At 40.2% G+C, this 261479-nt stretch overlaps 4 protein-coding genes across 4 annotated transcripts; 3 read left to right on the top strand and 1 right to left on the bottom strand.

The window, feature by feature from the left end:
- Positions 1 to 10721: 10721 nt before the first annotated feature.
- caprin1a (cell cycle associated protein 1a) lies at positions 10722 to 19470 on the top strand. The gene is given in 19 exon segments (XM_038700644.1): positions 10722 to 10879; positions 12138 to 12272; positions 12720 to 12782; positions 12889 to 12975; positions 13782 to 14023; positions 14240 to 14322; positions 14448 to 14543; positions 14546 to 14602; positions 15619 to 15671; positions 15786 to 15869; positions 16241 to 16268; positions 16271 to 16401; positions 16650 to 16767; positions 16917 to 16966; positions 17272 to 17403; positions 17733 to 17892; positions 18340 to 18528; positions 18639 to 18745; positions 18872 to 19470. Coding segments are annotated over 18 exon segments (1902 nt in total). The 5' UTR covers positions 10722 to 10879; the 3' UTR covers positions 18959 to 19470.
- A 1513-nt stretch (positions 19471 to 20983) lies between these two features.
- On the bottom strand, positions 20984 to 29276 carry nucb2a (nucleobindin 2a). The gene is made up of 13 exons (XM_038700643.1): positions 29136 to 29276; positions 28608 to 28751; positions 26991 to 27098; positions 26521 to 26653; positions 26291 to 26394; positions 24815 to 25000; positions 24465 to 24555; positions 24252 to 24310; positions 24085 to 24177; positions 23901 to 23990; positions 23621 to 23791; positions 23311 to 23371; positions 20984 to 23220 (listed from the first exon to the last, which is right to left on the bottom strand). Exons 1-13 carry the CDS (start codon positions 29157 to 29159, stop codon positions 23003 to 23005), a joined length of 1482 nt encoding a protein of 493 aa, XP_038556571.1. The 5' UTR covers positions 29160 to 29276; the 3' UTR covers positions 20984 to 23002.
- A 4618-nt stretch (positions 29277 to 33894) lies between these two features.
- On the top strand, positions 33895 to 107895 carry plekha7b (pleckstrin homology domain containing, family A member 7b). The gene is given in 29 exon segments (XM_038701184.1): positions 33895 to 34053; positions 34159 to 34235; positions 34347 to 34404; positions 71886 to 71969; positions 76928 to 77033; positions 78498 to 78602; positions 79193 to 79265; positions 79729 to 79829; positions 83670 to 83848; positions 85063 to 85331; positions 85334 to 85484; positions 85695 to 86235; positions 88634 to 88717; positions 89175 to 89309; positions 90185 to 90238; positions 92935 to 93006; positions 94165 to 94245; positions 94395 to 94544; positions 95230 to 95331; positions 95622 to 95733; positions 95951 to 96150; positions 98798 to 98989; positions 99077 to 99191; positions 99332 to 99423; positions 100112 to 100336; positions 102065 to 102292; positions 103388 to 103521; positions 103799 to 103947; positions 107222 to 107895. Coding segments are annotated over 29 exon segments (3975 nt in total). The 5' UTR covers positions 33895 to 33970; the 3' UTR covers positions 107245 to 107895.
- A 7593-nt stretch (positions 107896 to 115488) lies between these two features.
- sox6 (SRY-box transcription factor 6) lies at positions 115489 to 242792 on the top strand. The gene is given in 18 exon segments (XM_038701185.1): positions 115489 to 115864; positions 135547 to 135616; positions 143329 to 143379; positions 160270 to 160510; positions 163860 to 164070; positions 180769 to 180858; positions 190783 to 190955; positions 192705 to 192773; positions 207533 to 207653; positions 211347 to 211426; positions 219284 to 219433; positions 221693 to 221837; positions 221840 to 221872; positions 222142 to 222329; positions 233614 to 233719; positions 240623 to 240796; positions 241535 to 241751; positions 242486 to 242792. Coding segments are annotated over 16 exon segments (2340 nt in total). The 5' UTR covers positions 115489 to 115864; positions 135547 to 135616; positions 143329 to 143344.
- Positions 242793 to 261479: the final 18687 nt, after the last annotated feature.

Below are 261479 nucleotides of genomic sequence, written 5' to 3' on the forward strand. Positions count from 1 at the left end.
TCATCTTTATCTTCTTTTGATATGCTAGTACCCACCGCACCCAGCCTCAGAGCCGGGGCCATCTGTACAGTTAAACACATCTTAAACAAGTCCTGTGGGAGACTCTAAACAGACCCTAAAGTGTTTCACACGTAACGCAGAGAGTGATTCTGTACGTCTGCTGCGAACACTCTGTCAGTTCTGATCTGAAACAGGCTACGTGTGGGAAGGACAATTAGGCAGAGACAGAGCTGAGCCATGCACAGGCATGCCAAGCCATGGCATTATGCATCACTCACCTGTCTGGCCAAATAAACAGAGACAGGGAAACATCTGCTCATGTTTTCAAAATGGGCAAAAATGTCTGTCCCATTTGGATAGTTTTGAAACTGTGCATGCAAAGACATAGTCTATTTTAGCTTTTTGTTTCAACAGCGCATCACTTACATCTGCAGGCATTAGTCACAAAAAAGGGAATAACTTGCTGCTTGCTTATTTTTCATTTTATATTATGTCTATAAAATTAATTGAGTTATTTGATTTTTAACAAATTTTTTATAGATTGCACTTGATGATTTGTTTGTTCACAGCATCATGTTTGTGAGCGGTGGACCTGTACCTGTCGCAGAGAAACATCAACAAGGCTGATGGGGAAAAGTTAATTTTACAATGAGTGAAAAGATTGTTTCCACCTTCGATCAGCACTGAGAACCACAAGAAAGAGGACCCTGCGGACCAAGGCCACACAGAGCAAATAAGCTGTTATTCCACTGCTGTTTGGAAGGATTGTGAAGAGATTGGTCTCGTAATGAAAAGAAAATAGAAGTGATGTTCCCATGACGGATATGGTAAACTAAATTGAGAGAGGCTGCTCTGTGGGCTCGGAGTTCACACCTCTGCCACCCCCCCTCCCCTCACTTTCACCCTTCGTCCTTTAACCTCATTGACTCATCCTTTCCAAAGAACCTGATCTGGCCCAGAGGCCTATGCGCTCATGTCCTGTCGTGGATTTGTTGATTTCTCTAATCACTGTTCCAGCTCTGCTTGTCTTTGTTTGTTTTGCAGAACAAGCAGCAAACACAAGCACTTAAGACGGTCCTGTGGAACAAAGAAGAGAGAACTGCTTAAGGGCACTAAACTCTTGATTGCATCTGTAAGGTCACTGTAATTACTTTGTCCTGCTTGCTTTTGTCCTGAAGTACACTGTAGCAGAATTATGTCAAGCGTAATTATGGATGAGATTTCTGCCTTTTTTTGTGTGTCAAAAACGCATGTACAAACTAATATCTCACACGTAAGGTAATTCTTGCTTGTTTAGTTCTGTCAGCATGTGACTGTGGTTCTTGTCATTTTAAAGAGCTTGTCCATATGTGGAATACTGTCCTGTCTAATTGGGAGTGTGGGTATATTTCTGTGTGTTTTTGTCTGTGTAAGATCTGGGAGGAGATGCACAGAGTGAAAGGAGCATACTGCTGAGAATAAAAACCATGAGGAGGAGGAAGTGCTGTATTTACACTGTTCATGGTCTTCTCTCTCTTCACTGACAGGGGGAAACAAGCCCTGCTGGCGATCTGCACCGCCTGGCCTTATTTCACTGACAGCAGACTCTGCCTTCTCTGAAGCCCTCTCTGTTCCTCCTGCGGCAGTTACAGTGTGTTTAAAACCAGAACCACAGCATCGTTCCTATCCTGAGGAACCCAGACGTGTACCCCCTGACCCCCAAAAATGTTTATTGATATGAACTGGATGGGCACGATGGAGGTTTGGTTATATTTTGCAAGAAAATTGTTATTTTTGTCAGAGTCAAGGCAAGAAAACAGTTTTTAAATAAGGAGACTAAAATCAAGCAAGTGTTACTGAATCAGCAATAAAGAATGATTGCAAAGACACAGGGACATGGGACATCAAAGGCCTCAACTTGAGCACAAAAGTCTCCTCTTTACCATGCAGATACAGCGCAACAGGAGGCATTAGCCACAGCTTGACACAAGTCAAAGCAAGACGAGCCAAACAGATGTCATGTTTGACCAAGATACATACTAGAAGCTACTGCAGCACTACGTGCTTAGTAGTCTGCTTATTAGTGACAGCCAACAGATTAGAAAGCCAAAAAAGTAGCAGCTTTCCAAACAGCACATCACATGGGACTTGCAGACTATACAAATCAATATGTTACTTTGTGAAATGTTCATTATTTGCTGCAGTAAAGAAAAAGTCACCTGCCACATTAATACCTCAATCATTTATTTATTCATTCTTACTTGCATGGGCTAGGTACATCACTCTGTGCCTATTTTTGTTTGGTCTTGCCCAAATGGTTAATGTCTGTATTGGGTTTAGTGAGTTTAATTAGTTCCACCATTCCACCTGAGCACATGGCTCACTACACTGAGAATACTTTTAGAGTTTTGGTCATTTTCTGTGAAAGCAAGTTTGGAAATTCTTGCTTGCTTCAAATTTCAGAAGTCAATTTTTAACTCAACAGCTTAACTCAATCCAAATTTGAGACAGTTACCGCTTACACATGTCGGTGCATAACTGCAAGACTATTTGCGTCAGAGGCAGTGTTTGGGATGGGGCTGCCTTTTGTGAGTTCTGCTCTGTTATCACTTTTAAAACAATATGCTCGTGGTGTTTTTGCTCGGATTTAATAAACCAACTTAATTAAATAGTTGACGATGGGAAAGTTGCCAAGCTCAATTTTCTATGGCCTGTTTTTGTCTACCTGATTGTGAGGCTGCCTCACAATGAATGCATAGTCACACCACTACCAATACCACTTGATCTGCAGCTTTAAGTACATAATGAACTGTTGTGCCTCAGATGTCAGTCACACAGTCTCCCTCTCCCTCTCGCTCTCTGTTTGTTTCTCTGCCTGTATCACTCCCCACAATCTCTCTTGAACTACCATCATCATCACTTTTTGAAGGTAAAAAATTATGTTTTGAAATGATTTATACATCTACCAATTACAAAGAAGAATTAATATTAATTGTTTTGGAGGAAAAAATAGGAAACTATTTTACTTTTCCTGTTTATGTTTCATATATATGAATTAACAAGAACGTTTTGCAATCATCACATATTTCTTCACTAAGAGGAGGAACAATACTTGAGGTAAAACAAAAGACATGACATCACAAGCCCGTTTTATATCCTAAACACATTTTAGAATAAGTGAACAATTTTAATAGTCTTTAGAAAGTTGGTGTAATGAGTGAATAAGAATGCCACAGTAATTTAAAATACACAGTTTAACTGTATTAACACTGAAACATTTTTACATAAAATATCATATGGTACTTAAAATAATTCATGTAAAAATTACTGTTGAATCACATCACACAATAAATACCGATTTATTTGCACATTAACGTTGTTTTCCAGCCTAATCCTGATGCTTGGGTCTCAAAACCATGCTGTGAGCACTTAAATAATGGGAGTTGTGTGGGTTGAAATGTTTTCGCAAGATCACTGAAAGTGTGCTGTTTTCTTACCAGACAGTCAAGTGATACAGTAAATATACTTATAGTTATACCAGCATGGCAAAAAAACACGACCTCCTATTGACACGCACATATAACTTAAATGGAGACCTGTTGTGGAACTCTGGATGACTAAACTCAGTCCTGGTCACTGTGGTGTATGTGTGCGCGCGCGTGTGTGTGTGCGCGTCTGTGATGGAGTATAAGGGTGCTGGTTGCTCTGTATAAATCCACATATTGTGACAGACGTCTGGTGCATAATGTCAAAAGCTGGCATTTCCTTAAAAGCTCTTCAGGCTCAATCAAGAGTCTCACCCCAGATCATCCGCAGAGCACCTGCCACGTCAGCCTTTCATCACCACCACAACGCCCACTTACTCACCAGCTCCAGACATGACAGACATGGAGCTAGACAGAATGGTACACAGCACTCCAATGCCACTACCACAGCGAGAGATGGGTGGGAATGACACACACAGCTTCATGTTATTCCTGTCGTTTGAAATAGCAATCAAAGCTCATGTAATTAAGCCAAGTTTGTATAAATGCTGACAGGTTCCAGATACTTTCTCTTTCTGCGTAAACGTCTCACCAGAAGCACAGGGAATTCTGGGATACAGGGCAGTCATGACAGAGACCTTTGTCGAGGACGTAAACCAGAAGTCAGCCGCATGTGTGTCCTGATGTTGCATGAATGCTTGGAGGAAACAATCATGCACATATTTGAGCTCTGTGCACACTCATTTAAAACAGTCATTCATTTGTCATTGTCCAGGTCTGTACTTGTTTGTTTAAGCTCTGACTTGGCATAAGATGAATGTGTATAACATTTCTCATTTAGGAACTTTGCTTCCAGGCCAGGCGAACGTGCTTTTTCTGTACAGGTCCTGCTGGTGTGCCTGCCCTTTTATTTATATAGACATTATCTATTAATTGAAGCTTTCACTTTTCCTGACTTTAAAGTTAAAGTTACATTCCTGAAAGTAATAACTTAAGATTTCATACAATGAATTTCTACTGTTGCAATACAAACAGTTTAATTTTAGCTAATATTCGAGGAGGTTAGACATTTTTGTGGTCATTCAGCGTTGGTGGTTGATACCATCTTCACGGTCAGGCTACATCCATACATGTTTCTAGTTTGACTTGCTTGGATGTAGCATGCTGTATTAGTATCTCCACATCTCTTTTGTTTTGGTTTTTCAGCGGGGATAGATTTCACCCAAAGTAACAGTGGAAGTCCAAACGTCTTCCATACACAGAAATACACAGACCAACAGTGGAGGTTATTTGGCACCGGATTTAGGTTTAGATTTTCATCCAAATTGATTTGAATCTAAATGCAAAGTAAACATGACACATTCCATCTGCTTTACAGTAAAACGGATAGAGTTTTACCAAAAAAACCACAGAACGTATTTCAACTTAACTCATCTCCTGTCATCCCTTGTGAGGATCTACTAAAATCCAGCATCTGCGTATTTTTACTTTGACTATTTTGACTGTGTAGAATCTATTAGTCTCACTATACACATGGAGAAGTATTAATACACCCATTTAGCCTGATCTGCTATAAATAGAGCTAATGGTTCAAAATGACAAATATTTGTCAATTTAAATCATTTTGCCTTCATTATGTGTACGTTGTACAAAGACCTTGGTTAAGAAGCTGCTTTGTTTCATTTATTGTTATTCCTTCTTAAACTTTAATGAACATGCTTGCTCTTTATAGACAAAACCTTTAGTATGACATGCACAGTTTAATTTTTAGTATGTCTACCTAATTTGAAGCCATATTTTAGTCCCAGAAAATGATAAAATAAATTGGAAAATTAGTTAATAAATTATATTAGTTGTTAATCTCTCCTGCATAAATTGATGTAATTATTAATGTTTTCTATTTATCACATACTGGAGAGCTGCCCTAACCATGTCCCTGACTGACAGATTTTATTCTAAATGGAGTTTCAGAAGTTTCTTCCCTGAGCTGGCTTCCCAAGAGTTCCATGATGCCCTTTGGGCCAGGCTCTGTAGGACATGAAGTGCCAGGTCTGCTCTGGTTTCATGCTTTCAGATAAAAACAGTTTGTGTGTTGGATTCCTGTCACTGGTTAGCGCTGACCCAGTACTATGGTTTGGGCTTCAGGAGTCAACACTAGTCACGCAATGCAGAGCAGGAAGTCAAAGGTCACAGTTTAAATGTAAATGCTCCGTACTTGTATAGCGCCTGTCTAGTCTTTTCGACCACTCAAAGCGCTTTTACACTACGTCTGCATTCACCAGTCATACACTGAGCCTAAGTGCTCAAACGGAAACTAACATTCACACTCATTCATAAAATATGAATGAGTGTGAATGTGAATGCGATTTGCCCCTGGCGGCTGTTCCGCCAGTGGCAAATCGGGGTTCAGTATCTTGCCCAAGGACACTTCGACACGCAACCAGGAGGAGCCAGGGATTGAACCGCTGACCCATGATAGCCGACCATCTAACAACAAACAAAACAAATATGCCTGAACTTCTCTTTGTGCATGGTGTGTTTCAATATAAAAATAATAATAATATACAAGAAACTTCTCAGCACAGCTCACATTTTAAGGAAGACATTATCCTTTAAATAAATCCATCACACCCTCATTGCAGCCACAAGTCCACGGAACTAAGCAAGACCATCCATCCATCATCAACCGCTTATCCTGGGTCGCAGGGTACACCCTGGACAACTCATCAGTCCATTGCAGGGCCACACATAGACAAACAACCACTCACACACACATCCACACCTAAGGACAATTTTGGAGACACCAATCAACACGGGGAGAACATGCAGGCCAGGGTTTGAAACCACGACCTTCTTGCTGTGAGGCGACAGTGCTAACCACTATACCACCACATCACCCACTGAACAAGACATAAAGAAAAAATATATAATGATAATAATGTTCTTTATAGAGCATTTTTGAAAACCATGTTACATGTGCAAAGACAATAAAACACATATAAACAAGAAACACTTAAAAGTAGTTTGTGAGAAACCATATCACTTTTATTCTTATGCTATAAAGCATACTTTTGAGGCCTCAAATATCTTTTGAGCAGAAATTTTGATTGAATGAGCTGAATTACCGCTGAATTACCTCATATGTGATGTTTTTTCTAAGATGATATGTTGATGTGGGAACACAAATGCAATACAAAAAAAATTTAATTAATTATTATGACAGTTTAGTCTTTAATTGACCTTGTGTTCACCACATGTGAACAATATTTTCAATTTGTAAATACAGTCTCCATACAGACACTTGACAAAGACTGATTTGCATTGGAAATATGTTGAAAAGCTGTTTGCTCTTTGTGAGTGTTGAATGTGGTTGATGAGATATTTGAGCGTGCATCTTCACTTACTCATAACTTTGTTGGAGAACTTGTACATGTGTGGCTTTTTGGTATAATTTTGTGGGGAATAATTTGTCTCACCTGCTGCAATTACTGTTAAGTTTAATTGATTGAGTTGTTGCAACTCTGTTACATGCTTCACTAAGGTCTGGCCTCTATCCATGTTCTGACTTTTTAAAATCGACACACTTTGGTTTGGTTGAAATAAGATGTAAAATATGCAAACTGTTCTCAAACTATGTAATATGCAAAGCAGATGTTCTGAATTGGAGCTCGACATCATCACTTTTTGAACAGATGTCGCATATATCAAATCATGATGTCTTTAATGGCTTGACTGAATTCAGTGACTTCTGTGTGGCTTTTTGATGCAGACTGAGAACTTGTGATGAAATAAAACCTAAACATGCACACAAGTGGAAACTGGGAACACTTGGAAGGGGAAACTTAAACTTATAAGTTATGCAGGTAACCAACTTTGTTTTGTTGTTGTGGATATGAGTGCACATTTAAAAACAAAGTAACCTTTGCCAGTATCTCACTTTGAAAGTAAAATAAATGCAGTGACCATCCACTGACAGGTTCTTTGGAGTTAATGAAGTTATGGAATATATTTTGAAAATCATACTGTAGTTCTGATTATGAGAGGCAAACATTTGTATATACATACAGGTCTACATATGTTTATACGGGGAGTATGTGTTTCTTTTCTGGTCAATGTGAAAAGGTTCATTATGAGATGCTCTATTATGATACTGTGTTTCGTTTTAGGTTTGAGGTACAGACAGAGAGACAAAGATGTTAGTGAAGGACTGAGAGCTGTTGTGAGGGACTCAAACAATGAGAAACAATAAATAACAGAGAGTACATCGACAATGCTGAGAGGCCATCTAGCATCAGCCCATTGCCAAATTGTACATGGATGGATGTCAGTATCTTGATGGATGTCTGTGGTCATTACCAGCGAGATCACCTGCTGCTCCTCTGTAGCTGCGTGACACCTTGTGAGTTACAACCTTTAAACCCGTACACACAAAACAGACAAACTGTGTGATCATAAATGTTTTTCATAGCAACTCTCTGTAGTATAGGACATTATAAGTCATGTGGCGTCTTTGAAAATACTTACATCACCAAAGGCATCGCTGGTATGGCCTTGTTAATGCACTGCAGTGAGAAAAATGGGGTGTTTGGTTTTGAAATGCAAACGACTGGTGATACTAATCATCATAGTTTGTCCCAAAGAACTGCACTGTAACCAAATCCACGCTTGAACCACACTCTGAAATCAAACCTCAGTCGCATGAAATCGCAAATTGCAAGATGGTGAATACACTTCTCCTGCTGTCATAATGATAATGACGGTGGTTAAGTGGAGATGCTTGCAATCTGTCTGCAACACATGTGGGCCATGAATTATTAATGTTGCCCAACTAACTGAAGTTAGGAAGTGAGTGGTAAAAGACACAGTGACCCGCCATCCCTACAACCCTCAAAAAACGTCTGGAAACACCCAAGATCCTGATTTCACCTCTTTATTTCTGGTGATTTCTCATGAAATAATAATAATAATAATAATAATAATTTTTAATATAAATAAGAGTGTGAGAAATGATCATGGACAAAAACAATTAGAAATAAACAAAGGGGAAGAGGGGTGGAGATGGATTCCTGTGCTTGCCTGGGCTGCACTACAAGTGGTCTGGGGCCGAAGTTTTTGTGGGGCTCTTGTGGTTTTTCAGCCAATAAATCCTCTGCACATATTTAATCCAGTCAGATGTGCTGCAGGAGAGGAGCACTGAAGGATCTTTGGCCATTACTCATCAGCCCACATCACAGAGCGGAGCTAGATAGCCACACACCCCCACCTCACTAGTTATAGATATTCCCGTCATCAGACACAGGGATCATAAAGGAGGTGTGAAGTTCATTGAAAAGGCCTGAAACTCTGAAGGTTTTATAACACTGATGCTCTTACACATTGATATTTTACCATGTGATGCAAAGTGTGAGAGATCTGAACTTTCAAAATATAAATATGTTTCTGATTCCTTTATTATACGGACATGATGGAATGAAACTGGAATGAAATTATAGCTTTAAAGATAACAGAGATTAGAATATATCAATAGTTTTAATCTGCCTGCCTACACAGTTAATTTTCAAGTAAAGTTTTGACTTGACAGTTTAAACACTGGTAGTGTTGATTTTAAGACATGACTGTTAAATCAGCACTACCACTGTTAGTACAAGCGTACTGAATTGTGTTATGGCTTGGTAGTGTTTATGTGGTACAGCCTGGTCATTACAGTCAGTCTGGTATACTACTCAAAATGCTGACAAAACTCCTGCTCTGATCTTTTCATTTTCACTCTATGCAAATCATGGTTGCGGATTTATACCTTCTTTACCCATGATACTAATGAAAAGAACAAACCTAAATTTCAACAACACCACATTGAACACACTCAATAAGATCATCTGAGACAGCAGTACAGGATTTGGTTTGGAAATGTTTTTTTCAGCATATTTGAAGATTGATACTCTCCCATTATATGGGGCACCTGCGCCCTCTTCTGTTCATTTTTTGCTGTTACTAGAAGTCCTTTTTTCAGGCTGAGTCATCCTATGTTATTTACTCAACATTATTGATGTACTAAAATTACCATTAACTTATCTTATCCTGAGATTTAACTTTGCAGTAGTTGTGGTCTGTGTAGGTTTGGAGTTCTGCTCAAGGACAGATGGGAGTGGGACCAGGGGACCTTCTTAACCCAAGTTTACATATTTAAAGTTGACTTCAATAAATAAATAAATATGTAAAAAAAATATATGAACAAAGGATTTGTTACATCCCCACCAAAATTGTTTTCAAGGCCTCGTGGAGAACACTTTGAAACATTATGTAGGCTAGACTTTAGTATTTGGAAAGCAAATTAGGCCTGAAATTCTTATATTCTATATAAAGTTGGTGTTTCAGGTCTCACGTCATATTTGTATCTGTGAACAAAACAAGCATTCAAAACAAAATGTGCCTATGGTGCTGGACATGTTTTGACTATTAATTAGAAATAATTTTTGACAGAGAAGGAGTTATATGAAGTTATTCTAAGATGGATATGGAATGAAAAATGCCAGTGCAGCACCATCAGGCCTAACAGTAGGCTGAGGACTCCTCTATCCATATTTAATATGTATTTTATTGTCAGGCAATCTTGAGGTTGCTAAAAAATTAAAATGACTTCACCTAAGATGACTGTCTTGTTTTCTCTTTACATTTAACCTGAAAACCTGCCCCATTTTAACTGAACAGCTGGAATCTGCTGATCCTCAAATTCTCATAATTCCAAAACAATTATACGTTTTCCAGTTTTTTAAACAAATAAATATTAAAGAGGCCCAAGCCAATTTCTAAAAAAATGTTTTTAGATCTTATTGCTTACTTGATGGTCATATAAGATAAATTACCAAAAAGTAGCCCATTTTAGCTGACTCCACCCTATTTAGACCATAATATTTGGAAAGCATTTAGGCCTACAAGAAATAACTGAACCATTGAATGTAAGATGTATAATATATAATCATTTTTTATAATGTGCTTTTTTGGTGGGGAAGTGGTGCTTAACCACGACTTTAGTATTTCTAAATTTCTGATAAATGACTACATAAAGTTGGTTTCACATCATATTTGTGTGAACAAAACAAGCATTCAAAACAAACTGCCTAACGTGCTGAACAAGCGTTGAAAAGATGGATGTGGAACACAAAAATGCCAGTGCAACACCATCAGGTCTAATAGCAGGCTGAGGCTATCCATTTTTAACTTTTATTTACCGTCAGGCAATCTTGAGGTTAACTAAAGGGGTCCTTGTAGCCGTTAGCCCAGCAGCAAGTCCGCTATTGGCTGGTGTGAGCCTGAGCCTAGAAAAATTCCACTCAAAGTAGAAGATACGGACTTCTTCTATACAGCTAACGTTAAATCCGACAAAGGAAATCTCTTTGAAGACAAAGAGTATAAAGGTATGGGATTTATGCTATCACCAACGCATGTGTATTTAACCTGTACGATGTACTGAAGAAATTCAATACATCGTCTTTAGTCATCTTTACTCGAGGCGACTGCACAACACGAGTTGTCGCAGCGTCTCGAGATGGTCTTTGTTTTTCAGTTATAAACGTCGTGGGACGACATTTCTTTTATATGAATATAGAATAACTGCTTACATTTATAGAGTTTTAGCTGACATTTAGTAAACTCGGGACTTTAGCCGCATAACACGTCAACGAGTACGCTAGCTTCTGAGCTAACAATAGGACAAGGAGATTAGGACCAGTGTCCCCGCTTATTAAATTGATTTGATGTAGCTAGCACGCTTACTTTGTACTGCTGAAAGGCTAACGAAGTGAAAAAGACGAGTTTACAACGTTAACTGACATTACGTGATTACGTATTGGTAGCACCTGTCAATGAGGTTAGCCGGTGTTGCCAAGGAGCTACGCTTTTTTTTTAACTTTGATTGGAAGGCCGACATTTTAACTTGTTAACTTCCTTTGTCAAGTTGACAATTTAGCTCAGCGTCCTTTCGTTTATCTTACCGCAACTAACCATGTAACTTTAATGACTTAACGCTAACGACTAACATTAGCTTATGCCTCAGTGAAGGTAACGTTCGGGTTATGGAAACCATAATTGTGTTCATTCGTTCCGCAGCCCAAATCAAAGACGGGCTGATTTGCTCCCCCCCGGCCCCAGTGTTGTGGGGTTGAGTCCAGCTTCAGGATCCTGATGTTAGACGACATTAAGTACGTTGTTAGTAAAAGAAATTCCAACACTGTTTTGAAACGCAAGTTACCAGTGTTACTTAACGTGAATAACGTCATCCTTTGTAACATCAACATCTGATCTGTTTATATGAATCCTCAGCTCGTCCTCAGGTGGTTTATACACAGTGTCTGTCGGTATATATAATTATCAACAATAAATATCTAAATGAGAACCCTGTTTTAACTAAAACCTACTTTTGTACTATGCTTTTACTGTAAACTATAATTTTCAGCTGTCCATGACTCTAATTCTTGAGTCTTCTCATTAATGGTTTAGAATAGAGCAGTCATGCCATGTGCACTTCTTACAAATATTTGACTTCTAAATCACTATAATCTGCTCCAGCTCAGGACTGTTATATTTGCCTGTGTTTGTTACTTCCATTCAGGAACAAACATTTCCAAAATCTTTATTTTAATCTTTCAATGCGAATAATACATTTTCTCCCCATAGATGCCTTCAGTGACGGTTGGCAACATTGCTGTCCAGGCTGCCATTCCAGACCTGGGAAATGGAAGTCATTGTGAGGCCATGAAGCAGGTTCTTGGAGTGATTGACAAGAAGGTCCGCAACATGGAAAAGAAAAAGGTATCTACTTAATTCAAAATACAAAATGTGTCGTTATATTATTTTCTTTTTGTTTATCCCTAGGCAGTGTGTGTGAGATTTGGGGGGGGGTTGTTGTCAGACCATTTTTCCCATAGTACAGGATATGGCATTTTATCCCTTTTTAGTGATTTTGGGAGAGCACGGATGAAGACGTCTACAGTATTTTGAATGTTAGAGGAGAAAGGTTAGAGTGGGTACGGTATGTCAGTGGGTTTGTTAAGTGGGCTATTCTAATGTATATTGAATGCTAACCTGTCAATCAGTGAACAGAACTGGGGAGGGGATGCGAGGGCGAACAAGAGACGGGTTAGCTGGGTATTTATGGAAATAGCAGCAGTGGCGTGATTGATGTGTGGCCCTGCTCCTGAAACTCTGCTAATTAGTTCCACTAAATTTCACATTTCATGTTTCTCCATGTTCTAACAGTCCAAGCTGGATGACTACCAGGCAAAGAAGGATAAGGGAGAAAGACTGAATCAGGATCAGCTGGTAAGATAAGACAATGGAAGATTAGCTTTGTTTTATTGTCTTGACAAATAATAACAAATAAATTCACTACACAAATCTCAATTTACCTTCCATGATGTACCTGAAGGAGGCCTTGTTGAAGTACCAAGAGATCATCAACAACCTTGAGTTTGCTCGCGAATTGCAGAAGAACTTCCTGAATCTGTGCCAAGAGGTGAGTCCTGAGTTACGATTGTTCTCATAAGTTCATCAGTTCTTGAAATGACATTGCTCTACTAACATTTAGTGGCTTCAACATCAGGAAACACTGTATTCCTTCTCAGTCCCCGGTCTTTTTAAGAGCAAATTCTGTTCTATATATGGAGATCTTGCTTACAAGTATCGCAGCTACCACAGCCTGTTGTAATTGGTACCATACTCGAGAGATGAGACTTGAGACTGCATATCAAAAAAGAGATGCATTTATCAGGAATACTTGTTAGACCCTGCTTACTAGTGCTGACTGATAAATCGCATTTTCATTGTCATGGCAATATGAACATGTGCAATAAACACACACCAGCCACTCATCTTCACCAGTGGTAACGTTACCTGCAAGCAGTGAATAACAGCAGCAGAGTGAGGAGGAAGACAAGAGGAAGGATTTATGCTGATGTCTTAGTCTTTCATTCTTTCAAAACTTAACTCAGTATTTTGAAGTCAGGAATAGGATTTATTTTATTGAAATTTTAGATTTGTTTCCACTGAAATGAGTGTATACTGTGACTTTGCTGTTGTAAACTTTAATGTTAATTTACAGACAACCAGTCAGCTAATGTGCGCACTCCAATATTTGATTATTTATTGCAAGTCATATCGTCATCACAATATTGAACAGCGTTATCTCACATCACAGATTTTCCTCATATTGTGCAGGCCTACTGCTCACTGACATTTTTAGTGCAGTGATATACACTGAAACAGGGTTGTGATTTGTTTGGGAAACCATGTGAAACCAAATGCACTGAAACGTGTGTTCAGGTTCAAAAGACGGTGAAGAAGACTGCAAGACGGGAACAGCTGCAGCGGGAGGAGATGGAACAACGACGACTGAAGACCGTTTTGGAGCTTCAGTTTTTACTGGACCAGTTGGGAGATGACAATGTCAGGCAGGACCTTAAACGGCCTGATGCCACTGGCTCCCCTTTGCTCACTGACGCTGACCTCACATCCCTTGATGAGTTTTACAAATTAGTGGGACCTGATAGGAACTATGACGTCAGGTAGGAGGGTGCCTGTTGTTTTCAGTGATTCTGATATTTAAATACGTATACGTTATGTGCAGTGCTTACAGTATAACTATCACTGCTTAACTCTGTTTAAATTATGGTTGTAATCTGTGAACAGTTGCATTTTTACCTGTTTAGTGACGGATATACGGATATTGAAAAAATATACTACTACAAAATTGTATATTAACCCTGTTGTGTGACTTGTAGGTTGATTGACCAATATGAAGAGGCCTCACTACACTTGTGGGAACTGCTTGAGGGGCGAGACAAGGCTGTGGCAGGGAGCACATGTAAGTTTTTTTTTTTTGTTTTTTTTTTCTTGACCCCCCCCCTACCAACACAATTACTCAATGTATATTTATATCCTTAAGCCATGTTTTTGTTTTCTGACTTTGTCACACTGTCTTTGTTTCAGACAAGTCACTGAAGGACACTCTGGACAAAGTGCTGCTCAGCGGTTATTTTGACAGAGCACAAACTCATCAGAATGGGACATGCGAGGAGGAAGAAGAACAAGAGAGCAGACTGTGGTGGCTGAGAGTAAGCCTGGGAAGCAGCCATCAGAACCTGGTAACTGACTACAGATGAGTGGATACACCGATCAGCCATGACATTATGACCACCTGCCTAATATTGTATTGGTCGCCCTTTTGCCGCCAAAACAGCTTTGACTCCACTAGACGTCTGAGGGTGTGCTGAGGTGTCCGGCACCAAGATGTTAGCAACAGATAGTTTAAGTCCTGTACATTGCAAGGTGGGGCCTCCATGGATCGGACTTGTTTGTCCAGCACTTCCCACAGAGGCTGTATTGGATTGAGATCTGGGGAATTTGGAGGCCAAGTCAACATCTTGAACTCGTTGTCTTCCACAAACCATTCCTGAGGCATTTTTGCTTTTTGGCAGGGCGTCGTCTAGTTCTAATGCTCACATGCCTTTTGTAGCAGCAGGGGCTGGCTCAAATAGTGTCATCAGCAGCTAGCAGCATTTTATCATTTTACACTGCAACATAACAGACTGTGATATGAATCAAATACTGTAATCAAGGAAACCTTGCAAAAAATCAGGTCATGATGACGCTGCCTCTAGCAAAAGTAATACGGCAATACTAACGTTATACTGACAACTATTAACATTCACAAACTATAAATGTATCTCACTAGCAGATGCTACAAAAACCATCACTGCAGTGGCATGTCCTCTTTCTTTCCACTTTCTATCAGAACCAGTATTAACTTTTTCAGCAAATTGATCGGACCACACAGGCCAGTCCCCACGTGCTGCAAGAGCTGCAGTTTTGGAGATGGTCTGACCCAGTCGTCTAGCCATCAAAATTTGTCCCTTGTCAAAGTGGCTCAAATCCTTATGCTTGCCCATTTTTCCTTCCTCTAACACATCAAGTTTAAGGACAAAATGTTCATTTGTTACCTAATATATCCCACCCACTGACAGGTGGTATGATAATGAGAGAATCAGTGTTACCTGTCAGTGGTCATAGTTTTATGGCTGATCGCTGTATGTGTGAGAGATTTCTTTGACCCAGTGAAGAAAAAAATAAATAAAACTCTTCATTTGCTTATTTTCTTCAGAAGGAACAGCCACTGAAAAATATACTGAGCCAATTGAAGTGGAAACCACAGAGGTGAAATTTATTGCATATTGAATATACTGGACGCTGCATAACAAATCACACTTTTTCACACACTCTTCTTTTTCTAGTATTAATTTTAAAAAAAAGCATTTTCTTGTGTTATAGTTTGTAAACAGACAGTTCATTCCAGAAACTACGTACAACAGTACAGACAAAGACCAAGTGGAGGAGTGGACAGTGGAGGCTCAGGTATGCTGCACTACTGTCACCACAGCCCTTAAAAAATCATTGCTGCATTTTTAAACCTGGGCCCTAGTTTCACATATTTTGGTGTTGAAATGAATAGTAGGTAGAAAAGTGTGGGAATCCGTGCAGTAGATGGCTTCAGCCGGCAGCTGCAAACCAGCTGCAGTGACTGCAACATATTCCTTCGGGGAATTGTGTCTGTAAAAATTATGTCCACAAAAAGTGCTTCTTTTTGCCGCTAACGGGCAAAAAAAAAAAAAGGCCCAGGTTTTAAAATTTTGAAATTAGCTTTTAATGCCACTATTCATATTTGTCAACACTTGGATTTGCTGGTACTCTAATGTGCCTGTCGCATGAATATTTATGTTGAGTAGATGGTGAATTCCCTCCAGCACCAGCCCCCTGCCAAGTGGCCACAGAACCAACCATTACCGTGAACCACGTCACTCCTGCTCCGGCCAACGACCCAGTGGTCAGAAAGCAGGTTGTGCAAGACCTCATGGCCCAGATGCAAGGGACGTACAACTTCATCCAGGTAAAAAATCCTTAATGTGTTGTTCACACATTGAGATACCTAAATAGATTTATGTAGGGAAATAATTGTCTCCATTCAGAAGCCAGTAAAAAAAGGGAAAGTAAAAGACATTAAAGATAAAATAAGGTGAAACAAATTCCAATCAAATAACACAAATAAGAAATCTGGATGAGGATAAGCTTTAAAAGAAAAGTATATTTTAAGAAGGGATTTAAAAGATGATAGTACTATTGATTCGGTTCACCTAGGAGTCTGTGTTGGAGTTTGATGGCCAGGCTCTGGACCCCGCCATTGTGTCTGCCCAGCCGATGAAGCCTGTGCAGACTGTTGACCGGCAGCAGATGGGCTGCCTTCAAGTGAGCAGCAGTTAATTTACCTTTGAACAGATTTTCACTGGAGTAGGGTCTGGTCACGGATTTCTGAGGTGGATATAATATACTAAAATACAGCAGTTAGTAAGGTAGTTCTTCTAAAATGCTTCTCTTGTTGTTTTTTCTTCCAAGCAGCCCTCTCAGAGAGACTTCCTCAACCAAGTGCAGTGACTGGACCACAGGAATCCTCACAAGTAAGTAGAACGGAAGAACCTCAGAAGGTGGTTGGTGAGACTTGATTTTCCCTTAAGAGTGGTGCATCCGTTGAATGACAAAAGTACTACATGGTGTTTCTTGTATTATGCAAGGTGAATTTTGTGGTTCAAATATGATGCTGTCTGACACCTCATGATCTTTGTCTACTGTGTATTATGGGGAGATATTCTTTAGAATATGATAATAATTTAGAAGTACGTTTAAGGTGAACAATCTGAGGTCCTGTTTCTCCCACTGAACTGTGCAGCCTTGTTTCTGAATTGCCTCCTTCCTCCCTCCCCAGGCCTCAATGTCTCTGTCTTCTGAGATGTCTCCCGCCCAATGTTCCCTGTCCTCTGCTTTCCCACCTGTCTCCAAACCCCCCCACACTGGAGGCATCAATGTCAACGCAGCACCTTTCCAGTCAGTGCAAGCGGTACGCTTTCTATCTGGGTTCAACTAAACAATATAATGGTGAACATGTGAAGACTTATTTAATACATAATTTTGTAAAATTTCGGGGTTCCTACTCCATTTGGTTAGCAAAGTGAATCAAGTATGTAAGGACAGTTAACACATCTTATTAGTAGAAGAAAAAAACTGGTGTATTATCGGTGCACGATCTACACAGGCAACAATTTGACATGTCTCGTCATTTCCCAAACTCACAGCACATCTTGCTCCCTAGGTGTTCTATAGAAATTATAATTGTCATATTGTTTTAGTACAGACAGAAATACAGAGAAATTTTCTTTCTCTCTTTAGGTATTTAATTTGAATGCACCTGTACCTCCAGTCACTGATGGCCAAGCAGATCCTCTGAAGCAGCCCAGCCAGTTCCCAGGTGGCTATGGACAGGGCTTTAGTAGCCAGTCAGAGAGTACGGTAGACCAGCCTGACATCCCACAAGAGACATTACAGTCAGGTGAGGTCAAGCTTCGGCTGGTTGCATATGTTTAAACCACGCAGTTTACATACGCTTGAAAAGCTGTTGACATTGTTTGGTGTCACCTCTTCATTCACCAGTATAGGTTTACACACATTTAAAGCTTGTGTGCATTTTATGTTTTGTATTAAACCCCCAAAACTCACATCTTGTATGAACAAGATGTAATAATAATAGATAATAACTCGTGTGTACAGTGAAATATTTTTATGTGTTTAAAATGTGTCAATTTCAGGGGCCTACGTAATTTCACCTTGCTGCAAGACAAAATATCCCTTCAGTGTCAAAGAAATAAGAGTATCAGCATGCAATAAAGCAAAAGCTTGCAGGGAGTCTTTCTTTTAAAGCTAAACTGCTTAACTGAGCACCCATCAGTGCATCGTATACTTACAAACTCTTGTTTGTGTCTTGTTTGCTTCTGTCCAGTTGTCGGTGGGTTCCAGCCCCAAGACCAGGTCATGCCTTCAGCTGGAGGCCATGAAGAGCCCTCTCCAGGCGCGGGATTTGGACAGCCGGGCCAGTCCTTTTACAACAGCAGGGCTGTGCCCAGGACTGGTCCCAGGAACGCCCGTGGCATGATGAACGGATACCGGGGCTCCACCAATGGATTTCGAGGTACAAGCATGGAACTATGTTTTACAGAGATGCAAAAGTCATGTGGTTTTGTGATTCATTGTAATGACACAATACATGCATACATTAATTTTAATGTCTTTTATCATCAGGGGGATATGAAGGCTATCGCCCTCCTTTCTCAAATGCTCCCAGTGGTGGTTATGGCCAAACCCAATTTAACACGTCTCGGGACTATTCCAATAACGCCTACCAGCGGGTATGAGTTCATATCATTAACTTAAATATAAAAAATTACTAAAAGTTTATTGTTGTTCAGTGCATTGTCTTTACAGTTTGAATTTTTGTAGGATGGCTAGTTATTGTAAATCCCTGTTTCTTCAAGGAGGGATATCAGCAAAACTACAAGCGTGGAGCTGCCCAAGGACCTCGAGGTTTGTCTCGAGGAAATGCTCAAGCAATGCGATCCTAAAGGATCCTAAGGACCACCAAGTCACGCCACGTTTGACATTCAGGATTTTTGAATGTGTTTTCCCCAGCTCACTTTTATAACAATGTTTTGTTTCTCATTGGTAACCTTATTTTTTAACTCCTGGCCTACTTATCAGTCAGCCTGCTTTGGTCTGTCTAGATCCTCTCAATGTTTTAACACAAAATGCTGAACTTCACCACATGTAGGATTATCAGCAAGTCTGTGTGATATAAAACAACAAATAGATATTCCTGTAAACTTGAAAGATTTCATTAATTTATTTTTTGTACAAAATAAATGCAAAAAATACCCTGCCACTGTCGATCTGAATCCATGAGAATGATTTTCTTCTGATCTGTGCTGTCAGCCACTTTTTCCTGTTGATCTTAGTTTTCATAAAGGCATTTAATGTTTTTTTGTTTGTTTTATACCCCGTCACCTCTTGCACCATCACCTCTTTGTACGCTGATGTTATTGGTTGAGGCTGTTCCAATAAAGTTGTGTTCTGTTACCTTCTGTTTAATGATACTACTTTTCTGCTGTGGTGTGGTCTGCTATTTTAATTCTGTTTGCTTTTATATGTCAAATCAGTGTAATTCTGTTGTAGACTATTGTTAATGGTTTGGCGAGACAGGTCCTACCTGTCACTGAGCCCTTTAAACCTATGACAGAGGGGAGCACCAGTAAAAGTCAAATAATATCTCAATATAAGAAAGAATTGTCGACCTGAGAAAAGCCTTCAATCTTTGTCTGGTTCAGTACACACAACCACAATCACGGGGAAAACTTCTGACTTTTCCAGAAGACACTCACTTGAGACCCCCACAAGGAGGGTAAGCCACAGAAGGTCATTGCTGAAAGGGCCAGCTGTTTGCAGAGTACTGTTTCAAAGCAGTCATGGAAGGTTAAAGTTTGGTAGGAAAAGGTGCACAAGCAACAGGGATGACTGCAGCCTTGAGAGGCTTGTCAAGCAAAGACGATTCATGAACTTGGGGAAGCAAGGAGTGGACTGAGGTTGGAGTCGGTGCATCAAGAGCCACCAGGCACAGAAGTGTACAGAAAATGAGCTACAAGTGTCTCATTCAGTGTCAAGCCACTCCTGAACCAGAGACAACATCAGAAATGTTTTACCTGGGCTAAGGAGAAAAGGAACTTTTCAGATGAAAGGTAATTTTGCATTCAATTCGGAAATCAATGTCCCAGAGTCTGGAGGACGAGTGCAGAGGCACAGAATCCAAGTTGCTTGAAGTCCAGTGTGAAGTTTCCACAGTCGGTGATGATTTGAGGTACCATGTTCTGCTGGTGCTGGTCCACTGTGTTTTATCAAGTCCAGAGTCAATGCAGCATCTACCAGGAGATTTTAGAGCATGTTGTGCTTCCATCTGCTGACAAGCTTTATGGAGATGCTGATTTCCTTTTCCAGCAGGACTTGGCACCAGCTCACACTCCCTAAACAACTAATAACTGGTTTGCTGATGAATGGTATTACTGTACTTGGTTGGCCAGCCAACTCACCTGACCTCAACCTCATAGATAATCTATGGGGTATTGTCAAGAGGACAATGACAGACACAAGACCCAACATTACAGACGAGCTTAAGGCCGCTATCAAAGCAACCAGGGCTTCACTAACACCTCAGCGGTGCCACAGGCTGATTAACTCCATGCCACGGCGCACTGATGCAGTAATTTGTGTAAAAGGAGATCGACCAAGTACTGAGTGCATAAATTAACCTTTTTTAGAAGTTTTATACTTTACAGAAGGTCTATATTTCTGTATTATACATTCTTTATTCTAATATTTTGAGATATGGATATTTGATTTCGGTGAGCTGTAATCATTAAGATTAAAACAAAAGGCTTGAAATATTTCATTTTATGTGTGATGAATCTAGAATACATAAAAGTGAACTTTTTCACGATATTCTAATTTTTTGAGATGCATCTGTATGGAGGCAAATGAAGCCTACGCATGCCTTTTAAGATGAAACATTTTACATAGTAGAGTTAGACAGGTCACTCAAGTGATCAGTCTGTTACACAAACTGAAAGTTCCTGTTTTATTATCTTGATCTGAGTTGTACAGTATCATCAAATGACTGTATTTTATCTAACAGCAAGCAATAGGAAAACACACTCTGTACACGTTGTGCAAATTATGATGCAGTATTGTCTCAAAGGAACACTTGGCACACAGAAAACAAAGGACACAGCAAAATGAAAACAGCATGTAAGAGAACAGTATGTATGCAATGTTTACATTTTGTATAAAGTAAACCCACAATAAGGCAGACAAGGCAAATGAAGCCTTCATTAAAAAGGGTCAGTAAATCAACACCTGTTTGCCGTGGCCACCGTCTGCCAGCTAGAAGAAACCATGACATTACATGAAAAAAAAGCAACCTGGATGGCACAGCAATTATACCAAACTGGTAATCTGTGGGGAAAAGAGGCCATGCTATTTAATTTAACAAATCAGGACCAATAATAAAACATCTGATGCCATATACAATGAACTGCACGCAAATTAAGAGGTTTTCTTGATATCACCCTTTTAACAGACAATATTAATCAGAGACAAAAAAAATACCTTAATTGATAAAATTTGCTTTTTAACATCAAAACTGTTTTATTAAACAAATCAAAAAATCAAGATCAATTTTGATCAACTCAAACATGTCACATACACATTTTGTGCATAAAAAATAGACCAAAATTTAAATCATACAGTTAAATGTACCAAAGCAAATTTCAATTCCACGCATACTGTAAGTAGCCCAATGCTTCCATGTAATAAAGCATCTGCAGGACTTTGATGACGTTTGCTGAATGGAGGGATCTTCCATATTTATCTATCCTTTTTTTTTTTTAAAGAACCTAACACTGTTATTTCTTTTAACAACTCAACAGACAGCAGCTGCGATGTGGCCCAAAAAGGGCCAGTTTCTGTAGTCCTGTACCTGCTGTCTTTTTAGACAGAGCACACATTTTCTACAGTTGAGGAAGTCTAACTATATATCAAGGTAGGTAACACAGGTTATGACAGCAACCAGAACCAACATTAAGAACGTAGCAAAAGTATCGGTAGTATGATTTCTTGACAAAAGTATAAGGACTCTGAGAAACCTGGCTTCAGGGGGGCGTTTCTGGTTAAAATATTATAATAATTTTTGATATGGCAGCTATGATGATGATGGAAGTTTAAAAATAAACATGTATTTAACAAAGATCTGACCGGACCCTCATAGATTTATAATGTACCTGTCTGCATCAAGAAGTCCTTACTTTTATTAAGTGAAATGATTCCCGTGGTGTATACTGGTTCAAATGTCTATGATGTGTATTTTGCTCGTTTAGGCTCTTAATGCTATAATAAAAAATCTTAAAAATGCCTCTTGCACTCAATTTCTAAAATGTTTACCACAGTCCACAGTCCAGTGAAACACATTTCACCACAAGTCACACGTCTTTCTCTTTTGTCTTTTTTTTTTTAAACAGATGTTTGGGGGCGTCTTGATAGTCAAGTCAGAAACTCAAAAAGCCAAAATAATAAAATAGACACAAATAATTTTTTCATCATATCCGCCTCAGCTGCAGACCTGTACATATTCAACATCCACATATCCAATATCTTGGATCAAAGCTATCAGGTCGGAGAGTCAGTGGCATGCCATTTTTAGAGCTTCTGAACAGCAAACAACAGGTCAAGGCGGCTCACCAAAATTATATGTTCCTATAATTGTATTTCCAAACATTTGTCTTTAATTTCTAATGTAATCAAAGAAAACTCCTTGAAAACATAAGTATGCACATTTTTAGATGGTCATTTTACTAGTGAAATTCTGTTATGTAATCCAAGGATTACAGTTATCATCAAACACTGGTGTCATTCAACAGGGGTTCCTTTTGTGCTGCTCCCTCTCTCTCAAGTGTCCTCCAAACCCCCTAGGTCATGCCGGTTAAAGAGGCCTAATACTCAGGAGGGACTCTCCTTGCAGGTGCTGCAAAAGTCTGGCTGTGGAGGTTCAAGTTGTGACAGTATATTTATGGCAGGTTATGCTGGCCTTGTGCAGCTTCTTGGTGGCCTGGTGGCAGGTCCTGGTGTGTCTGGGGGAGCCCATGCTGTGTCAGGACATGATTTTGTTGTTCATGGTGTTCCTGAGGTGCTTGGGGTGCAGCTTGATGCCCTTGTTGTTGAGCCTCTTGTTCAAGATGCAACTGGTTGTCCAATTTATGCATCTCTGGGACAGCATTTCCTGCAACTGAAACGAAGACGCAGTTTTACATTCTCAGGTGACCATAAAATTAAACAACTATCAAAAGACAAACAAAATGGTGCAATCGGCACTCACCTTGAACCTCTGGAGGGGGTTCTACTTTCTGTGATTTCAGCCGTTCCATATGCTCAACTGCCTGTAACAATGGAGTTTCATATCAGTTTTTTATATTTTAGAAGAATACACAGTAGGCCCACTGTGGCTACCAACAGACATCTGATATCTTAAATAAAACACTGACAGAAAATGTATTTGTCAGAAAGTGTTGTCACATTGAGATTCCACCCACAGATTTGGTGTCTTGTTTGGATGTGACCCGTCACTGTTAGAGTAAACCTTGTCTACAACAAAAAATTATTACAAATAACAGTGTACCACTCCTTACCTGTTGCAGCTCTATTTTCTGTGCATTAAGCTGCTCTTGTTGTCTCTCCAGCTCGTCTCTCTGTTTCTTGAGGTCCTCCGCCTTCTGGTTCAGGTCATGTTCCTGCTGAGCAAGATGCTCCTCAAACTCCCTCATCTCCTCGTCCGTGTAAGCCTGGTTCTGCTCCAGGGTCTGAGGAACACACATTTATTACAATCTTACTTCTTGTTAAAAAATTATAAAAATAATCAACTTTTACCCTACTCTTAAATGTCAACATGATACATATATTGCGTCTCACCTCCCAGCTATCTGGCTCCAAGAATTCTTTTTTCTTTGTAGCAACCAGGAATTCGTCTAAAGAGACCAGCCTGTCTTTGTTAGAATCCACCTATGAGGAAGATGGGAGCAAGACAGAGTCAAGGTAACAGCTAATAGATGGAGGGCTCCGTCTAATGCGCATGCCTGAGTGTAACTTACTGTACCTCATTCATGACATGCTCTCTCATACGTAGCCTCTCTTCCTCCATCTCCACCATATCATCCTCTTCATTGGTGGGGTCATAAATTTTTTCCAGCTAAAATGACACCAACAGTCAGTGCAAAGACCATTCACTGAAACATTACACATTTTCAGATGCCATGGCTTTACCTCTTTTGTGAACAATGCCTCCAGTTCCTGTTCATCAAAAAAGCCATCTCCATTGGTGTCTGCATTGTCAAGGAAACAAAAAACGACTAGTGATGAACAAATGTCCCATCCATATTGTGTTATATGTAATATTACACAATATGGATAGTATGTGGCACTGAATAAATGAACATCATCCTTCCAGTCTTTAACAGTTGCCGGCTGGTTACTTACCATGCAGGTTGAAAAAGGTCTTAGGGTCAAAATCTTCAGGGTCCAAACCATCAGCTTCCTCCCACACCTCCTTCAGTTGATTCTGGCTACCCTGCAACAAATTTGAATTACAGCTGAATAAATAACACATTTCAACATTTTGGTAAATAGTTCACATGTCAATGCTGGAAATACACTGCAGAGAAACCCAAACCCCACCATGGACATAAAGTACCACTTTTGTTTGCGTTATGCAGAAACTAAACTCTTCAAATCTAGACTGAAACTTCAACAGGAACATTGGCTTTAACATAACACATCATGTCTGTGTGTCATATTGTCACCTGTGTGTGCAATGAGGTCAAACTTACCGGGTGGTTGACTTTCGGGTGGTCAGCATGCTTCTTCCTCATCTCCTCGTAGTGCTCCTCCTCTTTCTTTCTTTCGTCCTCGTCCAGTGTTTTCAGGTGTTCCCGTCTGTCGTGCTCTTTCATCATTTCATACTTTTTGAACTCATCGTGTCTCTCTTTGTCATAGTTCTCCAGATCTTTAGTGGCCTTGATGCAAGGGAAGAAAAAATTACAAGGGCTGTAAATACAAATTCATAGTTAAAATGGTGCAACTGCAATTTTCTACTTTTTTCATGTTGTTAATTGGAAACTAAACTAAACTAAACATACCTATTATACAGCATTCGCTGTGCTCAGCATATAGAACTGTTTACTGAGAGTTTAATAAAAAATGTTTCATTTTGTTATGAAAAGTAATGTGTAAGGACGTACTGGAGATGGGCAATCCATCAGAAATAATTAATTTAAGTCCCTTCATTGTGCACACACATTTTGCAGGTCCAACATAGCAGTACTCATGGCATATCCAGATCAACTGCTCCACATTGCAATTGTCTGCTCTTATGTTAAAAAATAAATAAAAAAACAATAAAGAAAAAATGAACATCATAGCGACATCTTTGTTTAAAAAACACTACAGTATTCTGATTATCAAGGAGGATATTTTTTTCCCCAATCTTTGAATTCCAGCTTGCTAGAGCCTCTCAGCAGTTGTGAACAGAACTTTGTGTGCACAGTAACTTTGACCAAAATTAAGGTAGTAAGGTAAAATATACAGTCAGCGGACACTTGATTAGGTACACTTGTTTGTATACTTGGTATTTATAATATTAATTTTACATATACATATTATTCACACCTCTAAGACAGTGTCAACCAAAAACTGAATTGAAACTGCATTAGACTGTACAGGTGTATCTTATAAAGTACTGATTTTGTATATAAAACCAAATATGTTATATAAAAAGTATGGTATGGTATGTTATGTTAAATGAAAGTTAAAGTATAGGTGCAATGTAGTGCATTTTAAAATCATCAGTAAGAAATGGAATTGTCAACATCAATTGAGATAAAGGAGCAGGCCTAAACTTAATCCACTTTTGTAAAAATAAAATAATTCTCTTGAGAATTTGTGCTGAAAAGCAGGTCACATTACACTTAGCTGCAGAAGGTCCTGCAGGCTCCTATAATGACACAACTGCTCTCTACACCTACAGCTGCCTTCATTTCCTTCCTGGATGCTGAAAATGTCAACAATCCACACAACACGTGGTCATTCTTAAGCCATTATTGGCAGCTTACAAATAAAGCAGTTTTGTGTCAACCTCTCTCCTGCAGCCACAACATTCCTGTTTAGTGTGTACTTTCCATCTGGCTAGTGTAATGACCAATAACTTACTAAAAAATGTCAATGACAGTTTAAATGAGTGGAATAGTGTAAACATGTCATTAACTTAACTTTTTTTTTTTATGGAATGATGTAGCAACAAGATTTACCGATTTGATGAGTCGATCCAGGTCATCCACTTCAAATGTATGTGGGTTCATGTGGTTCAAGTACTCAAACTGTTTCAGCAGAGCCTGGTGGTCCACTGCTATGTCTATTCAGGGAGTAAATGATGACATAAATGACAACATTTAGAAATATAACATCGCATCTTCCTTGTATTATTTAAGATGTATCATCTTACATCAAAACTAAATGTACATTTTGTTGCACAACATACCATTTCCTCCTTCAAGGTCTTGCTTGGCCTTAATCAGAGTTCGGAGTCTGTTTACCTCCTGCCTCTTCAGCTCATCCAATTTGGTTCTGACGTGATGGCTTACAAAGTCCAGCTCTTTGGCCAGCTTACCTTGCTGTATTTTACATGAATAATACCAAAGTTAGTATTATTTAACACTTTTGTAGATTTGTAGCAGTGCATGAAATAAATAAATTAATGAAAAGTAACTATGGCTTTCAGTATTGTGTAAACTTAGAATGAATTGTGCAATTGACCAAAATAAGAATGAGAAAATCTACTGGTGAATTGTTGGCATCTCTCAAAAAATCCATTATTTCCCTGGAAGATTTATCAAATTTCTGGAGGAGTGAAAGTCCATAATTTACTGGTCAGAGTAATGATTTACTAACAGTTTACTTAGGGCTGGTGGAAACTTCCTGTCATGCTGATAACAGAGAAAAGCAGGATACCTTGATGTCTTCCATGTCTGTATTGTGAAGCTTTTCTCTGAAATGCTGATCTTTCTCTAGAAAATCAATGACTTCCCTGAGGTAGCGGTCGTAGTGGAGTCCAGTGTCCTATAAAATATAACAGATCAAATGTCACTTAAAACCCCAGGTAATATATTAAAGATAATGTACATTAAAATAATCATCACCTTTTGTTTATTATGTTACTTTACATAATAACATACTATTAGCAGCGCCATCAGCATTTCAGTCTGATATACTGAAACCCACGTTGTAAAGTGGGAATATTTTTGCTTTCATGGGACACATGTTTGCTGACAAACATAATAGATCCTGTGTGCAGATGTTTGATGTGAGGTGACAGGTTTGGTCATGCATCAGTATAAACTGTATTAATGCCTTATGCAAATTGCCATATGCTGCAGCTGTTCTATGGTTCTATGGTTTACTTATTCTCCAGTAAATGGCTGCACTATGCGTTCTCACCCCAAAACAGAATCTACATGGTATTTGTTTAAGCTCTGATAAGCCAACATGTTAATATTAAACATGGACAAACCCTTCCTGAAGCAGAAAGGCGAAACTTTAATCTGTGCACTCACAAAGCTACAACATCTGGAGCCGCTGTACTGATGATGAAATGGATTTGTGGGTTCATACGTACTGAGTGGAGTGTCAGATTGAGGTAATTTAATTGTAGTGCAATGAGCAACCAGGCCATCACTCATTTAAATTAGTCCGGGTGCTGTTGCCAAACTCTCTCTCTATATTGCTGATGAAGCAGCTTATAACAGCGACATAACTCCATAGCATAAGGCAAGGGCGTCACTTTGTGTTTTTGGGGGGGGGGGCGTAAGGGCTCAGATTAGGGGCGTGATGATATACTTGGGTCACGAAACGTGACAATGCACAAGAAGAACAACAGAAGATTTTAAACACTATTTTGAAGAAATATGAAATGCAGAAATATATGAGCGTGGGTCTGGGAGTTCTCCGCCATAAAATTGGAGCATTAGACATTTAATTTCCTGCATTCTGTAGACATTTTCTGCTCCAATTTACAATGTAAATATCTTTATTTATATAAAGGGAAACAAAACTATCAATTCCGCTGTCAGGTGACAAGTCATAAATATAAAAATATAACAGAATATAATGGAGTAATCTGCTGCAATTTTTGGACAATGCACATTTGTTTTTTCTATATTTAAATTACATGCATTACATGTTTTCTTATTATGCAAATAAATAAAGCATCCCCAGTGTAAATGCCACCTATGGCATCAGGACTGCCTGCAACTAACAAGTTACTTATTATTTCTGAACATTGATAAAACATTTAGTGTAAAAATATTTAAAAAAGGAAATGCACACCAAGTTACCAAAGCCCACATACATTACTGAATATGCTTATTCTGCCTGACCTCCTGTCACACAAAATTAAGCCTTCAATTAAAATAATATAAAACAGGAAACAAACTATTTAACAGTGTAATACTCAAAGATTTTGGATTGGTGTTTAATTTACAAAAGTGGAACATTTATCCATTCATCAAAATGTTGATGTGTAGACATGGACAGATTGAACTGATTCATTTCCATTTTGTGTCATCTTACCACACTAGCTGGAGGTTCTTCGGGTGTTTTTTCTGGCTCTTTGACTTTTGTCTTATCAATACTGATTGGCACTGCCTCTAAACACAGCAGCTGGACCAGCAGCAGCAGAGCCCAGCCGGCGAGAAGGGCCCGGCTCCAATACATCTGGAAATGAGGACAATTAACGTAACAACAGTTTTCCATTACATTACTATTTACATTTTGTGAAATATAAACAGAAAATAAACAGTCACCGCATCCCTGTGTGTACAAGGATCGTTGTGTGGCCAGCTTCCTCATTTGCTCTTACTCAAACAGCTCTTCTGTTGTACATTACTGGCTAGCTAATACTAACCAGAGTAGGCTGTTGGTGTTAGCTTTAGCACTGCCACTGACAGATTCGGCTAATGAGAATCAAGCACCTCAGCTAGTTACTACTCGTGTATTCTGACAGTATGAGCAAGGCAACTAACGTTACATGTTCATGACACTAATCGGTAATAGGCTTCCCCAAAGAGCACCATAGATGTGTGTGACTTGTATACTCACTTTATTATGAGTCCTGGACCTCATCTGCTCTGTTTTGCTCCCGTCGCTCCCTCTCAGCTGAAGTTGTGTCGGGCAGCTAGCTCGCTAGTCAGCACGCAAGGTTGTTCGCTTGGTAGCGTTAACCGCAGTGGCCAGTTGAGCTGTCTGTCAAACGGACCAATCATGTTGCGTTGCATTGAATCGTACGTGGCGAGATGACGACAAAACAGGTGGGCGGTTACTTTCTTAAAATTGCAGATTTAATCCATAACAGCAAATTGAAAGCATAGGTCAGGAAACACACATGTCTTGTTTATTACTTTATTTGTGAAAGAGGATGACTTTGAGAATTGACTTACATAAAGTAGGTACAAGATATGTACTGTTCTTTCACTGTACAAATGGTGGAAAAAGTAGGCTATTCAAATAATGTGAAAATAGTAGTATCACACTGCAAAAAAACATCAATTTTACTCTAGGTCCTAAGCCTTACATTTAAAACATTAGTTATGTAGAAGAACACAAATATAATCAGCGAATTTTCATGAAGTTAGTATTCAAAGTAAAAGTATGCATTATTCAAGCATTATTGGTCCCTGTTGGATAATTATTAGCCTACTGATGCATTTATGTGTTAGTAAGCTTCTTTGGGCTTATTGAATTAAATGGAACTGAATCAAATATGTTGCTCCCTAGTTATTCATCAGGGGACATAAGCACAAGTTTTGACACGAGAGATTGAAAGCTGGTTAATTTAACTGCTTACATGAGTGTTGGGTAGCCTGTGCAGCATGAGGTAAAACCCTACATTGTCATCCTCATTGATTAATGATTGGTAGGCTGTGGGTCAGGACTAATCACAGAGTTGATGGTTCGATCCCACATGTCAAAGTGTCTAGGACACAACTGTAGATTGATGCCATCTGTGTATGACTGTGTGTGAAGGGTGAATCAGAGGTACGTTGTAAAGCACTTTAGATAAGCTATAAGGAATTCATACTGTATATATGACATACTGTATATATGTATAACAGGAATTCCATGTTAGTTTAACTGCTCAAATATGTTGGAAGAAACAGGAGATAATGAGTGCATGATTAAAACCATCTAGAACTTATTTATTAGATTTTAAAAAGATTTAAACCATGCTCAAATCAGATTCCCTCTTGTTTTAACAGCTGCTTGGACCAGCTTGGACAGCGGGCATAAATTTGCTGCCCAGGAGTTGTAAAAACATTTGCTTCGTACTGGAACTGTGGGTGCAGGACTACAAATCCCAAAAGACTATATATGAGCCTTGGCAGGTACAGCAAGACAATGAATCTAATTTTTATCTGGATCAGTTGGCTTATGACTAAATATAACATCCATGCCCTGTAGGTGTCAGTGTAATAGTTCAATGAGCTGGAATGCAATTAATCATTGTCTTAGATCATAACTAACATAGAAAGTGAAAGAAAGCTTGAGCAAATGAGGAAGATCAGCACTTCTTTTCACTCAACAACTATATGATGATTATATGTGTTGCATAATGAACAGGAGACTACTGTCTAAATATTACTCTATACTGTGGAGTAGTTAATTATTAAGGCACCTCCACACATTCATTTAAAGACCTTACCCTGCTCAGATTAAGGGATAATTTGAACAATGCATTTCCGAAAAGATATTATTGATTTCCTATGTGAGAACCTGCCAGATAGATTAGGACCCAAACTATTCTAAGTGGAAGAGCTGAAAGTCAGAAGACAACAAGATAATCTTTATTACATTTTCTGCTCAGCACCTTTAGTAAGCTGTGATTCAGCAGGAGGAGACTCTCTGAGGAGAAGACAATAACATTGAGTCACCTTGCTGCATTGTGAGCCTCTGGCAGCGGAGAGGATGGGAAGCAGCAGCGGAGACCACACTGCAGAGCTGCACTGGACTGCGCATCAACTATGTGTGTATTTGTGCGTAAATTAGTATGTATAAGTGGATGTGTGCGTAGTGGGGATGATGATAAATCACAGCAAGGTCAAAGAACAGAAAATTGAATGGGGATACCAGATGATTACACTGCAGTATACATTTCAGCTGCACTGTACTTCATTTTGCAGATTGGCTGCAGAATGCACAACAAGATAAATGTGCACCAATTGATGCTAAATTTAAGGACAGCAGTATCAATAATACAGTGGTATTATTGATTAATCCAAATACTTTTCATCCCGTTTGCAGATCTCTGCTTGACCTTGCAATGCAGAAAACACTCATTCCCCCAAATGCAGCATTTCTTCACTTTTCTTCTTCAAATCTGTTGCAATTGGGTGGCGCCGTTCTCATATTGTGACAGATGTAATAATGCATTTTATTCTTTAAACATTTTGGTTTGTTTCTTTGAGGTAGATGAGTGTGAAATTAAAGGAAAAACAAACATGCAGGCCAGGTGTCTTGGTATGGTGTCAGACCGCATCGTCTAACACTGTGTCAACTGGGATTAGATCTGATGATTATAAAGGCCAAAGCAAATGATTCCCATATTTTTAAAAGTAATCAAACTATTCACTACCCCCTTGTGTTCTGTATGGACACATGTACATTTGTTGTTTCCACACTTATTTCTTCACTTTGACCATTTAATTTGTCATCCGTCTCTAAATCACATATACTTAATTGTACATTTCTCTTTATGTCTCCTATATGAACAGAGACCCTACATATAAGGTTGGAAACATATTATAGCAGGGATAATGCTTTTAGTCTTTGACTTTTCTGTCAAGCAGATAAGAATTTAGAAGGTTTACAGTGAATTGGTTTCTGCACAGCAGCTGTACAATAATGGTTTCTTAGAGGCAGTGTTTTATCTCTCACCGTCTTTGAGGCAGAGTGCCTTAAACCACTGGAGAATGTTTGAACAAAGAATCCCCAAAAGGGAATCACAGATCAAATATTTATAATGTTGACAGATGTTTGTTCTCTGCTCAGTGGTATATACCCCATACAGTAGTATTTCCTTTCACAAAGGACACATAAAAATTACTGTAAACTACACCTCAGAGGAAACACAAGAAACTCTTGTGTATTTCTGCATGTCTTTCTATGATCATTTGACAACTTTATTGGACTACATTTGCTCCTTCCCTGTAAAAGCACATAATGTTCCATGTGTTCCATGCTCTCTTGCATTAATGATAATGCAAGAGAGCATGGCATGATGACGTGAATCACTGCTGCTTGTCTGTTGATGCTCGCTGTTGAGCAAAATAACTCCTGTGCCAACACTACTGTGACTTTGAACATTTCCTGCCCTCACATAGACCAAGTGAAATTTATGGGCAGCATTGGCAAATTGGGCAGGTCTGTTTCATGCAGTGTAAGCATTATTGTAATGTCTCTTGGTCAGGAAGGTTCTCTGTCCTCAAGGTGTGACTGCAGTGAAGGTGATATGAGCTAGACAAACTTCATCTAAAGCTTCTAGTACAATTTATCCATGGGCATTTGTTCATTCACACATGCAGGGATGCTCCACTCACACACGCACACACACACACACACACACACAGGCAGTTTTACAGAGACCTTGTAGCACTTAAATGCTTTATTTATTTGTATCATCATAATTTAAAAATGCGTGCGTCCCACACACAAAGATCTTTAATAGCAATAGTAACCCTGTACATAAAAGTTGTGGGTAATTCTATCATACTGTAGTAGAGGGGAAAAGACAAATCATAGACCTATAGCGCTGCAGTACAATAAATGCACAAAGGCAAGATATCTGAATCAATAGATAACTTTAAACACTTGAAACATTCTGTGCATTGTAAACTTTCAGAAGACTACATCAGGGTATACTGCAATGTTTCATTTTTGTTATTTATGTAGCCTATAAATTGTGTTTAAGTTTCTACAAGTCTAAACTACAGACTTTATTAAATCTGCTTTAAAGACTACTTCGGATGTTATTTTAACAGGGGACAAAGTTGATTTACACAGCTCCACCTTAAGTTCACTTGGGTTCAAATGTAGACACGCCTCCTCACCACAATCACACCTTGAGCTTGAAAATGTTTTGTTTTGTGACTTTATCCTTGTTGTAGACAAACGTTTACTCTTTTCCTGTGCAACAATTCCTCCTGTGAGTGATTCAGATGATGCTGCTTTCAAACATTTCAAACATTCCCAACTATAAAGGACTGAAAGCTGGTTGGAAACTAAAACACACTCATACTCTTAATTTCATAGTTCTCTCATACATGGCTGCCAACCTGACTTATATAAGCCTGGGACAAAAAAACACTTCTGTGAGGATGCTGGGTTCCTTGTTTTATCTGTTGCCCCTTTCTCTCATCACCCTCATTACATTTCCAGAAGAAAAAAATAAGCATGTTGGTTTAATTTAGTTAGGTTGTAGGCCTAATCATTTAATATCCCTTATAGGACTTAACATTTTTTTCATGTGGAAAATACTAGAATTACTTTTAGGATTGCTACATCAACATTTTTGTTTTATGTATTGTGCCAATCATTGCACTAAAATGCCCCAGTCATAAATTCCAACTTTAATCCAATACACTTCAACTACACCCTAGGGCCTACACCCTTTCTCCGTTGTGGGCTTTATTTATTATTAAATTGAAGAGGTCTGAGCTTTGTTTTAATTAATTTAATTTAACAGACTACTTGTGATAACCGGTTAGCCCCTTTTCGTTAGCTCAAATTACATTTTAAAGAGTCGTGAAAGTGGTCTGAATTTGGTATTCTTCCCCTTTAAAAAAAACTATGCAGCCCTAGCGGTGGTGTTTTCTGGGCTCCCTGGAAAAGTCTGCGGAGAGGGAGACGTGGGGGACAAGGCGAGCCGGAGACGAGAGATCATGGCGGCACCTCTCGGACGGGACACCCTACCTGACCACTGGTCGTATGGAGTTTGCAGAGATGGCCGGGTCTTCTTTATTAAGTGAGCGGGGTTTTACTATCGGCGCTTGTTTCTCTACGAGGAATTATTAATACGAAGGATTTTTGTTGTTTTATTATCGTTCAGTAACAGGTGTCTCTCTTGCAGTGACAAAACTCATAGCACTACTTGGCTACATCCACGCACTGGTGAACCTGTTAACTCGGGACACATGATACGGTCAGGTACGTGGCAAATTATCTGATTTGTAGGATACCGAGGGGACTTTTTCCTTCTGCTGCAATGTGTTTTCTGTCTGTGGCGGGTCGTTCAATGTATTTTTGTTCGTGTTATAGATTTGCCAAGAGGATGGGAAGAGGGCTTCACGGACGAAGGAGCCAGCTACTTCATCAAGTGAGTGGCTCATGAGCGTTGAGTTGCATTGTTTGACCGTGTAAAATGTGATCCCATTAGCTGGTTGTTGCGTTTTAAAGTGTAGCGTGTAAAATGCTTTCCTACTCTTTTTCATTCCCCTTTCTGTCACTGTGCGGTTCTGTCACGTTTTGTAACATGTCTGAGCAGTTGCAGTCAAACGCTGCTACTCGGTGAAAAATTATGCACTGTAAACACAGCATTTCATCAGCATGCACATGACGAATGACACGTAAAGACACCAGCATATGGATTAACACACAGGGGTTCCATCGGATAGGTAAAACTAATTACCTCTGCCTGCATTGTGAATGGAAAGTGGCGGTGCCTGGCAGGACAGGAAGAAGGCTATTAAAATTCTCCTCACATCCTCCATGCAGGACCTCTACTCTCTCCATTAGGTGTACAGTAGTGTGTGTGGCAGTGTGAGAGTGTGTGATAGAGATACTGGTTGCAGGAGAGAGGTGTGACCATGTGGTGACAGAGATGTATGGTATGATGGCGTTTTTGAAGCAGAGAGGACAGGATTTCCAAAGTCATGGACCGCAGTGTGAAGTTGTTGTTGTTGTTTTGTGTCAGATTTTCACATGTCCTTCAGATATTAAAATGTTCAGGAATCAGGTTTATAATCAGTGAAAGGCACCATTCCATTAGTACCACACCGACACATCTGTTATGTTCAACTAGATAACACAAGGATTATATGCATTACATTTGCATTTCCGTCTGCATTGTTTTAAACCATGGCTTTTTTTGTGTGGATTCTGTTCTGTGGCTGTCAGTGTATATCAGATGGTTACTGTGAAAGAAACCAGGAGACAAGATCCAACAGCAAATCATGCAAATCACACAATCAGATCAAAACTAACAATGACACAGAGAACGCCAATGATAAAACATAGTGGATACAAATTCATCATGGGCACTGGATCACAGTGAATTACAGTGACTTCTCCAACTGGAGCTTATTTAAGGTTTTGTAGTTCTCTACCCAAAGTCCTGTCCTGGCCATTTTAGTTCGCCCCATTTGTTCTAGATAGAAAGCCTGTATGGAGATGTTTTATATCCCTATAGCTGTGAGGTTGATAGTTTTTGGAGGTCTTTGCTCAACGATACCAGTTTATAGCACTGAATTAACAATACAGACATTTTTTGTTCATTACAGCAATACCTGCACTCAGAAATAATATATAATAATAGAAAACAGTGTAATAAAAGAGATATTATCATAGTTTAAAAGACCAAACCAATGGCTGGCCACGCATTCAGGAGCCACTTCAAAAGACGTTGTGGCGTCCAAAGATGTGGGCTTTAAAAAAGACACATAAAATGGTTTCAGCTAACAAATTTGTTGTTGCAGACACCTATACTGTGTGTAGAATAAAGGCGGTTGTTGTGTTTCCCTCGTTCATGCACTTTTTCCTCTGTAAGAAGTGAGAACAATGCAACAGTGAAGTTGTGTGATATACGGTAGCCTAAATGTCAAGGCTGTTAAATCAGTCGACTACTTGTTGCCCAGTTAGCTCAGTGGAAGGATCCTGTTTTTGCTCTTGCTCCCAGCTTACTTCTTTGTTTTTCAGGGCTAATTTCTTGGAGTCAAACAGTGGACAGGAATGCGCCAAGACTGTTCTCTTGTACCATTCAGCTTATCTTGAGCATAGTTTTTTTTATTTTTTATATAAATATAAAAAGTATAGTATAGTATAATATATAAAGAGTATGATGAGCTGGATACCATAGTGTGCCAGACATATTTAACTTTAACAAGAGAGTATTAATTAATATACTCCTTTGTCTGTTTTATTATTTATTTAATTATGTATTGATTTGTCACTGGGCCGGACAGGGGGGCAGACATGGGTATGGGGGGGCACAAACATCGTACAAACAGACAACATAGAGAAAGGACAACACCTGCAAGAGAAGGGGGATGGAGGGTGGGGACAACATGGAATAGTAGAGGGAAACACCAATTGCAGAAAGCAACAAAACCTGCAAAAGAACGGGAGGGGGGCTTGGGGCAGAGAAAAACAAAAACAAAAACAAACAAACACAAACAAACAAACAATAATAATAATAAAAGACAACCAGCTGAATAGCAGCAATAATCAGCTGACATAGTAAGACAACTAAGAGAAAAATGAAAACAAGAAACAGTCACTCAAAATAAATAAGCAACACAGCACAGCCATGAAAGCTGGAATGATAAAAATTATTTAAATAAGTAACTGAAAAAAAAGCATCAAGAATAATTCTACCTGGGACAACCTAAATTTGTTTGTGTCTGTGTGCGTGTGGGTGAATGTGTCATAAGCCTGTTAAAGAATGTAGTTCTTAGTGAGAATGGGAAGCCACGACCATGCCGCATCGACCCCAGCAACAGGCAGGCAAGAACCCTAATAGCCAATAGGGGTGGGAGAAAAAAAAATAAATAAATATGACTCCCAGATACATCGTGATGCAAACGCGGAAGACCCTGGCCCAACCAACAGACGACCCCAAAAAAATGACCATCCAAATGCCAATTGACAACGTAATGCCGACGGAACACAAAAGGCGTAACCCGCGGAAGAGCAGCGCCTAGACCGACTGCGGCGCGCACACAACATAGATCAGTGCTCCCCCCCCATCCAGCACCCCACCGCCGTGGACCGAACAGCCAAAACGTCACGCATTCATCAACATCAATGCACTAGTGACGAGCCCAACCCCCACACTGCGCAAGCACGGCAACACCCAATGCCCGGCAACCCCCCGTGTATCACACGTGCGAGCCTGGGCAAACAAGAGTGAGCCAGGTGCAGAACACGATGGCAAAATCCAGCGGAGAAAACGCCAGCAGCAAGTCCCAGCCCAGCAGCAAACGCGCCGTGCAGGCCACCGTGCGCCCGCCAATAAAAGTACGCCATCCCCCAACCGCCGGAAAAATGAATGCCGGCCGCGCCAGCCAACATCCCCCATGCACAGCACGTCCCCAGGCCACTGCGCGACACCAGCCAAACCAGCAACGAAGCAAAATCAACTAGCTCAGCTGCATGTCACCACCAACCCACCCACCTGTCAAAGGCCGAGAACTCCAGGCAGAGGTCCAGAATAAACCGGAGCGCAGCCCCGCCCCGCACCAACACTGCACATCCCGAAAACTAACTTTATGCTTCAGACTGCAGTGGGGTCCGACAACTGGCCGACAGAGAAATGGGGAACCATGGATCTGAGGCCAACGAAGCAAACCAGGGTCGCAAACTGGTCCCTCCAAGCCAACGAGGAAATGCCTCCCCCGGACTCCAATGCACAAACCAAATGCCCAGCAGCCATCCAGAGACCCTGCATAGGGAAGAAAAAAACAAACAAACAAAAAAACCCAATGCATCAAGATGCATCGACAATTGCCCAACAATCCCACCGCAGCCCTCCAAACTGCAACTGGATCGACCCGCCACCCCCAATAGCCAGGGCACCTTGTGACCCCCCAAAGCGCAAAGGACCCTAGACCGCATGTCCCGGGGAGAGCTGCGCCCTGCCCCGAGGGAGAACAGCAGAAAGCCGTGCCGGGAAGCTCCCCGCTGCCAGGGAGCGATAACACGGGAGAACCAGGCCGACAGTCCCCCAGCCCAGCCGGAGGCATCCCCCCCCAGAGTGCAGGCAGAGCCAGCAGCCCCCGAACCCAGCCCCCCCACTCAACCACCCCCAAGGAAGAGGGCCAAAACCTACCCTGACAACACCAGCCATGTGCCCCTGGGACTCCCAAATGCCCCCCCTGTGAGAGAGCCGGCAGGGGGAAGCAGCGGCAGCCCCACCCCTGCAGAGGAGGGCCCAGGTGTGGAGAGGAGACAATGGGCTCCCAGGCCCAGGGACACACCACCCACCCAGAAATGAGCAAAAGCCAGAAGCCCGAGTCCCCAGACCCCCAGGTCCAGAGCGGGCCCCCACCCCAGGGGAGCCACGGCCCCCTGACCCACCCCAGGCCAGGCAAGGTGGTCACCAACCCCGGGGCTCCTGTGGCAGGATACGAGGCCAATGAGAATCCCCCAACTCCTTCAACCCCCACTAATGGATAGATCTGTCTCCCACTTTAAGAATGGGAGAGAGATTGAACTGTCTGTTTTTAACAGTAACATGTATACTTTTGATAACAGTTTTGGAGGGGAGAGTTTAAGAAAGTCTGTTATCATTGGAGGTAGATCTAAGTCCATTATTACATCGTACAAGGTCATCCTCTATTGATTTAAGTAAAGGCATGTAGTTTAGCCATGTCAGTTCTGACAGCCTGGAGGAAATATTGACACCCAGATATTTAATATTCCCAGACTTTAGCGGTGTGGTAGATATACTCTGGAAATCACACATTACAGGTAAAACTATGTATTTACTCCAGTTAATGGAGTAGTCTGAGATGGATGAGAATTTATCTATAAGTGTGATTGTCTCAGAAAGAGAAGTTTGTGAGTTTAGGAGGAAAAGTAATACATCATCTGCATAAGGCTTATCTTGTGGTGTATATTTTCTGTTTTAACTCCTTTAATATTATTATTTTGTCTGATAGCAGCTGCTAGTGGTTCTATAAAAATGGCAAATAGCGAGGGAGAGAGTGGGTAACCCTGCTTGGTACCCCTTTGACGACTAAAGCATGGAGAAGTATGATCGTTTGTCCTGACAGAAGCTCTTGGGGAACTGTATAAGATTTGAATCCAATCTATGAAAGAGTTTCCAAATCCAAATTTATGTAAAGTAGCGAATAGAAATGTCCAATTTACTCTGTCAAATGCTTTCTCTGCATCTAAATAAACAACTGTAGTTCCAGGTTGTGAATAGTGGCATAGTCTATTACATTAAGTAGCCTGCGTGTATTGTTGGTGGAGTGCCTGCCCTTAATAAATCCTGTTTGGTCGGAGTGTATTATACCAGGAGTGACCTTCTCTAGCCTTCTTGGTAGGGTTTTGCAGATGATTTTAAGATCTGCGTTAATAAGTGATATTGGGCGATAACTGGACAGGAGTGTGGGTTCTTTGTCTGGTTTAAGGAGCAGGCTGATATTAGCAGAGTTAATTGTTGGAGGCAACATGCAAGTACCCTTAATTTGCATAACCATCCTATAGAATGTGGGCGCAAGTATTTCCCAGAATTCCTTGTAGAATTCAGCTGGAAAACCGTCTGGCCCAGGGGCTTTATTATTCGACATGTGTAAGAGAGCTTCCTGGAGTTAAGCCTTTGAACCAAGTGAATCCAGAGCCCTGATCTGTTCATCATCTAACCTTGGCAAATCTATATTGTTCAGAAATGCATCGATGTTAGAGCTAGATGCATCAATTTGTGATGTATATAAGTTTTTATAATAATCTCTAAATGCATTGTTGATTTTGTCTGGGTTATGAAACAGATTCCCAGCTGAGTCCTTTAAGGAGGAAATTGTTATTTTTTCTTTATTCAATTTCACTTGGTTGGCTAAGAATCTGCTGGATTTATTGCCATGTTCAAAGTTCTCCAAGCGTAGTCTTTGCAACTGAAATTGTGTTCCTGTGGGGAGGCAGCAAGGGCAGTTTCTAATGTTTTTAGTTTTTGTTCTAGCTCTAATTCACGAGATCTCTCTTTCTTTTTTTTGTATGATGAATAGGAGATTATTTTACCTCTCATGACTGCTTTTGCTGCCTACCAAAGAAGACATGCAAAGTTCCTGGCAGTCTTTAGTTTCCATATATATTGCCCACTCCTTTTTGAAATAAGTCTCCAACTTCTAGTTGGCTGTGTGACTTTTTTTTTAGTAAGAGTGACAGAAACCGATTCATGATCACTGATAGTGATAGGGTGAATCTAAGTGTAGGAAATGCCATAATTGAGCTGTCTATGAAGATTCTCAGTCATCCAGGTCATAGTTATCCAACTGGACTTGATTTTAACCTTCGTTGGATACATAATTGAGCTGCTAACCAAAAAATAGTCAAGGCGAGAATATGAGTGGTAGACCGGTGAAAAGAAGGTATATTCTCTAAGAGTGGGTAGTAAGTACGCCAAAATCGCTCATGGATTGTTTAAGGGTGTCTGTTGATTTCCAAATATGGTGACTGCCTGCCATACTGAGCATGTCAACTGCTGGATTACATACCAGGTTGAAGTCCTCTCCTATTATAACAGCTGTGTCTGAGTGAGCAGAGAGTGAGTTGAAGAAAGCATGATAAAAGGAGGGGTCGTCAACATTTGGGCTATAGATATTAGCAATGCATATATGAGTAGGCCTATTTTGAATCGAAATGTTAACAATAATAAATCGACCCTCTGTATCTATAGTAGAGGTATTATGATTGAAGTGTGTTTTTCTATTTATCATAATGGTGACATCCCTTTGTTTTGAGTAATAACAGGCTGAGTACGAGTGAGGAAACTGTGGTGAGTTTAGTTTATCTTTTGTCTTGGATAAATGAGATACAATTTCTGCTTGCAGTTTATTTAGATGGTTGAAAATTTTTAATCTCTTTTCCCTTGAACCAACTCCACATACATTCCAAGAGGTGAGCTTAAGTGTGGTCATCATTCAACTAAGGGATGTGGTGTAGGCTAGTGTGTGCAGTGTGTGTTTTGTATCCTTGTGTGTGGTGTGTGTGTTGTGTGCGCCTGTATGTGTGTGTCTATGTGAGCATAGTTAATATCTTCAGTGTTCTGTTGATGTGTCAAAGAAAGACAAATCATTATATGTTTGTCAGAGTGGGTTAAACCGCTGGGTGATTATCTTTATTTATGATTTAATATGCTAATATAGAGATATCTTGGTTCATAATTATCAGTTTCATTCCAAGTGAACATACATTTTATCTTGTATCATGCCACTTACTTTGACTATGTATATAATTGACAGTGAACTGTAACATAGTGATATTGAGATACTGCTATTATAATGATCACAGTATTGAAGTCTAAAGCCACCCCAGGTATGAATGTATATAAAGATAAAGATTGTTGCAGAACTAAAAAGCTGTTGTTAAAACACAGCATTGATTCATCTGCAATATGACAACTTGATTGGTATTTTTTAATTCCTGAAACAGTAGGACTATAATAGATAATTACTTTGAGAAATAGCTGATTGGTGTATGACTCATTTTAGTATTCTCTGATGACTGAGTACTGTCATTTTCTCATTGCGGAGAAGTTTGTCTTTGGTGGTTTATTAGATTTATTGACCTTGATAATTCCAGGTAATTAAAGGAAGCATCACTTTTGTCAAGCTCACCTGGCTTTTAACTCTAGCATTCAGCTAATTAAGGTAGGAGTGGATCCACAGGCCTGGTTAATTTATTACTACTTTGTTGTTAAAGACATGAGTCGGCTCAGCAGATTAAAGGTTAGAAACAGCTTTCTTTCCAGGAATATCTGTGCTTTGGTTTTTAATGTTAACTGGCAAAACTCAAAACACTGACAGTGAAGTGGCTTCAGCTCAGTGGGATTCATTCATAAAATCACATTAAATAAATTGGAAAGGGACTGGACAGCTTGGATTGTGGCCCTATTTCAGAACATTAAAATCATCACAAGGTTTAGTTTACAACTGGCTGCAACTCATCATTTTAAAATTCCCATTAATACTACAGGGGCAACCCCCATTAGCTCTGAGTTTAGGTGAGTTTATTTTTCTGCTCCAGGGTGCACTTAAACATCAGACTTTATGAGAAGCTCTCGTGAAGTGCACAGTCAGATTTTTAGGAACAAATTAAGTAGGTTCTTCGATAGAAATCATTTCTGCCCATTCGTCTTCTCGTCTCATCTCATAGCTGTCCAGGAACTATACAAACTCAAGTAGGACCTAAGTCTGCATGGTGCTGCCATGACAATAGTCACTAGATTTGGTTGTGTGTTGATCATGGTATTTTTCCGAGGTGGATTACAAAGGAAGGCTTGTTTAGACGTTGCTATTCTAGGACAGCCTGTGGTCTGTGGACCTGTTAATCTGTGTAGTGGTTTATTTTTTAAACAGTGTGAGGGCTGATGATTTTTCATCAAGTCGAACAAAGAAGGATTTATATATGATAAAACATAGTTTATATTATGTACCTTTGATGTTTAGTTTAAGTTCACTTTAGTTACAGTACTCTTAATACACTGACGTTAACATCAGACTGAACTGTGCAGACTGGAAGAGGAGATGGTCAAAACTAAAGGGCGAGGTCTGTTGTCATCTGTGGCAGTAGATTGAAATAGAGTCTTTGGCTGTCATACTTGGCAAATCTCCAAGGAAGTGACCCAATTTGAAAATCATCTTCCAAAATCATCCTGTTTCAAACCCTGCAGAGGATCTGCCACAGATGAAACAGGACTATGTGTTGAGGTAAACTTGTGTAATGGATGCATATTCATTTTAGGAAAGAATTGCACAGCCGAAGAAGACGTGGCAATAGGATGTGTACAGCATACTGTATTATTAGAATGCACAGTTCCGACACTGATATCGGATATCGGCCCGTTATACTGACTGAAATACCTGGATCGGGTATTGGTGACACAGGGGTAGATCTATTCCATACAATTAAATGCGTACTATGTGATGTGCCAGCAGTGAGCCTGTAGACCCCAACAGAGAGAGCTACAAACAAAGGGTTAGAAGTTTGGAGGTATTTCACGCTTGATCAAGCCTGATGGTGCCTAAAAGAATGATTCCCAGTCTCTTCCTCACAGCTTATTAAATTCACACTGGTATCGGATCGGTACTCCCATCGGACGATACCCAAAGCTAGCAAAGTACAACTAAGTTAAGCTTCTTTTTCAAGTTAAAATAGTACTGTCATAAACCTTAAAGGGATAGTTTGGGTGTTTTGAGGTGGGGCAATATGAGGTACCTATCAAAGTCAGTGTATTACCTGAATTATATGCAGCACTGCAGGTAATACACTGACTATGGATAAGTAACTTATACAACCCCACTTCAAAAAACCCGAATTATCCCTTTAATGCATCCCTCAAATGGTTAAACAGAACTATTTGTAAGTTGGAGTCTATTTGCTCCAGATGGCATGGCTGGAAGAACAATTGAAAAGAATTTAAGATATTTCAAACATTAGATCAGATCAGTAACAGTACAGTTGGTGGTAAACAAAAGAGTAAGAACCAATGTGATTATTTTACTAACTGTATGTAACTGTATGATTAATTTATGTCATATTTATATATCTTTATAATACATTGTGTTAAATGATTCCCAAGTAAAAGCTGGGCAAACTGAGTTCTTCTAGGTTTACTCTCCACCACATCACTGGCACTCACTGAGCATAGGAAATGTGCAATTCTATAGCTCCTGGGGGAAATAATGACCCCACTGAGGCACAATGGTGTCCTGTTGAGGACACAGTTCACATTGTTCAGTGGGCTTACAATACTGTGGACAGTCCAGAAAGAACTGTTTGATATAAAACTCACATTGATTTCACACCAAAAAAGGCTTACTCACCTTCTGTCTCAACTTTATGTAGGCTACTCGTCAGATGTGATAACGCCATCAACATCACTGGTTTTTAGGAGTGTTTTATTTTACCATTCTCCTGCTGCTTGTTGTGCTTTTAGGTTGTGCTTGCATTTTTTTTACTTGATGACTATTAGTTAACAGGACAGTATTGAGTTGATTAGCCATCAGGTGTTTTGGGAGTTTTGAAGCAAGGCATAAAAAAGAAGTTTATAAAACCTACAGGCCCTTATCTGAAGGCTGTCTTAATGAAGCTTGTTTTCTGCTAACACAGCAAATCCATATCTCATTGCTGAGTTCAAAACATCACTGCCAAAAAAGAGAGGGAATAAATGAGCCCCAGTGTACTTCAAATGACCTTTTCCCCTCCATATTTAGATTAAGTTAACGTGAAAAAAAAATGTATGTCAGAATTCCTCAAATACTTAAAAAAGTATTTAACTTGGGCTATTTGGGAACATTTTGTCTGCTTTGATGCTCCTTTGTAGCTTTGATGCTGGACATTGACTTTGAAACTTTTAAAGTGAGGTAAAACTTCTAATGTGTTTCTTTGTGCAGGTTTATTCTTTTTGTGACAACTTTACCACAGCGGATTTAGGATGAGCTTTACCATCACTTGTAAAGTGTTTTCCCAACTGGTCCTCCTTTGGGATCAGGCAGGAAGACAGTCCAGAAAATCACTAGCAAACCCTTCAGAAATGGTCAATGCTCAGAATATGGGACCTCAAACTATATCCTCAGAATGTATAACAACATAATTCACTGACATTAGTCTAAAATTCCATTGAGCATTGTAGTCGATGACAGTGACTGTTAGGTCTGCTAAGTAATGATCATGTTTGCTCAAATGACCGTGGACATTAAGGGACATTGTTTGGAAATCTTTGTCGAGTGCCATGCAAAGTGGCCTTGCAAACACATCACTGACAGCAGAAGGATCAGTACAAGTAATAATAATAATAGAATTTTCTTTTAAATAACTTTATTTTCTTAGCACATTTCATGCAAGTATGCAGTTCAAAGTGCTTAACAAAACAAGATCAGAATAACAATAACAATAAAATAAAAATCCATAAATAGCAAAGGCAACAGAAGAAACAAACATACAATCAAAGCAAATAGAAACAGTAAAAATGTTGTTGTTGGTTGTGGGGTTTTTTTCAGCAAAGCTGAGGTGACTGAAACAGTGCTTGGATATTAAAGAAAAGAAGGTTGGATGAAATTGTGTGTCATCGGGTTCATCCAATGGGAACAGATGTGTCACTTAACAAGATCCCATAACACCCACAGCTTTCCTACTGCATGTGTGCTCCATTGAGCACATATTAATTACATATTTATAGGTCTTATACTTGGGCTCAACTCTGCTCATGATGACAGTCTAAGTAAGGTGACTCTCTTTTACACTTTCCCAGTTTATTTGTTGTTTCTGGTTATTGTGAGAAACAAGCTGTGATTGTTGAACTACCTCTATAGGCCTCCACAGAGTACTGTAAGTACAACTAAAGTGAGGTCCTACTGTAGGAACCGTATTTCTTAAAGCGCTGTGTTGTCAGACTCTGATAACATCACTCTCAGGGTAGTTTATGCACCTTTATGCACCACAGCTGTTTTCTAAAGCATTGCTAGGGTAAATAATTATCTTTTAACTTACTTTGTAACATGAGCTTTATTGATACATGCTGGCGTTACTGAATCTGCTCTTGGGCTGTAGAATCTTCATAAAGCCTCTTTCATTTTTTTTTGTCTGACATGTTTCTGTTGACAACAGACATCCTTGACAAGATAAACATGTTAACAGTCAAAGCAGCAACCATTGTGCTTTGATTATTTTTTTGTGTATTTGCTTGTGTGAGCAGATAGTTAAAAGTTGAAAGGGCTATGTCAGCTACCAACTTGTATACTAATTTATGCACTTGCCCATTGAACTTTGTATCAGTAATCTTACAAATATATTTGTATATTTGTTGAGTAACAAGGTCATTTAGTTTCATTTTGTCCTTTTTGCCATTTTCTTAATTGGAAATGTACTTAGTTCATGGTACAAGGAATGATATTATGGGACACAGATATATTTAAATGTCACTTCACATGACATGACACATTTGCGGGTGTAGGGTCTGTAGTTTGAATAATGGTAAGTCTAAGACACTGATCATCATCATTAGATACATGTTCCTTTTTTTCCCTCCATGATTTTAATCACTATTGTTCAGACATTTGGCTCAAATATATCACTTTTGCAGACACTTCTTCTTCTTCTTTTGTTTTTCTTTAAACCTGTCCCGCCCAGCAGTCTGGTATACAGTATGAGGAGCTGGATACTCTGTTGTGCCATAAAGATCTTGCTTTAACAAGACAGTTTTAAATATACTCATTTGTCTTCTTTATTATTTATTTAGTTATGTATTTATTTGTCACCGGGCCGGGCAGGTGGGCAGAAATGGGGATGGGGGGCACAAACATAACACAAACGTGGGGACAACAGGAAACAACCTTGCAGACACTTCTGAGTTTCATATCTCTCTTTTTCTACCATCCCTCAAGCTGTTTGTTGAGACACTGACCTTCAGCTGAAAATAGATACTCTGAAATCATTGTGTCATTCTTGACAGGCAAAATCCTGATGGATCAGATTATTCCTGTCTTATCTTTGAAAGATGGAGATAAAGAAATTTGACTTCAAGGACATTATTACTATGATAGGGGCCTAAAAAAATACTATTCTCCTATACCATGGCATGGTTCTTTCTTATCGGCATTATTCTACAATTGAGGCTTATCATTGTGCATTTTATTTGTACTTGCTGATGAAATGAGTGATGATCTGAAAACATATGGTCCATGGTTACATTTATTGCAGCATCACAATCCTACCTTTTGACGAAATACTAACTAACTCCCAGCTTGTTGCACTTCTCTTTCCATTATTGCACTATGTGTGCTGTGCAGCGAATGAAAATACTGAGTGAACAGGCTATTTCAAAGTCAAGAGAGTAGCAACATGATGATTTCCACCACCATAAAGATAGCGGAGAAACTCCATGGAACATTACAAACACTTCATTCCCTTATAACAGACACACATAGACAGACAGCCTTACATTGAAGCATGAATCATTAATCCTGTGAAGATGGCAACAGTGCACATGCTAACACTTTAGCAGGGATACTGAAATTGATATTAGGATTCATGGCCAAGGAATTGCAGTTGGGCTGTTGGTGAGGTAGCGAGTCCTTTCAATCTTGTGGTGTGATTTATGTTGACCATTTGTCATTATTAGTAGATCCTTATGTCATGTTTAAATCATGTCCAGCTGTTATGTTTGTGAATCTTTCTCCTCTCCTTGGTTGTGAGGCGGCCTGAACTTTCACTTGAGGCTCGAGCGTTTTACAAACAGAGCTATCTTGTCAATATCATGTCCATGGTGACTTATTACAAGGCAGTTGAACAATGCATACTGTACAGTACTGCCGGGGCCTACAAATAGAGTTGGAGCTTAAAGCAGCAGACTGAATAAAGATGATAAAAACAAAGAGCACATTGAGAGTCTGGGACAGTGGATGTTTGTGCTGCAGAATTGAAAAGAAGCTTTCCATCAGGCCTTGTTTGGACTTGCAATATTTAACCGGGAGCCTGCAATGAATGAATACATTAAGAGCTGAGGTGTGCTCTGTGTGATGATATACATTATCTAGAATGAGTCATTCACTGTCCAGACAGCTTGAGCAAGTTTACCAGTCAGAGCTGGAGCAGGAGTCAGAGCAGAAACAGGGCTGGGGAGATGCCCGAGCCGGGATGGGGACCTGCTGTTGCAGTTGCTTGCCCCTTGGCCAGGGGACTGACTTGGCTGATCATGAAACAGAGGTGGTTGCTGGGCTGGAACCCTCCAGTTTGGAGAAGGAAGAGAAGCAGATTGAGACAAGGTAACACTGGTTTAATGCTATAATCACTGTGAAATTTTGTCTTCAGCTTTGTGTAAAAGAAATACCTGTTTTTATACATACTACGATCTGGATATCTGTAACATGCTATGGTAATGTACAGGCAAAGTAAATGGAACTGGCATGCAATAAACAGCTGACAAAAATCAAATTATATACATATAAAACGTTTCTCTTTGTCATCTATCATTCTTTTCATGTTGTTAAAGAGGGAAGCTCTAGTCTGCACCTGAGTAATTTCACCTGCCGGTCTGGAGGAAAGAAAGAGTTTGTATACCCTCCCTCTGATTAAATTCAGATGACAATTCTTTCTGCCGCATTCTGTCAGAGGCTGAGTGTGACGGGAGCCACTGCAGAGGGAAGCAGGTCCCACACTGTTCTCATCTCACCACACGGGTGAGAAGAGAGGTGATTACTTAGCAGCCACAAAGGTGGGAGATGGATGTTGTATAAAAAAAGTCTTTCTAGAGAGCGTATCTGAGACTTAGCTTTTTTGTTGAAGTTTCCATTTTTATTTTTTCCATGTGATTCCAGTGTTTGGTTAAAAATTGCTGAACAATAAAATAGGTAATTTAAACGTGAGAAACTCACATCACCAATAGAAAATCAAGTACACGGTAGTGTAACGGCATTGATTTTCTGCAAGCATAGTACATTTGCATTTAGATAAAAAAAACAGTTTGGTTCAGTGAATCTGGTAAAAGTTAAAATTCTGCTTTCACTAGAGATATTGTCTATAGGTTTATTAATATAACTCAATGCTGCAATCTTCTCTGCTTTATTTTTCAGGTCATTATATTGGTAGTATGTTTTGATTTAATTTCACCACTTTCTTCAGTGTTGATTCCACCTTTAATAGGCAGCTGTTTTCAGCAAACAAGCTCTGATAAACCCACTGTACACCACCTGCCCAGCACCAAAAGGCAGACAGAGAAAGTTAGCGACTAACTGGTAAACATAGTGGCGCATTAAGCAGCTAAAGAGAAGAGTATTTTCCTCAGGAGTTTGTAAGGACCAAAATAGCTACAGAGAGTGAATATTGGACTTGGTGGCCAGAAGCACGACTCCAAGGTGGCCAACAACTTCTTCTCTGTAGTCACAACTTTTTTTCTAAGTAGCACCTTGAAGATCTGTACAGATCTACTTAATCTGACATTTATTGACTGATCATAGGATTTGTAGCAATGAAGGTTCTTTGTAGTGTCTTATTCTATATTCCTAAAGGTACAGTATATTGAATAACCTATATCTGAATAACCTAACCCTTCAATAAGCTTATGTTTCTCATTGTGGATTACTTGACTAAATATTGCTGTTCTCATTACTGAAATATTGAGCCTGAAAAAGATAAATGAAAAGGCCCATCTGGCCAATGCAGAGAGCAGATCTGGCGGTTAGGGCAATTTCATTCACTGCAGCATTTATTGAACACATTGACCACACATCTGTGCAAGTTCTCACAAACCAATCCAATTTATTTTGCTTTTGGTGCAGAGATGCAAGGCTAATACGTTATTCATTTGCTGATTGATTCTCCCTTTTACTATTCTTTCATTTACTATGAGATCAGTCTTCACCTCCAACCATCCGTTGTCTCTAATCTGTGCAGCAAAGATGTAGTGTTAGTTATGTTTGGAAGTTTTCAAATCACTGTAACAACTGCCCTTCTCTGTCAGTGCATCCTTGAGACCAGATGGAGCATGTGCATGAACAGTCCCTCCCAAAAGTATTGGAACGGTAAGGCAAATTCCTTTGTTCTTTTTGTTCACTGAAGACATTTGGGTTTAGGATCAAAAGATGAGCATGAGACAAGAGTTCAGAATTTCAGCTTTCATTTCCTGGTATTCACATCTACAGGGGTTGGACAATGAAACTGAAACACCTGGTTTTAGACCACAATAATTTATTAGTATGGTGTAGGGCCTCCTTTTGCGGCCAATACAGCGTCAATTCGTCTTGGGAATGACATATACAAGTCCTGCACAGTGGTCAGAGGGATTTTAAGCCATTCTTCTTGCAGGATAGTGGCCAGGTCACGACGTGATGCTGGTGGAGGAAAATGTTTCCTGACTCGCTCCTCCAAAACACCCCAAAGTGGCTCAATAATATTTAGATCTGGTGACTGTGCAGGCCATGGGAGATGTTCAACTTCACTTTCATGTTCATCAAACCAATCTTTCACCAGTCTTGCTGTGTGTATTGGTGCATTGTCATCCTGATACACGGCACCTCCTTCAGGATACAATGTTTGAACCATTGGATGCACATGGTCCTCCAGAATGGTTCGGTAGTCCTTGGCAGTGACGCGCCCATCTAGCACAAGTATGGGGCCAAGGGAATGCCATGATATGGCAGCCCAAACCATCACTGATCCACCCCCATGCTTCACTCTGGGCATGCAACAGTCTGGGTGGTACGCTTCTTTGGGGCTTCTCCACACCGTAACTCTCCCGGATGTGGGGAAAACAGTGAAGGCGGACTCTTCAGAGAACAATACATGTTTCACATTGTCCACATCCCAAGATTTGCGCTCCTTGCACCATTGAAACCGACGTTTGGCATTGGCACGAGTGACCAAAGGTTTGGCTATAGCAGCCCGGCCGTGTATATTGACCCTGTGGAGCTCCCGATGGACAGTTTTGGTGGAGAGTTGAGGTGCACATTTAATTCTGCCGTGATTTGGGCAGCCGTGGTTTTATGTTTTTTGGATACAATCCGGGTTAGCACCCGAACATCCCTTTCAGACAGCTTCCTCTTGCGTCCACAGTTAATCCTGTTGGATGTGGTTCGTCCTTCTTGGTGGTATGCTGACATTACCCTGGATACCGTGGCTCTTGATACATCACAAAGACTTGCTGTCTTGGTCACAGATGCGCCAGCAAGACGTGCACCAACAATTTGTCCTCTTTTGAACTCTGGTATGTCACCCATAATGTTGTGTGCATTGCAATATTTTGAGCAAAACTGTGCTCTTACCCTGCTAATTGGACCTTCACAGTCTGCTCTTATTGGTTCAATGTGCAATTAATGGAGATTGGCCACCAGGCTGGTCCAATTTAGCCATGAAACCTCCCACACTAAAATGAGAGGCATCTCAGTTTCATTGTCCAACCCCTGTAGATGTGTTAAACAACTCAGGACATACCACCCTTTGTTTGAACCCACCCATTTTTCAAGTGAGCAAAACTATTGGAACATGTGGCTGACAGATGTTTGTTGTTGCCCAGGTGTTGCCTTTTAGGTTGATTGTTCAAACATTAAATAGCTAGACTAGTCTAAGTTTTCATCCTTGGTTCAAAGCTATAAAGACTGAATTTCCTGTTAAAGAGGATAAACCAACATGAATACCAGAGAACTGTCTATGGGAGAAAAGCAAGCCATTGTCAAGCTGAGAAAAGAAGGAAAATCAACCAGAGCCATTGGACAAACATTGGACATAGCAAGCACAACAATTTGGAATGTCCAAAAAAAGAAAGACACTACTGGTGTACTGAGCAACAGACGTCGAACAGGTCGGCCAAGGGAAACAACAGTAGTTTATGATGGAAATATCGTGAGAGCTGTGAAGAAAACCCCCAAAACATCAGTAAGTGACATCACCAACGACCTCCACATTGCAGGGGTGAAGGTATCACAATCCAGAAGAAGACTCATTTGCAAAGAAGTACAGAGATGAGCCGCAAAAGTTCTTGAACACAATGGACTGATGAGACCAAGATTAATCTCTACCAAAGTGATGGAAAGGCCAAAGTGTGAAGAAAGAAAGGAACTGCTTATGATCCGAAGCATACAAGCTCATCTGTGAAGCATGGTGGAGGTAATGTCATGGCTTGGGCGTGCATGGCTGCTTCTGGAACAGGCTCATTAATATTTATTGATGATGTAACTGATGATGGTAGCAGCAGAATGAATTCAGAAATGATCAGAACCATTTTTGTCTGCCAATTTACGGAGAAATGCATTGAAACTAATCGGGAGGAAGTTTATCATGCAGCAGGACAATGACCCAAAGCACACTGCCACCAAAACAAAGGACTTCATCAGGGGAAAAAAGAAGGTTTTAGACTGGCCAAGTCAATCACCTGACCTTAACCCAATAGAGCATGCTTTTCACCTCAAGAGGAGACTGAAGGGTGAAATGCCCCAAAATAAACAAGAACTGAAAGAAGCTGCGGTAAAAGCCTGGAATAGTCTGCTGGGTCGCAGGCTTGAGGCAGTTATTGCAAGCAAGGGTTATGCCACCAAATATTAAATGTTATTACTTTTTTCCATTACTTTTGCTCACCTAAGAATGCTGTGGTCAAACACAAACGGTGATGTGTCCTAAGTTGTTTTAACACATCTAGATGTGAATACCAGGAAATAAAAACTGAAATTCTGAACTCTCGTCTCCTACTCATCTTTTGATCTTCAACCCAAAAGTCTTCAGTGAACAACAAAAACAAAGGAATTTGCCTTACCGATCCAATACTTTTGGAGGGGACTGTATGTTGAAGTGCTGTTCTGTGGGTAGCCACTAGATACTGATGTTGAGTCTTTGTCTCTTTGAAAGTTTGATGCAATATTACATTTGTTTCAGTCTTATTGTCGTTATCAAGACATGTAATGCATGAAATAAGACTTTCTTATTATGCAGGATTTTAACTTAACTGAGTTTAACTCAGGCTTGAGTTAAAGATGTCTTACCTTCCAATCATACAATGATTAATTAATCATTTCTCAGTCATATTGCCCTTTTCCTGTATTTGACTAAAATGTTGTATCAGTTCTATATTAAATCCTCAACGATATTTCCTGTCCCACTGTGTAATTTTAGCCTTAATCAACTTAACACCTCTGGTATATTTAAAAAGCCTTTTTTTCTGGGTTTGTGGGTTTCTGATTTGCTAACACAACAGGCTGGGATTGATACAGTGCTGTTATAGCATAATTTTGCTATACAACAGACAGGAGGACAACAGTGGAAGTAAGTGATAGAGTGAGGTATGAATGTTGACCCTGGCCAATGTTTTTTTTTTTTCTGTCTGTATTGACCTAAACCACCCTCATCCAGCCCTCTGCTCTTATCTGTGTGTCTGTCTGTGGATTATTGAACCAGCACTGCAGCAGCCTGAGCCAGCCACTCAGCTATTAGTCTGCCCTACCATACTCTATCCCTCTCCCTCTGGCTGACTGGGATCTGATCTAGGGGACTCGGGGTGAAAAGGAAGGCTCTGGTTGCAGTCAGAGACCAAGGTCAGCACGTTACATTGACTGGACAACACAGTGAGGTGAATACTGCTCATCTGTGGTCACCAGGAAGAGTGGTGGCTTTGGAGTTTCTTAGCAGGTCGGGCCCTTCCCCTTTCCTCCTTCTTCATCTTCTGTATAGTGACTGAACAATTGAATGTTATCATTTTATTCCTCCCTGGAGAGGCTAAGTAGAGCTACATACTGTAAGTGCTGGCAGTGTTACTGAGTGATCGAGAGTAAAGAGAGAGGGCTGAAACAGCAGTTATACTCTGACACCGCTCTTTGTGCCCTGTCTAGCACACCCACCTAGCACAGTGCACACAGTTAAAACAGGCTCAGTTACCACACGTTACAAGAACAAAAAGGGACTCCTTATTAGTTGTCTTCAGGATCAGGACAGATTTGGACATATGAGACTTTAAAACTGGACTACTTTGCACCTCTAATCACCAACTGGTGAGTATGTATGTAGCAACATATATTATTGAGAGGACTCTGTAGCTATCAGAGACACACTGGGATTATGATGAAGCTAAAGCTGAAGGCTATCCAGTTCAGTTTCATCTCTTAAAAACTATTAAAAAATCTGTTCTATTTCTTTTTCTTACATCACTTTGTTCTTTGTAAACATATTTTTTTTGGCATTTCTGCTTTATTTGATTGTGATAGTAGAGAGAGACAGTAAAGACAGGGAAGAGAGAGGGGATGACATGCAGCAAAGGCCCCGGCCGGATTCAAACCTAGACTGCTGCAGTAAGGCCTCAGCCTTGATTTGTGGAACACACTCTACCAGGTGAGCTACTGGGCGCCCCTCTCTTTTTTAAATACTGTTCATTATGTGTGTTCGCACTTTTATTATTAGTATTAAAACGTTTCATTGCTTTGTGATCCTAAAATATAAAGCACATTTCTATATTTAAGTCACTATCCATTGAGATTACTTGTCCATGTCAGTAGTAGCCATACAGTTTATTGAGGGTCATTGTATTGGCTGTGGGCAGTGGTAGCGGTATCACATTATTAAACTACTCTGTTGCAAGTAAAAGTCCTGCATTCAATGTCTTATGTAAGTAAAATTAGGCAAGTGTTAACAGAAACATGTATTTGAAATTAAATGAAAATAAATAAAAAACATATCAAAAGTCAAAGTACTCGTTGTGCTGCAGAGTGATCGTCTCAGAACAGAAGTACTCTCATCTCGCTCGCTTTTTTGACATACTGCGTAACAGATGACGTGACGTTAGGTCCGCGTAGCAGGTCTTTGCAGATAAGGTCAACTTTTATGAACTGTAAAATGCTCACTATAATATGCAAAAAGTTAGGAACCGATAAGCAGGATCGAAATGCATGTGTCTTAACAAAACAACGATTCTTGGAAATTGGTAACAGTTCCAACCAGTTCTTGATACCCTACTGTAGAGAGATATGCACAATTCAAATAATCATTGGTGGTGGTTAGACCCGGAGGTCTACTAGGGTGGTATCATATCCACAGGGTTGAAGAGGTATTTACTTGCAGTGCGAGTGCCTTCGACTCCTGGGGTATGCTAATGAGATGTGAAGGGGGATAGATGGATGAGAAAGAGCAGCAGAGGATGAAACTCAGGGGATAAGGGCAACATCAGCTGGATGCATTACCTGCTTTCCTTTGTGTGTGTGTGAGTGTGTGTGGGAAGAGGGTGGGTTAATGTGAGACTTGACTCAGCTGGTGCAGAAATCATTTTTCACCCCCCCATGATCCTAGCATAGTCATCAGTCAGCTGTTAGGTCAGAGCCCAGTGTCTCACACTTTCCACTCATCATCTGATCAGCATTTCCTGTTTAACTTGCTTACAGTCATCCTGCATAGTAAAATGATATAAAAGTAAGCAATTTTTTGGTGCAATTTTGTTGTCTTTGGACGCTGTTGTCCCAGAAAGCAGTGTGTAGTGGAAACATAAAATTTGTTGTTGCAAATCACTTCCTCATCCCTTTCTCTTTTTTTCCTTACTCACTACCATAATTCCGCCTTTGCGCTCCTCATTCCCACCTAGCCTCTTGCTCACTCTGCATGCTGTATATTGCCTGCATTACTGCAGAGGGAATGGAGCAGAGAGGGCGTCCAGTTTAGGCAAGTGCTCTGACGGCAAAGCTCTGCTGAGGACCGCATACATTAGAAGAGGGCAGGGGAGAGGTGAGGTGAAAAACAGTACCACCACAGGGAGGGAATGTGAGAGAAGAGAATTTGATATATATATGGGTTATGGCTAATGCATGGTACCTGTAGTTTTTCTAGGTGCTCTGGGGCCTCTTACATGATGTACCCGTGAGGTTGGCTGGTTTTAATAATACCCATCACAAGCCTAATGCTCTCGGAGACAGGGGACAGTTCAGTGATTGCATGTATTTTTAGCTCCACCTCCGCGTAGCAGGTCTTTGCAGATAAGGTCAACTTTTATGAACTGTAAAATGCTCACTATAATATGCAAAAAGTTAGGAACCGATAAGCAGGATCGAAATGCATGTGTCTTAACAAAACAACGATTCTTGGAAATTGGTAACAGTTCCAACCAGTTCTTGATACCCTACTGTAGAGAGATATGCACAATTCAAATAATCATTGGTGGTGGTTAGACCCGGAGGTCTACTAGGGTGGTATCATATCCACAGGGTTGAAGAGGTATTTACTTGCAGTGCGAGTGCCTTCGACTCCTGGGGTATGCTAATGAGATGTGAAGGGGGATAGATGGATGAGAAAGAGCAGCAGAGGATGAAACTCAGGGGATAAGGGCAACATCAGCTGGATGCATTACCTGCTTTCCTTTGTGTGTGTGTGTGAGTGTGTGTGGGAAGAGGGTGGGTTAATGTGAGACTTGACTCAGCTGGTGCAGAAATCATTTTTCACCCCCCCATGATCCTAGCATAGTCATCAGTCAGCTGTTAGGTCAGAGCCCAGTGTCTCACACTTTCCACTCATCATCTGATCAGCATTTCCTGTTTAACTTGCTTACAGTCATCCTGCATAGTAAAATGATATAAAAGTAAGCAATTTTTTGGTGCAATTTTGTTGTCTTTGGACGCTGTTGTCCCAGAAAGCAGTGTGTAGTGGAAACATAAAATTTGTTGTTGCAAATCACTTCCTCATCCCTTTCTCTTTTTTTCCTTACTCACTACCATAATTCCGCCTTTGCGCTCCTCATTCCCACCTAGCCTCTTGCTCACTCTGCATGCTGTATATTGCCTGCATTACTGCAGAGGGAATGGAGCAGAGAGGGCGTCCAGTTTAGGCAAGTGCTCTGACGGCAAAGCTCTGCTGAGGACCGCATACATTAGAAGAGGGCAGGGGAGAGGTGAGGTGAAAAACAGTACCACCACAGGGAGGGAATGTGAGAGAAGAGAATTTGATATATATATGGGTTATGGCTAATGCATGGTACCTGTAGTTTTTCTAGGTGCTCTGGGGCCTCTTACATGATGTACCCGTGAGGTTGGCTGGTTTTAATAATACCCATCACAAGCCTAATGCTCTCGGAGACAGGGGACAGTTCAGTGATTGCATGTATTTTTAGCTCCACCTCAGCAGCCCAACACAGCCGTAGCGGGAAAGACGATGTTTTGAATGAATGAATCGACGCCTCGGTGCACAGCAGAGGACGTCAGCAGTAGCAGCACTACCAGCTGAGAGGAGTACACACACACACAGGCACCACTGAGAAGAGCAGCGCACAGCACAGCGAATCACAGATCTGCAGCTAACATGTTGGGCCAACCAGGACAGTCAACCTTACACGTCCCTTACAAGAGGCAGCCAGGGAATCATGCGACTCACAGGTGTGTATCCCAGCCCCTCTCCCAACGCATATGTGGGATTGTGTTGCTACGTAGCTACTCAGGAGTTTGTCTGCTAAGGCTTTTCAGCAGCTGCAGGAGATAAAGTGCTTCAGATATCATGTTGTTAAGTGTTTGTATGTGCAGGCAGGAGAATTTACATGTATGCTGAGAAGTGTCTATCGTCCGTTGTGTTGGCATAGAAGGCAGCTGGCTTTTTTGCTTTTACAAACCTTTGAATTGCCTTTGGGGAGTGCAAATATATCATGTGTAATGATATATGTAATGTCTAATGGAGCAGCCTATACAGGAATAAGGACACAGAGAGGAAGAAAGAGAGAGAGATGCTCACTGCAATGCCTCATGATCACAGGTCACTGACTGCTGTGTTGATGTCAGCAGAACTGTGATAACTCAGGCTGATTATGATACTGTTCTATGTACATGGTTAATGTGGGATGCTTCCATATGTTAGACTGTAGTGGAGGTTTGATGCAGTCCTCCCCACCTTTCCGTATGCCAGAGATACACTCCTCAAAGGAATGCACTTGTTTACATGAGTTTTCTTTTCAATGATTGGCACAGCTGCTGTTAGTGCCCAGACACACACAGGCAGACACACAGAGATATTGTGTATATAGACTCACACATACAGTGTCACATCCACTGCATATATTACACTTTACCATGCACTTGTGGACTATTTAGTTTTCTTTTTGCTGAAGTTGTATGTTGTTTGCACTCAAGTAACACCACCATGAGCTCTCTAGCAGTGTTATGTTAGCATAGACATTTCACCCATCAGCATCAGAGTGAACTGAACATGTATGCTTGCTGGTCTCCTATACATTATCATGGAATTAAATCCAGGGATTCACCAATACACCTATGGTCATATTTACAGGTATATAAACCTACAGTTTAACAGCTAAGCAATTCTTTGGTTCATTCTGTCATTCTTAATTAGGATGTGACATGGAAACCATTCATAGACCCATGCAAAAAATTTCAAGCTTATTATCATTCTGTCAGGGTCTCGATGTCAGCCGCAGCAATAAGGTTACTTAGCCTATTTATCATTCCTGCATGTGCTCCCTCATCGGTCAGCCCTCCTGCTGTGCTCTCAGCCACAGGCAGTAAGGCTGCAAAATTTTAATACAAGCAGCATAGAAGCTGGTTGACTGTTTGGGTCAGCTTTGAATCGATATTATTTTCATGTCAGGATATATACAGTAGCTACATATATAACCTAGCTCATTTTCAACTAACTTTAAAGACTGGGTTTGTCCAGTCTTGCGTGGTGGTCTGTAAATAGATTATCTAATGGTTGAGTTTAGCTTGGTGTGGTTCTACTCAGGGTGCTGGCCAACAACTGATTTGGTGTTTCCAGTCATTTTGAGTACAGCCCGCTCACACCCAGCCCAGCTCATCCTTTCCATTTCATCTCTCGACCGCAGGGTGAAAAGTAGCCGAAAGACACAGTGCTTCACTTAAATGTTTAGCTGATATCAAGGTCATATCTTTGTGCCGCTTTAAATGGCTGGGCCACTTCAGTCTGAAAAATTACACACCTAAAATTAGTGCAGGGGATGGAATACCCATGGAGGGGAGACAGTATCAGAGGAAGGAGATCTCTCCTTAACCACAAACATTGTGCACATTTCCAGGGAGACATAATACTTCTAAGAATAGACATAGTGATGATACCTAACAGAAGGTTGAGGTATTTGAAAAGGTAGTACATTCTCTGTAAATTAAGACTGTGACCTTTTAAATTCCCCAGACTGTGATTTAGATCAGCTTCTGTGACTGGGATAGAAATTCTAGGTAAGGGACTGTTCTGGTAAAATTATGCTGGCCAGTTAAGAGTTTTAGAGCTGTGCACCAGATGTGGCCTACCTTCCTCCACTGATGCCTGACTTAATAAGCCTCCCAAGTCTCTACAAGCTCCCCCCACACTCTCAGGATACAGAGATCTAAAAATAGCCCCTAAATTCAGTTACCCTCTGCCAGTCATGTGGAACCTCATCTAATTAATTTAATCCATCTGTTTAATTTGCGTGATAAAATGATAATGCGATAGCCTGCTTGCTTTAGCAACCATGAGGGACAGATGGGAGTGCGCTTTAAATTATTAGAGCTGTTTTTATCATATATTTTATATTCTAACAATGTGTATTGTGTTAAAATAAGGTGATCAGGTATTTTATATCACTTCTGTATTGGAAAAAATGGTATTCATGTGTTCTGCCTGAGTAGGGGAATACCAGTGATTAAATAGACAATTTAGAGGAAACAGACTGTGAGAGAAACCTGCGGTGCTTTGATAACTTTCTGTACAAAAAAAACGTGGAGCCCTCTATACTGCTACTATACGTCATAATATAACAAGACAATGACATTAAACAAATCAGTTTGCATCCTACTATAGATAAGCATTTGTGTTTTTTGGGCCACTGGGGCCGCCACATGTGGTGCCTGCGTATTATTCATTGCCACTGAGCATTGCAGTCATGGAGTAGCTGTGTTGCCTTAACCCTGTGTATCACTGTAACAAAGCTCCCCAGTGGGAGTGTGTTCAGTGGCTGCCTTTGCACTGTGGTGTGTGTCTGCTCAGATTCTGTAATGAGAACTGCAGGAGAGAGGTCCAAGCTTGGAGCCAGACCGGACACAGTTAGCTCCAAGCAGAGAACAGACATCACACACACACACACACACACAAAAAGAGCTGATTCAGGCTGTTTGTCCTGCAAAGAAGGGATTATGAGTGGAAGAGAAGGTAGTTGCCAATCTTGATGAGAAGTCAAAAACATCTTTGTTTTCCTCAGCTGATAACATATTAAAGATGTGATAGACACTGTACACACTGAAGCAAACACTGTTGCAAAGACAGGCCTGATGCAGTAAAATGTGCTGCGTTAAGCTTTCACACCCTCAGGGCCAACATTCTCTGCAGCAAAATTTACCAGACTAATCAAATTTCTCTCATCCTGTAGCTGTTGTATTTTGCTTAAATGTGATGACTTTATCGTTTACCACTGTAGCAAATCCTAAAGAATAATGTAATGTAATCAAGGGTCTGAACAATAGATTTGTCTCTTAGTACGCTTTACAGCTCATTTTACAGCAGTTGGATAATTTGATACATTCCTCAACTGTCATCTTGCTAACAAAAGCTCCCCAATGTTAAAACAAATCTTTGATTTTTTTGTGCGTGTGCCCTTTTATATGTGTGTGGCGGATGAGGGTTGGGGGTAGGAGGATGGTATTTAGTGGTGGGATGCCATAATAATGCCTCTGACATGATTGTGTAAAGGATTTAGACATGTTTCACAGCATGAGGGATAGCTGAATCCGATTGTTGGAGGATCCAGTGGCACTTCCTCTGCCCCTGTGCTTTTGGACAAAAGCACTGTCACGTGACATGGCTTTCATGCAATTGTATTGGAAAACAGGGATTACCCTGATTCAGATAATGTAATCCTTAAGGATATAATAAAATTCAAATATGCCTGTTTTTCTACATTACAAGAAGAATATGGTAAAAGAGATGACAGCATGAAAACATGGTATCTTAACATACTTTCAGGACTTGGGATGGACGTTTCCTATTTGTTATTATATAAATGTATTATATAATGATATAATTTCATTATATTTAAAGAAGAGGTAGATGACAACAGTTGTATTTGATCTTATTAAGTATAGTTACCCCGACATCCAGCTCTTACAGAGGTGTTTTCCCAAGAGATCTGTGGGCCGGCTCCCATTAGACAATTTACTTGCAACTTTGCAACTCACACCTTCCTGTGCCATTCTACTCACAAATGTCATCAAAGCTATCTACCTAGCTACCTACACACACTAGTCACTTACTTAGTTAGTGACTAGCTAGTTGTATGGTTTCTTGTTCAAGCATTCAGAGTAGCCATCTCAACAATTCTCTGCATTTTTTTTGCCATGCTTGTCTGTTAGAATTTTTTTTGTGATGTTTGATTTATTTTTGATGTTGCAGGATTATGGGGATCAGAGATCAGATAGATAATCTGAACATGGACATATGCAATTTGTGCCTGTGGTTGTGTGTGTGTGTGTGTGTGTGTGTGTGTGTGTGTGCTCAGGGCTCAGGGGAATGTGTATGACAGATTGCCTAACTTTGGCTGAATCAAGACATGCGGCAGATCTTTCATTTGGTACTGTAAAACCTCAGGGAGCAGGCAGCTCTTTTGACAAGGAAAAATGCTTGGAGTTAGTCTTGCAAATGATAACTGCTGCTGCATGGGACTTGCATTGACAACCTGCAGGTAGGCTATCATTGTTTTGATAGACTTTACATTCTATGTTGTCCTGTTACATACATATGTACATACTGTTGTATGTGTTTTCGATTGATAGGGAATCAATTGGGAAGGTGCACATGGCTACCTTATGTATTGATGCATAATCATAGTCAGCCCCGAGCCTCAAAGCGCTTTGGAGGCTCATTTGTGCCATCAGCCATCAGGCTTCACAGCACCAAACTGACAGATTTGTGCCTGATTATATCTGAGACATTTATCTGGTTGTAAATGTTTGTAAATAATTATTATTGATTGTACAGTGTAAATAGAGTGTTGATAGTTCTAAAAAACTGCATCTGTTCTTTTATATCCCTTTGTGCTGCTGTGTTGACCAAAATTTTCCCCACGGGGGATTAATAAAGTTATATCTTATCTTATCTTATCTAGTGAAAAATACTTACTCACAGATGTAAGCCATTCTGCTGCACAATGCTGATACCTTGAAGTGAGGGCCCTTGTCTCGGTCTGCTCTTTTATTAAATGGCCTTATGAATAGTGACTAGAAGGATTATTGTCTTTGATCAGAAAACAAAAGCTGACCATATGTTTCTTGACTTTTGTTTTGTAACTCTGGATTCTGGACGTTTTTACTTTTCTAATGAGCGCTGATTTTTTGTGTTATTCTGAAGCACAACAAAATCTGGCAAAATATTGGCTTGATCTTTGGTTTTCCAGTTGATGGACAGTCTTGCTGTGTTATAGTGCTTTGCTATTCTTGAATGCTGTGTTTTTTGATGGATGGTAGATTAGATGGAAATATGGGGTGTGTACAGGATGTCTAAGACCTGGGAGGAATTAAGTCTTTCTGTTGCTATTATGTCTATCTGTTTTGGTTCATAAGTTACTCAGATGTGAGCTATATAATATATGTGTATAAGGACAATGAGGCTGAGAAGGAGTGGGGGACCCAACATCTCTTTATCTTGTCTGATTCTTTCTTGGTTATTGTTCAGAACTTCAAGCTCTCTGATATTCCTATGCTGACAGTGTGATGATCATTTTGCTGGTTAAGCCTCCTACACATGGGTGGAGCTCCCTGAAGGGATTCAAGGGTGAGTCGGTCAAATTCAAACGAATTACTACTTAAGTCTCTGTCTTGGGGATGTAATAAAAGTTTAATGAGTTACCACCATTTCACACTATGAGGTGGTCTTCATTGGTTAAGTTTTATTAAAAATAGAACAGACTGGTTTTCGTTATTGGTGGTTTGGTTGCCTTGTTATCTGTCATTATTTTACATTAAGATTGCACTTATTCACTACTACAGTGCTTTAAGATTTTGCTGTGCTCTGTTGTTACTGTACAGTAAGGTCTCTTGATGGTTTTGTTTTGTTTAGCTACAGATGACAGCAGTGTCAACAAGGCTTGCAACACAACATTCCCACTGGTCTGTCTTGCTTGGAGCTTGCAATTTCCAAGCCCTCCGCCTATCTCCTTCCTGATTTTCAGCTTTAACATTCCCCCGCACTTCACATCCTCTTCTGTCCTACATTGCACAGATGAGTGATTAGCTATGTTTGGCTTTGAAATCTGGGTTGGACTTTGCTGCTGAGATACAGCATGCAGCACTCAAGCAGATGCTCCAGTTCAGTAACCACATGCAAAAGTGTCCAGTCTCAGGTTGTGAAAGAAAAAAATATGTTTAGATATAATAAAATATATATAATTATATTTGTTTTAATGATTTTGAGTAATTTGAAAGGGTAATGAGCAGTCTCAGACCTTAGTAGACTAGACCGGAACATAATTACATGGATTTGATTACATTAATTCTATTTAGCGACCATTGCTGATCATCCAGCCAGCTTTGATTGTTGGCAGTTGCTCTCCATGCTTCATTCTCATCAGGTTCCCTCAGTATGTGTCCCTATTTGAGAGACTGAGTCAGTCGAGATCTCCTTCATCAGGACTGGCAACCTTTTACCTGACCTGGAATCATATGCTTGGACCCAGATCTCAATCTGCTTTCCCAGCCGACTAGCTTGCCTCTCAGAAAGCAACAGCTTGCTTGCTGATTCTTGTCTGCTGCAAAGGTCAGATAGTAGAGCTGGGCTAGAACCTTCTGTTCAGTGGTGGTGTGTCCTGATAAGTCATATGCTATCAGCTAAGCATATTTGCTGACAAAGTGCTACTACAGTAAATATTCTTGACAACTGATGAGAAACGCGTGCTTTAGGTGTGCTAAGTGTGTGAAATGTTCCCATTTTTGCAGAAGACAAAGACGAAGATTTCAAATAAGAAACCGCATACTCCCACAGCATACAGTAATTCCAGTTTGCGTGCTTTTTTTCAGCAGACTAAAACTATCGGTGAATCCTGTGCTGCTTTGCTACAGCACAGTTACAATGCTCATGCTTTGCTCTGGCAATGTGTAGTAGCAGTAGCAGTACTGTAGCCTAACAGATCCTGTTTGGACAGTAACAAAGGACATGCAACTGTTATTGTTCTGCTAAGTGCTGATACGTTGTTTTCACTTTGCGGTGATGATCAAACTATGCTTCATCTTTCATGGTCAAATTCCATAGTGTCAGCCACTTATTTATATCTCCTTCTGACCTATAGTGGTTGAAAGCCATGCATAGCACCCATGGAGCCTCTGGAGAATGGAGACAAGTTCTTTAGCTCATCTGAGACCTTTGATCATAAAGCTTGACTCTCTGAGGCAGAGGTGTGTCTGTATGTTTGTGTGTGTGTGTGTGTGTGTGTGCGTGTCAGTGAATGGAAAAATGCCTTTGAACCTCCCCTGCTGATCGGATGATCACAGCGGGGTAAGGACTGTGGAGAGAGAAGAGAAATTGGCTATTGAAGATTTGATTTGTTTTCGTTTGTCAGCTTATCACTTTTTCAGATGGTCTGTTTATAAGAAAATGTGCTGTCATTAGATGATAACATCCATGTACAAGGGCTACAATTGACAGAATCCCCCGATGTCCCTGATGTGCCTTGCAGACTGTCCGTCATCTCAGTTAACACAGGTATGTGATGCTTTTGCTGATTGTTAGCTTTTGTCACGGTAAGAATTAATTTGCTTTGGGAAATCTTCTTTCCTTGTCACTAAGATTTTTATGTAATACATCAGTTTATATCATATTAATTCCAAATGCAGCGCTGCATTACAGACTAGAACAGAGAATAAAGAGTATCCCACTCACCCTTACTTAGAACTTTTAGATTTGCCCTTTGTCAGGTTTGTAAACATCCACCATGGATGTTGGCACAGTGGATAAGACACATGCCTTTGGTGTGGGAGACCCAGGTTTGATTCCCATTGTGACATATCCACCAGTTTCCCTGAGCACTGGAGCACTTGCTCCAGAGCCATAGGGTCACAAACTTTGCTTTCTATTGAGTTTTATGATCTTATTTCTCTTTGACCAGAAACAGTAAGTTGTTCAAAAGTTGCTTTATTTAAACATTAAATAAAGCACTGTTAAGTATACCAAACAATTTGTCTACTTCGCATATGCGCTTCCTGAGAAGCTGCCACTAATGGTTGGTTTCTCAAAACTAAACCTATTAATAGGTTGGGTATGCACACTAATAAATAAAAGGACATTTAGTAACGCCTGGGTTGAAAACCAGTGAAGCTGTCCTTTAGAATCATACCTAATTTTAAATTCGATTAAGCGTGCAGCAGTATCAAACAGCTCATAGCCTTTTTTTCCCAGCACGCATTCCTGCAGAACACACTCATACATTGGCACACTTCTGGCTATTCTTGTTAGCACAAATGAAGAGACGAAATAAAGACTCCTGGTTGCTCTTGGTCATCATTATTCAGTGAGTAAGGTGCAAAATAAATCTGTGATATTAAATATTGACCTAAAGCTGCAGGGAACCTTCATTGATTTATTCATTGTGTGATGCTCGCACCAGAAAACTTCCCAACTTTTTTCTTTGTCGCAGCATATCCCTGTTGCTATCGATGTCTAAGATAAGTGCCTTTGGAAGTAATTTTATTGTCATGGTCGGAGGCATTATAAAACTCCAATTTATTTGATCACTCTTTATAAATATTTATCAGTCAGCTAAATTTGTGCCAATAGGGCAAAGGAAGTGCTGATGTGCTCACAGTCCTGAAGGTATCCATCTCTCGCTAAGGCAATTTTCTCTCCTGCTGCAGGCAGGTTATAACAAGTTTATAACAGTGCAACCAAGAGCTAACCTTCTTGTGCACATGATATTAATATGGGTTATTGGCTCAGTTTGTCTTTTTTTGCTGCCCCCAGAGAGTTTGGAAAATATAAGTTCCAATTGAAAAGGCATGAAATGAGATGGAACTTAAGAGCAACACCTATTTTTGGCAGAAGATTTTAGTTCCCTGATTAGGATTCAGGATATCAAGATTTTCACCTAGGGTTTCATTTCAGAATTAGTTTCTCTGCATGGAGAGTAGTGTTTCTTGCATCCTAATTCCTTATTATTGGCCCAACACGAGTCTTTCTTGCATTCACTGCAGTGCAATTAGCTGTTGCCTTGCTTATGTTTTTGAAAATCGTGGCCTAAAGGACCATTGTGACAGCAATGAAATGTGCTGTGTCAGAACAGTGTGTGTGTTGAATATTAAGAAGGGGACAACTCTTTCAATTTCTGCCAAACCCTCTGTCTGACAGGGTTACTACAGACACTGGCAAGTCCTTGCACCTGTTTCTGCTCTCCATTGGGCCTGTTTGAGCCTGTCTTTGCCACTCTTTGCCCAATGCTGTTTGAGTGCTTTGCTACTGGCTCCACAAAAGCAGAGCTTAGACTAGCATTTTGCTGTTCCATTGATGCTATTTTAGATGACTGTACATGCAACTGTAGCACATCTGTTCTTTTGTTGTAAGGTTGTAATAACTGTCTCATACTGTCATCTCAGCTTGGAATTTCTGCTGTTGAATACATTGATACATTGAAGATGATGATGATGATAGTAGTGAATGAGTGCAATGAGAGGAAAGGGCCAGCCAGTCAGTGTGAAATGTGTTTGGTCGGCTTCCCTCATTTCCATACTGAGTGACAGTGGAATTTCCCAGTAACTCTGTCTAGATAATTTCTTCACAAATGTCTGGTAAATGAAGCTGAGCGAGGCTGCTGCAGTGCTCTGCTATGAATTTGATAAAGGTCAGTCAACATGTGCAAATCCTGCTGCTGAATGCTTATCTCCTTAATGGCTCCCTGAGTCTAGATACTGTGCACAAACCATTGTTAATAAGGCTTGATTAATTTTGCCTGCTAGGCCTCGGATGCTACAGGGTGTTTCTAGACGCCCATGATAGCTCTCTCTCACCTTATAATGTCCTGTCACACATTCCCACTGCCTGGGCAGGGTTGTCATACACACAGAAATGACATTACAGAGTTCAGTATAGGTTCATGGCACCTCATTTGACCTCTCGTGTTCATATCTGTAGCCCCTCTCTGATTTGTTTTTGTCTTATTTTTTGGATTCTGCTGAAGCATATCATGTGTGTGCACTGATATTAATGTTACAGCTGATTGAACTGGTCTGGAAATAAAGTAAGCAGCCCAGCTGAAATTTTCTCTGGTGATTAGTTACACAACATTGATTTGACTTTTACTTCATTCAGAGCTACAATGTCAAGCCAAATGCAGGCTATTATATGACAGCTATTACACCGCACTGGTACAAGTGTTGACTATGTGTTCAGCTGCACAGGCTCATCTTCAATCAGTGGATGCCTTAATCATCAACTCAACCTTGACCGTAATGTTACTTTTAAATAGGGGTATTGATGTCACATTAATGACAACATATGTAATCTGACAAAAATAAGAAATGTTCTGCCTTTTCTAATATATACTTTTTTGCAACTAAGTTTGTTGTAGATAGCTGATTATGTATCATATAGTTTGGAGTGTGACCTAGAAATAATTATAGACGTTTCACTGATTACTTAAAATCATTTGATTAATATCAGCACTTAAAAACTTTTGATATCATTATATATTCTTGGCTCTGCATTATTCTTTCTCCCTCTTGAGTTTTCAGACACCACATTGATGCTGTGATGGTTATTAATAAGGCTATATGGAAGGAGACAAGAGGCTCTTCTTGTCCATGTTGACAGCACTGAAAAGAATTGCTTGCCACAAGAGCTCTTGTGTCTGTGCTTCTCTGTGGGTTGGAACTTGTTTAAGTTGTAGTTTATTACGATGTCTGAATCTTTTTAAAATCAAAGATAAGGGTCATGAATTAAACTGCTTCTAAATTGAAAATGTGTGGGGGCAAACAACTAGGGGCAAAACAGCAAACTCAGATCTCTGCTTTTTTAGCTTCCCTAATCCTTGGTTGTCTATCAGATTCAATATTTACCACAGGCCTACTGTATATTGGTACCGCCTGCTCCTCTGGGCTGCATTCCTCAGGATTAGTTTCAACTCCCTCTTAGCATAGGTCACAGGTCAATGTTACTGTTAAACCAGTGCTTCAAAAAGTAGACACAAACGACCCTGAGGTGCCCTTGAAGGGGCCCAAGAAGTTCTGTTTTACAAGTTGCAGTATATTTCCGGATCCTGGTTTAAATACTCTAGTTGATTGTTGTGGTCATTATTTAAGTAGTTGTAAGGATCCAATACACTGACGACTGCACAGAAGATATTTAACTAAAGCTGATGTGGATGCTGCAGGTGCGTGAGTGTGTGTTTAAGAGACTTCACTGCTCACTGTTTTTTAGGTGAACTTTAAAAGTATACATGGAACACCTAATGTGTATTGTAGAACTATTGTATAGTAACTGAACTGAGTAAAAAAGAGCCGTTTGACATTTTTCTAAAGACTGCATTGATGACCAAGGTACAGTATGTCCACAACACTGGCTAACTTCTGTGCTATTTCCTTGTAAGAGATGATGTTTACCCAGTTAAATTCTGGTAAAGAGGGTGTGAGAGGTGGAGAGAGGGAAGTAGAAAATGGAAAAAGAGGAGGATCTGATAAGCAACTGAGGTATTCCCCTGATGGGAGGGAGTTACATCTCTACCATCCGCCCAGCAAGTGTGGGGTGAGACTGTCAGACAGCGCGCTTGAGCAGGAGGAAGCAGAGATAAAGAGCTCCCCCTCCTGCTTTTGTCCTGCTGGCTCCACTTCACTCTGCTCTTTGCGGATGCAAGCTGCTACCAGAGACCCTCTCTGCATCTTCCACCTGTGCTGATAATGCCGAGAGGGTTTCCATGACCTGCAGCACTGCAGCGAGTCTAGCAGCTGATTCATGATGATTCACTCTCTCACAGCAGGTGAGACTGTCTCCACTGTGTGCATGTTACACAGAGTATAATAAGTAGCAAAGAGAGATCTGTGCTAGTAGTGGGTACAGTTTTGGGAATTTTCTTTCTTCCCATTGGGATTTTTGTTTTCTAAAGGGGTGGTGTTAATAGATACAGGAGTTGAGGCTATAAGCGGATGGTGTGTTGCCTGTCTTTGATGTGTGTTTCTATTGGTGTGTGAGAGAGAGAGAGAGAGAGAGAGAGAGAGAGTAGAGAGGTGTTCAAACCACAGCCGTGCCCCAGCCGGCCCTGCTGCCAAGACTTAGCCCTTGTGTTGGATAGGGATTACTTTGAGCCTCTTGTTTTGCTGAAAAAAATTGGTATGGCATGCCAGGACTGAACTGTGTACTCCAGTTGTTGCAGCATTGAGAGAGAGAGGGCTGCTTTGAGCTGCAGTGCTGCTGATTTTCAAACCTTTCTCAGGAGTAGCTTTGGCTGAAATCAAAACCAGGTTGCCATTACATTCTCAGGTTACTCACTTTTCACGGTTTGCATACTTTACATCAAACTCAACTTTAAAATCCTTAATGTGCTTCTGTAAGGGTCTATAAGGATAAAGTTTAAACTGGTAACTGGTAAAATGGTGAACTGGTATTTTTACTTTATATATGGTACTTTGTAACCAAGAGCCACCTCTTTTCTCAGCTAGGATTGAGCTCAGCCTTGTTTACATTGTCGTAACATTTCTACTGTAGACTGCTACATCGAGAAAAGACCCCGTGAGGCTCTCTGCAAGGAGAGATGTCATTCTTTCTTGTCTTTATCTGGCCTGGTGGAAGCAGAAACTCTACTTGACCTGATGGTTAGTGTTTTGGGGCCCTGTAACGTGCCAGTGGTATAAGACAGTGCCTGTTTTTGGAATGAACATTTCCCCGACCCTTGATCGGTGTCTAACACTGAACGTCCTTTAGGATAAGTACTGTACAGTGACACAACATATCTCTAGTGTAGAAATGTTTTGTTGATTCTTTCATCTTTCAGTCTGTTGAATTATTATGAGCGTATGATACCAATGAACAAATATTTGGTGTCAGTGGTTTCTTTTTCCAATTGTTACATCACAGTATGTGTAGCTGTAGAATAAGAAAATGGAATAATGTAAGGTTTTTGTAATAGAGTGGTAACTTGTTGTATAGTAAGTCACATGGCTTTATTATTATCATATAATGAAAATAGAAGCTAAATAACCTGAATAACTGAATGCATGTTGGTTTCATTAGATTTATTTGTGCAATAATAAATACTGGAAGCATCTCTTTTATAGGTTGAGATGTAAGTTATAGCTTGGTATTACTGTATCTATGTTTACACCATATCCTCATGGTGTATTTGACTAGTTATTGATTAACATTGCTGTGCTTGTGAATGATTCACTTGAAGATTGACTGCACACAATTCAGTGTGATCTAAATCATCGTTCAAAACCTTGAATAATGTATTATGACAATCCATGTTTTATGCAGAGTCACTACACGGTATCATATTCGTGACATTGAACCCTATTAACTACATCTGACTGGCTGTTTCTCCAATACACAGTGTAGAAGGCACTGTGCTACAGCTCATCTGCAGCAGCAGTTCATTTTCCCCTTTGGGACAATATTATCACAAGCATTGATGGAAGCTAGTTTTCTCCAAACAAACAGACCTACTGTGCTGCAGTGTTTATACACAAACTGGGGATGCTGCAAATTCCGTGACAAATAGTTCAGAAGTAATGTGGCTAAAACAAAAGCCTCAAAGAATGCAGATTCCTAATTAACAGGGGATGCTGGTGCAGTGCTGTGTGTGCCCAGTGCAGCTCAGCAAATTATGAGTTGTTACCAGGAACAAGCCTGGCCAAGCCTGTGTGTGTGTGTTTGTGCACAAATATCATCAATAGCTGTTTACACGTGTATGTGTAGGTTTTATGTATTGTTTATATTTGATGCCATGTTTTTTGTGTGTGCAGAATCACTCAGCATCATTCCTGTTCCATACGCCCTCTGAACTTTTCTGAAATGTCAGCTCATAAATCTTTCTACCCTGCTCAGTTTGTCTCCCCTCCCTTAGCTGCATGGTGATGCAGTGAGGCACCACTTTCTGTTTGTTTCATTCTGCACATTTATAGTACTGACGTTGTGCAGCTGTCCTTCAGAGGACTCAACCCTTACTGCTGGATATATAGTAATTTCAATACCCTTGGTACACTTTAAGTTAGGACAGTGTAAACATGATATTCGCTATGTGCTTATCTGTACCCATGTGTACGTTTATGAAAAAGCAGCATATGGATTTAGATTCTGCACAGCAGTTTCTTCTGTTGAAGAATAGTACTATAGTTTTTCTGCTGTAATAAATTGTGTATGGTGGTGATGGGAGAAGATAAGAAAGGGTTAGGGCGGATGAAATACAATACTAACAAAAACCAGACTTGAAAGCATAATATTGCAGTTCAGTACATTAACACACTCACTGCATTTTTTCAGCAAGCCTGAATGGGACAAAGACAAGACAGCTATCTCCTGATTATCTACACCTGAGTAGAGAGAACACACAGGCCTTTGCTTCTAAATATTCGTAATGGCAGAGGAGTTGCCAGTGCTGGAAATTCTTCCATAACATTACATTGCATAGTGTCTCTACAGAACACATGTTTCTGAAGCTCCACATTTTTATATGTGCATACAAAATAAATAAATTGAAAAAGTCTCAGATGCACTAAGGATTAGAAACCCAGCAGCGTCTCAAGGGATGTGTCACATTTTGAAGTGATGATGGATGCCAGCACTGAGTGCCAGTGGCCACTAACTAATCCTAGATAGCTGTACACCTTAAAGTCCCTTGGTAGTAGTGTATAGTGCTTTCTGTATAGTGAAAACTATAGCTAAACACAACAAGAAATTGAATGATTGAAGCTTAACCTACCACGATCGTTAGATGATAAGGTTGGGAATCAGATCAGTACATTAGTGATTAAAAATGGGTTAAATGTCTCTTTATAAAGCATAAGAAATATCAGCCAATTACAGTATGAGAAAGAAGTAGAAGTAGAGACTCTGCTTCAGTGTGTCAGACCAGGGCTGGTCCAGGCAGAGTCATGGTGGAATATTTCAATCCTCTCACCACCAGCACCACTAGCCATTTGTCTGTTTCTTATTCTATCCTGTGACAGTAACATGCGTTCATGCTCTAGTTAATGCAATGAATGGCCCCATCTAACTGAAATCAATAAAGCCTGGTGAGCTGGCTATGAGAGAGTGCTGATCCCTACACTTTGCGTAAAGAATATGAGCTGTGGTTCCCGACCTGGCTGCAATGCCACCATAGATTTTTTTCCCAGTTGACTGCGGCGTTTATTGAAAGCTAAACTATTGTTGTAACCTCAACCAGCCGCCACATAGAAGTAATGACTTGATACTAATTTTGTTTTCTCTCCGTCCTCTGTCCTGCAGCCACAACTTGAGGACTACATCATTTCGGCACCCTGTCACCGGACAGATTTCCCCTGAAAACACAGAATACACACTGCAAGACAGGTTAGTGTTTTGTTTTTTTCCTGGAAATGATGCGTATACTGTATGTTTCAATGTACAGATACTGTAGGTTAGTTCAAGGTCATTCAGTAGGAGTACAGAAATAGACAGTGTAATTGGCCTCGCACCCTCCCTGATGAAGCATGTCATGTGATGGGTGGGGCACTGAGAGGCTACTGTCATAGTCGCAACACAAAAGGAAAGGACTGAAGAAGCCTCTTGGATGGGGGGCCAAACATCAACCAAGTCCAGTTGCTCACTTGTCAGAGAGTGCTTTGGACTCTCAGGTATTATTCCTCAAAGTTTTGCCTTAATAGGATTTATGGTAATGCTAGTATGGTAATGTTAGCTGACACTAACATGTGCTTTTGACAGTGTTCATATCACATCTGGAGTCATGAATCGGTCTCATCAATCAGCCAAGTTATGCTTATGTTGGCTAAGCTTTATTTTCTTTGGCTATTTTTCTCAATGAAGATGAAGTCATAAAAATGGAAACCTGCCTGTGTGATTCTGACTTGGGCATTAATAGAATTTCCCCAATATTTGTATGTTCCAAGTAACTTTAAAAAACAAAACACTTCTTTGACAATAAATATTGTATGTTAAATATCAATATGCCACTGAAATTTTGAGAGTTGGAACTGTGCTAGAATGGCGACATTGTGTTGTTTTCATTAACTGCAGTACATGTACATTGTTTTATTGTATTTTCATTTTATGTCATTGTGTGAATCTTATCCTGCAAAGCCATCAAAGCTGTATGGCAGGCAGAGCACAGTATAAGGCAGCAGTTGTCTGATTGTATTTAAGCTGGCTGGTGTAAGATGATCATGCATAGCTGAGATTCCACTATAGGCAGCAACAGAGACAAGCATGTGACCTCCACATTCTCAGTAATTAAAAGATGTTCTCTTGAGGAATGTAAAACTGATTGTTATTCATCTGCATCCTTGACTGTCATTAATTTCCTGAACCTTTCCATTATTCCTAGTTCAGTTCTGTTGAGCCATGGATTTACGTACTAACAATGGGCTTTAAAGTTAGGTGGCCATACTTGCATATTTTCAACAGTGATAGAGAGATTATTTTACTTTGAAATAAATGCCAGTCATAATCTCTTTAAGCTATCGTAAGAATAGCGTAAGTTTTATGCCTTTCTCACAACAACACAATAAGGATGTCATGCAACTGACAGGACAAGGTTAAGAAACCTAGTCTTTGTATATACAGTAAGCATAAAAAAGTTGTGTATACGTAATTAAAATTTTCATTATTAAAGGAACACTCCAACATATTTCTTAAATACTGTCCACTGTCCCTTTGATCTCTTGAAATCACAGCAGTCACCTCTGTGTTGGCAACTACTATAAGAAAATAGTTCAGCTTACAGCAAACCAATGGAAGGAGTTCAACCAAAATTATACAGCCAGGGCAGGTACACTACTAGTCAAAAGTTTTAGAACATCCCCATTTTTCTAGTTTGTATTGAAATATACAGTAAGTAGTTAAAGTCCAGTGAAAAACCTTAAATGAAACCTTAAAGTAAGCAGCAAACTGCAAACGTTTTTTTCACTGGACTTACTACTTATATTTTAATACCAAAAGTTTTCTAAAACTTTTGACTGGTAGTGTATGTCCTTAAAGACTCCACTCCATGTATTTGAAATAGATCATCACAGCTGGTCAACCTATGTATAGATCTGTTGATCTATCTTTCTTTTGCTCATCCACCTTCGCTGTTTCCCTTTTACTTTTAGCAAACACCAGCTTTAATTGCTAGTTACATACCCTACAGTATTTTATGTCGTACGTTATCCATTTTCAAGCAGCTTTAAGTAATACAGTTATGTGTGTGGAGTGTTCTAGTTTTAGCTCAGTCTTAAGCTAAGACGATGTAAAGTTATTTAGAAGAGGAGATGATATCACAAATGCAGCTTTGGTGCAGATGTAGGTCACTTCAGTAACACTGTAGGTTATACAATGTGTTTTAAGTGAATTGATTTAGCTATTTTAACTCCAGCGTCTACTCCAGGATACTTTTTCTTCTAAAACAACTTCTGTTTACTTTATTGCCGTATTGTTGTGACTCTATCTCTTCCACACTTCTTTCATAATGCTGTTGTAGAGTTTAGTGGAGGGTGTGACAGCTGGGGGTGCAGCAAATGTGTGCTACCCTGGTATGACCTCAGTGTGCTTGCAAAATGTTGCTTCTGTTCACTGTCGTGGTGATGTTATGGGCTTCGTTCTGTGTATAATGAGATCTGGATAGGAAGTTGGTTTCTTCCACGAAACTCTGACTCCCTTCCAAGTAAGGAGAACCAACATCATTGTGTTCCCTGGAGAGCCGTATCGGATTGAGAACAGAGCAGGAAAAAGAGCTTCAGGAAGCCCTTCCCCATAGAGAGGTCGATCAGCCTATGCTTTTCTGGCCTGAAGGCTTTGACTTTGTTGTGGATTATCACACTATGATCAATTCGTCAACTCTTCTCATGGACACCCACTGCCTGAAAGGATTAAAAAATGTCAAATATGCCCTCATTTCCATCATAACAAGAGAAGCAGGGAGATGTGGCGCTTAGTCTCTTTCCCCCTTCTACACTTCGTGATGTGAAATATCGCTCCTCTTCACCACATGCCACAACAAATCTCCCGGAGAACTATTCCAATGACAGTGGTGGTAAACAGTATGAAAGCTTCACATAAAACAGCAGAGTCCCCTTGATACGACAGAAACATCCTGTTAAAATGCTGGCTGCTGTCCAGGCTGTGAGTGCGGATACTGTACATTTTGTTCCACATGGTCTCTCTCTTTTCCCCCTTGTTTTACTAGCATTTTTTTTTTTTTTGCTTTAGTCTGTGACACACATCTCTAGATTATCTCCTTTTCTTTATCTTCAGTGTAGTGCGGAACACAAAGCAGGAAAAAACAACAAGGTTAGTGCTGCTTTTAACTTCTTTGCGGGACAATGCAGGGGGCCTGTGGCAGTGTTGTCAAAGAGACAGGTCACCAGGTTTCCTATTGTAAGCTCACTCTTGCAGTCAGGGAGATGCTCTGCCAAGTACTGGACAGTTGCATGTCAATTATACTGGTTGACTGGCTGCAGAAAAGGTTGCAGAGGTTTCCCTCCCTTATAACATCTTAAAAAGTGATAAATGTTACTTTCTAGGCCTGTGGGAGGGAATATGAACAAATGAGTGAAACACTGGAAGTGTTGCATAGCAGCATGACTGTAGTTGATGAAATGTTCTAGGTTGTGTTAAAAGATGGTGTTATTGGTGCTATAATGGCAGGGGCAGACCCTTTTCCTAACAGTGCCATTGTTGCTTATCAGTTGTGCCCTTCTGGGTCACAGTTTCCTAATTTTCAAATGGCTTTTTACCATTTAAGCAAGCAGTCATCATCTCGAGGTGGTTCCACGGGCATGTCAGTGACTTAATTTTAATCCAGTGCTCTGCACATCTCAAGATTTAAATCAGCAGAGCACCTTTAGAATGTAATATTACAGGGGGTCTGCAGGATTTATGGATGAATAATCTGCATGTTGTTTCTTAATCAGCACAAGCATTAAATTTCCAAGAAACGTTTGTGGGACCCTGTTAAATCAAATTGATCTTCGCAGTCACCAGTGTTCCCGTTTGCCTCTGTGGTATTCTGTGCTGAAGGTTGGAGCTGTTTTTCCACTTCATTTCATTAACTTTTAGAAGCAAGTGTGTATGAGGTGTCACACAAGTAGTTATTGGTACAACATCGGGCAGCCCCTGTAGTAAGTTATATTGTGACGTAATTTCTTATTCCCTCTCTCCAGTGTCTTTAATGTATAGTTTATATCAAGAGTTAAAACCCAAGCCAAATGTTCAAAAGTCATCAATCACAGCTAAATTGGCCAGAGTAGAGTGAAGAAAACATGCTAAACATTATTTTTTTTCGTTTTGTTGAGTAATGTATCACACAGGTTTGGCACTGAAGATCTCGGGGCACACTGCAAATAAATAATCCTCTACACACGATTGTTTTCCTTTACAACTGGACTTTGTAGCTTTGTTTCCTAGATTAAGAAACACAATGACAGTTCAGAATGAGACTTTCTGATCATTATAACAAACAATGACACTGACTTTGAAACCCTAGATCATGAGGAAAACTCCTGTTTGATGTTATTAGTACTACTATATTAATATATAAATATAAATAGTGTAGTCTTGTCATAGTCTAATCCTCCAACCTACCAGCACCTGACTGTTGTTGGCTGTGCATGGGGAATTTCTTGTTTTATTAATATAAATTTATTCAAAAATCAAGAATTTACACCTCAAAAGGAAAAATAACTCTAAGAAGACACTTGTACACTCATTAGATTTAAACACATAGCAAACCTCTGTGGCTATGCATGAAACAATTTTCCAGCTGCCATGTTCTAAACAAATCAAGCTTAACATGTGGATGATATGTCATTGATAGATTTACCATTGCAATAAAATACTTTGCATTGTTTTACCAGAAATGTACAAATTGTACTACGGTTGGTTGAGGTCCAAAATACCTCGTTTAAATATTTCTATACAAATATGATGATGCCATGAGGAAATGGGAGGTGGGATGTAGACTCCTTAGCAGCTGTCCAAAGATAGTGTGTATGTGCGAGTGTGCGCGTGTCATATGGCTTTAATAGAAGGCTTTTGGGGCAGGGGTTACTTGTTTTGTGCCTGACCAAGTGTCACTGGAGCGATTGGAACCCTGTTCCACTGTTAACACATCCACTGCAAAGCCATTGGTTGTGACAGGTCGCGTGGCGGTGTCAGGAAATAGTCATATCCTTTATATCTGAAAGCTCAGCACAGGGCTTCGCTCTCTTTCCCTCCTTGCGATAAGTTTGTCTGAGGAGAGAAGAAATATCAGTATCCCATGCTTCTCACCCTGTCTCTACTGATCTTCTTCTACGCTACCTTCTCAACTATAGGTTAGAATACCATATGTCCAAGTCAGCGGCCAATCAGAGATCCCCCAGCATGGTCACGGAGTCCTCCAAGGCTGTGACCTCAGTGGAGCCCACCTCAGGGTCAAAGGTGAGCATCAATGTTTCTCTTCTCTTTGATCTTAACCATTTATGTTGCGTATGTTTTACTTGTGTTAGTTTAACTTTAAAAATCTAAAAACTTTTAAAAGAAAATTAATCCTAAAACAGAATCAAAATGTTTTTTCAGGTTATCTTATTTGACATTTATTGTAGTTGACCAAACATTTCTTTTTAGGGTAGTAAATTGCTGTGGAGCTTTCTTGATGACCGTTAATGCTCATGTTGATAAACTGGTTTAATAAATTCTAAAAGACATTATCTCCTTCTGATTAATGGCCACGGAGAGCAATTTTTCAAGCATAATAAAACTCAAACACACATCCTGTGGGACTGGACAGGGGTGCGGTGTACAGTATGAATCTTTGTGACAGACTCGCTGTTGTTTCCACAGTGATCGTTAAAATATTTGATGCAAACATGTTTTGTCAGTGAATATGGGACACACCACAAAACCATGATAATGCTACCCCTGGAAGCTACTGAAAGTCCCACTTTACTTTCACAGTAACCAAACCCGTTGACTGTTTTCCAGCACAACACACTTCAGCACTGGAATAAATTTCAACTTAACATTACAAGTATTGCTCTGGCAGACTTGAACTTTTTACTTGCTGATATTTTTTACTTTCTTGTAGCGCTGAAACGATGAATTTGTTGATCTACATAAAATTGATGAGCCACAATTCTGACAAAACTGATTAATAGTTAACATATTTTTTAAGCAGAAGTACCAAATATTTGCCTCTTAGATGTGAACCTTGTCTAATATGACTTGTGAACTGTTGATCTGAAAAAAAAACAAGCAATATTGAAGACGTTACCTTGGAGCTTCTGAAGTACATTCTTAACTAAATTCTGACATTTTATTGACCAAATGACTATCATTGGGAAAATTATTTGCTAATTGACCGATAATGAAATAAAATACTGCATGGTGATATTTTTTCTGTGTGACTGTGTAAAACGTGTCACATTTATGACTGAGAATTGGTTATGCATATTTGTCTCCTCAACATTTGTGTCTTCTTTTAGCCAGCTGATCAACCCAACAATCCCAGGCATTTCTGCAGAAAAGCTGCTGAGATGATTTAACTTTTACAGAGAATATCAAATCTAAAATGACCATGTCTAAAAATATGCCTGATTATACCCCCCACCCTTGTGTAAACAAATTTAATGTTTATCAGTCTTTAACAATATTTGGAAAACTACTGGTAAAACAAGCCAGGTTGAATTTAACTGATATTAAAAAAGGATTTGGATTAGCAAGATAGCTTTGCTAGCATGAGAGCACTCTTGTGGGGACCGTCCCCCAGTTTGATATCCACTGGTTTACACTGTACTACTCTATTAATTACTGTATGTTGCCTCAGGTAAGCAAAATAAATTGGGTTGCATTTCCTCACCAAATACGTCATAAGGAACTCTTCTGGTTTCTCTTTGCTTTCTGCAGGGCACCAGAGGTACGGGGAAAGTACACAGTTTTGGCAAGAGGGATCATTCTATTAAAAGAAACCTCAACATCCCAGTGGTGGTAAGAGGCTGGCTCTATAAACAGGTGAGCTGGAGTTAAAGAGTCAACACATGTTCAGATATGTCACATTATGGGATATCAGTCCCAGTAGTCACATAATCAGGGATTACCTTCCTTGCAGCAGGCGGCATTCTTCTTCAAAAGGATAAACAGGACAGTTTACATCAGTGTTATTTCCTGCTGTTAATTGTATTAGTTGTCATTTTATAAGTTGTGGATAAGTTGTCATTTTGTGTAGAATCTGATGTCCTATTAACTGTAATATTTACAAAATTAGCGCTCAGACTACCCTTAGAAAACCATTTTAATTTGGTTTGGGGTGTCTCACCAGAGCACATAATCCTAAAAAGTATGAAACAAACAAAAAAAAAAAGAAACAGACCAGTCCCAGAGTTAGAGCTACAGTACGGAGTTAACGGCTGCAGCTTTGTTTCAAATGCTGCAAGAAAGATAAAGCTTAAATTAAACTATTGTTCTAATTATATTCAACCCCCTGCTTGCTGCTAATGAGTGCTGTATTCCAAAACTTTTTAATTAAAATGTGAATTCAAATTTGTTCCTGTGAGGAGGCTTTCTAAATACACTGTGTGTTGCATTTCCCCGTTCACCTCCAGGACAGCTCTGGAATGCGACTGTGGAAACGGAAGTGGTTTGTTTTGTCAGACTACTGCTTGTTTTACTACAAAGGTGAGTCTGTGAAAAGTGCACTCGGCCAGGGTTTAACAGGCAAAAAAGAAAATGGTCTTGATTGTTAAATCAGACATACAAACCTTCGGTGGTACATTTCTCGATTAATGACAGCCTATAATGAGATGTATGACATATCTTGCTTTCTCTTCCTTCCACTTCTCTTTCCTTATTGAGTGTTTTATAATGGGATGTAATCTGTGCTTGTGTTGCCAGAGCACCTACTGCCTCTCCTCAATTAATCACGCTGAATAATAGATAAACCACAAGCCACCTCGTGCCACACGCTGCCACATGGCCTCACCCATATGTCACAAGAGTGACCCATGAATTATACCTCACTAATTTTCCTGCTGTTCATAAATCTGCGGTCACTCGTAAACATTGTCAAAGATGTTGGCAGAATTATTGTTGTTTTGGATGTATGTAATGATACTCTGTGTTGCGTGTGCTTGCTTCACAGACAGCCGAGAGGAGACGGTGCTCGGTAGCATTCCTCTGCCCAGTTATGTCATTGCACCAGTTGAGCCTGATGACCACATAAACCGCAAATACGCTTTCAAGGTAACACTGAAGTGGCATTGAATCAGGGCTGTAAAATAAGTTATCACATCCTTGTGTAGACAGCAAAACCTGTTACTATTTACAGGTTGTTGTGTTTTAAATATTCATTGCTACATCACTATTTGATAGCACAAATTGCTTTCCCCTACTGCGGTCTCTGTAACACAGAAAGACTGGCTGGGTACTCCCTGCTGCCTTGATCAGATTTTTATTTCTCTTTTATGAATTTTTTTTTTTTTGCTTTCTTGAAGACATGATTAACTGTGAGGGCTGAAATTCAGTACTTGAGTCTGTAGCACAGAGCATCAAAAACAAGTCAAGTGTCAAACGTTTGATTTGGGTCAAAGTTTACTTTTTATTTGATCAGATATTTATTATAGATTATTTTATTTAGACAAAATTTTATAACTGCATGTATTACACCAAGACAACATGAAACACAGTGTTACAGTTGATGGCTGCAGTACAACCATTTATGTATTCTCGTCACAATTTCTATAGAGTCGATGATATATTCATGTATGCATTTCAGGTAAAGCAGACCTGTGCCTGGTCTGATTTTATTCACCTATTGTGGGCAGCGTCGGAAGGAAATCTTTTACTGTATGTGTGTCCATAGTGCTAGAGAGGCTGCAGCAGTGCAGTCTTCAATAATGTGTGCCCAATGCAAGAGCTTTGTTCTTTCACTAAAATCTGAACGGCATATAACTTGCTTGTTGTACGGCATCTAATAGAACCAGCCTGCATTTGGTAATAGGGTCATTTTTATTTGCAAGTGTGCAACAGAACCTTTCCCTTGCATGCGGCATAGTCTTTTCCTCTTTCCCTCAGTGAATTCTGCCAGAGGACAGCCAAGGGATATACTGTATGTCATCTGGTTACAGCAAAGAGTGTTACCATTATCAAGTGCTCCTTTTCGGAAACACGGCTTGTTGCAAAGAACAATAGTGCCTGAATGTTTGATGCACCATTGCAGCTTCAGGGCATTGTGTTGCAATCCTTTCAGCTCCTTTGTACTTGGATTCTGTGTGTGTGTGTGAGAGTATGAATGTGTGTGAGTATGGTACGTCTCTTTTTAAAGATCACATTACATACAATGGAATTTGTATCATAATTGTGCTGCTGGGAATATTAATTATACATTCAGTCTATTCACCGTCTCCTCCCACCACTTGCTGGGAGTGTATGTAAGGTTAGAGGAAATGAGCCTGGGCTCAGCTGGAACACCCTGTATTTAAGAGATCTCTGTTCCCCTCAGTTTTCTCCGAGCAATCATGCATTAAAGGGCAGGAGATTTCATTACGTGTACCTGAGGTGCTTTGGAAAATTTCAGTTACTGCTAAGTAAGCATGACAACAGCTCAGTAGATGACAGGTGTTGTTCAACAATGGGATGTTTTTCAGACTGTTGGAGCCTCTGACATGTACGGTGAATTACAGACTACAGTTTGTGCAGGCCTGAAATAATAAGTTGAAATAATGGACTAGAGATGGTGACACTGAAACTATTTTCAAAATCAATTGGATTAGCAGTTGAAGACTGGTTTTGGAAAACAGGTTGTTTAAGTACAGTACTTTTAAAAACATTTTTTACCTTCCTTCAACCACTGTGGGCTGTGCCATGATGCCACAATGATTTGTCTGATTGTAAAGTATCAAAACACTTTTGATGCTTCCACTCATTCTTGCTTCTTTTGATGACTACCATAAGACCACAGCTGGAGTCATTTCTGTTCTTTCTTATTGAGTCAGCACTGATCTGCTGTAACTTCCTGTTCTCTCATTTTTGCTCATCTCACTGTGTTTCTCTCATTCCCTGTCGGTCGAATTGCCTGCCATTGTGACCCGGTGTGTGTGCGCGGGCGGAGTGAGTACTGTTCTCTGCGGGCGACTGTCCTGAATCACACAGGCTTCCTGTCTTGCATGAATAGGTATTTAATTTCACTTTAGCCTCATCAGTGGGACGCCATCCTCAGCTCGTTTTATTTCATGCTACTACCTGCTGAATGCACATTTCTAAATGTGCATCAAAGCCTTATCATGTACAGGCATGACTATAGTCATCTATGGGCAATGCCAGAGCACATAGGGGGGACATTTGTTAGTAAACCACTTTGCTGTGAATTTTTGGGGAAAAGAAACACAACAGTGACACATTTGTTATTGTTTTGGCGCTGTACAAATTGGATTTGGAATGAAACACAGAAAATTGCACATTCAGTGCAGGACTCTTTTTATGGTCCTCCAATCCTTGGCCAACAACAATGATACATTACTTACACTGTTCACCCAATATGGGTGTACACAAGTCAAAGCTAGAGTCAACACTTTAACCCCAAAGTCATTGTTTCATTTCAAATCCGACGGACCACAGAATGATTTTTATAAATGTGGTCAATGGGTTGAGCATGAGACTCACATCGCCAAGGTTAATCATTTGATCAATCTCATATACATTATGTTTATGCTCAGTGGCTCTGGTATTTGTCTTGTCAAGCTGCATATCACTTTTCACGCTCTCATCATCATTAGAGTGGTGGGACGACAGGGTCTCAGCCATTTTGCCCCACACTGTTCTCTGGTTTCATTGCATTTCTTTGGATATTTGCTGCATCTGCAATTTGCCCCCTGCTGTATATACATGGATATTGTTTTACTGTGGAAAATACAATATAAACTGTTAACTTGTTTCTCTACATCTGTTTTGAAGCAGGTCCCTTGTTGGGTTTACTTTGCAGTGTTGCTGTGCTGTGAGCATTTTAGTGAACAGACTAATAAAAGGGCAGAACTCCCTTTACAATTTAGTCAACTTTGCATTAATTATACATGTTAATACAGTATTTTATTCTACTGTGCAGACTTCTATGTGTGAGGATACATAAGATAAATTAGGATTGTATCTTCATAATTACTGACGGACTGCTTCACTCTACTACTGTCACTGTGGATATATTTTTGCACATTTTGTTTATTTAGCAGGTTGTGGTACTAGACTCAGTGAAGATCACGCTCTTTCCCTAATGTATTTAATGCTGTTTAGTCTTGTGTTGTGGATGCTCTTGTGGTAGCATCTTGTAGTAGCTATGCATGAATTTTTATGAAATTACTGTGAAATAACTAGCATCTTACACATAAAAGGTTGATTATGGAATATTCCTTTGCGCTGTTTTATTGTATCTCGATCAGTACAACCTATTTTACGGATTTAAAATGAGAAAGTTATCTGTGAAGTAAATATTATTGGGGCAGAAACAATAGGAGATAAAGTACTCAATTATCTATGAAACTGTGAAAAAATTTGCTGAGTGCATCTTTACTATGTTATCGCTGGTTGTCTGCATCAGAATTGGGTTTTGAGCTATTAGGACTGATTTACACCACCACATAGCAATAACAAAAGGTAAGCTAATGTTTATGATGTGTGGTTATGTGTAAATCCTGACTTAAATAGTGACAGATGCCCATAATTGCCTTTCCGTTGCTAGTCTATGGTTGTTTGCTGCAGTTGCTGTTTAATTTCTGTGTACTAAAGAGTTTTTTTGCTAAAGCTTTTTTGAAAAGCAGTAAAAATATAAAACCTGTGTTGTGCTTTTTTTATGGCCAGAAACAGCAATGTTCACATTGTTTCTGCTGCAGCACTTTGCCCCCACCATTTTCTGTTTTTCAGTAAAATGTTGCTGTAAACTTTGTCCTCACTAAGTTGACAACTGTCAGTTGCAGTAAACCAGAAGGCACTCAGTTTTTCACTGATCGGCCTCACTGACAGCTTTTTCCTGTCTTCAGTAATAGGTTTTCACATCTATCTTCTCTCTCTCCCTCTCGATCTGTCTCTCTTTGATAGGCGAGCCATACAGGAATGCGCTCCTACATTTACAATAAGAACTCTGTGATTGGCTCACAGGCAGAACACTGCGGGATGCGGACATATTTCTTCAGTGCGGACACACAGGAGGACATGAATGGCTGGATCCGGGCCATGAACCAGGCTGCGCTGATGCAGCAGAGTCACACTATAAAGAGGTTGGTCTCGCTCTACAGAGTAGGACTCACGTCTCCCTTTGGTTGGACTTCTACTTGTACATCTCACCTTCCATGAAGCTTTTTGATCATGCATTTGGCTAGTGCATTGAGTATTGAGGTTTATATGCATCAGCTACATTGTTGGACTGCTTTGATCTTGGTTTAATAAGTGAAATTTCCTCTTTTTTCTTGTCTACATGGCCTTTATTTTAACAGCATGAGCAGTCTTCCACAGCAGGTCCAACCCTGTCCGTCTGTTCTGGGGGTACTAAGATGTCTGCAGTGTGTGTGTGTGTGTGTGTGTGTGTGTGTGTGTGTGTGTGTGTGTGTGTGTGTGTGTGTGTGTGTGTGTGTGTGTGTGTGTGTGTGATGCATCTGGGTCTGGTATAGATGAGGCTTATTGTAGGCCATTGCCAGCTGAGCACACGCCACACATAAGAGGCAGTCTACTGTAGAATGTGTTTCTAGAGCAGTAATCACAGTGTACAAAGCAGGTTTGTGTGCACATTTGTTTTTATTATTATTTTTTAATATTCACAATCAATGTTAGAAGTAGTCTACAGGACAGTCTATGACTATGGGATCTGTGGTAAACACATTACCAACAGCATTTAGACTTCTAGATTAGCTGGATGAACGGCATGGTTTGAATGGTCTGTGCAATATTGCCACCTAGATGCCCATGTAAGTCAGTACTTTTAAATGTCTAATGTTTTATTTTGGAAAGCACTTGACATTCCACGACATATAATATATTATTATTTCATATATAATTAGATACACGCTAATGAAATACTAAGAAATGATGAGAGTTGCACACCACCCCAAGCTATTTAATGAAAACAAAGTGTCATTTCTGTTCCCTGGGGATTTGCTCTTCATGGATTCTCTCCTTCTTTCCTCTCTAAATGAAAAGTGCAGATAGAAAGTTATTTAACACTCTATGGTCTCTGATCTTTTCTGAGAGAAACTCAGTAATGGATGTGATCATTTGTACAAGTGTCATAAAGTGACCTTTAGGGTCACTAAAGATTAATTTGAGTGTCCATTGTGCTTCTTATCCAGTGCTTAATGCTGTGTTATTCCTTGTTTCAAAAATAGTGCTGCACTTCATTATAATAAACGGAGTGAATGAGATAATAAAGAAAATATTTCAATTGTTGTATATGCAGGATTGTTGATATGTTGAATCATCCTTTCTCCATTTTTCACAGAGAGGTGGAGAAGCCAAGGAAGGCTACACAGCAGGCAGTCCCACAGACCAACCATGTCCACATCAGCCAGAACTCATCTCAGTCAGAAAGCCTTCGCAGGACAGACAGAGATGAACCACCGGATAACCAACTGGCTCATGGAGACGAGGTGAGGTATGGATTAGAGATCCAAGCGAGGCCAAGTCAGCCAGCCACAGAGGAAAGAGCAGAGAGACTCTCGCCAGACTCTGTCGATGGTGCCACCCACAAGAATGGACAGCAAACTGTAATCAAGTGGCTTTGCCACCGGAACAGAATGGAAATCTTGTCTATCAGAGGGGCTTTGTCTCACGGGCTGACACTGAGAAACATGTGCAGAGGAAGAATACACTGGCTCAGGTGGAGCAGTGGGTCAAAGTTCAAAAAGGGGACCCACCGAAGAGGTCAGTTTTACTTCACACAGCCCATATGAATTGACCAACATTTCTTTATAACAGCAGCATGAATGATGATGATTCAAATCTTGTGTTAATGCCTCCCTCTAGTGGCTAATATGAATAGCACAATGGTTTTATTTGAGTTTATTCTGTTTTATGTAGAAAAAGAAGTATTGTGATATGACAGATAAAATAAGCTCTGTTTTTCTGTCTCAGTGCTCCCTCTGCTGAGTACAACCTCCCTCGGCGGACACCTCCCTTAAAGCCCAAAGCCAGCACAGTGGATGCCACCCATCAGTCGTTGCCAAAGTCTCCCCGTCTCCCATCTGGCAGCAACTCTCCTCCAGCAACATGCAACCTGCCTAGTGACTACAAGTATGCCCATGACCGGCTCAGCCACTTCCGCATGTCCACCGATGAGCGTACGGCCACCAAGGAGGGAATGGTGTGGCAGCTGTATGAGTGGCAGCAGCGGCAGCAGTTCCGTCACGGCAGCCCCACCGCTCCTATCTACTCTGGCCCTAACTTCACAGACTCTTCATCTTTTAGAGTTACTGTGGAGATGCCACGTTCCATCTCTGTCCCTCCGTCCCCGTGTGAAGTCCCACCGTCAGTCCCTACCTCCTTCAAACCCCTGTCCCCTCGCAGGCCACACACTCCTTCAGACAGACGCACAGTCAGGCCCCTGGATGAAGTGACACCTGGGGACAGCACAAGATCCAGCTCCCCCGGCCATATTTGTGCCCAGCTTTCTCAGGTAGGACACCTAATTCGGGAGGAAAAATTATGAAAAAGAGTTGCCTCTCAGAAATCTTTCCAGACCATTAAGACAACCATTTACATTACCATTGCAGTATAAAATATAAAACTTTTAGCATAAATAGAGAGAAAGGTTTTGTTCAAAGAATAATATTATTGAATAATTTTATATAAATCCCTTTGATATTTCAGCTTCAGGTATTAATTGAGGTCTAATCATTATGTACTACAGCCTTGGCTAGCAAACATACAGCTTAGTCTAGGAATAAGTTATCTAGTATAATAAGTCAGCATTACTCATTATAAAACTAAAATTTGCAAATATTGGTGTACTGATTAACTTGAACTTAAGCCATTAGAGAAAGACAAAGGGTAGTGTTGGTCGGATTTATAAAACTTTTTGTCAGTATTAACAAATACCATGAAAAACCAAAAAGGATTGTATCCTGCTAATAAGTATTGTCCATGTAGCCACAGGCTGACACTGCTTATTCCCTCATGACCTAGAACACATGCCATCGAGCATTATAATCCAAAGATTATTTAAACACATAAAACAATTACCATTGCACTGGCTGACATAATCATTCAAAAGTGAAGATGGAAAAGTCAGCGGTGGTGGACAAGATTTACCCTAAAATATTGAAGGCTTTGGATGTTGGTGGGCTGTCATGGTTAATCCTAGGGCTGAAATGATTAGTCCATTAATCGATTAGTCAATCAACAGAAAATTAATCAGCAACTATTTTGATAATTGAGTAATTGTTCAAAAGTAATTTTCAAGCAAAAACAGCTATTGTACTCTTGTTCCAGATTCTTCAATGTGAGGATTTGCTGCTTTTCTTTGTTTTATATCATTATAGTGAACTAAATAACTATATATTCTGTATACATTTGGATAAAACAAGGAAAGTGAATGTCTCCCCTTTGGCTCTAGGAAATTGTGATGGGCACGCTTGGCAGTAAATGTCAGTAGCCTGTCATTTGCATGGGACTGAAGTAAAATATGATGATTCACATGTAGTGAGCCATATGACAAAGGTCTCATTCTCACGGTAGCTTCGGATTCTGGATGTGAGGTATCTATTGATGTCAACTTGAAGGATGTTATGAGCTCACAAGGACACCATGGGAAGATTAGCATGAGGAGCATGAGAAGGCTCCAGCTTCTCAGCGCACACACTTTGATGCTCATGTGAATCATTTGCAGATTCACACAGTCCACACCCAGGCCCACTCCACAGGTGGTGTGAGCATGTGTGAGTAAAAGCTTGCTACTCCGCCGTTCCCCAAACCGTCGTAGCGCTCAGACAGCACCGCCACTGCCACAGGAGACGGAGCAAGGGGCGTCCTGTCATCCACACCCTGCGCTGTCTTCCCACCACACCCTCCACATGTGAAAAGATCTCCCTCCAAACCGTCACCACATTTGCCAACACACACAAGCCTCATAACCAACCCGTTGGCCTTACACAAGTAAACAAAGTGTGCAGATGCTCTGTGTCCGCCATCATTCAACCGAGTGTCAAGACACTAATTATAACCATAAAATAGAATGACGCACAATTATGGAAAACCCTTTAGATGAAGTTACATTTTTAACAAAGGGAGCCACAGTGACTATGCAAGGCGATCCAAGGGAGCGATGTTTATGGGAACTAAATTTAATCTGCAGTGAACTTAGTTTTGGTGCACCCAGCTTCTTTGAGGCTGATGGTGCTTTCTGGCTAGAGTGCGTTTAAGTAATAGCGATCCGCGTACCTCTGTGGAATATCATTAAGAAGTATATTTTATTAGCAGCTAATCCATTTGGCCCAGGGCTCCTCAGCACCCTATAAACATCTCTACTCTATCTCAAACATCAGCAGCGGTCTCTTTCTTCTGATCTCACATTTAAATAAAAAACCTATTATACAGCAAAAAAATAGTGGCATGGGAATCTCAAAGGGAATGGCTTACAGTGCTTCTCTTGCTGGTAGCAAACAAATGTTATTTTAAGAAAGCAAGTTTAGTATAATTTATGTGTAGTTAATTAAATCTCTTGTTGTTTGTGTCCTTTTAAGGTTCTGTAGTGGGCTTGGTTTTTTGCTAATTCTGTGTGTTAAGCAAAAACGTCAGATTTCCCAAGCCCTGTAGCGCCTAAAACTCAGGGCACACCTTGTTTCGAATAAGAGTAGGAGTGATGAAAGGGAAAAAAGGATAGATGAAAAAATAAATCTGCCGTGTAGTCAAATTTGTTTGCAGACTTGGAGGCAATGGTTTAACTTTGATTCATAGAGTGGTCTATCTCTCACTTTCAACACTCTATTGGAGATTACTTAGTGAATTAGGCATTCTGTTTGATTTGACTAGATTAGATCTGTAATAACAAGTTGAGGAATTTTGTTTCTCTGCAGACTTCCCAAATAGAGAGAAGGTCCATGCCAGCCATGGGCTACATCACACACACTGTCAGTGCACCCAGCTTGCATGGCAAAACGGTATGATCCTCTTTATTGCATTCACTACATAAAAATTGGTTTCATTATTAGATATCTGTCACATAGTATTAATATATATAGTTTTCTAGTAATATAGTACTAGGACAACCAGTCCAGGGTATGAAGAAAATTAACTCAACTCCATGACAATATAAAGATGCAGAATGTAGATCTGATTGAGATACCTGATTCTGTGATTTTTATGCCATTTGATATATGTTTTAGTGTTATCAGTTCTGATAACCCTCATCTTCAGAAAATCCATGATAGCACAAGAAATCATCCTTTCAGTCTCCAAAGTGCAGCTCTAGCTTTTACATTGTAAGTTTTTATTAGGACATGAATGAAGCAAAAGTATACTGGCCTCTCTACCACTTGGCTCTCTCAGCTACTGTACTGCTCAGATGGTTCTCAAGTATTTTTCTCTCGTCCCTCCGGCCCCTAAACTTGGCTACAGCCAGAGGAGCTGACTCTGCTCCTCATTCAGCTTCGGAGGCACCAGGCCAAGATGGCTGGTGTGCATAGCCCCAGTGACGCGTTCGCTCACCTGCAGCACTACCAGCACAACGGCCTTCTAGGCCCCAGCATGCAGGTCAGGGGCCCTCGTACTTCCCTAACCTCCTCTACAGCACACTGCAACCCCTGCCAGTGCATTGTGGTCCCCCTCTCCCCAGCCAATCCCATACATTTTTTTCCTGTCATTCATAAGACTGTGCGGTCTGTTGGTATTGCTTGGTTGTCTTATTTAGTCAACTGTTTTGGCATGCGCTCTATTGCACTTCAGACTGTCCAAGTTGCTTTTAAGCTATACATAAGTGTCAGTGTCACTCATCTACCTCGTTCAAAACTAGAAAAAGCTTTCAGCGGCTGGTGTTATTCTTATTGTAAAAGATGCCATATTTTAAGCATGTTGCTTGTGTTTTATTTTATTTGTTGTTTGATAGATACAAAAATAATACAACGAATACAACACATTTGTATGTATGTGTGCTTTTGCTCTTGGTGTTATCATTCCGATGCAGCCATCAGGATCACAGTCTCCCTTATGAGTTTGCTCACAAACAGTGCATTGCTGTGAGACTGGCAGTCCACATGGAAGCTGCCACAGTGCTCAGTAATGACACCTCCACCCAGTTTCTAACATCCAAACATCCGCTGGCCATCCACCATGCACATGAACAAGTATAAACACTCAGTTTGACCACATGTCATGCACAAGACCTGTGTTGCTCAGTTATGTATGAGGTCAAACATGAGACAGTAAACCAGATTACGTAATTACAGTTTGGCTTTACTAACTGTGGATAAAAATACAGAGGTAGACGTAAACTGTAATTGAGACCAAGTTAATTAAAGTTCTGTTAGCAAAGCCTGAAAAGCAAATAAAGGCCTTAGGAGTCATCTGGTCACCCATTATCCTTTGCAGCTTCATTTCAAATGATTTATCTCTCCACTGCTCATTTAAAGGCTGATGATACTTACATACAACTGAAGAAGGACCTGGAGTACCTAGATCTGAAGGTGGGCTCCAACAAAGTAAATGCCACTTTATCCTTTTCATCCTCTTGTCCACCTCCCCTCTGTGGACTACAATCTTGTTCTCCTGCTGCTGCCTCCAACATCTGCTTCCCTCTTTTCCAGTCTTTCCTCTGTTCTTTGCTGTGCTTTCTACTGTCTATTTATGATAGAATTAACATGTCTTTTAACGGTCTTCTTCTTATTATTATTCTTATAAATTATCCTTTTCATGGGGAAAAAGCCATTTTTGCATTAACAGTTTGATGAATCCAACGAAAAGTCCAGTGTGACTGATATAAAGTTAAATTTTGGCCTTCTTACTCAAGTAGAAGAAGTCCTGATTTTCAGGTTGTCACAGTGTTTTCAATTGGATGATAGTGCTGTACTTACAGATATAGTAGGGGGATGTCATTATGTCACCCTAACACATGTTGATGTTAAGCTCGCCCTGATGGGAATTGAAGTTGTTATAAGCACATGGCTTTCTAAAATGTTTGAGTCATGTGAACTCCAATTCCTACACTATATGAGTGTTAGTTGAGGCCTATTACTGCTGTATTTAAGCAGCCTGTCTCATTTAGCTAGCTATTGGCATATATTCCATATACACCTGTGCAAAGCATTTGATTTGTATGTTTAACACCACAATGCATTGATTAGAACTCTGGGTTGTCGTTTGGAATGGAGGGAGGTCATCTACCGATGTACAGTACGTCCTGTAACATCTCTCCATTTCCTGTTTCAAAACAGATCCAAAGTATTGACCCGATGATCGTTTCAGTACACAATGTGTTTGAAAACTCCAGTCCAAGTTTTGGGTACTGTTGGAATGTAAGGATGGTGTGCATACAAAGTGACAAAAGAGACCATTCCACTGCTTTTCAAAAGGAATGTGATGCATCCCTGGAAATTATAAAAGATTTGCACATGGATACCTTGAGCTAATCATTCACTGTGTGATACTCCAACACTGCTATGAGACTTAAGATGATGGGAAGCAAGTCGTTATGCCAGGTGGCTTCCTTGCATGCTGTTGAGCATTTCTGAATGTATTGAATGTTTGCTATGATATCCTCACTCTGCTTTTGTTTTGCTTGTAAGAGTTGACCCAATTGCGCTCTTTAAGAAATATACTGGCAATGTGATTATGATATGGCAGTGACAACCCTTAAGGCCTCTAGTTTCATTGTGATAACTGGCAACAGTAACGTGCTGTGGTGTGTGTTTACCGTGGTCCTGAAAGGGTTCTACAGAAACTTTGTATTGCACTTACATAAAGTAAACAAACAAAATCTGCCTTTCAATTTGATAATGTGTTTGGTTTGACACTCCCTGTCTGGTAAATTGCCGCATCTTTCGAACTCAATACTCCAAGCCTGTAATGCAGGCTTTCTTTTAAATACTTGTAGTTTCCAAGTCCAAGCTAAGATATCCTGGTGATCACTTGAGTCATTTTCCCAGACTTGACAAAGCTCCCTTCAGAGCCACGTAATACATTATAAAACTGTTCTCACAGGCTGTGTAGTACTCCACTTGACTAGTAATTGACTTTGGCATGTAAAATAGGTGGAATGCCCCTTTAACTGAGTCCCCCAATTGCATTGGTCCATATTGCTGTATTGGGTGCAATGATCCTGATGTGGGTGTGTCATGAATATTCCATCCACACTTTTCAGCTTCATGCATTACTAAATGTGACAGACAACTGCCAGACAGAACTCTGCCCCATTATGTAGAGAACCTCGAGACAGTCCCAATATTATTGTACTGATATAAAATTTCAAAGTGTCACTTCTAACTACTCCATAACTGATTACAGAAAAAGAGTGTTTTATAATAGTGTTGTTAAAATGGCCTGAAATAAGCATAAAAGAACAAAGTCTATTAAGCTCACTGTAAAAAGTCCATACACTGTATCTGTATACATAAAGGAATATACAGGCCTTGAAATGTTAAAGTATGTGAACAAGTGCTCAGAAGGTGCTCTACTTCTGTACTTATTGTACTGTATTTTCCACCTGCATATTTACATCTTTTGTGTTGTCTTGCTGATAATACATCTTCTTCCGCTTTCACGATACAGCATGCAGCCACACACATTTATTTATTATTCACACCTTCTCAGTCTCACACCGCTGGCTTTGCCCACCCTGTCACTGCTCTCTCCGCCAGCATATACATACTGCCTTACCACCACCGTCATGAAACTAGAGGCCTTGATAACTTACAGTTTAACATTTCAGCGGGTGAGACGCTGAAGTTTTTTGAAATAATGGAATTAAGGTTTACATTAACCTTAAATTTTTCCAATGTAAAACAATATGTTTCTGAATCATAAAATCAGCATTTAAGAATACATTTCTTCTATAAAGGACCTGGTTGTTTAAATTACTTACAGTGATAAGCAGCCAGAAAAGAGCAGCTTTGGGGTTTTTAGGGTTTCTTTGAACACAAAGATGCAGCAACTCTGCATAAATGTTTTTGCTCAGCTTCTGCAAGTTTTGTTATACCAGCTCATGCTCTTTTTTTCTGTTAGGGTGAATTTTTTTTCTATATTATTTTATTTACATCCATCCAGCTTGGTTTGTCTAGCAGTTTCACTGTTTGTTGAAAATCCATGCAGTTGTTACTGGAAGTATTGAAGTAAAGGTATTCAAAATATGTCATTTGATAACTAATATTAATACTGGGAATTTCAGGTTACTGGACGTGAGAGTTTAAAAACAGAAAGACCATCCAGGCCTGTGAAAATAGCAGAAAGTGATGCCGATGTAAGTGAATCATTATGTTCTCAGGAAAGAAACAGTCTGATAAGCACCCTGTTTATCTGTCTCCTTTTCTTTAAGATCTCCATTTCCGACTTCTTAGAATCCACTACAGAGAAGCAGCTGACTTTAGTCTGACTTTACTGTGTTTTAGTGTGGTTTTTGTGTGTGTGTGTGTTCTTAACTTGTGGTAAACAGAGGCTGCTAAGGGAAGGGAACGTATGTACATTGCAACACTGTGGGGACACCCATGCACACTGCACAGTCAGGGCCTGAGAGTATCGACCACAGCTTTTATTTTCCTCCCTGCAATTTAAAGGGAAAAATACATGTAATGGGAGTTTTAGATGTTGAGCTGTTAAATTTTTCAGTTTGATTTGCCTGATCCTGCTTTTTTCATTCTTTGTTTTCTGCTGAATAGAGGTAAATAAGATGGATGTCCTGGCTTTTCATCATTAGCATTGTTCCACTTTAACAATTTATAAGAAATTGCCAGTAAATTTGTCTGAACAATGAATATTTCATGCAATTAAAAACAACAATATACAGCAGCAAAATAAAAACAGCTTAATTATTAATTGAACAGAATGATAAATAGATCTGAGAAAAAATCCACTGTGTGAGAAAGACTGTGAACTAGGCAGTCTTATGTTGTTTTCATAAACACATAACCCATTTCTGGGAAAACAAATCTGTCACTCTCAATAAACACGGTTTCCTCCAAAAGTGAATTTGAAAATATGGATTTTTGATTATGATTACTCATAATGGGCATTACCAGATCTCTCCCCCAAACCAGACAGTATAGAGTCTTTTGATATTTCTCACTGCGCTGATGAGAGGAACTCCTCGGGGCTTTTCACATAGATGAGCCTTATTGACATATTTACAGACAGCGGAGACTACAGTAGACGATCAATTCGTCTTCTCTGGCTGCGTTGTTGTGAATATAGTTGAACAAAGAACGGAACAGCCAGCCTCTGTTGTAAACAGATACTGTATCCCATCAGCCCAGTCACTGTCTTTCCTGTTTTTCTGTTGCATTATGTCCACACTCTGTGTTATCAATAGGTGTGAATAGAAAGTAATAAGAAGAACAGGTAGATGTAGATTTTATCCTTTGTTGTCCTGCATTCTTATTGTTTCAGTGTGCTTTCCCTTTAGGTGAAATTAAGTCGACTGTGTGAACAAGACAAGATTCTACAGGAGCTTGAGGCCAGGATACGTACTTTGAAGGAAGACAAGGTTTTTGTTTCATACATATATTCAATTTTCTTTTTTTTCTTATACAGTATTTATATATGTGTGTGTGTGTGTGTGTATGTGTATATATGTCCGCCTGCATTGGGGTGGTCTATAAAGGCTTCTTGTGTGTCTGTCATGTGCCTTTGTAGGACAAGCTGGAGTCTGTGCTGGATGTTTCCCACCAGCAGATGGAGCAGTACAGAGATCAGCCAGCCCACGCTGAGAAGATTGCCTACCAGCAGAAATTACTACAAGAAGATGTCGTGCACATCAGGGCTGAAATATCCCAAGTTTCCACAGTAAGACACATGCTGCACTCATAAATTCATTATGCTTATGACGACACCCCCCTCCCAGTTATGTATCTATTGGTAGGTAACAAGATGTTCACTTTTTGTTCTATTTTTAGTTGTTCCCTTTCAATGGTTTCGGCAACTGGCACAATGTTTCAGGTTGACTGTCACTATCAAAATGAGTGCTCTGGGACAAACCTGGCGCTAAAAATGAACACATGAGTAAATTTCTCCACCACTCAAAAAATGCTTTAGTCAAAATGTTCATTGATGTTCAAAATCATCAATGTTAAAATGAAAAAAACGAGGTGTTTCAACAGAACATTTGCAAAAAAAAACCCCCACAAGATTAGGCAAGAGTAAATAAGAGTAGTTTTGGCTCTCCCACATTGTGTTTGAACATTTGTGACTCTCTCAATGGACACCTTGAGAAGGTACTAAGATCTGACTGAACAATTAAAAACAACAGAGCAAATCCAAGTGATTCAGATTAAAAATCTCTATTTCAAGTGAGAAAGCATAACACAACTGAAGAAATTCAAGGTACCTGCTCTTTACTAGTCCCAATGGCATCTCACCACACAAGGCCAATTCTGTTAAAGTAGCATTGGCTCATGACATGAGTACAGTATCTGAAAGCTGTTTTTTGTCTTATTACAACATGGAGAGTCTTCTGTGTTGTTTTTTGTAGGAGATGGAGAACGCATGGAATGAGTACAGCCGACTAGAGAAAGATGTGGACTGGCTGAAGTCAGCCCTGCAGGGACAGATGAACCGCACCGATCTCTCTCAGGTCTGTGGCTCAGTGATCTCTGTTAACACACACAGGCAGTCATTCACTATGATGGGTGTGTGTGTGTGTGTGTGGGAATGAGTTACAAACTACTGATTTCATATGCACAGACAAAGCAATGAATACTAAGTGGTTGATGTCTCTTCGCAGGATCATGTAATGGCTTCAAATTAATTACTATTTTGGCAAAATAGATGAACTTTTCATGAGTAATACATTGTCTTAAAAGTATGAAAAAAATATATTCACACTGTGTGTCTATGTATATGTGTGTGTTTCTCTGTGAGCAGCAAGAGAAAGTCCAGATCAGAAAAGAGCTGTGGAGGATTGAAGACGTTATCGCAGGCCTCAGCACCAGTAAAGCCAACTATAAAGTCACTATCTCCTCTGTTACCAACCCAGGTGAGACAAGCGCTACCTGGAGGTTTCATGTGTACAAAGCAAATGGTATTTGCATTCTGTGCAATACAGTACAAGCCACGTGGTCATACTGCTGTATCTCGCTCTTAATCATATACTCGATACTAATGCCTTTACATTCCCCATGGGGAAAGAAAGCACTGTCTTTTCAGCCTTGTGTGTATTCATGTTACATGTTCATACACATCAAATTCCCCAGAGAGGAAATTTGTGCCTTCAGTGTCGGCGTCATCAGTGCCTTCTGTGTCCGGGAGCCCGTCTGCTATGGAGATGAGATTGTCCCAGCAGCAGCAACACAGCCCCCACCTCAGCCCCAGTAGACACATCCCCACCCTTTCCTCCAGCCCCAGCCAGCAACCCTTACACCACTCTATAACCATCACCAGTGGGCTTAAATGGGTGAGTGACCCCTGCCACAGAAAAGCTTCACCTTTTCTCTTTTGGGTCAGTCTTAAGCACTAGATAAAGAGTTGTAACTATTGTTTATTTTCATTATAAGTGAGTCAATCAATTCTTTTTACCATTAATAAATGAAATGTTTTGTTAATAAAATGTCAGAAAATCGTGAAAAATGCCCATCGCGTTGTCTAAGGGTGATGTCTACAAATTGTTTGTTTTATATATTGGACCAACAGTCCAAACCCAAAAAGATAATCAAAAATAAGCCCCTTTAAAAGGGCTATATGTAAGTTGACTTTAATAAATCAAATTTTCAATTATTTAAAAAAAAATTCTTATTGTCAGTGGGCTCAAAACTCACTTAAAAATGAAGCACACGCCTGTTTTCTCCGTTGCTTTTATCAGCCACTATTCTGCTTTTAATGTGAGATCTCTGGGTCAGATTCAGCCCTGTGCGCGCTCCCGAGCCTCTCTCAGACTACAACAAAAACACCGCAGCTAACGACATGCAGTCCCCTAAAACCATGAAACAACCGGCTCATAGCAAAACACAGGCTCCACGTAAGGATACAAAACAACAATAAAGGTTTATGTGCTGAAGCCCATCACACAAAACAGGTTCAGATGATTAGAACAAAGTGAGCATTAGTAAAGCTGGAGAAACACAGAGAAAGTCACGTTAGCTCGCCGGCTAATGCCGAGCAGTTGCTAATGTTGTCCGGTGCAAAGTTATATCGCTTTCATATTACTTCACCAACTAATGCGACCCATGTTACTTTCCTCTGTACCACTGTTATGTCAAAGTGTCAAAGCCTGTAAGAAATTATGTAATGGTAAAAAGCAAATGTGGAGTGATTTGTTTACTATCCTATTGTAATGCAGCCACGAGCAGCCAGCTAACGCTACATTAGCCCCGACCTGCCGCTGTTTGCTTCATAACGTTCAATTTAGATTTATTGCCTTTTACCGATACACGTCTTCTCCACCTCTCAGTCGCTGTAACTAACATGACCCACATAATATACAACCCAGAGGAAGAGCCATCCACTAACACTACAGTAAATTTACTTACTGCGGTCTAACTATTATAAAGTATGACACAATCTCGTTGTAAGTTATATTCAGTCCAGCTCACTAACAGTTTCATTATCATCCAAAACATGTAGCTGTGCTGAAAGCGCCAGTGTTGATCTGCCTCTGAGATGGGAACGTTTAAGTAACAGAGCCTGAACATGTCTGAGTGAAAAGCCACAGCCTGCATGCTGGTGTTCCTGCGTTTATTGTAAGATTTCTGTATGAAAGCGGTTGTGTTTCGGATTATGCTCGCTCATGAGTTCAAGCGAGCACGCGTACGAGCACACGCCTGGTAGCAATCTTAAAACCGCACCGCTAGTGGCTGCTGAAAACCCCATAATGCCCCTGTAAGGAAATTGTTAAATTTTCTGTTGATGGATTAATAGATTAATAAATATAGCTCCAGTTTTGTTATTTTAAGATTGCTTGCCCAGAATGCTTTTTGCCCTCATTGGATAGCAGAAGGTATAGAGACAGATAGGAAATAAGGGGACAGAGAGGGGTATGAGATGAGAAATGGTCCCCAGCTGGAATCAAAGTTATTATGCACTCTGTAAAAAATTAAACAAAACATAGCTTAAAGGTGCCCTGTGGAGTTGTCTTGTACATTTTACATTCAGTGTTTCTTACCAAAACCAAGCGGCAACCCCTGGGACTGACAAATGCCACTGTGGAAGTGCCAAAACATACAGTTCCTCCAATGGTCACTTGAGGCTGACTCCAAAAGTGAGTCAATCCCCACAGACCTCCATGTTAAAATGGCCAACTTTACAGCAGAAATAAACATGTTGACAGCCTGGTACAAAAAAACGTTATTGGTCTCTATAGCAAATTTACATGTTCATGACAACTTAATGGGAGTGAATTTTTACATAACTCACCCATTAAATTATATTATGGTTATATTATAGTTATGCATTGTTAAGGGCGTGGCCACTTTGAGTAACAGATGAGTGCCGTCACAGGTGGCTAGATGGAGCAATCAGGCTTCATTTGGTCCTCCTCAGTTCCACCGGCACTCGTAAGTCTTTGACCATTTTTGGATGAGTCAGGTACTGCCAAGACAGTGACAGCCGGAGCCAGCCACATTGAGCTTCACAATCGCTCACTACATCAATATTTTATACAGTCTTTGACCAAAGCTAATTGTTTGTATCTTTGAGGTCTAACAAACATGTTGAGTGCATTTCCTTCCTAATGAAATTCAAAATACAGGATTGTTTACATCCCTGTTTACTAGCTAGCAGTCTTTTTCTTCCTTGCTTTTGCTGCCGCATTTCAGCATATGTTGGCGTGTTACCGCCACCTGTTGGTCAGTGGAATAGCGTGACACCATTGGTAGGACTGTGTATCGGGACCCACTCATAGAAAAAGCTCCATAGCGCTACTACAGGTCAAAAACTCTGCAGGGAACCTTTAATGTGAGTATCCACAAATGTGTATGTAGCACCAGATAATTATTAGTGGTTTTGTGGTCTTTGGAAAGACTGATGTCACAGTCTGAGCAATGTCAGGTCGATGCTTGTTTGTAATTTTAAGTAACAGCTGTAGCTAACAGTTGTTCTGTGTGCAGGGTGAGGATGATGTGCCTCCCAGACCTCCTCTACCTCAGCTCTACAGTCCTGATGAGCATCCCCCTGCAGTGCCCCCGTTGCCCCGGGAGACAACAGTCATAAGACACACTTCTGTACGCGGCCTCAAACGACAGTCAGATGAACGCAAAAGGGACAGGGAGATTGGCCACTACACTAATGGAGACAGTAAGGTACGTGCTGTATGTGTGTTTTGCATTTGTGCTGCTTAAATATCTTAAATTTGTTCTCTGTTTATAATCTCTGTTTGTGTATCTCAGGTTGAACTTAGGCCTTTCCTGAGCGATCCAGAGCTTATGGGCGCTGGAGACGGCTGCAGCCACATTACTGTAGTAGCATCTGGACATGATGGTTACCAGACGTTACCTAGCAGAGGTATGCAGGTGATAGAGAAAAGATTTATTTAGCATGATGTAGCATATTTATTACAGTATGTTAAGCATTTTACACCAACGTTTGGCTTTATGGCTTTATAGTCGAGAACGGTGCTTTAATGTTTGTGGGCTTTCCCTCAGGAGTGGCTGGCTCCTCGCTTAGGCTAAATCAGTCATCAAGCATCTCCTCATATGTGACCCTCCGAAGAGCAGCCTCTGCTGCCAGCATGAAGGTGAGATGCAGAATGAACTAAGAATCAAATGTGGGAACAGTGAATTAAAAGTGAGTACACAAATCAGTGGAGAGACAGCACAAACACAGAAGTATGAAACCCCAGTTCTAGATGATAGCAATAGAATTCATGAATGAATTAATCCAGAGTAAAAAAAAAAGTCACAATGATTCCTCTGGCTCTCCCAAGTCCTCCATTAAACCCAGCTTCTGAACTCGAGACTGGAAAGAATACAGTGATCTGAGAACACAAGTGTAATGTTCTGAGGGATAAAATGTTTCTCAGATCTCAGATTTTGGTAAAATGCATCTTAATCATTTAGACATGAGGACCTTGAACTATCATATTTTGATTTGAGAACAATTGAGTTTAACAAGCTACAATAAACTATAAACCTAATAACTATCTACTAAATTCATCCAAAGTCCTTGTACAGTAAATCAGCCTTATTGTGGAGAAGAAAAATAAGCATTTTGTGGGACTGGAAGCTATGTGTAAATTAATATACACCGTGCATCTGATTCTCTTTGTATATTCCAATTCTAACTTAAGAAATGTCTCGTGTTCCTTTTTTATTCCTTATTAACATTAGTTATGCTTTTACCTTCGTGTTTATTTTCTTCCACGGCTTTGCCTTCTGCTGAACCTTTTGCTCATGCTATCAACTCTCTTTCCTCACACTCCTCAGGAGAGACCAAAAAGTGCCTTGGAGCGTCTGTACTCTGGGGACCCAGCGCAGCAGCAGCAGAGGGGGAAGATGAGTGCTGATGAGCAGCTGGAGAGGATGAAGAGGCACCAGAAGGCTCTTGTCCGCCAGCGCAAACGCACCCTGAGTCACGGAGACCGCCACGCCTCTCCATCATCGCGCTCCTCGTCCTCATCCTCACGCCCGCTTTCAGCTGACTTGGGATCAGTATGTTACTAGAACAGCATCACACGTCACACTCTCATGCATGACGACAACCAAACTGAGAGTGGTGATCTACAGTAGTCTTGCATGCTTTTACTCAGTGTAGTCTATTTTTTCTCTGTTCCTGACATTACAAAGTTGATAGTGCTACATTAAGTTAGTACAGTATGGTAATTAACTTCTTATTTCATGCATGTTGTTTTTCAGACTTTAATGGGCCTTTTTCACAGCAGACTTTTTTCATAGCAGGAAAAGCACAGGTGTTACTAATAACATTAACAATGGCTCCATTTTATTCCCAGTAAGGCATGACAATTTAAGCCAGCTTGCCAGGACTCTTTGAAAAGGAAACTTTGCAAGTAAATGGAATTCAGCCATTATTATTTGTATTATTAACACCCGTGCTGTTCCTACTGTGACAAGTCCAAATGTCATATATGACAACGGCCTATACAGATAAGTGGATAACAGTTTCTGTTTTCCACTTAACATGTAACTGTAGCACAACCATTGTATGCAAATCATATACAATTGAAAAAAGTGTTTATTATAGAGTGGGAATCATTAAATTTCCATTGAATAGGGATAGTACCTTTACTAATAATATACCTCGCCTATCAAACAAATAATACACTAATTACCTCAGACACAGGCCATCAATGCCATTTACCCTCATATTCATTGGTTTTTGGGTATTTACAACACTATTCTCTGTCATAGAGCCATTTATCCATCTCACTTCTCCTCACTGATCTTTCCATTTCTTGGCTATCTGACAGTATATTTCTTTACCATATTACCATTCTGTATAACACTGACTCGTGCTTTTAGAATGTGTCTGTTCACCAGAGTTCTGTGTCTCCTCATTTAGATATTAATGCCTGCTGGTCTGTGTGTGTGTGTGTGTGTGTGTGAGAGAGAGAAAGAAGAGGAAGAGAAAGAAAGTGCCTACTTATTTTCTACTGACCAAAACATTGACACACACTGAGCAGTGTCTATTTAAGCCTACTCATCTCAACCTAATCATGGCTTTTTATTTAACTTAAATGAAGATTACAATGGTCTGAGTGTTAATGGATTGGGACCCACTGTTATTCCTTTTTGTCACTTCCCAGTCTGTGAGAGGAAGCCTTTTAGTCAGATAATGCTAATGTGTATGACATCTATTTCATATCAAAACATAGGTGTTTCTACCTGCTAATTAATTGTTAGTTATAAGAACCCTTACTTTTTCAAATGTGAATGCTTGCAAATAAATAAACATTATTTTCTAATGAACTCATATTGCCATGTTTTTTTTATTTATTATATTTTTTCTATGAATACATAAAATATGGATGTGTTTGGCGAAACTGTCATTGGTATGAGTGAAGTGATTGTTCCTGTTTGTTTTAGTGGCACTGTGCTGTTTTTATCACTGTCAGAATTTACAGAGCTTTTGATTTCATATAAGCATGCATATATCTCTCATACTATATATATGCATGCTCCCTCTTTTTTTTTCATTTTCACACCTGTACGCACATACACACACACACACTCTCTCTCTCTCTCTTTTTGTAGCCAGTAACAAGTGATAACTAGTGTGTTGTACAGTACTTTACATGAAATTATGTGTGAAGGCAAGTGAAACAAGTCACTTTCACATTTACTTGATGAACAAGACAACTTGATGGCAGCATCCTGTAATTTGTTTCACAGTCTATTTTTTTCCCCTTGTGCGTTGTCCAGTGGAAGAGAGAGCAGGACTTTGACCTGCAGTTGCTCGAGAGGGCTGTTCAGGGGGAGGAGGCACAGGGAGTTAGGAGCGTTCAGGGGGAGGAAAAACCTCCCGAGCACAAAGAAAGACCCCGCTCGCACTCCGATGAATGGCTGACCTTCCGCTACATGGTCACAACCCCTCCCACACATGAGGTCGACCTGGAACCACTCGAGTATGACCTGGACCTTAACAAAGAGGTATGTTATCTTTGTGTCAGCAAAGAAATACAGCTGAATCTCATGAAGTTAGATGAAAACACATCACACTCAACCAAAGACAAAAAAGAGCAGGAGTGTGTGTAACCACAGCCAAAAAATAAATATTTTGAATAAAAAAGAACAGTCTAACTGATTTGGGTGTGGGAACCCTTTTTTAATACTTTATAAATGCGGAAATTCCAGAAAGGACTCTAAATTCATTAAAAAAGTTTGGCCTCAACCAAGCACATAGTTAAATGAGAAATATGAAATGTGTGTGAACAGTAGCGGCGAGTGTTTGTGTTACAACATCGTTTGCAAGTTAGCAGTACAGCAATGGACAGCAGGCAGGGTGTTGACAGTTTAAAAAGAACGCCTTATTTAATATATGTCGCAGTGAGTAGTTGTGTGAGCGCTGCTACAGTGTGACAGAACTAAACTAGCAGCTGTCTGCCTGTACTTGATCACACGTTTTTATTCCAAGGCATGTAGTCAGGGGTGTCACACAAAAATCTGGACCATGTACATAAGCATTCTCAATGGGCAGTTCCTCGCATCCACGGCTATTCATTCTAATATCTTTGTGGGCCCTTCTCACATGAGGGCCCGGAATAATAAGTCCCCCCCAGTCCTACACCCCTGCATGTAGTGAAGGGTAAAAGATGTTTGCTGACTACGCAGTGAATTTCTGTTGGAAATTATGGCATTATTGCTTGTTTTGTTCTTGCAAAGATGATGATATCATTGCATGAGCATCCCCTTTTTGGAAAGCGGTGTAAAAACAAACAGAACCTAGCACAGCAAAAGCACTGACTGGTGCTTATTCTAGTGTATGTATAATGAGGTAGAAGAAAACAGACAAACATCTAACATTACTTAAAGCAACCTTACAAAATAATGATCCCTTGAATAAAACACTGTTGCTAAATGTCCAACAACAGTTTAACTCCTTGTTGTAGGCTTAGCTTTGTAAACTTTCTGTCCGTATATCCTTCAGCTGTGCAAATTGATAGATCATTTTTTTGGTGATCTTCTAGAAAGGATGATGATAAAGCAACTCAGATCTTAAACACACACTATATCTGTTTTGTGCAGCTTTCCAAGCCTCCGAAGGTTTTGATCCCAGAGCGCTACGTGGATTCAGAGCCTGAGGAGCCTCTCAGTCCGCAGGAGGTGGAGGAGCGCCATCGTAAGGTGGAGCGCATCAAGAACATCTTGGCAAAGTCCAGGTGAATAGAATAAAATAATACTTATTTTGCATTAAAATGTTGGTGATCACTGGCTAATTCTGGGGTTTCACGTGGTCAAGTTCAAGCCCTTTGCTGGTAATCATTCACCCCCACAGATTGAGCAAGGTGCTATATTCCCACCACCTACAAAGGCACTGGACTCTAGCATCCCTGTGGGTGTGCATGAGGCCCTCACAGCATCAACACATTTCCACGTTATTACCAATGCATCATATTTTGTCAGTTTGATGTTTTATTTCTTTGTGGCATGGGACAGTGTACAAAACCTAGGACCAACAGTGACTGTCGACAAGCCAGAGGTGGGGCTGGTGGCACTCGACTCAGCTCTGCAGGAGCAGGAGAGGATCATCACCATGTCTTATGCTCTCGCGTCGGAGGCTTCACTCAAGAGCAAAATAGTTGCAGGTTAGTTATTTATGTAATCTGAATTAATTTCAGTTTGTATAAGCCTATAGATTGTAGGTTATGGTACATCTATGCTATAAGTGTAAAAATCATTATTCTACAGAAATACTGACACACGTATCTGCCCCCCCCTCAAAAAAGAAGGCATACCTGTGCAGACAACTTAAGTAAAATTTCTCCTAGCATCAAATTGACGAATCTTTTGGTTGAAGAAGGGATAAAGAGAAGGTAAGCGGCCTTTCAAGAATGCTGGATTGATGGAGTGGAGATGAGAGAAGGGCGTAAGGTGCAGAGTCAAGCAATAAGGCTGTTCATTCCCTAATAACTGAACATTATTCCTTCTTAGGAGCACAGATAGTCTCTAATTGCAATCCGTGTAGAGTCTTTCAGACAGGGGAGGAATCGCTTGATGAGGCCATTTTGTGTGCTGATCAATGACCCAGTCAGACTCTGCTCTCCTTCTGCATACCATTGCGGCTGCTTTGAACGTAGCTCTGAACCTGCATAAAAGACACTGCGCTCACTTTCCATCTCTTTCATACTCTACAGCAGACAGGCAAGTTCATTTTCACTGTAGCTGCAGCAGATTGTCAGTCTGTCTGCCACACACACACACACACACACACACACAAACACACACACACACAAGCACACGCATGCACACACATATCTGTCACACACAGTAACACTCAAGCTGTCAGCGTCTGTGGAAGCTTAATATGCACAGTGAGGCAAAGTCAACAATTATAACATTATTTCCAGCATAGAGAAATGTCAGAGAATATAACTGGTGGCATCTTGTCATTGGAGACTGAATCAATGACTTTCTTTCCCTTTGGTGTTAAAGTAAGGTATGCTGGTGCGCTTTCAAATCCCTGAATTAAAAGAAGAGTCTTTTTCACAGTATTATGCATGAGAGACTTCAATAATGCCGGCATAAAAGCAGGAATATGCAGCACTGCAATTATGTACAGTATATGTAAAAAAGTTGTTTTTGATTACCCTTATTGAATTTGTTATTCTAAATTGTTAAATAATTTGGTGTTTTGTAAATCATCGCCAGGAATATTGAAAAGAATTTCTAATTTTGTACTGAAAAAATGATCTACAAAATATTGACCATCTATAAAATAAACATCCTTGTGTAGTGTGCCTCTTCAACTATTCATTGCTCTTTTCCTCTTTTAAGCTGGTGAAATGTCCATATATGTGAGACCTCATTAATTAATCTACTAGCTCTATGGTTTATGACAGCTATAACTTTAATATATCCAGTTGTATCATGTCATTGTGAGCAATGCTGCAGATCAGTGAGCAGTACTGCTTCATGGCAATATTGGATTTACAGGAATTTAGCATCACTGTGATGGAGTGCCTTGATTTGTCAGGTATTTATTCATCTGGTTATTTTACCAAAAGAAAGGTTTGTAAGAATAATAATGTAAATACATCATATAAAGTGATATTAGATTTAATCCGTGTCGTTCACCCCTGGTGTCATTAGTATGCAGTGTAAGTGTAGTCAGCAGAGTTTAAACACTTTCAGAAAACATTGTGTGTTGTAGCCTTCAGTGTGGCATTTGACTAACAACCAATGTTGTTTTCTCCCTCTCTGTTTCCCTTCTGTCCTCTCCTCTGTAGTTCCAACACAGGCTAACCTCCCCACCCCTCCTCCCCCACCACCTCCCCCTCCTCCTCCTCTTCCTCCTGTATCTCTGCCGCCTCCTTCCCCTCTAAGCAACGGGATTCACTACACTTTTGTCTAATCCGAGAAAGAAAGTAAGGCCTAACTGCATGTTTTACAGTGCTAATGTTTTCAAGGCCTCACTAATTCTCTCTAACGCAGGGCTCCTGTGTGCTATACACCTCACTGCATGCTTACTGCTCTGTAGTGATTTTAGGAAACGCATCTTGTCTAGGTTAGGGAATCCCTGCCTCTGCTCCCAATATAATCCAAACAAACATCTGCAGGCAGTCTGCTCATCCCACTGTGATAATTGTGTGTAAATTGTTTTTTTTCCCTTTCTTTTTGTACCACTGCCAAAATATTTATGGATGGTTGAGGAAAGAAAGGGCTCAAACGAACATGACTGTTTGTAGCATTGTGTATAATTAACAAAAGAGACACCTTTTGATTTAGCACCTTGACAGTTCAGTAGTCAGCACAGCTGCATTCCACAGCACCAATTAGCTCCCCATCTGTAGCCTGGCAGTGATAAGTCAGAAAAAGAAAAAAAAAAACAACAGTAGCTATCACTGTTGTAACTGTAAATGCAGAAAGAGGGTTTGTGTCATTTTACTGGCTTATTAAAAACTTCTATCAGCCAAAATTTATTAGATTGATGACTAAATGGACTAATAGAATGAAATAAATTGCTGCATGGATGTCAAAAAAGTGCTGCACATGGGCACACATGCATAAAATAATCAGATTTAGGATGAACAAACACACACACAGTAACAAAGTGTCTTGCTGCGTTTGACCTCTTGCATTAATGTCATGTCAGAATAACTTGTGAGACTGCATGCTTTACGCTTTGTGTTTTGATGTGCTGATTCTTATTTTTCCCAACTTTTCTTTTCTGTATCTCTCATCCCATGTTCAGGTCAGCCATTTGAGGCGGGATGTGTAGTTGGTTTGTAAAAGTTACTCTGCCACTTAACAATTTTGTGTTCATCGCTAAGAGTGGAATGACACACAGGATCTACTTGCTGGATTTATTTTAAGTGAACTAATTCAGAACTACAGTGCACATATCCCTGATATCCCTATCAGTGGTTATCAAGTTACAGTATTGTTAACAATTGTAATGTGCCTGCATAGCTGTTCACCAGCCAGTAGAAGTACAAGCTTAACAAAAGTGCTTTAACAGTGATGGACTATAAAACTTTCAGTTGTTTTAACTGAGAATTTGAACTTTGAGGAAGAGTAGGAGTTTTCTACGCATTGAATGTGTATAGTAACTGTGTTGAAGGTACTGGTCACTCATACTTATATTTATTAATTCTACGGCTTTCACATACTGTATGTGTGGCCGCTGTTTATTGTCTTTTGTGTGATAAAATTTTGAAAATCATCGTCATTCATTATTCCTGTTGGTTATGCAGTGTCAATGGGAAAAAACATTTTGTCATGGTGTATGAACAGGAACAACAGTGAGAGACTGGACGTAGGATTTATAATTGACTTCATAAAAAGAAAGAAAAACTCTGGTATTTCATTTTGATAAATTCTGCTGTACTAACTTTGTCTTTCTCTCTTATCACTTCTCAGCTCAAGCAATTTCTGGACACTGAGGTGCTATCCCATGATGACAAAAAAAACAAAAAGAACTGGATTCTGCAAGTAAGAATTTTTGGACTTTGGACATTTACACCCCTGCATACAGCAGTACAAGAGCTGTACTAAACATTTCACCTGCTCTCTGAGGCTCACGCAGGATTGACTCATTAAAGTGGTTCTAGTTGCTGAGATTGACAGGAAAAGGGAAGACTTTGCATTAGGAGCTGCTGTGCTTATTAACTATGGAAGTGTCTAACAAATGTTAATCTCATGATAAAAACATATTTTCTACATGTTATTGCACTTTGAATTGTACACTATATCATGTTTTCAAGGTATGACTGAATTGCTTTTACTTGCGGTGTGATCTGAACTGGGATGTTTGTTTTTTCGTCATGTACGGGATGTTAAGAACAAGAGGTACTAAATGTGTCATGATGGTAGTATTTTTGTCAAAACTCGGATAATATTCTTACACCAAACCACTTGAAATATCATATGTATGTACCCGTAGCACTGCCAGTCACCTTTTAGCTTGCCAAAATGAATTTTATTTTTGCTTACATCAGGACAAAAATAACCTTTAACATATTTTCTGTGTGACTGGGGATGGTTGCACAATGGACATTTCTAAAAATGTGAATATTAAAGATATTAACACAATATCTGGTTTATCACTGTATTTTTTTTTCATATATATTACATTTATTTAATTTTATTTAAATGAATACTATACATACTCTGCTGTCCAATGGCAAAATTAAATCAGCAAAAAGTATACAATTGTAGTATTCCATTTTATATTTTAAAGGAAATTCAGTCATCAACCTGTCCTCCTGCATTAGTGATTTTAAAAAGTTGTTTATGACACAGGTTTCTCTGCCTTATACTTGAACAGTCACATTTTCAGTCAGGGCACATTGGTGTTGTTCAACCAACAAATGCTCACTCGGCAATCATACCATACAACAGAAACAAAATCCAAAATGTAGAGAAGAAGAACCAAGACAGTATTATGTTCACTTTTCCTCCATCACTAACAGTAAAAGTGTGACAATTATTTTACCTTTGACACCCAACTGAGCTGTATTAAAAAAAAGGTTCTCAAAGAGATTGAAAGTTTATTCTCAATGTTGGAAACATCAGTTGCCAAAATACTTTTACAAAATCTAAATGGCTTGGGCCACAGACTCAGAAAGTTCACTAGTCCTTGATTTCCACTGCAGGAGCTGGACAATCTTACTTCCTTTCCTTAATGCCTGTTTTTAGGGATTTGGTAATGTACACAAATGTTCATACCGTCCAAATCAAATCCAAAGAAAACCATCCTTTACTTAAATTTTAACCTAAATCAGCCTTTGTTCATTATTTTATTTCACTGATGTGTGTATTGACCATATCTTTATTCTAATCATGTACAAAGGAAAAGTACAAAATGTGCAGTCATCACAGCTCCAAGATTCTGTTTGAACCGCCACATTGATTGGCCTGACCTATTAAACTTCATTCTATTATTTGAAAAGGGAACCAAACTATGGCATGCTCAAAGGAGGTGAACTTTCAATACAAAAAAAGAGAGGCTTCTTGAAATGTTTCTTAAGTTCAAAGCTTTTTCCATCTCAAAAGGGCATTTTTAATTCCGTGTATTTTCAACCAAGAAGGTGGATACTAATAACTTTGGATTCCGAAGTACAGAATTCATATCTTTAAATCATGAACTATGTCTCCATTGCAATTGTAAAAGAAACCTCTGCGAAATAAATGTATTGAACCTCTGATTGAAGAAGAAAAGAATATAGAGAAAATGTTTTTAAATAGCAAGTGTGACGGTGCTGTTATTACCCAGTTCTGCATTTAACACGAAGCACCCTGGCACGTGCGCTGATGGGACATGAGGCACACGCTTTTAATGGATACAGCGCCCTCGCCTTCCTTTGCTTGTCTGACAGTGAGCCGTTGTGTTGCGGCTCCCTCCCAAGTGACATCTTTATTTTTAATTGGAGAGTAATTACTTTCACTCGTCTGCACCGGGGTGTGCTTTGAAGACACCTGAGAGAGGAGGATGCTCCTCCCTCAGCAGCAACATCCTCCCTGCCTGAATTTCTCCTCCAGGATCGGGGGCCCCACAGCGCCTGCTGGCCCTGGTGGCTAGAAGACCCATCGTATCCTCTGTTCTGCTTATTTTGCAATAAAACGGGATGTTTTTCCCTCCTCCTGCAAAAATTCACCCAAGACCCTCCACAGAGGATTGTGGCATTTCCATGTATTGACGTTTGGCTGGTGGTTCATATACATTTGTTATTCTATGCTCTGGACTTCAAAGAGAATGAAAGAGGGCCTATTATGCTAATTGGGTCCTGTTCTGTTTAACGCAATCAAGGCCTCCCACATTAATCCTTTACTAAATACTTACTGGCTTCAGAGATGCTTTTTCTAAGACACATACCGCTCAGTTTCCTGACAGGGATGTTTGTTAGAGTGTTTTTTGTAGGAGTAAATAAAAGATAATAAATATCAGTAAATAAAAATGTCTCATTTTAAATCACAAAAGTAAAGGTGCTTCCTGTCGTTTAAAGTATGATTAAAATTACACTGTTCAGGTTAAAGCTTTGACTTTAGTTGTTTTTTTTTTGTCAGGTATATGGTTGAAAGGAAGAGTCTATTGAGACCAAGCTGAGGAGGCTGACCTTGTTCTCGGGTCTATATTGTTCACTGCTCTGCACACTGCATTTGTAACATATTCACAGTTTTCCCCTGGTAGGGGAAGAGAAAGGAGAAATCCTACACTGATTCCCAGTGATACCTATTTCCATCACATAAATATTATTGTTACTTGCCGTGAATGTCTGAGGATTAGACTACAGTCGGCACAGCCGGCGCCTCCTTTGCACTCTGTGGGGATCCCGATTGTAGTCCAATTGTACAAATACAAAACCAAGGAAGCCGATGCAATAGGTGCTTTGATTTCAAAATAGTATTTTATGCTGTTTTATCATTTTCAAGCTCCACATACGGTATATTTTTTAATATGTAAGAAATGAAATGGTGATTTGTTGAATAATTGAAGAGTTAAGAATCACTGAATTTTCTTCCCAACGTGCGTGCATGCTATAAAAAGAATTGAGGGAAGGCTGAATTACAGTAATGCTGCACCACATTGACCTGCAACAACTGCCATTTGTAAGTAAAACAATGCAGTGTGTGTAATCTTTTGTTTCGGCCTTTATGTTTAGGTTTTACAATTGTGATATCGTTTAGGAGATGGTACAAATGTGAACATTAAATATTGAATAATACGTTTACTGGCTTAATATATTAAACAGTAAGAGAACACAATACCTTCAACATAAATGATTAAGTGTGTGTTGATAAGGTGCTGGGTTACATTAAACAATGAATTAATCTCATATCCCTTAAACGGAAGGCTTTTACAATACCTACAGTGAATTGGGCTTTTTGTACATAAAAGCAATTGCTTTGTAAATTAACTAAATGCCCCTGGGCCTCCTCTTTAATCTAGTAGCTCCATGCACACATACGCACTAATCTAAATGAAATTTACCACATTCATTGACTCAAATAAAGTGCGTCTACGGACATTCGGCGCAGTATCGTGGTGATGCGTCAGTCTTTTTCCATCAGTCTTTTCTAGATACATCAGTGATAAATTAATACAGAAAAAATATAGTTGTAACTGTCAGATTAGGCCATAACTTCAAAAGATGTGTTTTGATGAAATACTTAAAAACACAAAGATTGTAGCTAAAGAACAAAAATTGATACTTGACTTGCGTTTTATACGCTGTTGTCTCTTATATGAAAAACAAGTGTTAGGATTAGTTTTCAATTTACCAGATTATTGATTGGGGCACAGATAACACAACGCAGGTAATGCATTTAGAAATACATTACATATATATGTAGTGCCATAAATAACTGGCATATGAATGAGTACTACAGAGTTAATATTTGTAGTATTGCTGGCTCAGGCTGTGTGATGGTGTCCCTGATAAGTATATAATTAGAATTGGCATGTTCCACTCCTTATTTCAACATGATTAACCAGTGGTTCTCTGTTAACTTGAAAGGAAATATTAGATCCTGACTAAACTTTGATGAAATCCAGAGTTACGAGCAAGAGATTTGGGTCAACTAATGAGAACAGAGTGTCCCACTTTGCAAGTCCAATAGGGAGAGAGAGACTATTTGCATGTATGCAAATAGTGTTTGAGTTAATTGCATTACTTGGCATTTAATAATGACTAAGTTGTTTTGGTTATGTGGTTGATGGTCCTTTACAACTGGAACATGTCAGTGGTTTTAACTACTGGCAGAACCTTCTCATTGATGGCAGATCAGATGTTTATGTAGGGTTGTGTGATTTCTTGTCATTGAAGATCTTTTATGTTATATATTTGCACTTGTTATAGAGCACACGACAAAATTGCTGGACAATGCTTCTACATGAGCAAGATCAGCACATTTAAAACAGAGCAAATTCTATCACTTGTCCGTAAAATGCCTGTAAAGATCTTGATATTTGAATAAAAGTTAAGAAAAACAAAAGTTTGCCTGCTCATCAGCACATTTCTAAAGTTAGGAAGGACAGCTGCACATGTTTTATTAGAAATATATGAATATGAATTAAACATAGCCCTCAGTTTAGTAATAAATATGGATTATGTGATTATGCACGTGTACCAATCCTTTGTAGGTTAGAGCTTTAAATTATATAATAAAAAACAATCCTGATATTTATACACTCGCAATATGCTCGTAACAATTTTACAGTGTGTTACAAAGAAATTATTTACTGTTTGTTCAAATGTACAGCAGGTTTGAAACTGCTAATAAATGTATTTTAAACTACTGAAGATTGTATATGTTCTACTGTGTTATCGAACATATTTTCACTGTTCATACACCAGTGCTGAATGCTTCATAAGAGGAGATCAAGTTCAACACTTCTATCCACTTACAACTGTGTTGTGATGTGTAATGAGCATTTAATTGTTTATACGCTTTATGAATGTTAAATGGGGTTAAAATAAAGTGTTGCTGTGAAAGGGACTAGCCCATGATAGCCTTAATAAGTTCAAAGTCAAAGGTTTAAAGTCAAACTTTTTATATGCTTCTTTTATAATGTAGATAATTGTGAGTCCTCCTTGAGAATACAAATCACTGTATTCCTAAGCATGAATCAGCTGCACACCTTTGAAACCTGCTCCGGGTGCTCTGTAATCAAAGCACCCCCCACCCCCACCCATATCCTCATTCACTGACTGAATGACATTCTCTAATTAACCATGCAGAACAGGAGAAGAACACATGTTAATTTAATGTAACAAAAATGTTGATTTTCATGCACTCTCCTTTTCAAATATTTATGGGCTAGACTTGAATTTCAAGATGCATCAAAGACTCACAGGGTATGCAAATGTGTCTGCCTTACCCCCCAACAAGTTGGACTGTCTTTTACTCTTCATGCAGGCTTTGTGAACTACCATCTGAGATATAAAGAGGAAGCCATTACAGTTACCTCTATAGAAATAGTAGTCTATATTTGTGTTTTGACAACTTCCTGCTGGCACCTGCTCAGCTTCACCCATAAATAATCATCTTTCACCATACAGATTAAAGCCTGGCTATAAATAACGGTTAAGCAAATATAATGCATCATGTCTTTTTGAATCTTTCCTCTTATGATGCCGATAAGTCATTTTGAAAGCAGCAACAATGCAGTCCAAAAGCTGCAAGCCAAGTCTTTCAAGAAAATTATTTTACTGCTAAGATGCAATCTGTACAGTGACCCTGTATCAGGACACAGCACACTGTTGATCCAGTTTAAACATCACTTAAAGCAGCACAAGATTAACCTTAAAACAGGTCTACTTTTTAGAGAGTTGTGGCCCAAATCCTCCGATTTTGTCTCAATTACAGTCATCTGATTTCTGCGGGATGGAGAATATCTGTGAGTGTTTCTCATAGTGTCCAAAAGGTGGCGTATGAGACACGTGAAACACACATCTCAGTCCCAGTGAGTCCGCTCCTAAAGAGACTACACACAAACACACACTAGAGAGCAGATATCACATGTGAGTCATCATGCATGGACCTGAAAAATACAGTGTTAGATTGTAATAGGATTACATATTACTTCGAAGACGTTTCACTAGGCATGAGTTTTCTTTTATGCAGAACAGGTGACAGGTACGAGATTCCTCTAGTTTTACATGGTTGAATCTCAGGAGGCGCTCAAGTTCAAAGTGTCCGCAGAAGCAGCTACAGAAAAAGTTTCTTTCGGAAAGGTAAGTCTTTCGTTCTTTCTAGCTTTTTTTCCCTTCAAGCTAACATCAACAGGAGCATTTACACTCTTGCACACCAACCAGAAAAAAAATAATGGAGACATAAAAGTTACACCAATGTATGTGTGTTCACCTTGAACAAAAAGAGAGGGACGTGAGGCGCACTGGAGTCTGAGCTGATGCCATGTTGTGGATGACTTGTGTAGCCAACACACACACTCTCTCTCTCTCTCTCTCTCTCTCTCTCTCTCTCTCTCACTCGCTCACTCGCTTTCTCTTCTTCTCCTGCCTCTTTTAGCTCTATGTGACTGCAGTTAACAATCACAATTTTCTCCTGCTGTCTCCTCTCTTTGTAAGTAACTTTCTTATTTCTATTATGTGATGATGATACACTGTTATGAAACTTAGGTATGTTGAGTGGTTGTGGGTGAGTTCTGGATTGTGTATTGGGCTTGTGTCCTTTTTTTGTGCTTGTCACAAAAGGCTGCTGCTGTACAAATTACAACTTTTATGTCAGTTGTCTCCTCTTGGCTTGTCCTTCTCTGATTTGTGCACGGTGCTACTCTTATTTATTTTGAGTATTCGACATCTGTGGGCCTCTTGCAAGCTCAGCTGATAAAATAAAACATATACTCATTCAATACAGATAAGTGTCCTATTGTAAAAGCTTCTGTTTTGGCAAGAAATCGCAACCTTTGAGTTGCCTGGGTCAGCCGCTGGACTTACTTTAATTTCAGATATTCTCGGATCTGTTTTAAAAGAAAGGTAGGATTTATTTAAATAAAGGTACATACTATCAACTGAACATGCACTAACATACTGATGCACCATAGTTATTATATATAAGTTAAGTATATGATAAGATAAGTTATGTATTCTTTGTTAAAACGCTGTAGCCTATGGAATGTTCTATAAAAACTAAATAATAAAATGTAAGCGTTTATGAGAGTTAAATGTGATGCTGGAAAATAACATTTTCTGTCGTGTCATTACCCACATTACATTTTTTTCAAACAATCAAACACTAATATTTTTTTATTTCTACAGTCGGTCTAGTAATTTAAATTCCCGATTCTCAGAACTGACCATGTCATAAGGATAAGCCCCGTTAGTATTGGCATGTTCTTTGAAAGTGATAATTGAATTATCTAATAATGTGAAATAATGTGAAAATAAATGTTAAACGGTCTGCGCGACGAGAATAATCTATGTTTGACGTACTTTTTATAGAATGATCTGTCAAAATAGATGTCTCAAAATCTAGAAAAGCCGCGGTGCACAATGTGAATTCCACACATGAAATTTGCAAATATCTGAAGAGATGCTGGAGACCTCTGGGTAGCGTGTAAATCAACATTTCTTGCATCTTATCTGATCATTTAAATAAAGTAAAAGAAAGGACAAGCTTATGTATCCTATATTTTAGGTGCTGATTTAATTTATGCAAATAAATGCTGCTGTATCACACAAGTCTAAACTAGTCCCTGAACTCCTTTCCCCCCTCTGACATGGTTTCTCTCACCTGCTCCCATCAGCTCATATCAGCTGCACGTATTTTCCTCTCAAGAAAGTGTGATTTTGAAACACTTTCACTGAAGTCGGAGAGGCCAGTGCGTTATTTGTCTTCTAACAAACAACATTTTAAAAAGTGTCCCTATTTCACTAAAAGGAGAAGGGTAGTGTCCCTGGTGGGCAAAAAGTCAACAAGTCATCCTTAACTTTGTAGTCGCTGATGTTCATCTAAGTTAAGTTTATTAAACTGACTATAACCGCGGGCAGTTACAACCGTCCTCCCTGTCTCTACTTTTCACCACACATCTCCCTCTCTCTCCCTCCCTCTCTCTCTCTCTTTCTCTCTCTCTCTCGCATCTCTTGTCCGGGAGGAGGAGGGGGGGGGAGTCCTGCCTCTTTGCCTTCCTCAGATCAATGCCCTGGCCACTCACTTTCTGATGTTGCACGACGGGAAATGCTTTGAATACTTGCGACATGGCTGCGCGCATTGATTGCCAAGATTGACAGCAGCTCTACCCGTCGTCTTCTCTTGTCTGAGTGTGTGTGAGGGAGTGAGCGAGAGAGAGAGAGAGAGAGAGAGAGAGAGAGAGAGAGAGATAAGGAACAGATAGGCGAACAACAAAAGGTACTTGTAGTTTTGGACAGCTGAACTTCACAGAGTATAGCCTACGGGATCCCCTCATATGGCCCCGTGTGAGCAGACTTAAGTTTTCGCTCAACAGATAGCTCAGTGATCATTTTCTATAGCTTAGTCTAGTTGTCTTTGCGCACGGGAAAGGACAGCGAACATATCTTCACCACGGCTCAGATCATCAAGGTAATCAACATTTGCTGTACTTTTCAACACGCTCTATGTTGTCCTGATAATGTTCAGCTTGTGTTTTATTGCTGATTCCTAAAAGTCGAACGCGCTTGCCAGTGACTTGTTCCGGCACAGTGCAGCACGTCTTGCCTCTTTAAAACCTTTTTAGAAAGTTGTTTTGTGTGTTACGCTTACACGGGTCCGCATGTTTTGTGGCGGGCAGGATGACTGTCAAACTTTGATTATTGCGATCATTTGATGCATCGCTTTCGCCAAAACAAGCGGAGTGCACGCGAGACGAGAGTGGCGCGTTGGTTGCTGGCTCGGAGGCGCTCGGGATCACACCAGAATCGGCCAATCCGCGCAACAACAACAAAAAAAAATCAGCATCTAACTTAATCAGAACTAAACTCGGAAACAACCATAACCACCGGGTAAAAGGTCTGAAATCATCTTTGTTTTCTTTGTTTATTTCAGCAGCGTGAAGCCGCGCGAGCGGAACACAGGCTGCACAGGGTAAACTGCAGCGTTCGGACCAGCCAGGACCGCTGTCACCGATAACATTTTTACCAAGCATCACAAATTAGTGGTGATTCTTACTAAACTTTTAAATCTTTAAAGTTTGAAAGCGCTTTGGTGTTTGTGTTTACATGTCCCTTAACTTTCTTCTGCTGGTGGCAGTTTCACTTCTGTCCACAAAGCGGTACTATTCATTGACAACGACTTGCGCCCTGGTAGGTTTTCTCCCTCTGCCTGTGAGGTGGACAAGTTTATTTGAAGCCTTCGCTCATGTCTCATTATACCTTCATACATTCCAGGGCTCTTTGACCCCCCAAACGGCCTCTCACCAGTAGATTTTTGTTGTCTGTCTTTTGATTTTTTGTTTTTAAATGTTAGAAACACACAGTGTCTGCGGCCGCCGTGTAGCCTGGGAATTTGCTCTTCCTTAACTTTCTCGGGAGGTCAGGGGAATCGACCTCTAAAGAATGCGTAAGCCATAAATTAAATTCAACAATCGCAAGGCTTGTCCATTTAGAGGAGATGCACTTGAACAGACAGTTTTCCATTTAAGCCGATGTCTCTGAAGCTCGGCGCTCTCGGACTGAACAGATTCTTGTAAAAGAAAAAAAAAAGTGCAAATGTGCTTAAATATGATTCATTGTTTTATTGCATTTGTCCAGTTGTTGCTGTAAGACAATTGAGAAAATGAATAATCTGGCCTTTAAATAGAATTAATAATTGTTTAGATATTTTTAAAATAAACTTTTTTGGGGTGTTGGGAAAGCACTTAAATTTCATTGATACACTGTCCACTGGGAAATATTTGTGTTGCACAAATTTATTAAATAATTTTCCAGGTTTTTCATAAATGAAAGTGAAATGTCACTGATTGAGCATGGTATTGGCAGAGTGTGTTGCGCGGAGATGGCCCCTTCATTTTTAGATGTTTTCCAAAATTAGACACACTCCCTGTGTACAAAAAACTGCCTTCTAAGACGACTGTGGGAGCTATGATGTGATATTAATATCTTTTTAAGGGAATTAACTTTAAAAAATGAATTGTTCAGTTGTGTCTTTCTTCTATTTATTCAACACCGTGAGCACGTCTGTCTGACCACACAAATAACACACCTGTGGCTAATTAATGAAAACACAATTGTCTTTCCCTCGCCACCTACTCCACCCCTAAAAACTCCTCAAACAATAATACATTTTCCAGAGTGGAAAGGAGAAACAATAATCTGCTCTTGTCGGAGTGAAGTTTTTATCCTTGTGGTATTTTGTATTGAACAGTGGATCCTAGTGTAGCTCTGAACGCAGGTTTCCTCATAAGGTAAGGCGGTCCTGGAGACCAAATGCAAGTCTCAATGGCACATTTATAATTAGACTGCCCATTCAGCACATTGTCTTGATTGCTATACAGGGACACTCGGCTCTGTCTCTATAAGAGTTTGTCTCTGACGTGTTGTGCAGCTCAGCGTGTCGCTCACGAAAAGAGCGAGAAAGAAAAGAGTGAAAAGCGGCATTACAGTCCCCTTTGATACCACAGAACTGCACATGGCTCTTATTTAACATCTCTCACTTATTTTTTGCGCAGAGAAACTACCATCTTAATTAATCACCTTCTTCCTGTATACACTTCTCTGCAGTTGTTACATACAACTTAAATGTGCATTTTAATAATAATTGGAGAATGTTAAGTGTGTGTATAATCTTGGCGATGTGATCACATCATTTCTGCTATTTTACCATTACTGCCCGGGACAGATGTGCTTTTATTTCGCAGTAATTGTAGCTGATTTAAACATTAATTAAAAACAAAAAGACTGGCAATTTGTAATAATATCACATTTATCAAATTTCGAACTTACTGGCCTTGCGCATTTCCTGTATTTTCAAGGACTGGGTGCGGGTGGATCTCAGGCTGACCCGAGCTGTATTTATTTTTTATTTTTTTGCAAGACTGAGAAAGGCAGCATCATTTCCCACCTGGACTCAGCATAAGATATTGACTCGCTGACGCTGATGTGCCAGTAAGTTCAAAGATTTTAGGACTTTCATTTTGGCATGAAGGGGGAAGCCACCTAGCTTGTCTAAACATATCCTGCACTCTGTCCGAGTCCAATGTCTCCCATGTTGCAAGAGCAACTTTGCTGCTGAGTATAATTTTTCTCATTATTATACATGGCGTTTAGAGCCTTTTATTATTATTTGTTTTATTGAGTGGAAGATAAATGCTATATGTGAGCCCATCTTAAAATTTGTTTAGACCAAGTGCCACCAACAAAATTTACATGTAGCTCTACTTTTAACTGTTCTCATCATCTAAAGGTGGACTTCCTTTTAAACTAAGCTCTTGTGCCAGCAATTAGACAGATCAAAGAAAAGGCAGGAGGCAGAGGAAGAGAAGGTGGGGAGGAGGGGAAGAGGGTGGGAGGTATTCAGAAAGAAATGTGCTTTATGTGATATTGTTTGACTTTTCTTTCTACATCTTGCCTTGTATATGAGCACAGTGATATATTATCATGCTTTTGGTTGATACTCTGGACACAGAAGGTGAATCTGATCATTTCAAGTTAACAGCAGATGTTGTTTACTGGGAATTTTATTACAAACTGTGACTGTAGTCAAAAGAACAAATACCAAAGTCCCTTCATCAGTGTAGAGCTCGCAGATCCATGCTAGTTGTTGTAAAGTGTTTCATCATTTTCCCTGCTAAAAAATCAAATATTATCTATCTTTACACCACACAGTTGCGCAAAATGAAAGTGCCGGTTTGTGTAGGTTTTATGGCCTTGCTAATCTGCTAATTAACAGTTTTACCTGGAGCATGTTTCCCTGCCAAACAGAATTCTTACAGAATTACAACCAATTCCAACTAAAGATAAGCAGATTTCACAGTCGGAGAGGGGGGGGGGGGGGAATTCTTATATTGACATAATCCTGCAATGGGATCATAAATAATAGTGATGTGTTGTCATTTGTAGATAGAGCAATGTTACAAACAGCATTAAAAATGTGTACAATACTGTATGTAGATCATTCCAGAGTTCTGAAGAGGCAGCATCGGTCTCTTCGTATCTTACAATTTTACGTTCTTGTAAAACTGTCATTGTTATATTGTGTGTGTGTGTGTGTGTGTGAGAGAGAGAGATAGAGAGAAAGAGCCCCTGTACACCTTGGCATGTGTGCATGCATGAGTGATACTTTCCCTCTCCCAGATATTTTGCAGAGAATGTCTTCACTCTTTACACAGATAAACACTACTGTTGATTTTGATTTGAAACGTCAAAATCCAAAAAGCAACTGTCTCTCTCGACCAGATGTCATTTAGACCGCATAACTGAACTGAGACCTTACATACTGCGTTGTCTTTCCTTATATACTGTGTTTTGCAGAAAGACAGCTATTTTATTCCAAGTGACAGGACGCTGCTGGGATGCGGGCAGGGAGAGCGAAGCTGTAGAAAGAGGGTGGGGTGAGGGGGGGTGCGCAGGTACTAGTCTCCCTCTCTTTGTGGTATTGGAGGGAGCGGCTGAGACCTGATGATAAACAAGATGCGAAGAGGTAAACAACAGCAGGCCTGGTAAAGGTGGAGGAGGGGGGCAGCAGATGCTGTGACATCTGTCTATCTAAGTGTTATCTAATTTGCTGTGGAATATTTCAACAATGATCAAAACTGATGGGAATATGCCATAGCGGTTTTTCTTTGTAATTTGTCCCTTTCAACAAGAAGTTCCTGACAAGTCAGTAACATGTCACGTTTGTCATGATGCTCCATTTTATTTCACGGGACAATGTGATTAGCGTTGCACAGTATTATGTATAATGAATGCATGCGTGCAGTCACAGAGGACTCGCCATCCTCCATACACCAGAGCAGCATTTTGTAGGGTAGAGCGGGTTTTTGACGTATGGTCCATGGCTTAACGAGAGTAAGTACGGCGCAGATTTGGATGAAGTGGATTTGTGCTCGTACAGGAGGAGATTGTCTGTCAGTCTGCACCATTGTCACTTTTTTCGTAAAGGAGAAACGCTGATGAAATCAGTGGTCAACTGAGTCAAGAGCAGACAATGGGGTATCACCTCCACAGAGTCACAGTCTTCACTGAAAAGCTATGAGAAAGTGGAGCCAGACAGATTAGTGGGAGACAGTTTGATACACCAATGTAATACACCAGCTGTTTGAAAAAGAATCTCAAGCTTTTACATTTTGAATTTCATCCAGCTTTGGCTTTTAATTTACCACAATCTGATTATCTTTTAAATCAGACTTTTTAAAAACATGTTATTCTTTGAACACATGTTCCTGTGATGTCAAAGATTAAACTTGAGTACATGTTATTATTTATTCAGAAACAAATAGCACCTATGTTCGCCAACACTTACTGAACATCCACAAGGGCAGGGTCAGTTTTTTCTGCTCTATTAGATCTGTGTATCCCTCTGGCTGCTGTAAGTGAACAGTATTGCTGACATTAAAGGATTACAGATGAAAAAAAAGTGCATCTTCACAGGAACTTAATTGCACAAGTAACCTAAGTGGCCCATTTTGATCTGTATCATTCACTCTCCCACCAAAAATGTTTTTCTCAAAATAATTGGACATTTTCTTTTAGTCCATAGCATAGTTCTGCGTAATTAACTTTGACTTCAAAATGCAACAGTCTAGGCTATGGTAAGTAGCCTCTGTTGATTTAAAAAAAAAAATAATCACACATTAATATGTAGAATTAATTGGAAGGGCCTTGGTGGCTGCGTGTTTCTGACATAGGTCTGGGACTATAATCAGGTGAAGGAATTACTCGGGCTCATTGTTTTTTATGAATCAGATGAAGATTTGTACAGTGGCTGTGTGAAGATGGATGCCTTTATTTCCATATCAAAGAGGCACACAGTGCAGCCGGGCAGTAATTAAAATGTGGTGGATTTTGGAGTCCCTGCATATGTGTACACGTGCACACATATACACACACACATTTTCTCTCTTCCTCACACAGGCATGAGTACACATATGCGTGTGCACACACACACACACACACACACACACAAATACAGACGCACACACTTGCACCATATGGACCAAGGCTGAGAAATGTCAGTTTGTGTGAAAAGAGTGCAGGTGGTTGAAACTGAATTTTAAACAAACACTCATGTCGGTCCATGTTCATTTGCAGACATTTGAATCCAAAGCCATTTCTTTTGTGGCAACCATTTTGTTAGCTACAGTTTGAGAGTGTCGTGCATTAATTATTGTTTTTCTCACTTTGACTCAGTAACGGTTTTCACTGACTGCAGTCACACAAACCTTCAATTTACGTCACAGAGAACTGATTCTTATTAATCAATCTATCAACTTTTCATAGATATACGGTCTATATATGTATGTATGCGTGACCTTGCTGCACAATGCTGGGATTATTTTAAAAAAGACAGAAGAAGAAGCTGTGATCTTTTGCCCCGAGTGATTTCTGTCCTACTAGAATTGGAGAAGCTCTGAAGACCTGAGATTATGTCTTGTGAGTGAACAAGGGAAAAGAGATTAGCGGGCTTTTGCGCTGCTCACACACAAAAGCGTCACAACAAGCATTTTCCTTGTGATCCACACCATTGTGTTTGGATCAGGTCTTCCCATGGGCAAGCCACTGCCATGGAGGAAACGTTAAAGGACTCTTTGAAAACATTCTTGAGCCAAACATGGGCAGTTGTGACACTGAGAGATTTAATGGAAAAAAATTAAAAATTAAAAAAATGTTAAAGAAGGCCTTAAAACCCCTCTGGTAAGGGAGAAGCAGCGCAATTATGGCATGGAGCACATACCATATTTAAATATCTCATTTGTTATCAATAACCCCTTTTGCAGTAAAAAAAAAAAAAATCACACACTAATTACATTTAGGGTTGCAGATGATTTGCAAGGTTGTAGTCATTTACCCTTTGTGATTGAAAATATAACTGATCCAGCTTCTTAAAAGTTTATATACTCCATAGTCTTAGACAGCAGTAGTTATTTTTGATCCAAGTTACACAGGTCTCCACTATTTGTAAAAGCTTTTAGACATTATCCAGTTGGTGTAGGGTGAAAGCCGGCTAGGTATCTGCCAGCTTGATCTGACATGAGATGTAAAATATGCTACATAGTTGTGACTAAACCAGCCAATCTGGCTTCTTTACTCTGTGGTCCAGCCTTTAGGATGCTGGGAGCTGTTTTGTTGGCAAATAGTTTTTGTGTGCGTATTTGTGTGTGCTCGTACATCGTGTGTATTTGTGGATGTGTGCACACACTCTAGATGGATATTTATTTGAACACATGATTGTGTGTTGTCTTATTTAGCATGCACTGAAGTAACATGGCCGTGATGAGCAGTTTTACCATAATGATGCTGAAGGCTGGTCCAGATTATTTTTCCAGTATGAATATAAATACGATACCAAAAACTTGACTAAGAAAACCTACATTATGTAATTACAGGTGACACCATCACTTGCATATTTACAATAATTTGAAATATGGATTAAAACCTGACTGAAAACTGTTGATTTCATTACAGTTTTGAACACATGCCTCAAATCAACAACACACTTTGTCTTTGCTGCTGCTGAATTTCAAGTACCTCCAGATAGTGTGTGTCAGCCCTCTTGGATGGAAACAAATGCTGATCAACCACTTGCATCATGGAGCAGCTACTGTGACATCTAAAACAGGCGAGAAAGTTATGGAAAAGAAAGGACGTATTGAGCCAGAAATCAGATTCCCAACAGTTTTTCCTTTGGAAAATGCTAATGTATGATGCCAAAAATAAATCAAAGTGACAAAGAGGGAGGGTGGGGGAATAGATGGAAAGGGTCTTGTGGCTAAAGTTTTGATGAAGTTAACCATAGCATCTCTCCCTGCCCAGGTCTTTTGTTTCCTTTCTGAATAATTTCTTTTTACACTGACTTGGATGTGTTACAAGGCTTTGCCCATGTGCATTATGAGAAAATGGCTTCGACAGACCAGACCACAAGCGCTTTCTCGCTCTCTCTCGATTTCTCTCTCCGTCTCTGTAAAAGGAGGTGTTTAGACCCTGTTGGTGAAAAGATGGACTAAGAGCAGATTTTCTGAGACTGAAGACTCTGATAATGATGTTAGTGTTTGTGTTGCGTCAGACCCTTCTGATATGTATAAGCAGATCAAACTTTGTCTCCTTTAGTCTAAGAAACAGATTTTTCTCCTGACTTGCACATAGGGAAGTTTTCAAGGGGGAAATCTTGTATTGTCAAGGTGGTTGAGAATTCCTGTTGGGTGGGAATATATGCTGTAATTGCAGCGATGTGACTTTTTCCCTTTCATTTGTTTGCAAATGGCACGTTTCCTACACTCACCAGTGCTGGTACATGGTGAGAAGGAATGTTATCACTCTGCCTACTTGTACCATATTATAACCATAAAAGAGACAGTAATGTTGGAAAATTTGAACTCTCAACTTAAAAAAAAACGAATTTTAATTAACAGTCATCTGCTCGTTCTTTGAGTGTCCATGAATTAACACACATGCTGTAGAAACAACTGTTGAAGGCAGTGGGAACATTTTGCCCAGTCTAAAGTGACACTTAAGAAATGCCTGATTGGCTCAACTGCACATTTTATAAGCAAAGAGTAGCTACAGCGAGGAAAGCGAGGAAAGCCCGACTCAGAGCTCAAAGAATAAAGAAAGTGCCTTCTGTGATAATCACTTTCTTGAATGGAACTAAAAAAGAGAAATCTGCTGAAATGATAGAGAAAGCCTGTGGTTTGGCCCTTGCAGTAAATTTCCCATAAGCCTCTTTGACAATCTGAGGGGATAGCCACTCTGGCACACGCCACCCGCCCACATACAATATACACACACACACACACACACACACACACACACACACACACACACACACACACACACAGTGTTGTTTCTGCCAGGCACTACGGGAGGAGGCTTGTCCAAGGGAGGATGATTGACAGGAGGTGGGTGAGGACTGGGCTGAGGGGGACCAAAGGAAGATGGGAGGGGTTGTCCTGTCTGAAGAACAGTAACACTTTCTTTTTTCCACTAAACAGGACAGTCTGTAAAACCTACTAAAACTTAGCTGAGGAGAGTGGAACGACATCGAACAAGTATTAAAGACCAAAAATGTCTTCATCATCTTTTGCTTTTGCTGAAATATTTTATGACCACAATAAATGCCCCTGCAGACAACATACAAATATATACCAGTAAGCCCTCTCTCCTACATATTATGTTCATATGCAACTAATTTGCAATAGCGATTTACGTTCGCTGTCAAAGCTTGTTCGCACAGATACATTCTTATACCGCAGTGTAAAGTCATCGGGAGGAGGAGGTCGGGGTTGATGGCCAGGCACATAACATCTAAGCTGGATACTGGGGTTTGAATCCCATCACAGTTGACTTTTAAAAAAATATTTACCATGGTCGTGATATAGCTGCCAACCTTAACGAAGTGTTTTAGTTTCCCAACCGTAACCATAATGTACTGACCATGACCACAGTGTTTCCCTAACTCCAACCAAGTGCTTTGAGTTGCCTAAACATAACCATAAAATGTAATTATGCTTTAGTTGCAAGGAGTTGATATTCTAGGTAAAAAAAGAAAAACATTTACAATTAAACTTTGCAGCAATGTTCTATATTAAGGTATTATGTTAATAAAAAAACTGAAAAATCTCCCAAAAAGATGGAATAAAAATAAAATATGTAATCTGATGGCCTTACCTTTCCTTGAAAACATATTACCAATTGCAAATTAGATGCATATGAACATAGGCTGTAGAAGACATGGTTGGACTTTACAGTCAGATGCTTGCCCGCACATAGGCACACGCAGCAGGGCTATGGTTGCGTTTTTTGAGTTAGCAAGGAGAAAGGCTTTATGTCCTTGGTTAGGGGTGGTGTTGAGGGTAAACTGGGGAGGTACAATGTTCCTCCTCATCCTCAGCAAAGCTAAATTTATTGGTTACCATCTGCAGGGTGGAGGAGTTTGGGTTGTGGCCAGGCCAAAGAAAGGCTTCTAATTAAACAGTCATCATTATCAACTTGTGGTCAGTGATCATCATCATCCCCAACACTGGTTCTTCAAGACGAACATGGAATCATTGAGGCTTTCTCTGAAGCTCATGCTGGACTGAATTAGAATAGAAGAAACAGAGGAGAAAAGTGCTAGTGAGAACATTTTTCCCTCTCTTGGCAGAACAGGGAGCATGAGGCCTTGTGCCATATCCACTCAGGTTTAAACAATTACCCGACATCAGAGAATCCAGTAGAGCCTCAGTGCTGGCACAACCGTCATGCTTTTGACTGCTGTACTTCAGGCCATGGTTTCAGACATGGCCAAGTGTCACATGTAAGCGGAGCTTTCGATAATTTCAATTAGTGTAAGAGGGTGTGCCTGCAGTATCTGTATCACTGCTGCTGAAGGAGCTTTGCTTTGAGGTTGACAGCCCCTTAATATAGTATTTCTTGGTTTGATGTGTGAGTGACACAGAGGCGCTCCAAGAGGATGGCAAAATGGTTTATTAGGACCTAATTAGAGCCCTGTGATTAAAGGGGAAGTGACTGTGATTAGGAGACCTGCAGATGATGTGGAAACATGGATGAATATTCAGAGGAGAAAAAGCACAGTATGTATTAGCCTGTGTGTGTGTGTGTGTGTGTGTGTATGCCTTTGTCGAGCACGCAAGGACTACAGAGTCTGGGCTACCTCGGAGCAGTAGTGTTATGATCTTTACAGCAGAGGAGCTTTACAACTTAAGCTATTAGGCAGAAAATGCACAAACAACCATGCTACTATGACCCTACAGCTGATGTTTTTTGTGACTATACGTGAACTTTCTTCATGTAGAAATTATGGAACTTAAGGAGCAGCTCTTCATTATTAAAAAAAAGGAGGATGACCTCATTTTGTTGTATTTTTTTTTTGATGGTTTCAGCCCGGCATGTAGGAGTTATGCTGTGTACTTTCACAGCCAATTGAACATGAAACCATGAGGAATGTTCTGTAAAGCCAGGTCTGCTTCGGGAAGCTTAGGGCCCTTGTAAAGAATCACACATTCTTGTGAACTTCAGAGTAGGTGCTGTTTAATCAAAGAGATAAATGGTCTTATTATTATTAGTCTCCATCAATGGAGAGGTTAGCATTGGAGTTTCATTCTTTTCGCCTCACAAACTTCTGACTTTTTCAGATATGTGATAGCCACTGCCATTAGAAATCATTTATGGGAGTGTTCTGAGGGCAGGAGATTGTCAGCAGGGCCTTGCGATTTTACAATTTCACAACTGACTTCCTCCTTAAAATGACACAGGCTTACCTGCCTATTACTCCCTTTGATTTCTACAGTACATGCTTCTGCGCTCTGAGAGGTATTCATAATAAGCTTAAACTCCACTGGCTTCATTGCTAAAGGGTGCTTATCTCTCGGCTATTCAAGAGAAAGAAGAGTAATATTTTTTCCAATTTCAACATTTTACTGTTAGGCCACAGTCTGCCCAAAACCACGTTTAGGGGCCTGTTGTGGAGAGCAGGCATGCACACACGTGGATATATGGACACATACATGCACAGACACAAGCACATGTACATGCACACACACACACAATTTAATTTTGCCATTTAAAAATTGAAATGGTACAGCTGCTTTTTTTTTTAGCTGGTTGGAAGGTATTTCAGCACATTTATTTATGTTTTATTCAGTATACATTTTAACATTTCTTAAGGCTGTGGGAACCAGTCTGCCAGTTTTATTTAAATGTCTGCTTGACCCATTCAATTGAAATCTGTTAAATTTAGAGAAAAAAAAATCTTTTTCTTTTCTTTTGTTACACAGATCATACTTTGCAGCACTTATTGCATGTTTGGACACGCAATTTAATCTATCTACATTTTCATTTTGTCCCAATGGAATGTTCAAAGCATACTCGATTTCAAAATGTATACTCACATGTAATGTAAGATACAGTTGAAAAGTAGTTTGCGGTGAGTGGAAGTGGCCATGGAGGGCCTTCTCTCTTTTGCTTGGAGCAATGTCAGTTTTTCTTATAGAATAATAAGAAACATGTGTTGGGCAAGTGAGAAAAACATAGTGATCTTTCATGTGACCCACCTGTCGTGCTTTCAGCACAGTTAGCACCAACCTGATGTTACTATTGTCTGAAAAGCCACACTAAAGAGCCTCTTTCTTCTGCTTTTCTTTTTTATAAGTTCTGCAAAGACACTTTAAGGTGCATGGCCTAACACTAATGGTAGCACACAGAAGCCAACTAAACACTTCAAGGGGAAAAAAAATAACCTTAATGACTACCAGAATTTAAATACACATAATCTGTAGGTGCAAAGTGTTTGTTTGAACTACTTCTTTCTCCAGCGTGCAGTGTGCAGTAGGTTTGTACTGTGAGTCTAAGTGCTCCCCAGCCCTCTGCCTGTAGCCTCAGCCTGCTGAGTTTCTCAGTTTTACCGTTGCTTATGCCATGCTGTAATGGGCTCCCAGGACATGATGGGAATATAATAACTGCTTGACGATGTTTTTCTTACCCCCCTCATTCTCCACTAAATCTAAAATGTGCCCAGAAACATGGGATATATGGTACAGGTTGTGATGTCAGTTGTTATTGCTGGATATGCGAACCAGTAAATTTTGGATTATTTTCCACAATCTGCTGTGCAGAGTGCATTATGTCACAAAGGCCACATTGTAGCAAGTTGGGTGTAGAACAGTGTTGTCTCTCCCTCTCTCTTTCCCTTGTTCTGTGCATTTCTCGGCCACCTTCTGTGCCTCCAGTCCAGACTGCACTTACTTTAGGCACATTTTCTTTCCTTGAACTGCAATCAATGGACAATGGGCCCACAGGATACCTTATATAATTGGAAAAAAAAATCACGCATTTAAAAAGTGTGGAGACTAATGGCCAAAAATGTTATCCAGACTCTAAGAAAGTTTTTCCCCCCATGCAATTTGATTATTTGTAAAATTACTTTCAATATCTCGGTAACATTATGGCTGTACATTTGAAATGATAGGGTGTTAATACAATAGCACCAAGTTGGAATCATGCTCTGTGAAATATGACTTTAAATGATGAGATTAATAAAGTAATGATTGAAATAGATTAATAAATTTGATGTACAACTGGGACCCCCAACTCTGCTTTTGTTCAATGCAGTATGGAATGGAAGACCCTCCTGTTTTTCCTCTAATTAAATTTGCAACTAACATATGCTGGCAGGAACCTCTTACCTTATTTGACTTATTTATTGCCTGACTGTAGAGGTAATTTGAGCTTTCATTTCAAAGGCTCTTTTTTTAATCCAGAAAAGGAGTGTTAAACTCAATTATACCAGTGATCAGTGGCTCAAACACTACATTTGTTTCCTCTGGAGGGACAAGCCAAGTAGAGCCCTGCTCTCAGCTCCCTGTCCCTTACTCCTGGCCCTTCCACCCCTACAGGGCAACAAGGGGGGAGAGGTAAATTAGGAGGAGAGAGAAATGGGGATGGGGGGCGGGAGGGACATGAGTGAGATGAGAAAGGGGGAGAACGGGTTGGGGGGGGGTTAGAGAGGAAAGTGCCCTACAGTTCCTGCCATGTCACTGGAGATTTGTGTCCTCCTTTTAAATCATTTCCCTCTTAAGAAGATTAAGAAGGCAGAAATATTCTCAAACTGATCATTTTCCCTCCTCCTAAATGGATTCATTTGCATTTGCAAACGCTGCTATTAATTGTGGGTTTCAGAAAAAGACAAATGACCTCTGCAACTGTAAATAAAAAGGAAAAAATAGAGCTTATAATGTTAATTGTTAAAACGGCAATACAGGGGCCAGTGGAGCCAAAACAAACATATGCCCCCATCAGTACTAGATTTACACCATGGCCATATATGCTAAAGTAATGGCTTTTTTAAATATGATGATGAATATATGTAATTCAGCTTTTTTTTATAAATTGAATTATCCTCTGTGGCTGCTTCCTTGTGTCTGTCATTCATTTGCTTTAGTATTCCACCAGAGAAGGACTAAAAATTTGATCAGTTTTTAGCGGGATGCAGAGAAACATGCAATGATATGCTGTATGCTATATGATGTAGAGTTACATGTTACATAAATATAAAGTTGTTTCCAATATGGAATATGAATGTTTAACTGTAGTCTGTCCTTTTCTGAGAACACTACCATCCATTTAAGACTTTATTTACTCTGTTACATGCTCACATATGTCCTTAGTTAAAGTTGTCTGCCTGCATTGTGCTGAGCTCACCATTAAAATAATTATTTGTCAACTTAAGTCTGCCTTTGCAAATAGAAAAATGTGACAGTAATACAAGTCATCGGTGGAAAAGGCCACTATCAAATATCCCTGCTTCTCCTCAAACAAGAAAAACACTGAATAATTTGCGGACACCAATGGCTTGTTGTAACCTGATCATTTATGGATCAGTTGTTTCCTTTCTGGTTTAATTCACCATGTGATTGATTTTCAGTGCAGTACTGTTGGAAAATATCCACACTAAACCGTGCCTGAAATAGGGAATCATTTGAATACAGATGCTTACGGCTTAGGCCTTGTCACTGGAAACCACTTGGAGCCAGGAGACAATTGCAGGTTGATTATGTTGCTTCTGACAGAAGTTGCAACTCCTTTGTACAAGGCAGAGATATTTGCATCTAAATGCTTATTGTAGACATCTAAACAGCATAAAGACTGATTGTAAATGCCAGCTGTTGGGCTGTACTCTGGAATAAAAAAAGAATTTTCAATAAGGAAAATTGGAATGGAAATGAGGAAATTATTTTCACAGTGGAGCTGAAATCAATAAGTAGGATACAGCGGTATTTGTTGTGCTGGTTGTATTTGTCATTTTTTATTGAGCGTGTTTGTACAATCACACATGAATCTATTTACGGTATATTGTATTTTAACTGGTGGTAATACAGTGTTTATATTCAGATGAATTATGTTGTATTCTTTGGTTCCTGCTGCAGGCTGAGATGGATAAAAGGTGTAGGAATTTGCTGTTGGTTAATTTAACAGATTTGAAATACAATAAAACTTCTATGGTATATTTGACATATCTCCTTTTGATATTTGATATTGTGTTTACAGGTATTTGAGATCCAACCTTTTTTAATGTTCGTGTGTGACTGCATGTGTTCATATGAACACTCTGTATGTAAGTGCAGTTATACAGTATATGTGGGTGTACATAAGTGTGTCTGCTTGGTGCCCAAAGCAGAGTGATGCCCCTGCTGATTCTGCTCCTCTAGCTCTTTGTCCTGCAGCACTCAGTGTGTCTGCCTCCTCGGGAGACTGGCAGGCTTCTCTAGTGTGGCTCCACAAAGGCCCAGCCTCCTTTGAGGTGTTAAAAACTTCCATTTATGCATCTCCCAGGACAAAAAAGCACCAAGCCCATTTGAGTCCAGTAGCAACACAGGCAGACATTGTGGCCACGCTTCTCTAGCACTCATTTCACAGATTCTAAAACCAGTATGTGGTGAACAGGATTTGAGGGGCTAAAGTGCCCCGTGAGGGCCAGGCGATAAGAGGGGAGAAACGCCACCACGCAGTAAACTAGAAGATGGGTCCTGGAAAATAAACACATTACCTGCGAGAGAGGGAGAGACTTGTTTTCATATCCCTCCCCCACAACATAGACAAATACACAAACCCCACACTAAGCAAGAAATGAACAGAGAAAGTGGGGGAGGAGAAAATATATGTGTCTATCTTGGAAGTTAAGAAAAAAGGTCTCATCAGTGTGCAAAAAGACAAGCATATTCTGTGTTCTCTGTCTTTATAGTCTTTGGAGTGAAGAATATGTGAGAGGGAATCAAAGAGAATTGATAGGTTGCATGCCCGCCTGTTAGGAGCACTGGGGACTGAATGCCGTCCACCACGGAGGAAAACATTCTATTTGCTGGTCGTTTCTCTCCCTTCACCCTGCCTCAACCCAGTTGCTCAGTAAATAGACTTTTATTCTTGTTATTTGACGCAGAGGAAATGACACATAATGCATTTGCCTGTGCAGCGCACGAAAGCCTCCTTCAGCCACAGCACTGTATCTGTATCAGGCTATTTCTTGTGACAAACTCTGGGTTGAATAGCTGCTGTTCAAGGGTGGACATATTTTTCCTCTTTATCTGACACTATTGCGCTTCAGCTCTGCCAAAATACAGGTCACTGTTTTACTCTCAACAAAGATATTTTAACTGGGGTGACACTCTGGTAGCCATTCCTGACACGTTGGTGCTAGACATTTTTGTGAGTGTCTAGTCTGCCATAGTTCAGTGTCAGGACAGGCTCAGCCAGAGACAGAAAAGGGCAGTTTGAGAGAGACAGAGGGTAAAGATGAAAAGACAGATTTGTAAGGCTGTGACAGTTAACGGTGTGCTGGAGCATGAAACAGCTGTTTGCACATGATTGACCTGTTTCCAACACCAAATAACTCAATGATATGGTAGATCACTGGTTGAAGTACAGCTTGTCTGTCTAATAGCACGGCACTGGACTTTTTATTTTTTCGTCCATGGCTGTCTAAAGTTTACCTCACCAGTAGGAAGTGAATACATTTATGAGCTAACGACGACTAAACAAATACAACCTCCTTAAAATGATCTGTGCCAAACTCTCCACAGTCTACATGAACACTAGCTGTATTCCTGACCATCAATGTCCTCTCATTTCCAGCTCAAGCGATTACTCACTGCATGGAAGCTGTCGTTTCATATTTCACAGATGATGCTACTGCAGAGAGGATAGACTGTATAGAACTGGATATTTAACAGACAATCACATGTTCAATTACTATATCAGACACTTCTGTGGCAGAGTGTTCTGTGCTTCACCCCTTCGCCCTCCACCCCTCCTCTCCCTCCCATTTCCCTATTTCCCATGGGACCACTGTTATAGCCCCACCTTATTGCATCCCAAACTCCCCCATGCAGTCCCCGGCCTGACTGACTGTGTGGCTGCTGCTTCTGCAGAGATAACCACACAGCATCCAGGTAGGGAGCAGCCTGCTGATGGCATAGATTACCTCTATTGTCAAAATAACTAACTCGGCAGAATTCCTACTTTAGTGTGTTTGGACGCAGGAGAGAGTGAGGATTTGGAACGGAGGATTGGGAGGATTTTTTATTTTTAACATGTTGCAGATCTGGATGAATTCCAAACAGAAGTTGAAGCACAAGTTTCTACTTGCCTCATGCATATCCACACAAAACTACACATGGTGAAATGTACATTTACATACATGCAGGCACGTAAACATACACACACCCAATTTAAACATGTCCCACATTCAGTAGTTTTAATACAATACATGTAGTGGTTGGTCTCCTCTGTGCTATAAACAGTTGTGGTGATGTATGTCTATTGATACTGAGCCACTGTTACACAATTGTTGAAAAACACAACTCTTACTGTTGGTCAGGGAAAATTAAATCAAGCGCAGCACACACCGTACATGAACACGTGGGGAATTTGAAGGTTCATTTGATTAGAAAGTAAATGTTTCTGAGCTGAGATAGTAAAACTGGTTTCCTTCACGTACTGTATAAGAGGCTTTAGTTCCAATGGCAATTCCAGCAGGCATGCAGTATGTTTGATGTGTAATATAGCAATACATGAGCGGTTTCTACGTGGGAGGCTTCAGTGAGTGAATGGTTAGCCTTATATCTTATCCACAGTGACATTGCTGAAATGTGGAATTTCGATCTAGTGTTGTGCCCAAACAAATTGCATAAATGTGTGTCAGAGTGTTTGTGTGTGTGAACTACATTTCTGGATTTTCAAACCAGTGTGAATCAGGGGCAGCTCACTTAGTTTAGGTACCGAAAGACTATGAGTGTGTGTGTTTGTCTGTGTCTATTCCCTGACAAAATTTCAGCACTGGAAATGATGCTATAATTTTCTACTCTGCTTCGCTGCATACGAAAGCTGTTGTGGCAACTTGAGTGTGTGTGCATGTTTGCATTTTCATGTATTTATTTTGTGTGTGTGTGTGAGAGAGAGAGAGGTAGCTATGACCAGCCAAAGCTAGAGAAAAGGCCACTCTTTGACAGAAATGCCACAGGTAGCTGTGAGCTCTCTGTTTCTGCTCCTTTGATGTAAGCTCCATCGGGCTGTTTGGATTTTTGTATCTGACAGCTAAACTTCTCGTATTTCTAGTGTAGTGAAATTATTTTAACAGAAAAATAAGTCTTTGGTCTTCACTCTGACTGTTCACTTGCGGCTTAATGGGGCCACATTTACAAGACATCTCATCCTCTCACCATAACAGTTTCTGTCTCTAACTAAAAAAAACATGTATAGAAAATATACCGGTGAAGTGTGTTGACAATTTGTTTATAAAAATGTGGTGAAACAAATAATTTAGATTGGGGGTTGTGGAATTGTTTTTAATAAGTCCCTCTAATTAGGAATGGATGTTCCCTGCCTCTAGGTCTAATTCACAGCAGGAAAAAAGCTGTCACATGCAGCTACAATAGGCCAGTTGACACCGACTCTTAATACACCACAGGGATTACTACATTTTCTTCATTATAATATCATTTGGATTTGCTCATTATTTGCAATTATGAAATTCTTTTGTTTTTTTCTCAGACAAATAATTAACTTAAATAACCAATGAATAAAGAATACATTTCCCCCCTTTATTACATACCTCATTGTTCTCTTAACATCAGATTATGAATTCAAAGGTTTCTTAATGTCTACTCTGTAATTATAAGAGCTCTCATTTTTTAGACACAACAGGAATTAAGCCTATAGCCACATGTTTGACAAAGACTGTTTTATTGAATTACCATCCATGTAATATGTGGTTTATCCAGCAGGCAGGGATTGTTATGTAGACTGAATGGCTGCTAATATAAGGTAATTGTGTGTGTGTGTGTGCGTGTGTGTGTGAGAATACAGGAGTGAGTGGTTGCAGCTGCATGGAGCATAGTTTAGAACATTAAAATAGTGTGTGTTTAGCATCATTTGAGAGACAGGAGTAGACTTTAAAATCGGAGGTGCTATTCATGTAGCAGCTTTCCATTCAGCTGGGGTCACCGGGGTCCCCTCTACCCCACTGTCACATCCAGCCTCAAGGCTACCACATTCAGACCCGTCTGCAACTCTTGCCTTTATCTGGCTCATTCTGTTAGCCCTCCAGCCTCCCACGTATCAGACTCTGTTCTGTGCTCTGACAACAATGCAGTGGAAGTCGGTACGTTTATCTGGTATGGTTGTTGGTGGCTTATTGGCCCTGGCGATGGGAGACTGAGGTGCAATAGTGCAAATTAGTGACAGATCAGTTAAGCATGACCTTAAAAATCCTTGGCCTTGTTTAATTGGCAGTGTTGAGGCGGACTAATTGTATAAATCAGCTGGTAATGAGATCTTGGCTTATTGTGAAACACAAGATAATGTGAGAAAATGAACATGAATGAGCTTACAGAATTTTCATCCCTGAAGCTAAATGGTCTGAGTTGTTTTCTCTCAGTTGTCACTACTTCTTAACTGTGTGTGCGTATAAGTTGGAAATTGGCTAGGATGATGCCTAAAACTGTATGCGCTCATACTGTACTGGAGTTTTCTGGTTATTTGCGCATTCTCTAACAAAGCTCTTAAGTTGCAGCACTTCAACAGAAATGCTGAAACTAACGGAGCATGGCCCCTAAATAAATCATTAGCAGGCAGTGCTTGGAGGAAGAAAGCTAAATGAAATAAAACAACTGCTTTATATGAAAGCTGTTTATTAGCAGAATCTGTCGACTGGAAGACAGATTAATAAGGTAGCAGAGAAGTAGATTTTAAATATTGTCTAGGATGGATTCCCATTGGTGACAGCTGTGAGGACTGGAGGTCAGGCACTAACAAAGCTGTCTTACAGTAGCTCAGCGGTGGAGACTCTGACCCTCAGCCAACAGTCACTATGGACCCAATTCTCTTCCACTTGTTCTGTCTCTATTTGTTCAGATACAGGTAAATACAGTTATCAGACTCTTGTTGATTTTAGCCATGCTCACTGGTGGTTTTTATCAAATGAAAGTTATTTATACTCAACAATATTTAAATGCTTTATTTTTTGTGGAATTTCAATCAAATGCAATATATTTATATATTGAATATGCTGCATTCAAGGACACACAAATAGCTTTTTCTGTCTTCTTTTTGCTTACATTTCAGGTTTTTACATGAATTCAAAATCAGCCAACCAGTGATCGCTGGAAGCTGGGGATTGAGTCTTTCAGTTTTTGTAAGTATCAATTTGCCTCTTCAGCTTTTTCTGTCTTGCCACATGTCTCATACACCCCTGCCGTCTTTCACCCACACTGAACACCTGCATCAAATGAGGTGGACAATTGGATAGGCACACAATGTATGCACAATTAGACAGTTATACAGCCCCAACCTTCCTGACAGACCTTTTTAAACATTAGATCCTCCAACTTATTTGTCTTGCATTTTGCTTTGCCTTAATATTGTGTTGTGGATACTCAGGATTCTTTTTTTTTTTTATTTCTCCTTTTTCACATTGTATTGCTCCTTGTGTGATATGATCCACTTGTGTGGGAGTTGTGATTTTAAAGTCAAATCAGACAAACTAGAAACGTGAGCCTATTTTAATTAAATTAAAATAGTTTGGAACAAACTTTATTTGGTCTTATTATGAAAGGTTAATGCATACTAACAACTGCATACTTATCCTGTAGGTACTATAGCAACGCATATTCATCGTTTTTATACCAAAACAGTATCAGAACTATATTTAGCCCAGTTTGGTTTAAAAGGGATGTAAGTGAAGATTTTCAAAGCAATACAGTAGGACAGTTGCTAGGAAATGCTCATTTTGCTTTCAAAAAACAGAATAGAAAATACTACAGTCCTCTCTGAATCAATAAAAATTTTACTGTAACAATCTTTGCTCAGCTGCTGCTCATGCAGGTTTTCTAATAAAAATGTATCTTAGATATTAAGCAAATAAAGGCGAGGTACTTAGTTGATATTCTCTTCTTCCAAATGTCAGTTGGAGATATCATGGGATTCATATTAATGTGGCTGAGAAGCTCTTCAATAACAGCAGTGAAAATGTCTCTCTGAATTCAAAGTTCATGGCCATTTACCATTGTTTAATCATGCCGTTTCACGTCACACACTGTCTTCTGCTCAGATGAGTATGCACCTGTCTAGCAGCGAGCTCTCTCTGCTGCTGCATGCTAGTTCTGTGAAGTTTGTTGTGAATGGCTTCAACTCGTAAAATGGTCATACAGTGACAGTCAGTCATATAGAGTGGCCTGATGAACATAAACAGCATCAATTTAGTCAGACAAAGTTATTACATCAAATAAAATACATCACTGCACATAATAAATATATTAAAAACCGACAGGGGCAACATAAAACACAAACACAAAATAGATATACTCCACTGAGCATATGCCAGTTTTGGTTTGGAACATGTACAGTACATATTTAAATGTAAATGTCTTTTGAAACTTTAATTTGAGATACCAGATGTTTTATAATAATACAACATAGGCTACTTATGTATTAGGTTTAGGAACCATGGAGCGACTTTTTTTTCTGCCTTCACCTACAGTAGGATCCATAGGAACCTAAGAGAGTTAACATGGTTTATAGTGAATCAGTGAGAGAGAAAATTATCCTCACGCAGCAAAAACAACGCAACACTTGAGCCAGTGCTAGATATGCTTGTAAAATAATAAAAGGCAATACGGCACGACGTCCTTGTGGGCTAGCATCCCACTACCCATTACCATCCCACTTCTGAGACGTTATGTTGGATCATCATACAATCTGTAATCTAGATCCTTTGACTTACAGGTTTAATTAATCTCAAAACATGACAGGACGTAATTTAGTTTGTGTCTGGAGTGCTTATAGAACAAGTTTAATTACACTCATGCAATCTCATTTGGAAACACCTGATGATATGTTATACCATCAGAATAGGCAAGATACACTGTGTTAGCATGTGCCATTTATCTAATAAGCAACAGCCACACGGTCTCACAGCTCTCAGCCCACTATCGATGGCACCACTCAAGGGGAGGATACAGGGGAGACCATTCTGGCAGAAATTAAATAAACAGCCCTTCACCATAAAATGAAAATGAATAACCTTTGAATGGTTATTCTTCATCTATTATTTATCAAATGGGCCTCTTCAGTCCACTGACCCTGCAGTGATTATGGTCAACCTGATGCTGAACAGAGACTGCTTGACAAAGACTGCCTGACTATGATTTTAATTTCATCAGCCTCAATTACTTCAGAGGATCCCAGTACAAATTTGAAAAACTAATTGTTGCACATGTCATTACCTGTCAAGAATGTGGAAAGCCCGCCTGAACTTTATCCATCTTTTTAAACTCTGCATTCAATTAATATGTATTACTCACGAGTGACCTCATTTTGAAGTGCTTAAACTAAAATATACTTTAAGTGTTGGCAATTTGATTAGGAGGGGTGTTGTCTGGACTCTCTTTACAGTTGGTGATTATGTATGGTCTATATTTAATCTCATGAAAAGGACTTAATCTCTGAGATTATTATTATTATTATTTGAAGGTTTGATGGACTTTATTTTATCCTCAGAAGAATAATATGAAAACCTAATATGGACTTGGCTGCTGTCCTGCTTCTCAAGGTATGTTCCCTTGTATTGTAGGACAGAGTTTCACCTAGTAGCTATATACTCCAGAAAACAGGACCAAAGAACATGCCATTAATCTTCTTGCTACCCCAGCTGTGGAAAGTAATGCATAACTAAAAGTCTGGTAAAATGAATTAATGATTTCAACCATGAACTTTTCTCCGAAACAACCATGAATCGTCTCCAACTGATAATGCACCACGACCCTGGAGTGTGAAATCCCTGTTGCGTTGAGAGTAGCCAGTTAATTGATTCGCAAATTATCTAAAGTTTGTGGTGCCCAGGGGAGTGCTAGAATCTAATGACGGCCCATTTTGAAAGAGTTGAAAAACTCTTCCCAGGCAAGCCAGTATTAAATTAAGCCAACAAGTAACAGTAAGCTAACAAGTATAATCTGAGCCCCAAGAAAAGAGATGGTGTCCAGTTTTGTGAGATTGGGTCATCTGAATATGCTCTTTAAATTTAGATGTGTCTCATCCTAAGTAGAAAATCAATTTATTCCTATTTTGAGAAGCTTTGTTTTTTCCTTTAATCCTCTATGAGAAAGCATACAATATGTAGGATAATCTGTTTTTATTACAGATACAAAGCTAAACATTGTATATGGAATGAGTTGCTGTTGATTTTAAACTCAGCATTTGGGTCATTTATCAATCAGAATGCCACTCACTATAGCAAATTCAGCCATTAACTTTCTGTTGACTCCAAAATGAATAAGGTTTGACTGACATCGACAGGGTTAAATGTTGTTACTCTGTTACCTACAACTCTCAAACAGACTGATGAGTGTAACACTCCGTATTCTGTCTGTGGCATGTGTGATATTTAACAGAAAAGCTGAATAAATATAAGTCAGAAATCAGCGGACCTAGACCTAGATCAAGCAATAGCAGGTCATTCTGTGCAGAATAGTCTTATCTAGTAGCATACACACTGTATGCTCCATCGCTTTTTAGCTGAAATTGTTTGATCTCTGTGTTAATATCAAGGAGCCTCTAATCTCGACCCATTAGCAACTGCTGTCATTCAGACACACGGTGTCGGCCTGATTTAAATAAAATGAAATGAAGATAGTTGTTTCTGGTCCCTTGGCTTCACTCATTGCCATAAACATATGCTCTGTGCCCCGCTTCTTTCCATCTTATTTATGACTTTAATTTGTTGTGTGGGCTGCGCAAGAAATCAAATTTAATCCAATCCTCCCAGGGACCCTGTCATATAATAACATGGTAATTTCTGTGTATCCTTTTGAAAAATGAGGAAATTAATTCTTCCTGACATGTTCTAATTATTCCAGTGTGAACGGCGGATGGGCTCCCCTCCTTCCTCCCATCCCCCCGGCCCCCCTAAGTGTCAGTTGCCGACGTGTGGCGAGGTGCTAATGCTGACCAGCAGCGCGTTTAATTTGAAACATGAGAAGACACCTTTCAACACACCTTCTTAATGTTGGAGTGGCTCACACAAATTAATTCACTACTCATCTGGCAGCTCTGACTGAGGTGTGCAAACCCACATGTGTGTGTGTAGGTTAGGGGATTGGGGGAGGCGGTCAATGGGACACTATTGCCATTAACAAAGGTAACATAAGGTGTCTCTGTGTGTGCATGTGTGTGTACTACACTGAAGGTGTAAATGCATTTATGTCAGCATGTGTGGACACGTGCTGGACCAGGTATCACCATATTTCATGTGAGTTGGTGTTGAGTTGGCGTAAAGCTGCCTGCTGGGATGTTGGGATTGCTTGGACAGCTTTTCCCCCTCTCTGGATCTCCCTCCTCTTGAACCAACAGTACCTTTTCACACATCCCACTGCTCCACTGAGAGCACTGAAAGGCTTATTTAATTAGACTGTCATCAGGCAGTCTTTAGCTTATCACTTTGCATAGGGATACTACTGGCAGAGATGTTCTGATACAATGATATTATGCTTAATGTTTAAGGGTTAAAAATGTAAAATAAATAAATGTTGTTTATTAGATAAATCCTTAGTAGATCTATAAAAAAAAAAAGTGAGAATTTAGAAGTGAGTTTGCTAATGACACTAAATCATATTTATCTGTTCACTGAAATCACTGCCCTGGTATGGTGGTCTGTACAGTCAGACCTATTAATATCCTATGGAACAAATTTGGTTAATAATTAACAAGGTAAAAGCCCAAATGTAAAATAAAAACAAACTGCATTCAGACTTTGTCTCTGTAAGTCCACAGCAGCTCTGTATACATTCAGGCTCCTGAGAGAAGAAATGTGTTTCCACTTTCTATGTATAGTATCTGAGGCAGCTGAGACAGGAGAAGAAAAAATAAACAAACAAAATTTTCTGAACTTTAGAGTCGGGTTCAAACCCTAGAACTGTAATTGATTTGGTGTGTGTTGTCTCTGGGTCGTAGAACAGAGGGGCTCATAGCCGTGGCGTCATGGTCGAGGAGAAGAGAGCATGGCTTTGTGAACAGTGGGTGGGTCCCCCCATGACTCAGAGAGGGGAGAGGCGTCAACATGGCCGCCCAGCCCACAGGGATTAAAGTGCCCCCCCTACCCTCCCCACACCCTGCAGGGTTAATCACTGCCATTTTGGATCCATGCAGAGGGAGCAAATGTACTCTCCATCACTGTGGAAGAACTGAGACATAAGCCACCACTTAGGCTGCCACTGCAGCAGCTCTGTGGGTAGATCTGCTTCATAAGCTCGTTTCCACTCTGTACAATAGAGTGTTTTGAGCCCTGGTTTACTTGTCTCAAGAAGTAGTTCCTGGATGAAAGCACACTCTTGCTCTCTGTATTCTCTTCTTTTGGATATTGCTACTTTTTCCTCATATGGGTTTGGTTAAGCGATACACCTGGTAACCTGGGATGTAGATACTGGTAGGATCTGTGTAGATAACTTCTGTCTCTCGCTGTGCGCCGCGCTCTATGTGAGCCTGTTAATGACTGAAGGCTGAGAGTGCCGTCTCGTGCCAAGACCCACATGGCTGCTGGCGGTGCATTAAATCAGCAGTCAATTTGACTGGAAGTTTGAAATCTGGGCTAGGTTAAGGAGATGTGCTGAAGCCGTGTTAATAGCTAGCTTGTTGTCCATATGGTACTACTTTAATAGAGCACATTTGTTGCAGATGGTGGGAGACTTGGTTAGGCAGAGGCAGCTTTTGGCAGAGGCTCATTCTTCGAAAGGGCTGCCGTGCTGCTCGGACTGGTCCAGGCCAACTTAGTGATGTCTCTCCTCCCTGCTTCTTCTTCACCAAAAAGCCTGCCCTTGAATTGTGGCCCAGCCTTAATTTAAAGACATTCTTGTTTTTTTGTGTTCGGAGAAGAGCAAATACAATGTGGCTCAGTCACTTTTTCCTGAGTTCGGTCATTTGCTATTTCCAAACCGCACCTTTGCTACCATAGGCTAAGTTCAGTTGTTTCTGACCACAATGGTAGTGTAGACAGCAGGCACAGCTGAGGAAACACAAGTACACAGAGTGAAAGAACAAGGGTTATGGAAGAAGACCAAAGATAAAGATAGAAACTGAGCATAGCCTAATCTATCTAATTTTCTCTCTGGTTAACTGAACTGTTTTAACAAGCCTGCTGAAGAATTTTGGTACTGGTAAAACAAATATTATAATAATAATAATAATAATAAGTGCTCTGTTCATTCTGTCACTGGTTTATGTGTACATTTGTTGAGTTTCTGCATCAGAGTCAGTACTGTTTCTATTCCTCTTCCTTATGTCTGAACTAAAATTCACAATATGTAAATGTATACCAGAATTTGTTTGCATGTACTGTAAGTTCAGAGCAAATTCATATTTGTGTTGGTAATTGTTTTAGTCTGTATGTGCCTGCTTCAGAGTATGTGTGCTTTTTGCACTTAGAAGTGAGGAGACACGCTTGATCTGCTCTGCACTGTTTGACGGTTGTTTTCTCACGTTGTCACTGACTTGGTGTGCTGTGCTGTGGTGATGGTATTATGTGCTCTGGGCCCAGCTGAGTGGAGAAAAGAGCAGAGCTGCAGCGCCCCTAGCTATGCCACTCCTGCCTCCCAAGACACCTTATTGTGAGAAAAGTCTCAGCTGAGCCCTCTGGGCCTTGTGGATCCACTGCCTCGCTAAGTGCTGGCCAGACTGAAAGGCACAGTGTCCTTGGGCCCAGCTCATTCTTTCCATTCTCTCAGAGGCTTTGTCTCATAAGCCACGAGAGCTGAAAAGGGAGAAAATGCCATATTGTCACTAAAACTTAAGGTGTTTAAGGGCTGAGTTGTCATTTACCGTTGTGTTTTGTGTTATTCAGGATGATGTGCATGAGGCAGTGTTGTAACAGAAGAAGTATTTTTCTTTCACTTGGTGTTAAAGTGGTCTCTCTTGAATTTTAAACTTAAGAAATTGAATAAAATGATGGCTTGATGAAAAGTTGAAGTGAAATGACTTGTTATAATGCTGAAAATATTTTTGCAAGATATCCTTGCCATATGTCAGTGGCTGAGTATCTTTTTTTATTAGGCTAGTTGTGAGATCTGAGATACATTTCAATTTCGACCACTGACAAAAGTCCCACACACAAATCTGTTCTCTGGAATCGCTGCTCGTTTTTACCACTTAAAACAAAGCGCATGGAAGTCCTAATCAATTTTCAACCAGTCTCAACACAATAAAAGTGTATATTATATAGACCAATAACATAGGCTAATGGAAACCTGTTGTAAGTAATTTTTAGCCATGTGTCTCCAGTATTTGTGGTTAAGGCTTCTGAACGACCCCTACAACTGGTGACATCATGACCACATCCCTTTGCCTCACTGACGCTGTGAGTCCCAGCTTGGGTCCCTTGTGGCCAGGCTCCCAGAAGCCACAGCACCCTCGCCACACATGGACTGCAGCTGGACCACCGTTTGCTACGCTGAACAGACTGGGGCTGCTCTGGGATGTGTGGTTACAGTGCTGGATGTACATGTATATATCTGCACACAGCCGTGGAAAAGGACCGTATAGAGATCAGTAGGCACAGCTTATTTGATGCAAACATATCATCAGGCTCTCAGTGCAAACCGATGTTGTATGCAAATCCACTCCCTCGATGGAAAGAGGTATAATTAATGATGTCAGTTCATAAAAAGAGAGGATGGGTTCGTAGCCATATTTCTGCTTTAATTAAAGACATGCCTTATTATAGGAGGAAGATGTATGCTCTGTGTTTTTCTTTTTCTTTCTTTCTTTCTTTCGTTCTCTCCTTTCTCCTTTTTCTTCTTGTTCTTCTTCTTGATTATCACTCGTTTCATAGTGAAAATGGTTCTCTGTGATTTCTCCTGCCAGAACCCCACACGCTGACATGGAGGGCTTTCTTCGTAGCAGCTTTTTACTGAGGTTAGTTTCATTTCCGTTGTTGCCATTTAGGATCATAGGTCGGGTAGGGGTGGTAGTGGGGTAACAGGGGTTAAGCTTTCTGACACACTGTTAGCTTTTAGACTTTGGTGTGTGTGTGTGTGTGTGTGTGTGTGTGCACATGTGTCTGTATATTTGAACAATGTCAAACATGGATTCCAACATATTTACTCAAGCTGTGTGTTATGATTGTGTTCATGTAGCGTGTGGCTGACTGGCTTGCTCACCCTGATAGCCTCCAGTCAGGCTGAAAGCACGCATCAACAACTTAAGGGACACATGTAGATGAGCTGTCCCCTACTTTTCCCTTTCCTTTCCCTTTCACGGCTTAAAGGACCTGCAGATCAGGCTTTCTGTGTCTTTACACTGCATGCTTTTGTCTGACCACTCTCCCCATCTGCCCTCCCTTACTAACCACTCTAATCAGGGATGTTGGGGCGAGGCAGTGGCTGGCATATCTGTCTTGTGATGTACTGTTGTTTCCTGTTATGTTTGTATTCAACCTACCATAAAGATTTACATTTTTTGTCTTTACCCTTCCTGTGATTCTAATTAAAAATTTGTGCTGTCATTACACACAGAGGAAGTAAATAAGAGAGTGTATTTACCATTGGCTTCTTTCCTAGTCAACCACCTTCTCTAGGCTCCAGTGTTGCTCCCTAATTAGGGTTGGCTCATTAGAAGCCACAGCAGCAGCATCTGCCTTTCAAAGCTGCTGTCAGCCAAACTTTACTAAAGCTAATGAATCCTCTTTGATTTCTTTTTCAAAAGGTCACTTATTTGATTAAATTAACAGGATTTTTTTTTCTCTCTCAGAACTGTTGGGGGCATTTTAAAAAGAAAGGACAATTTGATACCATTACTCTCGCTAGTCAAAATGTCCTTCAGGAATTCAATAGGAAAATCTCTTGTGCATTTTGATGTATCGTATTTATCTTTAGAATCAAATCACTTAAAATCATATTAAAAATGAGAATGAATCCAACATTTATATGACTATGACTGTTAACTGAAACCATTTCTTTTGATTTTATTAGATTTAACAAATTGAGCCAATTATCACTTAGATATAAGTTACATATTTTTACTATGTAGTCAACATACTTTCATATACTTACTGTTTGCTGCAGCAAACATATAAAATATGTAATACAAAAGTGTACAGTTTCTGTTTTAATCTTTCATGGTATGACACCAATTTGTTTGGTGTGGTATATCTGCAATGGTTTGACAGAGTTATTCAGGCATACAGCATGTTACATTTTTGAGAGCACACTGCCTATGCTCATTTCCGCTTTTTTTTTGTTTGGAGGAATGGTAAAAGTGGATGGCAGCGTTTAACTTTCAGCACCTGTCAGAACCATTTTAGTGGATAACTAACGATAAAGATGCACTGTAGTGTATGTTGCAAGGGAGTGGTATAGTGAAGATGCTTGGCAGAAGCATATCTGAAATTCACCACTTCCACATCCAATCCCATATCTATAGAAGAGAAGAAAAAGAACGAAACATGACATTTGACCTTGGCGGTTTCTCAACAATCTCCTTTTGTTCCATAGCTGTGAGAAAACACTGTGGTTATTCTAAGTAAACACATTATTGCATCGCTAATCCACATCCTTCTGTCAATGTCTGTTTTAATTAAAGGAGGAGAGCCAGTAGAAAGATATCACGCACTCTCGCTGGAGATTGGAGGCCTCAACAATCAGGCCAAGATTAAAGGCAGGCTTTGCGTCAGGGTTAGCCCTTTTGCTTGGATAAGACTTGTGTCCTGGAGTGGGCTGTGGGGTGGGGGTATGGGTGAAAGGGGAGAAAAGGATAGGAACAGGGGTGGATGGATATGACAGTTAGACATTCCTCCAGTGAAGAATCCCAGTGTCTTTTCCCAAGCAACTGAATTAGGTCAAAGGGGATTTCTGAACATACATTTCTTCTTTAATGTGCAGATGTTATTGACTTTTTATGCTGTACCACATATCTCAGTAGCACACCGGATGGGCTTTTCATTATTGCAATTAGTCATGAGTTTGGTTTTGAATCATACTGTACATATCGTGAGCTTTAATAGCTGATTCTGATGTGATGGGGAAAAGTCTCAACTCCATATTTTATGTAGTAGTCAAAGCTTTTGTACTGTTATAAAAAGAATGCCAGTCTGTTTAAAATTCCCTGTATTTATAAAACTAATGCAAAAGTTTTCTGAAGTACGGTATACAATGTGCACAGAGTCATTTTATTGTAAGCCCCACAGGTTTTCTCTTTGTTGAAAAGAAGATGTGTTTTCATTTTAGATAAATTTTTTATGGAAGACGTTTAACAGGTTTTTGTTTGTGCAGTCAGAGACTGAGAAAATGAGAGTGAGTGTGAGAGAGAAAGGGGAAGGAAGAGAGAAAGAATACAGAGATGTGAACAGAGCGAGAGAAAGACATAAGCAGAGAGAGAGAGAGAGAGAGAGAGAGAGAGTGTGTGTGTGTGAGAGAGAGAGAGAGAGATGTCTTCGGTCTGTGTCTACTCCCAGTGGGCAGGACCTCCCCCTACATTTCTGCCATTATTTGATGTAATGAAAGGAGAAAGTGTGTAACATTGAGATTGTTAATTAATTTAGTCTAACAAGATGAAGATAAATGAAACCCACTGAAGGTTGACTAGGCTAAGGGGCCCACTTAGCATTTTCCTGCCCTCGAGCTCTGTCTCTCTCACTCCTTTTACAATGGAGCACAGCTAATAGGTGCAGCACTATGTTTATACAAACCCACTGAGCTCTCACCCGGGAAGTTTAGATGCGGAACTTTTGACAAAATATATTATTTTATTTATACATAATCTTCTCTCTGGGATATTTCAATTCCTAAATGGCTGGGCTGTATGTGTAATGCAGTTAGTTTTGAAGCATAGAAATGCAATTATCTAATTGAGTCCTCTTGACATGTTAGATAAAGCTCAGTTGACATACAGTACATGTGAACTGAATTGACTTTTTAAATATATGCATAGAAGCACTGGTCAAATGTTAATATATTACTCTTTTGCGAACACCTTGTTATACATCTTCTTATATATAACAAGCACACAATTTCTTATCTTCTGCTAGAGATCAGTTATATTTTCTAAAACAGAGGGCGGTTATATAAATCGGCATTCTCTCCAGCAACTATGTGGCCCCTTCACATGAGCCTGTGTGACTCCCAGCCTTTCACCATATGAATGGTTCTTCTCTAATGCGGCTTGGGGGCTATTTGAGCGGCAAGACAGACAAAAAGCAGAAAGGACATTTTTTTACAAAGCCAGACAGTTGTCTTCATCCAGAGCCCTTAGAAGCAAATCAGTAGTCTATCGAAGTCCTTCCTCAGTGGACACTTTGTACAGGATCTTCATGGCAGCACAGACCAATCATTATTGCACCCATTCTCTGCTCCCTTAGTTTTCAAGTCATCAACAATGGGTTGTTGATTGTATGGAAAACAGCAGAACAATTATGTCCTCTGGTGGCAGGGCAGTGTTTTAAAGTGCACTTTGATAATGACTTCATTATTGTTATTCTTGGAGCAGGCTTCAGGAGAAAGAAGTAGCTGCTTGCAGTACGTCATTATTTTGTAAATTTCGATTAACTCATCATGCTGTCTCCTGGCAAACAGAATCATAGCTAATTAAAAGTGAACAAGCACTTTTGCCTGTGACTTAAAAGGTAGCACTCGATAGGCTGTTAATATGAAAAAAGTGGTAAAAAAGGAGGATTAGAGCTGTTACCCTGGTAACTCCAACTTCCATCTGCGAGGGAACAATGAACTTGTGTTCCTCCACCACCTATGCTTGAAAAAACAGAGCGCGGAAGTGAGTGTTCTGAAAGGACAAGACCCTTTTTAACAACAAAGTGGGATCCAGGCCTAATAGGCTCTTTGGTGGGAGTTGTTAGGCGAGATCACTGGGGGATAGAGGAGCAGAAAGGTCGACGTGTAATCCTAGGACAGTCAAGGTCGTCAGAGGTTTTCACAATAGCAGGTTGTTTCCTGAATCCGTTTGTCTGCCCAAGTAACAGGACCTCAAGTTTGTCCATTTTAAAGATTTTAAAAGAAAACAAGATTGACTGAAAAGGCTGCTAGCAACACGTCTGCTCGTGATAAAGGGGGTAACATGCCCCACAGCTAAAATGTACACATTCCCTCAGCTGATTAAATAAACACAAACAAGATGCCAAAGAGTTGGACCAATTAGACAGAAGCTGTTGGAACTGTCTCTTGCATCTCTTCTAGTGATACAACCAATTCTGCATCGGTTTCTGGCACCTCAGCTCATTTGGAAACAACACGAACTTTCACAAAAACACCTCAATATTTAACCAATGCACTCTTGACTTGCTCTTACCACCGCATAACAGCATTTTAAAGCTTCTTTTTGATTTTTCATTTCCATTTAACACTCAATGATATTAAATGTATTTTAGTGAAAGCATTGAAAAATCTTGATGGGAGAAGTTTTGATGAAAATCACAAGTAATGCATTTCCATAATAATCTTTATATTTAAACCAGCAATAAAACAAATGTCTTAAGCATTAGGGAGAAAAAGTGTTTGATGGGCTTATAGTTAGGAGCTGCTAAAGAGCTGCTACTGAAAGGGAATGCTCCCAGTCTAAAACACTGCTGAGTTATAATGATCCATGACTATGGAGGAACAGTATGTGTTTCTCTTTGAGTTTTATGTCCCTTATTACAGCTGCAATACGTCTGCTCACATTAAGCTAATTTATGGTTGAGGCCAGCGTAACAGCAGTGCAGGTTAATGAATTTGGCATTACTAATTAAACGTTATTGAGGGATGAATATATGAATCCTGAGGTGGGGTGGGGGGGTGGGGGGGGGGTGAAGAGAAAGGGACAGAGGACTGTTCTGCTGTTCTTCCTTTGGGTTGCGTTCACAATGAGTTAAATAATGTGTGAATGTGAAGACAGCACAACCTCTGAGGTGAAATGGAGGGCAGCTTTATTTCAGTGCAATGCCTTGCACACAATACTTTCTCTGATTAGATGCAGAGAGATGAAAAAATGTTTATATGATTATGTATAATTATGGTAAAATAATACCTCCAAAAACAAAGGCACAACACTTGGCCATTTTTTCTGTATTTGCATTTCTGTATGTGCAGTGACGTAGCAGTGTAATCGATTTTACAGTAATGACAACACAGCTGATTATAAACTATGTGGTTAGTTTTAGGAGTTACTAAGAATTTGAATATGTGCTTAAAAGTGAAATCTATTCAAATTTCATGATTTTTTCTCCACACTCCAGCCGGCTGTGTAAAGCCCTTTCATTTCCAGAGAGTTTTACCTCCTAACTGGATTACAGAGACATTTTTCAGAGCTTGTTATAATATTGGCATGAAGCACCACTATTTTTTTCCATGTGTGTATTGTTAGTGTACTACATGCACAGTTTAAATCTTATTTTTTCTGCCACTCTTTCTCTCCCTCTCTTTCACTCTCACTAGCGCCTCTATACTCCATGTCTGACATACTCTCCCTGAGAGCTAAGCCTTTCAATTTAGATTTCAATTATCATGTTAGTTTTGTGATTAGACTTTAGTCCTACAGGAATCAGACCTCTCTGCTCCTCTCTATTCCACTCTATTCCACTTCCCCCTGCAATCACATCCCATCTGATGAATTGCGCATATAATTACGGAAGTTATTGAATATGCAGATCACTGTTGACTCTTAGTGTACGGTTCATAATGCATAAACTCTAACTGTATCAAACAAGGGTCTCTGATAAAGACCCATTCTGATAATGAGGGCCAATGTATGTTATTAGTCAGAGATAACAGACACCACAAAGGCTAAGACTCAATTAAAACAGAGCATGCTATAATCTGTGTGTGCCCTTAAACAGCACTCAGGCCAGTCTAGGGACTTGGCACTGGGAACAGCTCTAGCATTACAACCAGCACATCACAGACCAGTCTGAGAGGCCAGCCAGCCAGTGCAAAAGGTGTTTATGAATCAACCAACATGAGGTATTTCCCCCATGTTACAGTATGTTGCTACCATCGTCTAACACCCTATCCCATGATGCAATCCCTTAGAGCATTTCAAGAGGTGGGAGTGAAGCACTTTACAGGCACACCCACAGGAGGGGGTTGTGGGAAATTTTTAAACTTTTGATAGCTTCTAGAGAGCTTTCTTAAAACCTGGCTTGCAAGCAAAGAAAAAAAGGTCTCTCATGCTATAATGTTTTGCATTTTGCTGTCAAAATACTGGTGTTACTTGCTCGTCAACAGGTCCAAAACCAATACTAATTTTTCTCCACATAAATCTAGTCATAAAGGGTTTCTCAGCTAAAGTTTCACACACAATTGAGAATACAGGGAAACGGAAGAAACCGGGTCCTGTATTTTTAGCCTGAGCTGTAGTGATGTAGCTGCCATTTATAGCCGATATGCCAGGCTGATGCTGGACGGCTGCCCTGCTGACACCAAAGAGGAGGGTTTATAGACTGCACAAACTCTGCATAACACTATCACCGAAACACAGACATGCAATCAAAATAGGGGAAATTGATTTTGATTGCTTTTTAAAATATTACATCATGTTATATACAGCACAAATAATACATATTTGATTTATTACGTTATTGACATCATTAAAATAAATTATATGTGGATAAATGTGACCTATTTATTACTAGAGAGGTTGATATTTTTACATTTTAAGATTTGTGGGACATGCTGACACATTATTCACACAGTGGAAGTGATCTCCAGGTGCAGACTGGTGGCTATCTAATCTGTGTCCCCAAAGGACAAAAAACACAAAGAGTGTGCTTCAAACCAAGAAACAATGCAAATATCAAAACACGAACAAGATAAATGTGCAGCAAGAGAGGAAACATGGGGGATTTTTTTTAACTTAGCAGCAGAAAAATACTGAAGCTTTCCTTTGTACTTTCACTCTTATATATGTTTTGTTATCAATCAATCTCCACATTTTTTTAATCAAGTCTGTATTTTATGATAATCCTGTTAAATCTTTGTATATATTTTGCACACACCCAACTAGTTGATGAATTCATTCAAAAGACCTTCTGCCTCTTACCACCTTTCTTCTGACTGGCCATTACTGTTAGCCTGAAAGTCAATTTAAATCTCTGGAATGGTATATTCTGTAAGTTCTGCTGATGATGGTCCCAAAACGTTCACCATCACCACATATTCTCACTCTATGCCACTTTTTGGATATGAAATAAATGCATCTTTATGCATCTGAAGAAGCTGTTTTTTTGTCAAGGGGAGTTTTCTTTTCCTTTAATGATGGGACCAGTTCAAGGTATACATTACAAAAATGTACTTCTTATGAATAATGTTCCCTCTAAATGTGTTTATAGCCATTGGACTGGAGATTATTAAATTGGCTTTAAACAGTATTAAAACAAAGGTGGCACTGATCTAGTATGTTGTGAAGTGTCTTTTGTTGCCCCACATCCTGTCGTCACAGTGGCAGGTATTAGAAAACACGGCTGATGCTGGATCTTATTCATTGTCACGACTGTCTGTTGTAATTAAGACTCAGAGCAGGGCTTTTAGTATACGGCACTTTGGCACTTTACCCAGCTTCTTGTATATTATTAGATTAATAGGATTGAACATGTTTACACCAACTGTTAACTTAACAGGAGGTCAAAAAGGTGACTTAAACTTTGTTAAGGGGCTTACATAGGAGCTCAAACAACATTTTAGTGGCAGACTAATGGGACTAGACACTAAAAGAAAATACACAATTTATGGACTGCGCCTGTGTTCAATGTGAAATGCCTGGTCTGTGGTCTGAAAAAAAAATACAACAACTAAAGGGCATGGTTTACCTAAGTGGCCAATGGGATTTGACTGCCATTTACTGTAAAGAGTGTGTTGCAAGTGCAACGACCTTTGTCAAGTTCCAGCTATTGTTTGCAGATTGGTTACACACTCGACAGGCTGTGAAAGACACATCTGCTACCTTCAGCTCATTGGAGAGCAGATAGACAGTCAGTGGCTGAGGGTTAGATGTGTGTGTGCACGTGTGTGTTTAGGGGGGGTTCAGCTACCCTGTAGTACATATCAGCTACAGTCCCTATCCTCTTATCAAATATTTGTCTGGCCTTCACTCCCTATTTACCTTCCATTCTGTTTGCTTTGTTTATTGAAATCTATCTCAGGCAGATTGATAAAGTTTCTAGAAAGTTGTTTTCAGATGGGGGTTTTCTTACATAATATGTGCATTTATGTAGGTGTGCTGCTGTGTCACATAATGTCACATATTGTATTTATTTTTTATTATACTTAAAATGTATGTTCACACCCTATGGATATTATCCCCATTATTTCAGTATGCTACCATTTGGGAAAGTCACAGCAAGAAGTGTTGTTTGATACCATAGGAGTATAACATCATAGTTAGGCTCTACATAAAATACCCTAAGCTTTTAACATCAAATATAAAACCATATTTGTTTAATGTGGTTTTGATTGATTCCCTGATCGGGATTCATAGGGTGGTCATAAATGTTTCGACAAAGGGTCTCTTTGTGTGAATGGGGCCCTGGTTGAAATGGAGGAGTAGTTTGAGATTACCAGATTATTTCCTACTAGCCCAGTGAGTGAGGCGAAGCGAGCCGCAGCCCTGCACCGTGCTGTGCTGAGGCTGAGCATAATGAGTGTGGTGGCAGGGAACCACAACAGAGCCGGGGCAGAGGCTGCCTGGGAACCAGAGGCCCATGGCCCAAAGCCAAACACACACACACAGATCCTGCCGCACACTTGTGGCTTTTTAAGAAAGCAATTTAGTTAATGATTTCATTCTGAAGCACTGTCATGATGCATGTGTCCTCTGAGCAAGCCAGCGAAAGAATAAAGAAGAACCTAACACAGAGGAAAAGGTATTAGTAAACACAAGCTTCCTCGACAACCACAAGGAAAAATAACTTGCAGCAGAGCGTAATGTGGCATTTGTTGTGAACACAGCACAAAAATCACTTGGGTAATAGATTGTGGTAGGTATATCACTTGTCTCTTTTTATGCATCGCTCTGGACAATTTCAGAAAAGAGTTGAAGCAAAGTATGAGTGGTCAGACACATGGTTAGTAGCAGGCTGCTGAGGCATTTTGAGTTTTAGTCAGCGTATAATCCACTACAGTGCTTACTTTCCTGGAATGGAAATACAGCACATTTTTCAGTTCAACCATGTCTGTCAACTCTCCGATTTTATTAGGGGTATGTTTCACATTCATTTACTCAGGTTTTCTCAGTGCCAGCCCATGAATGAAACCATCTTAGCATTGCTAAAACAGCAGCTTGTTCATGTCTTCTGTGAACCAAATTTTTGGGCAATTATTCAGATCAGTGGCTAGGGTTTCGGGTTTTGCTCTTCAGATCTCATATTCTCCAGTCTATCTCTTTTTTCAGAGAAGCTGTCAATCACCCCTGGTAACTTTTAACCACCTCCAAACAGAGCTGGGTGCCAGCCATTCATTTAGTCCTTCACTTTTGCTCGGCTTCCTTTCGTCCAACCTGTCAGATTGACACACACTGTTGACCATGCTTTCTATTCAGCACTGGCAAATTAATTGGTTTCAGTGGTTTAAATCAGCAATCAATGTCAGTTTCCCAACATAATAAGCCTTAATCATAAATCTTTGAGGTGTGGCTTGCCTGACCCCTATTCATCATGGCTGTGCTAGATGGCCTCATCTGGGTGGAGCAAATGAACTACCCCTGTTTTGATTTTCCAATTCACGTGTCACATGAAACGTGGCTACTGTCGCCCCTCCCCAATTCTATCCCGGTCCTTCTTCTCACAGTCCTTAAAAAACATGCAAGGGCCCAAAGACAAAGAGGGAAAGAAGTCCAGTTGTCACAAGGGGAGAGACATTTGTGTGCCTTCCCTCATGTGAGAGTGCTCAATGAATACCATTAATTTATTCAGAAAGAGAAAAAGAATAGCAGAAAAGAAAAAAAAAAACTAAAGAATTAGAGGTGGGTCTAACTGTAGCTAATGAGCTGTTGTCCTCCAAGCCCCTTGAATAACAATAGAGCAGCTTAATTACAACAGTGGTGAATGTAATTTCCTCATTTTCCACCCTAGCTACAGAAATCTATTTATGAGATGAGAATGGAAAGGGAACAAAATAGCTTTTCTTTTCTGTGGACATTGCAAATTTGCTAATTTGGTGAGCAGGGCTTGTTCTACCTTAGGGAAAAAAAGAAAGAAAGAAGGACAGTGGCAAAGAAAGTGGGCCACTGTGTGTTGACATTCCAGATGTCCAAACCAACGGCAGTTGTACCAACCCCAGTTCTGCTGGCACTAAAGTTGCCAATGATGACCTCATGATGGCAAGACCAAAGACTGAGGCCCATAGTTCCCCTGCTGTAGAGTACAATAACCTCCTCCTAGTTTCATAAACCTGTCATGGTCACCACTGTCCATGCTTTTTTTTCTCCCTGCAATATTTCTCCTTCATAATTAGCTATTGTCCTTGAGTATTTGGCCAAAAGTCTGGGGTTTTTTGCTAAAAGGCCTTGCTTTCTTCTTTTTATCTTCTTCTGCCTTTTGAGATGTCTATGCCCCCTTTAGACTTATTGTGCATCTCTTTGGTAACTTGGGATGCGTCTCTTCACTTCTTTTTGGCACCCCCCAGCCAGCTCCTCAGCTCACTTTTCTGGCAACTGTGGGAGATGTTACACTCGATTTGCTGAAGTGCAGCCATTTGCAGCAAACTCTCCAGTGCACAGAAGAAGTTATCTTTATAAATGACAGAATGGACCTGGCCTGAATAGCGCTTTGTTTACTGTTTAACAAAAAGGGGGCCCCACTCTATATTTCATCTGTCACCGTTGCTTTTCTTTCCTTCAACAATGCTCGATTGTTTCCATGAAAATTTCAGGTTCCATGAACAGGAGAATTCTGTATTATTATGTTCCTGCCAAATTCCGATCTCTGTTTTCCTTCTCCTGCTCACAAAGGGCTCATAACTTACTGTCAACTATGAGGCAAGCCACAAAGCTCCACTGTTGCTCAGCAAATAGGGTTGATGGCTTGACTTGCTGTGAGGTTTGCTTAAGTGCAGCACCAGCAGCAGCAGCAACAGAAGGCTCTTTGGGAACTCCATACCCCAGCAGGCCCAGAGAAAAAGAGAAAGTAAAAGAAAGAAAGAGGGATAAGCAAGTAGCTTTTCTTGTCTCAGTATTTTTCCTCTCTCAGTTTGGCTGCTGAAGTTGTTGCCCCTGCTAATGTAATGGTGTGTTTGACTCACAACATCCAGTATGCTCTCCTTCTAGTGGATCATTTCAGTAGTGAATTTTTTGGGCGGCCATCCTCCATTTGTGAAAGCATTCGCATGAGTGAACTTGTGTGTGTCCCGGAACTGAGAGGCTGTTATGCCATCCAGCTCTGAGCTTGTGTCCTGGGATCACGAAAAGGGCCAATGGCGCAGGGGACCGAAGGAGAGGCAGGAGGAGGTAGAGGAGGAGGGGGCAACGAGGGATTCAGTGTGTGAGTGCTCATCGACCCTTCCTGAGTAGACAGACAGGGACACTTAAGCACTCTCACACCTGCATCTGCCTTTGCCTTGCGTAGGGGGCAAGGACACCAACCATGCTGTCAGGGCAGCTGCAAAAGTGTTTAAAGTGAGATACAAGGCAGTTCCTCTAGCAGCATATTATTGCAAATAATTTACCCTGCAAAGTAATTATCAATGCTCCGCTCAATATGTAAAGTGTACACTTCAGGTGGCTTGCTTAATTTGCTCTGGGTGGCTATCATTTGTGTGGATTTTAGCTGTGGTAGAGAAGGCATCAGGAGAGAGTGTGAAGTGAGGATGAAGTGCCACCGTAATTGAGTTGACTTTTTGCAAGGGAAGGTCAACAATAATGGAGGAACAATTTAAACAAATTCATTTAGACAACTCTCCAGTCAGTGTACAGTAGTTGGAAAATCCGTATTTTCCCAACCATTTGCTATATTTTAATATCATTATCTGTAATTACTTTGTCGGCTGATGTTTGAGAGATTTAAATAAATTTGTGTATCACTGACTCAAGCTGACTTGAAATAAAATGGTTCTAGCAATCTCTTTTACTCTTTTTTAAAAATCTGCAAGAATTATACAATAGACAAAAATGCATTTGCGTACACACTCTGTGTCTAAGCATGCGTGTGAAAAAAGACTAACCGTGTGCAGTATACAGCCCGTGTTACGAGTTGATTATGTATCCAGAAACCTGGCTGCTGCACAGCATGACACAATCACAATGGAGGGTGATAATTTAATTGTGCTAAACGGTGGATTCCGTGTCAATGCTCCTCCAGCTGGGAGCTGTCAGGTAGTAATATCTCATTATGGCAGGTGAAGAACCCAGAGGAACCCTACCACGACACCTGTTAGAACAGGAGGAAGCCCTGAAGGAAAACACACAGATGATTTTCTCTCTCTCTCCGTTTACACATACACACATGTGCACAGTTTAAAGCCCTAGACCCTTTTCTTTATCTACTTCTACTTCACTTTAAAACATTACTGCTGATTATATAACTTATATTCAAGGTTATTGCCATTGTTTGCAAGTTGATTTAATTAAACAAACTTACAATTTAAGTCCATATGTTTTTTTTAACTATAAGTGCTTAGTTTGGTACGCATATTTAATAGCTCCTTTAGTATAATACAGTGACAAAGTGAAAGAACAGAACAGTCATAGTGTTTAATTGCCGCTGCTAATACATCTCAGACATCTGCAGGTGCTGCAATATGCCAACTGTTCTTTTGTATGCTTGAAAAAGGATGTCAAATTTACACTCAAATATACATTTACTTATATGAACAAATGGTACAAAAGGTTGTATGACTAATAATTGTTTCTTATTCTTTACTTTTATTTAATTTTAAATGAGCACACACTCTTAATCTGTGTGTGTTTGTATGTGCATGCGTGCATGAGTACACACACTTACACATGGCCTTTTTCAGTTGCCTACTCTCCCATCCCATTTTTCATGTTTAATAATTAATTAGATTTCCTCTCCTTTTGTCTGCTGATAACTGATGTGAAGGAAGAAGATGTAATAGTCTCCCCTGTTGAGTCTTGTGATCAAAACTTGAAGGTGCTAGACATCAGTAGTGACCATGTGGACGGGCTGGGGTGGTGGGGGAGGTGGTATGGAGTTACTTGTCACCATTGTCTATAAAAGGTAAACAGTGTTACAGAGCAGATACAGCGGGTGAAAGTCAGTCAGACCCTTTTACGATGAAAGAGGAAATGGGATAGCCGAGGACACATGGCCCCTCGATCACAAGACCCCTAAGATGAGCAGTGCACTACACTCCTCTAATACTCACCAATTAAGCAGAGGTTGTTTTGCACGATGATGAAACATTATCGCATGGAACAATTCATGACTCAAAGCATTCCAGGCCATATGAGCCTGCGGCAGGGAACTTAAGTCCTAATCCTTCAAATGTGCGCAATATTGTTAACTATATATAGACCAGTTCTCTTTTCTAACTGACCCTCCCTCGTCTCTGCCTCGAGTCTTTAAAGTCACCGTGGCTTTGTCTTTGAGAAAATAAAAACCACGGCGTGGTTTCATGCACTTATTGATTACTTTGGTTTGTTAGTTGTCTATTGTTGTTGTGTAATCAAGCATGAGGGAGGGGAGCTTGTCAGAGGTTTATGAGCTACCTCTTCAGTTCACCATATTTTCACTGTTTAGTTTATTATTCAATATTAATGGGAGTGAAATTATTTCAACAGCACCAGAATACACTGCAGTTGTGCAAACAGGGCTGTTTTGCTGACTTTATTTTTACGCACAGACGCCAAGGCTGTAAACACTGTAATTCTATCAGAAAATATGATGATATTCTACATGCATTGCTACTACCCACATTCAGCTGAATTCTGCTCCTTATTTTGCTTCTCATCAAATGTCTTTGTTGTGTCTATGGTGAGCTATTGCACACAAACCCCTTTAGATCTCAGCGCTGTGTGATCCCCGCTCCGAATATGAGAAATAAAATACCGTATGGTTGCCCTCAGATATTTTCAGAGAATTACTGCCGCACTTCCCCTTTTCCCTTTCAATAATATGAGGTAGTATTGTATGGGGCTTGTCGAAAGTGGGGGTGGGGCCGAGGGGGTTCTCTGCACTCTTAAGCTGCCTGAGCGCAGCCCTCCCAGCACTGCTAATAAATTATTAACTCCTGCTGACAAATACTGTTATGGAGCCTGCCGCAGATCTGTTGCATTCTTTAACAAGATTGCTGTGGACACATGTTACAGGAGGATGGAGTCTCCATCGCTCCTTTTTCTCTCTCTCTTTCCCCTTCTCTCACTCACGCCTCAGCAGTTTGACTGATGGCTGGAGACCAAAGTAAAAGTGCCTGAGAGACTGAATATTTTAGTGGTAAAATAATACCACTTGATTTACTGTGTAATACAAAAGCAGTGCTTTGTTTCACTCTCACACTCCATTGAGGCCGAGGTGCTTGTTGCGCTTGAGGCTTGGGCTTTTTGGGTGCATGAATAAAAAATACGTCAGAATCTGCGTGCCCGACCCGCTCCCACTACACACCCACCCCTACACACAAACATGCCTTCCCTTTCAACCCCCCAGCCCCACTACTGCCCCCTCTACTTACCGTTACACGCATGCTCTGAACTTTGCTCTGACTTTTGATTTTCAATTAACAGTATCCAATTTTGAGATCACTTTCTATTTGACATAATTACAGGAAACAATTTAATGGCTGATTAAAATTGAGAGCTGAGTCCCACTAAAGAAACAGCCGAAACATCCAGGCGCAGGGGCTATAAGACAGAAGGATAGACAGACTGGCTGTTAGGCACAGGTCTCACACTCATGCCTTGTCATCTACCTGACATGCTGAATTTTGTTAGTACAGCTGCTGAGACACATGACATTAACTTAGTCCACTATTGTTTAGGTCCTCCTTCACTTCCTGGGTTGATCTGTGACTCTGTGTGTGTGTGTGACGGAATGACAGCCAAATAGTGTGGTAATGCATACAGATACTTTTATTTGGATAGACAAGCACATGTTTCTGAACAATAATTAAATACAGAATTATGTTCAAACTACTTCAGTGTTGATTCCCTCCAGCCCTCTCAAGTCTTCTGGGGATGGTCTGCTTACTGTTTTGAAGATTAAAACAAAACACGGTGTCACAGCCTTTAATTTATCTGCGCTACATACCTAATCAATGTCCAGAAAATCTGAGCTCTCCAACTGTTGCTTTATGAGTTTTGAACATATCATTTCCTATCTGTGGGTGGCCGACTCTCAGCAGAAAGTGCAAGGACACCCCCCCCCCCCCCCCCCCCCCCCCCCCCCCAGGCAAGCCGAGGGTGAAACTAAAGTGCTATCACACTGACCCCTGTGGATAGGTAGATAGAGCAGGAGAACGGGGCAGATGGTGATCAGTGATCAAATGTACTACAAGACGTAGCCTGAGCATTTTGTCACATAAAAACTCAGACCCATACATTCACACCCCCAATTTGTCTTTCTTCTTCCTGTCATGCACACACACACACACACACACACACACACACACACACACACACACACACACACACACACACACACACACACACACACTCATCCTCTAGAGAAGATTGAGCCCTAAGTAGTAACATTCTAGTTTTATGGTCAGAGTCCTGTAGTTGAGAAAAATAAGCAGAACAACAGCTCAGGGAAAAGCGGATTAGGAGTTAAATATGCTCCAGCTCCTTCTCTCCACTTCACATCAGTAGGAAGGCCATATTATCCCCTTTTTGATTTAATACCAAATGCATAATTAGATTTGTTGGCACTGTGTTTAATTTCATTCATTGTAGCACACAGCACGAGAGTGGCCTCATTAATTGTGAGAAAAAGTGGAAATCGTTGTATAAATTCTGCACCAAAAAGAGTTGTAGGGTTGTAAAAAATAAATTTAGAATTAGCATGACTTTCCTTTGCACCTGATATGTCAAGTACACTCTTCACTGTAATATTCATGAAAGCAAGTGACAGATTTTTGTATTTAGTCCTCCACTGTTAGTTTTTGATTTATAAGCTGCTTAAGTAGGATTTCTTGGCCTGAGGGCCACACAGTCACACCAAAATGTTAATAATGTCCTAATTTGAGGAGTTGAAACAAAAGAAGAGATTGCTGTTCTTTGTTTGCATTTGATTGCTTCAGAGTGAAATGAACTTACACAAGGAAAACTATAAGATGCTTGAAGGACAAAACTAAATGAAATTAACATGAAAGATAAAGCAGATTGCTCTTGCTTGGATATATATATATATATATATATATATATATATATATATATATATATATATTTTAAAGAATATTATCACAGAAAGAAGGAACAGTGTTTTACATATCTGTGTATCAGGAGTTAACTTATTTGTGAGTTGTTGTTTTTTCACTTTTTATCTGGATGATAGTCCCACTGCCTGGCTGACCTACTGCCTGAGTAACTGTCTTGGAGTTTGGGCCAGGACCCAGGGAGGCACAATTCCAGCCCTAGATCAAGCCATCAAACTGTATTGAACAAAAAAGTAGGGACCCCACTGCCTGCTCCAAACTCCACAGGCAAGAGCAGCTACAGTTGACAGCATCATCTGCTCAGGTGCACCACTTATAATCCCAATTACAGCCACACACAATCACTTGAACGTAACTGCCAATCAGCCATGGGATACTCAAGGAAACAGCATTCCTTATCATATATTGCATTCCTTATCATATATTGTTAATGATACGATAATAGTGATAGTGATAAGATATCACTTTTTTTTCTTGACTCTATTCTCCCTTTCTTGCTCCACAGCAGAGTCATGTCTTCCAAGCAAGCCACATCTCCTTTTGCCTCTGTGGTTGATGGGGATGATGCCATGAGTCAGGAGCACTTGCCTTGGGAGAAAGAGGAGAGTGCAGAGGCCCATGGCACACCACAGCTGCCACTGCACAGTCTGCTCCATGGAAAAACCCATCCAGATGAAATGCAGCCGCTAAGCAGTGTACCACCAGAGAGTGACTGGGACAGCCTGGTGTCAGCCCAACAGCGCATGGTGAGACATGTCAACATACTACATACATGTGAGAAAAAAAAAGAATTGATCCCATGCTGATGCTGGATCACCACAATTACCAGACATTCAAAAGTCTATTACATTTCCACTGAACATCTCTGAGCTGGTTTACAATGGCTGACAATTTACCTAAGCTTTATTTTTGTTAGTTATAGTCACATTACAAAATACATGTGGCATTGGTTGATAACTCTATTAAAGACTCAAAATCACTGTGACTTTCCATTTAGCAGAACAGACTGAGGTGACAAGTAATAAAGAGAAGTATAGTATTCAGGTAACTGAAGATTCCGTGAATACCTTCCAGTCACATACGTTTGCTAAAGTTTGCTAAAATTATTCAGTTAAAACTCGGAACCTTTTTCTATTCTCGTTTGATGCTTCCGTGCTAAGAATTGGATAAAAGAAAACTCTGAATAGTTGTGGGGGGAATCATAAATGGAGTAAAAGTTTCTTTTTACAGAAAACCTAGTAAAGAAGGATCATTTCAAAACTATGGTACACAGTGTACCACTGTCTTATTGTCCTTCGTTGGGTATTCAAGATCCAGGCTCAGCAGGCACTCCTTGTTACTGGCTCGTACAAAGAAGCTGAGCCGATATTCTATCCCTAGCTCCAGCCCCCATGGTTCCCTAATGCTGTGAAACCTCTGGGATTCTGGGGTCTTCACATAGGCATCTCTGCCAAACACTGAACCATCAGCTATTTTTAGGTTAAACAGAGGACCTCTAACTCTCCCTTGAATAATGTTAAGGCACATTGAATTGGATCATGATCCACGGAAGGGAACCTTAGCCTTATCTGCTTCCTTCTGCTTGTATTCTTGTTACTATTAAAAAAACATGTCTTGTCCTCAGTACACGTGTGTTGTTTTTCTTGTTGTGTACAAGCTACATCTGCAGCCAGACCCCAAACGCTGTACATTCTAAGTGCGGCGCTGCTTTGATGTGAGCGGAGCCAAGAAGAGCACAGGCACTCTTGGGGTATAGACATGGGAGGCAGGTGGTTGTCTGTGACAGACGGGTCTGTGGTAAAGACACCCAGAGGGCCTCTGAAGTAGCACCGCAGTTGGCCACAGAGACCCTCAACATCTCAGCATTGCAGCACAACACAAACCCAAACAGACACATGAATAGCCTTTGTGGCAGACTGCTCCTCATGATGCTGCGTGTTTATGCTGAAAGTGTAGGTAATTGACAGGCAAAGGATCGCTCAGGGGCCATCTTCATCGGTTGCACTATATGGGAGGTCAATAAAAGGATTTTAGCTTTTATGATTGTTTATGATGTGCAGCTAAAAATACATGGAAATACCTACATACCAAGTACTATTAATACTAGAATTAATTAGATATTTATACTGTATAACCCCACAGCAAAATAGTGTTTACAAAGTGCAAACAAAATGTCAATGTCAGACCTAAATGATCAAAAAAATTTAAAAAACAATCACCATATTTGATAAAATTATAATATTAAATGCATTTGTAATGTAATATCTTAATGAACAAGAGCATCCTCTGCAGAGGCTGTTTTATGTTACAATGTGATTCTGTTAAATTGTAATTGTAATCTGTTAAGGAGTAATTGATTTGTTTATTTTAGAAAAGTCAACAACACAAAAGATCTTTTACTGAAGTAAACAATGACAGCAACCATTAAAGTATCAACAAGAAAAACTGAAAGGGTTATACAGGTCTGAAAACATACATTAATTTGTTTCATTTGAGTTCATCTCATCATAAATGGCTTCTCCAAGCTGGATGATGGCTATTTTAAATGTCAAGGATGAATGTTTGAGCATTTCTATATTTTCGCCTCCTATGGCCTTTGTGTCATAAGAAGAGTCTCAACTGTTAGGAGTGTAAATGTTTTTGGATTTATTATGTTTAGAAGTTAGTTAAATGAATAACAGGTCAAAAGCGTAAGTGAGCAGAAGGATGGAAAAGAGAGTAAAAATGACGAAGACGAGCAACAGAGAAAAGAGAGGAAAGGTAAAATGGTGGACAACAGGGAGAGATAGAGAGAAGAAAAGGGAAAGGCGTGAGGCAAAAGGAATGAGAGTGTTGCCTTTGCTGATTACCTGACTCCACTGCTGTGCCATGCGTCTGTGTGGGCTGTGCCCTGAACCTGTGCCAGCTGATTAACCCAGCACTGCTCCATTCCCCTCAAGCACTCTCCACTGTCTCTGCCACACTGCATAATCATCCAACACAGGGCTGGGAGGTGCAGAGTAGGCCGGTAGGTCGTGCCACCCTGGCGCTTGGTACCAGACCACCCTACACATCACTGCAACTCTGCCGGGATGAGAATTTGGCACTGTACACATTCCTTCCCATTTTACCACATTACTGACTTTTTATTTAGGATTGTCAGTGGCTCCAGACGTTATATCATTGCTATTTTACAATCGATTATCACACTGCTGTTGTTTAAAGCTCACTTTTCCATTATAGGCATGCAGTTTGTGTTGGATACAGATGTGTGTCATGTTTATTCTCTTCACTGTGAAGGCCAAAGTTTAAATCAAAGTTAAGTGTTCCCCCGTTAAAGTCTGCAAAGTCCTGGCTGCTTAGCTACCTTCTGCTTTCTCAGACTCCACAAACCATAATTAACACCACCTTCTGTCAGATGCAACCCTCAACCATGGTCCATGTGCTGACATTACACTCCCATGTGCAGAGTATTCTCTCTGTCTCTCTCCCTCAGCAAGCTCCCTCCCATTCTTCTCCCCATTTCCTTCATGTCTCTGCACAGGGAGCACTCAGCCAGTCAGCCAGAGACAGGACCCTTAGTTAAATACTAAACCATACACAGGTGGGACTGAAAAACAACAACAGCTTGAGACAGGACACAGATTTACGATGGCTCAAGGCACTCAGCTGAGAATAGGTCTCCACTAGAAAATGAACAAATTACACAGCAGTCACCCTAACACAAATGCACACTCAAAAGCAATTTGAGAAATTACAGTTGGGAGGTTTCTCTGTGTAGTCTCAGCAGATGAAAAGTAAAGCCTGGGCACATTATGGATATGCCCTATGAAAGTGTACCTCATCATTTCATCTCAGTTTTTCACTTGTCATATCTCATTTACCACAGCTAGCTCTGTTGAGGACACAGAAGCTGCTGTATGAAAGCCAGAGAGAGGAGCCATTTGATATGGCCAAATCGCCCGTAAGCTGCAAAAACCTAGCAATCATTACATTTGAATGGAAAAACTGTCAAAAAGCTCTATGGAGCCCTGACAGAACACAGAAACACACTCATCATTTAATACAAATCCCATCCCTTGTTGCTACCCCTCCCAACTTTTGTTTGTGTTACAGGAATCTGACAGCAATAAAGTATGTTCCCTGTACTCCTTCCGGAACAATTCCACTTCCCCACACAAGCCGGAGGAGGGGGCCCGGGAGCGAAGCGACCTGCTGAGTGGATCAGCGTTTGGAACTCCAGAGCGACGCAAAGGAAGCCTGGCAGACGTAGTGGACACGCTGAAGCAGAAGAAGCTGGAGGAGATGACAAAGACAGAGCAAGACGGTATGACTTCTCTTGTGTGTGTGTGTTTGGGGTATGGGCGTATACCTTTTTAAAAAGGAATACCTTTTTCTTCCTGTGCCTGATCTTCCCACATTTTCCCTCTTTCTTTCTATAATTTTCTAGCTTCCCGACTGTCCGCCTCTTTTCTCTTGTATCTCTCCGTCTCATTAACTCATGCAGGCACACACAAGCTGGGAATACTGACGTTAGTGTGTTTCCAGTTTGTTCTGAACCACTTCCAATGTGACAAAGACTGTGTTGCAGCTCACCTCAGCATAAGTGTGGTCTTCTTCCGTGCCAAACCAAACTCTTTGACTATAAAACTCATAGTGCTGACCTGATGCCAGGAACATTACCTCTTTTTTTTTTTTGCTACACAGAACACTTTTCTCTCAGTGCAGGTATTCATCAAAGTTTGCTACCCACAAACAACCTAAGCCCTTCTCAGGATTTGACTTGTTTCATGTGTCTAATTGATTTCTTTTATTCAACACACCATGCACATTTCAGAGGTTTTATTTTCCTATAGTTAAAAAAACAATCACTTTCTGTGATAAGACTGTTAGGTCTACGTCGTATCTGCCCCCCGTTTCACCCTGTTCGGCTCTTCCTCCCACAGCCTGCAGTCTATCAAGAGTATGGCGGAAAAACAAATATTTGAAAGAGCTGCTGAAACACATCCCCCTTCTTAATTAGGGCTGTAGTAATATAACTACATCCAATCAAATGTTAAACCCCCTTGGGAATGCATGTGTCTCATTTAGTGTCTGGGGAGCTCTTAGCTTAAGCACTTCATCAGACGAATAAATTAGACCTCTGTTAGCCTAAAAATAATTTGCCACTTCTTTTTTAAGTGTTCGTTTGGTGATCTTCGTATCAGAGCATCACAGGCCTCTCACCAGATAAGCATTAAGCCATGCGGACTGATTATTTGTGGTGTCGTTTAGATAATAGCAGACAGAACAATCAGTCCTCATTCATTTGAATACTTTTAAATTGGAGATCATTTAGTAAACTGAAAAGTTTAGATTCTCAAAATGGATTTAAATGACCAACAAAGGTCATGATGTATTTGAAACATTAAACAAAACATATGCATGACAGTATTTTTCAACCTTTATGCCAATTATTGCTTTTGCATATGTGTGGGGTTTGATTATTCATACTCTAATCGATACCTTTTAATATTATTTAATGACCAGTGATTCTGGCAGTTTAGCAAAAAGTATAATAAAATGCATGAATGCTCTTGTTTTTTTCACACCAACAGACAAGTATTAGGAATATGCAGCATTCTTGTTACTGGTCTTCTTGACACTGGTCTTAGATCTGAAGCTCATCACAGGTCGCTTTATAGGGCACATTTTGGTTAGTAAAAACAGTAAAGCAGATCTGCTACTACTTCTTTGTTTTAAGAATATATTTCATATGTGTCTTGTTACTGGCGGGGTTGATTTTCAGAGCAAGATCGTCAGTGCTCTCTGTGGCAACGGCGTTATGGTAATGAGCCCCAGCTGGTGAAGGCTGGTTGTTGCAGTAATTTAAATGGTCAAGTGCATCTTGTAATCCAGGGCCGTATGTTAGCGCAAGGAGGAGAGGGTGCTTTAGAGTGCCATACAGCTGTTTTAATCTCCTGTTAATAATAGAGACTTGGTCTAACTCATGCGCTGTGTATCATCACCACCTAAATAAACTCCCTTGTTGGAGGAAATTAGTTTTTGAGCAGGGTGCACAGCAGAAGACAAGAGCCTCACAAAGTTCAGTATGCTGTCCCCAAGCTGCAGGAACAGAGAGCACTTCAGGAAGCTTCAGTGATGATGATCAGTGATTACTGTAAAATGGAGGGAGAGGAACTCTTAGAAACTGCCGAAGGAAAACTATACGAAAGCTTTGAGAAATCATAATCGCATGTCTTTGTTTGTGGAGAGACACAGCTGGCAATTTAATAGGGCAGGATTAACCTATTAAAGAACATACAAGAAGGTTGGAGAAGCCATTTGTTGTCTTAATGATGTTGCTAATGTGGCACAAGCAACAGATGAGATAAATATATGACTTATCTAAGCATGACAACTGTTGTGTCTAATTCTGTTGCTTTGGTGCCTGCCTGGTCAGGGTCACTGAGGTCCTCAGAGACTTTTCACCATCTGCTTCCATTCTTCTCTGGGCTTCCTTGTCTGGTCAAGATAGTTCATTGTCCTGATGGACTGAGGATAATCGCAGTAACCTCAAGTGTAGAGGGAAAACAAATGGTCTGTGGTACCTTTTTACACAGCACATTGCTCATACATGGAACGCGAAATCCCACTTAAAAGTAATGTTAACATTGTTGGAAGCTTTGGGTTGAAAAGCTTCCTGGACATGGCATCCAAATTGTCTGTTCTGTTGCTTCTTACTATAGAGTTATTCATTGTTGATATTTTATGCTGTGAGAACCACAAATTAAATTGCATTGTAGTGGTGGCAGTGGGTACAGTATATAGTTAGGACTAAGTGGGGAAAAACATATTGTTAAACTGACCTTTAAGTAGGAATAAGCAGGTAAACACAATACCTTAGCACATAAATTAATTATTGTGTCTCCATTCTAAGACATGTACTGGCCAGTTTCCTTCACTGACCCCAATGGCTTATAAACATAACAATAGAGGCAGCCTCTGTATTATAGATATCACCCCTCCATTATTCCACCTCTATATATTTGTACCCTTTCACCCTCTCTATCCTTCCACCCTTCCTCTCCATTTCTGCTCCTTAAAGTGCTTTAAGTGCTGGTGACTGTGCTAATGAATGAAAATGTCCTCCCAGCAGCAAGCACCGCATTTAGCTGAATAGTCACCTTTGCTGTAAAAGCTCTATTAGGCCCGGTTGCCAGCAGGGCTAACGATTGTGCCCCATGTTTATTTACTAGGTATTGTAAATGCATTATTTATGGATAGGTCTCCAGACAGCACTTGTCAAGAGTTAAAAATGTCAGTATAAAGTATTAGAGGAAAAAGAAAAATAGCCACCATTATAAAAACCCAAGGTGACCTTGGTTTGATTCACATGCAATTAGAACAGTTTTATATAATGCACTAAAGTATGAATCAATACTGTGCAAGTCAACACAGAAATACTTTGTGTGTTGAGTCTTTATGATCGTCCCCAAGACAAGGACGGGTAATTGGGTTTAAGCTTCCTGTCTTAGCATTTAGGGACTTTCCTGAGCTCAGTATCTGCTTGTCGAGTCCTTGCCAGTAAAACCAGCACTGAATTGGATGCAGTTATGTATCTTTTGTCATCTTTGTCATTGAGTGGTATGCTGAGACAGGGCCGGGGGGGTGGTGAAGAAACAGCCTAAATGAGAGGCATATAGATATGACACAAACAAACAAACAAACAAAAAGACTAAAGTCTTCAGTGTTACAGTGTCTTATTAGTTCTGTCAACCTTTCTAAACTATTTTACTACTGTGGACTATTATAGCTATGGTATCCAGAATCATAACATGCTGTTGTGGCTCAGTTCCCTGGATGCTGTTTAGAAAACAGTGCTGTATGTGATCCAGGGCCACCCAGCCAGTGAACACGACATTTGACATAGATTTTAAACGGACAACTATGCAATCTGTAGCAATAATAATAATAAAAAAACGAACAGAAGCAGACACACAGGCATTCAAATATATTAAGAATTAAGTACAAACAAAACAGAAAGAGGATGCCTCAATCCAGCTTTAGACCAGTCAGAGTGGATACAGTCGGCGCTCAAGCAGAATACTCAACACCTGGAGCCCTTTGACAGCGTCATGGCTAATTAACTTAGCAAAGGGGGGCCATACCACCATTCAGCCAAACTGTGACCCCTTTTTTTAATCTCAGATAGAAAGATATTTAATGGCTACTGAGAAAAGAGTTTCCCTATTACAGCGGCAGGTAACCTAACCATTGCTTGTGACATAAAACGGCCCAACATGGAGTGCCACTGTGAACTAATTGTGTTCGAGCATGGGGTTATATGTGAGTGCTGCATGTGTTCCTGTGTTATCACTTAGACCTTTCTTCCTCTCCCTCTGCCTTTATCACTCCTTTATTTATAAGTGTAATCCCCCTGGCGAGGTTGTGTATTATCACTGTATAATGACGTATGATAAGTTGAATGTGGGGGAGTGATCAGCATTGTGTGCGTAGCCCCAGGTCATTATCCTCTATTACAACAGGCCATGTAATGAGATTCAGGGATGGGTGAAATCGCTGGAAGAGAATAGGATCAGCTATAAGCCTGTGATCTGATTAGCACTGATGAACTCTTGACTGTTGTAACACTGTCCCCTGTCAGTGTCACAGCCCCTGCTGACTCCAAACGGAGGCTCACAGGAAATTGGTTGCAGGTGTTTAATGGCACCAACAGATTTCTTTTTTTGGAAACCTTAAATGTATCTAAATGTAGCATTAAAAAAGGTTTTCTAAAGGTATATTACTGTACATATGATGCAGTCTGTATTATATATTACTCCCCTCCCCCCTAACAGACTGATGCACTTTCTCCCTGCTCTTTCAGTTCCCTCCCTTCTCCCCTCTCCTCTCATCCCAGCTGCCATGTCATCTGGTTCTGCTTTATCCCACCTAATTAATAGGAATCTTTGTTATAATGATCTGAGCATGAGCCTCTGAATCTATGCATATGCAATGAGGGCTGGAAATCCACTTGCCTTGGTTGCAAATTTTGAGGCATTCTTCACACAATCTCTACGCTGTTTTTGAGTGCAGCATCCTTCCAGACCGCATAAGGCCAGGACCTTCCTGGCAGAACACACACAGGCCAAACATCAGTCAAGCACCAGCATCTCTCCTGTGCGCCGTGTTCCCACCTCCTTTAATAATCTGTTCTTTATTCTGTCAACAAGATTTCAGCAACTACTTATCTTAATGCAAGTAATCTATTTGATCAAATAGCCAATATAGTTAGTGCGTGTGTGTGTGCACTTGCATATACTGTATGTGTCAGTAGGGGCCTTCGTGTGTGTGTGTGTGTGTGTGTGTGTGTTCTCTCTTGGCCTGTGGTGTGGTGCACCAACCCAGCGGAGCAGTGCTCTGGTCTGTCACTTTTGTTTGAATAGGTAATGTAGATCTGTTCAGGCTGAAGAGACATGAGCTGGAATCGCTTGTTAGGACACATGATCAAAAGCGGCTCTCTGCTCTCTGCCAATCAACCCTCTTGTCACCCTGTGAAGCAGACGTTAAATAGATTTTTCGGCTGTATGCCGTGGGCTGCCTGCCAGCCTGACATGTGAACTTTCACAAAAAAAGATACCCTGCCCCTCACTCCTCCCTAATCTGTCTTTCCCATCCCTTTCCTTCTTGTCCAGTTTTTGCTTTGCCTCTTTTCCTTTTGTTTTTCTCTCCCCCTTTTTCCATGTTTTCCCTACCATCTTGTCACCCTTAGCTGATCCAAATCAACATTTCCCTCCTCCTATGATTTTTGTCTCCCACCCCATCTTACTCTCCAGTGACAAAGTTGCTCCTCTGCCAGCCTAAGATCAGAGCCCATGGCTAAATGGAGTGGCTGTATGAGGGGAATAGGGAGCACAGAGTGCCCGGTCCACTGCTGAATTATGTATTTACTATCTGTTCCAAAACAGAGCCCTCACATAACACAGGCACGTCCCCATGGGATGATGGAGGCCGACACAGGTTTCACTTTACACAAGCTAAGATATAGATTTTGTTGCTCCTTTCAAAACGGGAACCCTTTCTGCTGTCTTGGTCATTCAGATGACAAAACAAGCAGCTGCTTCTTCAATGTGCCATTCTTTGCATTCAAGATCACCTTCCCCAGTTCTCATATTCCGATTAGTCAACAGTAGCAACTGCTGTGGAGCATTCCAGGGGCCATCTTCCTGGGTTTCAGCTGTTGAGCGTGTCCCCCTGCACCCATGCAGCACAAAACTCCCATTGTGATCCTGGCTTACTGGCTGCACAGGAACCCCTTGATAGGAGGAAACGGGTGTCTCTGGGAGACAAATCACAGCCAGCGTTGCACAGAGGCTTGTTTGTCTTTACATACTCACACACACTGGTTGTAGGTGTGTCTGGTCAGTGACATAACTGCTTGTGCAGTAGCAATTTGGGGAAACCGTAAAATATTTCTATTTGCTGTTACAAAAAACAATAGATTTGCCTCAGTGCTGTATGTGGGTCAATGGGTGATTAATTCAGCAGCAGTTGTAATGGCCTGACAGTTTTATGTCACACTGCAGTATTTGGAGGGGCGCAGAGATGGTAAAACACTGACACATAAGAAGGCAGAAGCCATTAATGCTACTATATCTGTCATTGGGCCATGAAGTGAAGAATTGGGAAATAACAGCCCAGTTTTGTGGTTAAAGGGAACATGAAAAGGGACTTTTCCAAACTTCATACAGTCAGGACAGTGGAGGAGGAGGAGAGCTTGAGGCGGTCAGAAATGGGGAGAACAGGGGCTACTCCACAATGGGATGGAGTGCAGAGGGAGGGCACATGTCTCCTGCGGTGTGTGTATGTGTGTGTGTGTTTGTGAGTGCCTGCAGTAGGGTTACACTGAGAGACTTGTGTGCCAGCTCAGTATCACTGTCCTAGCTGTGGCATTCAGCTCCCAAGCATTCTCCACACATAACTTGACAAAAGAGCCGGTGTCATCTGACCGAGGATCAAAATAGTGTGTGTAACTCACACCCCGGGCACAGACAGCCTCTGTGGCCTGCTAATGATTTCAGAGCACATTGCAGGCTTGTTCTGTAAGTCAGACGTACGTCAGCCATCCAGCTAAGAGATCCGCCTTGACACAAGCAAACATGACAACTACTGTTAGATGCAGCCTATTAACATATTTGCATTGTTTTTCCCCAAACAGCATGCATGTCTTACACCAAACTTTGATGGTTGTCTGTTGTACAAAGAGACTATTTAATCAGCGGTGATGAAACAGATGTTTCCTCCCACTCAATGCTTTTTCTTTTTCCTTGTTCAATAATATTACACGCGCCAGGAGATGAGATGAGGATGTCAGAAGAAACGAATAGAATTGTGTTTTATTGCACTGCAAAGCCTGAGTGCCAATGATAATAATTATTTGACGAACGTCATCTCTCTTCAGAAGTACCTTCAGAATAATTTTTTAAGACTGCAGGTCAGGTGGTTAATATGCTTTAAGACCACATTGTTAATTGCACACCATGAAGTTTAATCGATTAGTTATTATTTGAAATTAGGATTAATGATTTGTGGGCAGCCTTTTTGTTATTCTTGTCCCAATTAGCATAAAATTGGAAAAAAGAATTGGGGTCATTACACTCTATACAATCATTTTACTTCCTACTCGGCCTTTACTGCACACCTCATCTTCCTTTTTGTAATTTTTTTCTGGGCTGGTGGCACTTTGCTCAACAAAGACGATACTGTAAGCCTGTTGTTAGCTTCCCCGTTGTGAGATGGACCAATGAGCTCAGTCACTTGTGAGAAGCAAGTTTCTCCATCTTTGCCCAGCAGGTCTCAGTCTGTACAGTTCTGTATCCCACAGAAAGGGAGCAAAATACAGCTCCAATTGTTGCTGAACTAACTTGAACAACAGCACATTGGGACACTTAGCTGTGGGCAAATGAATGGGGACTTTCTAGGAGTTGGAATGCTTAACCTTTAGTTTAGTGCTATAGTTAATTTGTTTTTAACTTTTTAATGAATTTTATTTGTTCTGTAACTGTCTCGATCAAGTTGTAAAAATGTAACTTCTGGTATGATGACACAATGTTAAAAAAGACTACAAAAAGATGTCTACTACTTCTTGAAACTTTTGTAAGTCTAATAAGAGTTTTTGTTGTGTGCATGCATGTCCCTTTTTTCCCCTCAGGGAATGAATAACATAATCTAAAAATAGTGGCCCTTGGTCTTACAGTCCAGTAAGCAGTGTGTGCATCCTGAACTCTGGCATCTTGGTAAACAACGTCGAGATTCAATAAATGACTTTAATTACTATTAGAAAATGACAAAGGCAAACTGCAGAAGTATAAATTGATAATAGATTGTCTTTTTTACCCCTAAAAAGTCATTTACTTAAACTGGAATTAGAATATACAGTTGGAGAATATTTGCACACAAACGTTGGCAAAATTCCACTCATTTACAGTATGCTGTACTACCAAAAGTACAGTATATTACCCAACTAATTCTTTTAAATTGTCGCTGTCGTCCAGCGTTTATGATGAAATAAAGTTTCGATGTCTATACCAGACTCTTGGCTTCACTGCAAATTGTAATGCATTCATGTGGATCCTATTAGTCTCTTTTTGTCCTTGTAGAGTCAGACACCCATTAATTTACTAAATCACACTGAACAGCCATGATCACAGTACTCCACGTTTTCTTCACACGTCTATTAATTTAACATAGATGAATAAATGTGAATGTTTTCGAGCATTGATTAGCAGGCAAGTTTATATCTGACAGTTAAATTGCAGGGTACCCAAAAAAAATCCCTCCAATGCAAGGTACCCAGTCATTTTTGTGTGAAATTATTATAATTTATTACAGTGTGTGGACCCTAATGATTACCGACATCAAATGGAAATTACAAATTGAAATCAAGTCCACATATTTCTCCTCGTAATGTTCATCTTCACAAGTGCTGATCCCCTCATCAGTATCAGCTGGGATTCCAGAAGTAATGTCTACTTTTTCTTTCAAATAAACTGAACACACGCATGAGTCACTATATCTTTGCTTTCTTAATGCCTTGCTGTTTTGCTTTCTTGCTAAATTGTTATCTAGTTAAAATAATAATGAACCTACGTCGAACTTTTCCCTATAACAGAATTTATTAGGCTGACAATTATTAAATCCCAAACAATTGTGTAAAATAAATCCCACACAGGATGGACATAAAGTGTTTGTGTTTTATCTTGCTCCATTTTAATAAAACCTCCACTTATCTTTGACCTTGTCTGGTCCTTTTTATATGTACTGTTTGGCCTTCCTTAATTTAATCAAATTAGCAGTTGTTTGTTTCCTTGATAAATGGTAGGATGCATTGTATTGATAGCCGTGTTCAATAGACTCCTTCTGCTGCCTGAATAAAGGCTTTAAAGCAAACGAGGGAAGAGGAGAGGGAATCAAAAGTTCATTCTGCTATCCAAGCATTTAATGGTTCTAGTTCTTAAAAGTGACCTTGTGGGGTAGAGAGCGGAGCAGCACAGCAGCTCCTTCCAGATGCACACATGGCATCCATCGGGGGCACAATCACGCACAGTCCCAACACCTCAGGCTCGGACATATGTTGAGTTTTATTTCATTCTTCTGACATTAATCCTATTCACCAGCTGTTCTGCCAGCTGCCACTCTCCGGCTTAAGGGGAGATTGCAGTTTTGGGGGCTCTGAGTACTGGTTTATCTTGGCTCCTCATCTGCTCCTCACGAAGTTTTGATTGGATTTTTTTCCTTGCCCTCCTCCTACTTCCAGGTTCCTTAAGTTGCATACTTCTCTGAAATCTTTCTCTCTCTTTCAACTTCTTTGCTTTTGTTTTTCCGTACTCTAATTTGCGTAGCTAAGAAAGGGGTTGAGGCTGCAATTTCACTTTGTATCTTGGCTTTTTCCGGCCCATGCCCTCTGTAAGGCCTACTAGTCTTTAGTAGTGTTTCTTCAAGATATGTTCAAACAATACACACAGAATATTTATTACAAACATTAATGACAAAGGTCTTCTTAAGGGATGTATGGAACAGAAGTTGGTAATGCACAACACTTCTCAGCATGCAGAACACAAGCCTCTTGTCTGTGCCTCAACTTCTCCCGCTCTCTCTCTCACAGCGCTGAAACCTGCTCACCCCACAGTCATCTAACAGCATTTCTGTAGGATTAGCCTGGACATGGCCTCAGCCTGTACAGTTATGATTATTGACATATTGGGTCTGACATATTTCACATTTATGTGCATTGTCTGGAAGCATACTCAAGTGTTCTCAATGTCATTTCTGCTGAAGTACGGCCGGGCAGTCTGCGAGCAAGGGCCGCAATGAATTGATCATTGCTCACTGCTCACTTTAATAATTCAAGCCTGATTGCCACAGAGTGCCGCAGTAAAATGGATTGGGAGAGGTCACATGCTGCTCAGCTCAGGAGGTGAAGCCACTTGGGGACGGTTAATTCATATATGCTTGATAGACACGTGTCCTATTTAGAGAGGTCAGGGTGCTGTGTGTGTATACGTCTTCTCAGAATGGCCAGGTCAACACTGTGGGATTAACACGTTGGTCAGTGCAGGTAAAGGCGAGGAATAATTGAAGGTCCTGGTCACATAGGCCAGTATGTTTAGCTGCCTGAGGAAAAAGCTAAAATAATCAAAATGTTACCTGCAAATTGCATCAAATTCCCCTACTTAAAATTGCACACTGTTTAATAGTTTTGACCTGTAGTGTCTGTGTCGAAGTCTTTCAGTCCACTTGGCATTTAACTTTACTTGAATGCAGAAACCACCATGTACACGACTGTTGATACAGTATCAGCCTTGAGCTGCACAAAGCAGCTTCTCAAACTCCTATTCATGAAAAGACCTTTGACTTACCAATTAAAAAACTGACCCATCACGCATTCTAGACACGAACAAGTAATGTTGTCACTTTCGGCAAACAGGCATGTAGACAGGTGAGATATGGTACTATCACGTTGAAGTAAAGAAGGTACAGTAAGAAGTAGGGAAATTAGGATGAAAGGAAATGAGGGAGAAAGGGAGGATATATATCAGATCCTTGGTTGACGTACATCTCATCCAGGTTACCTACAATATATTTATAGCAACTATTTACATGACCAAACAGGATAGTCTGAAGGTGACTAACAGAGATGTTCACCAAGTGGAATAATGATTAGGTGTCAGTTAAAGAAAGCCCACCATGAGGTGCAGGTGCTCCACAATACACTGACACGTCTGGACCTTTTTATTTATGCATGCCAGCAGTTGTAATTACATATTAAAAAGCTGGAATTATTTAACTGCACCAAAAAGTCTTCTGGAAATGGTAGAGGTTATTAAAACTGTTGACAACGAGGAAAGGTAATTGCCTGAAAATGAGCGACAACGCACTGTTGTGCTCAGAATGTTTTTTTTTCCCCCCAGTTCCCTCTTTAGCGTTTGCATTGTGCGGCATCACCCGGGTGTGTAACCTATTGCGTTCCGATTGCTCCCTTGCAATTAGTGCCCTTTTTGTCCTCACTTCAATAACGCCATGATTATGGAGACTTCAGGAGTATTTGCAGCATCCAACAGCTGTTGTCTCAGGGACTACCGGCTGAATGACAAAAACATGTTTTCTCTCTGCATTTCACTTCCCTGCCTGCCTCTTGTAATTATTATGTTTTATTTGGTGTGATGATGGGGTCTTGTTTTTAGTGTGTCTGTGATTAAGATATTCAAAGGACTCCTTAGAGTGTGTCACAGTCATTTTCTTTTTTATCAATCTCGACTTTTGATTTGTTTCCCGTGTAGTGTAGAGTGGATGGGAAATTAGATGTCAGGCTATCATTGTCTGACTGAGATTCAGAGTTTCATCACTGAGATAGAAATGTATGCCTGAATTAAAGAGATATACTGTATCTAACACTGAATGTGTGCGAAATTTCAGAGTTTTAAAAAAAGAAGCTATTTAAGACATTCCAGTTCATGTTTATTTTTTAGAATTTAGACACATTTTTACATGTGTAATCACATGATGAAGTCAATATAATGAAGTAAATCAAAAGCACTAATACCATACAGAGGAGTCATTAATGCATAATTTATGACTGTATTAATCATTGCAAAATACAGTGATTTGTGTAATAACTGATTTTTTTATATTCTGAGCAGTTTAAATTGCAACAAGAAACATTTTTTTATTTAACTGCTTATTTATTTTGCACACTTTATTTTTGTTTAAATGCTGCATTCTTTAGATTTGTTATTACAGTTCATAGATTTTCCTAATGTCACGTTTACTGTTCTGTTGAGGTTTTGGTTTTGGTTGACTATAACTGGATTATGACAAATTGTAGGGGAAAAAAAGTGCTCCATTCAAGCTGAAGCTTGTTTAGAGACTTTAAACCCAATTTCCTCTATTCCTCGGCTCCTCGTCACTGCAAATAGCATTGTTTCCCTATTTGCCTCACTGTACGGGCCTCTGCATTCTGGGGAGGAAATTATTTATATGGTCAGTGTCAGTTGATCATTGATTTGGTAATTACATGTTTCCCCTTGAGGCTGGGACAACTGATATACAATGCCAATGCTGAGGGGGGGGGGGTCTCTTAGTCTGTTATCCATGACTTATGGCTAATTTGACTCTCCCAGATAGCCCTCTTTTCTTTGCCAACGGCTTTTCAACACAACAAACACTTAAACACAAGTATCATCTTTCTCCCGGGAGAATACTGCACACAGAGAAGCTCAGAATGTGGTGGCAGACAGAAACGATTTCATTGCTGACAACACAGGGTAATAAAATACCAATTGCTGCATGTTGTAACAAACCATTTTTGGACTTTGAGCCTGTCACGGTCTTTTGAAACAGCATGGCATGTTTTGTTGCATCAACATATTTAGTAGATTCCACCTTTTAACGATTGAAAACACTGATATGTAACAGTGAAGATGGCCCTTTGCCCAAGCAGTGCTGGTATATTTGCTAACTTTAATGCACACTGGACTTCATATCTCTATGGCACTCTGCAGAGCCATTTGAAAATTAGTGTGACATGAATTTTTAAGATCTGCTTTATTACTGTCCAATCCAATTCCAAAGTGATTGGATTTGTTTGAACCTGTGTTTATTTGTCAATTTGGTGTTCCACTCAGTGATCCGAGCTTTTCTACAGTTTGCAGTGATCGTTTGGATGAACTACTGTTTAGAGCAGCAATAAAAACATAAATTAGCAAACGACTTTCCCCTACCTTCGCCTCTCAACCGCAGGCATTTATAGCTAAGTAGCACTCAATTTAATAAAAGTATTTTGTCTTACCGTGTGAACAATAAACAAAATGTCTTCAGATTATTAGTTGTTGCGTTAAAACACTTTTAAGCATACTGTATGAAATATGGGAGGGAAAGAAAATTTCCTTCAGGACTGTCAGGGAGTCAGTCAGTGTCAGCACAGATAGTAGGTGGTAACCTGCCTCTTAGTTTCACTTCTGTGGTTTATACTGAACATGATATTCTGGCAGCACTGACTGCCAGGTGCTGAAAGCTTTGTTTATGTCACACATCAACCAAGAAACATTCCTTTGTTGAGATTTATGAGGATCATTAGCTTTGTTTTTAATACAGTAAAAAAAAAAGAAAGAAGCTGTAGCCTAATCTAGCCAACTCATCTCGGCTTTAGGTGTCTCAATCCCTGTGCCTGTTCACCCACATCAATAAGATCACAGAATACCTGCAGAGGAAAGCTGTGTACCACAGATGACAGCACTGATAGGAGATAAACATATTGAATTTGGCAGTACTAAATCAGTGATGACTATTCACTTTCTTCTGAGTGCCACTTGGAAACTCTCCGAAAATCTCGGGAAAGGGTTCAGGGCATTTTTCCAGCTATACAACACTAGCCCCAGAGAACAGACAATGAGACCCAGACGGGCTTAGTAGTCCAGAAACCATTCCTCTCTCAACGGGAACACGTCTTGGACACACACTCCAGTAGTTTTGTCTTGTATGTTGCTATCTCTGCTAGCTGCAGAGTGGAGGGGGTCTGTGCCAGGCAAAGGTCCATAGGGACCATTGGAATCGCTGGGGCTGGAGGAAGTTGGTCTGGGTCCAGTGGGGCGATCTGGGCTTGGTGACAAGCCAAGCTGTCTACTGCAGGGACGCTGGGAAAATGTAAATAAGAGCCTGATAAGGGCTATTGTTTTCATTCCATTCTCATCCCTGCTGAATGGCCTGCTCCCCAGCCACAGAGCATTTTATCTCGAGAGGGGGAGTGAAAGAAATGTAAAGGGTGGGGGTGCAAGAGATTTAAGAGCCCCCACAGGAAAATAAAAATAAACTAACTGGACTCTTCTCTTGTTTTAGCTAATTCCCCAGTATGTGATGTCCTACTTTGAAAAGACAAGAGCAAAACACTCTTCGTTACACCAAAAACTTCAAAACTTTTGCACTAACTGTCTTAAAAAATTATGTTTGCCTTTCACTTGCAAATCTACCAGCACTTGATTTCCAGTGTAATCAGTGACGTGTCAACCTTTTGAAGAAGATTCTGAAGAAATAATTTATTTTATTTATATTATATTTTATTTTATGGTGAATACAGTGTGTATCAATTTCTGACATTCTCTGTGTCATAACCTGACAGTAATTATTATGTTGATACTAACCAGAGTTTCCATCGGCATCTATAATTTCTCCAGAAAGAACAGACACATTTTAAAAACTGAAACAGCATTCCTCCTATTAATCTAAATTCTTCAGAAAAATAGGCTGTGGACGGGTGCTTTGAAAAAAGCCAGACATCTGACTCATTTACCATTTTCCGTGAGCACGCCTGCGCAAAAGTTGCTCCGCTTTCACCAAACCCATTTTTGGTTGCCTGTTTTGTCCATGCTGTTCAAACACTGAAAGATGTTTGAGAGTTATTTTATAGACTAATCCAGGTCATTATTCACCTCTCCCAGGTGGAAGGCAGGGAGGACAGCGGTGCATTCCAGCTGTAGTCTCTCCTGTTGTAAGACTTGGCAGGTCGTGTCTGGCCCAGTGGAGGGGATGGAGAAGTGAGGGAGCGGCAGCTCTCCTGGGAGGGAGGTGGAAAGGAAGGGGGAGGACTGGAGTAGAATGGAAGCTGGCACCACATTATCTCCAACAGTTGGTGCATTCCTTAATGATCAAGTGCTAGAGCAGCATCTGTGATGAAAGTGTGTGTGTCTGAGAGAGGGCGCATATGTGTGCATATTAACATATGCTCACTGTGTTTGTTTAATTCCCCTTTACACCACTTTATGTAATATATAAATAAGCCTTTTCTGTGCTTTAGGGGAGAAAATGCCATGCGCTGATGTTGTTCTGTCTGTCTGAGGATTATGGTTTGAGGGGAGTTTTGTTGTTCCCAGAGAGGAAGTTGTCTCACCCAGGGGTGAAGCACAGGGAAGAAGAGCTGAGCTCTACGACTCCCCCCTGCCCTTAACCCCTGTTTTAAGATCTGTGATCTTTGTGCCACGGAGGGAGTTAACACACACACACACACACACACAAATACACACAACACACAGCCTTTTCTCTCTCCCTCTCTTAGGGTCAAGGGGACAAACTGTGAGTTGGGAATTGGAAAGTCAATAAAGCAGAAGTAATGTTATAATGACCCTGAGCTGAAGATGTCCTGTCGACCCCATCACATTGGAGGAAGTGGACAATCAAACAAAATGGTCACTCTGCTTGATCTCTCTGAAAGCCATCCTTAAACAAGGCCACAAAGACTGCTGACTCCCCATTACTCCCATTTCCTCAGAAGTCAGTGTGGTTGTCAGAGGGAGCAACGATGTTTGGTTTGAAGAGATGTTACAGACAGATAAAAGGAAACAACACTTGTATACATTCTAGACTGTATAAATGTTTTCTGTGTTTGATCTCAAGGATGACAATGGTGAAACTGGAAGCGTCCAAAATATTCCATGTGACAGGCCCTTCTGCGTCTTTCTCAATATTCCTCTGTGTTTCACACTATCAAAAACACGACAGTTAAATCAAACCTCATCCATGGCATCATTTAGAACATTAACATTAACAGTGTTTATGCATTGTATCTTTTTGGCAGAACTAAGTGTGTAAATGATCTACTGTTTGATATGTGGTTAGGCTATTCATTATGGTGCCCCAGGGCTTTGTAGTAATAATTAACGTGTCTTTGGGTTTGCATTTTTCTCCAAATCTGGAGAAACTGCAGTTTTACAAATTATATCATCCTCAGGCACTATATAAAACCTGAGGACACATTTTATAGAAATCAGCACAGCCATTTTAAATCCATCAAAAAGACAGTACATTCATTCTTCTCCTAGAATTGGACTGTACAGAATTGCTGCTTGTTTAATCAGACTTGTCATGATCTGGTTCCGATTGGAGGCAGTTTGTGGAGACAGCGGCAAGGTGGAGGCTTGCTTGTTCTGCTGGTGTTTGATGGGAACAGCCTGACCCCTAAAGCAGTGCCTGGATGGTGGAGGCCTGGGTCAGCTGGCCCAGTGTGTTCTTTATCAGCTACCCCAGCGACAGCATGGCAGATTGCAGCCATTCCTCCTCTGATTCATTGTCTGCTGGACAAATGTTAATTGTGTTCATCATTGGCAGCTATGTGAACGCTCTGATGTACCCAGTCTCACTCCTTGCCTCCCACTTAATGTGTGTCTCTGCCCTTATGTTATCCTGACAATGCCTGCTTCTCTCCTCACTCCACCCTTAGCTCATCTCTCAACTGAAAGGCTGAGGCTATTTTAATGTTCGCAGTGCAATATCATCAAAGAAAATACCTCTCTTTCATCTGATAGACTGACTTTTTAAAATTAAAATTAAGTAAATATATTTAGAGATTTATCCACAAAACTATAAAACTAGAAACTATATTATATGCAAAATACCCCATCATCAAAAATAATTACACTCCAAATAGTCTATTTTAGTTTTTTTTTAACATTCAAATTAGTTTATTATTTTTTTTCTTTTAATTTTTCTTTTTCAGAATCCTCATGCATGGAGAAACTTCTTTCCAAAGACTGGAAAGAGAAGATGGAGAGGCTCAACACCAGTGAACTGCTGGCAGAAGTGAAAGGTAGGACTTCAAGGACTACATCAAACCAAGCAGATTTAACCACTTTAAGCCGTGTTAACAAGTCCCTCATTCCATACATGTCCTCAGATATACATTATCTGTGTTCTGTACAATCTCAGAAACAGCCTTGTACTCTGAAATAAAACAAAGGCCTTTGGCTGCCCTTTTCATTCATTTCTCTTCTCCCTTATCTTTTGTTGGAATGCCCGACTCCGTCCAAACTGCTGTCTTCAAAATTCCAGCCTCTTTAGACCCATTCTGAGGCTCTCTGTGCTTGTCAGCAGTTTGTTTTTGTTGTCCCTTTACACGCCCCTGAGCTTAGCAACTCTGCTCTGGCACATGCAGTACCTTCATGCCGCTCTGGTAATTGTTGAACCCAAAGTGTGCTTGATGTAAACAGAGCATGGCTGAGCTGAGAGGAGAGAAGCCGTTAGGAGAGGTGATGGTGCTGAGACGCACAGTCGTCTCCTCCAGTGAGCCTGCGTTTGAGTGGAATGTCTTGACTCTGACAGTGAACGCCCTGCGCAGCGTATCAAGTGCAGCGCAACTCAGCACTCCCCCAAAATCTTTGTTTATGACAGGGCGAAGGTGGGCCGAGGATGGGCAGAGCTGCTGCTTAGACCTTAGCACTGACTGTTACTGAGAGCTGGTGTGTTTATACAGCACAGGAAAGCACAATACCAGATGGCTGACAACACCGGGCTGTCACTGGCTCCTGAGCTCTCCCTCAGTGATTACCTTCATCAGACAACTTCTCGTGCCTTGTTTTTATTTCTTGGAAACCATTTAGGCAATATTCCCAATATAACAAATGTTTTGTTTTTTTAAATTAATATTTCATGAAAATTATTTCACAAACCTGCAGGTAATTTTGATCATTTGCTTAATTGTTTCTTTTTATAAAATATGGGCGACACACATAAATAAAACTAGTGTTTAGTTTTAATTATTGAATTACACTTGCATAGGAAAGGGCAAAACAAAATATGTTGAATGTTCTAATAAGTATATTCATTGCCAATAACCTTAATGAACTGAAGGATAAATCATTGCTTGGTAAACTAGATTCATTGTACCTACCCTAGTTTACTGTATGCCACTGTAGATCAAAGTGCACTGGGAAAAATGTTTAAAATGATTTAGCCTTTTGAAAGCTGGTCTGTTAAATTACAGGCAGGGCATTTCTTCTGTTTGATGAATGGGAACGTGAAGGTTACTTGGTGGTCTGTAAACAGGTAGGGAGTCTGATAATAAACACTATGGCCTCTGTCTGTTGATGAGTTATGGAGACAGTCTATACACCACAGTTACCAATATAAATGCTTCTCCTATCACAGTGGCAGCCTTAGATTTTTAATTAGCATGCCATTTCATATGACTGTAGACATTTCAAAGGGCTGCTTTGTGCTCCCCATTACAAATGTCTCTCTCTCTCTGCGTTTGATGTCTGCCTGATGTAAATACGGGCAATTAAAAAGAAGCCCAGGGTTGGAGACACACAAGGTCCGCCTAATTAAAACACAAACAAAAGGTACCAAGCAGAAAACACCTTATGATTAAGATCTAAAGTGTTATGATGAATCAGAAGTTCCATTAATAGTTAGGTTAAAATCAGTACAAAAGGAAAACATGCCTGTAGGTTTTAAATCAATGAAAGAAAGTAGAGACTAAAGGACTGATATGTAGATAAAGACTACAGCACCTACTGGCAGAGTGGCCTTGTATATTCTATGCTGATCGCTCACCAATTCTGAACCAATTATACTCAGCACCTTGTAGGCTGCTTTTTCACATTGTTCCATCAAAGCCTCGAAGGACAAATAATTGTGTTATTGCAGAGGCAAGTGGTGGAATCTGACTAGTTAGGAAATAATTTTGTCTCACTCTTAGAAAACAAATACAAATGAAAAACAATAGGTGTGACAGAATTTGACCTGAGGCTTTTACCTGTGAAAAGAAAGACATTCTTCCACTGCAGTTGTGTTCAAACATGCCCAGAATATTTTATCCTGTTGAGGTGAACATGCACGTACAGTAAACAAACAAAACAAAACAATCGTATCAACATCAGAGATTTGCTTTTCAAGGTCTGCTAACCCAACCAACCATTTATGTCTTACAGATGACACATCTATAATTATAGCTTATTGTCACGTGGGTGTTTGGCTACATAACGTGTTGTTTCTGAAGTAAAGACATTTTTTCAGGTTTTAGAGTCAGTAGGAACAAGCACAGTAATCCAGTAGAGGTGGTGTGCTTAAGCCAGACATGTAGAATGGTGTTATTAAGGGTTAATGATTTCAAATCTCCATCTGCCTTTTCGTGTATGCTGTTGGGGCTTAGCATCAGCAGGGGCAGGCAAAAAGGAGTTTGTGAAGGAGCATTAGTGGCGGATTTCTTTTCACCAGTCAATTCCAGAGCTAACTGTTTGTTTTCATACCTGAGCTTAGCTGTCAATCTGCAGGAACGATGAGGAGGGAGATGAAATCTCCTGAACAAAACCACAGAGCAAGAAATTGAGGCCGGCTGGAAGGGCTCCAAACCACAGAAAGTAGCAGATAATAGGAGGCAAGGTGGAAGGAGGAGTGCAAGAGGGAGACAGAGAAAAAGATTTTAGACGTGAATACTTAGACTCAACACTTATAATTATATACGGAGAGATTTTTCTCTTAAAAAAATGCAACGCCCCCATTCATCACATGATTTAGGACGTGTCATATACATACAAATATAGTACACAGGGTCCTACTGCAGATAAGGTTGCTCTCAGTTGCATGCTTGCTCTGTGCAGGGTCTTTGAGCCTCATATTCAACAGAGCTGTTTAAGTTTCCCTGCTGAGTGCCAGTTTCCCGGCATCCCGTTGGGAGAAATGAAAAAATGTAAAATGCTCAAGCATTTACTCAAACTGAAGGAAAATATGTAGTTACTAAATTGGAACACAAGCTGTATTCATTCTCATGGAATTTGCTTAGAAAAATAATAAGAAAAAAGCTTAGCATTGTACACAACCGTTGAAATGGCAGCTTGAATTCTGAAGCAGAAAAATCGGGGCTCTTGCACTGTCACAATCAATTTGAGAATGGTGTCTACATGACAGTGGTCGGGTGCACACAGACAGTCCTGTGGCAGGCAGATAAGTGGAAGCTCTTTAGGAGGAGAACACAGGGCAGGGCAGGGCGGCAGCTGAGACTGATTTGATGCTGGCCTTACCTGTGCTGGCTTTACTCCCGCACAGACAGAAAGGAGTCCACTGTGTGAATACAGAGACCATATTGTTGAGCCGTAATGGTTAGCTTCAAAACATGATTATTCACTTTAAAATGTAACTTTACGCTTAATGGCGTCCATAAAGGGAGGTTTTGATACCACTGGAGATACACAGCACAATATCTGCGCACACATTTCCCAGTGACACTGCCTTAGGTAGCTTTAGATACAAGCAGGAAAAGAATAGTGTGTAGTAGACTTCAAATGACCTCTATATTTTTACAACATGCTGTATGTAAATATTATGTATATTATATTTACCCAAACATACAAAAACATTTGCACAAACAGCACAAAACAGTATCTGTCCAGTTGCTCCAGTCAAAAATGCCTCAGTTAGCATTTCTCCACAACACTTCAGTCAACTGTTTGCCCTGTGCACTCAGGTGAAATATGAGCCACAGTAAATCATTATACCTCAGGCCACATTTGCCAGATGAATGTATGAGAGTGTTGGACTGTGTGTTTTTCTCCTCTAATGAATTGAGGAATTTAGCTTGTGGCCATGGAGGTAAAAAAGGAAGTGCTGTGCTCATGTGTGTTTGTCTATGTGTGTGTGTGAGTGTGGGGATGGAATTCTCTGTTTGTGTTTTGAATTATATTCCAGTGGTTTGTCATGATTTGTTTAACTAATGACTTTTAAAGTTGTATAATACATTTCATGCAAACAAGTGTATTAATCCTGTTTTCATTTGAAGAGAATGTAACCATTCATGGAGCTGATAAAAACACACCTATGTCATTTATAAAAGGACACTTGGCAAAGCAAATTGTATCTGTAGGCCTGACCTACATTAGTACTAAGGATGTAAATATGATATGAATACATTATTCAGATATGAACAGATAATGCACACCGAACAGATGCGAACACATAAATTTTAGGGGCTGTCTTAAATGTTCACACAAAATGGCCAAGAGGGGTTTTCAGATTTTTCTTTTTCATTTTTCAAACCAACTCCATTTTCACCTTTATCCGCAACCTCCATTTTTAAAAAATGCAATATGGCCCAATGAGCTGTTATGACACTTCAGAACAACTTTACATTTATGTGGGCCTCCTCACATTATATACACACCCTCCAGTTCTTTATAAAAAAATTTTTAAAATTTTTTTTCCACTGTTAAAACTACCCATTCTATTTCTACGCGGCCCACTACCAGTTACACCACTTTTACTTCAGTTTAGAGTTACTTTTTTTCTCTTTTCAAAGGTGGGGTTTAAATACCAATCAATGTTTTGTCATTTGATAATTTCAGGTTGTATATTTTGTGGTCAGTTTAAATACTTACTGTATGTATAAGGCGTATAAGCATATGTATGTTCATACACCCATCTTCTCAACTCTGTCTGGACTATCACATCTTGATTTAAAGCTCAAGATGCTCTTCCCACATCATGAATTCACTCTTCTACCTAAAGCCACTCTGACATTATATTAGTAAAGTGTAAAACTAACATGATCTCTGCTAAGGTCTAATGACTACAAATGTCTTGGCAGCTTGAAAACTAAGTGGGTGTTCTTATATACTTTGTGAATACATGTACTGGTCTCTGCTGTCTTTGCTTCCTGTACAGCTATTTCATTCTGTTGCTTGTGATCTGGATTAAACCCAGACCAAACACAGGCATTGCTGATACACTTATCCATCAAAAACAACAGTCATAATGTCTTTTGAAGGATCTCCTTTGCACAGTGCAAGGAATCAAGTACATTCTTCTTTAATTATCAGCTGTACTGGTAAGACCAATGAATAAATGTTGTGTGAAAAGAATAAGGTAACATCTAACTCCTAAATCACTTCCAAGGTTTTGCAGGCAGTAAGCTGTTGCCTTGATCAGTCTTGCAAGCTTTAAGCACTTTGTATGAGAGACCTTGAAAACTACGTATCCTTTTTATTTATTTTAAGGGCACAGAGGTCAGACTCATCATCATAAAGGCCACGAGAAATGAATAGAAGTATTCGAGACAGTCTTTGTTTTCGTGTAATGATCTTTGCTACATGCGGCCTTGCATACATACAACATCCTCCATGGTTCCAGGATCTCTCGGTTGTCGCATGGTTTTATAGAGTGAAAGAATGATGCATTCAATTGCTGAGAGAACAGAAGTAAAGTTTCTGTGTTCTGAGTTATTTTTTTGTCTTCAGTATGAATTTCAGGGTCACTGGCATTCCCTGTGGAGTAATATGTTCAGGTCGAGCCTCTATCTTGGCTTTGATGAAGTACCTTGTCCAGTGTCATGGATAGACAGTGAAGTGCTGGAGCTTTTACATTAGCATAATTATACTGAAGAGCGAAGCTTCCTCTATCATCAAAATATTAGTCTCCATCAGTGTTCAGCATGAACAGCAAAACCACCATAGATGAAGTGTGCTTTTATTAATAACCTCTCCATATGCCAATCTGAGTAAAAAAAATCTGTCTGCTGAGCTATTTAAATGATTTAGATTCTGTAAAGGTTTCTTAAAGTCATATCTCAAATATACTCAAATATATGCGCACACACACTTATAGATAGACATATAGATATACTGTAAGAAGCTTATAATGGCAAACTATCATTAGAGTAAAAAGCTGTTAAAAGTCTCAAGCAGTCTCAAAAAATTTGAGAAGATCTAACTTTTTTTAAACAAGATGATGGGCAGCTTCTCAGTGTGAACTAGTCTAAATATTCACACCATATAGGAAAGCTTGGGGACTTAGAGTCATTGCTGCCAGTAGATGACATGTGCTTGTGAATCATTGCTCATGCTTGTTAATGGGGTTTTATTGGCAAGATTAACAGCTTTTATATCATGGCAGAGGCAGCAAGCCAGGTAAAACAGCTGTTGCTCATATTGTCTTGGTTGTAGGGCATGGAGAGGCGTTAACATCATATTACTGGAAACACATATGGCCTTGTAGCATTGCTGAACAAGTGCATATAGTAGTTAAAAGCACAAGAACACCATAAAACTCAATCTTGTTATTCTAGTTTGGTTTTCTGCTAATGTGTAGTCAATATGACATTTTTCTGACCAAGGGATAAAATGTTTCAGTCATATTCAATATCACAAAAGTGGTACAAAGATTGGTTTGCGTTTTGCGCTTCTGTTGAAACAGTTTTATGGGTTTGCAGAAAGGTCTGTGAGCAGAAAAATCCCATTTTGAACAGTAAATACAGTGCCAATAGATGCCATTAGCCGCAACTCACTTGGCTCTTTGTGTTTTCCACAGAAAGATCGGACAAAGGGTCAGATGACCATAGAGTTCACACACGTGTGCATTTACTCAGAGGCATGTACCTTTCATCGATTGAAGCAGCATGCAACACACATCTGTACACACTCTACATTCACACACACTTTAGGACGGAGGAGAGAAACTCAGCACGCAAGGCATTCAAGCAATGTGCGGTTTGTGTGCGGATACAGCTTGGTACAATCGTAGCATTTAGACAAGTCTTAATTTACTTAGGATGGGCTTGCAGCATATGGAAGCATCCACAATAGCGGACTGATAGAAAGACAAAGAAATTCCAGTCCTCTGGTGCTAAAAAACTCAATTCAGATCTGGTTATAATGGCTCAGCTGTTGTAACCAAAGGAAGGGAACAGAATAGGGTGCCTTGTGATTTTCCCCCTTTTCACCCTCACCCTCCCTCGCTTTTCTTCTTTTTTTGTGCCTGAATCTTTTATCTGTGTCATTCACTCGGGACTCTTCAAAGTAACAAGCCTCCTTCTTTTTCCCCGGTACTGGACTTGGAACCCAAATTAGAGACTGCTTGATTAGAGCAGAGGGGAGGGAGCCAAGAGAGAGAGAGATGTGGGTATTGGACAGAACAAATCACACCCCTACAAAGTGCCTTTTATCCAAAGACCCCAAGGCTCAAATACCCTCATCCTTCCCCAAGCAACCATGGCTCTGCTTGTTTTCCTCTTATCATTTATTCAGTCACCCGTTGATGTTTTCTGCCCTACTTTGTGACGTTTAAAAGAGGCAGGAATCTCAAAAGGTGAATGCTGAATGGGCTGAAACTGAACAACACAACTTTACCGTCTCCTCCTATGTGTCAATCTAGCATCTCTGAAGTTAACACAGTGGTCTGAGGGAAAAAAAACAAGAAGAGTGCCAGCACAGCTTGACTGCTCACTCCTGGGATCCTCTTCCTGTGTCAGGCTGGTATTGTCCTACTGAGCTTCAGTCGTCTAACAGGAGGATGTCACAACATGTTAGGTCTGGGCAGACTGTTGGGGTTTATGTAGCGCCAAGGCATCTCTGGGCTGTCTGTCTGCCATCGGAAGCGCAATGTGAGGAGACATGTTAACGGGCAGATCCCAGCCCCACTGCTGTTAAAAGCCATGCAATATGCAGGAAACGGCCTCTTTTGTCAGCAGGCTGGTCAGACACAGACCACAACTCTCCTCTTCTGCACCACCCAATAAAAGTTTTATCTGCATTTTAAAGCTGATCCATAATTAAAGCAGGAAGAAAGAGATTTTTACACTAAACACTCAACAAAAAACATATGCCCCTGATTTTCTAAGCTGTATACAGTCTTTAAGGTGAAATTCTTCCACCAGGTTTTCTTTTTTTGTTTTTTTAGATATTTAGTTGCTAAAGGTTGTTCATCTTCAGCATTCACCACTAATCTGAATAATTCTGGAATTCTTGGTTTTTACAAATATAGTCAAAGTGTTAAATAATTAAGATTTAAATTAGCACCGGTCCTCTTGCACATTCACACAAGACAAAATAGATGTGCTGGACATTCCAGTTAAATTCAGGAAAGTTGTGGGGGGTGGTTGACAGTGTCATCAACACTCCTAAACTAGGAAGTGATCATCAGAAATATGTAATTAGGCAGGGTGAGAGGGCGTCATTCAGTCCAGATATTTGGTTTCCAACTCAGGGTCACCTTTGCCAGCCTTGAGGACTGATGTCCCTTACCTTCATCTGGATGATGACTTTTGTTTTTCTTTTCTTTCTTTCTCTCTTTCTGTCTTTCTTCATTACTTTCTTTAGTTCCTCTCTCCTTCCCACTACAGTATTGATAGAAATGATTTATTGTAACACCGAATGATGTATCTTTGCTGGTGACCTGTAAAAGGCAGCTCCTTCATGGACACAGCCAAAGGTTAATAAAATTGGTGCTGATTGTATCAATTTTACAGATAAGCCATTCACAACAAGTGTAGTCGGGTGAATAAGAAGTCAATTCAGGCCTTGGAAACTGCACGCAAGCCCAATGAATAGCTGCTTTTAGGTGCTTTTTTTTCGTTAGGAGGATAAATGGAGAATTGCAGCTCTCTTCCATTGCAGCAGGCAGCGGAGGCAGAGCGAGGTTCAGACAAGCCTGCCAGTAAATTGCCCTGAATGGGTTCTGGAGGTTGACAAGCCCTATTAAGACAAACGGCTTTCCTCATCGGAGAGATAAAATAAATCAGGTGTTTAGTCAAATTAAAATAGTTTGAGTGGAGAGGGCCCCTGGGAGCTCTCTGAGAAACTCAAGACAGATGTGGCCAGAGACATGAGGAAGACACCCAGGAAAGAATTCAGCTCCTGCTGGCCCCAGGCCAGACTATATTGTACTGTTATCTGGGTCTTTTTGCTTTTATCCTTTTCTCTCACTCTCTTAGTGTCTCTCTCTGTCTCTTCTCTTCTGTCAGTTTTCCCATCTCTTTTTTTGTATGTTCTCCCAGATCAGCTTGTCACACAGGAGTGCAGTGGGAGGAGAGTTGAGTTACTGTCTAGCCTCTCACTGGCAATTATGTTGGCGGTGTAAGTCAATGGTAGGATCACTTAGCATTGATTAGGCGGAGGGAGAGAGCAGTGCAAGCGGAGACGCTCTCTCTATCACACACAGTGCAGACATGTGACTGTAGAAAGAGAAGTAAGCCTATTGTTCTGTCATTGCTTTTCTGTTTGAAGTACACTTACTGTAACTACACAGAGATCACAATAAAGAGTGTATTGTTCAGTGTAGATAATTTTCATACAAATACTATTTTAATAATGATTGTCACAGTGCATTCAGAGCATATTTCTGGAATGTAAATATTGCATCTCAAGTTTGAACAGTTGAGTTCCTCCTCCAATGCGTTGCTGGAACAGCCATATGATGAAAAACCTATGTTGTTTTGAGGCCAGTGCAAACACTGACTCTCAACTCTCAACTTTATATTCACCCCGGTAGTCTGACATAAGCTGCCACCTCAGTTTGACAACTCCCTGCAGCTCTTTGTCTATGTGCCGGGAACAATTCCTTCCCTTTCTTCCTGTGAAAGCTGTGAACACCAGGTACAGTAAAACAGACAACTCCAGGGTGTGTGTGACCTTAACACTTTGTGCATTCACTGCAGTTGGTGGCTGCCTGTGCGGTTTTCTTTGTACGATATATTGTGTACAGTACTATGGCACAATATGATGATTGGTGTGTGCAGTATGGTTGCGTACAGTGACTAAGGCCTTCTGTGGGCTTTCTTACAAAAGTACACCCTGGTAATTTAGTTATGGCCACTCTGAAACCTTTTGCATAATTTTATGCCCCTTTTTTCTCTTTCATGCAGGTATGCATAAGCTATACCTGTATCTGTGTTTGACTCAGGCTCTCCACCTTGTGTTTATCCTTTCCACTCCTGACATCGTTCTCTCTCTCTCTTTCCCCTCGCTAGGTACTCCAGAGAGCCTGGCAGAAAAGGAACACCAGCTCTCCACAATGATCACCCAGCTGATCAGCCTGCGCGAACAACTTCTGGCTGCCCACGACGAACAGAAGAAGCTCGCTGCCTCACAGATGGAGAAACAGAGGCAGCAAATGGAGTTAGCTCGTCAGCAGCAGGAGCAGGTAACTGTTCACTGTTTTCATTTCTCACTTTCACAGTATCTCTCTTTTTGTACTCCAGATAATAGACTGTATTTCTGTCACTATATTCCATATATCCCACTCTTTCTCTCTTTCTTTCTTTCTTTCTCTTTCTTTCTTTCTTTCTTTCTTTCTTTCTTTCCTATTTAAAGCATTAATTCCACTTCCTCCTTTAATCTTGTTTACTCTGTTTCCCCTTCCATCCCTATAATCAACCCCATTAAATACATCTGTAACAAATTGTCACTTGACTCTCGATTTCAAATTAAATTTCATGCCTGAAATATGCCAATAAAATCTTAGTCCTCACTAGGAATTTGGAATAATGTTAGATTTAAGAGATGTTATATTCTATATTACCTCAGATATTTCTGTCATGCTCTTTCGCTCACATTTATGCTGTGCGGTCGGGAAAATGTTATTATGACTTGTACTAACAAATGCGAGGGAATGTGTGAATTAAACGTTATATTAAACACGGAAGTCCTCTATATCTTATAAATCGACTCCTATTAGAACAAGCCTGGCATTAGATTTGCAGCGCGAATCAGGCCAATGAGCCATATTGTACAAATCAGCAAATTAGCAGAGGCCATGAAGTGTGTTAATGTCTGGGAAGAAATAAGGACACAAACTATCCACACAGGCGACACTTTTATTATCACCAGCCACCCTAATGGCTATGAGTCAATTATCAGCAAGGAGTTCACTCAGAGTTTTCTCAGCACACTCTCAGACCTTCATGTGGTAAATGAAGAGAGAGACCATATACCTTGGAGTGATGCATTTGGTCATAGTACACTAATATTACATTAACAGTATTGATTTCTTTTTCAATCAATGATGTTCATTTGCAAACTACACTCAACTCTGTAGGCTTTGTAGATATCACAGCATAAATGAACAGTGATATTTTATTATTTGATCTTATTTTAAATTGGAAGAATATTAATAAAATGGAAGAGATGGAGGGAGAGAGCGAGGGAGAGCGAGGGAGCCCGCTGAGAGCTAGAATGTCATCAAGCCATCAAGATACAACACAGTAATTAACTGTTGACACTCGTGAGGAAGCCAGCACAAATTAATCTTGACACATTTGCAGACGGCCGATATCTTACAGTGAACACTTTGTAATTATATTTAAAAATGAAAATTAAATGACACTTAAAACTAGGTTGTCATGCTCAATGAAGTGAGCATGTAGAAAAGGGGACTGCCAGAATGAGAAGGATTGCAGTGTGACCGCACGTCACTCAGGGGCGGCAGGGACCTCTGTCACCCATAAACTCTCTGCACCAGTTATCTCCATCATAACCACATTCGTCTGTCCTGTAAATAATATATTTTCTTTTACCACAAATTTTGACTACGCAGTTCAGCACCGTTTATTTCAAGTTCATTTAGAAAATTGAAAATATGTTTGTTTTTGTCAGATTTTGCTGCCATTTGGTTATAAAACCATATTTTGTAAAAGGAAATATTAATTATTACTCTCACTTATCAACCGCCACTTTCTTCCCTCTATATATTTCCATTCAAACCGCTATTTTTTAACATACATTTAATACACTGTAACTGGCCTGGATAGCATTTAGGAGCTGGTATTGCGTCACCAGTTGCAGCACAGTTCCTACATGGTGTTGTCTAAAGAGAACAAACATATTGCATGGTTTTAGTTCCTACTTTTCTTTTGCAAGGAATCATTTCATTTGCCACTCTGTTTCCAACCAGATTGCAAGACAACAGCAGCAACTTCTGCAGCAGCAGCACAAAATCAACCTCCTCCAGCAACAGATCCAGGTCAGTGAATTTGTTTCTGTTGGCCCTTTAACACTCAGGAGCTTACACCTCTCACTTCTTCGACGTTGATTACTACAACATTTCTCCCTCTTCAGTGTAATTGACCACCACTGATGTCACCATGAGGCAAATGTCTGGATTTAATGGCACAGATCAATAAAAATTAGACATTAAAGAAAATATCTTTGCTTACTTCTGTTAGCCTCTCCTTCTCATCTTTTTCTCCTTTTTATATTTCTTGTCTTTTTATCTTTAATTTTTGTGTCACACTAACATTCATCACTCTCATCAAATGTTAATTGCCTGTTGGTAATTGGGAGGGCTTTAAAATATGGGGGAGAATAATTAGCACATCTTAATGAACAAAAAAAAGGAGAGGGGGTGGGGAGTAACAACAGCTAATGAGTCCTGTTGATGGAGAAGAGCCTGGAGGTGGGGGACATGAAAGAGGCTGGTAAATGCCTCTGAAACGAGTTTGTCCCAGACGGGAAACGTGGCATGCCTTCCACAGCACTACTGCTGAAACTTACATTGTCATTATGCTGTGTGACTGGCATTGTGTATTTCTTCTCTGTTTTCATCTTATTCCTTCTGGTTTACATTAATGTGCTGCTCTAGTTTATAACCTATGCACCTCATGCCAGATATTCTCATTCTCATTATGAGTGTGTTTGTTTATGTGTGCCTTATTTCATACAGTACAGTGTGGTGTAGTGACAGACCACCCAGGCAGCATGTAGCTGGACATGGTCAAACAGTACAGGGTAATCCAGGGTTGGTCACTGACAGTGGTCAAGGCTATGAGCCTGGCTGCCTGTGTGAAGCTAATGTTATCCTGCTGGGTGTGCTTAGTGTCAGGCACATCCTTCTCCATTCCTCTGTTTGTTCTTTTTGCTGACAACTCCCCCCCCCCCCCCCCCCCCCAACCTCTTCAAACTTTTTATTGCAACAAAGTGGTAATCCAGCATCTTTAAGCACTCCTCACAGGATATACTATTTGGGTTTTTTTTTTTGTGCTTAACAGCAGTATCTTCTTATGCACATTGTATGGTCTTACGATACACATAGGCAAAGCAAACTTCTGGTTTCAAACAACAGTTAGTGCATCAACCAGCTTTACCTGCTCTTTCAAGAGTTCTTTTAAGGAGAAAGGCTATACTGTCAACATATTCTTGTGAAGCCACCAGCCTGGACCTTTCACTTCAACAGTGGACAGTCTATTGGAAAAGTAATTCCATAATACTCCACTAAAGAGAAGCACAGAGCATGACACTGTCTAGAAAACACTCTAAAATGAAGTACCTCATACACTACTGAGGGGCTAGTGATACTCAAATCATAGAGGGCCCTTTACTTATGCTCATTGAACATAAGGGCACAGCCCTAATGCATCTCGCTTTTAGAGGCCTTTCCTTTAATCACAAAGTTAAAGGCAAATGATACCTGAAAATTCCACTTGATGCATAGTTTTGAGAGATGGTGGGGGGTTGAGTGTGTATGGGAACATACTTCTAAATAACCATTTCAAATAGTTGAACAGAGATGTAAGTAAAGTCCTTTCTTGCAGAGCCCAGTTGGCCAGCTTCTCCCTTGACCGAATGTGCCACAGATCTTCCCTGATAAAAAAAACAAAAACAAATGCCACATCCACAATTAAACAAAAGAGTCCCACGTTTAGACCGCCAGCCTCTGCTGGCTGTACTTTGCAGACAGAACACCCCTCAAAAATAAATATGGATCACTATCAATACTTTGAAAAAGTTTGATCGTATGCATTATTGTTTATCCAAAACCAAGTCATTTAAAGCAAAGATGTTCTCTCTCCCTAACCTACTTCCTCCAAAAATCCAGTGTGGCGATGGCCACTCCTCTCGAGCTTGAGTAGCAAAGAGAGTAGATGAAAGAAAGTCAGGGGCAAGTTAGTGAAGCATTTTTTGCCATTCTGTTTTCATTACTGCTGCCTCTTAAAATGCCCTGGCCATTTTTATATATAACAGCTTTGACTTAATTAGTTCTGTAAACAAGCTTCCAGCCTGTATGTCACAGACTTTTAGCAAAGTGGTAAGCAGTGTTGGGGGATTGAGTTTCTCTGGTATTAGTATGGGGAGCACTAAACTTTATTGGAGACCCTACTGGCCATCAAAGTCCCTCTGCTTTGGCTTCAGGGAGAAAACCAAGAGCTTCTTGCTAAGGGCTTGTATTGATGATGTAACTGATCACATCAGTGGACATTGTAAACTGTCCAAACAATAAAAACCATGGGGACTGCAATTGGAGATTGTTGTTGGCACGCTATGTGTGTGCTTTCAAGGGTCTTATGCATGTGGATTGAAAGGAATCCATCCTTAGTGTATAGTTCTAGAGGTTTAGTTAGGGAGGTTCGGCGCAAGGCAGCATGCAGTTTAATCAAGTTTCTCTTTTGAATAGCCATCTCTCTTTTTATCCTTTCTCATCATTCCTACAAGAGAGGCAGAGAGATTTAGTCTTTGTCCTTCTGGATTACAATGTCACTTGTTTTAAGATAGCAGATGTTTTGATTGCAGTGTTAGGGGCTTATCAAAAGTTAAAGCTCAAGGCTTTGTGTGTTTTTCCCTCAGCTTGTTTGTATTACTTCAGTCCATCCTTGTCGTTGAAATCGTTTTGGCACTAATTCAATCCCAGGATGAGATTAACTCTGGAGTTGATTTAGCTGAAAATTTGAAACGCCACCAAGACACGTGACAATTAAACATATATATTAGCAGACAACTGGTTTGTCCCATAACTTACTTATCTCTCTGAAGCTGTGTGCAGGCACTTGGAGATTAAAAAGAAAAAGAAACAATGAGCACACAGTTCTGTCTTTTTTATTTAATTCGGCTCAGCATCACTAAGACATTCTGAGCATTATTTGAGTCTCCTCTTCCGCTTTCTGTTTCATAATCACACCCAGTTTCTCCTGCTCCTAATGGATAAGCAGTCGCAGCAGATGAGCAGCTAAACAGCATCACGTTGCTCATCAGACTGTTGACTCTGTCGGGCTGGCATGTTCTTTCATATACATTTTCTAATGACAGTACATGAGAGTTAAAGGCAGAAGCATGTTACTAAGAAGTGAGTAGCATTAGAGTGGTAACAGCAAAATAGTATATCAATGTCTTTCTGGAGACAAATAAAATAAAATGCCCTAATGAGATGTGGAGCTCTATGAAACTCAAGTAACAGTACTGTCCATAGCCATACCACCCCCCTCACCCTCACACAGTAATGACCCCAGTTCATGCATTCCTCGAGGATGGGTCTGTGAAGATACAAACCATGGTTTGACTCTCACACGCAGATACTCATATACATGCACTGAAACGATCGCATACAGTACACAGGCACACAGGGACCCACGCATTGATAGACACATCAAGAGAATAAATATTGGCGGAAAGGTCAGGGTGAACTTTATCTTCACAAACAGGCTGGAGAAAGCAGAGCTCCCCAGATGAAATGGGGGGGGGGGCACTAATCCAAAACATTTCATTTAAATTTTGTATTCATTAAAATCATGACATTGTTATTTGTCACTGGCTGTGGCATTGGCGTGCCAACCTTGACTACACTGTGAGATCTAAGATCTGAGAGATAATACATTTCTATGGAGGACATTGTATACCATGTTTTTTTCACACCTGTTTTCGAAACATTAAACGATCAGTTCATCGAGCAGGTCTGGTTCTGTTTATCTCCCTTTGACCGGTCGTTCTCTCCCTATACATGCTGTGGCTTCAAATTCCAACCTCACTGAATGTTCACACACATTGTCTGTGCCTCTACATCCTACCTATAACCTTCTGCCCACAAAGATACACAAACACACATACAGAATGTGAAACCAGAGATTAAAAGAGGAAATAAAGGGATATAGTTGTCCATTGCACACTTCAAAGTCTTAGAGGCTTTCTCACATGTGTCTTTAATGGTGTAAAGAAACAGTGGGAGATGTGAAACCTTCAATGGTTAGATGCTAAAGGTCCAAGATTAAATATGTTTCATTTTAATCTCACCAGCATTTAGCTAACCACAATTTATAAGGTGGACCATCTAGAGGTCGATTTTAAGGCATATATTTGGAGATGACACTGAGAACAACACACACACTGACACATATGTGGTGTGATAGAACAAATCTCTCTCTCGCTTCAACTTGTAGCTAATTCCTTGTTTGTCAGTGTGACACACAATGTAGCAGTGTAATACGGTACCGTTTTGATTATTCAAGGTATGTTATTAAACTATGCAGCTTGAGTTACTATTTACACAGTTTTAAACTAAGTTAAGCACATGTGAATAGATGCTGCTTTTCTTTTATACTACTTAAGTTTTAATACAGACAAAATTATATTAAATTCTGCTGTTTACCTTCAGTTTATAAAAGAGTAAAAAAATCTGGACAGCAGTGTTGTTTTAGTGAGTTCTACATGGATTTCCCATTTTCCTCTGTCAGAAAGAAACCAGAGAACTCACAAGGGAAGCTCTGTAACAGTGTCTTCGGTAGTGGCTGTAGAGTCTGCCCAGTTAAACACTTAGGTTTTTGTGTTACACACATTGCCATTGCTGTTGCTTTACTTTGCACCAAAACAAATCAATGTATCAATTAAGTGATAATATGTAATAACAAATGATCTATTAATTGCTCCCTCAACAATTCAAATATCTATATAGTTATTCACACGTTCTCTGGAAACATCTGTAGTAGCTTGGTAAATCTGGATTTTATGTAATGTGATCAAGATTGGTCAAGCTAGATGTGAGACATCTGGCATACCTCGCATCTTGCTTGACCAGCAGCTATCATCAAGTAATTTCACAGATTTTCAACAAAATCCAGCTTTAGCTGTGCCACTGAAAGAGTTACACATCTGCGTTGTGATGCCATTGCAGTGAGATTCAGCTGTAGGCTCAGGAAGCTTGGGGTCACGGTCCTGTTGTATCATTAATCATCATACCAATGTAAGGTCTTTGTCACTGAGAAGCAGTTTCCCTCTAATAACTGGCCTGTTTCAGACTGTATTAATTGTTTCCTCCATCCTCACAACCCCCACATAGTCTGATGTTTCTACCATTAAGAGCTTTGACTACAGCTGAAGCATTAAACTTTTGTCTAGTGCTGAAAATAATCATCTAACTAGATCTCCCAGCATGAACAAAAACTAATTCTGTCACATTGGTGTACTGCTTCGTAAATTACTTTATTATTCTAAAAAAGAATACGCATGTTATCCAATCCAATGCAAGTAATTTAATGCACGGATTCTGTTTGGTTACCAATTTAGAGAAGCAAAGCCTCCCAAACTACAACATTATGGTAAATATTTTAAATCAATCAGATGAGTTTAAATAAACACAGGGCTGTATGGTAATTGCACAAAGATAATAGCGCTAATTTGTGTATTCTCAGATGCTTTTGTTGTCTCCCCGGCACAAATGATTTTCTCAGTGTGAGACTCTTATTAATGCACGGGCAAAAAAAAAAGCACAAAAATAGACTTTGTTAAAGAGAATGTGTAAGTCCCCCAATTAGCACAGCTAGATTGGGACTGTTAGCATGATAATAAGAGAATAATAGAGCAGGGAAATGATCGTGTGTACGTGTTTAAGTGTGCACATGCGTGTCTGTGTAGATGCTGTGCTGCCAGTGCTTTCCCTTGTGTTGAAGAGCTCTGTGTTAGCCTGCTAGTAGGATTATGTGGGGGCATTAACAGCCTAGTCAGACAGGCTTGGCTCTCGCCCAGGGAGGCTCCGTCCAGCATGTTCATCCTCCATTTAAGGAGACTGTTAGCTGATGAAGATGTGCACATGCAAGACTGAAGATAAAAGAAAGCAGTGACCCAGCTCATTAGCCCTGTGATTTAATATATTGACACTTAGATACAAATAATTCCAGTTAGTGGACTCTATCGGTGGGGAGGGAGGGATCAATTTAATTAGTTATGAAATGTGACTGCTTGTCAGGAAGCAGAAGAAATGCTGACGTTAAACAAAGTTGTGTGCAATTTAAACAATGAAGCCATCGCGGCCCTGTTAAAACTTAATGATGCATAAAAAGGTGTAATAGATACAACCTCAGCAGTGGCAGTGATGGTTTGCAAAAGAAGCTAAGTGGATGAACAGTTGGTATGCAAAGCCATTTGTCTGTTAAAACAAATTCTTGCTTTAGGAATATAAACATTAAATAATGTTTAAATGGTCTGGGGTCTTAGGGTTATGATTCACTCTCCTGTTATCCATCCATCCATCCATCCATCCATCTTCATCTGCTTATCCGGGGTCGTGTCGCAGGGTCTCCTGTTATTTCCACTTACATTTACTTTATGTTGTGGTACACAGGCAGGGCTAGTGTTCGTATTGTTTTAAACTAAACGATGAACAGATTGTGTGAAAATTGGATTTAAAAAATTATAAAATATGGACAGATCCATCTTCTTATGTGTAATTTAACAACTGATCAGTGGCTTTATTGTCTCTTTTCATGCAGTCAAATGAAACACAATGCTTGCTTGTACTGTGTCTTTGCCGACGAGGTAGGAATGTAGACAAACATAGATCCATTATTCATGTCAATTATGCAATAAAACCATGGTATTGTGTAATTGGCCTTTGTAGTCAGACACCTCAGCAGTTTAAGCAGCGATAATTAAGAGGCTCCATCTGAGAGGTGCCACATGAACGGCTGTAATGTGTGAAATCACACCTGAGGGTCTACTTAAAATTAGTTACCTGAGGGGTAAAGCAGCCATGGGACGGGTTATATTATGAGACAAACTTCTACCAGTTCTCACAAGTGACAAGAATGATTGACAGAAGACAGAAGATCACCGGGCACTGAACATCCATTCTTTACATACACATATGATGAATGAGGCACTCCTATGTTCTTTCTGAATGTCACTATAAAGCACCTGTTTAGAGCTCCACTAACTTTCCCTAGATGAAGGCAAAGCGCCTACACTTAACATCCACTGTACACCAACCCTCGTAAGGAAAATATCAGTTGAGGGAGAACACATCCTCCACTGTGATGTTGATATAGATTCCTCTCCCTCTCCGCATGGACTGTGTTTTCTCTGCTAATGTTGTGCAAACTGTTTTGTCTTTGCGTTGGCTTTGCGCGGCCATCATCCTCAGCAGTGAGCACTCTCACAGGGAGAAGGAGCTGCATTAATAGGCTCTACTGTGTACGGGCAGGCGGCAGGGAGAAAGGGCGCGTGTTTTCTTAGGGCTGGGGTGGCAAAGCAAAGCTTTCAGCCCACGGCCAGTGCACAAAAAGGAGCTTTTTGATTTTGGGGCAGGGAGGAGAGTCCAAGCATTCCCCGACAGAACACAATGAATGAGCTTTTTTGTCCTGTAGTTTTTTTTATAGAAACAGAATTGTAGAATTTTTTGTTTGCTTTTTCCAAAACTCAACTCTCCAAAATACCTAGGTAATTTCTTTTAAACATTTCCTTAATGCCATTGCTAATTTTTAAACATAATTCAATCTTAACAGTATTGTGGCACAGGTCATCATATTAACTTCCTTGTTTGATCATTTTCTGATTGCTGTGGTTTTGATCTTGCCCATCATTAGGTGATGATATTGGAGCACGTTTGAAAGTCTCAACGCACACTGTCTGTTGCCCTGCCTGACAGGCCTGCTCTCTGCTGAACAACAGAATGGGCTCTGTTGTTTTCTGTGGCCCCGGCAGCTGGGAGGTAATAGCAAAGACAGAGCCTCAGTCTGTGATTGGAAGACGAGACGGAGGGGGAAACCAAGCCATAGTGTGGACAATACCATCACAAAAATTAGGGGTGGTCTTCTATTCAGACAGAACTTTTTCAAATTAACTTTAAAGTTTTTTCCCCCTCAAATTTTAAATAAATGTTAATGAAATAATAAACCATGTTTCATATTGAAATATAACAATATAGCAAGTTTATAGTGAATATATGTAGGGAATATAACACAAAACAGTTAAACAGACAAAGCATTTATGTTTCTCTCGCTTGTGAAATTTTAAACCTTTACAGCCACATTATTTCATAAGCCTCACATACAAAATCCCTCTATTTCCTACTCTCCTTACCCTGTTCACATCACATGGCTGTAGCTGGTTATCTGACTAGGCCGTGTCCAATGTTCTTTAGAACCTCACTCACCCCCCTGCAATGAGGGGCAGAGGCATGTCACTTATTCCCATTTCCATACAGCAAGGATGTATATGCAGGATAATGATGCCTGCCCCAAACTCACTTGTGGGTTTGTTTATGTCTGCTCTCTTTTTTTCCCGTCATTACACATGCTGTTTGAGGGAGTCCCCATGGAAATGGTCAGTTTACTGCAAACCTTAATTTTATGGCCAGACCTTCTGCTTTCATGCTTATTTCTTTGTATGCACCCACCCCAAAAAATATATACATAAAATTCTTTGGAAATATAACCCTGAATTGCACAAAATTCATGACATACATTATGTCAGTATGTAGGAATGCACTGTTCTTTTAGTGTGTTCACAATCGAACACCGACTATGTAATACAATACAGAGCTGTAGCATGAAAACCCTTTTTGGTCACATAAACATACACCAATGAAAAAGTTTGTTTCTACCAATGCATGATTTAAATGGTTTTTTTTTAAATCTGTTTATTTTACTTGCATGTTTTTACCATTTTGCATCATACTTAAGCTCAAGCTTTTTATTATTCTTCCTACAACATTTTATACTGAAACTACATTAAATTGGAGCATTGTGCATATGTCCTGTAAATGCCAGGCAGTGTATTTAAGCAAACAGTAGCCTGCAGTTTTATCCAGAATTCCAAGGAAGTCAGGAGGAACGATGAGATAGAGGAGGGCTGGAGTGGAGGGATTTGGGGTCGGTTGTGTTAGGCGGGTCAGAGGGTTGGACTACTGTGCTTCCCTGCAAGCTCCCATCGACTTAATATAGACATATTGGAATGGCTGTTTTCCAAGAAGGCTTGTTTTACTGTGTAAGGAATTAGTGGAACAAGAAGTCATCTATTGGTTATTCCCTCTGGATGGTCTGACCTCACTCAAGTGTCTGGATTTGCTGCACTTTATCCTGTACAGCACTCAGTGTAACACAGGCAGGCATGACTGATGTGCAGCGCTACGCTCAAACCTGAGCGAACAGTGCCTGCTGTCAGCATTAAAGCCGTACCCCGACAATTCAGAGAAAATATTCTGGGCCAGTGCTTGTACACTGTTGATCTTTGTCTTTAGAGGCCTGTCTTTGACTTTTGTAGGAAAGGGTGCTGTATAAGAATTTCAGATGAACGAAGGAAGTGAGGAGAAAGGTCCGAGACAAGGGCCCTTTGTTGGCGACCTGAACGTGTCCAGTGTATTCGCCCTCCCCATTCCAGTGCGCCCATTTTCAGAGCAGACAAGCAGGAATAATGTGCTTTAGTCTATTGGATGGGTATATGAAGACCTTCATTCAAAGGCAGGGGTCTGGAGCATCAAAGTCTGGTTCAAATCTATTGATCTATTTGTCTGATTACCATTAGCTACAGACAAATCCAAACACCATCACATCTCTGTTCGATTCATGTGTGTCTGCCATGAGGTTTAACTGTTCAGTGTATAGTAGTGGTTTAACCAGCTGATAAGTGACCTGTAGGAGTAATGTGTGCTTAGAAAATGTTGATTGTTTCATGAGGGAAAATAATCCTGAAGCAACACAGAGGATTCAACAGCCCAGAAGTGCTTCTACTGAGTGATTTTCCTCCTGGTTAGGCTCCAGTATAGTGTACACCCAGTGGGCTGTGTACACAGTGGTGGGTGTTAAACATATCCTGCTGTCTAGTGTCAGTTTTACTGTGTGTGCTGCTGTTGGGACATAGCCAGACTTGCCAGCTTCCTCAAGATCACTTCCCCTTTAAATGGATCACAAAAGGTGATTTCTACTTGCAGGTGTTTGGTGTGCAGCTCAGTGGAGAGCAGGGGGGAACGAAGTGTGAACTATCAGTTCTTACAGCAACAGCTGGAGTCTATCCTCCCTGGGTGAAATTACTGAACCCCTCCTATAGAAAATGTGAAAGAGGAGGTTAGCGAGAGCTGCAGATCTGACAGCTACTAAAGTGTGGAAGTGATTTTATTAAAAAATGAGATGTCAATGAAACGCGAGATCTCCTCTGAATGATTACTGGTGACTGTGATCATTTTCCTAATGGGAAAGGCATCTATTATAATCTAAATGATTGTACAGAATTAAGATCATGATCACCATGAGCTCCTCAGAAATGTCTAATACTGCTACTTGTGGTCATATTGTTGTCAGTATTTTCATAAAATACCTGAAGGGGTTGAACTTTTTGCAAGTCTCCTCAAGGCAAATGATTGCAGATTATAGGGATATGCATGAAGCGTGTGTCAAAAGGTGTCAAGTATTAGACCCAGGATCCCACAGATTCTTTCAAGCTAATAACTATGAAACATGGTGAGAATGAGGTAGATGTTTACTACTAATACTTCTGTCTCTTAATCTTGTTAATAATGACTGATTCTGGACAAACAAAAACTCAAGCCCAGTTTCCTTCATTGGTCTATTGTGGTCTATAGCAAGTAGCTATATAAACTTGTGTGTGGATCAGTGCATGGAGGTGTGAGGGATTTCAGAGGGAAAGCCAGCAGGGGTTTTCGGGCCTCCTGGGTGCTTTGTAGAGGCTATAACAGACAGTGAGGAACATGGGTGTTGACAGGGACCCAAGTGAGTGCTGTAATGCGCTGTACATTTCCATTTGCACTCAGTGTTTTGGAGCTGCTTTTTCGCATGTTGTAGGTAGACGCTTACACATCTATAAAAACAAAACCACTCACTTTTTTCATTGGCACAAATACTTTTTATATTACTGGAGCTTAAGACAGGTCTGTAGAAACGTGTTTGTTAAAATCTTTTCTTGTTAAAATAACTATAAAAGTGCATATTTTATCTAAAATATGTTAAATGGTACATGTATTGCACTATAAGCCGTACAGAAATAATAAAAGATAAATCTATTTAAGAGAGTATACGTGTGTGTGTGTGCGTGTGCATACTGCATGTGTTGTAAATGCTAGGAGAAATAAAGAGAGCTCTTTCAAGTCTATCCCATCTTTTACACCCTGTGTATTTACACTTCAGAGATGAGAGTCCGTCTGAGCCGCCTGACTCATCCTCTGCAGTCTGACCTCAGGATGGGCTGCTGTTGTAAACCATTGTCCAGTCAGTTGAGCTACTGTTAAGTGCTTTCTTCTTCTTTTACTTGGTTAATTGGATTTATTTGCTGAAGTAAATGATCAATTAAAAAAGGACGAATTAAGCTTTTCTCAATAAAACACAATGATAGATGATTTAGCAAACCTAAAAGGGATTAAGATAGTTGTCAAATCAAAATACAACAGGACAGAGATGTTACTGAACTAAATATTGCAAAAATAATTTAATAATAATAATTTTAATACTTAACTAAGATAAACCTAATTCATTCTTCCATAATATGGTATCTATACGGTATCCTACTCGCAGTAGAACAGCATGTTGGATCTATTTATCAAATACCAGCATCTCCTTGAGAGGGAAACAGATTGCGTGCTGGCCTGATACAGACTTCATCAGGTCATCTGAATTGATGATACATGTTGCAAGGCGGCTGAGTTCCCCAAGAAACCTCTGTTGGAGTGCTTGCTGGCAGAGACGGGGGCCTCAGCCAAGTCTGTCTGACTGATCACTACAGATGCTCCTCTTCAAGTATTCCGAGTCAGATCCTTAGTGCTGGGTCTTAAGGGACAAACAATAGCACCTGTTCCTCATAAGATAGCCCATTCATGTATCTTTAATGAAGCCTGGGGGCAGATGGTGTGAAATGACATTATCTAGTACTTAGCAGTGCTAAGACAAAGGAAGAGCAGTGCCAGCACAACAATGCCTCTGTATTTACGAGGAGAAGGGAGGACGCTGCCCAAGTGCCCCGCTCACATCTGCTCCACTTCATTTTCCAACTCCTCAAGATCATCTTGGCAATAGAAATATCCTGGGCACTCAGCCCATACATAGATGAACTTGAGGTTAACGCTTAAGCGAGTGGGGGTTGGGTTTGTAGTTACAGAGGGAGAGTAGTGGCCACACATACGTACACAATTTCTTTCTTTAAAAAAAATGGTCTTATGATATATATATTTTTTACTTTACCAGTCAAATTTTAAAAAAGCACTTATGAAAATGTTAGAATCTGCTCAGCCACTGTGCCAGCTTTTAAATGACAGCTCAACTAACCTCCAATATTTGTTGCCACCTTGAAGCTCCTCAAAATTTGATTTGCCTTTCTCTGACATTAGTTGCCGTAAATTAAACTTTAATGCGTGGAGCTCATTACTGCAAATCACAACCATTCAAACTCAATGCATTTATTTCCCCTTCAACGCACATTCACACTCTGTCTAGCCTCGGTGAATCTTGTATATTCTGCTCCATATTTTAAAATAATAATAGTAATAGAAGCTTATATCCCAGATGAAATGACATCATTTACATTTAATGCTGGAGAAAAATACATCGTAAGTATCTGATGCCTTTTGCTGAGATCTCTCAGTATATAATCTGTATACATGTCTTGTACAATTCAGCTATATTAATGAATGTAGTCTCATTTGTCTTTTCACTTAATTTAAAGCAAATAAATTATTTAATTGGGCAAATGATATAAAATATTTAAATGTTTTTTAACTGTGTAGCAAGATTACTATTGTTTCCTCATGTGAAGCAGCTGTTCTTCTGGTTGTGGCTCAGCTTGTTTTTATGGTATGATTTACAAAAAAAGATGATTACTAATAGCTGGTCCGATGTAAAGGAAGGTTGCATGTCGAGCAGTCTCGCACAGATGCTTTGACTTAGGAGAGTGTTTGGAGCGCTGTGAATTCCAGTGGAAGAGGAAATATGGACAGAGAGCTGTGAATAACTTGGTAACTTTGAAAAACAGACTTTAAAAAAATCATCACTTCTGTAAATAGAGTGTTTTTGTTTTATCCACTTTGCTTAAATATATGACAGTCAATAATTTTATTTAGAAAAAAATTCAGGTAACTTTTAATTTACTGCTGATGCATGTTAGTTCATTCATAAAAATGTATGAACTACCATGCAACACACTTGGAGGGATGTGGACTTGAGGGAGCCCTTTTCTGCCCTGTGACTACCGCACATTCAGCAACAGACTCCATCTGGTTTTACAGTCCAAATCTCAGACAGAGAAAAGCTGTGTTCCCCAGTGTCGCCCCCCGCCTGTCACTGGCCCTACCTCATGTTGTGACATTAATTATTGTGTTTTTCCATATGTTCCATACATGCAAGGCCAAGATCCATCTCTCATCCATTCAGCCTGGAAACTTGGAACACAAATCCCTATAAAGCAATGTTTTATTTAAGGTAATTTGTCGCAGTCTCCTTGGCCATTTATTTTTCTACTGCAATTGCACATTTTACAGAATTACTTTTGGAAGAATTATATACTTTTCTATTCTTCTATAATGCACTTTCTGCACTTGCACTTCTGTAAAAGCTCAGTGGACATAAAATGGCTATATTTATTTAGTTTTCAGTCTAGCTCTGCACCTCTGGACAGATCAATAAAGCAGTTTTGAGTAGGTTTAGCATGCTAGCTGTGAGAGAAATTGGGTGCGACTACTCCGGTAAAGGGTCTACAGGGGGAGCAGCGCGGACTGAAAAAGTGGAGATCATAGTAGACTTCAGCCAGAACATGGGGGGAAAGTCCTTGCTCAGAGCAGGTTGATTTCATGCCCCAATGCAGCGGCAGTAATTGCACCCAGACCTGTTTTATTGCGAGTTGATTTTAAGGAGGGATGAATGGAGAAACATTCTGTAAAGTGTTTATTTTGGGGGATGACCTTTATTAACCCATTTTCCAGGCAGGTTCCCCTGAGGTGGCCTGGCTCAGTGCTAGATTAACCCTCGCAGGCCCATGGTAGCTGGGGCTGCTCCCCATCATAGAGTTTCAGGAAGCGGAGAATGACAGTAAGATTGGACCTTGCAACATGTGTGCAAAACCCCCACACACCACTTTTGAGACATAAGCTACTCTCCCACCCTTGACAAACACATGCAGGGAGTTTGCGTTGATATTCCCAATAGGCAAGTCAGTAACAGACTGTATGGCGAAGGTTAATATGTGAGTGGAACAGACAGTCCTAGGATGACATGAAATACAGCGTGCGGCAAGTACTATTTTCTTTAGGTGTTCATATTCTAAATAAATAATCATCCAAGATTATTGTGACTAGTTCATCTTCCCTTAATGTGAGTGTGTGTGTTTGTAGATGAAAATGCTGATCAATTCTGTCTCTGCACTTGTGTAATACATTTAACAATCCACTTGCTAACATGTTGGCCATTGCTTCTTTCAACACGTACAGTACTTCTCTGCAGAAGTAGTATGGACCTACTCAGCCTCTCTGCCCTCTGTCCTGCATGTTGCTTCCTCTAACTGGTGCTTGAACAATGTGCGTATGCTGGGCCTTTGATGTACCGAGGTGAAATTGTGGTTTGGATTAAGACCTGGCGTGGCTCGGCCATGTATTGTGTGAGCACACGAGGGCCATCATTGCCGCAGAGCCCCCTGTCAACACATGTTAGGTAGAGCTGTGATCTGGCCTCCCCCTGAGTGGGCTCTGTGTTTCTGTGTTCCATGACTATGCTTAGGCCTCTCTCTGATCTCCGCTCCCTATCTGTTCAGCAGGTCCAGGGTCACATGCCTCCGCTCATGATCCCCATTTTTCCACACGACCAACGCACTCTGGCAGCAGCAGCCGCCGCCCAGCAAGGCTTTCTCTTCCCCCCAGGAATGTCTTATAAGCCAGGTATGCTTGCAACTTAAGTCTTCTTTTTGTCTTTCCCATTCCTCTCTGCTTGCTATGTCTTTTCCCTTACACTTTAAATTATTGTGATTATGATTTTTAGTCTTAAAGTTGTGACACTTGATAACAAATCCATAGCAACAAAGAAATGCTTGATTCACACTTGAGGACACTGGCATGCTCCGTTTGAACTTGGGCTTGAGACCAAGGCCTGGGAACATTGTATTCCATGTGGAACAATAGATATGGATAGAGAAGCAGAGGAATGTAAACATGTCTTTATGATGAAAGTATCTTTCAGTAGTGTGCTGGCTATAACTGTTATTCAAGTATTCACAGAGATGATCCTTGCATGAAAAGTCGTCCTTTTGTTATATGCATAAAAAGCAACTATATATAACTACCCCTATTACAGTTTAATAAAATTGTGTCTTGTGAAGACAATTATAAGGTGGATAGTTGGTGGATGATGTAAGGAACAGGTTTTCCTGCATGTATAACTGGTTTCATTGCCTGTATCAGCATGCCTCTTTCTCTTCCTTTGTCTTTTGAATTGCGTAAAAGAAAAGCCTTCCAAAGCCTTCAAAATAAAAAAAACATTTTTTCATAAAACTGTTGCAACATGTTGACTTATGCCCTGCCAAAGCAGTAACCTCATTCACCCTTGAATCCTTGTGAATATTAAAGATGTGCCACACACATACTACTATATTCATGTTAAATATAAACATAAAATAGATCCATGGCCTAAATTTCACATGCAAACAGAATGAGACAGTGTTGTGTTGATGAAAACCTCACTATCAAAAAGAAAAGGATTTATGAATCAGCTAGAAAAAAAAGGAAAGGCTTGTCTGTTGTAAAAACAGTATCAGAACAAGAAAGAGGACTGAAAACGGAAAAAGAAACACTTGGAAGTCAGCAGGTTCGCAGCAGGACATTAAAAGGTGTGGTAGTGCAGTTAATGAATTAACTATAAAACCACAGGATGAAAAAGAAAGTCAGCTATTTTGGAACTATGGAGCCATGACAGCTTAAACAAAGTGCCTGAGGGGGAGTCTTTTACCAGTGTGCTTTCTGCAATAGGTTTGACACGGAAAATGTTTTAGTTCAAATAACAGGAGCTATTATGGAATCATGGTCAGGGGTCGCCATGTGTATGGTTCCTGCATAATTCATGAGTTCATGAAGAAACAGCAAAGGGGGTCTGAAAATGACTCTTGTAGTCAGGAGGAGTATTTCAAAACCTCTATTATTTCTGCCCGTCCAACACAATATACACACTATATCCAGAGAGTACAATGTTATCACCACCACCTGCAGGGTATACAGGATGCTGCCATGTCCTTTCTCCATGAAGTGAGTGGCCAAGCATTCACTTCCAAGACTAGGGCACACTAATCTGATGTTATCATTATGAGACAGCTCCTGGGGACCACTGCTTATGACCCCCAGCCCTGTGGTGCTCACATGGCAACAGAGTCATTCTGGCTCCATAGTGGTAAGTCATCACCCAATCCACTGGCTGTGCTCAATGGCCTGGTGTTGCATGGTAGACAAGCACAGTCTTAGAGACACCAGCTCATCTTTTAAACAAATAGATACAAGTTGGACTTTCATGTCTGTTTACACAGACATGGCAGCATTCAGTCTGATGTCCCCTAATGGACCTACAGAATGACCCCATAGTCTTCTGGTGCTAGTCTTCCTAATAGACATCCTGCTGACACTTGACAGTTCCCTCATGCTATTTTATTTAAATCTTGTATTTTTAACACATTTTAGTTGTCACATTTAAACTGATTCACTGATTTTATGGTATTTGTTATTTAAGTCATTCAAGTTAGACAACACATAGTGTTCTTCTTGATGTACTGTAAAATAAATGCACCAAAGGAAGTCGGATCTACTTCATGAATGAAATCTCAACAACAATAAAACAATGGAATGATACACCAGTATAACTTTCTTTCATGTAAGTCTGTGAGCAGCTTTGGTGATTCAATAAAATTTGAAAGCCAGTGAAAAGAGAAGCTCAACTTTGAGGGTTATATAGTTCATTCATCATCATTTGATCTGGTCTAAGAAAGGCCTACATCTGTCAACCCTCAGCAGATCTATTACTTATATTTCATGGCACCACATGACGGAAATATAGCCTGTTGTGACCATGGCGTCACCTGTACCCCCCCCCCCCCCCCCGCCATTCAGAGTCCAGGCTCTGGGCATGGGACCAGCCATGGCCAGTTAAAAAAAACCAAGCAGTTTTAAACGCAATTCCCTTTCACCAGTGACGCTAACTTGGCACAGCACCCGTTCTTCTAGTGTCTGGTGCCTTGACACAGACTGAACCTTGGAGCCTGAAACCCCCCAGCAGTGGTGGTGTACTCACTTAGCACATGACCCTCCCCAGGTTTCACATGACATCTAAAGACCCAGCCATTTATTATTCCCAAATCCTACGTCACAGACAGCACAGAGAGAGGGAGACAGAGAGAAAGCGATACCAAAAAGGAGGAGGTGTAGAAATAACCACAGTGCACCCCCACACATCCAACCCAGCACTATTTGAAACCACTTCGGGTGTGTGATTTTATTTGCTACTAAATGGGGATTGAATTTCCATGGCCTGTATCACATTGTGCTGTGCTGTACAAGATTGCAAAGTGAGGCGAGCGAGTGAGGGCAAAGTGAAAGAGAAGGTATATACATTTACCTTGTCTGTGGCTTAATGGCTCCATATGTTTGTGAGAAGAAGTGACAGGCAGAAGTGGGGTCTGAGCGAAGGCCAACTACCCCTCCTCCCCACTCCCACTGTGCACCCCACATCCCCTCCTCCAGACACATGGTTCAAACCAACCTCCTGTCTATGAACACTGCACTGCCGCGTCTCACAGGGGCTGTTCTGTCCGTCTCAACACACTAGGTCGAGTGTGTGAAAGCGTCTGGTACTCAGTTATACACCCCCATGGATATCACTCATACAGCAGCCGTTTTTATATCCCTGTCTGACAAACGTGCTGATGCCAGGCCAACAATAGTGAATAGTAATGAATAGCGCTGCTATTTGGAGACCAATTTTTCCCTGCTTGATCACAGTGATATGTGAGATAAGAATTTGTGGGATTTTTTCCCTTGTTATTGTGACTGCACACTTGTTCTAACCAGTTTGCATACAAGTGCTTTTGCTCTGCTGCCAAAGCTATCACTCAGAAACAAACAATGTAGTGTGGAACAATAGCCAGACAAGTCTACAGCTGTATGAACTGCATGAGAGAACATGTTGGGGCTTTTACATAATCGCTAGTTGAAAACCAGGAGATCTTTTAACATTTATTAACTAACACACACATGCACACACACACACGCACATAAACCTTAAAAGAACTCCTAACTTGTTAAACTATGTTGTAGTTATTGTTGACATGGTATTTTCCAGGAGGTGTACTGTGCAGGTGGAGGAAGGAGGGAATGGTGTGAAACGTTCCTAAGTAATCCTGCTCCAGTCAAACCAGCTTAGCCTTTTGTTAATGCAGATGTTTGGGCTTGAAGCCGATGGCTCATTGCAATGTGCCACATTGCTGTGGCAAAGTATTGGAGGGCCCAGGATCTCTGTTGGCACTTGCCTGGTCGCTGTGGGCCGGCTCATTGTCTGAACATGTATCCATTGTTTGTGCCTCTCTCCCTCTCTGACAGGTGATAACTACCCAGTGCAGTTCATTCCATCCACAATGGCAGCTGCAGCAGCGTCAGGACTCAGCCCCCTCCAGCTTCAGGTATGTACAGTGCTATGACAAAGAATGCTAGGGACGCCCGCCAAGCCCAGGGCAGAAAGGATGGCTAAGCAGCTGTACGCTAAGTAATGAGCTGCACACTAAATAATCCTGGAGGCCCGCAGCTCACACACGCTTATCACCTTACATATGTAATTTATCCTGTTTTATAGAGGATTTATCCCCACAAGCTCTGCCAGACAGAGGAGTAAGGAAGATAATAGTTATTAGAGGGAATGAGAATCACTTTGGTTGCCTTAATCGTCTGCCATTGAATTAATCAGAAGACAATTGACTGTGTAAGCAAAGAATATCCTTCCTATTGCTTTTATCTAGTGGAACCACTTTAATATGTCTTTTATCTCTGTGAGGAAAACAAATAAGGTGAAAGAATGGGCAGGCCTTTTAATATGCATGAAGTAAAATCTAATGCATGGTATGTTATACAAAGTGAAGCTGAGTGGTGGTTTTGAGCCTCAGAAAATGTTGGGATAGGCTCCAAGCCCTACAGGCTCCTCCAGGACTTTTCTCACACAGCATTTAAAAAAGCTGCACCCAGGTCAGGGCTTAACCTCAGGCCATACTGTTTAATATAGATAATTATCTGCATCCTATCCTTCCAGTTGTTACTACAATATTATAAATACTACTGTTACCAGGGCTGCTCTCAGCCTGTGCATGGTCCTTTTTTCCTAAATGGTGATAATGATTCCCTTGCTCTTTTTACTGATGTTTAGTTACATAAAAAACATACAAGTAGCAATGGGAAGCTGAATAACAACCATAGCTATTCAGCTGCACTGCTGCTCTTTGCTTCTCTAATTATCAGTTTCCTTTGCAGTTCCGAGTAATTGTACATCTTAAGTCTACTTGAAACTAGAAATCAGGACTGTTCTTTGGAAACAAAAGAAGGAAACAAAGAATTAAAAAGCATCTCTCCTAACATATGGTTAAGTGGCCACTGCTGCTTTGTCAACAACAGTGAAAAGTTATTGAAAGCTGCAACATGTGATGCTCAACAGCAGAAATAAGTATGTCAAGAAGAGCTGAAGACTGAGGGGAAAACTCTTTGCACGCTTGATATATGTGGCATTTGTCCTTCTGAGGCTACCACTGTCAGTGTTAACGAGCCTTGGCAAGTTCTAACAATGCTCGCAGCTGGCTCCGAAGAGCTGTGCGTAAATATGCAGCCACGAGAAAAGCTACCAGAAGCATGTAAGGTGTTAAATGAGTCTGCTCATGTTTGAAAACGTATGTCCGCAAGACTAAGTGAATATGTTTCTGGAGTGTGTATATGTGTCGCTTAGTTTGTGTATCACAGAGATGTCCATTGGAAAGGAGTGGTAGTTCAGACAGGCATGCTGGGTCTATTTATAGTGGTGTATGAGGTCAGATGAGACAGTCATATATCTGAAGGTTGGGGTGAGGAGGGGAGACGGGTCTACAGTGATTAATTCTGATTATGTATCTAACCCTGGGAATGGGCAAAAACAGTGCCTCCAAGACCATGACTTGGCTGACCTTTACAGAACACAGTAAACAAAAAGAGGTGCATTTTCCATTAATTGAAGTCTGTCAGCCTGTCACATATTCCGCCTGCTGGCTGCTATTTACCCTGCATAGAGACTCCCCTTAAAACAGCAAGGCAAGTCAAACATGCCCTTTTCTACATAGCTGGGATCAACAAACCATGTGACTGCAACCACTTCCCCTACAAAGTACTGGGAGTCTGCTATGATTAAAAACATCATATTAAGCCAGACATGGAATTAAGTTAGTAGTCTTCTCCTTTTTAGAGCAATAATAGCACCAGCACGCTCCTTCTTCTTCAAAATTAAACTAATGAAAAGTATACTCCAATGTGTGTGTGTGTGTTGGAGAGAGAGAGGACTCTTGACTACAAAAGAAGCACAAAAACATATCTGGTAATTAGTGTGAAGTACCTGTGGCTTCACTCTTAGTGTCCCTGTAGTAAAAAAAAAATGTAACACATGTCCAGTGTTAAAATGATGCAACTTGTAATTTAAAAGAAGATTTAGAATAAAACATGATTCAAATAAAATAATAAGCTGATTTAAGGCTCCCCTGCAAATATTACTTATTACTTATCGTATTACTGCGGTGATTCTTCATGCATCATCAAGTACGCTAACCCTTCAAACTGTCTTGAGCATTTTTAGTTTCACCTCCAAACCCATTCTTCATCACCTTACACACGCAAACACACACACACACATACATAATCCCCACACACACGGCTGAATAGGCTGCCCCCCAATTAAAATATCTCTTCCTGTCAGCTACATGGCAAGGTATAATTTTCACCAATTTACTCAGTTTAGATTGTGCAATATATGAACCTTAAAAATTATCTTATTGGAAGAATTAATTCCCACAATGCTGCAGAGGTAATGCGATCAGCCATCCAGTCAGAGAGGCTAGCCGCTCCGTCAGTCTTAATGTTGGCCACGTAGCCTCTTCACAATCTCCTCTGTCATAACAGTCTGGGCTCCTCCCCCCATTCCCTGCCCTTTCTCTCTAAGAGAAAACCCCCCAACAAGGTAACAAAGGCTTAGAGCTGATGGATGTAAATGAATCTTCCAGGATGCTTTTGAGTGTTGGGAGACTGTAATTTGCTTGTCAATACAGGGTGGTAGCATCACTCTGGTGGCTGGCAGTCTGCAAGTGGCTGTCACCAGGCATTGCTGTACCACAGGGCAATTTCACTCAATGTTTTCTTGACAGATTGGCTCTCGTCCTCAACTCACTGGAGAGGAGGCGGGTAAACTATCCCAGCGCGACATGCCCCTCTTCATTAGTGCCCACACAGGCCGGGATGAGCCCAGGACCAGCAGGAAACAATGGCTCCATCCCTGCCTGTCCTTCCCTGATTACAACTGACACCTCTCACCTAACAGAGGAAATTGTGCTCAGATTGTACCCCAATCTGTCTGGACACCTACTATATTCAATTGAGTAAAGAGACAAGAAGGGAATTTCCCTAATTCCACAAAAGAATTTTCTGTTTGGGAGCACTTAATTTGCTGTTTGTACACTATACCTTGCATCAGTTGCCAAGTGAAAAACAATTTACTTAAGGCCAACATGAACTTGATATATATCACCAATCCTTTTTACAGAACCAGTAAACAGGAGGACCCTTTGAGAAAGTCCTGTTTTCTATCATTGGAAGCAGACTTTGGGGTTTAAGCTATTTTAAAGAAAGAATTATTGGATAAAACAGAACATCTGGGTTCTCTGTATGCAGTATCACTGTTAGGACTAAATAAATAGAAATCGTCTGCCTTCACTCAGTCAAAGCTCCATTTTCTATCTCTTGCTGGCTCTGTCTCACTCCCTTGCTTTTCCAATTTCCCTTCCACATGTTGAACCATCTTTAAGTGTCTTAGTTTGTGTATTTCTGAATTACTCCCATCCCCCTTTCTCATTCTGTTCATGTGTTGCTCTTGCTCTTTTCCCCCTGAATTGTCCAAGCCCATCACATCCTTATGCCTTACAGTACTAGAAGTCGAGCCGCTTGAGTTAAGACTTAACACCGCAATTATCATCTGGCGCCTTTGCTATGGCATCTCTCTAGGCCCATGATAAAACTGGGCCCAGCCTCAGCTCATGCACTCACTGTAAAGATGAAAAGCAGCCTACATGCTCAGGGACAACCCGGACCAGATCTCAAGCAAGACAGACACATCTGAAGGAGTACTCAAAGGCTTAGACGACTGGAGTGATAAGAAAGTGTTACACAGTCAGGGACAAACAGGAAGAAAGTGGGAGAGCAGCATACCGCACATTATCTTTTGTTTGGATGTAAATGCCTGTGTAGTACAGATGTGAAGGAACGGCTTCCATCATTAACAAGTGAAGCACTTTTGACTTTGAAATAGAGAGAGAGGAGGGGAGAAACAAGAGAACAGACATACTGTAGAGAGCAGCTGTTTCTGTGTTTATGAGCAGAGGAGCTCGGTCTTTGAAGGTAACCCAGTGCAGTGCAGCAATGTTAGCTGTGTGTGGAAGGCTGGCTAATAGGACGGCTAGGTGAGCAGCTGGATAGAGGCAGTGGTGAACAGAGGGACAGATGGACAGATAGAGTGGATAATGCGGTGAGCTGCACTGAATGGGAGGGCTGGCTCTAGGGCCCCTGGGCCTGGAGACACCCCCCCACACACACACACACACACACACACACACTGATAGAGAAGGACTTAAATGTATACTGTAGATATAAGATAGAGAAATAGAGAAAGGCAAGAGGAGGGGTTGGAGCAGAGCAGGTTGGGTGCCAGCAGATGAGACAGATGTTGGGCCATACTGGAAAGCATCGGCACAGTGCACCAGGACGCCTTCCTCCACTCCTGACATCTGGGCCTAGCCTGGGTCAGCCTGCCTGGTCGCCCTGGGCAATGAGCCTGTACAAGCCTTGTGGCAAACGGGGCTGGCGCTGTGCTGCTTTTTAAATGGTGTGGTGCACTGAAGCACAGTTAATGCCCTCATATCCAGCCCAGTGCTCAGCACCCAGGCCAGGCAGAGGTGAATGAGACATTGACAGACATACATACAGAAACACTCACATACATAGAGACAAGAGTGTGACAAAGTGAGTGTGGCAATCATCAGATAATGCTCACCCCATGTAAAATGCAGAGGATGTTTATAGGTATTAGGCAATTTATTTGTCTTTGTTTTTATATTTTTGCAGGCCGTGGTAAATCAGCAATGCACCGTCACTGAAACAAATATCTGCCACTGTATTTTCCAGCACATATTTTCATCTGATCTATAGTATCAGCTCTGTTGTTTTACTAAACAATTAGCGACCACCTGTCTTAACTGCACATCATACTACTGAGATGTATAACATCATCAGCTGCATGTGTAATCTCAGTTTAATGTCACAGGCAGAAAAGTGAACCTCCCCGTTTAACCTCTGCTGCCTCCAGAGGGCTTGTTTTTAATTACCAGAGGCTAACAGGCTGACCTTGGGCGTGCTGCACTCACTTTGAATCCATGCTTGCTGAGATCTGCTCTGCTCTACTGGGAAACACGGAATGATGGGGTCAGATGGAAGAAATTTGATTTTGTATTTCCGTATCTACTCATTTATGTGTGTTGTTTCTATGTTATGAAATAGTACTATTTTTTTAGGAAAAAGGCAAAACCTTTCAAAGCATTTTCTTTCTTTAAAAAAAACAACAACCAGATAATATATTGCCACATTAGTTATGCATGCACACATTTGATAATGGGAAATGACAGGAATTTGCTCCTGCCTTCAAGCTAAGAAAAAATTTTTCTCTTTTGCCTATTTATTTTAAAACCCGCATTGAAATCCCATTAGCTATTATGTTCATTTTGCTATTTTCTACCCTCATACAAACTGTGCCTTAGTGTGCCGCTCTATGGTTTTTCTTGAATAGAAGTATGACGTGTCCTAGAAGGTGTATGTTACCCTGATCAAATAAAGAAAAACAACTAGTGGTAAGAATGTTGAGGGGGGGAAAGGAAGAGAAAAAGGAAACAGGGCTCCACCCTTGCTTTCACCTACTTCAGTACCCCAGAGCTCGTGCACTGACTTTCAGCTTGACCCTAAATACCATAAACCTTTTGCTGCCCCCACCTGGCAAGTAGATATGAAGGCGGGGCTATCAGATGTGAGATCGTCAACTGAGGAAAGCAGGCAGATGTCTTCTGCTCAGACCAGCCTTGGCAGGATGCATCATCCCTTAGCCTCTGAAACCACACTGACCTTTATGCACAATGTCCTGTACTGTTTTGTGAGGTCACTAACTTGAGTATGTGCTGGAGCAGTGTGTGGTGGGTTAACACACCTCTCATCTGTATTTCTCCCTGATTGTATTTATTGTTCTTTGGCTCTTGAAGTGGTTATAAGGGTAACCACTGCTTCTCACCCCATAGTACTGACCTGCTAATCAGTGCTGAAAAGGGGCACCCTGACTGCGTCTAATTTGAGGCAAACTTTAATTGTGCTGCTTTTCCGGACAATAAAGTTCTTCTCACTCAAGGTCAGTGGCATATTCGTCGACAGGCCTGTTAGCAAACATCTGTCCAACAGACTCTCTACCACTTCTCTACTAAGATTTGCATGTAGCCCAGAGTGACAGGCAGCGAATGGAGACTCCCCTCTTCTTTCTTTCTCTCTCTCTAAACCCCCACACACAGACACACCAGTGACATTAACTAAGTCTAGCTCAGATGAGGGGAAAACAGAGTTGGGTCTGCTCCTATGTCCATTCCTGTCGGAGACAAAAGGCTGTTTGTGAGGGAGGTGGGGGCAGTGCTATCATTGTGGGAACATAATCAGTCTGTCATTTCCGCTGCCCATGTGCTGTTGTTATCCCCAGGTCCCCTGGAAGAATGGACCTTTTGTACTGCCACTTATGTGGCAGCGATAAAGTTTCTTACAGGAGCACATATGTGTTTATATCTGGAGATATGTGCATGGACATAAAGTGCTTTGTTTGGCTTTAGTCTGCATTTACACTGCTGAAGGTGAGGTCAGCGGTGCCGGGTCGCTTTTTCCCCTCCACACAAATGCAGTCTGTATGTGGCCAGTTGAACCAGGAAATGAGACAGGGTTTGCTGATTGGCCAGAGGAAGAGAAATTAGATTCTCCCTGACAGCGCCATCTGACTGAATAACACAACAAAACACAAGGTCTGTGGATAGCAAGCCAGAGGGGGTGTTAAGGGATGCTATCTGTCTGATGAAGTGAGGATACATGGACTAACACTCTTTTTAAGACAGTGGCTGTATTTGACAGACCCCTGCCATTTGCAGCAGGAGACAATAGCCAATTTCATCACTTACCTGGTGGCCAATCAATACAGACCTGGGGCGGAATGAAGTCTCAGCAGTGTGGGAGTGCTGTACTCTGTAACAGAAAAATAAGCACAAAACAATCATCAAATCAAATCACTCTGGTATTATATGTTTAAGGTTTTAATTATACAAAAAATAGCCACACAGCTTGATGTCAAGACATTAAACTGTAACTTTATCCAGGATAAAGGATGAATTACTGTGTCAAAAATCTGATCCAACTGACAATTAGCAGTCTGTGGCTCACCAGATTTTTAAAAAATATTTCCAAACCCTCATATCAACGTCTTTAACCACTCTTTCTAGTATATCCCACATAATCAGACTGGTGGTGGAAATGTAAATTGAGCTTTCAGAGTTCAACCCTGTTACAGGCACAACTGTTATTGAGTGCTTCACCAGTCATTTGAACCACCCTCTTGTGTGGTAATGTCACCAACAGTTGGACATCTTACTGATTTAACGCCAAGGCAAATAACGGTGATTACATCAGTGTTCTCTGTGCAGGTTTCTAAGCCTTAATAATGCTTGCGTTTAACATATTCTGTGATGGCAATCCAGCTGAGGTTGGGTTTCTAACATTGTGGAATGGGATTGTCTCACATGGCTGTGTGGAGACAAATCACAGGCCAGCAACTTCAATAGGAAGCTGTGTAGATCTAGAGAAATGAGAGATCTTTGCTAACACACTTGCATCCAGTCGGCAAACTTTTCTCTGTGATGAGTGGAAAATAGGGGCTCCAAGTATTTTGAATGAAAGCCATCTCTGTGTGGTTTTTAAGACTGCTGTCTCTCTCTGGGTTCAGCCTTTGAAATACAGTTAAGACCTTTGATGGAGGTTCTCTGCCAGCCTCATGGAAAGAGAGGAAAGACGTTAAAGGGGGGGGGGGGTGAAGGCAGACACAGAAGCAGAGTTCTAGGGAGAGGAAAAGACAGAATATAAAACTTTGAATGCTTGCTGGATTTGGATGTTAACGCCTTGCGGGTTTCTCCACCTCCCTACAGCAACTGTATGCCGCCCAGCTTGCCAGCATGCAGGTCTCTCCTGGAGCCAAGATGCCTCCACTCCCCCAGCCCCTCAATACTAGCGGGCCCATTTCTCCCTCCTCTCTGAAGAATGACAAGAGTTCCTCCAGCCCCATCACTCAAGTCAAGGTACAACCCTTAACCCCTTCGACCTGTTCACCCACCAGCCCAGGCCTTGAGTGATACTTGACCTAGACCAACCTAGTTGGTGTTGAATAAAATAAAATAGCACCTACACTGTAAGCACTTCAGTGTTCCGGCCGGCCAGTGCTGAGCCCAGCCTCTAACAGGCAATCAGTCTGTGGGGCTTTAACAAGGCCCTCTCTCTCTTAACCAGAACTCTGTGGACATGGTTGCCATGGCTATGGCTTCTCCAAGCCAGTAATTTGTGGAACACATGGTTTCTATTTTTTTGTTCACAATAAAGTTTTTCCTCTTTTTTTGTAACTGAAATGGAATAAAACCATTACAGCAGTGCATAATACAAATGACAAAAGTGAAGGCTGCAACTTCTTTTTTTTGTTTGCCTTGTAAACAAACCAAATGCAGGATGTGCGTTTCGGCTGCTGTATGGCATAACTCCACTAGACCTCCATGTAGAAGAAAGGCCATATACTTCATCCCCAGTCACTAACGTTATAATCGGAAACATACGCCCATTTGGAGTAGTTTAGCTTAATAATATCACAATGGAGAAAGACCATAAATCATGTCTCGAAATGGTAGGAAAGCACTCTGGCTTTTTTCTTTGCACATGCACACACACGCACGCAAAATCCTTCAGGTCTCCTGCCTCCTGGGATTTCCTTTGAAAGATTGCCATCAAACTGACTCAACACTGTCATTTCATCACGTGAATACAATTCTCTATTTACCAGATTAGATGAGTGCCAGTTAGGCCAGTATTAATACAAATCTAATTCTTGTCAAAACATTGCAAATACTGCCAAATATCACAAAATTAAGGACTTTAAATGAAATGAATCATACATAAATGGAAAGCAAACATATACTGGCATCCTCCCATCTGTATCCACAGTCCAATGGAATCAGATTGCCTTTAGTTGTGTTTGTCTGCTTTCAGCTTCACTGCATAACAAACTGTTATTGGCACAGCAATAACAAGGCCTTGGGGCAGTCTATGCTTGAGCCATATGTTTGGACAAGAAGACACTTGGGCTTTGAAAAAAACTGTTAACGACAGCATGAGCTCTAATCTGATTTAAAAGACTATACACAGGGCAATTTATACTGTGAGAAGTGACATTTCTTTTCTGGGATGAGAGTGGTTGAGTTGTTTCTATTCTATAGAATCATTCAGCATTTGTATTTGACTTGAGTTTAGTGTTTTAGCTTACATTTGTTCATGATGGGCATTTTTTTATATGTATGGATTTTACATGCATTTAATTCTGATTGTATTCAAATGTATTTAAATATTATATTTAAAATTTATTTTAATATTACATTTATTATTATTTTAATAATATCTGATAATTTCAACATGATTTTAGCACCTTTCTGTCACCATGGCACTGATTCTCGATGATAACTCATAGAGGTTACTTTATATGCATTTATCCTACTCTTTTGGTTTTTAAAAAATATTATAAGCCAAGGAGAAATAAAATACCTGGACTGTGCCTCCCATTGCTTATCTGCAGGTACCCACAGAAAAAACATATTTGGTCCCAGTAGACAAGCTGCTGAGGGTAGCACCTTGGATAATAGTGCTCTTCATCTCACATCAGTAACAATTCTAAAGGCTGCAACCAGCCCAGTAAACACAGCACCAAACACATGCGTCCTCCTCTGACCTCATCTCAGAACTACACAATTTAGGGTTTTTTAAAAATCACATCATATTTTTTTAGGAATAGGCATATCAAAGCATATGATAAAACCAAGTATGCACAAATGAGGAATGAAATTAGAAAACAAGTTAATGAAGTAGATAATGTAAGTCGACATCTGATGAATGGAACAGCTGTCTTTGATCATTGGCACCGCCGTTATCTGGTCATTATTTATTCTTCGAACCAGAGCGCAGACACAGAGAGCAGGGAGGAGGAGAGGGAGAACAGATGAAGATGTACAGAGAGAGAGAATCTGCTTTAATTAGTGTGAACAAAGGCGCTGGGCAACTGTGAGGAAGATCGCAGTGGCACAACTCCTAAGGAACGATGGACGAGGAGTAGAGAGGAGAGGAAAAAAAGCTAAGAGAGGGAAGAACTAGGAGGAGGTATGGGTCAAGACAGGGATTCTGTAATTAACCAGGAACAGAGGAAAACTGTGCTGTCTGGGAATCCTGAGCTCCCCCCAAAAATGGAGGCAGGGGGGCCACCTATTCTGCCTTCTCTCATCTCTCATCTCTCTCTGCTGCCATAGGAGGAGGGAACACAGCCGCTCAACCTGTCTGCTCGGCCAAAGACGACAGAACTGGTCAAGTCCCCCACATCACCGACACAAAATATGTTCCACGGCAGCAAAAGCAGCCCCAACAGTCTCCTTAGCAAGGGTGGTATCCCCAGCCCACTGGAGGAGGCCTGGGCCGTGGCTCATCTCTGGGTAAGACCTCAGAGTGTCTCCACTTCACAAACAACATCCCACACAGATGCACAGATTTACACTGTTCAAACACTCATTTATAGTATGCACTCACATCCAGGGAGACCACAAGGTTTTGGTACTTTTTTAAAACTTTATGTTCCCCAAATAAATGCCACTGTCAAGATGCTATATGAAGTTCTTTTTTCTGGCAATGTGTGTTCCAGCAGACTAATTTTGCTGTCCAAACTCCACTCTATGTGTGTGTGTGTGTGTGTGTGTGTGTATAGATATTCTGTCCAGCCTAAACTCTACCGCGTTGTTCGGGGACCAGGACACGGTGCTGAAGGCCATCCAGGAGGCTCGGAAAATGAGGGAGCAGATCCAGAGGGAACAGCTGCAACATCACCAGCAGGGCATGGAGGCAAAGCTGTCTGCTCTCACTTCAGTGGGCCTCAACAACTGCAGAGTTGACAAGGTTAGGAATACTATCATATAGTCTGGCTCTGTTTTATCCCTGATTCAGGTCTTCCCCATTGCAAGCTTTTATATAAACAAGCAGTTGACCACAAAGAGTGTTCAGGTCTCCCTGCAAGTAGTGGAGGAAAGAAACTATTAAAGAAAGTAGAACATGATGATTTTGATATAGCAGTAATTCTTAAGGCTAATATTTTCTTTAATCCATGTCCAGGGTGGTCGTATTGATAAGAGCTGGCATAGTTCAGTGTGTGCATGTGTGTGTTTACTCAAATTAGTACGAATATGTTTGTGTGTGCGAGTTTAGAGGGCTCAATGTTGTTGATGTTGGTGTGAGGGCCGTGACAGGCCATGGCGGTGCCCGGTGTGGGTTAAGAAGACTCTGAAGTCTCTGCCCAATTAAAGCAGACTTGCAGCCCTCTCCGTCCCCTGACATAGGATGGGGCTGCTTTGTACCAGGAGCACACACTCCCAGGGATTCCCTTTAAAAATATCTTCAATCGATGAGTCAATCAAGGAGAGAAAAAAGCTGTCCTCCTCTCTTCAGTTTGATGCCATGTTGCCAGTTGGCTGTGAGGAGCAGGCAGGAACTGGGAGCGATACTCATTAATATTTCAGCACCTGACACTTTCAACCAACAGCCTCAACTAGGTCAATGTATATGTAAAAAAAGTCAATGAATATCTATTTTGATTTCCCTCTAATTTGGTGTTTGGAAGAGATTACTGTCAATGCAGGTGGCAATCAACTATGCTCTCACTGAAGTGAAATAAATAAATTGGTGCAGCCCACAGAGAGGACAGAGCTGGAGCCTTCTATGCATTTAGCCTTTACTAACCCAAACCTTTTATTTATTTTATTTTATTTTTTACAATAATCAAAGCCATTATCATTTTTAATTACTGACAAACAGCTACATCTTAAATGTACCACATCACAATTTCTCCCTAAACAAGCAAACAGGCACATCACCATGTACATAGTTCAGTTGAAAGTCCCCCCCTTCTGTTTTTGCATTTCTTTGTTTAGTTACAACATGGTATGTGAAGCTTTTAGCATGAGTATGCAAGCACCTTTCTTTCAGTCTCAGTCATAGGAGCAGTACAGCTGCCTCCCTACCTTCCAACTAAGGTGAGCCTGTGGTCAACCATGCAGCCGAATGTGTCATGACATGAAAGCAGTAACTGAACAATCCATGTAAAGAGACATTTTCAACAGGCAGCACACACCTACAGCTACATTGTCCATAGCAGGTAGAGCTTAACGGCTTTTTTACTCCCTGCTTAGTCTTTTGTAGGATTTTGTTTTGTTTCCTCTGAATGTTGGACTTGTCTGTTCAACATATGATAAAACAATCATCTCAGAGGAGGAGAATGCTTTGTTTTTGTTAGTTGTTTTCTAAAGGGATCTTCTGCTTGAAATACTCAGTCACTCCTCACCTGTAATCTACCTTTTGTCTATGTTTGCCACCTGAGGAGAGAGAGTGTGTTTTTAAGAACGCAAGAAAGAAACAGAAATGGACAGAGAGAGAAAGAGAGATGGGTAAGTGAATGGAGTAGTGTGAGTAATAAAGGGGCCATGAATTGAAATACTATTTAAAGAGTGCACTAATAGGATTATAGCATAATAAGTAACCAAAAAAATGAAATGCCAAATAAAAATTAGAGCAAGTTCAGGTGGAAAATGTTATAGTTTGCATTGCATTTCAAGCCAATTAAGCCCCACACACATGCCTGTGTGTGTGCATTTCTTGCAAAGACCTGCTAATAGCAATAATTGAAAGCATCACCTCAAGTAATATGTTTCTGTTTTCATTACAACATAATTTATTGTCTCATTGAATGGCACCTTAACCGAGCTCATGCTTGGCTCTCTGGCTTGTGCAAATCATAGTGAGATATTGTCACCTCTTAGTTTCAGTGACACTGCCCCTATTAGGATGGTGTGAAATGAGAGGCATGCTTTATCAAGTCAGCTAAAAGAATTGCCCCATCATCTTCATCCTTCGGCTGCAATAAAGAACAGAAGGTTGTAATTCAGCGGTGAAATGAGAGAGAAGGAGAGAGAGCCTTTTGCTGATACAAGCCAACGAACTAGAAAGGTTTGAATGCCTCAGATAAAAGCTTTCACTTCGGTCAGTTTCAGAATATTAATATTTCAGGAAAGCGCCTCACCTGACATAAATATGGTGTGGTCTTTAATAGCTCCCCTCCCAGTCTGTTGTTTGGAAGTTTATCATAGTGAGAGCTTACATGAAGAAGATTCTGGAAAGGTAACATAAATGGGATTAAGGAGAGGTTAAGATCATCCAGTGTGGCTGTTAGAGGGGGGATATTAAATATTGATTTATCCCACTGTAATGACCGGACAGAGGAGTGGGTCTAAGTGCTGCTTACAGATGGATCAATTCATCTTTTCATACAAAGTGTGTCTGAACAGTACAATGCATCCCTCCCTAACCTTTATCACTATGACTCTAGCTCTCTGTTCTACAATATACAAGCCTTTAACCTCGGGACATGTAAAATATTCATGTTTTACAGGAGCGGATTTTCTTGCTTGTCTTTTTATTTGTCTGTTTTTACTATATCCCATCAGTACAATAAAACCTTTTACAACCCTTCTGCAATTTAACTTTTTGAAATATTTATCTAAAGGTATTATTGTCTGCAGAGGGCAATTACTTTGTTCCATTATTTACCATCTCCCCCTCACCCGGTGGAAGCTTTTACCTAGAATGTGCCAGTATGCCTCTAGTCAAATACTGTACTTCTGAATCCATTTGTAACCATTTGAATTGTTTCCCCCTATTATGCACTGTTGCTATATCTGGACATGCCGCCTGTTTTTCAAGGGCACGGGTGAATAAATATCAAGTATCTGTTTCCGTATGTATTCGCTCAGATGATGCATGCAGAGACTCAACCATTTTGACGTCAAAATTTATGGCCCACTAAAATATATAGCCAGTAGATCTGCTAATTGATATTCACTGGCTCAAAAGGAAAACAATAATGTCCAGATCAATTTAAACAAAGTAAAGTTTTAAAATTAACAATGTAAATGGCAAAATGTACCTTGGTCCTTGTTATCCTTGTGTTCAGACATGCTCAGCATATCATCTCTGAAATCTAACCAATACAAGTTTTACTGTAAATGTAACCAGCCATAACATGAAAAAAGCAAGCACCGAAAGCCAGAGTTTAAATTTAAATAACTCTCCTGTCTATTGCTTCATCTAGCTCCTTAATACCGAACTGGTCAGGTGTAGTCCAATAGCTGCTTTACCGGAACACATAACAGGTGCTGCTTGATCTTGTTGCAGAAATGAATAGTATACTATAAACTGTAAATTGCCTGTACCTTAAATCCTCTTAAACTCTTTTCAGCTGCAGCAAACTGTTGCCTCTGTTACAAAAGGAAAAAAGCATTTTACCATAATAATTCATCTCTCTTATACACATCTATTAGCTGGTCCCTGATTGAGTTGGTGTCCAATGTGACTGGTCAGAAAAATCCAAGTTCAAATGTGAAGTTTATTGGCTGTGGGTAGGGGTGTGACGGGATCTTGTGAGATTAAATTGTGACGTGATATTTACATTTATTAATTTAGCTGACATTTTATCCAAAGCAACTTACAATTGCTATATATGTCAGAGGTCGCACGCCTCTGGAGCAACTAGGGGTTAAGTGTCTTGCTCAGGGCACAACGGTGGATGGGTCACAGTGGGAATTGAACCAGGGTCTCTCACACCAACGGCATGTGTCTTACCCATTGTTCCATCACCACTCTCGTCATGTAAAAAGCTGTCTCACGAGACTCACGTAATTCACATTTTTCACATGCTGACAGTCAAACCATACATTAATTTTCTCACGCAGTGAAATACAAATGTGTAACTGATAAGATAGACTCGTGGAACTCATCAACTCCGCCCAGCTGATGCCACAACGGCGCATGCCCTGATAGTAATCAACCGCACCACTCGCGCTGTGAGTCAAGACAGCTGTAATGAGTGGTAACGCAGCTGGTAGAGTTTTGCAACATAAACATCTAAAAAAGAACAGCCTTGCTCAGTTTGAGACTGTGAGCTGCACTTTATCAGAGCTGTTGAAGTTAACATGTGTGCGGATTTGTGGTAAGATTTCTGCCTGATCACAAGTGTTTGTTACTTTTTGTGTCTCATGCAACATGCAGTCCCCAACTGTGTGGTCAAATGGTCTGAAGGGGATAATGTTACTTCCAGCGGATTAATAACGGAATGCACCGCAAACTAAAGGGCAGGTAGACTTCTCATTAAATGATCACGTTATTCCCTCAATATTAATTCTGAAAGTTTTGAAAATGCAGAAAACATGCAGAGCTATTAGTCCATTAGTTTCTAACTGAATAAAAATGTAATATTTTATCATTGAGGTGAAAAAGTGCCACATTTAAAGAGGTTACTTCCCCAAGCAAAGACAAGAGGAGGGAAGACTAAATCATGACTCAGCAGGGATGATATTACATAAGAAAAGTCGATCTACATGAGAAACATCTGAAAGCAACGACTGAGAGCTACACATCATTATATTCTGTCATAGTTAGGCTATATATATTTGAATTGTCACCTGCCACCTGAATTTTGGGTTTCTCTTTACATAAATAAAAAAATCACCATAAACTGGTGCAGAAAAATTCATCAGAACGCAGGAAATAAATTTTCACATAGAGATTTATTAAAAAGAGTGTTCGATCTCATGAACCCAATCTCGAATTTCGTCTTGTCTTGTGGGTTAAGTGTCTAATCCCACCACTAGCTGTGGGCCATTTGCCTTGCCTTGTAGTTGAACTCTTTGTAACCTTGTAGTTGTATAGTCAGGTATGACAGATTTCTACACTGATGCATCAATAGCTCTTACTCTAGTTCAGACAGACATTGCATATGCGATGCCCTGGAGGTTGCGTGAGATAAAATATATTCTGCTGCTGACATGTCCCTAACTGGAATCAAAAGGTGAAAGGCCAGTGTATTAACCTATTGAACTGCCCTTTTCTGCCCGGCAACACCTCCACCTCTCAGTATTGATGACTACAATTGTCCATTTCCCATGTCCCAAAGCTCATCCTGTAAATATTCAAATGGGGCTTACACTTGTGCGCCACAAAATCCAGACTCCTAACCTATTGGTTATAGTGGTTATACTGTTCCCTCCTGTGTGTGCGCATGCATACAGTACATGTGCATGTGTATGTATGTGTGTGTGTGTGTGTGTGTGTGATGCCGGGGCTCTATTCAGGCAAAGCCCTCACAAAGACTTTGAATATAATCTTGTCTGGTCTGCAGCCCTGGAAGCAATTTTCTGCTCCTTTTCGACTGCTGTCTTGGAAATTGCAAACCAAGGCGTTTTGGCTGCAATGTAAATCCTTGGCATACAAGGGTTTGCCCATCCAAATTAGATTATGCTCAGCTCCCAGACACTGGCTGTAGCCAGCAAGTGCTATTGTGAAGATTGCTTACATTAATGCTTTGTCCAATTGTTCATGTTTGCCAAAAGAATAAAAATAATGTATGACTCTGGATAATATGTGCCTGTGCATGTGAGTGACTGTATGTGTTTGCGGGCTCTTTTCCCAGGTCAGGTCTTTTGCTCTGTCTCGCCTCTTCCCCAGAAAGACATCAACACTGCATCTTGGTAGGGTCATTTGGCGGTGGTGGCTCCATTATTTTCTACAGTTGTCATTTTACATGGTGAATTTCTGGCCTGCTGTAGTTGCTCAGAAATGCTGCTGGCCTCAGTGGCTAAGACCTGTGATACTGCACTCACCACGAGGCACACACAGCAAAGGACGAGGAAAAGAATAGGCCACAAAGGACCATTTATAGTCTACGGTATTGTTGCAGTAGACACATAATGGCTCCAGTGTCCAACAAGTCTTGAGGTTTTGTCCATATGTGAAAGGGTTTTTTGGTAATGCTTCAGTTTCTAAAATCCTGCTGTTTGCAACCTGAAGTGTTGATAAGGCACTAGATTTCAGACCAACTTAACAATCCCCCGGAGGACTCACTGAACAGTTCTGGATCATTGAGGATTGGAAACCGTAAAAGTACATGATGTCAACACAAGTGATCTCAGCAGTGTGGAGAGAACATAGAAGTGAACACTGTGTCAGAAATCTGTCATAGCACTGAGATGGATATATAATATACATTTTCAGCACATCTGAGAATTGCAATATTCTGCATTTAACAAAAAGTGTATAATATATTAAAGATCACACCAAAATGTCCCAAAGTAGACCCACCAACACGTAAAAGAAATCTAACTGTTTAGACTAAATGCACATTTCAAATTTGCATTGAAGGGACATTTTGTGGTTTTGACTTATTTTCCCTCCAACAAAAAATAACCAATCTTGAATAATGATAGCATATCCTTTTATTAAAAGCAAATAATAAACATTACATTGGCACAAAGCCCAGAGTGGAGTTTCCTCACAATTTCTTTACATAGTTTAAGCTCCTTAATTTAATTAAAGTCCTTCTCTTCCTCTGTTTTAAACAAATGAGGTGATGCCCTGGCAGTACAAATGGGACTGGAATAGCTGGCCGTCTCTGCTCTGTGTGATGTTGAGGACGACTACTATAGAACAGATGCCAGCCTTTTGTGGCTGCTACTGTTGATTCTGCTGCTGCCTGCATTAGCCTTAGCAAAGGGAGAGCTATGGGTAAAAAGAGAGCAACAGTCTGTATGAAAGGAACTGTGGGTTTACCGCATGGCTGGATGTATTTAACATTTAAATGGTTCAAAACTAGCAAAAACTACTGGAAAGCTGCAGACTTATAAATAACATTGCAACTGGTTACAATAAAAATACAAAACAGATGAGGCACAGAGCTGTGAGGAGCCGTAGCCATGTTGAAGTGCAGTCTTTGTCTCCATCAGGGCTGGGACAGATTGTTGGGGGGTTTAGTCTGAGACCCTCACAGACTCTGAGGGCCACAGACCACAGTGATGACTGACACTTGATACATAAAGCCCTGTATTGTGGTCAGACAGCCATTGCCTTCAACTTGCCACATACCAGGTGTGTGATTCAACCAGAGCCAGTTCAGCACATTATCAAACATAAGTGGCTGTTTAGGGCCCTGCAGCTGTTAAAGGTTTCAACGATGAAAATGTTAAACGTTATGCAATCATATACTTTCCACCATGAGGGAAACATGGATGGGATTTTACCAATAGTTTAGAGATGGAAAGTAAAGCAATTAGATTTACTTTCATGGATTTCACAGAAAGGGCTAAACATGTCATTTGCTGTATATACAGTGTAGACTATTATATGACTTTAAGTTGGCAAATTCTAGTGATTTTTGGAAGGAATAAAATGTGTCATGCCTGCCAGCTGCCCGAAAGAAATGAAGCAATTTTCTCTTTAAATGATCATTCTGATGTCAAAATGTTTTGGGGAGCAAACTTGCCAACTTAATCTGTGCTTGTGTCATCTGGTTTACCTTTTCCAACATGGGAGTCAGATCATTTTGTCATCTCAAAATCAATCATAATTACTTAATAAAAACCCATGATAACAATGAAATATGTATTTAATGATGAATTAGAAAATTAACTAAAGCATGTTTTGGACCTGGCCCATTAGTCTAGTAATACAACATGCAACAAGGCCTGGTTTGTTTCTTTCCATCAAGGTATTAATAACAAATGCGTCTGAGAAAAAGTATGTCCAAACCTCTTTGTCGTGACTATTGCTTGGTACAGTTAAGCCCATCTTCACAACTCTTTCATTAGAGTAGCAGCGTACTCAAGTTTCACTACCAAAAACCATCAATTTTGTTCTGATGTTAAATTAAAACTTTTTATTTCACATCTAAACCTGCAAAAAAAACACTGTCTACCTTACTCTGTCTTTTTATTTATTTTTCTTTCATCTCTATTTAAACAATCTCAGGCCATATGGCTTTTCCTATAGCCTAAAGCTATTTACAAAGGAGAGCGTGAAGGAGTGTCAGTATTGGCAGTGTGTTGCCTAAATATAGGGCAGGAGTAGGCACAATGCACAGGGCCATCCGCCACCCGCCTCTGCCCAGAATACACCCTGTGGGCAGAGCAGCAGGCCTCCGGCACATGTTCTGTGGCCGGCCAGATTAAAGCTCTCTTTACAGCACTGACAAGGGCACTTTTGGGTTCTCTCGCCCAAGAAGTTGCACAGACTCTGCTATCTAGCCTCCTTCTACTTCTCTCTATTCCTCAATGACTCACGACTTCAATGGACAGCCATGCGCAACTGAACAAAATGCATCCGTTACCAAACTTTACAGACAAAAGACTGCACAGGCAAGGCAGATGAGATTATTGTAGGTGGCAGTTCTCCACTACAGCTCAGAGTGCATTTCTATAATTTTAGTTGTGGGGTGGAGAGCCGCATGCTGAAGTCATTTGAGGGAGGGACCGGTTGCTTGCCAGCGGTCGTGGTCAGAGTGGGAGGGGAATAATATGTACTGTTACATCTTTTGTTTCCCGTCTCTTTATCTTCACCTCTTCACAGCTGCATGCATTTTCCGTAATTATTTTGTGTTCAAAATGTTTTATCACTGCCTTGTACTGTACATTATAAATACCATTTTATATCAGCCACCTACTCCCTTCTCTTTTCCTGGCAGAATTGCCAGCTTCTCGAGATACTGCATGTCCTTTGCTCCTTCTCTGTGTCAGAGTGATCAGTAAAAATTTAATGACACTATAAAATAATAAAAGTGCCATTAATTTATCACAGCACTTGATTCGTGGGCAGTAAAGAAGCATTAGTTCACTGAATATTTTTAAGCCTTAAAACAACCCTGATGCTGCACAGATAATTTATGTCCCTAATTTCAAGTGTAATTCTAATTCACAGATATAAATCACCAAACTTATAACCAATAAGTATATTAAGCCCAGTATATAAAATTTTATGAAAATTTGAGGTACCATATTGCATAGTCTGATATCAATTAGCATAGCTAACACAAGGAAGGGAGAAGTACTTACTGTAACTACCCCTTTATATCAAGCATGTAAAATGCTGGCTCGAAAAAGTACATGTACATGTTTTGTATATAACCACAAAAAAACCACATGATCTTTTTTATGTCAAATGAAGTGAAGGTACTTCAAAGAATCCACCAAGAAGAGCTGTCTAATGTACTTATATTCGCTAATCATATGACTTTGTGCGGCGGAGAAAGAAGTTCAACACTGAGGTAGTTATTAATGAAATTCATTGATGGATGGCCCCTGTTCTCTCTCCTTCTCAGCCCAACATGATGCTTAATGATCATGAGTTTATAAAAGGACTTGATTGATCAGGAGGGACCAACGAAGCACAGAAGAGGGACGAGATGACTACTTTATTACACACATACAGTACCCATGAACGCTGTGTCTTCCTAGTGGACTGTCCAAGTAGCATCTGAAGCAGCACCATTGCCCATCCAGCTAATCGCACATCAGTCACTTTGTCATCGGGCTGCTAGCTTCTTTCATTAAGAGCAATAATGTGGCTGGGTGATGAATACAGCTCTGTGCGCGCGTGCATGCATGTGGTGGTTAACACAGAATGTGACACTGAGAAAGGCACCATACTCCATCCTCTCTTTACAAAGCGTCCTCTTGCCCAGCAGGGACCACCACATATGTCATAATTAGAAAACACTTAAGTAAGCAAAGGGCCGTCAGATAGACAGGCTCTAATCACTGACCATAAGCAGGTAATGGTTAATTGTATATCAGAATCACTCAGCTGGCCATAAATAATGACTGCTCCTTCAAGTATGATGGTAAATTGCAGTGCTCTTTCTGTCTCTCTCACACAGTCCTTTCTTTTGAGGAATAGTTCTTGAATAAATAAAAGCATGAGGAAAATCAAAATACTGTGAAAGGCCTCAAATGGATTTGAACCATCTTCATCCTTCAGCTTGTCATATTTTTTAACGCTCAAGAAAAAAAGGTTATACAAAAGACAAAAATTAGACTGATATCTAAATTGGATTTTTCTCCCCCCAAAACGTACTGTAATTACTGATTATTTTATTTGTCAGGAAAAGACAAGAAAATAACTCAAATGCAGCCATAAATAAATATTTTCACTTACAATAGTTTGGTCTGCTTAATTTTTTATCACCTTCTCCTATTAGTGGAAAACAAAACTTCTCTGAGGGGGGAAAAGTGAAAAAACAACAAAACGGTGTGATGCATTACAAAGAAGCGGCTGAAAGATTAATGTGTGTGTTTGTGTCGGTGTGTGTGTGTGGCAGGGGAGCGGTTAGTATTGTTTGGGGACTCTACCTGAATATGTGTTCAGACTGCATGTGATAGGCATGTTTAGAAAAGAAGCAGGCAGAGGTCATTGCAGACAGTACATCTTTGAGATTGAATGCTCACCCTGGGAGTAAAACAAATGCTTCTTTTTTGTTGAATGGTGGCAACATGCCTGCTTTTAGTGTCATCCAGGCAAAACCTTAAGGGGGGATTATTTGTATCATGCAGAGTCAAAGTGTCCATCTCCTAGTTGAGTCTTTAGAGAGGAAGACAGCCCTTTGCTAATGCCCTGTGTATTCACTGAGGAAGTAGGTCATTCAACAATGGAGCCAGCAGCAGTCGGCACTCTCCCCTTGCATAATACATTAAGTGTAATGTGCAGCAACTATTCAGAGGCCCCCCGAAAGCTGTTATTTTATTCTGTAAATGCACACGGACATGACATTTAATATTGTCACAGAGCGCTGAATGACAGGGTTTCATTGTGCGTCAAGTACAACATGATGCCAAGTTAAATCTGAGCACAAAGCGACATGACAAACGCGAAAACACGGTGTGTTCTCTAAAGCATGAACTCTAAATAAATGATGGGCGCTGAGCTCTGGGCACTGTATACTGGAAGGGAGGATGTAAGGAGAAGATTACAGAGGAAAATCTGAGCACTGCAAAGAGGTCCACGGCCCCATTGTGTGCTCGGGATCACAAAGTATCCTTCTGTAAATCTATTTACAGCACCCCTGGCCCTCACTGTCTCTCTGCCTCCTGTGATCCATTATAGCCGCTGCTGAATAGAAAGATGAGAGAGGAAAAAGCTACATCTAGCTCATGTCAAAAGAGCAGCTCTTTAAAAGATCCTCCATTTATCAGACACTTTTTTTTTCTTTTCAAAATTTCACATTCCTGATGGTTATTTTTTTTAACAATTATTTTAATGTAAAGACGTGTATTTGTGCTTGTTGGTTTACCTGGCTGTTTGTATTTTCCTCTAGGAGAGGGCACATTTCGAGAGCATGGGGCACCACCTCGGCAAGCTGGGTGAGGAAGGAAAGATTGGCCACAGAGTTATTGACCTAACCAGGCCAGAAGATCTAGATGGTAAGGCCATATTCATTTCGTTTGCCTCTTTTTTTTCTTGTTTTTTTTTTTTTAAATCGCACATAATTGTGATTGACTGCTTGTACATCAGATGTCCACACAAATTCTAAAAGTTATTAATGTTGAGTGCTATATACACTCAAGACAAGTTCTATACTTTGAAAGTAATAGAAGTTTTGATGGCTGATAAAGCCCGCTGCTGCATGTCTCTCACTTTAAGATGGTAAAATGGTTTGTAAGAGGTGTGTGTAGAAAAGTGCGTGTGTTTAAGAGAGATGTGGGGGTTGGGGTGAATGCCGTTTGAAATGAGCCGTAGCTCCGAAATTTTCACAGGTAGGTGAGCGTAGGACAAGGGTGCCTGACGACAAAGCTGGCTTTTTTCCAAGCTTGGCTCCAGTTGCTGTTGTGCTTGTTTGAGGTCCTGGGCACAGGGGTGTAAATTTGGTTTGCACCAGAGTGACAAAGCGTCATCTCCCTTTGTGGCGCTGGTTCCTACACAGGAGCAAGGAGTACTTCATTGCACTAATGTTTGTCCGACATAAATATTTGCTGCATTTTTCATGGCACTTCAGGGTCAGGGCAAAGAGGAAAATGGTTCTGACTCATCTTTGATGCCTGAAAGAGGGCAGAAGGATAGATATTTCTCAGGACAATGTAACCCATCAACATCTTTAAATAGCATCTTAGACACATTTCCCATCAGTTTTAGAAAGATATGCTCCTGCATAACTGGTTCTCATAGACATTTATAAAAAAAACATGTTTTACTTCTCATAAAAGTGTTTGTTTACCAACTCCAAAGCAAATTTCTAGTTTCACATCACACCCAATCTTGAGGATTTGAATTAGAGGTGCATTTAGTGGATTCATTGACATGTTTCCCATGTGAGCCACAGAAGCAGATCCCATCCCACCCATCTGACTGCTCGGACAGATGTGCTTCCAGTGCTCATTCTCCCAGTGGGAACCTTCCCTCTGTGGCTACCGTGGAGTCAGGACCGAAAACAGAGCGTACACCAGGGCAGTTGTGTCCTTTTAAGTCCTGCGCAGGGCAGAGGGAAAGGCTTGCGCCAGACGCCTCACATCAGTGTTCCCAGTGGGCTATGGATTAGGAGCAAGCAGAGGTTAGAGGAGAGGAGAGGTCCTCTTCCCAGGGGGAAATGGCTGGGAGCCAGGGCAGTACACATAACTCAAAACACAGTTACCATTTCTTCTCTTTCACCACAAATATATCTGTCTGTCTCTTTCAGCTTCACCAACAGCAAAACACGGCTGAATGATGTGAAGCAGGGTTTTATGATGTGAACCACAAAGTGTTTACTCTGAGGACATGTTTACTTTTGAAATCCTTGTTGTGAGGACTCTCTACTCCAATCGAGGCTTGGCTCCCTGGCATACCCTGATATATAGGAACCTACAGTACCTATCTAAGTACAACTTATTTGTGCTTTCTTTAATAACCAACATTTGCTGATTTGCATGTCAGAAATCATGAAGATGTCATGGTTAGTTAAAGTTTGTTTTTATGTTCAACATGTAGCAAGAATCTGCTTCACATTAAAATATAGTGATTTTTATTCTTTAACAACTTAACAATGGTTATGTCACCAAAGATGTCTAAAAAAATGTTAAACTAATCAAGCTTATTAGCCAGTTTTGGGGATCATTCTGGTACAGTAGGAGAGACATTGATTTGGAATCCCCTCTGTATTTCATCACACTTTTCCTCAGTAGTTCAGAACACACTGAATATACTTTGGTTGTTTCCTGAAAAGGAAAATTACTGGGTGTACCTCCCAACCCTCACATAGGGCGTGAAAGCCCCTTGGTATGTTAGCAGCTTTCCCTTCAGAACAGAGCAGCCACATTGAGCAGGCCCAGCCTACAGCGGACTTCTGTCATCACAGTAGTTCACAGAAAGCTTTAGGTCGCTTAAGCTAATATTTGCAAAGCATGCAGCAACCAAAGTCCTAATGACTTGGAAAAAAGTGGCAAAGGAATGGAAATAGATAGGATTTCCTTCGTTTTGCAAAGCCACGAGCAGCACACACAAACTCACCGCAAATTCATTAGGTCTTTCTAAGCTTTGATGAAAACATTTCTAAATACCACAAAGGCCTCAGCCCAGCCAGCCCCCTTTGTTCATTCACAAATGGCAGTATGGAGTTGCTGTGTAGCTGAGTTTGTGTGTTTGTCCAAACCACCCCCCATCACTATGGGTCTGCAGAGAACAAAGAAGTTGTTGAGAGATGTGTGGAGGCAGGAAACAGAATTAATCCAAATGCCCAGTGTGATAATATCAACCATAGAGTGAGAAATGATGAGGCTGTAGCCAAGCAGCACCACTAACAAAGTCCTCATGGAATAGGATGAGAAGAACAGTAGTGTTGCATTGTTGTTACAGATCACTGGTGATGGGTTTTGGTAGCTCGGAGCTGTTATGAAGTTTTATACGAGTTGATTGTTTGAAGGGGCTTTTGTTGTTGTTTTTCTTCCACTGTGAGGCCGTGGGAATCAAGCTCTGGCTTTTATTGCAGAGGAGTTTTCCTAGAAGAAAGCTAAGATAAGGCGGCTCAGGCATAATGATTTATCAAGTCCCAACAACAATAACTGAATAAGTCAACACAATCAATAAGAAAGTTCTGTTTTGAAGTTGGCAAGTTGCCAAATTTACCCCCAATAGGACACATTTCTGTGCGTTTCTTGTGTCTCTGTGTGTGCATGCATCTCCTTTTGTGTGTGCAAAGCTGGGATGTTGTGGAAGATTAGACCCACTTTAAGGCTAAATGCATATGAGAGGGGATAGAGTAGACAAAAGTAAAAGCCATAGCCTGCATGTTGAAACAGGTTGGCTGTTTGTTCCCAAGTTCCCATGTGTGTGCGCGCGCACACACACACACACACACACACATGCGCTCCTCAAATCATCCTGACTGGAAAAGAAAAAAAGGACTGACATGTTATAATAGGGCTTATATCACTTGTAATTTGTAATGGTTTAATTAGCATGCTATGAGCTCAGGCTCGAACAGGGGCACTGAGCACTGTATCCCGTCTGCCCATACACATTAATCTAGCCTGATCCTGCTCCGAGGGAGAGGCTCTATTGTCAGCAGTAAATGCCTTCAGTCAGAGGTGTTAGATTTGATCCCAACAGGGAGGGCTTGGCAGGTTTGCGTGATTGTTGCCTGCTCACCGAGGCTCATCCTCTCGAGCAGATTCCTGGGTGACATTACGAGTCTGCCCACAGAACAAAGATGAGTAAGGAGGAGAAAAGGGGGAGGAGAGGGGACGGCTGGGGCAGTGCTACCCTCTGGCTTGGTACATGGTCGAGTCTGAGCCTGCAGCTCACAGGTGTGATAGGCCTTTGGGCCTCACTACATTCTCTCTCCATTTCTCTCCCTTTTTGCTGCTTCCTACACTCTCCCTTCTCCATTTTTTATACCCCCCTCCCCCCACCTCCCCACCACCACACACAATCATTCTTTCTCACTGTAATTCATGCTGCTCATCTGCAGTGTTTCCAGGAGAGACAAATTAAAAGGGGATTCTCATATCGCTCTGTCACACTTGAGCTGCGGGCCTCATGAATCACAATAAATTCTATTAAGCAGCGCTCCCCCTGTTTCGCTCCTTCCCCAGCTACCACCCAGGGGGCCTGCCACTGTCACTGCTAAAAATCTGTGTTTATTTACACAATCACACACCTAACTAACTGATTCCTACATGTCCAGTACCTCCTGGAAAAAAATAGTTAATGCTCATTTGCAAAATGTCACCGTAGGGCCATGATTTTCAATGAAAAGACAGAAACAATGTTGCAGTAAATTGCATGTTGCAGCTTCTAGGGATTTGCTGAGACTGGCTGCTAATGCACAGGATGCCTCTGATTAAGTCATATATATTATGGGGCTGAATAAGGAGCCAAATGAATTTACCCGCACAGGCCTGTATGGTCTTATATATATTGCCACTCTCCCAACACTGTATAGTGATGTTCATACTGTGATATATATAGACATATATTACAGTGAAGAATTTTTCAGGTCAAAGGTCAAACTCTGTGTTAGGCTGTTGGTTTCCCAGAGGCAGCCTTATTAGGTCTGAGTCAGATTGATAACTTCATCACTTTGTTCTTTACAAATCCAGGACCACAGCGCCTGCCTCAGTGCGAGTGAAGATGATGCAACACAACTGTTGTTCATTTCAACGGCTTTCTGTAGCATCAGACAGAACAGACAGGCACTTTTCTACGTGCCATCATGGGAGCAAAAAACCATGCCTCATCTGGCTTCCCTCCAATGAACCAAGTCACGTGGCTGGTTTCCTGGCTAACTATGGATATGGCACTAGCTGATGGCAGGCAGTTGTTTTGTCCCCCTCCCCGTAAGAAGCTCACCTCTGCCCGTATGCATGCACACCAGTATATAAATTGCTGAATCAGTGTCAGTGATAGAGTAATGGCACGGGAGGCATCGTAAATTACAGCAAGCGATCCCAGGGCGCAGACACTGGCTGTCGTGTCTGAGTGAGCGCTGCGCTCCTGAGCTAATGAATACCTTCATCTGGCCCCGGCAGTCAGCAGATTGCCCCGCGTTGATGGATACTGTCAGCCCTCCGCCACACCACATTTCATTGCACAATAAACATGGTTGTCAAAACCAAACAAAGTGAAATCAATTCATCCTGTACAGTGAGTGCATGCTAAATGAAATTAACGTACTGTGGGGTTTGGTGGCAGCAAAGGTAGTGTATTATTTCTGAATTCATGATGGCTTTAGGGCCTATAGCCTTCTAGGAGATGGTACTCGCAGAGTTTGAAAACGTGTTAATGAAACTAACACAAAGCTCCTCTTTAACGGATTCTACTACTAGGACATTCATAGAAATATGCATTCACATATGAAACATGTATTTTTAAAACTAGAGACTAAGCAAAGGGAAGGGTTTTGCAGGTGAGGCCTTCTCTTGAGGCATTTGGATGAGGATGATCATATAAAATAAAATAAAAAGAGAGAGAAAAAACATAATTCAGTGCATCAAGTTATACTTAATATGTGACAATGAATGAGACAACATTATGACAATCTTTTAGGAAATTATAATAAAGGTAATATATTGTTTTTAACCTCTATTTTAGACATATTTTAGACTATTGTAACATCAAGAGAAGGTTTACTTCTTTCCCCCAAAATGTAAGTAATTTATGTATTTATTTTATATATACTTTTTTTTTCTCCTAAAGACAGAAACAGGATTTTGAGATGAGCCCAGCACATGTTGTTAAGTATATGATTGTGACTTCCACTGGACTATAACTATATGACAATAAGAGCTGAATCCTATCGGCAGCAAAAGCCACAATGTGAAAACACATTTTCCACTGGCCTCCCAGATGAAGGCAAGCCTCCGTGGATTATAAATGTGCCTATTTGACCGTTTAACATGAGCTGGTGAAAATCATTTGGGGGGCCTTTGTATTGGGAGAAACAGGTTTCCTAGTGGGCAGCAGAACCTTAAACATTCTCTGTGAGCATAAACCAAAACTAACCTCCACCTCTATTTTACTCGAGGTGGTTTTGTGCCCCAGAAGCTGTGTGTGTGTGTGTGTGTTTCACTACTTGTCTCCTATAATACTTGTAAAGTAAACTAATAAAACATGACACCCTTTTTCAAAAGTGAAGACATTCAAACTCTTGAGGGTGAAAATGGTGCAGCAGCATCTTCCGTGATTACAGCGGAGCGAGGTTTCTGAGGATTTGGAATTAATGTCTCTGCACAGCCCTCCATTACTCATTAAGAGTTTGATTTTGTTTATCAACTGAAATAATAATAGAAATCAAACCCCAGGTAACGTGTGCCAAGGCTGCTAGTGGAATGGTCTAATGAGAAGGCTTCACATGTGGATGATGAAATATGCATGAGTCATCCCAAGCTTTCTTTTCCAGATTTGAGATCATTAAAGATGTATCGTAGCATATGGAAGGCTTTTTTTGTCTTATTTTTCAAGCCTTGTTTATCAACATGTTTTTGTTTGTTTAAATATTCATATTGCTTTTATTTAATTCTTTCACATCTTACATATAAAAGGAAGCAAATGCGCATGCAAACAGAAATCATTATCAGTCTGATGTACAGTTTAATACTGAGAGAAACTCTTATGCTGATTGTGAATGCCCTGATTGAGAAACAGCACTTTGCAGAATCGGCAGTCTCTCTTCGCAAATGTGTGCCTGGTTTGTTTGTGTGTGTGTGTATGTATGCTTAAAGTAGTAAGAGAGAGTGAGGAAGAAGAAGGGAGGGAAAAGAGAGAAAAAGTAAAGCAGGGGAATGTCGTGCCTGAATTTATTTATGCATGTGTTAAAATGTACTTCGGCAGAAAGCTTTATTAAAATTTGCCAGAGTTCGAGCTTTCCTCCTTGATTTTCTATAAGTCCCGTATTTGTTATTTATCTTTGCATTCTTGCAAATTGTATGGACACTATGAATGTCAAAATGAAATGTATGCGGCAGAATAGAAAAGTATGAACACTTGCAGACCAAATATTTAACTGCCATTGAGGTCTGAGGGCTTGCTCTTTTGGTTTTGGATAGACCTGACAATAAGCAGCATAGCTCCCCCTTAAACTGACATTGTAGTCGCTTTTATAGCACATAAAATATAATCCAGTCAAGTCAGGTTTTCCACTCTAAACGGGTCTGTAGCCCTGCACTCATCTGAAACAATGCTCATGATGATGACGGCAGTGATGACGGTAAATGAAGGAGAGTTTGAACATGGCTCGTCATTTAATCAATGTCTTGCCTCGCTCTCTCTTCTTGTTCCTGCTCTGGCTATTCCAGGTTGCAAGGAAGTAAATGGCTCTGCAGATAAACCCCAACCCTATTATTGTTGGCCAACAGGAGGCGCTGGATCTACTGAGGCACGAGTCTTCAGAGAAGCCCGAGGAAGGAACAACAACGAGCCCCACATTAAAAGGCCAATGAATGCATTTATGGTGTGGGCAAAGGATGAGCGGCGCAAGATCCTCCAGGCCTTTCCTGACATGCACAATTCCAACATAAGCAAGATTTTGGGTAAGACCTTTTAGCTGCACTTATGTCACTGGCAAATTAAACAGAACTATGTTATCATGAACTAACTTCCATTCCTGCCTCTGTACCCTTATTGCTATACAATAAGTGTAGCTGATCTGACAAAGTAGTTTGTATGTACAGGAGCAGGTTGTGTTATCTCATAGGCCATTGTGCACCAGGACACCGCAGCATACAGATGGATTTATAGCCCATCACTACCATAAGTGTTTGTCATGAAAAATGACAGAGGCTAAATGGGTCTTGCCCCCTCAGCATTGGAGTCCATACATCAGAGCTGTTATAAGTGCTGTCATCCACTTACTAGTAAGACACTTCAGAGAGATGCAGTATTTACTATACTATCTTGTTGTTCCTTACTGTTTGACATCGAAGCATGTCTCTCGTCTCAGATAATATGCAGGCTATCAAGAAGTTGGTGTGAAATGCATGATAAAACATGATTTTGCTGGAAAACTTACAAAGTGCAGTGCAATGTTAATCTTAAGTTTAGACCCCATGTGGGAAAATTTAATTCGACCGTGTATTTCACATAAATTATTTGTTCTTGTAAGATAGTGAAGTGGAGAGCCTCTGACTCTATATGATTACATAATTGATCATTTAAAGATAACATCCTAATTGGAATACTCTTTAATCATGTTTACAATCCGTTATTAAGGCTGCTTTTTTTCCAGCTTGTGTGAAAATACTGAAATCTGAATCTACTGCGTTGGCTAGGTTCTCGGTGGAAGTCCATGACAAACCAGGACAAGCAGCCATACTATGAAGAGCAGGCCCGTCTGAGTAAGCTCCACCTAGAGAAGTACCCAAACTACAAGTACAAGCCACGGCCCAAGAGGACCTGCATCATCGACGGGAAAAAACTCCGCATTGGAGAGTACAAGCAGATGATGCGCTCACGGCGGCAAGAGATGAGGCAGTTCTTCACTGTGGGGTAGGTGCGCAGTCACAAATCCCTCAAACTAGAGCTTGTTCTCATACAATGTAAGCACCATTTCCAAAGGCGAGTGTTGAGTTAAACTCCACTGTATTGGTATTTAAGACAAGACTGACATGCACATTAAAATCAAGTGTTTTTCAATAGCTGTGATTTACCAATTTTAGACAATAGCAGTCTGCAAATGGAGCATGAAGTGCAGACATTATTACAGGATATAAGCTGTTAAGTATAGACTTACAGAAGGCTGGAGGGCAGCAGGCTGAAGCTTAACACTTTAATTTACTGTGTGTGGTAAGCAGGAGAACCCTCCTCCAGGTGTTCCCATGTCAGTCATAAGCTTCAGTGGCTGGAGTATCAATCATCCTGCACAACAGCGAGAGTAGCACTAACCACGTATTGGTTTTATGTCACCAATAAACTGGGTAGCGTTCCTGAACAGCTCAAGACGGGAGCTGTCAGGAGAACCTCTCTTTTCCCAAATCATTTTCACAGAGCTGCTGGCTTAAAGCTGACTGCTGTAGGAAACCCCTAATCCAACTATCTCAGTTTAAAGTGCTGCAAAATATAAAAATTTAAATATATAGATATATACATTTAAATATATAGATACATTTTTGAGACTACCATAAGCAGCACTCACTCTTTAAGTGTTTATGAAGGTCAGATTAGGTAAATCATGACAGAAAAGTGGGTTTGATCTCAATTTCTTCTCTTTCTCCTACATCCAGACAGCCACCACAGATTCCCATCACCACCAGCGCCAGCATGGTCTATCCTGGGGCCATCACCATGGCGACCACCACACCCTCACCTCAGATGACGTCAGAATGCTCGAGTGCATCAGCGAGTCCTGAGCCATCCATTCCTGTCATTCAGAGCACCTACAACATGAAGCTAGAGCCCAGTACCATGGCAAACAACAGTGAGCCGGTCAATGGCGAGGATGAGATGGACATGTACGAGGATTTTGAGGATGAGCCCAAATCAGACTATAGTAGTGAAAATGACACACAAGAGCCAGTCCGCGCCAACTGAGTCCCCTCTTTAATGGGAAAGGCTAATGCAGACACAACACTCGTACAGGAGGATGTCCCAGAGGGCTGGTCTGATCTGATCCGATGGAGCGAAAGAGCAAAAGAAAAGTACACCACAAAGGTTTTGAATATGTATTAAAAAATTAACAATGATGTATCATTTAGGAGCCAGCATGCAGATGTGGCTTCATCAGAATCAAAAGCTATTTGGTCTTAAGTGTTTCTTCAAGAGTGTGAAGCAGTTTGGTTGTGTTTTTTTTTTTTTATCTCATTGTTTATTTTGTCATTGTGATCATGGACATTTACACAATTAGGTCATTGCCTAGAACAAAAGACGGAACTTGAAATTGAACATTTAATATGAACCTATAATTCTTAGACTCATTTATCTTGTTTTCCTCTTCAATTAAATGATTTTGATATATTGCATAACTGTTCAAGATGGGAATAATATTCTCACTCAGGTATAGTGTGCCAGCCAACAGCTTGTGAATGTTTTCAATCAAGAATCAATTATTAACAGTACAAAATATCTCAAAATTCATATGGAGTGGTTCCAACTTATTATAGCGGGAAATTACACATTATTATTATTATTATTATTATTACTGTGTTTTCGTTGTTATTGTTATTACACAGACTGCATAATTTAGTGCAGAAGTGCCAAACATTTCAAGTTGTTTCTAAAATCTGTAAAGTCTTTTGGGAGAGGCTTCGTGAGTCTTGGACAATCTCTTGATCTCTTAATACAGCTTCATTATCCAGTCTTTCTTTAATTTACTCTAACAGAATAAACAAATGAAACTCAGGAACTTGGAGGCAGCAGGCTCTGCAGGAGGTTAGACTATGTGACATCTAGGTGGTAGCGTGTGATGCTAGCTGTTCTCCAGGGAGCCCAATGCAGTGATCATCAATGAAACCGGCCAGCCCTTTCATTTTCTCACCCGAGTCCACACAGAGCACCGTGGCATCCTTAACTCATTTCAAGCTCCGCAACCCAGTCTTGACTCACCAAGTTCTTAATCAGAGTGATTGTAATCAGGCCAGAATGCTAAAGGGCCAAAGGCCTCCAATCTGTGGGATTGGAACAGCAGCGAAAGGCAGCTTTGGGGGCATTACAATCCCAAATTGATGTTGTACAATGTGTAGCTACAGTACGTTCTGTTAAACACTTTAGCCCCATTTGGTCGGCAAGTTTAAAGTCTTAGGTCTTAGCACTTCATTTTTTTAAATCTTAATTCTTTTTAGACATTGTAAATCTTAAATTGACACTAAGAAGTCTTAAAGGAGAGCACGGACATCGGGTTGATGCAATGAGTTGATTACTGCCGTAGTCTTAAGAGGAGTGACAGGATATTTATAAACTGAGAGAAAGCCTAAAATCATTGTTTGTTTCTTAAATTACCTTGTCATGCGACAGGGGAAACTTAAAACACTGATTTTTGCATTAGTGCACTTACACAAATCTTATTCTGTCACCCTTGAGCCTTACGCTGTTATTTTTAATAATCTTATCTTATGGAATGCACTTACCTCTTGCATTTTAAATAGGAAAACATTTCAAATGAGTCAGAAACAAGGGGCGCAAAGTCCCTATCCAGAATTTCAAGTGGTGACCTTCTGGAGACTACAGCTAGATAAAGCAAGGCCTTGATGTTGAGACTCAGATCCTCTTTATAGGGCAGAAGGTCTAAGTGGCTCCCCTCCCTGCCATGCCCTGCTCTGACCCCTGCCCGTGGTAACCTCAGCACCCAGGGGGTGCCATCTGGCTCAGAGAAGGAGAAAACACCAGGGAGGGATGGGAAACAATAAAAATGGGGTGTGTGTCCCTCATTGTGCTCTCCATCAAAGTGCTGGTAGTAAGGCCTCAACAGGGCTCCCACCCTGGCCCAATCACCAGGCACTGGCGAGCAGATGGAACAAGTACATCAAGCTGTGGGGGATTATTAAAATGACTGACGACTGGGTATCATCTGAAATACAGCATTATTAATTCATGAGTCCAGCTATTCCCCTCCCTTGCTCCCTTGCCCTTGAACCTGTCCATTTCAGAAAGAGCACAGAGCCTTTTGAAGGTGCTGAATTGCTGGTTACTGGCTGCAACTGGTCAAGATCCCCACTGCTGGTCACTGCATTTTTCTCCTAGCTCTAATTGGTACAGATGGCTCTTTATATCTCTTAAGCACTCATATCTTCAGTACTTTTATTGTCTTATTGTCAGTGCTGGCTTGCATTGTTTCTACTTTTTGGAAGCATTTATATTAAGTGTAGTAGGTTTTTTAACCACCCCATTAATAATTCCTATTTTATTTTTTTTCCCCCCATCACATCTTTTCTACATAGCTCTCATTTTGAGGTAGAAGACATTTAATGGATGCTCTCCTGCAAACAAACCCAAGTGGACTTCCCTCTAAGTCTACCTGTTTGGTATTTTTAAGCTGTTTGCTCCTGTTTGCTGGTGGTTAAGATTGATTTGTATGTGATTGTAAATATTTTCATGACCATGCCACATTGCTTTAGTTGGCTGGTAGTTAAAAAGGACTTTTCACAGAACTGAAACTTGACTGTGCTTATATAGCGAAAAAAGACAAAAAAAGACAAAAAAAAATGACAAGAACTCACAAGGAGACGATGTTTCATAAGTGTTATAAGCACTGGATATAAATTGTATTTTTATCAATTCTGATTAATGTGAAGCTGTTTGAGGAAAAACACCATGAATGAACAAAATTCCCCAGTTGGACTCAAGTGGGTTTGCTCTCACAGTTGCCAGATTTGAGTCTTTTTTTTGTCTACTTATTTTGTTTATTTATGCAAAGACACATGTGATGAATGAACACTTTGTTTAAGCTTCAGGGTTGCCTAGGGGAGAGACTCAGCACAAGAAAGTGAGCAGAAAATTCAACAGCAGGCTCGGTTATCCGTCAAACACCAGACTTCAGACTTCAGTGCATTATATATTGTATGTGAAACTGCAGAGTATCAACAAATTGTATTTATTATTAGCCACTGCTGGCTCTAAAATTGCCAGTGAAACAACAACATGGACAATCAGAGGAATAGAAAAAAACACAAAAAACAAAACACATATTTGATGAATTGGAGCTAAAAATGGTTTTTAGTGAAATCACCATCTCATTTAGATTTTATTGTAAATATAACATAGGAAATATATTTTTGTTCATTAGTGAAGTATAAGTTATGTATTTGGCTATTCTATTTTATTTTATTTTTCATGTTTGTTTTTTTTTGTACATGGTTTCATGTTTTTAAAACCTGACAAGTCACTGTAACTCATGTAGATGCTGAGTTTTTCTGCTTATTAGAAGAAAGCAGTATTGGACCTGAGATAGAGACAAGCTCCTCACTTGCTATGTTTTGATAATCTTCCCTGGACTATTCAAAGAACCAATCGAAATAAAAGCTACACTTATTAGACTTGTGAATAAAGGAGTCATTACAAGGTACATTTAAACAACAAGCACTTGATGTTTATTCAATAATTTGCTTCCAATCATGATACAATCTAAGTGGTATGCTGTATATCCTCACTTGTGTCTTGTGTTTATTACAGCACCCATGGTATGTGGCAAAAATATCTTATGAGGAGCTGATATCATCCTAAAAACAAATCTGCATGCATTTGGCTTGCATTTACATTATCATAATAAACAAAGGTGTTTTTTCATAAATGATTGTTTCAAACACAAGTGATGTTTTTAGATTTTTTTTTTTGAAAGGTGGGAGTGTGCAAATATTTATTTGTTTCAATGTGGCAAAATGCACAGACATTGTGCGGTCTTCTTAGTTAATTCTCTCGTCATCTTTTTGTATGCGGATTTTTAATGAACATGTTCATGTCATGACTATCCAGCCATCTACAAATGTAGCCCTCACAGTTGTTTTCTCTTAATCCACTTGTTAGACACGCAAATGGTTTGAAGACAAAAGCTTGTATGCTGTTTGAACATTACTTACTGTAATTTCTTTTTTTTTTCTGTCTGAACTTTGTGATGTATATGGTGGGAATGTTCTCTTTGTTAATTTAATCAGCACAATTCACTGACATGCTGGACTGACATGCTAGCTGCTGTTCAGAAGTGTAAAATTTGTCGTTCAGGGCAACATTTATAGTTGTCTTTGGTACTTTGCTTTTTAGAGTTGTCTCTCAAGCAACACTGTGTGTGGCTCTTCTATCACTGGAGCCATTGTTTTGAAATTGCTGGCAGCCTGATACAATTTTCTGCGTAGAAATGTTTGGGTTTTTTTGTTCGTTTTTGTTTTTTCTGGCAGGTACCTAGGCCCATGGCAAGTATTGTTTGGGTGTTATTAGAGAAAATGAAATACATAGTGTCTGTTGCTGCTTTAAAAAAGTTTATGTCCGAATATGTAAATAGTTTATCATAATATCTTGTACAGTCCAATGTAAAGTTTTTAATTCAACTTAAAAAAAATGTTGCCATCACGTTTGTGTTCACAATCTTCTTTATACAGTACAAAAATTATTTGCTAGGGGTATTATTGCTAAAAAGAAAAAAAATGAAAATGTTACTAATTTTTTTTTTATGTTTGTTTTGTTTTGCTTGGCTTCAAAGTGTACACCAGCAAGTCTTTGGTTTCCATGTGCAGTATTGACGTGAGGTAAACTTAAGGTGAATAATTTTACAGTGGTGTGTGTGGAGAGCAATCTCCTCAGCTTTGGTAGTATTAATACACTATATCAATTAAAAACAAACCAATGAGTGACACATTTGGGTGTATCTAGGCCCCATAAAAATGTGTATACTGTATATGATTAAATTATCCCCACAGGATCTATTCAGGCATATTATAATGTAACACCATTTTCTGTATGTCTCAGTCCATTGTAACAATGCAACAGTGGGATGAATAACTGCCTGTTTAAGCTCATTTACCTCAAGAATTTCCTCCTTTTCTGTAAACGAGACAGAAATTGTGTTACAGAAAACTTCTCCCATCACTCCATCTTTTGTACTGCTGTTGACACTTACAAATTAAAGAGACATTTTGTTTTAAGATTTGAGTAATTATTTTCATTGTGGAGGCATTCCATCACATTATTTGCTCTTGTTCAGGTGTTTGTTTGCAGTGTAGGAAAACAGACGGGATGAGAAAGTATAAATCAAATGGTGTAGACTTATTCTTATCTTGAGATCTTGATCTTGACCTTACTCTGTCAACTTAAACAAATTATACTATTACATTTTTCAAAACTTCTGATTAAAATTTTATCATATTATTGTAGGTTATTCATACACTTACAGGTCAGTAATGCCTATGATTATAAATATCTGTAACTGTCTTTAAGCAAACAAAAAGTGAAATTGCACATTAACTGATTCATTGTAGGTTAGTGTTAATTTAGAAAAACACTTAATATGCAGGTAATGAATATACCTATTTTTACGTGAAAATAAATGATAAGATTTAGCATTTTCTGTATCTTACCTTAACATCGAAATATCGTGCAAATTTTTCTGGAGTTCTACACATTAAATCTAAACAAATTCTAAATAGAAAGTTGATTATTCATTCCCTTTGAAGATCACCTGGATGAGACTTTTTGTGCCATTTGTCCAAGGGTGATGTTTTACATTTTACACCACACTGAAAAAGGCATGTGTATGGTGAATATTTTACTTCAACATTTTTGAAACACAACTTAACATGTTTGATTCCTGTACTAGTTTGATTCTTGTATTATTTGTTACTTGTTAGTGCAATCTGATCATACTAAACCTATAATTTAATTATACACAAAGCTTGAAGCCTGAATGCAAACTGCCCTCTCTTTTGTGGAGATAATCTGGTCATCTGGCAATTTATTGTAGCCTGACAGCAAAAGAATATATTTGTACCTGGTAGTACTGGACTTAACGCCTCACATATTTTAAATACGAGATAAGATAAAACTTAATCATCCCAAGGGAAATTTTTGTGCAGCAGATGCAGTACAAAGTCGGAAAGAGTACAAATATATAATAATAATGAAAAATAAACAGACATAAACAGATATCCAAAATATTCACAATAGCAAAAACATAAACAAGGTTAACGATGAGGATCATAAGTAGTTTATTTCCATCTATTAGTCATAGTGCTGGCATATCAACAACTTTCTGCATCCGAGTGAGCATGAGGGTTCGCACGGATCAGTGTTACTTTAAACTTACTAATGTCCCAAGTAGCCCACTACGTATGGCCGCGTAGACCAACAAACGCGTCCGTGTATGCAGACTTCCAATGTAGTATAAACAGCACCATGTATGTGTCCACTGTCTGTGTAAGTTCTTGGACTACAGCCACCCCTTTACCAATGTTCTCTGCAGCACTGTAACCAGCTGTAGCAGCCTAGTTTACCTCAGCCATTCACTGCCCATTTGTGACGTCAATGGTTGTCAAAAGAACCAGAGGTAGATTTTGGCTTACATTGATTTTTGTCTTCCTTTTTAAACCTATGTAAGGCAGAGGCCTCAACTTCAGTAGTTACTGAGAGTTCAGACCAAAAATGGCACTGGGTTAAAAAAAAAATTCAAGAGAAGTACTGCTGAAAATAAGAAATATGAGCCAGAATAGGTCCACAAGTTTGATTTTATCATCATCTCAAAAACTGTGAGATAAACAGTAGAATTATGCCAGAAAGTAACCTGTCTATTCAAGTACCTGGAATATGCATTTACATATATTTTACTGGCCAGCACAAAGCATTGCTCGACAATGTTGCTGTTGTTGAGGGCAAAAGTTGAACCTCATTTATATATAAACAAATACGCTGCAATTTTTTAACCCCTGAACAAGGCCTTAGCTTTGTCTCCCAGCTATAGTGGCTAACCCCGAACATGGAAACATATAGATCCGGCAGGTAGCGCAGAGGGAGTGCCAGTGTGTGTGTGACTAAAGGGGGATTGAATCTTTCTTCAAAGACAAAGAGAAAGAAACAAACTCTGCCAGCATGAACACGTAGCCGCTGAGCGGAAACCTAACGTCCCTGGCACTGTATTGTGTAGCAAATAATATATAATGCATCTTTTACTGATTGTTCTGAACATGTTAATGGTAGCTACTAAATTTTAAGTAATTGTTCAGTTGTTCCATATTGAAATGGTACATGTCCATGTGCAGTTTCAACACTTTAAAACCTTATGAAGACTTAATCACAAAACTTTACTTTCTGATGTGTCCAGTGTGAGCATGGTACAATGCATCACAGATGGATATATGACACACGTGCACACACAAATAAAAAGCAAAACACAAACATAGTAAGCTGGCACAGCATCAAAGGTTTTCAGCAGTTTAAAATTTTATCTTGAAACCATCTTGATATTGCCTTCAGATACAACAAAACATGAAGTTCGACAGATTCACTTCAAATGGAGCATTTACTCACTAACTGTGGTTTGGTTTTAAGAGCAATCTGCACATCCACACGTCCTGAGGATCCTTGACCTCCTGCAAGCACAGAAGACTCAGTTTGTAAGTGTGTGCGCTTACTGAGACAGAGGTGTGTGTGTGTGTGTGTGTGTGTGTGTCAGAGGTCATCTTGAGAGTTGTAAGCGCAGACTATGTCGATCTGGAGCCATATATTGCTCATTATCATCATAATTATTATGAGTTCTATACCCCGCTTCCTTTTTAAGTAATGTCTTTCTTGATGCAAGGGGTAAAACATTTCAAATATAATTTGCAAGCATACACTTCACTGGTTTACAGTTCTTCTGTTAGCTGTACTTACCTAAAGAAAAGGTCAATCAGTAAAAACGTTTCTGGAACTAAAGTATTTTTAACCATTTGGGGGACCGGTTTCATTTGTTGTCCTCATCAATCACTTAGTCTTTTACCATTGTACTGTATGCTGCCTTCCCAAGAGCATATGAAAGGTACAGTTTAACTGCAGTGTCTGTAATAGATTTCTGCGTAAACGCTCTCCAAGCAGTAGATGGAAAACTAGACATATACCTCTGCACAATAAATCTTATAGTAATTTTCCAAGCCTACATGACAACTAATGGCACGGAGAAAAGCTCTGTGCTTTGTGTATTTGTCTATGCATTATTGTGCAAGTGAGTGCACAAAATTATAACACTGCTGAGTTGGTGATACGCCAGACATTTTTTCATCTTCTTTGAGCTGTTTTTGCTTCACATTGTACCCGTAGACTTCTGTGTGAACCAAATAAGAGGTCCGGGTGAATAATTGGGGGCTTGGTGAGCTATGGGGAGTAATACCGCTGCTTGTAAGTGGCCTGTTTGGATGAACTGTCACTGTTGTACAAAGATGTGTATGTTTGAACAGCGGATAATAATTAATACAGCAATGCTGTCGTGTAGCTGCAGGACTGCTATTTCACAACTCTGATGACTAAACACCGGTGGGAAGGGGAGCAATGAGGGGCGCCTGGAACAATATTTTACTCATTTGGATCTGCTCAATGCTACAGCCGTTGCACCCAGTGAATCTGTCAGACAGCACCATTTCCCCAAGAACAGCTGCTATTTATCTGATTTTCTCATTAGAGTTGACTCATGACTTCATTGTACTGGCTTTGGCAGAGGTGCTGCAGTGCCAAGGTATGGCTCTTTAAAACAGCTGAGACTTGGTCTCCCTGATGTTACTGAATGTAGGAATGTGTAATACCTGTCTATATTCTCTTTTTCTGACTTTCATCCATCAGTTAAAATTATTTTAAATAAATTCATGCTTCCACACTCGTTGAAACACATCTCAACCAGATGTTTAATATATTTTACAGGCATCTACCCTTGAGCTTATTTCTATCTATTTCTAGCACAGGTGAAAGAAAAGAATTTGGGATTGATCTCAAGAGTTATCAAACATGTATACAAGCACAGTATGTAAGAACAGCCTAGACCCTTAGCAATGTTTTAATCCTTGGAGGTGAAGGACTTAGGAAATCTTGCTAATTTCACAGATGGTTTAAAATAGATTAGTGTGGAGTAGCAGCTCCCGGAGAAGGGCTGACCCACCAGGCTCCCTGTGCAGCTGCCAAAACCCTGCGCCTGATGCTCAGAAGTGCCTTCCAAAAGTCCTGCAAGGTTAAACTCAAACTTAAGCATCCCGAAAATGCCATCCTTGTTGTTAGCTTAACTGCATCTTCAGTGATCTTCACCCTTCTTTTGTTCTGTGTCTATATTTGTCATTAATCATATTTTTATTCCTCACTTTTTGGAAGACATTTAAGGCCCTTTTCAATTTTGGTTTTCTGGTTACAGTGTCTAATATCATTGTCCTTTGCCTATTCTTTTATCACTTAATATCAGAAGTCTATATTTAGTTAATTGATTGTTGTTTTACCTCAAAATGTGTGGCCTTGGCAAATATAATTTCCTGGTTAAAACAATACCCTGGAACACAAAGGACTTGACTTTGAAATGTATGTGTCCACTCGGCCACAGAGGCTATTCTTACTTGTTACTTTGTGTTCTTTCTGTCATAGACGTTTTGTACATCCAAGAGCCATTTTTTTGTAATAGAACAAAGGAGTGAATCAGACTCTGCATGGTATTTTTTAGAGGCCAAGCCTGCTGCTAGAGCTGGGCTGTGTCCGAGTAGGCCTGACAAAACTCTGGCCTGTCTGAAAAGGCCCAGCTTGGAGTAAATGCGGAAAGACAATGGCACAGGGTGAAAACCTCGACATGGTTTTGTTGGACTTGTCATTCTTTGGTGCATAGCTGTGAGGAAAGCCTAGGAACCATCTGAATGTTATTTGTGCTTTTTTGACCCATATTTGGGACAGCTTTCACAAAGCCCTTGTGAGAATGTTGAAACAATGGAGAGGCGCTTTCAGAAGAGGGACAGACCTCAACTCCGGCCAAACCATCTTGGACCTGCTTCACTGAAAGGATTTGTCTCCAAAAGGCTGACATCATGGCACAGCTATTGGCTGATTTTAACTATCATGACAAAAGTACATAATAATGACTAATCCCAAGAGTGATTATAAAATTATTTTAAGCATCAGAAAGATTTCAGATTACAATTTAAAACCAGAGAAAGGAGATTACAATGTGTTAACAAAGAACACAACAGCTGAATGTCGAGGTCTCATACTCTTTAAATGCAATATGTGACGTGAACAATTCAGTGTTAGATTTATTTTTTTAAATGGATGAAAGAAAAAAAACATACAAGCTATAGATTATTACTAGAGTGCACTGTATATCTTTTTGCTCAACTGAGATGATACTGCAAATATATTTCCGTCTATGTAAATCAATCATATTTTCTGAGCACAGTTGTTAGGAACACTGGGTTGCTAAATGAACTTTTGAAAATCCACATGGGACAATATTTCAGAAAATGTAATTTTGCATACTGTTTCACATCATTGCATCTCCTCAGTGCATTTGTCTCCCAAAGCATTTGCTTGCATTTCTGTGGGGAAGAATAAATGCGTAATGTTTTTTTAAAAGCATCTCTGCTCCCTCAGCTTTTTGAAGAATTTAACAAAATAAAGAGGTTTCTTTCTTGGAATATGTGTTATTCTCTCATAGCTATCACTCAGCTCTCTCATGCATATGTGAATTACACACCTTTATGAATATGTAAATGTTGCGAGAATGCCTCATTAATTAGTAATTCATGCATTTTTCACAAGCCCAATACTTTGCCAGTGTAGTCTGATGAATTATCAGCCAGAAGTTAAAAAAAGGGATTCATCATCACGTTTTCAGAGGTTTTGAGCTACATCTGTAATTTGTGTAATTCAGTGAATATGATTTGCGTATTTTTTTATGGCAGTATCGGTGCAGCTGTCTCATAATATGATCTATGGATTTCTACTTGGAGTCTGCAAGTGCACTTACAATGTTAACAGGCATATTTCTACATGTAGATGTTTGTTAACATTATTAAAGTCTGGTTGAAAAATGTTAATACAAGCATCTCAAATTATTTTTCTCAGTATGGTCTATTTGATAAAATAACTCGGTAGTGTTGGTAATTTTCAGATAGAAGTTAAGAAAAAATGATTTCAAAAGAACATCTCATTCAACACATTCTGTAGCAAAGTGAAGTCAACCTGCACAAGTGCTACAATCTCACAAAGTCTTACAGAATCATCTTGTCCATGCGCACAGAGGTTTTGCAAATCTTTCTGCAGTGAAAAAACGTCAAGTATTAGAGATGAGGAACAGAGCAAATAATTCAAAATTATTTTGGTGAAATTTGTAAGCATTTTTAGGATTTAAACTTTCTTTGCAACAATATTTTAGGGGTTGACAAAACTGCAATTTCACACAAATCTCCCAGGTTCTTGTGTGGTTGTAATTTTTCAAATGAAAGATTGTGAATTCCTTAGGGGATTAATATCTGCATAAAAGACAAGTCAGGCTAAATTCAGAAAATGTTAATGCTAACAATTTGAACAGCTTGCAAAAGTCCCTTGCTCACAATCAGACCACACTAAAATAAACTAAGACTAAGGAGAAAATGAATCAGTATTCAATGTAGATCTGAACTAGCGGTGAACTAGCGGTAAACAAATGGTTGGCTTTATTATCTATCTTTTTATATCTATACACCAGGCAAACACACTACACATCCACAGAGTTTTTCTGTGGGCTTACTTATTGTCTGTGCATGTCCATGAAGGTGTGTGCACCTGGTTTAATCTTGATATTCGCTTGAATCAAATGAGCCCTCATATTAAACCATTACCACATTTAGGATAGTTGGGCGCCCACCAAGGGCAAGTGCAAATATAGTATATTAGTGTTCTGGCCAGTCCACATTGCTTGACCATGAATTTAATAGGAAGGTATAGAGGTAGAACCACTTGGAGATGTTGCCTCTTCAGTTGGGGATTAAAGTCTGCTACCTTAAAGATATGGTCACTTTGTTCCTGCCTCTGTATTGGTGCAGGGATATATTTATGTAAATGGTCGGGGTGGAGGGTGTGGGGAGCTTTGTTGAAAACATGAGTGTACTCTGAGAAAGGATTGCCAGGGGACTTTCAATCAGTACATATGTGATGGCAGGTGAGGGTGGGGTGGGGGGGACAAACAAATGTGTCATCATAATAATGTACACCACTTTACAATTCAAAAGTGCATCATTAAATCATTCATCTGGATTCTTTTAATAAAACTGTATTAGTTTTGAATTATGGCTCGCAGAGTGGGGGGGGGGGGGGGTGATTTAGTGTGTTTGCTCTCACTAAAGGCGTTCTCTGAGCTAAGGCAGCAGATCAACTTGTGCGGACATATTGGCTCATTCCCTCTCAGTTACAAATATTTTTAAGTAATGCTATAAACTGCTATTTCAATTATCAGTCTAAACACATTTTTTTTAAATTTTGTTATCAAATAGCTGAACCAAAATGGAAACATTTGCTGCCCTGAAAAGAAATGAGCACCCGGGTTTAATGCAATTATGGAGGTGTAACATAAAGATAACATGACAAATTGTGTTACACATTTGCTCTCAGCAAGTAATAAGTAAAGCAATTACTTTTGGAAAATGATTAATATATTACTACTTGACTGAGTCCAACACTGGCAGGAAGCAGAAGAACCTGTCTTTGCACATGGCTATTGGCGTTTCTGCCCTGTTGTTGTTGTTGATCGTCAGTCAGGCTCTAAGTGCAGCTTCTTGCATCTCAATGTGATTCCAATTATGATTTCATGGATGAATTACCTACAGTTCTCAAGTATGTTATGAAACATGTGGGTGACTCTACAAATGGCGTAATGTCCATTCCATAAGCTGCTGCAAGATCCCTATCCTTCACACCTCGATGGCTCCTGCCACCGTGCCCCAAAATAAAAGGGCCAGTTAGTTTTCAAGACAATCCAGGAGACTTTCAGAAAAATAAGACTGTTAAAATAGGAATGTGTAGTTTAAGCCCTTATGAAAGCACAGTTTAAATGTCCATATGTATTGACCAAAAAGGAAGCCAGAGACAAGGGGAGGACACTGGATCTGTAGGGAAACATCTGCCAACGAGTCTAGTGATGTGATGTACCAACTTGTGTTTTGCATCCACAAACTTCAGTTTGGTTATTGTATAATTGAATAGTGTTTGTGTAGTTTTTTGGTGGATACACCTGCATATCTGTGTTTGTTTAGTATTTGTTTTATCTTATATGATGTTTCATAAAGGCAACCAATGAAGGCCACTGTCCTATCTATTTATTGACACAACCATGTGCACACACAAACCATTCTGTATTCTGTAGCTAGGTTAGAAGAGATCTGTTAATTGCCCCTGTTGCTCAAAGCTTTTACTTATCATTCTTTAGGATTTGCTCCCCTCTGTTGGGTACATTTCCTGTCTCTGTAGACACGGAGGTCATGATGAAAAACCAACATAAGATTAAAAAATGGTATCTGAGGAATTCAACATTGTCACCCCTGCAAAGTTAACATATTACAAATTATATTACACCGAGCTTGTCAAGCATTGGGCTCTGATAATTACTATGCAATTATATAGATGCAAGTGATATTAAATATTCATTTACTCGTTCCTTGAGGAATAATGGTGATGGAAAAATCTTGGAAGTTGTTTTCTATTTTTAATGATTTTTTTTTTCAACAAAGCTAAAAAAACTAGTTGTGATGAGATTCAAATTTGTCTGGCTGTGACAAGATAGAAACATGCAAAAAGGATTTTTCTCTGTGCAGAGGTTGGGTTAAGACTTCCATATTAACCTAAGGAGTTAAGTGTTTTTCCATATATTTAAGCAAAGTTCTACATTTCCAAACCCTCCCCTCATTCACACTCTAGCCGAAGAAGAGATTGACATAGTAATAAACCGATGTTAATTAGACATACTTTGAAATTCTCCATTCTGCTTGTCTCCATGCCCTAGTGGAGCTGGTGGCTTATTAAATCATTTGCTGCTCTTGGGTGATCTTCTTTTGAATCTTGGCTTGACCCTCCGGGCACAATTTATTTTTATTTCAAAAAAATTTGACCAGCAAATTTTGCATTAGTTCAAGAGAATTACAAATCATTATTACACAGGCAGATACTTCAAACATTTTGTTTAAAAGCTTTCTGCTACATGAGGCATCAAAGGAGATGTTCACACTGATGACTGTTACACTGGCACATATCTATTCATTAGCCTACTGAAGTTGGCATGATTATGTTTTGTACACGGTCCACAAAACAGTATCTGTGGCTGGTAAGCTTTTGTTGAGAACAAGAGTAGGTTCTGAATTATTTCTATAACACAGATGTTGCCAATAATTCATGTGTTTTCTTACAAAAGTTGAGCCACTTTGGTGTGGATTAACAATTATACAAGCTGACAAAGGTTGCAGTCTAGGAGCCCCACGTCCACAGGATAGGCTCAGTTTTTTTTGAATAATCAAAATTTAGTGGATGGATTTCAGAAAATAAGTGTGTCCGGTATTTGATGATGCGATAGGAGAAGGCCCGCAATCAGTACTGTTCTGCTCCACCAAGCATCTTCTCCATCAACATCAGTACTTTAATAGTTAGGGAAAAAGAACCTATAGTTCTAGTCAAATGTTGCTTGATTTTCACAGTTACCATTTCTATCGGAAATTACCTAAATTAAATTTGTTGAAAACATTAGTGGGAACGAAAGAATAACGAGCTGATTGTAAATAGTGAAAGCTGTGTGTTATTTTCAAGATGGTATCAGTCCACATGTCTGCATTGCATTTTTATTTTGTTCAGGTTAATGTGACTTTATCTGAATGGAGGCTTCTGGACCACAAGGTGACAGGCAACTGAAAACTTAAAGCCCCCCTCCAGCCAGTTTTAACTGACGTTTTTGGTTAATGTAATACATTACCATGACAACCGAAAACTGACCGGCTGGAGTGTTCACTATCGATATGCTGTGTTAACATCACTACACTATAAAGTTTAGTACACTTTACTGTCTGGCAGGAGTAGCTAATCCTTACCCATGATAGAAACTAATGTGCGTGTATCAGCTGTTATCAATCATGGTCTTGTCACGCACTGCACACGATAACTCCCACTACTTTTTATGGTGCGCTTATTTACCGCGGGGGTGTGGGGGTCTTTTACTCTATGTAAAAAATTTCTGTATGTAAAGACTTCTGATACCGTTGCCTCCACCGATGCATTGGTAAAACGGCCATCAGTAAAATGCATGTTGCAGATGCACTGTATGTAAGAAGGTGGCAGGTGAAAGTGCGACGCATTTTCTGTCATCTGTCCTCCAACACAGCACGCACAAATGCCATAATGAAAATGAACAGCACACTAAACCAAGAGGAGGAAACTAAAAAATAAAATGAAGACCCTATGTTAGCTAACTTTCTGCAATAACTATGCTAGCTAACTACACCTGGCTAACTACAACTTAGTTAACTTAGCTAACTAAACTAGAAAGAAAAACCAACAATCAGACACAGAGAGACATACCTACTGTAAATTGTAAACTGTAAAAGTAAATTACACGATAAATTGGTTAGATAGCTCACAACGATGTTTATCGGTTTGATGCTCTGACTTAACTAGGTGTGACAGTTTTTTTAAGAAGGCATGACAGTGCGCCTGCGCAAGCTTGGAGAATGACGTATGACTTATGGAATTACTATAGTCATATGTCACAACCCCATTTTAACAACTAAGCAACTTTTGCAACTTTGAGCACAAAATTAAGCTATTTGTCAAAACATATTTGGCGAACTATGTGGGTAATCAACATTGTATGAAATATCATAGAAATGTCAAAATATACTGGAGGGGGGATGTTAACTGATGCACAGTTGTTATAAGGTTGAGAGTCCCCAGAAACAGTGATGGGCTGTGAGGTGATTTTGGGGCCACAAGACAGGATCACATGACACACACACTGGCCCTAAAATACTTTTTCCCCATAAAAAATAAATACATGAATACAATTTCTCCGCCTATCAATAAAAGTGACTATAAGGATTCACCACTATTCGGGAGGGATTCAATCTTTATGCAGTCTCATAGAGTGTTGGCCCAAGAACTCTTCTAAAATGTGAATTTTTTGCTATGCCATAAACTTTTAAAACATGAATGACAGAAAAAATATAGCAAAGTCTTTTATGTAAATGCAGTATGAATGACTTACTCAAAAAGGTCTACAGAATACTACAACTTTGGAATGAACAAGCAGTATGCAGGGAATTTTTAAAAATATTACTACTAATACTACTTGGCACATGCAAACAATTTAAAGATGTGCATGTACATCTTGGAGAATGCCTCTTTCAAGAAGATACTCCTTTACATATACCATAGAACACCTAGGACATGACAAAATGGATTTATAAATTTGAGTCAGCAAAGAAGAAAAGAAGCTTAATTATTGCACAATAAGTGAACAGTGAATCCCCACTGGCTCTCCAAATAGCTGATTACAGTCTCAGAACTGAATCCATGATCGTTATTATTCTCATCTAATTAGATGGCATATTTAACATGTATTGAACCAGTGTAATTGTAAGACACAAGAGGAGTTGTGAATAATACTATTGTTAGGGTTTCAACAATGCCCGTGGCATGACCAAAGGAACAGAAAGTAGTCTTAGTATAAATTATAGTGGCATGATTAGCGCGGCTTTGTCTCCCAGTTCAACAGAGCTTCAGAATACAGTCAGCTAACTTAATTACCCTCCACCCAGAGGTGGCAAAGCCCTTTGATTTGCCCTGCCTTTTATATATTCTAATATGCCTCATTATGTGCCACTGCCTCTGTACTGGCCAGCAAATCTTAAACACTGAGAAAAGATCATGGGAATGTCCAGAATACTTAGTCGTAATGTACTACGTGCAATAACAATTCCTTCAAATGCAACCGCACTGAAACACACAAGTCAGTCTAACATCCAGCATGTGATTAGTGCTCTTACAACAAAGACAACCCTCAGTGACCCAGAAAATTAGGTTTGGTTCATCATCAACACACAGAAACGTTTGTTAAAAAACTATTTTAACTGTAGAGTATACTGTTTGCACAGATAAAACTTTTCTAATAAATGTGAACATCAATGGATATGAATAGACACAAAGTAAAGGTGAATAAAACAAAAGTAGCCAGGGAATTCTGAATTCTCTGTTATAAGATGGACAGTGCAGATATAAAGTAAGAATATGAATAAGACGAATAACAAAGAAGAGGAGTAAAGTAGAGGATGTAGATGTGCTGTGCCAATCGTTTGGGGCCTGGACAATATCTTAATAATGGACATCAGAGTAAAGTTTCACATTTATTTAGGCTGTTAGCATTCTCAAATCTGATGTGCTTTATGCATGAAAAGAGAAAGAGGAAATTGAGATCATATTGAAAAGTATTAATTTATCAGCTTATTGGTTACAGAGTATTTCATTTGAGAATTTGGCTCCAGTGTGGTTTTGTGCTTAAAAGATATAAAAGCCCTTGTCTGAAAAAATCATCTGACTCGCTTTTTTACTCTGCTACGGAAGAAAAAAAGACTTGAATGAGTTATTGCAGTCCATTTATGTTGCTAATTCAGGGGATAAATGGTGTTGGAGGCCTGAATATCTAAGTTGTCAGAAATTTGGCACCTTGTTGAGACACATGTTCGCTTCTGGAATCACTGCAGCAAAATCAAACTTTGCCGTCTGTTTCATATTAAGACTCTGGTTTTAAAAGCTTTCAACTAGTCCGCTAAACTATAATGCACGTTTTCCAGAGCCCATGTTCTCCATGTGACTCCTACATTTAAGGATGTAATGGTGTGTGGTTTGAATATAATGTTGGCTCCCTGGTTTCTTGTGACTTGCTCTCCCATCCAAGGCCTCACATATAGGTACGATTATGAGCGAACAGATTTGTTGTCATTGGATAGCTGTCATGGTTATATTTACATACATATTGTGCTCTTACATTTCGAGGATTAATTGCTGCATCATTCACAAATAATATCAAAATTTTTCCTAAGAAGAAAGATATTCAAAAGAAGGCACACATGGCGTTAGGACAGGTCTCGTACTTGCGGTCCACAGTGAGACCATTCCCACAACCACTGACACTTTGATTAAAGAAACCCTTATAAAAATAATTAAATTCAATTTATGCTGCAGTGGAAACTGTGCGCTGTAACGCATGTCTCAGAACCGCACAGAGGCAAATAATGCCTCCCTGACTCTGTGGGTATCAGGGCAGAGGGTTAGCACTGTATAAACCCTGCAGTTAGAAAAGAAGAAGAAAAAACTATGAGCTTGTGTTCCGCTCAACCCCAGGATTTACTCCGATGAAGTATACAGAACACACATAGACTGACGTCAATGTTGGGAAGGAAAGGGACGGTGGTGGGTGGAATCAAACAGGAGGAATCAGATTTTGAAGAGTGTCTCCTGTAATAACTAAAACTGAATGTCAAATTTGCTAGATGATGCTACCTATTAAGAATAGGTTGTGAACAGTTTCACATGGTACACAATATTAAGCTCTAGTAAAGAAAACTTCAACGGCCAGATTTGTGGCTTTCCTCCTGTACAACAAAGAACCATTTTGGGGATTATTAAAGCCCCCTCCAGCCAGTTTTAACGCTCTTTCTCAAACAGAGAATGGGACTGTGGTTAATATTCGGACATAATACATTACCATGACAACTGAAAACTGACCGGCTGGAGTGGTTAGTACACTTTACTGTCTGGCAGGAGTAGCTATTACTTACCCATAATAGAAACTAATGT

This window comes from Micropterus salmoides, unplaced genomic scaffold, assembly GCF_014851395.1.
Source record: "Micropterus salmoides isolate LMB-PRFRI ecotype aquatic unplaced genomic scaffold, ASM1485139v1 Ms_hic_scaffold_6, whole genome shotgun sequence".
Lineage (NCBI taxonomy): Eukaryota > Metazoa > Chordata > Actinopteri > Centrarchiformes > Centrarchidae > Micropterus > Micropterus salmoides.

Excerpts from the sequence above, each read along its gene's own strand:
- nucb2a (XM_038700643.1), bottom strand. The coding sequence starts at position 29,159 with ATGAGGTCCAGGACTCATAATAAA. Across the intron at positions 27,099-28,607 it reads AAGAACCTCCAGCTAGTGTG|GACACTGGACTCCACTACGA; the intron begins GTAAGATGACAC and ends TATATTTTATAG. Across the intron at positions 26,395-26,520 it reads AGACCTTGAAGGAGGAAATG|ACATAGCAGTGGACCACCAG; the intron begins GTATGTTGTGCA and ends CTCCCTGAATAG.